This window comes from Ischnura elegans, chromosome 9 (genome assembly GCF_921293095.1).
Source record: "Ischnura elegans chromosome 9, ioIscEleg1.1, whole genome shotgun sequence".
Classification (NCBI taxonomy): domain Eukaryota; kingdom Metazoa; phylum Arthropoda; class Insecta; order Odonata; family Coenagrionidae; genus Ischnura; species Ischnura elegans.
The window spans coordinates 2,108,604-2,396,961 of record NC_060254.1 but is presented as its reverse complement, the minus strand read 5'-3'; the positions used below and the strand labels follow the sequence as shown (position 1 = coordinate 2,396,961).

General features: G+C 40.0%; 1 protein-coding gene, 1 long non-coding RNA gene and 17 other non-coding genes across 19 annotated transcripts; all 19 read left to right on the top strand.

The window, feature by feature from the left end:
- The first annotated feature begins 49,222 nt into the window (after positions 1–49,222).
- Positions 49,223–284,734, top strand: LOC124165212 (unconventional myosin-Ia). Its single transcript, XM_046542492.1, has 22 exons — positions 49,223–50,621; positions 169,150–169,419; positions 173,004–173,317; positions 233,338–233,509; positions 242,582–242,754; positions 244,860–245,022; positions 245,419–245,535; positions 246,391–246,478; positions 246,929–247,076; positions 247,874–248,029; positions 251,204–251,344; positions 251,452–251,625; positions 252,904–253,186; positions 256,734–256,968; positions 257,648–257,895; positions 271,716–271,953; positions 272,391–272,420; positions 272,613–272,735; positions 274,792–275,076; positions 276,183–276,453; positions 276,857–276,956; positions 281,764–284,734. Exons 1-22 carry the CDS (start codon positions 50,531–50,533, stop codon positions 281,970–281,972), a joined length of 4,029 nt encoding a protein of 1,342 aa, XP_046398448.1. The 5' UTR covers positions 49,223–50,530; the 3' UTR covers positions 281,973–284,734.
- On the top strand, positions 211,169–214,740 carry LOC124165213. The gene is made up of 3 exons (XR_006866171.1): positions 211,169–213,277; positions 214,027–214,129; positions 214,641–214,740. It is a non-coding gene; the product is annotated as an uncharacterized LOC124165213 (long non-coding RNA).
- On the top strand, positions 262,629–262,701 carry Trnas-gga. The gene has a single exon. It is a non-coding gene; the product is annotated as a tRNA-Ser (tRNA).
- Trnas-gga lies at positions 263,105–263,177 on the top strand. The gene has a single exon. It is a non-coding gene; the product is annotated as a tRNA-Ser (tRNA).
- Trnas-gga lies at positions 263,581–263,653 on the top strand. Its single transcript has one exon. It is a non-coding gene; the product is annotated as a tRNA-Ser (tRNA).
- On the top strand, positions 264,057–264,129 carry Trnas-gga. The gene has a single exon. It is a non-coding gene; the product is annotated as a tRNA-Ser (tRNA).
- Trnas-gga lies at positions 264,533–264,605 on the top strand. The gene has a single exon. It is a non-coding gene; the product is annotated as a tRNA-Ser (tRNA).
- On the top strand, positions 265,009–265,081 carry Trnas-gga. The gene has a single exon. It is a non-coding gene; the product is annotated as a tRNA-Ser (tRNA).
- Trnas-gga lies at positions 265,485–265,557 on the top strand. The gene has a single exon. It is a non-coding gene; the product is annotated as a tRNA-Ser (tRNA).
- On the top strand, positions 265,961–266,033 carry Trnas-gga. The gene has a single exon. It is a non-coding gene; the product is annotated as a tRNA-Ser (tRNA).
- On the top strand, positions 266,437–266,509 carry Trnas-gga. Its single transcript has one exon. It is a non-coding gene; the product is annotated as a tRNA-Ser (tRNA).
- On the top strand, positions 266,913–266,985 carry Trnas-gga. Its single transcript has one exon. It is a non-coding gene; the product is annotated as a tRNA-Ser (tRNA).
- Trnas-gga lies at positions 267,389–267,461 on the top strand. The gene has a single exon. It is a non-coding gene; the product is annotated as a tRNA-Ser (tRNA).
- On the top strand, positions 267,865–267,937 carry Trnas-gga. The gene has a single exon. It is a non-coding gene; the product is annotated as a tRNA-Ser (tRNA).
- On the top strand, positions 268,341–268,413 carry Trnas-gga. Its single transcript has one exon. It is a non-coding gene; the product is annotated as a tRNA-Ser (tRNA).
- Positions 268,817–268,889, top strand: Trnas-gga. Its single transcript has one exon. It is a non-coding gene; the product is annotated as a tRNA-Ser (tRNA).
- Positions 269,293–269,365, top strand: Trnas-gga. Its single transcript has one exon. It is a non-coding gene; the product is annotated as a tRNA-Ser (tRNA).
- On the top strand, positions 269,769–269,841 carry Trnas-gga. Its single transcript has one exon. It is a non-coding gene; the product is annotated as a tRNA-Ser (tRNA).
- Trnas-gga lies at positions 270,245–270,317 on the top strand. The gene has a single exon. It is a non-coding gene; the product is annotated as a tRNA-Ser (tRNA).
- Positions 284,735–288,358: the final 3,624 nt, after the last annotated feature.

Genomic DNA, 288,358 nt, shown 5'->3' with positions numbered 1-288,358 from the left:
TATTTCCACATAATATTTTATTAGCACCGACCATGGTTTCGTTACAGAGTAACATTATCAAGGTGAAGATTTAGGTAAATTGCCAGCCTTTTAAGTAAGGCCAGCCTTTTACAACCACAGCACATTAAGGAGCATGCTGGGGTCACCAAAGGATAGGGATATCCCGGAGGAACGGAGCGGAGTATATCGCCTAAATTGCGCCGACTGTGACGCGATTTACATCGGCCAAACAGGGAGGAGTTTTTCCATCCGGGCAGCCGAGCATCAGATGTGTCATAGACAGGGGAAGGATCACTCCCAGTTTGCAAAACACCTTAATGACATGGGGCACATTAGTGACTTCATCCCTACCATTCTGCATTTTGAGAAAAAAGGACGGAGATTAGACGCTTTAGAAGAATTGGAAATTTTAAGCCACAGGGACTCATACCTTGTTAACGACCACCTCTACCCTTCTCGCTCCCCCCTCCTCCACTTTCCCCCTTACTCATCCACCCCTCTACCCACCCCACCTACAGTGACGCCAAACCCAGCTCCAACCCCAACCCTTACCTCCCCCTAACCAACGGCTCCTGCTATATATATGCTGTCAATTTACCTAAATCTTCACCTTGATAATGTTACTCTGTAACGAAACCATGGTCGGTGCTAATAAAATATTATGTGGAAATAGCAAAGTTCTTGATCCTTGTATTCGTAGTGAAAATGATTTTAAATTACTTAGCAATAAAGAAATTTGCACGATTCAAGCATTGATAAGTTAAAGCATGGAGTAAGTGCATTTTACTCACTCTATGGTTTTTGGCGTGTTTTTAATGGCTGCATCCAACTTACAAAATTAAAATTTGCCCATGAGCAAATCATTCAAATAGCTGTACAAATTTTTGTATATTCTAGACGGTGACACCACAGCTTTCATAGGGCCGTGCATGAGTACGTGCATGTGAGTGGAATAGCCCCCCATCATTTTAACCGTTTTAGATAAGTATGTAGAAGTCACCACGTGCATGTGAGTGGAATAGCCCCTCATCATGCACATGACTGCGACCAAAGTGAGCGCGACAGAATGCCGAGCGCCAAAAGACGCAAAGAGATGCCAACGGGAGGGAAAAATATTTAAAAAACCTGGTAAAGGAGCAAGTATCCTGAGGATAATGAGGTCGAAGTACATAGTGGGGGGATGGTAGAAGAGAATACGTAGACCCCTGGGGAAGACCTTTTCCAAAAGATTGCATTGTCGGATGCTTGGGTCAGAATGGTTCGCTATTCGCGAGGCAACGTTCGCGTCGTCCACTTTTTACAATCGGCCTTTTCAACTTGTGTTGCCATCACCTGTGTATAAACCCATGTTGTTGTTGCGTTTGCTCTCAAGTCTTGACGTGGATAAATATATTGCTTTTGAGATCATTTTGTGCTCTGATAGAAAATGATGAATTCTTTGTAGAACCTACTAGTGCGTTCATTTTCAAACTTGAAAATATTTTTGGTTTCATTTTTGGAGCATTTTTTCATGCCACCGAAAGCTGCTTTTAGATGTTGGTTTTATACTAAGTGTGTTTAAGAGCGATGTTGCACAGAAACATGTATTTCAGGTTTATAGGGAAAAATACAGAAAAAGATATAGAAAAAAAATAAATATGAAATGAATTTCCTGCATTGTATTGTCTGTGACAAATGCGGAAGCTTAGTTAATAAAATCACAAAGGCAACTTAAAAAAAACGGATAAAGAAAATGTTAAAATGCCTGAAAACCAATAAAAGTACGAGTATATCGAGGTGAAAAACTTTCTTATCTACGAATGGAGAGAAAAGTCGCGAAACTTGGCTGATCGTTGATGATAAAATACAGGTCGTTCGGTCTAAAAAACACATCTTGCTTCCCTTCACCCTGTAAGTTTGAGATAATGGAATAGAATAAATTATGTTTTCTGAATTGCTTTCTGTGTTTTTCTTGTCAACCTTTGTGATGAATAATGAAATCTCGTTGAATAGAATAAGTTACGACACTGCGAATAATTTGCATTTATAGGGATTATCTTCTGTAAATTCCTCTTGCAGTCCATGAAGAATACGTGAAGGTATTTTGCTCTACGTACAGAAGAAACATAATTCTATTTGATTAAACGTTTGATCAAAATTATATTGCGTGCTAGGAAACGGAAATTGAAGTGAGATTTATGAATAATTCATTTCACCTTTTGTTCGAAGGTGGCATTGTGTCCGTAATTTTAAATGCAATTCTTTAAGGTGACATTCTGCTGAATTCTTTGACCTCGACTAGAAACTCATTTGTCCAGGAATGAAGGGAAAGATTTTGCTCTTTTTGCGTTCTTTGGAGTCTCCGTATAACCGTCGCCTGTGAATTAAATTGTCATGGATATGAATAACTTTTTACTGTGGTTGTCATATTGACAACGTTATTTAAACGTAGGAGTACTTGATAAAAAGTCGGCGATGGAGTTGATTTCTCTGAGACTGCCCGATCCCTGTTTGAGTGATGTTTGGAGGGCAGTTCTAATACCTTCCGTCCGATGTGACGTTGAGTCATAGTCCCCTTGAATCCGCTCGTTAAGAGCAGACTAACGACGACGCCGGGTTTCTCTCCGCCCTTCCGTGCCTATCCTTTCTTTGTCCCGCTAATTAAGTTAGTTGTCAGTTGACTCATGATGAGATAAAAATATTGTTTTTGAGATATTTTTTGTGCTGCGAAAGAATGTAATGAATTTTATGTGGAACTTACTGTTAGGTTCACTTACAAACTGGAAGAATCTTTTTAGTTTAATTTTTGGAACATTATTCATGCCACCGAAAGCTGTGGTGAGAAACACGCACGATGATTCTTATAAGGGTCAATATCCTGGTGTGTCCATTGAAATGTAGCATCGATTGTAGAGATTATTTTTTATCTGTTCCACAGTTTACGAACTTCATTTTTGGGCCAATAGAGATGCATTATGAAGTAGATTTGAGAGTTTTCGTTTTAATACAATTCCGACGTACCTACCAAAAATATACGTATTGCTATTTAGAATCCAAAAAGACAAAATTGAGTGGAATTTTCGCTGAAACTGGGGGCTTAGCGACACCAGGATATTGACCCTTATAAGAATCATCGTGTTTATTTCTTACGAAAACGAATTTCTTGATGATCTATTCGCAGGCTAGGAACTGAAGCTCATTCGGCTGTGTTGGGTTTTTCAAATATTCCCAGAATTCGCATTGTTAGTGTGATAATTATTTTTATAAACGAATTTTTTTTCGTTCTGCCTAACAATAATGAAAACTTCGTCTGCATAGCGATTCCTCGAATTAAAAATTTTATTAGCTGCCCGTTGGACCGGTTTAAGCAAGCGGCTGGACGTCATTACCAAGTACACGTCCGAGCCAGGTCAGTTAACCTCCTTCGATGACGTCGATTCGCTGACTGGACTCATCGCTACCAGCAGCATTTACGGACACAAACATCATTATTAACTCTTACTCTCTGATATGGAGGAATACTTTCACCTTCTTGGGAGTTTTTTCGAAGCGTAGTGATTCGAAATTAATATTTTTATTTTCTTATACTTAACATAGAAAACACTGTTACAATGGACGACAATCTTCTCCGAAAAACAAATAAAATCAAGGTATAGGAACATTTATAAAATTGAAAAATGATTGAAAATTATTTAATTTTTATGACGCTCTTTGAGCCAACTATATCGCTTTTTATTTCATTCGCGTTATTTTGGAGTGCCTTAATGCTACATTTTTGTATGCATTTGATATATATGTCATAATTATTTATATTATTCTCAGCCCATATGATTCAGATGAGATTGCGATTTGGAGTATGAATTACTTTGTCCCCATACACCAGTTTTTTCACCTCAACAATTATTTTAATGATATTTTGAGCATTTTCCAGTTACTTCGGTGTTGGTCATGTTTGGACTTGGGCCGGATGAACTTCAGCGAGGCTTCAACTGCTCCCGCGCGCTATACATAGCGACCATTTTTCCATTTTTTGAGTTGAGTGTCATGCAATCGTAATCGATGGTTTTCGTTCGACGGCTTTCAGTCCACAATCGTCAATCACAATCGATAAGCAAACTTTCGACAATCGCAATACTATGTGAAGTCGTTGCACAAGTGGCATTCGATATCCAACTGTGAGATCGTTCATGTATTCAATTTTTTTCATTTGCCGAAATGTATGGTTTGAATTTCCGCACTTTACCGCTTTTTGATCAGTCCTATTTTTCGAAGTTCACTGAGGAGGAACATGGCAATGCCTCGTCTTCCTCTCTCGGAAAGGGAAATAGACATTCACTGTAGTACTCGCCGCTCCCGCTCAAGCACCATGGGCGCTGCGCTTCATTCTTCTGCTAACAATAAGTCCCAACCATAGGCGGCTCGTGAGTCAAATGCTAGGGGGGGCGCACTCCACCGGGTGGTCATAATTTTTTAATGTTTCGTGTATTTTATTAAGTTTTTACGGTAATCTAGGAATTAAATTCTGTGATGCCATACGTTCCGTTTTTTTCAACAAAAATACCTAGTTTTCCTAATAAAGCTTGATTAATAAATACTAAATGCAGTAGACTCTCGGTCGTACGGATCGGCTTAGTCCGGACTCTCGATGATACTGATCAATGATCTTGAAGAATAAAAATATATTTGCTGCGATATTTTGCAAATACAAACGAAAACACGTAACTTTAGGTTTTAGCGTCTACATTCTTCGTGCGGATATGCCCGCAATACACTTCTGTTGTTCGTTTTGCAATCATAATGCGTTATTTGTCAAATCTGTACAACATTTGCAATGATTTAGGTAGCAATGACACTTGTAACACCCGAGGAGGGAGGAGAGTGTCACTGACTTCCACTAGGCAACAAACACTACTAGAATGCGCGCGCTTTGCTATTGCAGATGTAAACTTTGATGGCGGTGTTCGCGTTACTTCTTGAATACAGTATGATTTAAAATCAATAATTAAACACACAATTTTAACAAAATATAAAATACTCACAGGCCTTTAGTTATATTGCAAAAGTCCATCCTTCTTTCCTTTTGTCCAGCAAAGTGATCAATTACACGCTCGTTGAAATCAGCGCTGGACAACAATTTCTTTCTGATTGAACACATGGCAAGGGCACTAGTCTATAAATAAACAAGGGACGACACAAAATAGGCCGAAGAAAAATACGACCAAAAAGAACAAGGTGCCTGAACACAGAATTGGGACAATTTTTCCCTATATTTCCCTTAAAAAAAACGAGCACTGTTGATTAATTCAAAATTGTCTTCTTGAATGTACACACAGCACTAAGAAACTTCTTAATCGGCAATTACGCACAATTAACTCCTCGAAAATGATGCCTGAACTCATTTCACTCCGTTCTTTCCGAGAGTCTTGCCGTTACTATAAGGACGACTCAAGGGAGATAGAAGTCGTGGTCCACTAATGCTGATTCAGCTGAGGGACGAATTTAAGGCCAGCAAAGGCATTCAAGTAAACAAAGGACGTCACGGACCATCTCCTTGAGTCTAAGATTCATATGTGGTAAACACACGAGACGCCAACGGGTCGCATTTGGAATAACCGTCTCTTCGAAATCATTGCCATGATATAATAGAAAATAAGTTCTAGATCGTAGAAGAAGACGACTCGACTGAGCCACAGATGGGAGCTGTAAGGATTTCCGCACTGATATGAACTCTTCGAGGCCACTTAAATCAGACCCAAGTGGGCATTTTCTGTCAGACAGCTACCGCTCTGCCGCTGAGGAATTAGGTGAACATGAACTAATACAACAAGGACGGCTAGAAAAATGATGAACCTACACACAAAAGGTGCATTGTACGCGGCACTTCATGACATTAATTGAATGACTCTATTTAAAGTCGCGCTTAACGATTTAAATCATATTTAATCCTTCACCCTATCACGCATGCAACTATTTCTTAAATTATAAATCAGTGGGGAATGTTAACTGATTTTTCCTAATACTGCAGGTCTTTTGATAAATTTATCTGAAAAATAGGTACCGCATTTATAATCATCGGGAAGATCTGAATACATTGTTAAGGCCTAAATATTATAATATTAGTTTCCCCAAGGTTCTTGAAATTCGTAATCATAACAGAACTGTGTCAAATACTCGAGAATAGTTTTCCTTCGTCAATACGGCCTTCAACTGGTTGGATTTTATGTGTTCCGGAATTCAAACACCAAAAAACGCAAGCATAATGGGATAATTTATTTACTGTAGCAATACCTACCAGTAATTAAAAATTAAAATCGTATAACTACACCCAGTACAGTGACCATTCTGATTCCGTAGGTCCCTTTTCTGTGGCAGCACCAAGTAGACGCCAGATTATACGCCCGCCGGCCTGCGCAGCGATGTCAACTCACTCGTCGCTCTGCGCATTTTCGGACGACGTCCCAAGACTTCCATAAGACACAACGTTAGACGCGTCATAGCACCAGCGGCCCCCACCACAACCACTCTCCATATAACTGCATGGGGATGGATTGGGACGTTCTGGCCAGCGCCCCACGGCTACAAATACGAACTTCTCGCGCTATTTCTTTTCGTGTTTTTCCAACACTTTCGATGTATGGGACTGAAAAAACGCTTTGATTAATCAGATGTATAATTATAAATTAATGGATATTTATTTTTTTTACTTTTTCAAATATTTGGGAGGGGCGGCGTCCGAGAGTCCTTATGGGCAAACCGCCACTGGTCCCAACAAGATCTTGTGACGTCAATAGGTTTTTGCGCGGGCGAAAGATTTTGTCGGAGAGATAAGAAGAAGCATTGAAATATTTAATTTTTGAAATTACTCTTTGAATTTAATTATTGAAGTCGGTGAGAGATAACCATCCTATTTTTCGTAATTTTTGGCCCAATGGCTTAATTACGATTAATTTATCTTTTATCGATAGTATGTTTCTATTATCTATTCTGGTAAACAATGAATGAAGTTTCTATTTAGGGTTATAATGAGCAATCTTTATGGTAAAACGTAATTTTCGTTTTTAATGTAAGGAATTTAACCGTGTATCCATTAAATTATGGTTGAATTTATCTTTTAACCTTTTCTAAATACATATATTCTAGTTAGTTGTGTCCATTTGAAAAATGTTTATTTTATCATATTTAAGATATCATATAAAAAATAAATTCAACCATCAAATTATGGTTGAATTTATCTTTTCACCTTTTCTTAATACACATATTTTAGTTAGTTGTGTCCATTTGAAAAATGTTGATTTTATCATATTTCCATGGAAGCATCCGCTACGCATGTCCTCTGATATGTGATATGGTCCGGAAATAGTGGCCAACAATCTCTCAGTGCTTCAAGGGTTGCTATGGATGGGCGAGAGCTGAGCCCAACCAAGATTAAGGCACGGGCGTGTGATTGTCACACATTCAAGGGTAGAGGGCCAATTTCCTTTCCCTCGGCCAACGAAGATTTTTAATGGAGGCGTCCAAAGGCTACTACTCCTGGGATTTGAACCAGGAACCCTTCGGTCAGTTCCCCAACGCAACCCAACAGGCAACCACTCCCCCTTTTATTATTATTATTAGTATTACACATTGCTGCAAGTAGGCTATTGCCTGGTGGCAGCATTAGATGTATACACATGAATAACAAATGCACATATGTAAGTTTAGATACAGAAAATATGCCAATGGTAAAAGATAATACATTAATTCTAATATCATACTACTGAGAGTTTAACATTTTACTTGGTCTAGCTCAAATAAAAAGTCAAAAGTTGTCGACGAGTAAGCTCTGTGTAATCGTATTTGGTCGAAAATGTCGAATACTATTTAACCAGGGTTTTTCGATTCATCGTGCCGCGCGTCGTCATAGGAGTTGCTGTTGTTGTGGCCGGCTTGTGCTGCCCTTGTCGTGAAATCAGTCCAGCGTCGCTCAGCCCACAGGCCCGTGAGGCGCAGCTACCTCACCGACCGGTCCACTCTTGGTTCCCCCTGGGGGCGCGGCCTTCCGACTGCGTGGCACCCTCCCCTCCAACCCCCTCCCCTTCAAACCCCCCCTCCCCTAGAGAGGCTGGACCATCACCTACCCTCCCACCCCACCGCAGAAAATCTTCTTCGTCTTCGTCCCGTTGAGCTAGCGAGCGCCTCTCGGTAGAAGAAAAAGGATGCCTTTCGGTTTCTAATCTCGGTGGTTCGCCGTTCGCCTTCAATTTCCCCGCAGCACATCTCATTCATAGCACCTGCGGCCGCGGCGTATTTCTCGGCCCATTATCCCATCGCATCCCACCCCACTGCCCGCACTCAATTTTCTCCTCTGGGTAGTAGCCTCAGCGGCCCACTCCTCCAACCCTTCCCTTCCACCTCTCATACCCTACTCCACCCCAGTGGCGCAGCGAGAGGGGGTTTTTGGGGGGTAAACCCCCCCCCCCCCCCCAGAGCTCAGAGAAAGATTTAAGTTGAATCCATTTTATTTATTTATTGAATCATTCAAAAACAGCCAAAACGGCCTTTACATTAAATAGACAACTTAAAATATGCAGCTTTGACAAATATAAACAATAAAAAGAATATTAAAGAAAAAAAATAGATTCAGAAGATGGCTTTTCGAAGCTGCATCTTGAATGATCTGTTAATTGGATTAGGATTACATATAGAATAGTGTTAGGATTAATCAAATATCCCTCAGAGAGCCGTAAAACCCACCATTTTAAACCATTGATCTTTAAAATTTTCTGGAAGAGGGCCCACGCAAATCCCGCTTACCCAGGTGGGTATGCAATACCCCACGCCCCTTAGTATTAGTTGCGCCTAAAACACCCCTTAGTCTTGATCCTTAGCAGTGCTCCTGCTCCACATAGCTTCGTCTCATTCCAACTAGTAAGCCCTCCCTGCTTAGATCCGCCCGTATGACTGCATTATTCTTATTACAATTTAAAATGCGATGAAGTGATTAGGTTAGGTTGGTCCCATTGCTTCGGCACTTCGTCGATAATTATGCGCGGAATTGACTCAGTGGAAAGCCAATACGACCTTAACCGATGCACACAAAAAATGTACGGCACACATTGCAGGACACCTCCTTGATGTACGTGTAGACGAAGACATGAAGTAGCATGATCATGGGACCGGAATCACTCTGTTTCCGTGTTACACTTTATTGTCTCCTCCGAAGCCCCCAGTTTATTCTGTCAGATGCAATGGACATTATTACCATAGTTTCTTATAGAAAATTCTACCTGTTCTGTTGGCGAATATGCCTCAAGCTGTGATGCATAACATGTTCTTCATGTGTTGTAGAGCACCTTTTAATTTGATTGTTAGTTTTCGACGGCTTTTCAATATGAGATTCGTTGACAGTTGGATTCGTAGCATCCTGGCCTTCACGCTCTCCGAACTCTTAATCTCTCCGATGTTTCGTCGCGCTACTTACCTAACGTCCTCAGGTCTGAGAGAAATGGCTTTAGACGAGTAATCGAACGAAACTTCGGCAGCAATGGAGATTTTAACCTGGAGTAAATCCCGTGAAAATTTTATCTTCCTCGATTGCAGCAATGCACCTGTTTGTTGTGGTGATGAGTCGTGGTCTCTTTGGCAATGTCGTCTCTCCAATCCTCCTAACGCTTCCCGCGTGAGCTCGATAATGCGAGAAAATCGCACAGCGAATAAATCGCTGATATGTGCGAAGAATGTGCACAAAAACCAATGTGAAAGTTTAGGTTTTGGGGTTGCGTTACCAGGAAATGAATACTTGGTGCTCTTTGGAGGTGATTCACCACATGCAATACTTAATATAGCTTACCTTCATTCCTCCTCGCCATGCCTAAATGATGAAAAACAACTTTGTATTCAATCATTTTGCCGGTTTATAAGTGTGATGGGAATCAGAAACTAATTAATACAACAATTAATTAATTGTTGGCGTTCCCAGAGGCGTAACCACAAAAAATATGTACCTTTTATTTTCTGTGTGCGTAACATTCCTTATTTCCGTAAGAATTTTGGGGAGGGAATCGTTTTGTACCTCCAAAAGGATTAACTGTGCGCTTCTTCGCAGTGCGATTTTTTCGCGACAACGTGGGCTTTTGAGGGTTACCTCCTCCAAATACCTCATCCTTTAATCTCTCGGAGATTCGGCGGCAAATAAACCATTCAATGCAAAAGGGAAACTCCGATGAATATATTCAAGTTGATATGAGTATCATTTCACCGCAGGGGTACCTGCATTATAAAGTCACCCTTCCCGTGTGGGGAGCGCTGCTTTGCCAAACGGTTCACGGGTATTGCAGCACATTATGTAGCTGCTTTTCTACATCTCCATCTACATAATACCCTGCGAGCCACCTCTAGGGTGTTTGACAGGGGGTGACAAATCACCAACATGCAGCAAGCAGGAGGACCGCCACATGCACACCACACAGTCATAGAAATATTACGCACACTAGAAAAATGTACATGCTTATTCATAAAAAATTGCTAATGGTTAGTAATTCCTAGAGAAAATACATGTAAGGTTAGAACTATGAAAAAACATGCAGTGAGTGATCCTAGCGAGCGATGCCATTAATCCTTTCAATTGAGACAACGTTGCTATCCTTAATAGTACGAGGGAAGAATGACATTTTAAATCTCTCTGTTTTGCAGTCTATTTCTTTTATTTTATTCTCATAATCGCATCTACTGTAGTACGATGGTAAACGAAGGATATGTGTCACGTCGTCTGAGAAAATATCTTATTCAAGTTTCCTAAGTAAGTTAAGCCTATACTTCGATCTACGCTCCTGTAAAGATTCCCATCCTAACTCGTGTAACATACTTGAAACGCTGCACTCTTTGTCGTAACAACTCATCACAAATCTGGCCGCCCTGCGCCGTACTCGATTGATTTCAGCTATTAGCCCTGCCTCGTAAGGGCTAGTAGTTGAAACTTGAAACTTTCTGACGCATGTTTTCATAAAATATGTTTGAGAGAGCCAAAAAGAAAAAGCGTTTTATGGAGGTGTTTTTTAATACCTTTCGGCTGGCGCGCCACAGTGGGCGAAATGCCCCAAAAGATGGTCAAAACTAAAAATCATTCCTATATGGCCTAAAAGATGACGTTTTATATGTTTTTGAGGTTGTTGAGTGCGATTCTGAAGTCATAATTTTAAAAAATCATGGTGAAAGATGAATTATGATATATAAATTAAAAGAAGTTCAGAATAAATAAGGCATAAACTATGAAATATAGGCAAACTAAGTAGTTTTAAGTTTACAAAAATATGAGTGAATAATGGAATAACATAGAGGAATAAAAAATTTATCTGGCATTATTTTATAAATAACAATGAAAGAGTAGTTAAATGCGTAGCAATTAAATTCATGATCCAAGCAAATGTTAATTATTGCACTGATCTCAACTTTGTAAGCAGTGAGTTCAGGTGGATCACTGCTTACAAAGTCGTCTGAAGAGTTGTCGGAATATACTTCGGGAGAGGTCGATGAGGATGAGCATGAAGCTTCAGACATTGTAACACTCGGTGGTATTATCAGAAGCAACGCCTCGCTGCTTAAGCATTGCAATTTCTTTTTCGGCAATGGCCTTGGGCTGTTTATTAAAGGATCTGAAAAAATCAACAGCCTGGAAAAAACATCTAGCATATTTTTTCGGCGTGAACATTTCCGTGCAAAAACTTCACGAAGCCTCTTAAAATATTTATTGCACGCCTCCTGGGCTTCTTCTGACATCCGTCCAATGGGCAATATGGAATTTCTATTAAATAATTCCTTTCAATGTACAAATAGTTTATGCACCGTCGTTGGCATGTTGAACCAGGGATATTAGCGCACGAATAAACGGGCAGTTTCAATTGGATACTCTTCAAGTATGTCGACATCTATTTGATGGCCGCAGGATATGACTTACAAAATGGTATGCATACGTTTAATCAAATTTAAGTCCAAGCCAGTAATGGACGCAGAAACGCTGCTATTTTCTAAGGAACGACGAGCTGTGTTTCCGTCATTGCTACTGCCAAAACTTTGCTTTGGCCTCTAAACAATGAGGCCTAGGTGAGACCTGAATCCCTCCTGAATAGATTTCTTCCTAATATCCATTGCTGCTTTTAAACCAGGTTCTCGGACTTGTCAACTTTTGATGTGCAGTCTGGAGGACAGATGTATGAAACATTCAAAGCATCGAAGCCTACTAAATACGTGCTAGTAGTATGGCATCCCCCGATCCGCCTCACGGTTGGAAGCATTAAACACAATAGAAAGATACAACGTGTCGTTTGTACAGCGAAGGAAGAAACATTGTAAATCACGGACGTGAGCCAATAACCAAGTTGAGAAAAGGGTGCATGGTGCACCCTCCACGTCCCAGCACACTATCAACCGACTCCTTCCCCGTAAACCAAACAGCCGATTCAACGCGCTGAAAACCAATTGGACTCTTCCCCCCAAACGTCTCCAAACCAAGCCCACATTCCTCATGAAACATATCAAACTACAAATTGTACTTTTCACCGGAAGATTATCGGAATCGTCGAAATATATAGATCGAAAGTATTGAAATTACAAGTGAAATTTAAAACGTCTTTCAATGGCCCGTTCAAAATTTGAATAGTTAATAACAAAACGTATAAACAATTTTTGAAACTTGAAAATAAATACTCTTAGTTCAATTTCATAACTAAACATATTCGCATAAAAATATTCATGTTTTCAACGGAAACATAATGAGCGTGTAGAGTACCGACTATGGAACCCAGCGCGTGGCCATGTGATTATCTTAATTAAATGGGTTAAACTTTGCGAGGGGCAGTTTGGGGCAGCAAATTTTTGTTTCGTAATAACAATTAAAGGTGTAAGATTGATTATATGCTTGTTAGTACGCAGAATACGACAGAATGCTAAACTTATGACTTCATTTTTAAATAATTTTTCGAATAATATTGTATTAATTTTAGTCAAAAAATAACTTTAATACTGCCAATTTATTAACCTATAGCAATTTAAAAAACATTTATTTAGATTGTACACACATTGCTTGGCTAAATACATTTTACAGAACGAAATTCGCCCAATTGCACCAGCAGTAGCGTTATTATGAACTGCAAGTACTCATTCTTGCGCTGGTCAGTGGCCGCTCTTACTCACGCGGACATCACTTTCACAGTGGTTTATCAACGCGTAAACATACTCACCAGCCTTTAAAATGGTATTTTCGGACGCTCCCATTCTTCCTTTAGCCAATACATAGTTTCAAAAATCTTATATACTAATTTCATATTTTCCTATTTTTGCCACGTTTTTGGGCATTTCGCTCACTCGCCATGGCGTATTGAAAAAATAATTTTTAGGTGGTGGAATATCGCGAAAAAATGCGGTTAAAAATATGCGATTTTGGCCATTTGGCTCCAAGCTCTGGCCCACCATAACACCCCTTTTTATTTACTATAGTATTCTACCAATTAAGGTGCCCTCCACAGGGACAGAATTGTATGTATACTGGCTTCAGGGCCTCCGAAAACTGCCGGAATGTGAGAATATAGATTATGAAAATGAGCTAGATTTGAGTTTTCCCCGCGTTGTATCTACGCACAAGTGTTGTTTCATTTGTGGATTTATTTAAATTTTTACTTTAATTTTAAAACATTACCCACTTTAATTTTGAAACATTAAGTCATCCGCTCGGCATGAACATAAACAAATGCATGAAATTCAACCAAAACATCGAAAATTTTGAGAGCTCACGCCCACACTTGATAATCATGCGAGACAAAAAGAAGATGACAAGTTTCCTATTTGAGGCTTTTAAGCGCAAGTGCAGAAATCATTTTAAACCTAAAATTGTGGCTCAGATTTATAAAATAATGTTTTATGAACAAATTAAATTGTCAGGGGTATTACCTGTGTCTGCCATGTTTTCTTAGTAAGGCTAGTCGGTAATAGAGCTCTTTAGCACGCCTTTAGCTGTACCAGCCGTACCTCGTCTCGTTTCGGTAGTAAAGTTCGCCCAAAGTCGAAAACGTGACGTCACTAATGGAAACAGGAGATATTTATTAGTGCACGCATGAAGTATGTCCCAAAGAGGATTGGAATTCGGCCTAACGACATCTTCATCTACATAATACCCTACGAGCCTCTAGGGTGTTTGGCAGGTGGCGCTCAATCACCAGCATGCAGCATGCAATTGGACTCCCACATGCACACCACACGGTCCAAAAAACGTCACGCATATGTACTAACAAATTATACCACCATATGCTGTTAGAAATAATAATAAAATTAAGAAACATTAATACATATAGTACATAGAAATATAGGACATATTGGTGTCCTATGCCATTTCCTGCAACACTCGTTTCCCTCGAAACTCATGCATAAAAGCTTTTAAACGTAAAGGCCTATTCGTCTACAAAATACATTGCGAGCCACCTCAAGGGTGTATGGCAGAGGGTGATCAATAACCAACATAATTAAACTTACTTAAACTGGCTTACACCAGCTTACAACAATTGTCATATGAATATGCGCGACCCGAACCGACGGTAAACTACGTATGGCGGGAAAAAAGGATGCATCAGGTCAACTCGAGTGACCTGGAAAAGGCGAGAGCGATCCCATTGGAACTGTCGTCCGAAGAGATGGACCTACACAGAGTCACGTCCGAAAATAGAATATATATCTTCGCTTTCCTCACTTAAAGAATCGGGTTGAAGGTGCGAGTGGTTGCACGGGGTATCGAAGTCCCGACCCTCCCCTTTTCAACCCCCATAGCCTCTCACCCACCATCAACTCAACCCCCTCCTCCTTTCAATGTTCCCGCCCCTCTCGAGTGGACCCTGCGGCGTTGCCGTCTCCGCATTCCTCCCCTCGCGGCGTTGCCACGTCTCTTCCGACCACACATGCTCGCATCGTCCTTCCCGGAGAGAGCCCCCGTTGTGTCCACGTGCGCTGGAAGAAATGCCTCCTTCCTTACCTCCATTCCTACGCCTTCCCGCCCACTGGACCCGAAATGACCGCCGCCTCCTCCTCCGCCTCAACACCGCTGCTTCTTCTCTTCTTCTAGGCCTCTTGCGCTCAGGGAACCCTTTCCCCAACCCCACCCCCAAACAGCCAGAGCTATATTCCTCCCCACCCGCCCTCATCGTATTTTACAGGACCACAGCATGTGAAAATCAGTGCTTTGCGCTCCCATTGATGGTCGGTGAGAAAGTAAAAATGTTGGAATTACCGAAACACTGTCACTAATTGCCCTTTTTCTAGGTAGGAAAGGTTGCTTCTGTGCTACACCGGGTAATCTCCTCCATGTCTGCCTAAAAGAATTTACGCTGGGAAAGCGTAAGGCCTTTTCTCATACCCTAGGTCTAAAAGAAACGATAAATAAAAGAAGATGTGTTGTCGAACGGATATGTAAAGGCCTTCGTTTTTCCCCCAAACAATTATGGACTTGAATAAATGGCAGGTGTGTCTCGATGCACGCATTCCCTTCTTTTTCATTTCTTTCCTCCTTTTCCTAGCGGCTTGTGTCCCAACACCCCCACGCGACATACTTACCTTTGAGGCCGCTTGCGGGGAAGTCTGATGATGTACTGTTAAAGATTATTTTTCTTTAACTTTTTATTCAGTTCTTTCGTTTTTGAATTGATAATGCTATTGATATTCTATAGATATGATAATCATATCGAGTATTCTTTATATTTAATGAATCGTCACATTACAAACGTTAAAAATATGGAAAGGTTGAGAGACACCCGGCGTCGACTCTAAGAGAAAGGTGCCAAGAGTACCATGGCTTATCGTCCCATCCGACGGACATGGTGTTGTACTTGAAGTGACGTAAATTCTCAGCCAATATGGGTTTTGAACCTACGGGTTGGGAAGCCAACTCTCAAGTCACCAGAACATACTGCTCCCCTTGTCATTTATAAACCTTCGAGATTCGGAATTAGGCCAAAGCGATATCATTTCTTGTAATATAGGTAAGTATCCTCCACATCTCACTACCTCTGGTATTCCCACCCCTCCATTAAATCCGTTTTACTAGACAACCCTCCCCTACGCATTGTGCTAATCTTTATTTTTCTACCATTCCCAATTATTATGCTTGTTCTTTCTTCTATTTTACTGATTGCGTGGCTGCTGAAGATATCCTAATTTTTAATGGGAAAAAAGGTAATAACACGTTCATACTACTGCGTAGAGTATTGTCTGTTCTCCGCACTGGTAGAAATGAGTTCGGGTAGCTCAATTGGTTGAGCATATACGGTTTGTGGGTCCAGGATTCAAGTCGCTCTTCGGGGCGGCGTATTAATGTCGCTGCCATCCAACCCGATGGTCGCGGGTTCGAATCCCGAGTGAATAGGGTGCGAATACCCACCCAGCATCCAGGGTGTTACTAATTGTGTTTGTACAAGCAAGTAAATTGAAGGAGAGAATTTCTCTCGTGATTTAAGACGACATTATTATCATTATTGATGTCGAAGATTTTAACGATAGAAAGGTTGGCATTGCGTTAAAATTAGTGGACGTTGATTTCAGGCAAATTGGCATAAAACCGGTGTTCCACACGTATTGCATCACTGCCAATCGGGGGTGAATCTGAGAAGTCTGTTTGCAATCGTTACACCTGGAAAATGAAACCGTAAATCCCTGAGGAGAGGGACTCGTGGTACGTGACGCTCGCGCGCTCGTTCTCAGCCCCTGCTGCAGCGGCTCTTCTCCGTGAATGACTTCCTCGCTTGCCTGAGGAAAGAGTTTTCGGGGTTGTGGTGAAGTGCGGTCCCAAGGGATGGGAACATGAAAAGGGACAACTTAGGTAGATGGGCCGCTCCCTCGTCCGGTCCTTCCCAACCTCCCTCTCTGCCTTTAAAAACTGGTGATTTTTCCCATAACATCGCCGGCTTCGGTGGCAGCGGGGGTAAAAACCTCGTCTTCCATCCAGAGGTTGTGGGTTCGAGTCCCGCACGAGTGGTTTCACAGCCACTCAAGGCATGGGTGTTTGTGTCTGTCCCAAAATTTTTGCGGTTCCTTTTTTTCAAGTGAAATATTCCTTCCTTCAACATCCCCGTTCTCCGGCTTGTTGAATAAACTAAAATTTCTGTCACTTTAATTTTTTATATTCTATTTTAGACTAATTATTTTTCCCAAAGCTTTAAGACAAATCACGTTAACAAATATTGCAACCTTAGTAGCTCGATTTTTTTCAGTTTTGTAGCAACGTACCAAAAACCACATTTTCATTAGTTGGAATTGAAACATTTGGAGTTGGAAAATTATCCTTATGAAACCCGTATGTGACAATAACTTACAATATACAAGAATAAAGTAAACTGATGGACAAAATAAAATAAATTTCTTTTTTATCCTTTCACAAAATATAAAAATAATATATAATAATATGTATCTGCATCTACATAATACCCTGCGAGCCACCTCTAGGGTGTTTGGCAGGGGGTGATACATCCTGGAGCATGCAATGTATTCAGAAACACATCAAAAAAGAATATTTTATGTTAACATGGGATAGCAACCAATCTTTAGCCTTTTTGCAAAAAGTATTTATACTCTTTGACTCTTTAATCGAACATGGTAATGTATTAAAAATCTTAGGTCCCAAATAAAGAAACGATCTTTTAATTATGGAAAGATTAGGATTAAGAACTAAAAAATTAACATTCCTACGTAAGTTATAACCATGCTCGGTTCCAAAAATTTTCGAGGATTGAGTTTTCTTAAACATATAGGCACTGTGCCTGTAATGTCATGAATTTGGCTGATGCCATGAATCATCCATCATCCATGAATAATGGGTTATTAGCACCTCGATAACTTTTTCTTTTTAATAATTCGGAGGTTTTCCTTGGATTTGAACCGAATAAACCAAGTCAGTTGCACAACGGGAACGGGTTAGAGTAACTTTATCTGCAAGAAGCTTAATAACTACCTATTCAAACATTGAAAGTGGATTCAAAACAGAGAAATGAAGAACATGACTTTGTTAAAAAGTGAATATTTTAACTGTGGCATTGGCGTTACGGAAACAATGCTAATGGCACCTTTGGTCATTTGTTATCGATTTTTTTTCAAATCTCTAGTCTTTTTGGCATATTAATTACTGCCTTCTTGGAATGGCCTCCCTTCCGGAAAGTGAATTCCGAGTGTGTTGGAATTTCTAGGCAGAGCGCGTTCACAATGGGACCATCTCTGGAGAGCTCCCGCTTGAGACTCTTCACCTTCTCAGAACCCTCTCTGCTTCTACCCATCCATTCTCCCGTCTTCTGCATGCCTACGTTCATTTTCTCCATCCTCACCCCTATCATCTGCTATCGTCAGTCTCAACCCAGATACATCCTGTGGTTAAAAATTTTCGCCCTCACCTCTGGTTATCAAGGTTTTTAAAATTTGCTTGCGTTTATAACATTTGACTTATGAATGTTACATTATTGCCTTTTCGCTCGATTGTGTTTCTGCATCACCATTTGTGGAAGTTATTTATATTCATTCTAAAGTTTAAGTTAAGCGGAAAAGTACGGAGGAAAGATCTCCGACAGATTCTATGGATGTGGAATCTTCCTCATGGAATCTACAAAGAATCTTATTCTTGATGGAACAGTTTCATCCCATTTCATCAAAAAGGTTCAACACTTGGTTTCGATTCGCAAAAATAAACGTCTTTATAAATGATGGAGTATGATGGGCATCGGAGCTGCTTTTATAGCATTTCACTATGTAAACAAATGAAGAGAAAACAGGCAAATTCTCGGCAGCGTCCGGGTTGCCATCTCTCCTCCGTCGGGATGCCATTCGCTGGCCCTCCCATTCTAGGCCGAGAGAGTTCAACGCCGGAACTCCGTCCACCCTTAGTATATTGTGTTACGGATTAATTGTCTCGCGGCGACGCCGCCAGAGGGGAGCATCTGACCGAATGATAAATGGTCGCTTTGGCGGGCAAAAACGCAGCATCCGCTTCGACTAATCGAAATCTTTCATTATGTACCGAGATCCTCTGTTGAGTGGTTTCACCTTTGCTTCTAGATCCCGCTCTTCAAGTCCTGTTGTTCCGACGCCATAGCAATGGCATGAGGCGTTTATTTCTTCATATCCCGTAGACTTCTTCTCTTTGCCTTTCGTGCCGCCTCGAAACTCGTTTAAGTGAGTAACAAATAAGTGATCCAGCATTTGCATCCCTTATGATTAGTGATGCGTGAAAATCGCGAATGCGATAAATGTGATATAGATGCGATGTGCGCAAATAAATGCGACATAAATGCGATGATTGGACTCTTATGATATCTCTACGCAAATTCGCCTTTTCGACGGCAAAATTCGTACTTATTGTTCCGAGCGCAGTTTAAATGCTCCGCCGACACTCACCGCTTAAAGCATGTGAGCGACTGGCCAGATGCTTGTTGGCTGGGACTCTACGTAGCCGCGAACTACAAGTGGGCGCGGGCAAGCTACACCTCCGCCACTATATGTCTTATTCCTTAATTTGTTATTGTTCTACAACATAATTATTTAAAACATTCTGTATTTTGCCACATAACTGTGTGTCACTATATTTTTGCGTCATCTACCACTTTATGAAAATGAAAAAATAGACGCTACAAAATGCGATAAACTGTTATTGAAAGTGCGATAAAATAAAACTGAAAGTGCGATTTTCACGTATCTCTACTTATGACGCATTCGGTTGCTTTCTTGGACGGCCCCGCGGACCATCCACTGCGGATCTGTACCCTCAACGTTTATCTAAATCTATAATAAACGTTCAACACATGATGAGAAAATCCTAGCATGAAAAAAGATCGGATGCTTTCCCGGCGTGTGCTGGTAGTGAAGGCCGTTCGGGTGCTCAATCGGGTAGTCTCCTTCATGGCTGCCGACGTTTCGGGGTACGAGTCGTACTCCATTCTCAGGGCTGAATGATGATGAGTACGGGTCTGAATGCGGATGAGTTCTTAGGGCTGATTCAGCCCTGAGGTTGGAGTACCACTCGTACCCCGAAACGTCGGCAGCCATGAAGGAGATTACCCGGTGGAACACCCGAACAGCCTTTACTACCATAATCCTAGCATGTTTGCGTCAGTGTAAAAATTTAAAATGTCTCCTATTACGGATGAGAACCCATTGAGGACTTTACCCTGAGAAACGAAGTTTTTGCCATTTTCATCTAACTCTCAATAATTCCATTTTGATTGCACCTCAACGATAGACGGCCACACAAAAATATGATTCCCGTGTTATATTTTCTGGATATCATCATTATTAGCCAACAATCCTAACAGTGGTTTGACGCAGCTCTCCACATCTGGATATATCATGTGAAAATGCATATTTTTTTCAATTCGTGCTGGAATAATACTGGTTTATGCTTGAATGTCTTGTTGAAGTTGTTTCGGGTTTCCCACCGGATGAGGCTCTCTATCTCTGCCTCATCCGTTAGGAAACCCGAAACAACTTCAACATCAGGCAGAGATGGAGAGCCTCATCCGGTGGGAAACCCGAAACAACTTCAACATCATGATGCGCCGGTAAAGCCTCAGATCTTCCTTGAATGTCTTTGTGAAAAAAACTGATATGAATTTTATTGAGACTTGTATATCAGGATGAGAATAACATTTAAGCGTTTTACCAGACTGCTGGTGTATTTTCGAGAAATGACTGCTGTAATTGAAGGCAAAACACGTTATTTGAATGGAGACGGCGCTTTTGTCGGCTTAAATAGTACGAAGAATCTGCGTTTCCGAAACGATCCGTGAAAAGCTACTCAAACCGTTCGAATATTAATTATAATAATAATAATTATTTATTTGCACTTATCACATAAATCAGACCCTATCATGCACCCGCATGTTAGCTCCTGGATTATTGTTGGTTAGTGATGCTGAGCTCAACTCTGTTTATGGCCGCATTGAGGCATGGATCGATGGCAAATTTACCCCGAGCGTCTTTAATTCATTCACCCAATGAAGAGAGGATTTCAGCGTTACATGTCGCCGACGCGACTTGACTCAGTTGTTCGTTCGAACCGACCTTTATTTATTTATCGCTTTTCTAGCTTCGTGCGGTGACGTGCCTATCGATCGCCTCGTTTGAAGTCATTGCTTCAGCGTGAACATAGTCTCAGACTTTATCGATGTCTCTTCGAGCTTGAAATCTTTGACCTGTTGTGATCATCCTCGCGTCCTTCACGAACGCAATACCAAAGTATTTACAGTCGCTTCATCGCATGTAATTTTCCCTATATCGACTAGCAGGGCGATGAGCCCTGTGGTAGTAAACTACGACTTTTATCGATTGTACATTTCGGCTATTTCAAGTCAAAATTTTTTGACCTTTCGAAACTTAGATTATTGCTGCTTTAGGTTCTTTTGTCACAGCATAGTTACCCTCGTTTAATTTTGAAGATCGTTTAATTGAAACATATGCCTCAAATATTTGCGCATAAATTATGGCATTTCATTTTCCTACTCCTGTATCATATTAATAATTAATTAACACGTTAAATCAAAGCATATTTCTGTGGTTATAATCGCTCGCCGCATGGATAACCGCTAATCTACTCCACAAAAACGTTCCAATCGTCGCAACCACTCGTAAAGGAGTTGAACACAATTTCAGTCCTAGTCTTCCTCAGGCGTTTTTGGTAATAAGTTGGTTTTGTACTCTTAAGTCCGAATAGAATGCCCAATTGTACGAACTAATTTATATGTCCGAAGCTTTTGTGCATTCCCTTACTTGTAATGTATGTAGATCGGATTCAAAATGCTGTTGTAGTGGACTGAATGGTGAGAAGTGAGTCCTTGCACACGCCCTTGAGAAGTGCCCTCCCCATTTCAAAGCCTACACAGGCTGATCATGTCGATGCATTTCGTTCGTTCCCTTGCGATTCATGTAAGAGATGTCCCATCTGTTACAAATCGGTCGACCATTAATTTCTTCGATTCTGTTCGGCTCGGGAATACATTTGGTTTGGGATCACGCCAAGAGTGAGGTGGAAGCGGGTAGGTAGGTGTCTAATTCCGAGGATCGACAAATATTTCCGGTCTGTGTGGATGGCGCCTGGAGCGAAAGTGCGGAGTAGTGGTATGGGAGGCTTGGATGTGTTCTGTGGAATGACGTGATGCCCCCCCCTCCTCAAGCGCCTTGCGATGTCCAAAGCAGCGCCAGGAAGGGGAAATACTCTCCATCGATCGAGGTCGCACCAGAGCTACACGCCGTGATTCACCCCGCTTCCGAATTCCGGCCGTTCTTGGAACACTAGCATTACCCCGCATCTTTTATCATATTCATTCATAGTGCAGTGAAACCTTTCATTTACGGACGCCAACGGTCCTCAACAATGTGTCCGTAATTGAGAGGTGTCCGTAAATCGGAGGTGATCAAAAGATAACCTCATTCTTACTCTTCATCGTACCGGGTGCGGCAGTGTAACTTCCTTTTTTTCGAAACTTAATAAAACCCATTGCATGAATCAGAAATATTTTATTTGTTTGGAATAATGTAGGCATATACCTAAAGTTCTGTTTTACACAGTTTTGACGATCATATCAGGTAGGTGCCGTCCCCACTCTCCAGACAATGAGTACATACCGATTTCTGGCGTTTATCATGACTCCTGCCAGGATAGTAGGGGTTGTGTTGGACATTTCCTACTGATTGTTCGTCTCCAAAAGTTGTTGGGTCCGTGGAAGGTTCAAATAAATACGGGTTTATGAGATGTCCCATTGAAAAAAATCACAAGGAGCCAAATCGAACAAATGTTTCCCATTCCAACCAAAATTGTCGGTAAAAAAAACCGCTCGAAAAATAGGCCTCATACGCATACTCCCTCACTGTTCAAACGTTTAATGAACACATAACTTGGCGGAAAAAACTTTATAGTTACGCCTCTCGAATGGAACCACTAGGAATCCGCTTCGATACCAACGGACTGAATGGCGCGCATTTTAAAGAAGGAAGTTATGCTGCCGTACCCTGTATTATGTAGATATGTGTAGGAATGCAAGCCAGCCGACTTAAATTCTTTTATTTAAAAGGAAACTCTCGAGTTTTGAGAGATCGGTCAGAAAACCCATGGCGATGGTGTCCGAAAAAGAGTAAAATTGTGCCAAAAAAGTGTGCGTAAGTGGGAGAGTGCGCATACTAGACGTTCAATCCTTATGGAAATTCATATCCTTCTGCCGCGGAATTCAACACTGTTCGTGAGTCAGTGGTGCCCGTGAACAGAGGTTTCACTGTATTTCAATCCGGACGTTGGTATACTGGATTCTACAGGGATGCATTGTATTCATAGGACGAATCATTGCATGCTTGTCTTTTTCACTTCTATATTTCTTTAAGCATTATTTGGCCTCCAATTTTTTGCTGTAAGCGCTTTGTATTGGTCTAACCTTGCATGGATGTACTATTCTCATCACCAACCGATGAGAAGCTAAGTCTTTCCAGAGAGTGTATTTGTGTCGCGGTTTCGGGTTGTCTGAAGCGAAGTAGCTCTAGGGTGTTGTGCATAGTCAGTAATAATATGCAATGATAAAAATAACGCATACAAGTTCCTGCAGGTGGTGTGAGGTGTCATCAAGCGAGCATTGCCTCAATGTAACCCGCGACCACGTCAGTAATACTTTAAAATAGGAGCCAAGATTTGTTAATTGTGTGACTAATTAATAGCGTATATCCTGCTCAATTGTTGCAGATTGTTTTCCGAGTTCATATTAAAACGAGAGTTTCGTCGGTGTTGCAGAATGCGTCTGCATGCTTAGACCACCGTACGACTTCGACGAAACTTTCTCTTTAAGGTGAATCGACGCGGAGGAAATCCCGGAAACCAAGCTGCAGCATTTGAGTATGAGTAACGGCTTCAATTTTAAGTCTCACCGTCAACGAATTACTATCATAGTAGACCATGCATTGAAGAGTACCTCTCATTTGCAAAATGCAGCCTTATGCCTCTAAATAACACCCCAGGAGCCACCGGTATGATGTTTGGCAGGAGGTGACTAATGGCCAGCACGCAATAGGTACCACAATAGCGCCCTGTGTTTTTATAAAACATATTATAATAAAAATAACACACAAAAATAGTATTCATGCACATTGTGTGAGCATCTAAAGATCATGCACAGCTCCTTGCAGCACAAGGGTATGGCACAAGGACGTTTGTTTGAATGCTAAAATTTGCGAACAGTTAATGATTAAAATAAGTACATCCATGTTAAGTTAGAATCATTACTAGCTCAACAAGTAAATAATATAAGTTCTCCATTTATCGCTTTCCCAATCTATTTCTTTCAGTCGCCTGATTCTTCCAGTGTCCTTCTTTACCTGCACCTATTACTTGTCTCATGGTCTTCTTAGAAGGACATCACCTTCAATTTTCCTTCAATTTCATTTCTCAAATATTTACTGAGGTCTTATGGCATGCTCTAAACACTCTTTTCCGATCATTGATGCTGTGTTTCCCGACTGAAAATTTTATTTACATCAAAAGAAATCCTCGCAAAGAATATGAAGTGTCACAAATTTTATTAAATGTGAAAATATAAAATAAGTAAATCATTTGTCAGCTTATGTCATCCCCCTCAAGATTGAAGAAATTTAGCATTCAAATGTTGACCCCACCAGTGTTTTTATTTCTATGATGAAGATATCGTTTTTCGAAAATAAGCTAACTGAGATAAGGCAAATTAAAATATTTATTCAAATGGAAAATAAGTGTTTTACATGGAATTCAAAGTAAAAAAAGAAACGAATATTAATCTTTTGCCGTCAAATAATGAAAAATAGTTTTTATCAGTTCCAGATTATTTTCATTCGATCTACATTGAACGAAAGACAGCCTTTGAACGAAATAACGGAAGACAACGAAAACCTTTGAACTAAAGACAATCCTTATGGAAATAATTTTTTCGCTATGATGTTAAATTATTTTGGGCAGAAAATTCAGTATCTCCATGGAATACTTGCCTTCAATGTATAAGTTTCTGAGAGTGATTTCTTTTCTTATGCACTTGGATAATCCATTGTCAATTAATATTGAGGTATTTATTACGGGAGTAATTTCCGGCCGACTTTTTTTCGTACGATTCCATACTCATTGAAGTTAAATATATTGGCCTCTTCATAATTTACGCTCACGGTATTTCGACCTTATTGATGAATAATACAGTTGGAGGAACTACGATAAAGTAAAACGAACTTGTATTTTAGTCATTAGGCTTTCAGTTTCCCGTTCTCTGCATGACTCGGACGGAACTTTTTCTCCTTGCTCATTACCTCACTAAAACTCTCATCCGCTTATCCTAAATGGCTCCGCCGTGCATAATTGTATTTATGGAGGTTGGCCGCCAGTCGGCTCTTTCCTCACTTCCGGGTTCGACTCCAGTTCTCGAGTTTCATGACCTTAATTTTTTTCGTCGTGTGCTCAAGACCATTGGGGTTCATTTCGGTTCAGAGACCTGTGAGCATTCTTGCTTGCTCCGCGACAAATCCGCATTGCATTCCCGGCATCTTTTCTCCTGCTGTATGTAAATCAGTCTTTCTCAGCTTCCTCTGTCGAGATGAACTCGAGGAGATGACCGTGCATTAACCAGTGGAACGTACCTTTACAATACAATACATTTATTTAAGTTCTAGGGCATGAAGTTCCTTGGAACTTTACCTGCTATCGTTAACAAAATATCAATGCATTTTAAATGAATACTTACACAAAATACTGTAAAGGCACACTATAAAATTCGGAGATTTAAAGAACGATACATAGATAGATATGAGGGCAGTTTTTTTCACACTCCGATGTCTCACGAAAAGAAGACAAAGTGATTCATGAAAAATTATTTCATTGCTAAATATTTGAGCATACTGATGTTGACCTTTCGACATAATCGCCTCGTGCGTCGTTCCTGTGGACTGGCTATGCAATACCTTCTTCAGAGAACGTTGTCGCCAATTACTTCCAATTAATTTCATCGTGACTCTTATTGTCCGTTTGAAAAAGCTTTCCTCCTCTCCACATTCTCTTAGAAAAGATGGAGTCGCCCGGGGCGAGTCGGGATTGCTTGGCGATGATCGAATGACACATCGAATTGCTCGAGGAGCAGTTGGGCTACTTATGCGCTGAAAGGACGGGGGTTGTCATAGATCAGTACTCCTTCAACCTTTTCAATGTTTTTTTTTGTTTTTACATAATGAACCTATCATGCCTTTGCATAGTCACTCTCAGGTGTACACAATTTGCGGAAATTACGCAATAAAAGCTCGCGGTTATCAATGATGTGAAAGAGAAGAAATCTGTTGCTATGAAAAGGTTAGCGGATAGTAGAGAGGAATTGAGAAATGCGTCCAACCAATTCTAGGATTGTTGACTCATAATGATGACTAAAAAAATCATTTGCTTTAACCGGAATTGATGTTTTACCCTGAATTTGAAAATTTTTCTTCCGTGGAATTTTCACACACTGCGTTCTCGGCCTTCTTCCAAATAAGCCCAGGTTCGAGAGGAAAACGCAAGCAAAGACTCGGCATAGAGTTCCAAGTAACCTGTTTTGAAACTCTTATCTTTTCATTGGGAAAATTAAGTAGTAAATGGGCTGGAATAAATTCACATTAAAAAATTAAGTACCTAATCCGGGATATATTTCCTAATGGACGCGCATGGCAGATATTCATCTTTGCAGCATCAAAATATTTCCATGACCCAAAATTTATAAAAGGAAAGTATGAGCAGATAACCGAAATGAATTTTTAAAGCAGCCAAATTGCTACATCGGTCGTTATAATTTTAAGTAATCGAAGCCGATAATTTAAAAATACCACATGCCCTTCCGAAATTTTTTTTTTTTTTAAATAGAACTCCTTTCTTTGCACAAAACCAAAGCAATAGCCGAAGCTATCACTTCAACTCCTCCTCATGAATAGATAATTCACCCTATTTAATTTTCCATCATACAAATAAAGCGAAGTAATCTATTTCTGCTAAATAAGGAACAAAAGTATGCACCAAATTGATCCAGTGCAATACGGATTAGCATGCATAAAACCTGCCATTGGATCTGCAGGTCAATTTCGATTTTTTCATCTATAAGGACTTCAGATAGCATTAGCAAGCTCCAAGCAAAAGATTAGAAAACAAGTTCATCCCAGTGACCTGCGATGTGGACTTGTACTGCATTGCTAATCATAGTTACAATTGCTTAATGTTTGAGGCAATTACTATGCAGAGTTCCATTTTAAGTTAGGAAAATAAAAAAAAATTGCTTCCTATAATTTAACTTCAATCTTCAACTAGTTTCGATGCATTATCATCTTCATGACTAGTTCTTGTCTTAAAGACAATATACAGTGTACCGAGAGTTACCGTAGCGCAACTAGGAATATGCTTTGGCAGGGATGAGATGGCCTGGGGAGCCCCCCCTCCCTGCCAGGAAACAGGATCCGGGAGGGAGACCACCCGGCAGGAAGCCCGAATAGCTTTTTTTGGTCATCCTTGATGTTTATTTAACACTGCACCCGTGCGCATGACTGCGCACAAAGTCACTTACTTCGTGCTGTGCTTAGCATCCGCTAAATGAATTAGTAGCTAGAGAAATAGACATAGATGGAAGGAAGTTAAAATATGCGCTACCGACCTCAGTGTCAATTTCGTAACTCGAAATATAGCCAAAATCGAAACAGCTTATCCTCCCCCCTGTCGAACTCGTATCCTAGGATGATTCTCGGACTGGGTGAAATGGACTGAAGAGGGATTGATTCACTGGAGGTTGATATAAGATAGGTTGGTTGCAGAGATATTGATTCACCAGAGATTGATTCAAGAGGGGTTGATTGAAGTCGGGTTGATTGAAGAGGCGTTGACAGAAGAGAGGTCGGTCGAAGGGAGATTGATTCATCAGAGATTTATTGCAGAGGGGTTGATTGAAGAAAGTTTAGTTGCACAGAGGTTGACTCACTTGAGTTTGATTGAACACAGGTTGATTTAGGAGAGGTTGATTGAGGGAAGGGGAAAGAGGAGGGCCCAGTATTCAGTAGAACATCAATCGGAGATGGAGGTCGTATATTTGTGTTGGGTGGTGGTGGTGGCGGGTAGGTGACAGTAAACGGGTAGCTCGGTGTTCTCTGCTCGCCAAATTTTTCTTCGAAGTAATCTTTTCCAAAATCATCATCTTCCTTCTCCTCCTCCTTTTTCCTCCCAAAGCAGCAGCCTATAAGAGCGAAGAAGATTATCGATATATACAATTATATATGGGCAACACTTCCATTTTCCCACTGGCGCTTGACTTACTTTTTCGATATGAATTCTGCTCCCACATAGGAAATAATTTTATAATATTCACCGGTTTCTATGATTATTTTCGGGAAGTATTGTTTTGGCTGCACAAAATAGACTGCAAGTACATTTATTGGTGTTTGATCTCAATGTCACTCCTGAAAATATTTGTCCTACGTCATCATTGACGACTTTATATTGCAATTTTTTTATCCATTATTATTTCCATAAACATCATGGAAAGGTACTTTGTGTAATTAAATAAAATAACTTTGTTTTATTCCACACTTTATTTTAAATAACACGACCCGGGTTTCAGCATCTAATGCTATCATCAGGTGATACCTGAAATGCTGAAACCCGGGTGGTGCTATTTAAAATAAAGTGTGGGATAAAACAAAGTTATTTTATTTTATTCTATATTGAAGCAATTCCACTATGTAACGCCTGAGACCGTGTCTTATACCGAAAGGTAGTTTACTGAGTGGCACAAAATTTGAATATGAATACCCTTATTTTAATTAGAAATAGTCTTTATTTTTTGCGAACGTTTCTTACTGCTAGCGGTGGAAAGGTAATGGAATTTATTGTCCATTATATGCACGATCCCATGTTTGATTAATATTTTTGCCATAAAATTTTCCAAGATATTCTAGTGTAACAATATGGTTTTGTTTACTTTGAGATAAGAAAATTTTACTTACAGACGCCGTCCATTGTATCCTATTCCTTGGAACAATAGCGAGATATATTATTATTTTTCTTCGCTCCTTAATAAGATCACCTTATTGTTGTATTTTCTCTCCACCTTTCTCTCCACCTTTATCTCTTGCACGTTCTAAAATGCGAGAATATTACAAACTTTTCAGCTCAATAGCATCAAACTCTTTCGGCAGCGTTTTTCACCATAAGGCAAAGTGTCGCTTAGACAACAGCATTGTTGTCTTTGTGGCGGTGACGAGGAGACAGCATGTAAGTATTTTATGCATTGTTGAAATAGGTCAAATCATTTCTATTTTCACTGTGTTTCGGCATGCAACTTTATTTTTTATATTTTTAGACATAAAAGATAATTTTGCATCATATAAGCATTAATTGTATGATAAATTTTTATTATAATTAATCTAGGCGATGGCGATGAAACGGATATTTGTTGCCTAATTTCGATTACAAAGCTTTTTAAATATTTTTAATATTACATTAATTTTTTTCGCGTAAGTTATGCTCATTTGTGATTCATATCTCTTTCCTATTATTTTAATATTATTTGCTAATAACTGCTCGAAATTTATATGAATATGCTGACCGTGTTCGGGCGAATAAATTTGATATGGAATGTTACGGTGTTCAATTCCCATACATGTTATTTTATTTTCTCGAATTTACAATAAACCTCCTAGTATTCAGTAGCAATGATAAATTACAAGTACTTAAAATTAAAATAAATGCGCATACAGCAAGATCGCATTAAATATATTAGAGCGAAAAACTAATGCGTAAGTAGTGCAAGCATGTGGTAACCCCTAATGTAGGCTCGTTAAACGTTAAAGATGCTTAATGGGTGATGTAGAGAGACTCTCGACTTGCTCAGAGAGCAATAGCTGAGAGAAACGGATCCATATATATCTTCATGCAGAATCAAATAGGGAATACTGGCATTAGCAAATGAGTGTTTGACAGGGTGTGATCTTGGGATGGTCATACGGAATATGGAATTCGACGTTGTGGATCCACTGGAGGATTTACGATTTAAGTAAAGCAATTCTTGGCCTTCTACATGACATTTCCAGGTGCTGGTACGGAAGTGTAAATGTGTAATTCAATTTTTAGGTTATACTACGAAAGTCTAGAATAGTTATTATAGGATAAGATATGACCAAACCAATGGACGTATTGGTGCGAAGGGTTCCGCGGTGCGCGTGTAATGTAGGCTGCATTTGCCGGGTTTCACCGCGTCGTGGTTGTGTTGGGAATGGACGTATTGCGGGATTGGGGAACTCAGTACCTAACAGCTTTCGCAAAGTGACTGAGATTGAGAGAAGCTCCGTATTATAGCTTAAGTACATAAAACCGGAAGTTTTTGAAAATTTCAATCCGGTATTACCGTGAAATAAGCATTAGAACCGGTGAATATTTTAAAATTAATTCCACCGTGGATTCATTATAATTTTGATAATCGAAAAATATAATAGAAAACGTAAGCGCTGGTGAAAAAATGGAAGTGTTAAATATGTATTGATAATTGTCTTCGCTCTTACAGGTTGCTCCTTTGGGAGGAAGAAGGAGGAGAGAAATGGTGTATCTAGAGAAGACTGTTTCGAAAAAATATTTGGCATACGAAGAGCTCCAAGCTGTCCTGTTATTGACATCTATACTCCACCACCACCACCCAACACACAAATACCACCTCCATCGCCGATAGATGTTCTTCTGAGTATTGCCCCTTCCTATTTACCCTTCCCTTCCTCACCCTTCCCCACTTTACCCACCCCTACCCTATCCGCCTTTACCACACCCACCCCTCTCCGACCAACATCTAGCCAACCAAGTCCTCGCCAAGGAACGCCTCATCAATCAACCTATCTTCATTTAACCACTCGCGAATCCAACCCACCCATCCCGAGAACCATACATGTTCGAAATGGGAGAGGAGAGGATCTCATGATATTGTATTTATTTCGAATCATGGACGTACTCAGCGGGGGTGCATAGGGGTGCCATTCCCCCCTCTAGGAGCGAAAATAATTTAGTTCAAAACAAAATTTATGAACAAATTTTCCTTTTGAAGAAAAATGATATTAGTATAAGACGTGGAACTAAGATTAAAATCATTATTTTTCATGCGAATAATTATAAAAACTAATAAATTGCTGCCATAATTTCCTTAGAATTTTGGTTTCATTAACCTTTTCCGTGTAAAAAAGTTACAACTTGAACGGCCGCGGCTAGTTTTGCCCCTCCCTCCCCTAGTTTTGATTCTGGGTACTCCCACGTTTCGAATAACAAAATTGACACTGAGGATGGTAACGCATATTTTAACTTCCTTCTCAATTTTATCATTTATGTTTATCTCTCAAGCTAATTCATTATGTGGATTTCTAAGCACTGCATGAAGCAAGTGACTCTGTGCGCAGTCATGCGCACGGGTGTCAAGTTAAATACATCAAGGATGAAGTTGGATGAAAAAACAATTTAATGGCTGGGATTTGAACCCGGATCTCCCAATTTCCGGTCAGGATTCAACCGGTACGCGATTCATTTAGCCATTTTCTTGGGTCGAACAAAGGGATGGGTTATACCAAAAATGGAGTTGACGTCACAAGTCCACTATTTGTCACCTGTGGCGTAGGTCGTGCTTACTAAATTACTGACAGAGTGAAGTACCTGAACTAAGCCATATATGTTTTACTATATATGGTGTTTATATAAATATTTCTTCATCTATGCTGTATTAAGTGGAAGCAAATTATAATTTTCAGTAATTATTGGAAAAATTCCTCAAAAAAAATGCATGGAATTTGGAAAATTGTACCTGAAGTTGCTCCCGTGATTAATAGTGCCCCAACGATTTGTTTAAGTGATGATTATAAAATGGCAGGCTACGGTACTATTGTTGACCAGTGATGATGATCTATTTTATGTTACGTACGGGACAAAGAAACAGTCTATTTTTAGTCACTCATTTTTACCATTATATTATTTCAAAATTAATATAAATTTTTGATAGAAACTCTTATATGGTACTATATTTTGACATTATAATTACCAAGACAAATAAAAATAGCATTTACTCAAGCATTGATATGGCAACACAGCCTATGAAAATCGTAATTTTTGAACAGCTGATGAAGAGTCGACTTTGAACCTAAGTTACCTAAATATTTAAGCATATTTGACTGAAATAATTAGTAATACTCATAATATAGCCTTATGAGAAGATAATCATGATATAATAAGTTAAATAGTAAAAAAAAATTATTTCCAAAAGTTATCTATTTTAATGGAATGGCCCGATCGGATTTATTTATTTCCAATTTCCCCGTAAATAGCGCATGGAGGCTTTTACAACGGAGGATTAACAAAACATGTCACACACATCCCTGCCCTGGAGAGGGATCACGTACTCAGGCCTACGGCTTGGCAGGCGAGGACTTTACCACCATGGCTGGCAATTTAAATTTTTATTTTTATTTCTTCAGCAAAAAAATAAATCTTGTTGAACACGCACCTCATATTTATCATACGCGCCATGCGGAAATTCAGGGGAAAATTTTTAAAAATTGATCATAAGCAACTTTTATTAGTGTTTAAATGTACATTTTGATTTCAATCACAGGGGCAGGTAACATAATTGCACATTATATAATGGTAATAATCACAACTCAAGCCCACATACTGACATTCACTTGGAAAAAGCCGGAGTGAAACAACTTCTACTGTAATCCTTGTGTAGGCTTTCGCGGTGTGGTGAGGATTCAGCGTGGAGGTTTTCGGGGTTACAATCGCGTAGATTCTGTAGATTGATTTGTGATTTGATTTGTCAGCAGAGATGAATCTATTCGGTAGTAGCCCCGAAAACCTCCACGCTGAACTTCTACTGTTTTGCTCAATTTTAACTACTTGGAAAAAAAGGATCCTTGTCCAGAAAATCGAAAGAGTCTGCGAACGGTAGAAATACCGAGGGAAGATGACGACAACTTCAATACACAAAATTGATTTGAGAGGCTGATACTTTGTGCAACTCCATTATTAAGGAGAAAGAATACTTTTTAACTACAGCAAGAATATAAAATCTTATATTTTTCGTGGAATTAGAAAGTATTACTTTTCCTTTTTAGCTGCGAAAGTTAAGAGAATTGCCGTCCAAGCCTGAGCGGACGAGGCATTGCGAGGGCCAACGTAGTAAAGTGAATCTTCCTAGCAATTGCTAAAAATTTTAATCATTGCTGCAATGCTATGCAGCAAAATATTTTTATTATTACTGCTGTTTCTTGTTGTTATATATATTTGTATCATTTGGAGGAGGAAGACGTGAAATGGGAGCAAGAAAATTTAAAATATACGTGAAAATTTGCGAAAAAATGCCAAAATTTATAATTTTTGATGCGTTTTTACACAATTTACGGAGACTTATTCCCCCAAATCTCCCTCCTTACCATAGATATTAATTTTTAGAATTTTGCACCCCTCAAAACCCTTAGAAAAAATTTAAATGCTAAAATAATCGTTTTAATTCCTCCAAATGACTGAAAAGTGATAAAAATTGGAGTGGGGGGAGCTCTCCCAAAAATGGTGGGTGATGGGGAAAAACGGAGTTCATATTCGGATTTAGGAGGTCATTTTACAGAAGAAGCAGCAGGAATGGTGTCAGGGCCGATAATCATACCGTCCAGTGTTATTTTGTTAGTACTGTGATAACGTTGTAAGTAATATGTGTTATGCATTACCAATAGTCAATACTTTCCAAAGTCAATACTTTCAATTCACCACCTTGCTGGCTAAGGCAACCAACGGACATTAACAAGTCCCGCATTTAAAATACACTCTCCCTCCGTGGCACAGCCACTATTCGTTGTTGCTCCTAGGTATCTATATACCTCTTCATAACCAAGAAAAATCTTCCTCAAACCAAAAAAAATTGATATAGCGGGAGGCCTCGACGATACTTCCTACCACAGAGTTGTGCTCCTACTACGCTTATGCTGTCAGAACACTAACCTCGCTGCGTCGGCCATATTGTCAGCGCCTTCAGTGCCGCCATCGGTGATTTCAGTCTCGAATTGTGTGGGAAAAAGGACCCCTTCTCTTGTCCCTTCGTGTGGGCCACTGTGGGTGTGGTCAATCGAGCCGAAAAACAGCGGCAGGCCATAGAGCAGGGTGGATAGCACGTCCTTCTTCCGCTAACAATGCTTTTTGTTAATGAATAGGGGAATGAGGGGCTAGAGTGCGCATCTATATCAAACATTTATAAAAATTATGCGTTAAGGTTCAATCAATAATTTTCATTTTCACACATTTTTGTTCGCAGTTACATGTACTATAGTACTTATCTTCCATTTCTGCAGAAAAAAATAAGTAACTGCCGTTATTCATCAAAATGTAAGGGAAAAACAAATCGGAATCTTTCTCCGCGTGTGGGATAAGATTCCTCCTCTTATGGGCCAAGAGTTCTAATCACAGTTTTCGCAAGTGTACCTTCCCTTCCCAGAATATGTGGTGCAAGGCTCTTGACTCCATGTTTTAAATTCATTCCACACTTTCCAATCATAATTGGTGGATCTGAGCATAATTTCCACAAACTCCGCAGTGATATTCAGTTTTTCCGGTGAGGTTAATGCCCAATTTGCCGTCCACCAACCGTCGCTTAGCATCGCAACCCTTAACCTTCTAATTTAGATATCTTCGTGTATGGTTTCTGGGTGTAGGGGGAACTCGCAAGAATTTCAGAGTTTTGCTTTGAGATAATACGCCGCTTATGCGCATTTAATGCTTTTGGATGTGGTCTAATGCTCTCAGGAGAGACATGTGGCTGTATTATGCATATCTATGAATAAAACGCGCCTAAAATTCCGAAATTAAGCAATATTTGTGCAGAGATTATCGATCAATTTCAGTATCAGCTGCAAAAGAACGTGCGGATTCTCCATGGTTCCTCCTCAGGGTAGCTACCTCCTAAATTTGTTTTCCTAATTCTTTCCGATCGGTTTTCCTCCGTAAATTCCGCATTTTCTCTCAGTCTATTTATAAACGAAGTACATATGATATTTATTGGAGAAACTATCAGGTTATATATAAAGCAATGGAATAAAATGGGGCAGGAATCAGCGTCCATGGGTCTGCTAGAGTCTTCATGCGGACACTTGCCACTGGACTCTTGCCCCAACCGCACTTGCTACACCTAATACGCCATAGCACAATCGAGTGGTTTCCTATTATTTTTTTACTAACTAAATCGAAAGATTATTTCTCCTGGAGTACGTATTTTACGCTTTTAGATATTTAAATGACGATATCTATTTTTCGCGATTAAATGAAAAGTGAAAATTTTCAAGCGCGTGAAAACGCGACGGCTAAGTGTGAATGCCGGGAAAACTCCGTGTGACGTCGTTCTGGTTCCCGCTGCTGCAAGTGAGGTGACCTTGGGGCGAGACTTTGAGCGCTGATACGACGCAGGATGCTAGCAGGTAGCAGAGTACCCTGCTAGCCGGTAGCGATTGGCTTAAATAAGGATTATTAATACCTTATCAAACGAAGAAAACTTTTCGACCTTAGCCAGTTTTAATAAGTAATTATTAAGACATGTTTCCCTGAGCTCTGCGCCTCATGCATGCATTGGTAACCTCAGACGATGTAAAATAGAATCTAATGTTATAGAAACTAGGTCCGTGTGACGTCGCGTGGAGTGGCATCGCATGGGCGCCAATCTGGCCTTTTTAAATGCCGTTAAATTTGACCATTAACATTCGTCTAAAGTGGGATTTATAAAACCAAATAATTTTTATATATTATGAATACACTAATGGTGGGTAACGAATCGCAATCAATGCCTTTCGTTTTCTTTGATGAAGGAAACTACCCTATTACATGGTGAGCTGCGAACCTGCTAACTGCAAGAATTTTCGAAGTAAAGAATGCATAATAAAGGATCGCTAGACAAATATAGTAATTAAATAAACGCCTAAACCACAATTAAGAATTACTAGGTACGACAATTTATATTAAGTTCGTGTAAAAGTGAAAAATAAGAAAAACTCACGTTCTATCGTTCGCTGTCATCCACTAAATGCTCCCCTTTGTTACATTCGGTCACGTAAATAAAACTGATTGACTACAAGTCGCAGCATTTAGAGAAATATTTCGGAAAAAGGAATCTTGCCCCATGAGGACTCTTGCCCCTCTTTACCCTAGATATATCCATCATAAAAAATGAGATTCCATGTATATGTGCTGATTCAAAGAAGTGAATAACGCAAAAAGTTTTGATATTAACCTCAAGTTATGCAATGTAGAGGAGAAATAAAACGTTGAGGTACATATTTACATTCTTATTATATGCATGTTTTATTTCTCTATGCTCTCCTGAATTTTGTAAAAAAATTTATGCAAAGAAATATTTTTGTAGATTGTTAATTTTTCCCTGGCTTTTTTACATTTATTTTAAGTGACCTGGTTGAATAACATCCTATTGAGCATTGCCGGTGTCTCAAATGCGATAGACACCCCTTTCCCTTGTCTACTTCTGGCTAATTGCATTTGTCTATATATCTGGTGTGTCATTATCTTTCGGCTGAAGCTGCCGTCACTCGAAATGGCAATTCTAATAAGAGGATAGTCTCGGGCGAGGTGATATAATCCCGCTTTGGGGCTTTGCGGTTAATCCCTCCTCTCTATTCATTAAGCCGGATTCGCGTTTCACCGTTGGTGCTACCCTGAAGGACGGCTTGCAGAAAAAAAAATTGACATTAAATCATTCGGAGGGGGCACCTTAGTGTAAGATTCAATTACCCATCGATTGCGGCGTTCATAGGAAAAGATTTGCGCGTAATTTGGTCGATTTTGAATTAACGGAAAATTAGCGTGAAACTGTGGAACACGCAGACTGTCTCTTGTCCGTTTCTACCGTTTTCTTTTAGCTCAAACTGCACGTAATGGAAGAAGACCCGTATGAGTGAAAAAAAATTGCTGTTACAATTCGAAATTGGGAGGTAATTCACGGGACAGAAATTGATGCAGCTACGAGACACCTCAACTCCATTACGATACCTTAATTGCGGTAGTTTGCTGTTGTATTTCTGCAGAAGAATGATAGATGTCGTCCCGTCCACGCCATTTTTTCTATGACCGCCTCGAAATTCTAATGCTAATTTTATCATTAATCCTTATTTGTGTTTATTGATTTTTTTACTATAAATCTCCCATACGGACGACTCCATGTCTAGTAACACCTGTTTAAGTTGTTGCGAACCAGTAGCCGCTCATCTCAACTGTTCAAATTCATAGTTTCGCCAAATTTCGTGGAGTTTACGGAAACGGGGATTAATTCTCACCTCATAACTCTACGTATGCCGCATCGAATTGCCCATATGCTAAATATCTTCTTGATTTCTCGCCCAAACTCTCTTGAGTACGAATTATTATTTGTTACTTAGGGAACTGTCCATGTAAGAGCTCTTAACTTCGTTTTAAACCCTTTTTTAAGAAGCAAAGTCTATTTCCGCTGAAACACCTCAATATATTCAATTTTTGGTATTGTTTTTTATTCGTTATGAAAATTGGCTAGAATATTTCAAAAGCCATTTCCAACAAAAGTGTAGGTACGTTTTGCCGATACTTCAAGTGTGTTTTAACGTCCTTTCAGTTATATAGAGCCATAGATATGTAACATGTTACCAAGAAACGATACAACCTGCAAAGAGATTACGTGAATTCCTATATTGTCTGTAGCCGTGGTTACTAAACATTGTATTACAGTGTATGACCTCATTTTGTGTTCTTGTATTGTTTTTCATAGTAATGTGTCTGCCTACTCCTGTGGTTACCATTTATAAATATTTTTAGTTTGTATAGATGTGGGTTTGGTAGTAATAAGTGATGGTGCTAAAAAAAACCTGCAAGCTCTTGAATAATGGAAATACATAATATATCGCAGTTGCAATACCATTAGCATGTTTAAAAATTTATGTCCATGCTATTGGAAAGTATTTATATTTTGTACAAGTTTATTTTGTGATCTCTTTGGTATGTGATATTCATTCTATGTTCTTAATGGACAATTTGTCCAAGAACAATAAACATTATTATTATTATTATTAAACATTGAAATTGAAACTTATTCCATATAATTTCTTCAAATTATTAAAAACGCCTCTTTACTGTATTAACTCCTGAATTCAATCTATGGATGCACATGTATATGGATATGTATGTTAATTGTTACTTGGAAAGTATTTTTATTTTTAAAAACTATTTTTACAGCCCAGAAAAAAGCGTATTCAAGGCCTTTATAGCGCCGGTATACCCTTTACAACGAGAGAAGGAACCGAAAACAGCGTGCGACAATTACGAACACTCAGTTTTTGGATGGGGCCAGCCTACCCAAGCGGGACTCAAACCTGCGACCATATCCCACCGAGTATGGCGTCTATGCGTATTTCTATGTGATACTTTGATTTTCACTGCGGCGGAGTTGGGTCTGTAGTACTGTGTTATTTCATATAGATGGTGGTCACCATCTTCAGACAAATTGGCTTGACGAGCGCCTAACTAAAAATCTTTCATATTATGTGCGTTTCTATGATTATTAATTTGCAATATAATTTTTTTTATAAAAGAACGTTTTTCTCGCGAATTAAAAAGAATAAATAAAATTCCTATGAACCTGGCAGAGTCTCTAGATAAATTGCTTCACACACAACTAAATATGTTGGGCGTAACTTCACGCAATGTCAAGCTACAGCGCTGGGACGAAGCCGCAAATGTACATGCAGATATCCTGCGGCGAACCAGAGAGGTCGGTCCTCGATCGAACGCAGCAATCCCTGACCCTGTAGCACTTGGTGCGACTGAGATTGACATAATTGACAAGTGTGACTGCAGAGAGAGTGACACGCTACAAACTCAATATTTATAGGAGTTGAAACACAACGACCAGTGGTAGTAGATCAATGCTGGTGAGGAGTTGTGACGTGGGGGGCAGGTAATTGCAGTCGACGGGAGTGCGGATAACCTTCCGACACCGCATCCCCCGTCGCTTTCATGGGTTGCCGTCCGTTTTTCCACCGTTTTCCCTCGATGCGGTTTGTCATCAAGAGGATCGGGCAGTTGGTATAGTCGGGTGAAATGGTCCATGAAACCACATCCTATGCGAGGGAGGAGCTCGTTTATGAAGGCCTGAAGGGGAATGGACAAGTGGGTGGGGATGAGATACGCCACGAAGGAGAAAAAGGCTCATCTATCCTCCATTAGATGTGGATAATCACCTGTAGCGAGGTGGATAAAACCATCGGCGAAAAGTCATCGCTAACATTTGTGGGTCAGAGGCGCACAGTGGGTCATTCGGAAACAAAAAATATACATGCCCCTGTTAGATTGCACATCGCCTGTTGCAATTCCCACGTCCTCTTCCCTGGTCACAATCGTAGGATTGGTCTGCTACAGTCTTTATCCGATCTGGGGCCAATCTTTTAACTTTTATGTACCAATGATTGGCCAACAATTTCGTCCATCAACTTTCCCATGAATTCCAGTGCAGGTTTACCCTTATGTTTTTACCCATTAACCCAAATATGGTTTTTGCCAAGCTTTCGCATCGAAGAATGTGGCCAATCCAGGTGATATTTCTCTTATTTAGCATTATTATTAGACATAGTCTCTCCGCTGTTCCTTGAAATACATTTCCGTTCGTGATTCTTGCCACGTACCGTATAAAATCATATAGAAACGTGGTCATAAATTTCCTTCGGGGGATACTTGGGAGGTGAGCGGGTACCTATACTTATTTTGCTGTCAATTTGCACGCATTTGAAAACCATACATTTCATTAAGTTAGATTTTTGAATAGTGCTGAAAGTTAAATTCGTCATTATTGATTGGCAAGAGTTTATGAAATGTAACTACAGGTATCCCTCACCCCACATTTTGGTTGTTTTCCTAAAAAGTGTTTTTTTATACGGATTTCGTGTTAATTAATCGGTCTATTTAAGGAAGTATGATTTCACTTTGTGCACCATTGGCTGATTTTGCTGGGGGCTATCAATGGGCATCAATACAGTTGATATGGCAGAGCGATCAGAAATCCAAGTGATTATGATCTTTTGTAGAGCCAATTACTTCATGAATATATTGGATTACTTAAAAAGACGTTACATGAGAGTTTTGGCAAGTTGAGGTAATACCGGGAGATCGCTTGTGTAATATTTAGACCCAGTCGTGTTATCGCGAAAACCTGTTAAGCGAATCCATATTAAGGGAGGGATACATGCATATCAAAGAATGCCAGAGGATAGATGCACCTGGGCTAATGGTCTACTCAACGGAGGTGTCAAGGACAAAGGGAAAAGAATTTGTGGGAAGTTAAAGCCCTTAAAGTCAAGCCCCTCCCCCCCTAGTTCCTGGCGTCATACTTCAAATTCCCCTATTCTTTCCTTAGTTGTTTTACCAAGTGCTCTGTTCCCACTATCATAGAGCAGGACGGACCATACGAAAGTCCTCGTTAGCCATTTCCTGATTCGTATATTAATGTTGCCGTGGTTAATAGTTTGCTGTTGTTGTGGCAAAGGCTAACTAGGCCTGGTTTATGCAGATTCAATCAGTGAAAGTGTGGACGTGCAATCCCGCCAAGGATATCAGAGTCGCGCTTTTGCACGCCTCTGTCCCGCGCCCTTGTGAGCACGCGCGTGAGCTCGTTGTTGACGGGATAACTCCTTCTGAGTGCCTCTCAACGCACGCACTAGAGTCCCGAGTGAGTTTCCACTCGTTTGTATATGAAATACGGATCTCTCTCGAGGAAGAACTGCGAAGGTTTTCTTTTGTGGAGTGCCGTTGTTGAGATGAGAGTTCCTATCCAGTGAGGAAAGATACAAGCGGTGTGTCATACACTCATTTTCTCCTTTTTGTGATTTTTATGTAATTTATGTATTGGTTAGAGTCTTATAGTCATGTAACATTTCCATTGTCATCATTATTGGTCATTAGCCATCCTAAGATTTGTTCGAGAGAGCTCTCTTTTCAATTTTCCTGTCGGTTTATATGTTCTCACCTGCGCATTTCTTTTTCTAAATATCCTTCCGTTATCATTCTCATATATTTTATTTGAGGGATCGATTTTCCATTCTTGCCATCCACTTTTCTTTCGACGGTCGTCTCCATTGGGCTTTCGCTACACAAGATATGGCCGATTAGGTTCTTCCGTCTGCTTCTCTTCTTTCCTACTCTTCTTGGGGCTTCCTCATTACTTACTTGGCCGCTCCATTTGATCTTCATCACTCTTTTGTTGCACCACGTTTCGATAGCATCTGTCTTTGATTTCTCTAACTTTTGGTTCCAATAAATCGTTCCCTTTGTGTGAGTGAGTGAATACTCTTTTCCCCTGGCCTATTCTGCTGATAATTTCTTTCTTGCTCCTTCCATCACTAATCTTCCAAATAACGTAATTCAGTTTTGTTTCCCTATTTAATTAGTCTTGACTTCTTTCTCTCTGCTGCAAAATGATATATGCCGTAGTTTCTTCATGTAAAACATATGGCTAATATAACCCATGAAGGCAATGGTAGACTTAGCCATCGAAACGTTGGGACCTATGACCCAAATCTACACTCGGTGGGTAACCCGAGAACTATTCCTGCAGAACATATAGCTTCTTTCATCCACCCATTTTCCTCCTCATGTTTACCAGGGTTTCCTAAAAGTCCCCGCCTGGGCCTTCTATGTTGTTGTCAAATGATATTTTTCACACGAAAATTTCAAAATTATATTTATTCTTAATTCTTCAAGATATCAAGTAAATTCCAAAAGCGTTTTGCAATTAATGAGTTTATATATAGAAAAATAGCTCATTTGTATCCCAATTAAACCTGATTAATAGCAATGACTTAACTTAGAGCAATCGGCGAGGAAATTGGTCACCACAAATGGAGACACAAAGGTGCAGGCGGGATTATCGACGAAACTATAGTCATCAGACACGAAATGACGCGGTAAAAACCCGGAAATTATGAAAGCATTATGTACTTTTACCCTCCTTCCCATTCACTGAAATTTCGGTGCGAGTTAATCCATGACAAGGAGCCGTTTCTGTCACTTTGGAACTTTCCATTCGAACGGCGATCTCAAGTTCTCATACATATCGCTAGGTAGGAGAGTGCCTACTTTGAGTGTGTTCGTTAGATAGTGTTGGAGGAGAAGCATTGCAATTTGTTACGGAAACCTTGGATCTTATTGGCCGCGTAGGCCCCCGATGGAAGGTGCGCGGTGCTCGAAGGACCACCACACGCAGAAGATCCTCTCCCTCCCGAGAAGAGAGACGCGGATGGTGACGAGCGATCGCCAGCGTCTGTGCGTGCGTTTATGCATTCGTGCGCCGCGCCGATCCCTTTGTGATCTCATAATTATTATTATTATGTTCAATAAACCCTTATTATTTAGGTATTCTACCGGTGAAGGTAGTTTTCCATGAAACATCTGCGAACTACTTGATTGAAGCTTTTGCGGCTCCTGGTGATTAAAAAAGAGTGATATATGGGTGTATGCCTAGGGTCGTAGTGGAGATTGCCCCGACGCTTCGGTCACGAAACGTCGCGACGTTTCGTGACCGACTGCTGGTCACTTCTTCAAGGGAATGATGCTAGGATTTAGTTTTTTGCTGCCTTTTTTATATTTCAGGTGTGAGGGGTGGGCGGAGGGTGTGCGGAGTGAGGTTTCCCCCTCCAGCCCCCACTCCTAACACCCTCCGCCCACCCCTCCCACCTGAAATAAAAGCAAGAACATATCCCAGCATCAATCCCTTGAAGAAGTGACCAGCAGTCGGTCACGAAACGTCGGGGCAATCTCCACTTATACGACACGTGCCATGCACCCGTGTGTCACTCTTTTTTAATCTGCGAATTATTTCGGCCTTCTCCCCGTCATACCCTTCAATCCACAATAACACCTACTCCCTTTCATTCCATCTAAAGATCCTATTCTCTCTATCCTCCCTCTCCCTCTTTTAACCAACTTTCCACCCTTTCACTCTGTTTTCAATATCCCCATCCCGCTCAGAACTCGCTCCATCTATACCTTCTGTCTCCTCCGTATCTCATCTAGAAGCTGCCTCTCCTCACCCACCATGTCCAGCACTTCGTCGTTCCTCCTCCTCTCCGTCCACATCACCTTCTCCATTCTTCTACACGCCCACATAAAGCCGCGCCCTTTAATTCTTCTCTCGTCCTCCTTCCTAAATATCCATGCTCCTCACCGTAAAGCTCTACACTCCAAATCCGGCTCTTCACTGGACTCTCCTTTAAACTACGCCTCTCTCTCGACCGGTCTATTTTGCCTACGTCCGAATTACTCGCGTACACCTAATGCGTCTTCAAATTTTCAGGGAACACGTTATTCAATAAAATAGCTCTGTAAATATCTGATACTTAATTCCACAATACCGGTTCTTTTGCGGCGGGAAATCGTCTGGTGTAGTTACGGGATTTACCATCTCTTAAATACGCCAGCTCAGCCACGAATCTGCTTTCTTCCGTCGACATTGTGAAGGGGTTTTCCCTAATTATGAATGCACTCTGGATCTCTCTTCCATTCGCTCACACACCCTCTGCCTCTCCTTCGGCCCCCACTCACCTAGAGTGCTTAAGAGATGCTATTTCCTGCAGATCAGACGCGTAACTATGGGTTTAAAACTAATGTCTAGTTTTGAGATATAATTACTGCATCTGCTGAAAGTTAAATAGCATTTATTTATATCAAAGCAGGAAGTCATTTGAGACATTGAGATAAGACATTCTTCAAACATATTTCCCGACCCGCCGCTGCCTGGGAAAGGGGGAGCGTCCCCCAGGCCCCAAAATCCCCCAAAGCTTATTCCTAGTTGCGCCACTGGTGGAGATGATGTCGCACAAAGGCGGAACCTATGCTGTGAAATTAAATATGTGATATTTAAAAAATTATTTCATTAAATATTAAGCAATGCCACTAAGAAAGCGCCCCAAACCATTGATTAAAGTATGTCCTGTTCAACATTTCCTTGTAACTCAATTATTAACAAATTACAACTGAGAAAATAATATTAAATTAACATGTAAAATTATACAACTTGAGATGTAAGCAAATGCTGAGGAAGGCCTATCTCATAGTCCCTGAAAATTTCAAAATTATGGTGGAATTTGAAGCGAGTAAACTGTCACCAAATCATTGTATCCGGTCGAGTTTCGTTCCATGTAGAATCGAGCGAATCCATCAATTCTCTTCCCCTTTCTAAATTGAAATTTACCTTTCTTCAATTCCCACTGAGGCCTGTTTTCTTTCGTTGCCTTCCATAAAGTCTATTCTCTTCCTCCTCCTTCCCCTCTTGCCCAACATCCCTTTTCCATTCTTTTCGCTCTGCGGATGCACAGAAATATATAATCAAACGAAATGGGTGAATCTTTTAGTTCAGATACCCATAAGATCATCTCATGGTGTGGTATTTGGAGGCGATGGCCGATAGCATTTGCGCCACGAGGAAAGGTACGGGAGGCAGTTTGGAGGTAAACCCGGCATCAACAATTACCCTGCTCCTGACGGAAGGCGCCTAGGGAACCACGGCTAAACGGCCCTCGAAGTGTCCTCTACGCAATATCAAGCAGGGATCAGGCAGTTATGGAATACATTCTGCCATCGCCGGGGTTAGAATGCGAAGCCAACATTCAGGCCCCTGCACTGAAAGTAATATACACCTACAAAGTACCTCTCAATTCTCGTCAATAGGCGTGTGGTTGGGGTGTTAGGACACCGGTCGTTTACAAATATAAAGAGGAAATGCTCTAACGAAGTTTCGCCGATGTTTTAAAGTACATTACTGTTCAGGGGAAAAAGGAATTCCCATACTTGTCCGTCAGGCAAAATATCTCTCTTAATTTATCGTTTCTGTCGGATCAAAGTATATAGTGGGACTCTAATATGGCGTTCTCAGTGTCGCTTTGAAAGAAATCTATCCTCAATTGCTGAAGCAATCAAAGCCTATCGCGCAGCCTCCGAGCCTCTAGCGGCTCACGGCCTAATTCCTTTAATGTCTGTTTAATGAACCACCTCCCCTCTCGAAGCAATGACCTTAATCCCCCCTCCATTGCTTGCAATGGGTGAGTTGCTTGACGATTCGAAATCCCCCGAGATTAGCGCTCAATCGAGTCCCGAAAGGGTCAGTCTCATGAGCAGCGCTCATTCCCCTCGAATGCCCTCCCCTACCCTCTTCCCCCTCACCCCTCCCCATGCCTGCCTCCACTTCCAAGAGCGGAGAGAACGTCTCCTGGTCGTTCCAGCCCTCCCCTCCCTCTTTTTTTCCCTCTTTCATCTTCCTCTCACAAAAGTCTTCCCCTCCCTTCCTCTCTCTCTCCCCCTCTCTCTCCCTCCTACCTTCTTCTTCTTCCAATCCGTGTTCCTCTTCCTCGTCTTGACCTCTCTCCGCCACCTCTCGCACTTAAACCAGCTTCCGCACGTTGTGCTGCGGATGGGAAGGGAGAGTGTGTCGGGGCTTTGGCGGCCCGCCGCAGCAATTTGGCGCCGATGGGGATGATGCTAGGACGGACGCAGCCCTTCTCGCAAGGATAGAGGCCATGACAGGACCATTTTCCCTCCCTTCACGACGACCGCCACGGCGCAGTTGCCAAGGCATTAGCCTCTTGAGCGGAGCAACTGAGTTCGAATTTTTTCACTCCCCCCCCCCTATTTTAAGTGTTTAAATTCTGTGCTGGAGAAAATTAGTAGGAAAATAATGGAGAAATCGAAAGGGAGGAAGAGGAGTATGGCATATCAGAAAGGCGGGATATTGAGGCGGCTTGCGAACTAGTTTGTAGATGTGGATGGATAATATGTACAATGAAGGATGGTGCTCATTCGCAAATTCTATTTAATTATTCCTTGTGATAAAAAATCTATGAAAAGTATTCCCCATGAGTCAATAACTTTGGGAACAAATATTTCCTTTAAGTCTCTTTCATAGCCTGTGCCAGTTTTTCGCCGAAGAATTACATGAATTTATTCAAGTTTTAAGTATGTATGCATAAGGTCACTCGACAAATTTCATCTGTTTCTCAAGTGAAATAATTAGTTTTATATTCGCCGTGCTGCTAGACGGTAAGTAAGGGGAATACATTAAATAAAACATAAAGACATTCCCTTGTCAACATGTCATGCTAACGTATGCAAGTTATATTTGTAACCGTCATAATTACTCAACCAACTGCGACTTCATGGTTCGCGAAGTGCTTTGAATTTTTAAGGAATATTATCATAACTCTTACGCATCAAAATCGTTACTTTGAACAGGCTTACTAGAACATCATGCCTATGTGCTGGAAAGGTTCACGCTTACACGTATGTATAGCATACGTTTGCCAATATGATAATAAATACGCGATAATGTGCGTCACAAACGACATATTTTTGCCCTATTAAAAAGAAACGTTGCCGTGGCACACTAAACACTGGCAAAAAATGCCGCAGCGCACAGTGGGCTGAAATCGAAAAAAAGCTGGACAAAACCTCAAAAACTATTTTTTTGAGTGCGGAATTTGAAACTTTTCACAGTTGTTGCCAATACATTAGTGCATTTTTTGACGCGAACCGATTTTCATTGGCAAATTTTTTAAACAAATTGTACTGTAGAAGGGGCCCCGTCACGGCATTCCTCATCATCAGGAAGCTGCCGCGGACTGCGTGCGCGGCAAAAACATCGATTATGTTTTGCTTGATGCTAACGGTCGTAGTTGATTTCTTTGGATGGAAATTCTAAACATTTTGATGTAATTTTAACTTAATATGTCGAGGTAACTTTTGGTATCACACTCTATATGCTTTTTTGTATATGTGGTGTAAATATCTCGAGGTAACTCGGTGATCCTTTTTTTAAAATCCTACATGAACACAAAATTTCAACGAAAAACAGGGTCCGCGATTTTGTATCGTATTGGCCACAAATAATATAACTGAGTCGTGAAAATTACCGAGAAGTAACAACAATAAACCGCATAGTAATACTGTAAATTTTTGTTTCCATTGAATTACTACAGAGAGTGTGGCATTAGTTTTAGCATGCTGATTTTCGTCAAAAAATTAATGAGGGCAATGTTTTGGCAACAACTGTGCGAAGTTCCAAATTCCGCACTCAAAAAAATCGTTTTTGAGGTTTTGTCCAGCTGTTTTCGATTTCAGCCCACTGTGCAGCGCCATGAAAAACTAGCAAATATTGGGGTAGTAACTTCTGATGGCGATGGAAATTTAGGCGTTGGGGACTGTGCCGCGGCTTTACGGACAGCGCCCCAATGGTAGTCACGAGACGAATAGTGCTTACAGTTAGAAGAGGAATGTAAACAAGTTGCCGCACTCTGGGACCTTCGGGTGAGAGAATTGGGAGCGTGTGGGCTGTGCGTTCTTCATGAATGGTGTCCAGGAGCTCGCAGGAGTGACACTGTCAGGGAATATGAGACCATTAAGTACTCCACTTATATCCTAATATATAATATCATTCAATAAAAATTACTGGAAATTTTCGATAAATACTTTCATTTGTCTTCTCAGCCGGTTTCAATGAATTTTGTGTTACCATCAGGCCATGTGTTGTAGAAATTGTATTTAAACTGGTCCAGAAGAGAATTTAAGTATCCGTGGAAAATTGCCGATAACTTTCAAGCTCCTTTCTGCAAGTAAGTTACCTACGATTCGTATAATGTACCAGTAGTGATGGGAGTCTGAACACTGCTGAAATTACACTATAGTACTGATATTAACCAAATTATTAGCCTAAGACCTAGGTTCCTCTCTGAGGGATGTAGTCAAGGCGTAGATTAATAATAGTATTGTTAAGTTACTCCATCACTGTTTAAATTATTTAAGTACAAATAACTCGGAGCTTTAGGCAGACTTACAGGAACAAGCAACTGTGTCTATACCGCCCTACGTAAATAAATAGATGCCATTGCTGGTGTTACATTACACTATTGAAAAAAATTGAGAGGTGTTAAACATTGGTTGGGATTTAAAAGAGACGTTTAGATGTATTCTGCAGATAAAAGTGTTTTTATCTGTTTTATGTTCGTAGCGGAAAGTTAAATTGTTAAATTAATGTTAAAAGTTAACTGCCGCATGGTAAAACAAGTCGCCAGTTGGACACCTTCAGAAGGCATTTTGCATTATTCCAGGATTAGTATAGGAGGATTGATAGCTTTTGGTTTTAATGCAGGGAAATGAGAATATTTGTGTTTACATCGAAAATATATTAGGAAAACACCAATTATAATGTGCAAGTAAGAAGAAGCCTTTAGTCTCTATAATGACGCCTAATTGTTCCACCATGGGAGTACCCAGAATCAAAACTGGGGAGGTAAAACTAGCCATGGTCGTCCAAGTTGTAACTTGTTTGCAAAGAAAAGGTTAATGAAACCAAAATTTTAAGGAAATTATGACAGCAATTTATTAGTTTTTATAACTATTTATTTGAAAAAAATAATGATTTTTATTTTAGTTCCAAATCTTATACTAATATCATTTTCCTCCAAAGGGAAAATTTGTTCATAACTTTTGTTTTAAACTAAATTTATTTTCGCTTTTAGAGGGGGGCGCAACTGCCCCCCGCTGGGTACGCCCATGTGTTCCACCACTTGCTTTAGTTAATGGCGACGAAATTTCGGGACACGACATGTGCTTCAAAATTACGCGTGCATCACCTTAGCCCACAAAAGGTCATCACTAGATTGAGGTGCATCTGGGACCGCCATATGACGAATTTCAATGCATTGGTAAAAGTCCCTAGAATTTGTTAATTTTAACATTTTGTTCGTGTGTTACACCTTTGTTCGTATTTTAATCTTTTTTAGTGTTAACCTTTTACAGAATATTACCTCGGTGCAGTCCTGCACTAAAATACAGAGAATGCAATTATAATGTGAAAAATGCAGCATTGAATCGCAGATGCGCCACATTCTCGGAATGAAATTTGGGTGCTGTCGTGATTGCGCCCAAAATCACGCCGGAGCGTTATCCCGCGCTTTTTTTCCTAGGCGATGGATGCACTTGCTATGGGGGGGCTTAGGGAACATTCCAAGAGACCGCCCAGCATCGTTTTCCACCTGTTGTCGCTTCCTCGGCATTGTGTGCGGACAGGAGGGGGGGCAGATCTCCCCTCGCCTCCCCCTCCTTTCGCCCTCAGGTGCTGGCTGGGTAGGTGATTGTCCAACCTGCCGACAGGTGGCGGGCCGCTCCGTGGCGTTCCCCGTGGCAGGTTAGTCAAGTCCGAGCTGTCGCTCGCTGAGGTCGTTCCGCTGTCGCCATGTGAAGTTTGTCTTTCGGCAAGAATCTTGCCCGAAATCTAGTGTCAAAAGGAGATTTTAGTGGTGTCTAAGTGCGTGAGGAGTTGTTCTAAAGTGGCCGTGATATGAACATCACTTCTGGAGAGTCTCTTTTCCGGAGGGACTGGGATTTTTTGGTTTATGTGTTCGGTAAACAGTTTAGCCGGGGAATGGCTGCCAAGAGAACGGTCTGTTATGATCGCACGTTCCAAGGGAGAGGACGAAGAGTGTGCCGGTGATTGTGTTGTTTCCCTGCGTGTGCTTGTGCCGTCTGTGCAGAAATTAGTGGATAGCGAAGCTCGTCTGTAATTGTTCCCTTAATTCGTAGGAAAACTGAAGTTAAAAGGTGATGCGGGAGCTCTCTTTGGATTATAGTTGTTTTTATCATTCGTTAAGTTCAAATAAGTTGCAGTTTTTCTGGTGTTACCACGAAAAAAATATACTTAATTTTCGTGACATTATTATCAGTAGTGATGACTCTTTTTCAAGGTGATTAACCGGGATTTGTCTATATATTTGTGCCATATTTTAAATATTTCCCGCAGGTAAAAATTTTTTTCGATGACTTAATTGGGAAATAACTCAACTGTAATCATTTTAAGTTATCGGCTAGGTAGTTACACTTTCTGCTAAAAAAAGTAGTATAGTTAGCCTTCAAAGGTGCTCCTTGGAATTAGCTTATCGTTTAAATAATTTTAAGAAGGCTGGATCAAGCAACTGGTTTAGTATCAGTGAATCGCCTGTGGAGATTGCAGGAAGGAAAGCACCTTAACAGAAGATTTTTCTTATCTTGCATTTCTGTCTATGCACGGCCTGAATTTCGTCAAAAAAATCTGGAAGCTCTGACCTATGAGCTGTAATATCATATTCTAATTTGACGTAGACATTTCTGAAAAGGATTTAGAATCAACGTTTCAGCGCTTGAAAAAAATATATAAGCGTTGAAAAGATATTCAAGAAATTATCACGCCAACGAAGTTTGTGCCAATAGGTTGGAGACTTCAACGAGTGATACTTTCCGTGTGGAGACTTCAACGACTGAATCTCTCACGCATTTTGGATTTCCACGATAAGAGAGGAATTCTTGCGTTGTGTCGCGGCGAGAGATAGATATACGTTGAGTGTCTCTCCAAAGGATTTGAATTTAAACTGACCAGCTTCCAGTGCGTGGCCTTCAAGTTCCTTCTGCAAAGGATACCCGAACTGTCTGCATGTGTTCCTTCGCCCGAGCTCCACGATAATGGCCACTCTGGGGCTATCCAAAGTCTTCATCTTGGACAAATATTTCACGGAACTGCAGAAATTTTGGGAGACAGAAAAGAAACTACAGGGTATGTTGATTAAATTTATTATCAGAGCCTGCCCAACCCACTCCTCCCTTGGATAACGGTTAAGTAATTACTTTTAGTCATTGGTCTGTCACTCTAATCTCACATTCATGAATGGTTTTTCGATTTATTATGTAGCAGGTTGCTCCGCCATGGGCTAATTTATGAATTCTAGGTTTTAAATTCTTTCGTCTCAAAATTTTGCTTGATGTATCAATGATGCAATGTGGTGTATGTATGTAATATTTTTCTGAGTTTTTCTATGGTGCCTCAACCTCAGGATTGAAAGCGTCATAGCGAGGATTAAAAGTGTCATATATCTGCATGATACTTTCACAGGCGTTGCATGTATTATGCTTTTCTTCTCTCTTTCAATGAACATATGTTTATTGCGACTGTCAGTGCTCTAAGAGTATGCTTTCACCCCGCCTCTTTCTGAATGTTATTGGTATTGAACTCGATTCCAAAAAGCCCCTAGCTACGTAGATATTTACGTAGAATTATATCATCCATAAATCTGGTCATAAAAATCATAAAACTGGTCGACCACATCGTATATTGCTTTGAATACGATGCCATTAAATATAAGTGATTAGTTGGTATTGCGCGATTCTGTAACATGAAAGTTTAGAATACTTAAGTTTGGAATCACCTCTTAAAACACATTTACGAAGTAATGTTTCGTCTGAATTGCTAGATGTCGGAAAATATGGGGAATTTCTTGTCTGATGATATTTATGGCTGTAGCATTCGAACATTATATCATGCCGGCCACACGTGCGCTTTGAAATGTTTTACTTTGGATGGATACTAGTGTTACAATTGGAATTCATTCCCGCTGTTAGTGGTTTTGCGTTTTGGCGTTCATATTAGGAATATAAAAATATTTTTATTATGTATATATCATGATGAAATGGTACTCTACAACCAGGCCTCTGGCCGTGGTAATCTTATATCCTTAATCATGTGTTTGAGAGTATGATTTTATTTTCTTTGCTGGTATCGTTGGCCTTATTAACTTCTCTCTAGATCTGAACTTTCATCAGTACAAAAATGCATGCATTTGGTATACTTTAACCGTGATGTTTGCCATGATTATATTCTTCTTTCACAAACGCACCAAACACCTATCTCCCAACGAAGTAATTTCCTTGCTAACTCTCCTGTTAATAGTCTATGTTCGTCACTGGTTACTGAGTTGTGTTAGTGGTAAAGCTAGCTGTTTGAATAATTGTATTTCAATGCCTTAATTTCTGGAGGCTTATGGGCCGTTTTATCCTTTTTTAACACCAACCAAGAAATAACATACTTACAATGCTTATATTCTAGACTTAGATTTGCTCTTAAAAATTTTCTTCCTTGAATAAATTTTTTCATCACTTCGCGGACACTTACCTCGGTGCCATTGGCGTTTGAAATTGATGCTGAAACCATAATTCCGACAAGTGCACTTTGATACCGCTGCCAATTTTTTCATTATTTACCCCAAATGTTAAGTTAGATGCACACTGTTGAGTGGCTACCTTATCTTTATCTCTAATTCACGTATATCCTCGAGAGCGACTGATTATTTTATTTACTTTTGGGCCGTTCTCTTATGTTCATTGTTGTGATTGATTTCCTAAATATTGGCATAAACATGCTGTTATATTCGTATTATACGATGAGATGTTCACAGTGGTTCTCTTTTGTCCATTCATTCGTCATTGCTGATAATTTATTTTCCATGCTTTCGCCGTCTTTTATTCTCCATTCTCCAATTTAGATTTTATTGAGAATTATTCGGGTTATTCCAGTTGATTTCCTACTTCCTTCTTATATTTCGTGATACTTTTTGCAGTCCTTCCATGTTTTGGAGTTTCCATCAGCACTTGTTTACACGGTCCCTGTACCCCCGCGCGGGTGCGTGAATGACTGGATAGTGGAACGAATTGGGAAAGGGTTCATTTACTCTGCTGTTTCGACCGTGAATTCGTGGAATTTGTTTGACATCTCGAAATTATAAGAACAACTCAGTTTTTCCTTGCATATTTATTGCTAAACCTCACTGCTACCAATATTTCAAAGTTCATCTTCATCATGATGATAAGTTTTGAATGTTTTGAAATAAATTCATGTGGAAACACTAAATCTTTGTTATCATAATTATGTAAAGGTTTCGTTCCCTCGAAAATCATTCACACGATTTCATTGGGGGTTTTCATAGTAGAAAACCATGACGTGTAATTTCTCTCTTGGTCCACCCGGATTTTAGCTATCCGGCGTTACGATGCTCACTTGTAGACATCTGAAGGCTACAAGATAGGTTTTCAATGCTTCAGTAATCCATGTAATGTATTATTTGTGATAAAGCAAATTACTATCCCGACGAATGTGAAAGAAAGTTTTTTTTGGATTGGCTGAGTTTTTTTCTCAGTACAACGTCGGTCATGCTAGTGAGAAACTGTGGTAGCTGGACTTCCGATTTAAGATATTTAATGCCGTGAATAAATGAGGATTCAATTCAAAAGGGGGATTTAATCCAAATGTCGGAGTTGAGTGAATGTCGAGACGGCATCCATGATAAGTATGCCTTTGACTGGCTGCATCAGCTCTTTCTCTATTGTCCTCTCAGTCTCATTTACTGGGCGAGTGTCTCATATTTGCTCCCATTACATGGAACTCATCTCCTCACTTCAAATGAACTTCCTCACCTGGTTAACCTACAGGGAAGCGTTTATCCATCAATGTCGTAGTATTTAGCCCGAGAAAAACGAATCAAATAAAGGAGCAGAGCATATAGTAATGGAGGACCAGCTGTGGTGGATGTGTACTAGAATCCTGCCTTTTTTCGGTTTCTGTGTATCTATTTTTGTTTTCTACATTGTATTTAACCCACCATGAACTCCTGAACCATTATCTCCGATATTCTCATGTCCTTATTTACATTGCCTTTGTCTCAATCGATTATATATGGTAGTTCTCTCGGTATTATTCCCGCCGATATATCCGCTCAAATGTGAAAGGGAAAATTTTGGGACACTATTCGTTAAAAACATCACAAAAAATTGAAATTCCCCAACCTCACTTATTCGCGAAGATGTGATTTTCGTTTCTCAAATCTCTGGTAGTTAACGTATCCTTGGTAATTAACGAGGATATATTTCCGATGCTGTATATATGTACGAAATTATCTCAACTTAAATAAACCGATTTCTGATTTTTCTGTTCAAGCAAACGGTCTTAATATATTATTGAGAACCTGAAATCGAAGTAAGCCTCGAGTGACTGAATGTTGATTTTGCAAGATTTTGCATGTATTTTTTTAATGGGCGGCAGTGGTCCATTTAGCAAAAGTGTTTCCTTCAATATCTGCTCTGTTGAGCCCCCTCAGCCATGACCACTTACAAATTTCGGACTATTTTTAACCCATTTTCCCTTATATGATGCCACTTCCGACACAGGTATCACTTCCTTATTGATCCAGAATTACTAAGGAAATCAACTGTCACCGGTGTGCGCATTATCGTTGTAATTAGCAGAGCCATGCCCATAACCCGTGATGATGTTTACTTAAAAAATGTACTTTTTGGTCGTTAATTTTTGAGACTCGGTCGTTAAATCTTTAGATTTTTAACAAGAATGAAGTCACGAAAAAGTAAAAAAAGTTCGACTCGTGTTGAGGGAGTGGTAAGTTCTTTCAAGAAGTGTTTCTTAATTAAAGGTAATAAGGAGCGAATAGGTAGACATTAGTTAATCGAACAGTGCAGCATTGATTTTATCTTGTGTGCATTTGTATCGCGGTAGTTTTCCTCATGGGATAGCAATGGAAGGGGCGAGAAGCGTGGTCGAATCGTTTGGCGAGGCTTGCATGTCGAGTCGCCGCCGTACCACGCTCCCCCGCCCTTCTCATCCGCGCCATGATCACACGCAGCCTCCGCGGCCGCTGTCTTTTCGCACTGCCCCTCGCATTTATCGTACAGGAATGAACCGTCAAAAATGGACGATTCCCACGAGTGAACCGAATTGATTGAATAATGGTTTTCCATGCAAATCCTTCAAAATTAATCACACCAAGAGCCTGTATAAAGAGGCAGGAAGAAAAAGACATGGCTTGCTTAATCAGTTACACCTAATTTTTGCCATAGTATTCAAAAATAAATTTTTCCCTAAAAGTTTACTTGAAGTTTTTTCGAAGTATTCCGTTAGGATCCCCTCCCTTCATAACTACCCTTTTACAATAAGGCCCATTCCCTTTCATTTTGTCTGATTACCCTATTCCCTTCCCTCCTCTCTCTCGTTTACCAAAAATTATTCCCCCTAACCCTGTTTTCAATATCTCCTCACCCACCATGTCCAGCACTTTCTCCGTCCACTTCACCTTTTCCATTCTTCTCCACACCCACATCTCGAATGCCCCCAGTCTTCTCTCGTCCTCATTCCTAGCCGTGGAAAGTTGCCGGTGCCTTTTAATTCATGTACAGTGGTCTCTCGGTAATCCGGCGGATGTAGGACCACAGCACTCTCGTATTTCAGAAAATCACGAATAATGACGAAACTAAACGATTTTATACGTACATGTATGTAATGTATATTGTATAGTATTATATACTTCATGACCACGTAGACGTAATTGAAATGTTAGCGTACAGTAAAACTGCAATAAAGAAAATTTAAACTTACATTACAGTGTTGTATTATTTCGTAGGTATAACGTCCACATTATTCCATTTGAGGCTTCCGTCTCAGTAAGCACCGAGACGAGTAAAATTACCGAGATAACCGCTTGTTAGCTTCCTGTATAAAAAAGTCGTATTACTGGCAGAGCCGGAGAAGTGTAGTGTCGGATTATCGAGGGAGTACTGTAATATAATTCCACAAGGTTAAGCCTGAAACAACCCTCAGTGTAGGTAAACGTGGATTGTCGTACCTTTTTGGAAGAACGGAATCATTCATTTCCACGAAGTGAATCGTCAGAGTGGTGTGTCTGCGTCTCTCTGCAGCCTCTCTCTCTCTCTCCGCTGCAGTTGCGCAAACGGGGCGAATGATCGCTCTGCGATGCAACCACTGCCCTCCCTCACTCCATTCCTCCTCTCTCACCGTTCGCACCACGCCATTCCTTTGTTCGTCTTTTTTTCGTTCCTCTCTCCACCGCGAGCGCTCTCAGCGACATGCGAAATAAAGCAATGCTTGGAATCCGGGTCCTCCTCTCCGACCGGCCGGCCGGCACTTCGAACTCCCAACCCCCGGGGAGGGAAACTGTAATGCGAGATCAAGTAGCCGTCTCTTCTCAATTGAAGAGGCCAAGGGGTGCGAATAATTTTTTTCTAAACATAGTTAGGTTAAAATATCCGACAAAGAAAGCAAATCTGATCGACTAGACATGTAGAAGGGCATTCGATTTTACAGTCAATGTCAGCACAGATGAGAGATTCACTCACATCTCTTGGTTGCCAAAGTTTCTGTATAAATCTTCTATCTATTTTTTTTTTCTATTAATGACGTTTAGAAAAAAATCACTTGCACCCCTTGATTTCCCTCCCACAAATTTTATTTTGTGATATTATCACTGATTTTGCTGTGCCCGATAATCATATTAGAAAAAGTGCTAATCTGTTGATATGTTCCTGGGGTAAAAGCCTCTGTATTTTTGGCTCTAGCATCTCAAAATTTGAAGAACAGGGTTCTTCGGCACAAATCACCTTTTACAAATAAAGTGTACGATGTGTAAAACGAGAGTGTAAACAGTGACCACTCTTGCGCTTTTGAATACTCCAAAATTTTGGATTTAGAGCTAAATTTGTAAAAGAATATATTATTTAAGGTAACGGTTTATTCTTGCGAAAACAAAAAAAGTTGCAATAAGAGCTTCATTTAAGTAAAATTTATTATAATTTCATTGATGAAAATTTATATATAACCGTGTACCTTAATGACCGCAAAAAAACTCATTGAATGATATTACTATAATATGATATGATATGATAATATGATATATTAAAATACTAAATTCATAAATGTTAATATATTTGTAAATTGCTTTTTGTTTAGCTATTTTCACACTTTAAAGTCATGCGAGACATGCAGAAAACCTTTTTAAAAATTTGTCTCACTCTTTTTTTTATCAAATTTCTATTCAACCTTCGATAATGGAAAAATGCACTTCCGAAGCGCGTATTTTTAATTTATATATAAAGGCCTAAACTTCAAGAATAAGTCGACATTTATAAGTCTACAGGTCAAGTAGAGAACTCATTTTATCAGAAAAAAATTTTACTTTAGCAATTGCCAATCAAAAGAATTTTGTGTCCTTTTATTTTCCGGATTTGCGTTATGAATGTGAAAATGCCTCCAGCGATTAACTACCCATGTCATGGATTATTGGCAGACAATAACCAATTGGCAACATGCGTACGAGTTAATTCACATGAATTGTCATGAGAAAAAATTCCCCTGGACCGGGAATTGAACCACAGACCTTTGGCTTTCCGGGCCACTGCGCAGACCACTACGCTATCCAGGTTCTTTAATTACCAATTGTTCCTAGGCTCATCACAGCTTCCGAGGCCCTAGACGTTAGGCCCTTGAGGCCATTCTTCCAATATAGAAACGCGAGGGAGAAGGGACTTCCATGGAGCTACAACCGGTTTGGAGCCTAAATCCTACGCTAAAGCTGCGCTTGGCGGTAATGTGTAATATTTCAAGGGCTTTCCAAATATTACCGTGAGCCTCGGAGCGATTACAACGGGGAATCAGGAATATGGTTTGCGTGTTGGTCTTCATAGTGTCCCGGAAAGGCAAAGGTCCGTGGTGAGAACTCCGGTTCGGGGAATATTCTCTCTTGCAATTCATGTATATTTCTCCGCAGCTTATGCAGTGGGATTGAAATATTGCACCTACGAGTTAAAATTTTGGTTTTCGTAATAGTAACATATACTCACATTGAATAGTAAGAACAAAATGTGTCCAGGTGCTCTGATCCGCATCAAGCATGCATTGCTGGATGCAGCACAGATCCTAGCACACGTACACATGTAGTTGTAGAAGCATGAAATGCAAACTTTAGTAAGGCATAACAATTAAAATGCTAGGTTAACATCTGTGCAAGTTAAGTGTTTAAATACTTATGTCCAAAGTACAAAAAGTACCCAAAAATGATAATAGATGGAGAAAAACGTGTAATAATTCGTTCCTTATTTTTTTGAATTGCACAATTTTCACTCTAGTGACCTACGACCGACTTAGATCGCGAATGATTGACAATTATCATCAGTTGCGTACGCCCAAAAAGATTGTGTCGTTCATCGAAGTGAACCCGTTAAGCAACCGATCACGCAGAATATCTAAATGCTGCAATGCGGTCGTTCCATCCCTGGTGAGAAGTACCTGCAAGAAATTTAAAAGAAAGAAATTTTAGCTTACGTTGTGTAGCAACATCGTACACGTATTTGTTTGCATTTAAGCTCTTTTCTGTTCTTGGTTTAAAATTATTTTCTCTCTGTCTTTGCTACCCTGTTTTTTCCCCGTCAAATTGAATTTTTTGATCATATCCTACGGTTAGAATCAGGTGACGAGTTTTTTTAATTTGGGATCCAAAGAGGACGTCCCTTGCCCTGTTCCATCTATGGCCATGCGAAATTTGCTACCTCTATGTGGGACGCGACTCAGGAACCGCTATTTGAAACGGGCTTTAATCGCAGAATTCCCTTCCCACGGATATTCGCCGTGGGTTTAATCGTGTCCATGAAATTTTCAAGGGGAATTATGGTGGCTAGGGCGTTTTGTTTCCCCCAAGTAATGGATGAATGCATTAATTATTATCAGCGTAAATACAAACAGAAGGTGAAACAAAGAGACAGACATGATGGTGACTTCGGTACAGGTGTGGCGCGGAAGGTGAAATTTTATCCGTGCGTTTTGGGTCATCATTTTATCTCGTCTTGTATCGAAATGATGTGTTTGTGTCTCTATATCTTTGTTTCAACTTAGGTTTTATTTATGTTTATAATAATTTACGTATTCACCCATTGATTTTGAATTTGATGTAAATTATTATTTAGGTTAGGTACTGTTGAAAAGAAGGTTACTGGTTAAGATAGGTTTACATGGAGATTTGTGCAGACAGCCCTGATTGCTTGCCGGAATACATCTTAAACACTTTAACAATGGATTATTATTTAGAAATATTCTGGCGTTCTCCTCTCCCTTCGTGGACGACCCTCTTCAGTTCACAATGAAGTCTATCAGTGGCGTAACTAGGAATTTGGGGCGGCGACACGTAACGCGGAAAAATAAAAATAAATGACATGCCTGGAAATATATTTTGCATCATTTTGACACAAAAAATTTAACTTTTATCATATGCTGATATTAAATTAAAATTTCCTGTTATTGTAGTCCTCTGTAATTGGCCTCGTGCTGTTTTTGGGCTGGATTAAATAAATAAATGTGTCAAAAATAGACCATATGTTAATTTATCTCAATTACCCCCGAAAACAGTACATTGAGGCCTTTACATCAGGAGTTTAAACAATCAACAACAGACGATCACACACACCCCTGTCCTGGAAGGGGGAACCTATACAGGTGGGACTCGAACCCACGACCTTCGGCATGGTAGCCGAGGACTTGTCCCCCCCCCCCCCCGTCACCGAGGCGACAATAGTTTTTTTTTTTTTTTTAATTTCTCCGAGGCTTCGGGGATCCATCCCCTCCTCATCCCCCCCCCCCCCCCCACAGTTACGCCACTGAAGCCTTTTCCCTTTCATTCTGTCAAAAAATCCAATTCTATTCTTTCACCTCTCTCATTCTTAATTTATTTCACCAAAATAGTTTTCGGCATCCCCTCCCCGCTCAGCATTGGGCCGTAAAGGGATTGTTTACAAATAATTGAGGTGACTGTGGCAAGGACGAACCCCAATCGCCTGAGAAAAATGATATTCTATCGTATCTATGCTACAGTAAATTTTTCGCCAAACATCTCTGCATCTTATTCACCTCGTAGTTTCATTACCTTTTAGTTTGGAGCAGGGAGAAAAGAAAATTCACACAAGCAAGCAAACGCCTTAATAACACGGTCATTTTTTTCTTCCCTTTCGATGATTCCCTCCAATGATGGCGGAAAAATGACCGTTCCAGCAATCATTTTCTGCGATGGCTGCAGGGACAGAACTGCACTCATCCATTTTTTCCGTCGCTGAAACAATCGCTGGTAGCATCCTTCAGCCGATCAGAGCGCACGACTGTTGACAGCGGTTATATCGCCACGCTTTGTTTTTAATTAAATGGCAAATGTAAATTCGAAATGCAACGGAATAAGCGATGAAAAAGGGACGGAGGGAATGACAGTGTGGTTCAGAAAATGATGGACCGAGCGATCACTCTTTTGCTCCCTGAAAACCTATCGCCAGAGCTATCATATTGAAGGGCGGATAAAATTATTCGTGCTTATAATCAGTATCCTTGTAGAATTTTTTACATATTTTCTTCTTGTGGTAGCCTGATCAATCAATTCCTTCGCATTTTGTTCGAGAAAACACTTTGCTCCTCATATCGTGCGTAGAAATTAGGGCCTTAAGATGCCTCATCACTACCATCAACGGCTCATATATTCGCCATTTTTGTGACGCATAAGTTATTGCGTGATTATTTTAATTCTGCCGCGTTAATGGCAGTGAAATAAACATGTCTTTGTATTGAGAAAAAATTCTTGTGCACCGGGAATCGAACCACGAACCTTTGGATATCCGGTGTACAGCGCGACCCACTACACTATCCTGATTCCTGATTTTAAATGCAATTGGAAATGAGGAAACCTAGAAAAAAGGATTACTAAGTAGTCTGCGTAGTGGCCCGCTAAGCATGAGGTCCGTGCTTCGATTCCCGGTCCACGAGAATACGTTTCCATAGTAATTCATGCATAATTTTGTTTTATTACTCAGGCTGTCATCTTACGATTCGGGGTGAGTAGAAGTATCCATTTTTTGCCATTTGCATCTTTAAACTACCCTCAGGTCATTCAGGGTTAAGAGAGTGCACTCGTGAGTCATGCGATCTTTGAGTTTGCGCGTGAGGATGATCCTCATTGCCGCGCGCGGTCCATATTTTCCTCGGGGTGGGTTGGCTCCTCCTCCGCTGCTGCGCGTCGTCGCCTTGACCTCGTTCCACATAATTTTTGTGCAAATATAATCACTCATCCCGGCCGCAGACCCGTTCCCTCTCTTCCCGAGGTGGCCAATCATCTCGATTTACGAGGCGATTATGCAGATACTGGTTGTTACATGCAGAAGCTGCCCCCTTCTCGCTTCTTCTTCTCGCTTTTTGCTCGTCCCTCTCGCGTCCGATAGGGGTCGCGTGGGAGGGTCCACAACAGAAGGAACTCACCCTATAAAGGAAAGCACGAATACTGCAACAGAGGAAACTCCAATCGTCATTCCACGCGTGTCGTCACCCACCCCGCGCCTTGAAATGGTCACACTTAATACACGAGAGTTTTTTCAGACTCAACCTTTTGAAATTCTTACATATTGATAAATTCGGTGGTGCCTGGGTAAAGTTTGGAATTGGCGTTGAAAGTTCCCAATGGGTGTTAGAGCTTGTATTTAGCAATGATTGTTATGTGTGCATAACTTGTATGACTACTTTAGTTAGTTTTAATTGAAGTGATTTGGAAAACATCATTACATGTTATATTATCACATCATTGTTATACTATATACGGTGTTACATTATATATTACGTATTGTTATATTATAACATCATTATGTGGCTTGTTATATTTTTTATAATTCAATTTAATTGAATAGAAACAATCACTTCGGGTGTGAACATACTTATAATAGAGGGTAAAATGATCCGTCTCAGTAATTAAAAATTGCATTCGGGTTCATCTCGAAACAGTCTAAATTTTTTAAACATATGCACCGTTTGTTTCAGTAATAACCTTCCCGTAGGGGTGGGTCTTTAGGCGAATGATTCTACTCCCGAAATCAAATCGATGTTTGTCGATTCGTTCTCTATCTTTATTTGATTCATGTCTCTCCATACGTGCCAGTCGAGCAAAATATTGTATATATATACTATAGTTATTGTCGACTGCGGTGGATGTCACTTCGAATCGTCAAACCACGTTTAGAGGCAAACCACGCATATGATTTAGTCGCAATAATGACCCATCGCATTCACTATACTGGAAAGTACTTCTCCGTAACCATTCCAAACTAAAGTATAGTATAATAGGTTTTTTAGATCGCTGATTGCAAATTTGCTCTGGGGACTTAAAATAATAAAAATTTTCGTAAAAAATGAAATATCTGAAAATGTATGATTAAATTCCAGAAATCTTGTCACGTTTAGAGTTCACCTGGCTTTGACAATTTGTTCAATAAGTTACGATTTTTTCCTGAAAAGGAGCAAGTACCACTGAACTCCTTCTTCCAAGTTACTTGCACTGGCTATACGTAAGGTGCAGAATAAGAAGGAGCAAGGATGGAGGTTGCCTTCATTTTTAGAGCATTGCTTTCCCATCTGCTAACTAAAGCACAGTGTTAAACATGTATGTTAGAGGTTAAACTCTGGAGGATAAACGAGATTCGATTTTTAAGCAAAGCAAGACGTAAGTAAACCATACGGCGCCTTTTCCTAACGGATTGCATTTCACTTTCATGTTACTTAGTTATCATTTTATCTTAGAAAGCTAAAGAACTTACGAAAATAATGCATATAATAACAGTTTAAAAAAAATAATCATTTCCTCTATCTTTAGATTAAAGAATTGAACCAGAAGTAATAGCAGTGACGATATAGCCTTCTGAGGCGTAGTCTTATTCAGTTGCGCACTGGAAATTCACGAGTTGGCATTCTCGAGTTGGCTCACTTTCATACTGCCGAGTAGTTAATATCATATTATATAGTATCAGCGATTTTTCTCATACCCCTTCCTCGTCTAATGGTTCGTGATGAATGTTTATTTTTGGTTCCCCTTTTGTGGTGTCTTTGTGTGCATCGTGTTGATCCGTTGGTCTCGTGGTGGTTGCTGGTGTTGTTGGCGGGAGGGGGCGTGGGTAATTGAGGGGAGGGAGGTTGGTGGTGATGAGCGGCTCCTCCTCGATTGTTTGCGTGCTCGAAGGATGTGTAGAGTGAGGTCGAGTGGGGCACGACTCCCGTCCTCTGCACACGCGAGACACTTCGGCGGTGCACGTCAATGGAGTCTTCGGTTTAGCAGCGGTGTTGCCGAATATAGGAATCACACATATCGAGGATAATTAAGGATTCACCAGTCTACCTCTAAATATTCTGTCTCCCACCGCGCATTTAAATTGATTTCCAAAAGCCTCCACTCGCGCCGCTGTCGGGCATAGTGATCCGAGTCTATCGAAGAAATTATTTATTCGCATCTCCGAACTTCAGCACGGCGTCAGACATACGTTTTAAAGATTAAACTCTGGAGAATAACCTAAATTAGATATTTTAGCACGATGATTAGATGAAAAATTAAAGTGTCATTATTATGGCTGTCAATTAAAATTTATATGCGAGATGGTTGTGCCTATCAACTTCATACATTTTCAATGATATTATTCGTGATTGTAAATTGTAGATGGGAGGGAGAAGACGCCGCCTCACTCAAAAGGAAGACTCTGCGATGTTCTTGCATCCGTGGACGGAGTTTTGGGGAACCTGCCCTCCCCCCCCCCCCCACCCAACCAATTTAAACGGTAATTTATCCGAAAAAAGTACAAAACCTGTAAGTTCAAGTGCAATAAAAAGGAATATATCAAGAGTTTAAATTAATGTTTGTCTCTGATAGCTCTTAAAATTCTGTTAATTGAGACAAACTTTCCGAGAACCCTTAAAGGGTACGGAATACACCCGTTTCACTGAGGGTATTTCATGGCCTTAACCCCCGGCAGGATTGCTTACCCCCAACATAGAACCATGAATCTCGCCCATGCTCTGATCTTTCAATGGTGCTGGGATTTAAGGGCAAGAAACAACGGATTCTAAGTCATCATGTATAAAAAACTGTTTCAGCATCTTGATTCCAATCTGAAAGGTGGGGGGTGTGAAACCACGATATCATATTCTCTTACACACCGAACGATGGCAGTACTGGCGGGCGGAAGTCCTCTTCGACTTGTCTCAACCCACACTCGGACGCCATTCAAAGTCGAATCCGTATATGATTGCTCGATGCGTCGTTCAGGATTGGAATACAGCTGGCATCGCATCGCCGTGAAGCATCAATCAATCAGATACTCTAGGCTGTGTCGGGTGGTAGAGAGAAGGGGAGAAAAATGCCCCTCCCCCCTCGTATTAGACGCCTAACATCTTCCCTTCCCAGCATTCTCTGCGGTGGACGCAAGTGGACGACTACAATAAAATACGGCGACCCTCGTTAATAGGAAAAATAAATGAATAAGTTGTTCAACACGTGTTTGTGCTTGAGAAGGATATTGATTCATGTTATGGGATGCATATTTTCATCGTCATCCCGCATCGGTTATTCTTATTTGTTCCCGTTTTCCAGGCTGTAAACCTGCCTTTCATCGAGTTTTAATTTTTTTAGTCCCACGGTACACACTACAAAGTCTCTTGTCTCTTGCTTGGAATTTTTCGTCCTGAATGAGCGTATCACTAATACATTTTAATGCAATCCACAGTGCCCCTGTGAGCAGATTTGTAGCAATCCCACTCTAGAGCCACTAATTTGGTCATTATTCTTTACTATGGGACATACGCCACTAAGTGTTTCATTGCTTACTTAGGAGGGAATGGTAGTACAGTGGGTTGATTCTGAGAATGGCCCCTGTTGCAAAATTCAAATCAAAAGTTAATGTCACACTAATTTGTGATAATAATATGTAATCACTCCAAAATAAAGAACATTTCAAAGCTATATTTTCATTATTGTCCAAATTGTTGACATTTTGAAATGGGCTGTTTCCACTAGCTCGCGTGGGTAGGAATTCTCGGTGTATTTTAAAAGGCTGTAACATTATGAAAAATTAACTTAAAAATATTAAAGTGGCCAATGTGTAAATCATTCATGCATGCCTACAACATGTATTATTTTAACAAGTGTGCCACTCTTAATTTGAACTTGTATGAATACGAATAGAAAGACCCTATTTCATGATGGGTTCCATACAATTTTAAGCTCGAATTACTGCGGAGAGCAAATTATGCAGTTATTTTCTCGTCAGCGGGTTTACGTATATTCCTGGGACCAAATGCGTGTCGTATTTGCCTCAGCTCATTGCGCGCGAGAGATTAGTCGTGAGCGCGTATTGAGCAAACAAACGAATGCGGAGGAGCGTTGCTTATTATGGCGGGGCGATTTGATGGACGACCCCTTGCTCTGCCTTCTACTCACTCTCTCATTCCACTCGTCGGCGCCTCACGCGCCACCAAAGCCAACGCCGACAGAAAGACTCTTCGCCAATGACTCCACGCAGACAATATAGCAGGGAAACCTTTGCAGTGTCGCCAACCGTGTTCAATTACTCACCACTGAAACGTGACACTGGTTGGGTAACACTCGGATTATTGCGTGCGCGAAGGTCGTGGGTTCGATCCTCGCTTTCGTGCATTGGGTGTTGAAAGTTAGGAGTTAGCATGGTATCGTTAGCAACAACTTACGTTATCCGGGCGTGACTGTAAGAGTTGAGCAGGACGTCTGGTAGTCTTAGAACTGGAAGCGGTGCATTTCGACTTGACTTCGCCATTAGTTAAAGAAATATTGGCTTTCTCTTGATTAAAGCCAATAGTTAGGAAGATAGCAATATCCACCGCTAATCCTAAAGTCTGTCAAAAGTCTTATAAAATCGATTTCTTGGTGAATTGTTGATTGGCAGGCACGCACTGTATCTTCTGCCGGACTGGATGTTTTACATGGGTAAGGTTAGGGTCCATCACATAAGTCATAGTCGAGTGAAATTCACGCATGCAGCATAGGAGGAGGGAATTCTTTCACCCGAGGCCCTTCACGCTTGTATATTGTATTGTATTGGATCGTGTGTTTGATAGCGTCCCCTGAAAATTGAGGGGCCAACCGCTTTATCTAATAAGCTTCCAAGATTCCCTGATTGGTGGAATACCTTTCCTGTTATTACTTATGCCTTACATTAAGTTAAGCCGTTTTATGCCATGTTTTTTTACATACCTTCTCTTAAGATAGCATTTTTTGTTGCGGGGGGTTTTATATAATCCATAATGGTTTCGTAATCGTGAATACTGTTGTAGGAAAGAGAATAACAGGGAACATTGCTAATATGAAATTTTAAACGTGAGCTTGCGGGCTTTTTAAAAATATTTTTTGAAATCATCGAAGAATTTTGTACATTTTATGCGAACTAGTGGAAGTTATTATGTTCGTAATGAAATTTTATTTAACAAATGCTTTAGTCTAAATACTGCCCTTGCTGTGATACCCTTCGAGTCCAGTCACCGAGTCACTTCTCTTTGGAAAATTTTCATAATGTAATACGGATAAATTGAATATGGTTTTTCTTTTAAATTGCGGTGTGGTAATAAGGGGCAACGTGAACTCGAATGCTACCGCGAGAGAGCTCAGCTTTCCTCATCTGTAGATGCATTCGCTAGCTGAACGCAGCAAGCCGACCTATTTAGTTTGTGTCGAGGTCATGTCGCATATATGGCTATCGTCGGAAAACGAAGCTCAGTCTATTTCGATCCTTTTGTTTTCCTATCTTAGTATTTCCTTCCATTCCATCTCAAACTTAATTATTTTCTTCCCTTTGTCCTTTCGCCCACCTGCTTCTCTTTTTAGATTGGAGAAATGAACTCCTCTTTAAAACATGATTTTCATTTATAAGCGAAGCATAAAGAAACATTTTTTTTGCATGGAAGTTCTTCAAAACAAATAGAAGTTTATAAATATTTTATTCATTGCATTACTGAATTCCATCCACAACACGGTGGTGGTAGTCATCAAATTAAATTTCAACAGCATTTCAACATTTTGAGATATGAAGTGAAGACGCCTTCTTGATAATGCTGTCAAGTAATTAATGTTCAAGAAGTATTGGTAATGCTGCAGCGCATCGAAACATGTCGACTGTAGTTTAATAAATTTTTATGTGGAAAGTGCAAAGTGTTACACTTCATATCTCATAATGGATCTCCACAAAGTATCTGCCTCATCCATCTAAGTTTCAGCATTTTTCGATTTTCTTCACAGGTCCTTTCGATATTGAATATTATTTGCAATTTTTATTGATATCTCATTGCTATTAGCGTAATTTACCTCCTTCCTTTGGGTACAAAAGCCTAATCTTCAAGTTCGTAAAAATTTTATGTAAAAAGCTGATCATTCTTGTCCACGGCATGCGAGTGATCGCCTTCGTGCTTTTTATAATTTATTATATCATCCGTTTTTTGTTACATGTCTTATGCAGGATTGATCTCTATTTAAATGTCCTTCACATTTATGTACCCTTTGTTCTTGCGCATGCTTTCAATGATGAAGCATTATGTCCTCCATCTATAGTTAATGTGATGGAGCCTAAATAATTATGACAGTAAAATTAACAATTTAAAAATCGTTAACATTTATGAATTCAATTTACCCGTCATCTGGAATTCTTCCTATTTTAAATATTTTCTTGGGCATTTTTTGCGCGCTTTGAAGGCTCTCTTGAAATGCTAAATGAATTATGTATCTTATGGTCATTTTAAAGAAGATTTTTTGTATTTTTTTCATGAGTATTTTAAGATCACAGTCTCTTAAATTTCCTGAGTGAAAACAAAAAAATTAGAAAATGCAATGAAAAAATCCGCATGCCTTGGTCTACTTCCCCAGTGTAGTTTGAATGAAGAAAATATATTTCTAACAATCCATTTTTATGCTTATTTATATTTTTTATTTTTTTTATAATTTAATATAATTGAATGATGCATATTTATATTTGGGAATTAAATTCACAAGAGCGGTTTCAATACTTTTTCGTTGAATCTATAGGTAAATTACACCATATTAAAGCTTGAATTAGCTCTTTATTTTCATGAGAATTTATATTTCTGTTAATTTATGTGTCCATGATAGATAAAAATAAGTTGGCTGTGAACTTGTGCTGGCGTAAAAGTGAGTGGTAGTGAGGTTTATGTGATGACTTTGGATAGTACGTATTATTACCGAATGACGTAAATTTCGTGTTGGGTCGATATCATTGGAGAATAATGTGTGATGACTCCGTTGCGTACAGTTAGCAGGAGGGGCGTTATCTCACGCGAAATTTCTTTTCAGGATACAATTGAAAGGTTTATGAAATAAGTGTGACGAAATGGTATACCTTGGTGACTTTTGTGTGAAGTGAATCCGTTTCCGTCATCATTGTGCGCCACATATCGGACAAATCTTGATTGTTATGAGCATATTGCATGCTTCTCTGTCGGGGTGTGCCTCCGAAGCGATATCTTCGACATCTGCAGTGGCGATCATTTCTTTGGCAAGTTGGCTCCACCGCAGAGAAATTACCTGTGTGCGATTATTACGCCCCAGGGACTGCCAATATGAGGCCTCTGTCCGTCCTATTGGAGCTTGCGTTATGTTTCTATGTTGGGCTCATCGAAATCGGATTTTTTTTAAATGTCCGAAGCGCGGCGAGTTCATAACGAATTAATTATTTACGGTATGCAGATGAAATTTACGATAGTGAGGAATAGCGTTGGAAAGCTATTTATTTGATATAATATATCATGGATGTAAATTTTGGCCCCAAGAATGGCTTTTTTATTGTGTTGGGATAAGTTTTGAAAAAATTTCATCGGGTTCGATTAAAACTGCACTGTCTAATATGTGATCTATTATAATGACAAGTTAATCAGTAAAATTGCATTTAATATTACAATTTATTTTAATTTAGCTCCTTTGCATGACGCAAACGCGATCGGCATTTTCACAATTAGGGAGGACTAACTTGCAGACAATCATTTTAATCATTATTCGACATCATTGTAAAGGAAGATTATGATATGTTTGATTTTAAACTTAAAATAAAAATATGTTCTACCATAAGTTTGTTTTTGTGGATGAGTTTGATGTGTTTGGAACTACCTTTAGATCAACGCGTGTGGCAGTGGTGTAGCCAGGAATTACGTTCGGGGGAGTCCAAAACTAATTTTAACACTTTTAATAATCGAAAAAACTTCATTCGTTAAAGAAATATTTTGTAAATTCATGATTTTTCAATATTTTGTTTTCTTTTATGTCGGGAAATAGTTGTGTTTTTATATTTCGGGGGGGGGGGGGGGGGGGTCCGGACCCCCTGGTCCCACCCTGGTTACGCCACTGGTGTATGGTATTCAGTTGTTCTCTCTTGATTACCAAAATGTAACGGTTACTCTAGTGTAGCAATTAATCGCACGGGCTTTGGAGTAGATTCAAATTAATATTTGCCCAAAATGTTATCATCACCAGTGATCCTAATAATTTTACTTCATTACATCACCTCGCTGCTTTCCTTTAAATTCGAATTGCTCCGCCCGTAAGCGACGCGAGTGTCGTCAGTAGTAAGCTCATATCAGTGCGCGGTGGGTGACAGCACATTGAGAAACCTAATGTTTAATCCTCTATTGTGATATTTGCGATTGCGTCCATGGGCCAAGACAAATAAGTGCTTGTGGCAGAATCATACGACCATACTTCGCGCGTTGTGGCGCGGTTGTCTTGCGGTTAGTTCAACTTGCCTCATAGTGAAAGGTACGGCTTCTAATCCTGAGGAAATACCTTAGTGTGCACCCTCAGAAAAATCGTTGCGCTGTTTTAATACAAAATTAACAAGCACTATTTTCTGCCTCTGTGCATGATATTAGGTTTGAATTGGCCGAATCCCTAAGTGTGACCCCTAATGGGCCTGATTGGCTGATTCTGACGCAAAATATTTGTTATGCTCTGTCAAATAGTAAAAAATGAAACATATTGAACGAGCCCATCAATAAAATCACGGAAGTTACTTGAAATTGTCGCTACGATGATGCATGTTGCAGGAAATCGTGGGGTCTCAAAAATATTGTATAAATAAATTGAATAATTCGCAGTCTCTGTGAATCTATTTTGCTTTTTTACCTAAATGGAATGTCGACTGAGATATCAAAAAAAAAAAAATTCATACGAGCGGAAAGTGTTTGTCCGGAACCACTCTCTCACTCACCTGCCTCCTTAAAAAAGTACTCAAACTTTCCACTATTCTTAAAAGCTAATGCTCTCATCTTGTAATTTTCTCTGCTTATAAATTGTCAACATTATTCTGTATCTTAGATTCATATATTTCGCTTCCCAATTATTTACTCAGGTAGATTTGCTAAATATTTGAGATACCTGCAAATGTTGAGCGTAGTCTACTAACCCTGAGTAATACAAGATGATATCACAAGTTTTACGGGAGTAATCCATCACCAAAATGGAGCGGAGGGAAATGAACATTCTTGATGCTTTCCGCCGAAGTAGTGAGTTCCCGATTAACGTATGGAGTCAAATTAAAAATTATTATGACTTTGTTCCACAGTTATTTATCGTGTACAACCTCGTCCCTTTGAAAATACTCCTGTGTCGTTAGTAAGAGGAAATATTAAAATAGCCATTAATAACAGAATTCTTGAATTTTCCAATTGCTCAAATCACGTAGGTCAATAGGGTAGTTTCCTTCATCAAATAAAACGAAAGGCATTGATTGCAATTCGTTACCCACCATTAGTGTATTCATAATATACAAATGATTTGGTTTCAGAAATCCCAGTCCAGACGAATGGCAATGGTCAATTTTAACCTCATTTGATAAAAGCCAGATTTGCGCCCATGCGATTCCACTCCGCGTGACGTCGCAGGGACCTAGTTTCTACACGAGAGGATAGGAGTTTTACATCGTCTGAGATAACCAATGCATGCATGAGTCACAGAGCTCAGGGAAATATCTCTTAATAATCACTTATTAAAATTGTCTCAGGTCGGAAAGTTTCCTTCGTTTGATAAGGTATTAATAATCCATATTTAAGCCGAGAGCTACCTGCTAGCAGCCTGCGTCGTATCGGCGCCCAAATTCCTACTTAGCCGTCGCGTTTTCGCGCACTTGAAATTTTTCACTTTTCGTTTAATCGCGAAAAATTTATATCGTCATTCGAAAATCTAAGAGTGTGAAATACGTACTCCAGGAGTAATACTATTTCGATTTAGGCAATAAAAAATAATAGGAAACCACTCTATTGAATTTGACGATACGGTAGGCTCATAGCTGGGTAATGTGAGAAATTAAAAATATCGTTAAAATGAGTTGAATAATCCACATTCTCTGTACGCCAATTCTGATCTCCTTTTGACGAGTGTTGAAACAGGTTTTGTGCCGAATGAAACTGGGTGGAATTTCCTAAGTGATCTCAATATATTTATTTATACATGAGTCACAAAGTTAGCTCGCAAGCAATTGAAGAATATCGTAATCTGTGGAGATCTGCCGTCTCTCAGGTTCGTTCCCTTCCCTTTGTTTGGCCAGAATCACTTTTATTTCCTTGGCGCCAAGTGGAGGACGGCCAACGCCGCGCTGCTTTCTTGGCCGTCGGAGGGGAGGTGAACTATGGGTCGTGAGCGGATTGCGTAACAATGTCGCTTCGAATTGTGGACGAATGGAAGTGTCTTGACCACGTGCCTCGAATTCCTCTTGATCTTCCGAAGACACGCGACACCGACCCCTCTGCGACAGCGGAGTCTTTCACGTTTTAATGTCATTCCCATTCTACATCTTCATAAAGATGCCAGCACATCCAAACAGCATTATATGTCATTTTTAGGTCTGAAATACATCAATTTCATATTCATCAACATCACTTCTACCTCTCCATCCCTCCAGATGATAGAAAAGTAATGTAGTCGCGACGCGTACTTTTAGCTCTAAGAGTCTTTCTTTATCTCCTCAGCAAGGGGCCAGCATAACCAAGGAGCATCACATGTCTTTTATCTGTATGAAAGGTATCAATTCATATCACAAACTTTATAATTCCACATAAATTTAATACTGCACGACCTAGGTTTCGACGCGGAACGGCATCATCCGGTACATTTTCACCGAAAGCACAATAACATTCATTCAATCATTCACACGCATTCATTCATTTGAAATCACACGCAGTCGTATCATAAAGCACTAAACCTCAGACCGTTGGGTTATTTTGGAATTTTGTAAATGAATATGTGTGTGACTATTTATTCTGTGTCTTCGATGCAAATTCACCAGATGATGACTTGCCACATCGAAATTTAGGTCGTACAGTATTAAATTTATGTGGAATTAAAAATGTATTAAATTTTATTATGTTAACTCGATTCCATGAAGTCACGCCCAAGGCAACGAAAATTGATATCATTTAAATATCTCTCTGCAAACTAAAATATGGTAAAATTAATAATGATAGAAAAGTGATGCCAAAGAAGTATTCCGCGTATTTTTCACGTATATATCATATACCTATTCCGTCTTTTCTTATATCTTTAGAATGAACCATCACACCTTAGCATCATCATATGTAATTTTTAAGCCTAAAGGATAGGAATGTTTTATCAGCAATAAAACGTTCACCTCTCCATCCATTAGGTGTAATATGCGAGATAAAATTAAAATAATACTTTGGATATTAAAACCTGATAGTAATACAAAGTGATGTCAAAATATCCCTTTCTTTCTAAATTTGATGTCACCGCTAATGGTGCTATACCACTAAAGTGTCATCTGGTAATGTAATAGTGACCTCACTTTGGCCAATCAATATTTTTCACAAAATCCTACCAAAATAGTTTTCATAAATTCATGGTAAATGGTTTTTACTTTTTGCCTTACGAGTAGTTGCTTAATTTTTATCTGAAATAGATATTATCAATTGTTACTTGTTTTACATCAAAACGATATACTTTATAACACATATACATTGTTATACATAACCCACTTCGGTGATGAAAAATGCTATCATTTTCGGCGCATAAAAGATACTATAAGTGATATCTTTTTGACATATAGCCATATCAAAAGATATCACTGCGCTTCTTTGGTAGTAATAGCAGCAGTGATTTTCTATGATCTCCCTTTCCGGTCAGTTAAAAAATGAAGGGAAAGAAAACATCGATTTATGTAATGGACTGTAGCAGAAATGTATCCAAGTGAATGCCGCTTTCGTTAAAATTGTAAAATATTTTCACTCCCCTGCCTCTTTTTCAAGCCGATGTCTCTCAGTGCTACTCCATACGAAAATATATGTTTTTTTAAATCCTTTAAAGATGTGTGCTCTGAGATCTGTGTATATTTTTGCATAAAATAAGCAAAGATGTAGCTACAATATAAATGTTGCTCAGAGACCATGGCGTAGGTTAAAAAAATATACATGAAAATATTATATCTGTCTAAACTACGCTATTGTTACGTATTTCAGCGATGTATTATGACCCTATTGAGGCGGCCTGCGAGGTTAAATGGAAGTGCATTAATTAACTCACAGACTTGCGTAGGATTTGCGCTCTTATATTTATTACAATGGATGATTCCCCCATCAGCCGCAATAAGTATTATCATCCACCGCGGGGGCATGGCGAAACAAATTTCGCGAATAAATAAACTATAATTAGATTATTACAGAGGCTTCCGCGTTGAGTTGATTGGTGATAGTTTTCCGGGTTTACACCGCGTTGATTCATGTTTTGCGGACGACAGTTTCGGGCGCGTTCCAGCAAATCCCGTCTTCGGGTCCAAAAAGACCCCCGACCCGAAGAGGGGATTTGCTGGAACGCGCCCGAAACTGTCGTCCGCAAAACATGAATCAACGCGGTGTAAACCCGGAAAACTATCACCAAACTATAATTAGGCCTATTACGCGAAATTTACATTCATAATGATATGATCTATCAAATTTATAACTTTGCAATGCCACTGTGACCACCGATATCAATACGGGAGGTGGCGGAAGAAGAGTTAGAAGGCGCGTAGCTGTTTGCGAAGTGGTTGTATATTTTGTATTGATAATATTGTGACTAAGTGGATCATTCTGTACTCATTGCTGCGCCGTGGACATTTTTGAAAACCTATCAAAATTCGCCCCCAGTGGCAGCCGCGCAAATCAAGCTTCAACATGACGGGCAGGTGACTCGTCTTTGGAGTCCCTTTGGTTGCACTATTCGTACAAGTTGTTTCGTACCGCCACACCCTTCCCAGAAACTCTTCACCTACCCACAGGCGAGCTCTCCCCTGGCCGGTGTGACCGAAATGGAAGGAGGAGAGGCGGTTTCTCAGTCAGTGGTCATCCCATCCCCCGGAGCAAATAAGAACCGCCGCCGCTCCAGAAAAGTTGACGTCTCGCTGATGATTTACGACCGCGCGTCAACTGGAATAATATATTAAAATTCCTGGTATTATTATTGGAGCAGGGAAAGAAAGGAAGCCGGGTTCTTGGTCGGAGGCGGGGGGGGGGTGTGGAGCGGGGGTAGGAGTGTGGCAAGGGGGAGGGGAGAGAGGAGGGGCGAAGAGGGAGACGAGTTTTTAAGTTCAAGGTTGGCCGACGCTCCGAAATGACTCGCGGCGCTTATCCTCTCTCATCAGCCCGAGAGCGGCCCGCTCCTTCTCCCTGCATTCCGACGCCGCGGAAGGCGCGGTGATAGCCCAGGGAGGAGGCACCGGCCACAGCCAATGCCAGGGAATGGGAGTTGGTGGAGGTTTCACGGGTTCACAACCGGGTTGACGTGTTTGTGGGCACCAACGTTTCCATAGCATAGCCTGCCAACGACGTCAGGCACTGTTGTAAAGCATGATATGGTCAAGGAGGCCATATCCATGGCTAAGTTCTAACAACACGTATCTCGAATTCGGCCGGTTTGAAGTAGGATAGTGTAATAACATTAAAAAATTAAAAAACAAGCAAAACATAACTATTGGTTTGCAAATGAATGCTTCCTTTTTCAGTTTTATGAACTTTTGGTTTTTAATATCAGTGTACAAGTAAAAAAATTAATCGTTTTTGAAATCCTGAAAAGTTGCTATTTTTGAGATGCATGTTGTTAGAACTTAGCCATCGATATTGAGGAGGCCTCATTCTATCCCACTGTTGGAATTGGTTTTTGTCGCCACTTTGCCCTCATTTCAACCGATTTCCAAAAATACCCTTTGCCCAGCGACGAGGTGAGAGCGATCCAGATCTTTATACGATTCATTGATAATAATCGCGGCTAATAGTATTTTAAAGGTATGAAATTGATAGATCATAGCGGATGTTAATTTCGGTTACCAGCACTAATTATTGATTATCTCTCCGTGTATTGTTCGGATCCGTCAACAACGCCAGTGGGGACTTTAAAACACCAATTGAAAAGCGTGAAGGGTGACAGCACTTCTTGAGGCCGATCATAGTTGTACAGGATGTGGAGGAGGCGACCGATAGCTGAAGTCATTTGCGCCATGAGGGTAGTGTAGGAAGGGAAGGATGGAGAGAAACCCGGCGTTATCATTAGTCTGAAAGGCGCCAAGGGGACCACGGCTTCACGTTCCATTCGACGGACGGAGTGTTACGCTTGAAATGACTTCAACAATTAATTCAAGCAGGGATCGGGCAGTCTCCGAAAAATCTCCGAACTCTCCCGGATTTGAACTCGGAACCAATGGATGAGAAACCAACACTATCCACCAAACGACCCCAGTCTCCATCCTTCTGAGGGAACAACCCTTTACCTTAAGTTTCCCCTCCTAATTGTGGTTATGAAGACTTCGCGAGTTTCCACAAGTTGTTTGTGGGCACCAACGAAGGTATAACAGTCTGCCATCTTCATCTAGGCTGACCCCCTTGAGTAAGGTTAATCCCCAAAAGCCATGACGCCGCAGCGTTTTTGGAATTCAGGAAATTTCGTGAAAAATAGTAAACAGAAGGAAAATAGGAATCATCAGGAATAAATTCTGCAGTGGAAGAGCAAATGCAGTGGACATTTCTCAAGGTCCATTTCGTTTTCAATTCAAGTGGCATTCAAGTGAAGTTTTCGCCAGTTTCTCATGAGTGGTCACGCTACTTTTTGTGTGCACATTCCAGCAACAGTAACAATGGATAGGTTGAGTTGCTGGGGCGACGTCACAACAGACATTGTCTCACAAATTTCCGCTTTGTTATTTTGTGTACCTCGTTTCTATGTAAGCAGACAATTTGCAAGTGCTCTGCCCTATGAGCTGAGCTGCTGCGCCTGCTGTCCGCCAATTGATGGCGAAACTCGTTGTGTGGCAATTATAATAAAGCCGGCGATAATATTTAAATCTTCCGTTGCGGTTGACAGCATGAAAATGAATGATATTCCTCTAATACGTGTCAATTTTATGTATCATATCTAGTTTTAATTATTTACTTAATGTCCCCTCTTCTCTTTCCCAAGCAAGTATTTTCTCAATCGCCATGGCCGTATTTTTGTTTCATCGGCAATTACTTTGGGTCTACGGCTTCATCGTCTCTCAATAATGGGCATTTGAAGAAATTTGGCAATTTGTACTATGCTTAAAAAATGGAAAACGTTGAATGAATAGATTCTGTACTTTGTAGGTACTGAATATTACAACTTTTACACATGTACTGCACTGAAAGATATTATTTGGCTTGATTCAACAAGCATATTAAGAGGTAAAATGCATCCCTATTTAATGTTTTAATAAATTAAATAGGGATGCATTTTGGAGTGAGTTTAACGCTCTGAATTTTAATTGTTTTAATGTTGCGAATTTTATATATTTTCTGCGAATATCGGCGTTAAAGTGAAACTTAAGCAAGTCGGCCAATGAGTATAAAGCTAGATGTCCCTTAATCTTAAGTGACTAGTACCTAACATGCGCACTTTTTACTCGAAATAGTGGTGTTTAAAAATACTATTAATCCCACTTCGATATCCAAAAACTTGTTCTCATGCTCATGCGTCGGAAAACTCAATATCCTTCTTCAAGGCAATATGTTTTTTTTCGTGATTCCAATATCCGCCGACGCAGAACCAGTTGTTTTGAGAATCCGAGGATACCAAAAAGGAGCTCCAATTCCCTCAAACAAGTTCTTTTAATGTAATTGAACTTCAAGAGGAAATTACTTCTAAAGAAACATGAGCAGTCCACATACATAAATAAATATCCTTCGGAATGGAATTGGAAAGTGAAAATCTTGATTTTGCGGACAGTAATTTATGATGCCATATTTTAAACCGCTATGACAATAACCTAGAATGTAAAAATGAGAAATCAAGCATCTGGGGTTTCATTTCTACCTGTAATGAACGGCAACGGATGCGAAAAAACGGATGAAAGGAAAATAACTACCCTGAGGATTGTGCCGTGGACGTGTCTGTAAATTGGCCAAAGACTAAGCTCACAAGAATATCATCAATAGTAATTGAGAAGTCTTCGGAGTTTTTATTTCGGTGATCGTCGCATACTACCCAGCTAAAATTTTAGAAACTTTCTATCTTGCTAATAATTATAATGTAAATCTGGGAAGATTTATTCGAATCATTATTTAGATGAGTCCACTTGCCAAGTATGCCGAATCCATCGTAGGGGGGGGTGGATTTTATATTTATAGCAACAAACTACCTTCATTGAGACGAAATGAGGAAGTGAAATAGAAAGAAAATCGGGTTCGGAGTCAATAATATCACTGCCACTACTTCCCCTGGATGTTAAACTAACCTTTTTCAGCTCCTAATAATTAAAAAAAACTAATTCAATGTTAAATACCTACTATCCCATTAGCGCTGGAATGTAGTGCCTTACGTGGACGCTAAGGGATGAGGAAGAGAGAAGACTGGAGGCATTCGAGATGTGGGTGTTGAGGAGAATGGAGAAGGTGAAGTGGATAGAGAGGATGAAGAACGACGAAATGCTGGACATGGTGGGTGAGGAGAGACAGTTTTTAGATGAGATAGGTAGGAGACAGAAGTTATGGATGGTGAGAGTATCTAGCGGGGAGGGGATGTTGAAAACTCGTGTTGGAGGATAGAATGTTGGGTAAACGAGGGAGAGGAAGGAAGAGAATTGGATTTATAGATAGAATGTAAGGGGGCAGGCTAAATTGTGAATTGAAGATGAAAGGAAAATGAGTCTGCCAGAATACTTCTCAAGTACATACTTGAAACTCACTGGAAACCTGCCGTAATCAGTAGAATACTTTAATAAAATCCCATTAGCTACTGAGGGAAATTGATAATTTTTTCGGGTGTTGTAAGTGTACACATGAGAATGTCCCATGCGTGGGAAAAATAAAGTGGTATGGGCTGGCTGGTAAGGGGGTGGGAAAGATGGGTGGAGGAGAAAGCAGCGCCCCCTCCTATCCGTGGCGGCTACCTTATTCCTTCCCTCCGCCCGTCGTCCCACGGAAGACGTAATTATAGCCCCCCTCTTTCGCCTCCGAATTCCCAAATAACCCATCCCCAAAATGAAGAATCCCTTCCTTCGTATCCCTCACACCTCTTTCGCGAACCAACCTGAAGGTGCTCCACATCGACTAACAACGTGCACCTAATCCACTTCGTAAATTTTGTATTCTTAGCCCACGAATTACTGTGAAATTCTATTCTATAGGTATGCGATTTTTATTAAAGCCTTTGTTCATAATTCTGTCGCATCCCGACGCCTTCGCCGGGACGCATATACAATAGCAAGAGCGGGAGTCGAGTGGCTGCCTCCGGACTCGCGGGGGTGATGGAGAAGAGGGGGAAATGACAATTCCCTCTGGAATGTAATGAAACCATTTATTGTCGGGAATAAAATTCAAGTTCCCTCTAACCCATGCAGCTATCACGATACCAGGGCAGAGGGCACTGTTGCATAACTTTACGCACTATCGCTTATTCACTTTCTATGATTTTTTAAATTTATGGTTGATATAACATTCAGCATTATAGTAATTACTTACGGCATTTTTATGTTTCTCTGCCCCAACCCAATAAGTAACGAATTTGGGGAAATTACTTTTGAATGATAATTTTATCAATGCCTTTTTCTCAACTATAAATATACCACAAATTAGTCCTATATCCAACGAGATGTTGTTACTTACAATTAATTAAATTTGCGCGTGTGAGCAATTGGGTGGGAGGAAGAGGGAGTTTACACCCAATCCATGAATGAAGCAATTGAGGGCGTGGACATCCAAGTGGAGAGCGACGCGATATCGGAAATTTCCTGCAAGCATGTATTTTATTTTTTTAGTTGAAATCTGGCTGTGGGGTCGTTAGCTCAGACCAGAAATCGCATTTCGTTGAAAGAGTTCGATAGTTGTTGAGAAAAGATATTTGTTAAATGACACATTATAATTATTATTATAGTATTCTACCGATTAAGGTAGGTTTGCATGGAGTACTAAAGAAGTGAGCTGGGAGCCTTCCTTTCCTTCCATTACCGCCTTCTTCAATTCACTATAAGGCCTAATCCCCTTCAATCTCTCTAAAAATCCTATTCTTTTCCTTCCCCTCCCTCGTTTCCCTAACATACTACCCTCTAACACCTTTTTCAACATCCCCTCCCCGCTAAGCACTAACTCCATCCATACCTTCTGTCTCCTCCGTATCTCATCCAAAAGCTGCCTCTCCTCACCCACAATGCAATAGCAAACAGCACATTGCAATATTTTTACAGAATTTATTCGAACACGACGCGTTCTGTTGTTACAATTGCATTATCAACTGCACAATGTGCCATGTCTCGTTTAACGAATATGAAGAACTTCCACCCCATCGTGCCGCATATCACACAAGATAAGGTACGAAAGAAAATGTTAATCATTCGACAATGCTCTCGTATCGAGAGTTGTTTCAGGCTTAATCTGGTCGAACTTATTTGCAAATTAAAATTTACTGGTAGCTAAAAATACTAGCAACGGAGGGTTATTCTTCAAAATGGCAATGTCGGCCTTCACAGATCGGCTGAAACGACTTTGCCTATTTGATTGAACGAGACGTCGGATCGATGAGTCATCCTCGGTATAGCCCTGATTTAGTACCAAATGTCCTCTTTTTATTCTCGTTTATCAAGAAAACATTGCGTGGCCAGTTATATGGAATATATATGTGGAAGAATGCCAGAGCATTTAATTTGATAACACGCTATAATAATGTAAATCAAAAATCTCGAAACTTCCGCCCACAATTCATGAGTTGGTGACGTAATTATCATTTCGCCTCACTAACTTGTTCAGGGAAAATTGCTCATTGAGTGTAATATCGCTCACAAGAGTGTTCACGTGCGCTACCCACGCGTGACCAATGTGCGAGTTCTAGGGGTAGGCGGTGGTAACCCACTCAACAGGACCTCGTGTCGTCATCAACTTACCTGTGAAAGCGTTTAAGACGATGATTTTTCGCCATGAATGCCAAAAAAGGTAGGCGATGGATCGAAAAAACGGAATAATACATGTATTTGTCCAGCTCGACATTAAAAAAATTGGTAACGAGCTGAACATATACGATCAGGACACGATGATTCCAATATTCCCGAATTCAAATTCCGCGACTTTTCCGTGACAAAAATCTGAATATCCCCTGCGAACTTGTTTCCAGGGCTTCAGCCCCTCGAAAACTTTTACCCTGGGGCGACTACTCGCTATACTTATGAGGAGGAAACCACTAAATCAGGAACTCCCACCCACTATAATGCTCCATTTCGATAGTATCGATCGTTTCAAAATATCTGCCAGTGACAAAATATGTTTTTAACATTTATCATTATACCAGCGAAGTGTACGATTATCTGATGCGTGTGAATGGACAAAAAAATCAGAATGGTTCATCATTGGCACTAATATTTGTGGCATTGTATTCCTGCTTCCCTGTTTTGGGGCTCAGTTTCGTGGTTGCCGGGCAGCCCTCTGCAGCCCTGGGCGACCCGAAAGGGGGAAAGGGAAGAGTATCTCGCTCGTGTCCCCCCCCTGGCCCTCCCCGCTCGCTCCACTAAATGGCTCCTTCTCGCATAAATTGTTCGCGCATAACGACATCCATGATTTCTCGGGGTTAACGACTCTCGGGAAAGTGATTTTCGGAAGAGAGGACCTTTGGGGAAGGCGATTGCCCACGTGGACACAGAAAGGCGTATGCATGATGCGATGTGCTGGTTTCCGGGAAGCCGCTTCGTGGAAAGTGAATTTTCAGCGAAAACATGTACAATGGAAAATTGAATTATATACGTGCGTACCTTAAACGTTTGGGAGCGTCCGGGAATCGGGCTGGTGTTGTGGATTGAGCGTTTGCTTCAAGCCCGGGTTCAAATCCCGGCGGTGGTAGAAAATTTTCACAAATTTCCGGATAGAGTGCTGAATAAAGGGCGTTTCAGTGCAACACAACATCCGTCGGATGGGACGTTAAGCCCTGGTCCCCTCGTCGCCTGTCGTTAGGAGAAGGTAATGCCAACGCTGGGTTTCTCTCCGCTCCTCCGCCCTTACCTTTCCCTCATGACGCTAATTCTAAGCTGTCAATCACCTCCTCAAAATACCATACCATGTTTTTGAGAGCGTCCTATCATTGTCTTGGAAATACATTGAGCAAAGTACTATTTTTTTCAATTTTTGTCGATATATTGTTGTCCATAACTCGCCTAATTAGATGCTTCCCTTGCCGTCCTAGAAGGTTACTTTATATATGATTCATCAGTAAACTTAGGAGTCGATGTTTTCTGGGTGAACTGATGTAATGAATCTTTTTCGAGCTTCGGACCGAGTCAGAATCACCGTTTCTGCTGACATTTCAGTGGAATAATTTTCCATTGAAACCACTGCAGAAATGGAGAGACTGACACGGTCGGGAGCCCCATAAAGATTCATCGCAACTAAGATGTAGAATTAATACCGTAATTAAAGTAAAACATGGACTCCCAACGCCACCTAAGTGGTTTCGCTGACTCTTCCAAGGACGCCGCTCGAAGTCAATGTCGAGGTGATTGGCATTGAGAGACTTTAACGCTCGACTCTTTCGAAAAATGAATGCGGTCAACGGGGGTGAAGTAAAATATTCCGGGAGCGACTTAAGCGTGCCGAACTGTCGAGTAATTGTGATTTATTGCTTGCTTTCTTCGAATATTTTCTCTCGTGATACGATAGTTTTTTTTCTCTCATACATTTATTAGCAGAGAGCTCATTTTTTAAAGAGATTCCCTCGAATGGGAATAATTGTGCGCAACGGTTCTGCGGAATCAACTGCCTCTACATTGCTGGAGTTTTTTTACCACAGTTCAAGGGACTGTTTTATCTTATTGAGAAATGCGATATTTCATTTAGCGTACCAAATTTCCTGTGAAAGTTGATTGTTGATGAGTGTTAACATGAAATTACAGATTTTTTGGGGGTGAACCGTGTCTTCTTTTCACATAATATATTAGAGAGGAATTGTGTTCAAATTCCAAATCATTATTTCGCGATGAACATTTTACATTATTAAAGGTCATTTTCTTACTACATACCTAGGCAAGTAATGTGTTTTGCTTTCGTTTCGAGCGTCAAAAAAGCAATCGTATTGACGAGATTTCGTGATGCTCTTGCCAACATCTACGAAGAAAAAATAAATCCTTCGGAAGGAATAGAAACAGTGAAAAAAACTTATGTTAAAATAATAAAAAAATCGTATTATGTTTTTAGGTAGCTCTTCCGTTAAAAGTTTGGTTCCCCATCGCCTAATTCTGGAGAATCACTCCGTTCCTGCGGTCGAGAAATTCTTCTAAATGACATATCTGGAGCGGACGACGGACCAAGAAAATTATATAACTCTTGAGGCCAGAATAGCACTGATGAAGTCCGTAATTTACATATGCTGTGGGATTGGATTTCATTCTCTCAAGGGGGGATGACGGAAATACCCAGCGGATACTTTGAGATTGATATTTTGAGGCTATTCAAGAATCCAGGCAGAACTCGTTTATCGAGAAGCGGGTTCGGATTCTCTTACGTTCATTGTTTTATCGGGCAAGGAGTGTGGATCAATTTTAGGAAGATTTTTATTACATGCAAAGGCTTCCCTGATGAGTAGTAGATGCTTTCAATATTTCCGGGTTTTCACCGCGTTGTCTCATGTCTGATGTTGACGGCAAAGTAGGATCTATGTCTTCGACAGTGCCTTATAGTATACAAGACCTCCGTCTCCTGTGAAACAATGTGGACAATGTAGACATCAATACCGTGCTCGGTAAACTCAGTCTGTGATTCGCCTTGGAAGAAGACGGCTTGGTAATGTACGTGTTAGAATACATGACCGTTAATCGGGAGATCTGGGTATGAATCCCGGCTAAGCCATATGATTTTTTCATAGCGAATTTCATCCTAGGTGAATATGTCTATAAAATTACCTCAAAAATATATCTAACTACTATTATCTGTACAGAGGTCTGGTAGTGAGAAAAATTTTCCTATTTCATAATTTTTGAGAATATACATAAAAGTTTTGCTTACGATGACTTCTTAAATCGAAAAATTGCAAAATGTAACTTTATTCTATGTCTGAGTGGTGAATTCGAAGTCGTGGGCTCTGATGTGGCCATAGTCCTTGATTCTTTCTGACATCGAGTTCAAATTTGACCTTATTCAACTTCCCTAATATATTGTATGAATATCGACCGCATCTTCAATAGATTTTAGCTCTCTTTGCAGCCAGAATGCGCGACTACGAATCGAGCGTAGCATTTATTAAGAGTCGACTTAAAGAGCAGTTTACTTCGACTTGTAAAGTTATATTTAATATCAGTGTCTTTCAGTAATAACGGATTGATTTCGCTCAGCTGTTGACTTGATTGGCCTGTGATAGAGATCCTCAAAGCGTTGCCAACTTTCACTATGTACCGTCAAGATCTATCCATAATTTTCGTTTTTTCCTATGAATCAAATTTTTTTTTTAATAAATCGGTTTTCTATAAATTTCGAGATCAATATTATTCGATAATTAGCGATGTCTTTCTACGGCTATATATTTGAGGTACCTGTCACACGATTGCGCTAAATCTTGCCATCATGTAAGCCAAATGTCCATCCATAGCCTTAGTTTTATTCCAATTTATGTAGTCATAAACAAATATCATCGTATTTCGATAAATTTCAATATCGCTCTCTAGTTCTGCTCCTCTGGCGTAGCCCAATATCCATTCCACTTCGGATTGCCTCAGAGAGCGCCCCTATCGTTCGAAAAACGGCCATATCATTAGTGGAAATCGAAGTTTTTTTCGTGCCAATTGAGTCAAATGAGGGAGCACGAGTCTATTATAAGTGGGAAAACTTGTTGAGCCGCTGATCGGCTTCCGATGATGCCTCACATATTTTCTTGCATACCATTCATTATATGTGTTGGCCGTTATGCGCTCCTATCTCCCCTGTCCTATTATGTCCGGTTCTATGCAAAACATTCAGGTCACCTAGGACGTGTCTGGTTTCCCGAAGCAATCTTTCTGCCTTTTCACGCGTTTTCCTCTTGATTGGCTATTTTCTGCTCCTTAAATTCTCCACCTCACACGACGACTCCGCAGCCGAGTCATTCACTTTATCCCCGACTAATTTTTTTCGTCCGTTAAGAACCGTCTCATGAAGCCTTGTATACGGGACTCTCCATGGCTTATGTTCAGCTTGTCCGGGGACTGTAAACATAGTTAACCAATGAGCACAGGGTCGAAGCTCCTAAAACCACGTCTACGGCACTATTGTCCAGAATACTTATGTAGTTCAAACGCAGACATCTGAAATAAGTTTATAATATAGTAATTTAACAATTCATCGCCAAACAATTACGTTTTTTGCTTATCTTTCATTTGACTGTTTAATATTGTTAGAATTTTTTTAATTCGTTGCCTGAATCGATAAAAATTTATTTCTTTGGAAAATGTATATTTTTCCTCAACTCCTCAATAGTCTCGTATTTATATTTTGCATGTTAGCAGCATGTCATCATGTTTCCAATGCTTCGCTCTTATTTTCTAAACTTGTTTTACGTTAGAGATATTGCATTCGCAGTGATGGGGCCAAATCAGCTCGTCAGAGCTATTCGTCAAATTACATTCAAATCCGCCAAATCGGTATATAAGGGAAAGTCGCCTGCTAGTAAATCTTCCAATTTTAAAATTAACAATAATAGTATATCATATTCTAATGAGCTCTCGACGATCAGGTTGATGTGATGGATAGTGTGTTTGATTTCCATCTAGATGGTTCAAGTTCACGTACCGATATTTTTCAAAGACTCCCTAGAGATCCCTGCTTGAGTGCTGTATGAAGGGCACTTCGTGCACAGCACTTTGTCCGTCGGATGGGACGTCAAGCCGTGGTCCCCTTGGCGCCTGTTGTTAAGAGCAGGCTAATGCTGACGCCGGGTTTCTCTCCTTTATTCCTTCCCCACCCTGCTCTCATGGCGCAAATGGTCTTAGCTCTCGGAAGTCTCCCTTAAATTCCATTATGAGGCACCTCGTATCAACTGTTTCTCCATTTGTATTTACTAATTGTAAGTTACGTGTCGTTTACTTTTTTTAAGTAGAAGCAAGCATTTCTGTTCCGATCTTTAAAAGTGTATACAAAAATTCTTCATATAAAAATCCCCCATTTATTATAAACTTATTGTTAAACGCTATATATGAATAGCGTTATAAGTGTCAGTTTCCTTTTTTATGTGCGGAACACGCACAGGAAAAGTTAAATTGTCCTGGTTTTTTCAAGGGAAATCGTTTAGCGTGGTTCGCACAGCCGTGATCCGTACAAGCCATGATGTCATACCTCATTCCTGTCTCCGATGGGACGTTATTAACACCTGTCATATGTATACATATCTCCACGTTCGCCTGTTTAATTGTCAACACCTTTTCTTGCATGCTTAGAATTTAGCGTGAAGTTTGACCGCTGTTCGCAGCCATTTGTCAGCGGATGCTTTGGAATGCCAGATTCTTTTTTTCCGCGTCGTATATTTTGTGGCTGCGGATAGCATTACAAACCGCACCATATGCCAAGGAATGATCATAAAAAAGCCCTTCCAGGAATGGTAGTGGTTGCAAGAGGGCCTGATGGCCACAATAATGGAAGTTAAGCCTATCAGACAAGGCCCAAGAGAAGGCTCGTTTTGTAACATACTGTGATTGATGGTGATGAACTTTTCATTCAAAATTTGATTTTTGCATGCGTTAAATTACTCTGATGTAAAATAATCCATATGGCGATGTAAATACTAGATTCTTCATTCTTTGTACAGGTGAAAATGTAGAATGAATTCTCCAATTTTGAGTTCATGGTTTTCAAAGTTTCTGTGTGTTTGAACCCATTTATCAGTACAGTATCATATTTTTATACGACTTTGATTAAGTTAATTATTTACGCGTGAACGAATAAAAATTTATTTATTTCGAATAGGGTTATTAATCACCACAGAATATTTAAGCGCTGGAAGTTCTCTATTTCATGCTATGAATTCATGATTTTGTGAAACTCATGATATCGAGTGGGGTGCCCTATACATTTCTCTACGGATGGCTAATGATTGGTCAAAAGTAAGCCTTACATTGATAATAGTATTTGAAACGTCGTTACGAGAAAATCGAACTAATCCACTAAGAGGTAAACCTAAGTATTTAGTACTGAATTGGAAAGAAATTCTCTATATTCTCTCTCTAATTCTTGCTGTGAACTAACTTTTCATCCTCGGATAAGTACGTATATTCATCATCAATTAAGAACAATTTGGTTATAATAAATTTGATTTCTTCAAAAGTAACTTTGTTGAAATTTGTACATTCACGATGAAGTAATCAATCTTGTTAATATCCGCTGAAAGTCTATTTTGTTTCAGTTTTCATTTTGTTTCAGTTCGGCATTTGCGTGCGTTTTGTCGATGGTGGCATTTTCATGTGCCTATGAATATGCTTTAATGTGGTGAATCGCAATTTGCGAGTTACAAATAAAATTTCAATACAAACCATTCTGTTGATCATTGCGTCGCGATCGCTGTAAGGTTTTCATTGCTAACCGCCGCTTCAAGCGTCCAAGGTCCGATGCGAGAGAGAGAGAGAGCGAGAGAGAGATGGTCTCCACACAAAGCCCGCTGGGATCTCCACCGCTGGACCTCGGCAGCATCTCCTCTCGCGTTCCCGCCTCCGATGACCTTCGTTCGTTCGTTATAGAAGGCATCCGACGGCCGCAGCGGCAGGGGAGGAGGGGCGGCGAAGTTGGCTGTGTCGGACGTTGCCGTTATCCCTCGCCAGTGGTCGTGCCGATGGCCGCGCGGCAATGGAATTCGTCACTTCATAACGCTTCATTACGCGCAGGGGGAAGGGGTAGAGGGCAGCCAAGGACCGGCAACCCATCCCGAAAAGAAAAAAGGAAACTCCCGACCCGATGGCCTCCGGTCAAATTTGAATGCCAATCCGAGCCGTAACGTATCCAGGGATGGTGGAAAAACTCGGATCATAGGAAAACACATAAGTACGTGGTGTAATGTTGAAATGAAGCCAATTTCACCGCAGTAAATTAAAAGTTGCTGGCAATTTTCCACAAATATTGCTTAAATAAGACATTTCAATATGTCAAAGGAATTAAATTTCGTGTTTCGTTTTTACAAAATGTTGCTGTAATAACTAAACGTTTCGTGCAGAATTAAATTTAGTGGAAACATTGCCTTGCGTTATTGAACTAATAGAAATAACTTCCACCACGCCGTGCCATATATAAAAAATGATTTACAGAAATACTTAAATTTTACACCACGACCTGTTTCGATTCATGTTTTAATACCTTCAAGTGTATTCTGCTATTTTCATGACCTGAAGATAATGCATATTGTACCGACAATGATCGGGAAGTGAGAAGTGAAATGGAAATTCGTCTGTGACTTCTAATTCACCCATACCGCCTGATGAAGTTTAAAACAACTCTCTGCTAATGTCCTTCTTGAAAATTTCAAAATATGCCCATCGAATAAAAATCTAACGGTCTTTTTCCAAAGGGAATGAGTTTTCCCTGCCATATTTTATTTTCTACACTTAAACAGTCTATTTTATATTCTCTGAAATTTTCAAGATGATAGCGTAAGTTTTATGCGAGTTATTCATCTGAACCAAAAAGACATGTCGAACATGATGTATGCGGCCTCCTAAGGACTAGGTGGTCCAGTATAAAATATCCTAATTTCCAACCAGTCTTTCATGGCATTGAGGCGTGTTGGGTCTTTCGCTAGATGAAAAGAGATGGTCAAGCAAGACCACGGAGACTTCAACGTCCGAATTGGATGATAATCATCTGTATTATTCTTCATGCGTAATACTACACGCGAGCGATGAAATGATACGAGCAAGAAGGGTTCGTATTGATTTTTCGTGACTTTTATAGGCATTTAGACATTATATAATATATTTTTACAACCTGCGTCTCTTATTTTGGAATACATGCTTTATCTAAGCCTTTACGCGGATTTTATAATTTTCGGGAATTTATTCGAGTTCTACCGTCGTAAGGGCTGAAAACAGCTGACAGTAGCCACCCACAAGAAGGTTAATTGACAGTTGTAACGAAAGTCGCTAATTTTTCGTCACTAGATCTTAAGTTAAGGACTGCTAACAGTAATTTAAATGCACACACTTCTCTCGTGAGATGTCGCTCCCCAATCTTCTCCAACGGATGCAGAAGTCGCCGGAATATCAGATTAGCTCTCCGCAATACGATATTACAATTTTTATTTCGGAGCTTTTATTATGGTGAAAATTTAGTCTCCCCAAATGGCATAATGAGAACTGTTTTCCGAATTATTAATTCGTATACTAGAACCTCGGACTGAGTAAAGTATTCTAGGTTTTATGTTAGAAACCATGCACTTGTCTAAACCATTGGCCTTGTGTTTGCTCAAGTGCCATCTTGGCTGTAGCCTTTGTTAGGAATAAGCCTTCATCATGAAATAATCATGTTTTTCTATTAAATTTGAGCGATGGCTCCAGGGAGAGAAATCCTATTCCATTTTCCGCGGCTGACATTGTCAGTGGTGTCGTCTTTCAGCCAATCAGAACGTACGGCCGCTAACAGCGATTGTAACGCCGCGCTGAGCTGTAATTGAGCGACAGTTTTAAATACGGGAAGAGTCGGGATAAGCGATGGAAAAAGGGACGGTGGGAATGCTTTAGAAAATGATGGGACGAGCGATCATTCTTTCGGTCCCTGAAAACCTATCGCTAGAGCCATCACTCAATAGGGGCGGAATAAATATCGAGTGTTCCAGGCTTTAAATCAACATATCTATCTCTAGAATGTTTATTTTATTTTCTTCATGTTATTTTATCTTCGTTTGTATTTTGTCAAAAAAAAACTCTGCTCCTCACAGCGTACGGAGAAATTAAGCTGAGTATTCTATAATCCCTTCAAATTTTAAGCTGATAACTTAAATTCTGGAGAAGTAATACGTCGCAAAGAAAAACACAGATCATGTGGAATAGATGCGTGCCCTTAACTTGCCAAGTGGCTCAAGTCGCCCTTCGTCTGTCTGGCATCTAGAGCTCGCAGCGTTTCGCCCGTTAACGCTTGATTGTCAGCATTTATGACCACTTAAAATGTCGAGGCGAGCGCATTTCCTAAGTTGCGTGATTTGTTTTCGCACCAGCCCTCGGGATGGACGGAACTGATCTCAGGAGTCAAGAGACACACCCGTCTTATGCTCATACAAACACTCGTCTTCACATGCTAAAAGGCGTCCGTCTGTCGAAGACGAAATGCTGACGAAGTTCGCTAGTGCCATGCAATTCATTATGTCATCATCAAACAAAGATTTTCGAGGTTTTATCATATTTAATTGTGTTCTATTGACAACATTTTGTTTTATTGTTAATTCAATGATACATATGTGTTGGCCACTTATCAAGAAGACGTTTTTTAATTGTGTGTACTATTAAAAATTTAGTGCTTTGTTGTTAAGTCGCGACTTGTTCTATAACGACAAGTCGTTACTATAAAAGAAATTGTTTTGGTTTCTTCTGTACTTGAAAAATTATTAAGAGTTTCTATTTCTTTAAAAAGATCTGTATAATTGGTGTTGATAAAATTACCAAGACCAGGAGCTGATTCAATCTTAACACTTTGATTACTTATTCCGTTATTACAGTTGATTTAAAATAATCGCTGCTATGTCAAATATTAAAATGAAAGTATTTAAAAGAATGATATGTTTTTATTAATTTAAAAGTATTTGTCTCATGCTCAATTTCATAAGTGTTTCTCCGGGGACTTATATTCCTCATATTTTTATTTCTAGATATCGTTCAATATTAAATTACATATTAGCCAAAACTGATCACTAACCAAAGTATCCTAGTGTTTGTAAAAATAAACAAAACACCCGAGTTTTAGGAGCATTATCGGCTAAACGAATCGACCGATTTCAAGTCAACAAAAAGAATAAGAGATTTCTTTGGATCGCATGATTGTAAAAATCCTCTTCCACTTAGGACTTAGTTTTTCTAAAAAAAAAGTACTCCTGTTTTGGGCGTCAAATCCCGTTTCACGACTTCGATAGATTTCTATTCCCTTTTTTCCGTGCCCACAACTTGCAGTGTTAACGCTATGAAGCTAGAGCTAATCCTGTTTGCAGAAAATAAATTGAGAAAGTAGAGTTATATATTTTTATATTGCATATAATAGCAATTATATATTGAATATATGTATAACTATTTATGTATAAACACTTCGAAATGTTCCTCGACGAGGTAAACCTGGGGTATTTTTATGTTATTTAAGTATAAATATGTATAAATTGTATCCGTGTATATGTATAATTTTTATTTATATGTATTCAAGGAATTATATATAAATAGAATTTGTATATTACACAGTTTTTTAGAAAAATGAGATGCAAGTTGTGCATAATATTCACTAGTTTTTCACATCACTACTACTATTCACATTCAAGTCACTAATGTGAAAACATAGACACAAAAAATGAAGAAACACTCACAGGAAAAATGAAACTTGTAGCTTTTGAGGTTGTAACCTCTTCCTAAACTATAGGCACATGTTAAAGAGAAAAGGAAAATGGCAATTTAATAAAATGTTTTCCTTATATAATATACAACTACTAAGGAAAGCATTTTATAAGATTAAGTTTCGTCGCTGGTGACTCAGATACTTTTTCTCGTTTACTTCCCATCTCAGCGTGCGTAATTACATGCAATAAAAGTGTTTGATCTTCGCCGTTATGCGTGCGTTGGGATCGAATCCGTCCCTCCAGGGTAGAAGGCCGATGTGCTGACGCCATCCTCACTCCCTGACATCTGCCCGTTCGTTCGCTCTCCTCCTGTATTACCGGTGCCTCTCACCCTCATGCCTGTCATCTTGTCTGCTGCTTTATCTCCCTTCTTCCTTGTCTGTCCGGCGCAGAATCGCTTTGATGATTTAAAATTCCTCCCATTCCGTTATGAATGACCGAAGACGGTCCAATGACCTCTTCTTCTCTCATAACACCCATTCATGTCCCACCCGATTTAAATCACATCGCCCTGGTTAATCCCAAAAAAAAAACATTAAACATTTTCATAGTTGCTGCACTAGTGTGTTAAAATGAAATTTTAATATAATCCAGTATTGGTGTTGTGGCAAGGTTTAAGTGGAAGTTTGGTAAAAAGCGAAAGAGAGAGGTGCTGTTTCTCACTCGTCCGGCCACACCTTGGATACGCGATGGTGAGTGTATGGGATCCGGCGCAGAAAGACTCAATTCGTGAACTCAATAAAGTACTAATGAAAGCTGCGAAATTCGTCAAAAACTGCTACGAACGAATATGTATAAAGCGCTACACAAAGCGCTGTTCTTTTTAGCGAATTATTCTGGGAGCCGCTGGAGACTCGTAAGTTGAGGATTTGAAAAAGTCGCCACAATTTGAAATAACCAAAATGCGCATGTTTAAAATAATAAATTTAAAATTTTTATTTTTATTGAAAACAATGTTATTTTTATTTTCATGTCTCATGTCAGCGACACCATTATTCCCCATTTTATTTTAAACTTATAGATATCGTTCGAGCTTAAATTGTATATTTCCCAGCCACAGTTCTTTAGCCATAGTAGACGATGAGTTTTGCGAACTGTAAGGGCTAAAACATGCTTGTATTCTTTGGTAAGAAGAGGGTAGGCGTACTGTGGTGAACGAGGTGTTTTCTCAAGTTGGAGTCTTGAGCAACGGTGTGCAAGTTTTCCTTATCTTCCATGAATATCCTGAGAAACAAAACACCATCGCGCGGGCTCTCAAACAAAATCCAAGCAAATAAATTGAAAGTAATGAGGTCCGCCTCGGTCGTGCAGCTACAGAATGCACGAAGCTCTCGTCGTTGTCCGATGTCGTCATCTTCAATTCGTCCATGCGATTGTTCCCTTTCATCCTGGTCGGTAATGATCCGGAATAATTATAGCTTCTTAAGCCCTCCTTTCTATCTGGGAGTGTGAACTGCGGTCTTGCCGTGGACCAATAGGCTTCCAGTAAGTCGCATAGCCAGAAAATTGCTTCCAGTCGGTCGTTTTATTGATGTCGATCACCGTTCACCATTCACTCGAGTGAGTCGATCGCGAATGGTCAGTTGCGGTCGCTCTCTAGGTTGCCTCTCTCAATGTGGGAATCTGGTGTGGTGGCTAGAGTGTTCGCTTTCCACCCGGTGGGCCCGGATTCAAATCCCGGCAGCGGCAGAGAATTTTCAGAGTCTTCTCGAGCCCTGCTTGAATGATGTGTGGAGAACACTTCAAGCGCAACACTCCGTCCGTCGGATGGGACGTTAAGCCGTGGTCCCCTTGGCGCCTTTCGTTAAGAGCAGGCTAATACCGACGCCGGGTTTCACTCCACCCTTCCTTACCTGCCATTCCCTCATGGCGCAAATGACCTCAGCTGTCGGTCGCCTCCTCCAAATACCATACCAATATAGGAATCGCAACCGGTGTCGGTCACGACCGGTGTCATTCACGACCGATGCCGTTCGCAATCGCAAACCTTTTCTCGATCGCGAACTATCGACACTGCCTTCGATCGCGAATGACAAAGTTTGACTTCAAAAGCGTGTGACCGACGAACGACTGCGATCGAAGAGATGTGTCGTTCGTGGGAGTGATCCTGTTCATCAATGTATCACGCAAAAAACTGCGTGTGAGTCGCTCACGACATGCAAATCACATCGCACGTCGCTATTCGGGTGTGGTGTGTAGGTTGCCTATAGCGATGTTTTGTTGACAATTTGCACGCGTCGGAAAACCAAACTTTTCATAAAGTCAGCCGTCTTATTCGTAGTGAGGGCTGCTCGGGTTCTCTGCCGGGTAATCTCCTCCATGGTTGCCGGGCTACGAGTGGTACCCCATTAACTCAGGGCCTCATTCTAAGCATCAGATCTTTTTTCAGCCATTTTTTTCGTTTGCATAATACTGAAAGTTAAATTCATCGTCGGTTATGAACAAGCATTACGAAATGTAACGAAAAACATTGAAAAATGGAGCGTCGAAGGGTATGCGTATCTAGATTGTTGTCTCCTTAGGAGCTGTATCGCGTCATAATGGAAACATTTTCGGGGCTACGTTTCTGCTTTCACTCTTTCACTAGCTTAGTAATTTATCCTCTTCCTAAGGCACGTTGTGTTCCAATTACTATTCACTTACGTGATGTGACGTGTTTCTATTGAATCTTCTGTGTCTTTATTCCCGTAATTGTAAAATTGCATTTACACGCAAAGCATCACCAGGTCAGTGATTTCACCTGAAGGATGGTTTGGCGTGTAAAAACCGAAGCCATGAGTAATTTGTTTTCTGTAATTTTATCCAAATCCTGAAATATTCCTCATAATTTTATGTAAAGTGTGAGTGTAGTTGTTGGATTAGAACTTTCGTATATCGTTTATTAGAAGAATAGTCTCCTTGATATTCACTTAATGGTGTTAATTTTAATGTGCAAGTTATTTTTTTGTCTTTATTTTCCACGCGAGTGACTAATTAATGTAATTCAATTCTATTTTAAGGTAAGTGTGATCCGTGGACTATTTGTTCAGAGCTTCGCTTGCTGATGAGGTGATGAAATTTGTGAGTAAAACCTTTCACATTGGTTGGTTGACCCGGAAAAGTCATTAAAAAATTTAAATTCAGACACGTTGAAGTATTATCGTTTTATATTATTTCAATACTGCCGGTTTATTATCAATCGGTTGTTACAATAATTTAGGGTAAACGGAGTTAATATAAATTACAAATGATTTATTATATTAATATTTGTTTTCCTCGGTGATAATGAGGATTTATCATTTATACCCAACTTCCAACCCCTGGATCGCGCGTTTCGGATTACAGAAAACTCCGGATTATTGGAAACGTATGATGGAACCAACGCAATGCATAAAAAAACTGTTTAAGATATAATTTTGCAATTGAATACATGTATTGACTCCTACTGCTCAGGGTGTGAGTAAAGGGAAATATGTATAGATAGAAAGGTAGACCAAATTTATAACAGTAGGGTAGTTTCCTTCATCAAAGAAAACGAAAGGCATTGATTGCGATTCGTTACCCACCCTTATTGTATTCATAATAAACAAATTATTTGGTTTCAGAAATCCTAGTTCAGACGAATGACAATGGTCAATTTTAACCGCATTTGAAAAGGCCAGATTGGCGCCCATGCGATGACGTGACGTCACAGGAACCTAGTTTCTGTACGAGTAGATAGGAGTTTTACATCGTCTGAGATTACCAATGCATGCATGAGGCACAGAGATCAGGGAAACATTCCTTAATAATCACCTATTAAAACTGCCTATGGTCGGAAAGTTTCCTTCGTTTGATAAGGTATTAATAATCGTTATTTAAGCCAAGTGCTACCTGCTGGCAGGGTACTCTGCTGCCTGCTAGCGGTCTGCATCGCAGTGGCGGACAAATCCTCGCCCCTAGGTCACCTCACACGGCGACAGGGGGAACCAGAATGACGTTACACGGGCTTTTCCCAGCATTCACACTTAGCCGTCGCGTTTTCGCGCGCTTGAAAATTTTCACTTTTCATTTACTAGCGAAAAATAGTTACCGTCATTTAAAAATCTAAAAGCTTGAAATAATCTTTATCCAAGAGTAATAATCTTTCGATTCAGGCAATAAAAATAATAGAAAACCACCCTATTATGGTCGATAAAGACAGGAAAAACCCTGGATACCGCTGTGACTCTACAAGTCACACCTACATACATGTTAGTAAAACAAATACGTACATATTTTTAAAAATCTTCTATTTCTAACCGACGAAATTATATTAGCCAAAGGGAGGTCACCACCCGTATACGCTGGATTACTCGACGTGTCGCATTAGCGCTAAGCCGGATTGCAGAAATTGCAATGTACTTTATTTCTTGGTTTGTATTGTAATAAACCAAATAAGCCAAGAGCCAAGTCGTTGTTATCGGACCACTTCAAGTATGCTTCCGCTTTATCCTCGCTTGATTTTCTTTTTATATCGTATGTCATCCACCTCATTTCCCCCCTCCTATTTTCATCCCCCACCCCGCCAAGGACGCTTTGTCGCCGCTTCGCACGCTGATCACGTCGCCATCTTTCCCCTCCATATCATACCCCCACCTTTCCTCTCCTCCCGTTCATTGTTTTATGGCTTCGTGCTTGTTTTATGGCGGGCGGGAGGAAGAGGATCGATCCAGAAGCGGGGACATTATGGAGATTTCCCGTTAGCATATCCTTTTTGATGCGTTCCGCGATGTTATTTTGTTTTTTTTTTCCTCTCTTACCTTCGTCGAGAAGGCGGCAGCGTGAGTCGATCATTTCGTAATAGGTTCCTTCTTCTTCTCTTTTGTGGAATTGATTGAGCGTGAGTTTGACCTTTGCGACGGATTGACTCAAAAGCCGACGAAAATCATCGAGAATGTTTTTACGGAAGTGAATCGTTTGCTGTAGGAAAGGCGAGATACAAAGTTTTGGAATACTATTTTTGTGCGTCTTTATTTAGTATTTATTTTCTACATTTCTTTATTGATCGTTGGACAACATTTTTTCTCAAAATCTCAAAATGTGGCCAATGATTAAATACTCTAAAACCATGTTTAAACGATGGATTTAACGCATCCATTCAGCGAAGGTACCAAAGCTCTGATAGATTAGCGAAATTGGTGCACTGGCTATTTATTAGATTTCAAATTCATGCATTTACGCAATTACGGGTGTTCACACGGTGCACGGAGGTGTTTCTGCATCGACCCGCGCAGATAAAAACTTGAGACACAATCACGTCTAAACCAAGAAAATTATATTACCGGTCAAAATGACCGGTACCGTTGCCGTACCTATAGCCTAAGGTTCTATTGTTGAATGAGTATTGCGTCACGAAAAGAGACAGGTTGAGCTCTCTTATAGATGCTGACTTCTCACATGATTTGCTCTCGTTCCACAAGTGCTTCTCATCTCTCTCTCTTCCACACGATGCTCCTCTATTCTGTTGGCAATATGCTGGTGTAGACGCGATGCCGAGAACTCGTTCCCCTGAAGATTGTATCTCGCAGTGAAGGAAGGGTCCTTGTGCGAGTTAACCTTACGAAGGAAGAGCCAGTCCGAGTCTCCTGCGGAGGAGAAGGGCCGTGAATCAAAGTGCCCGCGATGGACAGGATAATGTAGCGAGCCAATAGGGAAGCAGGGGAGTGAAATGGTCGGTTTTCTTAGCTGGGAGAACCGGGTTCGAGGTGTTCGCGGTATGCGGCGAAGATTCAACCTATTCGCTATTCGTAGATAACGAGCCATTCCTCTGTTTGAAAGCCGATCTTGGAAGGAAAAGAGGGAGGAGGCCTAACCTTTTCCATCGCGCATCGAAGATGAGTATGCCGACGTTATTTTTCCAGCGTTGAGTTTTTTCATACCCACGTCCATAGCAGTCCATACCCTCACTAATCAGTCCAACAAAGCCAGCAGTAAATTTTAGTGATGGACAAAAATTATTAATAAAACGTTTTTTATTCGCCAGATTTTGGCCCATTATTTAACTAAATTATTCATAACTATTCACTGTGTCCATACAGATTATGTCACTCTCCTCAGGACTAAAATTCAGCCCTCAAGTACTGGACTAAATTTCCCACACAAGAACAGACGGATAAATCAACCTAGCAGACATAGAAACACCAATATTTCCTTTAAAAGCCGATTAAAAATAGGAAAATATACTATTTATCTTCAACTAAGGTAGATAACTGGTTAAAGAAACCATCATGGGTACAGTAATAATAAGCAACATCCATCAAACGGATGAAGGAAAACATTTTTTCTTGCGTAGTATACGTTCGTTTTTATCGAGGTGATCATCTTTAGCAAATGTATTCAGTGACAAACTAGCGTTAAAATCTCCTCTCGTTAAATAAAAATATTGATTTTTCTTTAGCAGCAATTTTCTGGATTTTACCGTATCCTGTCAAAATTTCGTTCTAGCAAGCTTCAGTAATAGATTGCCCTTACATCTTATGAACTGGCTCATCATTGATAAGAAATCTCATGGAAATAAATGAAGTTGGTTCAAGCTTCAATTTGTAGAAGAAGCGAACATTCATTGTAGAGTATACAATTTTGCCTTTTGAAGTTTTTAAATACACCTACGAGAGTATAGCTAATTAAATAATTTTGAAGACTACAAAGTATATTCTAAAATGAATGCTATGGAGAAGTTTTTTTAATGTAGCGTAGTTTGAAGTGGAGCTTTCGCGTGGTCATCAGAGATTACCCGTATATTCGAAGCGGAATGAAAATTCACAGCGTTGGAGACGATGCCTTCCAGTTCAGAGTAATGTATGTAATGACCGTCAAATAATGCTACATTTTAACATATTTTGTGGACGATATTGAGTGAAGATGTCAATGCCTTTAGTGACACAATTAATCGCGGGAGTAACGATACATTGCTGCCCTTGCATCCCGTTAATGGCGTCTATCTCTATTTTACTGTTAGTACGACATTATGGTCATTATCGTTTAATCCCTTCCGAGATATAGCCAACGCCTAGTGCTTGCTGATATGAACGGGTGATGCGGCTGGAACCGGAAATACTCCTTATGAATCGGCCCATAAACTTATGAGTTGACTCTTGTGATTTTTTATTCGTTTTTTTTTTGTTCTCATAGGACGCCATAACCCAACGAGCTGACTCTCCGAGTTGCCCTTAGGGATCGACTTTCTCGAGATGACTCTCCACTACAGGCTTGAAACTTCGGCTGCGGTATTACTCAGTGTAACACCGAAAAACTATTCTCCTCCCTAAACTCCTCTGGGTAAGTGCCTAGCCCAATCGCCGTGAAATCCTTTGGTCCTTCGCCACCGCGAGTTGTTTGGGACTCTCTATTTCCTTAGCAACGCATCTTTCAGGATCGATGGATAGTTTATCGTGGCGGTGGTGCAGTTACAAGGCATTCTCGTCCCTCGTGATGATCCCGTGTGCATCCTAAAGAACAAGCTTTTGTGTTCCACGCTGCGGAGGAATCTTTATGAGTTTGGGTGCGGTCGTTTTTAGAATGGTTGCAGTCGTCTCTTTGATCGCACCGATGGAAATGTTTGCAGTCACTGCCTCGAAATGAACTTGAACCATGAGTAATGGCGGCGAAGATGAGACTCCTACTTATTGTTGATGGCGAATCAGGGCTTGGTATATGCTTCGAGTAAGGATCGGGAGAAGGTGGGTGACGTCACTGCTTTGGCTTCATCACTCCTCGAGCGTCTCAATGTTAACATGTCATTGAGTCACTTGACTTACATACGAGTGGCGTCTGGCACGCTATTGCAGTGAATTTGGGTAGAAATAAAAATCATCCAGGGGAAGCACAATGATCTTTCATTTGCGAGTAAAGTTAAAAATATTTATACCCGTGATAATTTGATAGGTGGCTAATTTTTCCTCCCGGGCTCATTGCAGTTGCGTAGCCAGGGGGGGGGTGCAGGTGGTCCCGACCCCCCCCCCTCCGAAATATATTAAAACTCAATAATTTTTCTTCATGATAGAAAACAAAAAATTGAGAAATCGTGAATTTACAAAATATTTCTTTAACAAATTAAGTTTTTTCGGTTATGAAAAGTGTTAAAATTAGTTTAAAACCCATTACTTGGTACCCAGTTTTTCAAAAATTTTCTCCCCCCGAACAAAATTCCTGGCTACGCCTCTGGCTCACTGATGAGTGAATTTCCCAAGCCACATGATACAAATGATAGGTTACCTGCTCACCGTCCCCCACTAATCCTTACTCTAAGAGTAACGATTCGTAGACTTCACGTAGTTTGATTAACATCGTACAGTCAGTGATAGCCTAAATAATGAACATAAGTATTGTTACGGGTTCACGCCGAAATAAGCTGTCGACACCTGACAATTATAACAGCACTTTATGTAAAACACTTAAACGAACCATATCCTATGAGAACTCATTATTAACTTCAAATCAACGAATCAATATGAACAACATCCCGTCACATAGCGAAGCCCACATCGCATACAGGAGCCGCTCAAGTATTTAAAAGCTGCGTCCAAATTGCCCGTGATCTAGTGGCGATGATTCTTGTATCATTCTCGGATGATCAGAATGCCTGATGCCTTCTCTATAGTGGAAGCAACTTCATAGCTGATAATTCACCTGAAATATGACTGTCAGTAGAAGTTTTAAGCCATTTGCACTCCTTCAGCTCATTATTAGGATTGGCAAAGTGTTTTAATAACCACTTGCTACCATCAGTTAAGATATTTCTATCGAATATTTTAATAAAATTTTTAATATTAAATAAACATCAAATCATCAAAAATCATCTACTTATTTTTTTGCCCTATTTATTTAAATAAGACAAATGTAAGAAAAAAAAGCTGTTCTTAAAATTATGATTACTGGCGTAATGATTTCACCGTCATGAATGATATGGAGGAAAGTATTAGAAGTCAAAGTCTCTAGCTAGAATTGATGCATTTGTTTCTTCGATTGTTGATGTCTTTAGTTCGTTATGCATGTATTGTATTTAATTCTACGCTTTCCTTGACATCTGACTCTTTTTATTTTTCTAAACTTAATTGTCGTTGGCTTTCTCGTAAACAATGCCATAAATTTTAAAATGACGGTTAGAATACTCGCGTAAGCACATGCGGTAACGACCGTTTAATTAATCTTTAGCTCTCTGAAGTGTGATCAGTTTTCTGCATTCCACCAATGGCAAGAATTTATGTGGGCGCGTTGACCCTGGTAAGTACACCTCTCTGTTGGAGATGCATTTGTTATATTATCTTGCGTAGATTTACATTCAACTGTTTAGGAAATGTGCAAGCTGAGTTGGTTGAAACGCTTGGCGCCTCTCTTACTAGCATATTGCATTCGCTATACTCGCAAATGGCGTTAGATATCTCATGTGTCACCCGCAAACTGGTTTGCACTCCCTGTGAGAGCTGTGAATAAGATTGCGCCGTGAAACGTCTAGGCTCTGCAAAGCCACCGACTCCCTTTGGCTCTTCTATATTTCCCTCTCGAGGAGCAAAGTTAACGCTGAGGTAAAGGAGTTTCCACCTACCAAGTAAGAAAGTTTCACCAGAGCCGCCATTTCAACAATAGCCATAAACTGAGGACAACATTAAAACGTTTCAACATGGTAATACTACCACTAAATACTTTCAATATTTTTACGCAGGCGAAAAAGAGTAAATGGACTTGTTCACGTTATTTTTCATCATTGTCCATTACAATGGAGTTTTAAAAATGAAAGAGTTTTCGGAGTCACCGGTAAACCCGTGAAAGTTTCACTGGTGAAAACAATACATTTTTCTCAATATAGTTATCGCAATATTACAAAGCCTACACTGTTCTTTTTAGCAAAAATTATAGACGCAGATCATTAAAAGAAGATTAAGTGCATGCCTATTGACCCGTAATTACTTTTGGTAGTTACTCGGTGAAGGAGTGTAAAAAAGTGAATAAACTAAGCTGTCTAACAGAAGACCAGCATTTTTAATGGGAGTGAATGTCAATGAGGTGTTTTTTTTTAGTTCTCATTGAATTTTCCGTTTTTTAATCCATCCCCTAATTTAGAGCACTATGAAATGGCGTTAGAAAAACAAATCACGAGGAATACAAGTATTCGAGGATACAGAGAGATATTCGTGTCCCCTTTTAATATTGTATGCCAAGAGTATCCAGACAAGCGACGGCGGCATTCAATTAGGCATCCATGTTGTATTTTTCGTTACCATCCCGAGCTCATGGATGAATTCAAGCACCCATTTCAGGGAGGGAATTAATTAATTTTCTGCTCTTCTGAGCAGTCATACCTGTGTGCGAAACTCGCATTTTTGTTATTTAAAAACTAAAAATTACTATCGAACTCCACAAAATTCTAGCCATTGACGTTTCCGAACCCATCAATTTCTATTATTTCATTTCAGAGTGCAGTAATCACAAGGGTCAGAACTCAATATCACTTTACTATATCTGAAGCGGCCCACACTTAATATTTTTGCAAGTATGTGTTTAAAATGTATGATCTTAGATTTTCCCGGCGTATCAGGTGCAGAAACGATTCTCGGGTCCTCCACCGGTTAATTGGCTGCATGTCTTCCAACGTTTCGAGCAACGACCTGTTCTTCATCCTCAGGGAATCTTCTGAATGCTGTCTATCAAAGTGGCCCGGCAAACATACGCCCCGGCCTAGGGTCAGGTGTAATCCGATTGGCTTTAACCTGTAATTTTTCTGGAAATTGTCGCCTTACAAGTTCCTAGCGCGTCTTTTCGCCCATTCATGATACTTAATACCAAGAAATGAGAAAAATGTGAATGCGGGAAGCGGCCACAACAATTTTCCCTTCGAGGCCTTCCCCCTTTTGTTCCCAGATAATAAGAAAAGAAGCCGCCGCTTGCCGCAGCGCCGTTCTTCGCTCGGGTTAATTGAGGTGCGTGGCGCGTACCACGGTGGGACACGCGAGCCGCATTGCTCAGCTGCCGCCGAGAAAACGCAAACTTTGGAATGTGCCATTTCAAGATTCCAAGCTGACAGCCACGAAAATTTAATCGTGCCCGAAATTCCATCGCTTAAACTTATAATCAAAAATTTGAAGAAAAAAAAATCAGTAACATTCGCGGAAATAAACTCGGATTAGCCTGCACCGTACGTTTTCGGAGTCACCGGTGAATCCGTGAAAGTTTCAACGGTGAAAACAATAAATTTTTCTCAATATAATTATCGTAACATAACAAAGCCTTTTTTCGTAAAAAAATATACGCAGATCATTAAAAGAAGGCAACATGGTTGCTATTGACCCGTTATTACTTTTGGGAGTTCCTCGCTAAAGGTGAGTATATAAAAATGAATGAACTAAGCTGTGTAACAGATTGACAGCATTTTTAATGGGAGTGAATTTCAATTAGGTGTTTTTTTAGTTCCCATTGAATTTTTTACCTCTCGGCTATCGAATATATGTTTCCATGATTTTGTGCCCATCATCCAATCTGCCATATTAACTGTGGTCTCTCTAAATGTCCGTCGTCTGCAAATATTTCACCGTGCAACGACATAATTTGAGGAGTTTGGAGCGATAGATGAAGTAACGAAACGTCCACATATATACAAAGGTATAGATTTTCCGTCCTCTATTTTCTGGAAATTTCGTTTGAAAATCTCTGTATTTATACATACTAAATTGAGATACTTGTTAAAAGAAATTAAAGTTGTAGATTACTGTTAACCCATATATCATTCTGGAAATAAGTGATATAATGGTCGTTGCAGTACCAAATGAATCATAGAAAAAATCAGATTCTTCTCGGTGCTGCTTTTTTAGTTATTAGCAAATGGAAGCAGGGATTGAACTCAACTCACTACAAACAAGTGCAAAATATTACTTTTTCTCGATGTAATTATCGCAATAAGCCTGCACCGTCCTACAATTTTTTTCGCAAAAACTAAAGACGCAGGCCATTCAAGAAAAGCAGCATAATTGCATATCAATCTGTTCAACCAAGCTTGAAACTTGAACTTGAAACCAAATTAAATGCACAAAAAAGTTGGAAAAAATGAAATTGCGCTCCAGTTACCTGTCGTAGTTGGAAAGATTATGAATTTAAAAGAATTAGTTTGAAATCATCCACAATCTATGTGCCGTAACTTTTATTTTTAACCACCGTGTTAGTCGCCTGTAATGGCAAAACCGAATTAAATTACATATCCGAAATAAAATCCAAAGATTCAAGCGTGACGAAGTTGAATTTTTTCCGTATTAACATAAATAGTTGCAGTTTTCCACGATTATAACATTTATCACCACCTAGTTTTCAATGTTACTGCATCACCTTCAAGGTAAGATCAAGATGGAGTGGTAAAATTGAAACCTACTTCGTAATAAATTTTGTGATTGTGGAAAATTGCAGGTAATTATTTCAATACCCGAAATGAATCTGTTTTTTGCGTTGTGCCTTCGCCGACCTGCCTACCAAAATGATAAGTGCCCCCTTTCCTTCGTGAATCCGTGCGGTGAGGAGAGCTTGAGGACGATGGTTTGGCCATCCCTCCCGGGGGCAGCGGTTGGTCGTGGTCGAGCCAACCTCCTTCCCACCAAAGAGAGAGAGAGAGAGAGACTCGTATTGGCGAAGCCGCAGCCGCTGACCTTGACACTGCGCTGCGGCGGTTCCTGCCGGACGACTGCGGACCCAGTTGCTGGGAGAGACTGCGGGTCGTTTCAGAGGATGCTGCCAGAGATGAAAGAAAGGGCACTTGGCTGTATAGCTGTGATCCCAACGTCCGATAATAATTATAGCTCCTTCATTAAAAGAAAAATATTAGCGAGAATGTACCTCACGCAGTGATACACCCTGAATATTGGTTTATCTGTATGTACTACGTTTGTGGCGCTTCATTCTCTCTGCAATTTGAGCAGTCACACTATTGGGTCTATCTCAGTCGCAACAAGTGCTATAAGGACGGGTTTTTGTGCGTTTGACGCAAAATCGTTTCGACTTTGTCCCAGCGCTGTTGCTCGACATTGCGTATGGTTTGCGGGCAAAAAATAGTACTAAAACGGACCAAAAACAGCCTGCCTGCAAAACGGATACAAACAGTGGCAAGCCAGAATTGGTCCCTGTCTCCCCACTGCAGTGGTTTTCCTTTGCAAAGCAAGCAGCAAGAGATGCAACACAATGACAGCGCTAACAACGATAGGCGACAAGGCAACGGCCGGTAGCGCGGCAGAGTCAACCTGGCCGTGGAACAAGCAGGTTGCCACTGCTAGTTTATTTATTTACTCCTGAACCATGGAAAACAGCTCCATCTGCCTTTCACAGCGGGGCTTTTGACTTACCAACGGAACGTATACGAACGTCCATGCCCTACCCAGGCGGGACCTGAACCCGCGACCTCTTGTGTGGCAGGCAAGGACTTGATCCCGTCGCCGCCGAGGCCAGCAATCGGTGAGGGTAGAGCTCACCTCAGACTAAGCCGTAGGAGTGTAAAATTACACATGCAGAGCCAGCTCCTATCTATGAGCCTCCTTGAACTTCGAAGTTTTTGTTTGAGGATGTACCCGAGATTTGAACTCAGGACCCTTCGATCAGAGGCTCGTCGTTGCGAGATTCCAGTTCCTTTAGGTCAAAGGCGGCGTTCATAGAAAATATTAACTCGTTACCTGGTTAAGTAAGCATAAGGATAGGTCGAATTTTAATTTACGTGAAATATTTCGGGAGCGCTGCGTCGTAGTCATTTTTTTCGTGCACTTTCCATTCTTTTTTAAACTGTGAATTATGGAAAATAATATCTCGGGACGTCAAATAAAATTTATATATTATGGAATGGAGAAATTAGCTCTTTAAAAAGCAATTAAGTAGCTAAGGCGAAAGTCAACTCAATTTTGATCTGTGCGTGCTGAATGTTGCTGATAGTTCTTAGGAAAGTGCTTAATGGCTTCAAGTTCGCGATAACTTATTTCGTAAACACCTCATAGCGTATGTTTGAGCAATCAACAACTAAAGAAATGCTCCTTTGGCCTTGGAAGCAAAGTGTCCTTAATGGAACGGGGTGGGTAACCAAATTTTCTTACATTCGGGAAGGCAGTCGAATTATGACAATAGGAGGGAACACTCAAAATTAAAAATTGGTTTTCGTTATTTAAAACCAAAAAGATTCAGTGCTTCAAAAAGATATGAATGAAAAACACACACGCCAAATTTTAGGGCTCAAATTCGATTTTTAACCGAGATAAGTAGCTTTGAAAGTCCGCTAGGAGCTTCGGCCACGCCCACGGCGCGAAACGTATTTCTATTGGCTGACGCCGCGTGACGTGTGAACCTCATGAATTTCGCGAGAGTAATGCTTGAAGAAGCCGTAAACACACTGCGTTCGTGGAAATAGTAGCCAAAAGTTTATCGTCATGGCGAAACACAATCTTAATTTTGTTCTAGCAGATACCAGAAGTGTACTGACATTATTAACAGGGACTGTGGACAATTTTTTTGTCTAAAAAACAATCATTTCTTTGAAATGAAACTTCTTAAGATGAAATGTTTACACTTTTCAAAGAGACAGTAATCACGGCAATTATCGTGGATGTTTTAACTTGTGGGCATACCATCATAAAATCCTTTACTTATTACTGGTTTTTAGTTTCCGGATGTAAATTGTGAAATAAATGAACAAATGTGCTATAGTTAAAGCTGTTTTCTTGCCCTCTGAAGGGAGGAAATTCGGGGTTCTCTCCGTTTCTTTTAGGATTAGCATTCAAATTTCGTTGGAATAGCATTTTTTTCAAAGCAGAGGTCTCGCTTTGGTCCACCTATTTTCCTGATAAATGTTCAAGTCAGTTACGTAATATGAAAAATGGTAAAGAATTTTCATCAAAATGAAAGAGTAACTCAGAGATGGGGATTTTTACATGAAATAATCCGTAAGTTCACTTATATTTACATCAGAGTTGCACGTACAGTCACTTTCAAAAGTTTTAGGACAAATTTTGTGGCACCACTTCTGCTTCTCAAGGAAATTTACTATCCTATAATCCTTTCGTAGTTATCTGCTGCACTCCGCTGACATTCCTCTTGTGATTATATATATACATGCACACAAAGAGACAAATTATTTTATACTGCAAATTTATCATTCCGCTTCTATTTATTTAGGGTGTAATGATTATTTCGTGAGCATTTACTGCATACTTGCACCGGTTTTTACCCTTAGTGGTTAAAGTAACTATTATATAGTTTTTGCCATGTAACGGGTCGCCGCGGCGGTGGCCTAGTGAGCAACGCTTTGAGCTCTGGTAGTGAAGATTGAGGGGTCGGGACTGTCTCTCATAATTCTTTCAGCTACTTTTCCTACTTATTAACAGGTTTCTTATAATCGTAATTTCGCTGTATTTAATATTATGCTTTTATTGTTGCCGATGCGAAATTTTAAAATTAAGAGAAAAATGGTGGATAAAATCCTGTCGTTAGCATTAACGTACAGTTTGAAGTCTGGCGAAAGGAGTCTCAAATAATTTATTATTTGTCAATTATTTTTTTCCGATTAATGATAGTTCAAACTAATTGCTAGTATTCATTCAGTAAGTATTTGCCTCCGGTTTCTCTGTTTTGTTGTAAGATTTGCAAAGTTATCCGCGTTTATTATTAACTATTTGTTCTTCTATTTATAGACATGGCGGCACCGGGAGTCAAATGTGCTTATTTCTCTTTATTGTGATTAATTCGATATCGTAGTGTTCCTGGAGTACAAATTTGAGATTATCATGTATTAGTTTGTACTATTTGATACATCACCAGGTTAGCGTCGAAGACCTTTTCCGTTGCAAAGGTTGGCTTTTAATGCGCAAGATAGAAACAAAGAGTGAACACCAGGGCAAATATGCAGTAAATGCACATGAAATAATCATTATATCCAACATAAATTGAAGCAGAATGATATATTTGCAATTAAAAAGGAAAATTTTCCGTTAAGTGCGTATATATTTAAGCACATACGAATTTTTTGCGATGTGTGGTCAAAGACAACATAAGGAGCAATGGAAACTAAATCTCTTTGAGAAGCAGAAGAGATTTATATTAATAATGGCCCTCACACATTCTATAACAGCCTATTTCTGAAGGAATATGCAGTCTCCAAGCAGCGTCGCACCACCGCCTTTCCCGGTCTGGGTCGTTTGGCACCACAAAAAATACTTTTCTGGCGTTTAACGAGAGGTAAATTCACATCTCGGCACACAAAAATATACATAAGGTTTCCTACCACTCATTTAAAATTATCCCCTTTATATAGTATTTACTTATACTCGAAATAACGTACGAGACAATGCACTCCTTATGCAAGCAATGCAGATATCATGAGGTTCACACGTCATCAACATGGCGTCGCCCGAGAAATACGTTTTTGGCGCGGAATTCAAGTTGAAACTTTAAACTGCTCTAGGGGCGAAATTATTCTGCGCTCAATGGTAAAATTTGGTGAGAGCCTTTCTTACACCCATTGCTTTATAAACCAGACAAAATATTTGGTGGTGTAATCCCTTCTATTATGGTATTATATTTTGTTCACTTACGTATTTAGTTAAAATGAAAGTGATTAATGGCATCCAGGATATTTGCGCTACGAAAGTGTTTGTCCCTACAAAATTCTTTATGTGCATGCTTTGACAAAGGTAGAATAGACGTTTTCCTTCCAACAAAAATGTAAGCTAACGGTTTTATGGGTTTAGAGAGTATCCTTCCGACAGGAAGAAAGTCAACGGTGTAATTGGTGTAATTGTGAGCCAATAGGCGGAAGAGTGTTTATTGCCATTCATCTTTATTGATTTTGTTCGGGTTTTTTCTGTTGCCCTGGCCTTGTTGAAACGTCGCGCTCTTAACTATGGTATGGCTGGACCCTGGAGACCAAATTGAATAAATTCTTCTCGAGATTTACTCAAGTTTCACGTTCTCTATTGTGACAAACTTATTCGTTGCTCGACTAGTTCAGGGGATCACATTTGTGTGGTGGCCGTTGTGTTGGGTCCCTGAGGGCCCGGGTTCATATCCCGGCTGTGGTAGGATTTTTCCTAGACTGCCCGATCCTTGCTCGAGTGTTTTGTGGAGGACATTTCAAGTACAGTACTCCGTCCGTCGGATGGGACGTTAATCCATAGGTCCGCTGGGCGCCTTTCGTTAACATTAGGCTAAATCCGATTCCGGGTTTTTCTCTCCAACCTTTCGTGTGTCGCAAATGTCCTCAGTTGTGAGTTGTCTCCTCCAATCACCAAAGTGCACCCTCGACTAGTGCTGAGAGGAAGGGCTTTTCAGACCTGATGACCATCATTGGTAAAATAGTATGTACACTTGTCATGAAGAACTGAAGTCGTGTTTTGAGACCGGGTGCCATAACGCTGAAGCGTATGCATGAATTGTAAACAACGCTGACGTATTCCTATTCATCATCATCACTGGTCAACAATCCTAGGATTGGTTTGACGCAGCTCTCCACTCAGTTCTCCTATCAGCTAATCTTTTCACACCTACGTATTCCTTCTCTTTCACATCTCTCTTTACTTGTTCCATATATTTTGTTCGGGGTCTTCCTTTTCCATTCTTGCCTTCCACTTGTCCTTCGACGATTGACTTCATCAGGCCATCATGTCTCAAGATGTGGCCTATAAGGTTGTTCCGTCTTCTTATTAAGGTTTTCATGAGGCTTCCCTTCTCTCCTACCGTTCTTAGGACTTCCTCGTTACTAACTTGGTCGATCCATTTGATTTTCATCATTCTTCTGTAGCACCACATTTCGAAGGCCTTTATCCTTGCTTTCTCCGCTGCGGTCATTGTCCATGCCTCACTTCCGTATAGGAGCATACTCCAAATATAGGTTCTTATAAATTGTTTCTTTACTTCCATATTTATGTTTCCCGCTGTAAGCAGGTCTCTCTTTTGGTGGAATGCTCTCTTCGCCTGAGCTATTCTGCTGATAATTTCTTTCTTACTTCTCCCGTCACTAGTTATCTTGCTTCCCAAATAACCGAATTCATCCACCTTTATCAGTTTTTGCTTTCCTATTTTAATGTTAGTCTTGACTTCTTCTCTTCTGCTGCATACTAATATCTTGGTTTTCTTCGTGTTTATTTTTAGGTGATATTCACCCATTACCCTACCCATATTAACCAGGATATTTTTCAAATCCTTCTCTGTTTCTGCTATAACAGCTATGTCATCGGCAAATCATAGCATGCTAATTTTTTCTCCGTGGATATTCACACCCAATGCCTTTTCTTTGATTTCATCAATGGCTTTCTCAATTCAAAACGTTGAAAATTACGGGTGACAATGTACAGCCTTGTCGCACTCCTTTCCTAATTCTATTCCTATTATAGAATGAATTCAACCGATTCAGACGCACTCCCCCCGCATTTTTTGGAAAATTGAGTAGATGGTAATTTTTGAGGTGAATCCTTAGTGTTTTTATTTCGTCACCGTAAAAAATTGTTTTAAATAATTGATGATATCTGAAATAGCCTTGTGTATGGATAGCAGACCACAATCGATTGCCACAACGCTAAAAAAAGCTGAAGTATTCCTATTAACGAATTAATGCAGCCGAGTCATGAGTGATGCAGTGAAATTGCGACGTATTTAAATGAAATGTAATTACATTCTTCCACGATTATTTTAACTCGTGCGACGCGATTTATTGCACACCACCAAGGCGCCACAGAAAGTAATGATCTGCCTCTCGCCAAAAACAACGACCTTCATTCACCCCTGTCTATGAGTCCTAAATTCTTTTTATATACTCCTCTTTGTTACGTTGGCGTTGTATGCTACGGATATTGTTATTAGTGTGGGCGTTAGACACCAACAATTACCCTGTAAACACCAACAAATAAGGATTACGTCATGAGTAATGTTGCGGAAACGATGGAGTTCTCAAAACTTATTAGCTCATGATTTTTCTACAGCTTGGCGAAACGCCTGGTGCAAGTAAAAGTAAAACATAAAAATGTGGAAATGACTAAGCTTTGGGTACTTCATTTTGGATAAAATTTAACTTGTCCGTAGGAAAGTCTCTGGGTCTGAAGGCTTGTTTACACAGTAAATTAGCTCGTACAAGTTAATTTCTAAATGATTGCATGCAAAAATTCTCCGTGTAAACACCCAACTTGTGGGAATGCATGAACAGAAAGTAGATCCTGTTCTAATTTGACTCATGCATGTTCTGTTCCGGTCCATAAAAATCGTTCATGCAATCAGACATTAACTGGTATGTGTTACTGCATCTTGTGAGGAGGCCTTGGAGGCTCCGCAGTTCTGCCGACGAGATGCCGAGAGGAACAGCTCCGTCCGTGAGCTGTCTCTCCATCCCTCCCTCCCTCCCATAGCACTTCCCCTGGGGTCTTGGGGTCATCCCTTTGTGCTGCGGGCCCTCCCGCCTTGGCAACATCGCCTCCACCACCCTCGACCACCCACTTCTCATCGCCCTTCCTCCACTCGTGGGCTCCCAAACACACTCTCCCAAGAGCCTCACCTCAAGAAGACAAAGGTAGTCCAGGACCCACTGGGTGGACTTTTTTTCTAGCTCCCAGAGGACCCTTCGGCTTCGCGGTCGTCTTTCCAGTCGGGCCTTTCCTCCCGCAAAGTGAGGGACCGCCCTCAGACCCTTCCGCCTCCAATTACTGTCGTTGGCTGATCCCTTGCGTATCTCGCATTTTTTATTGACGCAGTGATTTTTGTGTATTTTTAGAGACATTTTTTATCATCCGGGCGATGTCAGCTTTGTCAAATCTCGCTGCTTTTAAATCTATACCCAACTTCTTTACTAGTTTAGTCAGATATAGATTGCCTCACATGCACGATATACCCACTAACACTGTTCTCACTTCACACTCTCTACATTCACAATATTCCTTTTCTTTGCCTTAAAAGTGACCTTTACTTAGTCTACAATACCCTCAACTCATCGTAGACTGTCCCATCATTTTCTTATCAGTGGCGCAAAAGCACAGTTGCTCTTAAGCTAAAATAATTATGGCTTTATAGACGTTTAAACGATGAGCAAGATGGCATGTTGTGTTAAGCCCTCGGCTTGGGAGATGAAGGCTCAAGGTTCGAATCCCAGGTGAAGCCTTTAAACACCCCGTGGTGGACTAGGTAAAGCAGCTATTCCTCCTAATCTAAAATCCACATCACGTTTCTCACGTCCTTGTCTCTGGGGTGGACCCTGAATATGGGGTGGGCTAAGCCTTCACCAATTCAAACCAATTGTCGGGTTGAATAGAAGTTTTGTACATGCATTATAAGCTGAATTTCTAGACCTCATTGAGCACGAATTAGTGTTTATTATTTCATGCCAACACTAGAATACATCCACTTTCGAGGGTCTGGGAAAAATCCTCTAGTGCCAAGGTTCTTACACTTCATCGAATGTTGTAGGGCTGACATCCACGCCCTGGTAAGTATTTTCCTGGCCGAAGAGACTTCTAGGCACGCCCCTGATGTTTCTTGGGCAAAAGGAGGGCGCCAGCCCCTAGTCATATTCCCTCACGTATATCCTTAACGTGGGTTCCGGGTCGAAATTCCTGAGAAATGAGTGATTCTCCTGTTATGGCACTGCCCACACCTTCCACAATTTTTCTGAGTGCCCTCGAAGAGACCGCCTGCTGTAAAAATATTTATCCATTTTTTATTGGCATGCATTCCCCAATAAGCATCACCCCATGCAGATTGGAGCTGACCTGCTGATGACACATCATGACGTCAGTGGCATTTCAAATCTCTTTCCAATGACGAAAGGTTTGGCTTAGTGGCAAGGGTGAACGACATTTTCTATTTTGTCAATGCATTTATTTATTAGATGTATTTATCGAACATTGTAATTTTTTAAGTCAAGCAAGGTATGCATGTTAGGTTGTCATGGCTTTTTTTATCGGTTGTCTAAGATTAGGGATAGGTTGATTATATTTGTTTCCTTATTCTTCTACAAATTTAAATGAAATAATGGTTAAAAGACAGCTTAACCTTAACGACGTATTTGGGTGTTATCGTGCCATCAAGTGAGGGCTAGGGGTTTTATATCCAATCGAATTCTTCAGGAAACTCATGTTTGTCACGGGGAGGGTACTATATGCATGATTAGCGTCCCGTCTGTTGCTTCGGATGGGACTATATATCTGGCCCGTGGGCGTATTTTGTTAAGTTAGAGGCAATAGACGAGCGCTGGGTCTCTCTCTACTATTCCTATTCCAAGGAGCCCTTATCCCTCAAAGTGCCTGTCCTGTAGGACCTCTCCTCCATATATCACTCCTACCTATCATCTACGTCATTGCCTCTTTCGAGAAAGAGTTCATTACTTCAATATTTCGCCGCCGATTTCTTTAGAAGAAGTTGACGAACGAAAGAGACGGATATGAATGAGAGAAGGGATTGCTATTCTCCGAACCTATCGTAAACGGCCATATAAATTCTGGTAAACGATCCCATTTATGCGCGTTGGCTTCGTGGGCTCATCTCAGGTTACCTCCGTCGGCTCGTAACTCCTGCTTGGCAACTCCTCAACCCTTGAATTCTTCCCTCCCTCCCTAGCATAGGTGATCGAGCCAAGAGAGTAACTGCCGCTTCCCTTTCTTCCGTTTACGCCGCCGCATCGGGTCGCCCTTCAAAAGCCCTCGCAATTAAAGCGCCGCAGTCCCCAATGACTCCCGTCCCCCTCCGCCCCGAGGCCAATAAATGAAAGAGGCAGTTCTGGGAGTCTCCTTCATCCTCCTCTGACTTATTTACTTTGCTAGAGTTCCCTACGAGCGCAATTCCAAAAGGGAGTTGGGTTGTATTCCCCATGAATCCAGGTTCAAATCCCGATAAGTCTCCTCAAAGGAACATAGGCTGAGTGAAAGCCACAGGTATGAACGCGGGCATTGAAATCGCTCGGTACCACTCCAACGCAAAGTTATTTCGACGTCCTCCCGGACAAGAGTTGAGGGTGGATTGCGCTGAAATAGTCCAGAAGCCAGAAGTCGGCAGGATTCGGGCTGGTGCGTTGGCTATTTTGTTGGCTTCCCACCCTATGGATCCGGGTTCAAACCTCGGCAGTGGAGATTTTTCGGAGACTGCTGAGAGTTTTGTGGAGGGCAATGCAAGCGCAGCACTCCATCTATCGGATGGGACGATAGGCGAATGCCCCTTCGGCCCCTTTCGTGAATGAATTGGCTTTTGCCGACGCCGGGTTTCCCTTTACCCATCATTCCACCATGGTGCAAATGACCTCATCTGTCGGTCGCCTCCTCTAAGTACCATACCATACCGTACCAGTGATACCGCAATTCGTCTAATGACGGAGGAAATTATTCAGAAACAGTTTTTGGGTTTCCAGTGGGTTCAATTTCTCTATTTCCCCAACATGTCGGCTCCAAACTCAGCCACCGTTCTTCAGGGAAATGAAGTCCCTTTCAGGAATTCTCATTTCCTCGAAGTCGTTGCTCGAATCGGGAACCGAAACGTTGCATTCCATGGAGACATTGAGCCGATTGAAAACCCGAGAACAGTTCGTGAATATCATTTACCGGGAAAGCATCAAGTAATTTTATTATAAAGAAAATTGTTTCCATGTAATTTCGACAAACGCTTGTATTGATAGTAAAGAAATAAAGTTACTATAGCTATCGATAACATAATTGATTGTCTTATTTATTATCTCCCCTCCAGAACCTACCGATCCGATCCCATCGTGTGAATTAGGGATTAAATACTGACTAGCCTATAGCCTGGAAGGACCCACAAATGCACTGAAAGTGAGAAAGTTCCTCAGCCGAAAAATAATATTGACTCGGGGGGGGGGGGGGGGGTTGGGGGGGGGGGGGTTTGGGGGGGGGGGTTTGGGGGGGGGGGGGTTGGGGGGGGGGGGGTTCGTAAATCAATAAAATAACTAGATTCCCATACTCCTCGAACAATTTCTCGTATCAAATAAGAGATCAAGAACAGAACTCATTTAATGGTGAGTCGTACCATTATTCCAAGCTAGTGGTGGGACTAACACTTCTTTGAGTGAACAGGATATCATTGGTAAACAAATATACCTAAAAAACTTAGTCAATTCCACTCAGCTTTATTCAGTGAAAGTATTTCCTCTTTAAAGGACTTGGGAATGTTGAAACTGGTTTTACCAATTAAAACTGATTGGAACTGACAAATTTTTTGAAGTTTTTCAATTTAGCCACGAACTCCCAAGTTCTTCAAATTGTATGAGCAAACACAATTGAAGGTACAGGATATCATTTTGTCTCGGTCCATCGCTGATGTTTCGTGAGGAGTTTGATGGAATCAGTGATTGCAGTATCTGAAAAAATCAGTTTTTTTTTGTTAAAAATCGTATTTATTCCTCAATGAAGCGTGTGTTAATGTTGTATTGTTGCGTTAAAATTCAGCCGATATCATTTTAAAACCATTTGAAATTTTTGAGGAAGATATTATGAAGAAAATATTTTCCCACATGCATTGTGACCACCTCCCTGCAGACTCATCTTCCCTTGGGACTTGGTTGAATGGACGTCCGAAGGAAGTCTTCTCCTCTCTGTCCGCCCTTCTTCCGTAATCCGATTCGGGGGAGGGGGTGGGGCCTGCTCTGTTGCGAGAGAGACGGGGAGGAGTGCCCTGCCTGCCCAAAGGGTGTGTGTGTGTGCGGGGTTGGCCCTCCCTTCTCTCTCTCCCCTCTCCGTCCTTCACTTGCTCTTCTCTCGACCCACGGCAACCAAATGGAATGGAATGGACGGCTAGGCGAGAAGCTAACCACACGCTTGCTTCTAGCCACCGCCGCCGCAATATGCTCACGTGAATACACCTGTTTTCGACCTCGCTCCAACTACTAACTGGGCATTTTGTGACCAAAGATCAGAAGTGCTTTCCCGGAATTACTTGATCTTAATCGGGTCTCCCACCGGATGAGTAACTCCTTCTCCGTCGACGTTTCGATTAACGACTCGGTAATCATCCTCAGGACTTCCTTATGCTGACTTCACCGTTTTAAATACCCTTTATCTGTAATGGGGTGCCTCCTGATTGGTCGGTGTCCCCCGCCCCCTGGATCTCCTTCAGGATCAACTCCCAGGTGATGCGTAGCAACAAATCTGAACATAGAATGATTACCGAGACGGTAGTTGAAACATTGAAGAAGATGGCGTTACTCACCCGGCGGGAGACTGGAGAAAATTTCACGCAGTTCTGAGTCCATTTCCTGGCACCGTTAGTCCGTAATTTGCTTTTTTGTTGCTAGTTTAATTGTAAGTTTCAATGTTTGATGGAAATTAAATTTCTAATTTGGAAAAATATCTAGAGTATATCAGTAAATTTATGTATGAAATAATCGCGGGCGAAAGACTATATCCGTTTTTCATCCACACGAGTATTCGTAATAAGTAATGAACCTTCTGCAGGATTGGGGCAGTGAAATCTCGCCATTATTATAGCGAATTACTTACTATTGGGATATAATTTCAATGCTGGATCACGTCTGGCCTCACAATAGCATCAATATTAGTTTTTCTATCTACAGTCATAGGTATCACAACAATCAACTTCGACGTGTGATCCCAGTCTTGTAATGAAGCCAATTATAAGCACGATGATTTTATTAGTGATTTTCTTGGAGGTTGATTACTCGGAATCCTAGAAGCCCATCAGATTAAAAAAATGCATAAATTGCAAGACTTGATGTACGTGACTTCTAACTCCATTCAATGCATTAATCTGTAGCCGTGAATGTTTAGGACACTCACTGCCTCGAATACGAAATTCTTTTCTGTCTTCGCTGATGGATAGCATATCGAACGCAGTTCTTTACGTTGGGGAAGGCCCAATTAATGAACAGGTCAGTGATAATATTTGCCGAGACGGTTAAGCAATCAGTTTTACTTTCGGGTGGAAATTTCTGGACGACTGTTTCCGGAAGCTCTCAAGAGAATTTGATAATCAATGGAAATAAAAATGCAACGGTGGTTTTATGGTCTTCAAATAGGAGTTTTTTTCATTTTCTAACTCGCGCAGCTGTAGCTACCATTTTTCACATCTCCAGCACGGCGATCCGGTTTTTAAACAAGTTTCACACATCGACGTTGACTGCTATGATATTTGTTCAAAAATGATACCTCCCTATTTTTAAGCAAATAAATGTACCACGAGTTCAGATTCGCTTTGCAAACATCAAAAGTTTTTAAAAAATCATGCTTGAGGCGTTATAAAAATACTAGCGTCATCTCCTCTACTTTTTGAGAAAATATACTTGAAATTTGGCAAAACTCACGGTCTCCGGGGTTATATTGTGAAATTTCTCCGTGATAGCAAATAAGAAAAACTGTGCTGAAAAACCGGGTTTCAACGTGCTGTGTTATCATCACGATGAATCATTAACTGGTTGCAATCAAGTTTCTTCTCTAGTGAATCTCGCGAAGTTTGTCATTTTTTCCAAATTGAAATTTTTCTTACCGACAACGATCACTCCCTCAAGAGTTAAAATTAAAACATAGGACACTCTTCATTCGTATTCTTTGCCTTAGTATTAGGGACAATTTTGTGTTTTGAAAATTATTTTGTGCCGCTCGCAGCGAATTCTGATGGCGCCGTCAAGTTGAGGCAAAGGAACTATACTTTTTGTTTTTGGTGCTAATAGTAGGATATTAGGCGCTATCCGAGAAAAGTTCAACGTGACCTAGTGAAAGGAATGTGTACCCTGTAGCATCAGGAAATTGTTTCTTCCAAAGACCTCTTTATTCAACAGATTCAGGCTTCAATTGGTGGAAGTTAGACATATTTAAGTAAATGAAAGGTCGTAGCACTTTTCATTTACTTAAATACCTCTTTATTCCTTTCAAATTACAATTTTCTTTTCTCCTCCCCTCCTTCCAGATCCTTATTCAATGGCTTCCATCTCAATAATCCCCTCTCTCCTCTCAACAATTCTTTTGCAACATTCCATCAGTATTCTTTAAACATCCACGCCAAATTTAGCGTAAACATCAGTTCAATAACAGTTATCAAAATATAGGCATAAAGATCAAACGTTGCAACCCCTATTCCCAAATCATGTGATATTCATACGCCTTTGGCCAAGTTTTGGGTGAGCTCTACCCTCACCTATCCAAGGCAACCTTCGGGTTGAAGCACTGAGTGAGTGAGTTAAAAAAACACGAGTAGTGTTCATTTGCCGTTTTATAAGGACGTCGATCAGCCGGAAGTTATGAAGATCGCAGTTTGTTCGCGACGGATTTTAACGAAGCAGGGGCAAATTCCAGCTTTTCCATGCCCACGGATTTTAAGATTCTGAAGTCTCACAAGCAAGCTCTTTTTTTTCTTTTTCTCCCTTCACCACAGAGCGACCGCTCAACTCCCAGCTTCCCCTCATCGCTCCAAATCTCTATAATTCGAACCAATTGGGCGGCTCATCATGACCTTGGAATTTTCCCAGGGAGAAATTTCTTTTTTTATGCCTCCCCATTTCAAAATACACGGATTTTTTTATTCGTGCGGATCCGGAGGGTTTGAATTATTTCTTTGCAATCTATAATTTCGTTTCTTTCTCTCTCTCTGACTCCTGACAATTTAAAACTTGGACAAGTCGCGTATCCACCGGAAGAGTCAAATACTTAATGTCCCTTCCGTTATTTTGATTTGAAGGAATCGTGGAATTGCCCTAATATTTAGTTAATTCGGATGGAGCGGAATCAAACGCCTGGAATCAGGCTTTAATCGAGTCAAAGTGAGTTGAATAATTTAAATTTCCCTAATGATTAAGACATATTTGGAACTTAAATTTCGTTCTCTGGTTTCCGTAATCTTTTTTCTTAAAGCTTTGCTCATTAAGAGGTCTTAATTAGACGATAAGGCTGCAGATGAGATTAATAGTGTTATAATATTCTGGTATTGCGGAATGAATTAATTGTGTAGAATAAATGTTTTTATGGGCTATTATGCAGACTAAATATTTTTATTTCTTTTCGCGTTGGTAATGGTTATTTTGATGTCAGGTTGACTTCTTCATTTGAGAATAACATAACAGAGGTATTGGACCATCAGGTATTTAAATTTCAAACGTATTCACGTACTCACTATTACTTATGTTCTCCCGATATTTGTTCGAAAAAGTTGGTGTTTTATGTTTCGTTTTATTCACAAAATTTATTTGTACTCTTTTAGAAATACTTGTCTATAAGGATAATTAATGTTACGGACGGAATTACTATCATCTTGACGAAACCTAATTCAAGGTATGTTACAAGGGCGTACCCAGGATCAAAATTAGGGGGGCAAGCTATGGTTGTTCAATTTTTAGGTAAGATTTAAGCATTAGGTAAGATTAGGTGAATAAAATCAACATTTTTAAGAAAAATGTAACAGATCTATATTAGTTTCTAAAATTATTTGCTTGACAAAATATTATTTTCCTCAAAGGCATTCACGATATTTGCTTCTAGGGGGGGCAGCTGCCCCCTCCTGCCCCTCGCTGAGTACGCCCATGGTATGTTACACCATTATAATTATGATTAAAATTTAACAGTTGGTGGATTGTTCAAATCCCGCGTGAAGCCTAGGGGCACTCCAAATCCTCGGGAAGTGTGAGGTGGCTTAAGGAAAAGGCCACCTACCCTGAATGAGAGAAACCATAGGGTACGTATATATATATATATATACTTACTCTTTGGTGAAACTCACGCGTCTGTGGCATAGTTCACTGTGAGCTCTACCCTCCCCTATCTAATTCAACCTTCGGGTTGAACACTGAGTGAGTGAACTTATTAATGATGAACTGAAAAAACAAAAAAATACTATATTAGAAGTAATTCTTTCCTTTTTGCTGTAAAATGTATAATTGAAAAGTATGCATGTTATATAGCCTAACGGCCTGTTTACACGGTACATTAACACGTACGGGTTAATGTCTAAATGCATGAACGCGAGAATGAACGCCAAAATGCTATCGTGTAACCACCCAACTTGTGCGAATGTATGCACTGAAAATAGAACCTTTTCTAATTTGGTTCATGCATTCGTGCATGTTCCGTTCCGGTCCACAAAAATCATTCACGCAAATGTACATTAACTCGTACGTGTTAATGTATCGTGTAAACAGGCCTTAAGAACTGAAATACTACAAATGAAGACCGTTTCATGGAACACGTGAGCATAGAATAAGCTTTGGACTGTTCTTCGTGTATCAGGCAGTTAGGACACATAGCTTTATAAATGAGATTTTCCGTTGTAAACTATTTAACCTTACTGCATAGGATCCCCTCAAGTAAGGTTTGTGATTTCGCTATCGCGTATTATCTACTGATTGCGCTACCGCCGCAGTGTTAATAGATTGGCATTGCAAATTAATCTGTAGGGAAGCTGACCCTTGGTATGTGGCTGTCCACAATTGTTTCCTCAAGGCACCTAAGGAGTGGGTCCAATTCAGAACCAGTTGGAGTGTCAAGCTTTTAGAATGTGATTCATTATCCGCCATGGAGAGGTTCCGGCCTAAACACTTTACAGTTACGCGTTTTGTTGCTCGGCCCCTCGCCGTGATGATCAATTTTTTTCGCTTTGTAACGTCGAGGCCTCTTGTGCTGCCATCTGGAATAAAAAGACGCATTTGTTATCCCTGACATTCGTTCTGCGTGGATTTCGGAGGAGTGAGCTGTAAACAAGTGGGGATTTCTCGCGGGGTATTATCTCGCTTGTGTTTTGTTTTTTGCATCTCCATCCTGGAAGGTAATATGCGTGGGAAAGGAGGCACAAGGGACGAGAGAACCCATCAACTGAGAATACATCTGAGGTGACTCAGGTTTTTTGAATCTCGTAAGTTCCGACTCCAATATTTTGAAGGTGTAAGCTTGTACATTCTTTCGAGTGACTCCGTGAGTAATCCTTGTGATTTCATTTTGGCTTTACACCTGCTCCAGCACTTTGCACTCGACAATGGCGATCCAGTGCCTGTCTTCTCACCTAATGGTTTTGGTTATTCCTTATTGATGAGATTCCCTGACATTTTCTAGCTATTTTATACAATTCTAAGTTTTTGTTCGCACCTGAGTAAAATGGCTGCTTTTTGGTTGCCGATGGAGTAAAGGAAAATAACCCTGATTGCTTAATAATAACAATCAAATATTTGTATCAAAAGTTTTTATTCTGTTACGGCCGTATAGTACTAATTTAAGTCGGCATAAGCTCTCATTTCAAATCAGCAAAGAAGTAACTTTTTACAGTGCAACAAGGAAATATGGGTTAACAAATCCACTGAAAAATTGAGCGCTGCGGTGGCTAGCATGTCGGCTTTCCATTCGCAGTTCGAATGCTGAGGGTGAAGGAGATCTCTTTAGAACTAGTCAATGGTTTATGGAAATAACTCGAAATATGAGTTCGCGTATTCATGCAAAGATGAATCGCTGCTATCACTTTTCGATCGGTACAATTCCCTCCAAGGTAGAGTGAACTCCAAACGCCAAAACACATTGCCATGATAAAGTATGAGTCGACTCCACATCAGCTCCTCATCCAAGGAGCAGCACATTTTGGCTGTAGTATAGAAAATACTGGCCAAAATCTCAAAACGTTTTTTTTTAACTAGGAAGTTGAAACTTATCTGCAACATTTTCAAATAAATTGTTATTAATATACCGCATTTATTTTTCCCAATGTGTGAACGTTAACTATGTATTTGGGGCCAAATTTAGCGAATTTCGCGAAAAGTTTGATCCTTTCGAAATTTTCGATTTTTTCCCGAAAATGAACAACATTAGCGTCTTATTAAGTTTAGTGAACAGCCTTGAAGTAAACACTTTCATTGCGTTTTAATATGCAGTGCCTTTTCTGCTATTTGGCGATTGTTCGAAGATAAATTGTCAATAACTCTAGGAAAGTATAGTATAATAAAGTCGAGTACCCTGTTTTAAGCCAATTTTTTAACATATGTGTAGAGAAAAAGTAGATTACGCCGCCGAGTGACTTATACCTCTCCATTCTACAAAGCTTGTAGATTGTGTATAGAGACTTGTTTCCTGCTTAATCTGGTGGAATTCTAACGTGTTAATAAATTAAAAGTCACAAATATATTATGATTTCACATGATTAGGCTTGAAATGACTTTCAATCCTTGTAATGCTAGCATGGCAATCGAGAAAGAACTTCAAGCTATCGTATGGGGTCCTTATATTTTTACTTCAATAACCAGTGTTTCGAGTACGGCATTGGTTCCCAAATATGTATCCAATGTTTTTTTTTGTGTAACAATCCCTGTAAATTTTAATTTTCTGATTCTATTTCATGGATTTGAATTAAAATCCTTCGCTTACTTGAGTTTTAAACCATATGTAAGAGCGTGGGGGGATGAGGTTGGTGTGGTGGTTAGCGTATTAGTTTCCCACCCCGTAGGACCGGCTTCAAATTCCGACAGTGGCGGAGATTTTTCATGGGTCACCTGATCCTCACTTGAGTGCTCTGTGGAGGGCACTTTAAGTACAACACTCGGTCCGTCGGATGGGACGTTGAGGCAGTGGCTTCCTTGGCGCCTTCGCTAGCATAAGATTACTCCACTCTTCTCCATGCCTCATGACGCTTACGCAGGGCCGGTTGGACAGGCAGGGCACGTGCTCCGGACGGCAGGGGGCGAAAAATTTGTAAAATTTATTTTAAAAGTTATTTAATTTTTCTAATTAAGTTTGAGCTTTAAATCATATGTAAGAGTGTGTGGGGATGGGGTTGGTGTGGTGGACAGAGTATTAGTTTCCCACCCCGGCTTCAAATTACAGAAGTGGGATGACAATTCTCTAGCCACCGCAACAATCCGATTCCCGCGGTAAATTAAAGGGAATTGGCAGAATGAAGATTATGCGGTTTTTCTATCAGACAAATTACTGCTACCTTGCAAGTATACTTAAGTTTACATTTAGCAAATTAGCCAAGGTGGGCTTAGGGCTGCTTCCCCCCCTCTAACCCCCAGACTATGAGTATGACTATGACCTTAAATATGACTATTAATTTATAAATTAATAAACAATAATATTGATGAAACTTTTAATAGCAAACATACGCGGTATAATTTCAACAACCGCATTTAAAAATAATCTTACGGATGTATTGTATTTTAGTGAAAGGGGTGGAGGAACTGATGTTTGCCCCCCCTTAGCCAAACTCCTGGTTCCGGCTCTGCATATACCTACAACCTCAGCTGTCTCCTCCGAATGCCACGACAGAGGGCGTGCGGTCGAAACTCGGGAATTACCTCACATCTCTCACACGCCACCCTCACTTGTGGGCCAGAGTGCTGCTGTCCATTCCCCCCCCCCCCCGCCCCTCCTCATTTCCTCCCTCCACCCCCTTCCTCCCCTTCGCCAATTTCGCTGCGCTCATAAATCAACTCACTCCCCGCCCCCATCCCCTTTCCATTCCTTTCCTCGCCAATCCTTTCTCGCCCTCCCACCCTTCGGCTTTTTTTCTTTTTTTCTTCTTTCCCCTCTCTGAACCGGAACTACCAACTTTCCTGGTAGATTTTTCTTCCCCTTATTTTATTTATTTTTTCCTTGCTATCAACTTTTCTGCCGGCATGAGATGAAGTAAATTAAATGGCATTTGGAGGAGGCGACCGATGGCTGAGGTAATGTTTGCGCCGTGAGCGAAAAGTAGGGGAGAAAGTGTGGAGAGAAACCCGGCGTCGGCGTGAGCCTGTTCTTAATGAAAGGCGCCAAGGGGACCACTGCTTAACGTCCCTTCTGACGGACGGAGAACTGCTCTTGAAGCGACCGGGCAGGCTCTGAGAATTCTCTGCCACCGCCGGGATTTGAACCCGAGCCCACGGAGTTGGATGCTAACTCTCTAGCCAGCACAGCAATCCGATCCCCGCGGTAAATTAAAGGGAATGGGCAAAGTGAGGATTATGCGGGTTTTCTATCTGACCAATTACTGCTATTTTGCTAGTGTACTTAAGTGTTCATTTAGGAACTTAGCCAGGGGGGGCTTTGGGTTGCTTGCTCCACCCTTACTCCCTGGATTTATATAGCATTGCATGAAACAAGTAACTTTGTACGCTATCACGCACCTTTCACAAAGTTCCAAAAGGCATATTGGTACGAATAGTAATAAGCATCTCAGTTTTAATGGAATGTGAATACCATAAACTTCGTTTAAGTTAACTTGGGAATGCTAATATATCAATGAACCCCTGAAAAACGCCTGGGCTGAGGAATTGCTTTACCGTGAAGTGAAAAAGGTAAGGTCAGGCGATTTACCTTCCCACCTGCACGTAAAAGCACATGCTGACAGTTTTATGATCCGTTCATTGCATAAGGCACTGCACCTGAAGCGAGCATTCCGCCGCTGGCAGCGAGACCAGATTTCAAAATGCCGTTATCTCATTGGACAGAGCCTTAGCGTGGGAGGACGGTCCACCAATCACATCATCGACTCCACTGATTCATTGTCAGGGACGCATTTTGAGTTTATTTCCTTTTAACGAACGTCATTCACTCATCGTTATCGCTGACAGTCTCAAATGCCGAGATCGCCGTTGTCTTTAATTACTTCCTATCCCACGCTGACTGACTTCGTGGGAACCTTTCTCTGCGGAAGACACATGCAGATAAAAGCGATGGGCGTAGTGTCGAAAATTACACTCTCGATCACGCAACACGCTAAACGTTGGACACGGAGATGACATGATGGCGGAAAGCACCGAGAAAGTATTTCACCTCGTCTGGGAATCGATCCATGGACCTTCTGCTTTCCGCGATAATACTCAGAATACTAAGCTTCGTATCACCTCTGTTCATTTCCCAAAAACAGTATATACAGGATAAGATCAGCGTACGTAAATCATATATTCAGTTAATCTATTCAATTAAAATACAATTCTAAAAAATGATTTATGCATGATTTAAAAAACTGATTTTTTGAATCAAAAGAGTATATTTCTTATGCATTCGCGGTTGAGGGCCTGCTTTGGTTTGAAACTCTTTCCATGTTTCTACTAGGTATGTCATGATATCGTTCCGGAATTGCGTGAATAAACGTAAAATTGTCTTTCAGAGGTTTTCGTCCGATAAAATTCCGTCGCCAGATGATCGGGATTCCTTTGATCGCCATTTCTTTCGGCAGTGGGTTTAGTTAACCTATTGGCGCATGTGTTTTCGGCCATAATGCTGCGGCGGTGTACGACGTTTTGTCGGTATGCCTATTCAGGGTCATTGGGCAAGGTGTGTATTCTAAGTATGGTTGGTATGGTATTTGGAGGAGGCGACCGACAGCTGAGGTCATTTGCGCCATGAGGGAATGGTATGGAAGGAAGGGTGGAGAGAAACCCGGCGTCGGCATTAGCCTGCTCTTAACGAAAGGTGCCAAGGGGACCACGGCTTACGACGTTTTGTGTTTGTTTTCCATTTTGTTGTTTCACCCTTTATTTATATTTTTGAAAATACGATATTTCATATACAGCATATGTGGCGTTACTCCTGTGAAACTATCTCATTATTCATGTATAGAAATAACTTAATATTAATCAAACTTAATTTGCATCAGAGCCTTAGGTCACAATCAAGACACCATTACGTAATAATGGAAAGCAAGTAAATTAGGCTCCGTTGTGTGGAACCTCTCTGTAAGTGGAATGAAAGTTAATCAAATTGTATATTGATAAAGGCCAGAACCGAAGTGATACATGCCGTAACTTAAGTCGTATTCTGTTAAAGTGCGAGCTAAAATTTAACCATTTTATAATCTTTTATAGTTAGGTCTTTTGATTTAGGAAAAAACAGCTTATCGGAAATTGTATTTGTAATGACACGAGAGTATTGAAATAGGTCGAGATTTTACCCAATAAACCTGTGTGAAACAATATTTTTTCATCGTATACTTATTGAGTCATGAATTCTAAAGTTTCTCGAAGTAAACTCTAACGCCATTGAAGATGAACCTAATTTATATTTTATCAGTTTTTATAAGCTTTAATTATTTTTCTCACTTTCCCAAAACATCTTGTTGTCTTGTAAATATTGATATTTTTAATCCAGTTTTATCACGGGATCAGTTCTCCTCCCTTAGATGTGCTCATCAATTCGGTCACGTTAGCCAATTTTGCATTCCTCATCCGATTTAACGCAAGTACCTTCATAAGTGTGCTAAGTTTCATGTGAGATAATATTCAAAGACATCGTGTAATGTGAGTGTTGCAGTCTTTGTGTTTAGCAGATACTAATTTTACATATATTTCATTCACTTCCTTCTGCTAATTCGTCTCTTTTCTTTTCCTTTTAGGTGAGTCACGCTAAATTTTCCTCTGCAAGAGTTTGATTCATACGCGGGATGTAGGTAAGCTGTATGTATATATATAGCGTCTTTATCGCGGAAATCGAGACATGGAATCGGAATGGTCGGTATGTATTATGGAAGGTAGTTCTCTCAGTGACGACTATGAATACTTGGCTGATAACGATTTTTTAATTATTATGTTTGCATACGCAAGCCTTATTTTATCAATGGGAATTCTTAGTTGCTAAACTTACCATTTATGAGACGGGAAAATGGATGTATCGAAAGAAAAACAATGGGAATATAATGTCGAGATAATTTATTAAAGTTAAACGGGTCGTCCAGTATGAGGTAATTACACTGACGAAGTAGGCTTAAATAAGTTTAATAAAGGTTGATCTAATGATATATAATCTGCAATGAGTTCGATTTGAAGAATAGGCTACTGACGTTGAAAAATATAAATGAACGAGGGTGCTCTACCACGCCGCAGGTGGGCATGGTGAAGAGGACACAATTGGACTATTTTGGTTTTATGCCGTATTTCGCTCAATTTCTTTTGATTCGCATTTGAACGTGCCCGTTAAGGATTATAAATAAATATTTTTACTAAAGAATTAGGTCCAATAAAAATGAGCATTTTTTATTTTATCACTTCCTTATTGAAAAATTCTACTCCTGAAATTTCGCCTTTTTTTCCACTAAAGAATTTTTTGTAAATTCATATAATATTGCTAGCTGTCCGTAGAAGAACATTTCCCATCGTATCCTGGCCATATATGACCTATTATTCAGGGACGAAATGGTTACATGTAGCCTTTCAAGCCATTCGACGGTCACTAATGGTTTCTCAGAAGAGATATCGGGTAGAAAAAAGCTCTTGCTTTATTGCTCTCCTTCCCACTGGTGTACCCTAACCCTATTTTCAAAGGATTATGGTGTGCACAGCAAAAACAGCGCGGTCGGAAACCCCTTGCTCCTTGTTAGGGTTCGTCCTTCGCTTTATCAGAGTGAGGGCAGACGTTGGAGACGGCAGACGATAGAAGAAGTTTAGTGTTTACATGCTTTACGTTTGACTTGGTATCTTCAGCTGTCGGTTCCATTAACCCCGATGGTATGAAAGCTAGAGCCAATAAGGTTTTCATTGATACCAATTGCAATAAATGACTAATAAAGTAATTAAGATTCACAATATTCTTAGTTTATTGGTGACTTCCTGTCGCGCGATTCAAATCACATACATACCTAGTTCCAATTTTTTTTCAAATTAAAATATAACTTCTATTCCCATTATTTATTTGATCAGATTTGTGATATACGCCAACATAGATCAAGCGATAACAAATATTTGGTCAGAACTTTGACCTCTTGAAGCGTCGCGAACTTAAGCAATAGCGCCGTGGTGTTTCATTCGGTTTTCTTGTCTTATAAGCTTTTAGCAAGAGTGACGAATCTATTCCAAAATACTTTAACATAAATAAACAGTGAAAGAAGGAGTTTATATAAATATTTCTACCCCAAAAGAGTGAAAAAATCAATAAGGTATTTCTATTCAAAGCAGTACGTGCTCCGTCTTATCTGATTTTGTTTATCGATAGTACCTATTGAGTGACGAAGTATTTGCGCGTAGTTGGCCGTTGAGGTCATTCGGAGGCCTTTGATGGCTTCTTGGAAGAGTTGGTCTCCACCTTCTTCCCACAACTGTACCTGTGCCGCACCGCCTCTCTTGAGGATTACAGCGGGCTAAACGAAAACAGCGCGGTTGGAAACCCTTTTCCTCGCTGCCGTAAGAAGGGAGGATTTGTTTATACCTTTCGGCTTCCTCAAAGTGAGGTGAAGACACCGAAAAGCACCTCAGTGTTTACTTGTTGTGTTCGGGCCGAATGGCAACCTCAATTGCCTCAACCCCAGTCCCTCCTAAAGTTTCCCTAAGATGCAGCTCAAAGAACCCCAATTTTACTGCAGAGAGCGTACCTGCCTCGTAGCTTGAAGAGCCTCAGGAAGAGAGGCATCTTCCCTTGGTTCGTCTTTTCTCGTCCGGATAGGAATGTGGAATACTATGTAGGTCACTGTTTAATGTGGATGGATAATCATGCAAGTCATCCATATATTGACAGTATATTTTCATGGCATATAACATATAAACAATATTATGAAGGTATGATTACAGAAAAAATTGAAAAAAAATGAGCAATTAACGAAAATTTAGCATTTTGGCTCTGGGATGTTTATAAAAAAGTACGCGTACTATACGCCATCTATTATTTTTCTGCAGAACTAACCACAGACATTAAAGATCGTAGGTTTTCCCGGTGAATACCATGGATAAAATCTTCTCTGGTTTGGCACTGGGTAAGGCCGCTTAAGGCTCACAGAATGCGGCACACATTCTGTTGATATTGAGTTGAGTGGTTTTATAGCTGCCTCGGTGTCTTTTCTGCACTTAATTTATCCATTCAAATCACATGAATTTTATTTTTCATTCCAAGATGTCTTCTTACATTATTCACGATTTCAATCAACAAAACACGGGCGAAAAGCGGATGAAATGAAGAATGAATGATCTTAGACTTTCGCGGCGTTTCGAATCGTGGAAGGTTCTTCGGGCATTCCACCGGGTCAGGTTCTCCAACTCCATCTCGGCCGACGTTTCGATGAAAGAGTTGTACATCGTCATTTATCTGCGGAAAATCGTAGAAATTTACTTCCTCGTAGGATTTTTTTTTTCCTATCTGTAGAAACATTAAATCATGGTTTCGCTATTTAGTGGGCCTTGGTCGCTTCTATGGCGGCGAGGGTATTCCCTATCCCTCCCTTCCATCCTTACTCCAGAGGCGACCGTCGACAGGCTCCTTATCGCAGCGGCGTGGCGCCTCTATCCTTTTTTTCCATCCCTTCCACTCCCCTCCCCAGAAGCGCGGGCGTATCAGTTGTAGTACTGGGTTCCGGCACCGGTGGTTGTAACCTTCAAAGAACCCCACTTGGGCTCTCATTGGTGTCCATCGTCATCATGACCTGATGACGAAGAGCAACTCGTTCATCGAAACGGAGTTGGAGAACCTGACCCTGTGGAATTTCCGAATAACCTTCCACGAGCGGATGAAATGCTTTAAAAAAAATGACTGCGACTCTGTGCGCTCCTAAAATTCCACGCTAATGCCACCAGGTAGTGCGCTATTTTATTCTATCGATGCCGCCATTGACGCAAGGTCCATCAAATCTCACGAAGTTTTCGCTCTGCTTTTCTTCTCTCCTGTTCTTCTTAGGGGTTCATCATTGCCTACTCCGTCGATGCTTCGTTCCTCATTCTTCTTCTGCAGCACGTGGACGCGGTGTAACCCTAAAACTGGAGAATCATTTGTCTCTCCGCGAAAATCTAAGAGATTACAAGTTTAGAGTGAAATAAAATTTGGTGCAAAACGCTTTTTTCTGGCTTCCTACGGGGATATGACATCGCCATTCTGTAGTTTAGGGTTCGGTGTTTTATATCCCGTATTGGTAGAAGCAAATGTGCACCTCAGTCGCGAATATTATACTAGATGCTTCTCCACTCGGCCTTCTAAATTATTTTGTCAATATCCGCGCATTTATATAGGTTCATATAACTCACCAATCGCGTAGCTGACAGGTAAATAAAATATTTTTCGGATAAACAAGCTAAAATTAGGGCTGTTTACTGAATTTTTGTATTTTTTTGTCATGAAACGATCTATGGGATTCGTAACTTTTCAATGTTATTCCACGCGATTGTAAATATTGAGAATAAATGGATCGCTCTGCACGCAGAGCCGCGCAGCGAAAACTCTTCAAAAGTGATTGAAATGCGCCCAACATTGGCGATGACAGAAATGAAGCTTTTGTGGGGGGGCGCCGTGTCCCCTTGAATCGTGAGCGTGCCACTTGGACTGCCCTTTGGGTCGATTCATGGCTGCTTCTCGATGGTGATGGTGGTGATGGGTGGACATGGTGGGCGGGAGGCTTATTCAACTCGTAAATCGAGGATGATGCGTAATGCTGTAAGGACAACCGGTTCGAGCGTCGCCCTCTACCCAATTGCTGGTAAAATTAAATGGCTGATGCTGTTTGGATGTTCGTCTGAAATGTGATACTCTTGGCCCCAAAATGTTTTAGGCTCAAGTTTGGATGCGGAATTATGCGTAACGATAGAGGATTCGGAAAAATAACTCTGTTGTAGCTGTTATTATCTTAAAAAGCTGATATATATATATGTGCTATGGCGTACTGCTATGCACCGGTAGGATATCTAACTGATTGTTGATTGTCCCGTTTCTATTGACGTATGTCCGTTTATTTATTCGTTCAAAACATTCTTCACCTGCAGCAGTACCGATCCCGAAGTGTAGTAAATCCATATTAATAGCCCCATAATAATATTTATCGTTTAAGATAGGTACATTAGGGCGCAAATGTCCCGTAGCCCCCAGCTTGCAGTGAAAATTTTAACGAAAACATCATATTGGACAGAATACAATCAAAATATGGAAATCGACGACGAATAAAACAGAGCGGAGAGGAAATATTTAATTTTATGACAGATGGTACACAGCTAGTGCGGTGAAATTGGATGGATAGGGTGAGAGAGTGGATTTAGATGGGGGGTACGAAGGTGAGTGCTTTGGCGTGAGCGATTTCCTGGGGTTAGACCGGAATTTCCATTCGTTCCCCTAGCAATTCTTAATTGAATAAATCCTGGTAACATGTTTAAGCTCATCTAATCCTCAATCAGCGCCTTAAATATTGTTTAAAAACTCTTCAGGATATTACTAAAAATCAATACAGGTATTCTTCTTGTGTCCACAGAGTATCCGATAGTAGCCTAGCAAAGGTATTTCTGTACTGATTGCATTAATTATCTCGTGAAGTCTGCCTCTTGGCTAATCCCAAATTAACTCCAACATTTATGCCCCGTCAAAGGCCTTGAGCGGCATGATAGTTTTTTTCGAAGGACTTAAGCTCTTTAGTGGTCATAAAAGGTATTCTGCTGTCCTCGTAAGATTTTCCTTCTACACCTCTAGTCACCTTCATAATGCGCCATTGTTACTGCATTCTTATGCTGCGGCATTGAAAACACTAAAGCGGTTAACGGGAATTCGTCATTTTTGTCCGTGGTTACCTCCCTTGAAACAAAGGATTGACTCATGAAATGTTAAAGGTAGTTTTCGTGAAATGAGTTCTGGAATTTTTTCCTTGTTATCTAGCACCAATGAAAGCCTTGTAGCTTTAGTGGCTGTAAGTATGTTTTCATGATTGAATCAAAATCTTAAATGATACCTATATTGAGTATCTATCACTCAACAAATCCTGTCGGTTCCTTAAAAGATAAGATTTGATTGACGGTGAACGATCATGAGAATCGAAAGTGTGTAATCCAAAGTAGGTGTGGAATAGCGAATCATTTAACCTTTTCTGCAAGCCTTGACGTAATTAATTGGATTCTAATAAGCTTAGACTTCGGTCTGTCAGTCAGGCTGTGTACTTGTGAAAATACAAAGAGGGTACGAAGAAATGGTTGGCTTGTTGAGTAAAGGAGTGGAATTAAACTGATGAAATGAGGAGGAATCAGACGGAAGGAACGTATATTGATAAGTTTAAGGAATGCTGGAGAGAACTGTGGTCATAATTATTTTAACGAAACGTCTTTGTTGAGGTGGGTTGAGGCTTTTAAGTCACTTCTTCCATCCAACCCCTCGTTACGCTTCCAGCTCTAAATATTTTCTAATATTTTGAATTGATATATTTAATAAAGCATTTGAAATACAGGCACAGATGAAAACATTTTAATGTATTGAAAAATATGGTGAAAATGATAATTATAAACATACGAATTTTTATATTAGTATTTAATAATATTTTTATGATACTATTTACTGACATAACGCAAAATAGTAATGTACTTTGTGAAAATCTATGCAAATTTGAGGGAAAAAACCAAAGGATTTCGATTGGCACATATTTAAAAAAAAGCGTTTGGAATAGAGTAAGAGCAAGGATAGAAAGGTATAGGAAATATGTGAAATGCTGAGGATTCTGGTCTCTTGTTGATCGTGGAAAAAAAGACGTTCTGAATCTGTCAGTCTGCACAGTCAATGTCTCTTATTTTATTTATATGATCTGATCTACCGTAGTATGTTGCCGTTCGTAAGATATGGCTAACTTCGTTAGAAAATACACAGCTCTTGAATTTATCAAATAGGTTTAGCCTATTTTTCAATCTACGGGCTGACAGAGATTCCCATCCGAGTTGATCTAAGGAGTCAGTTACACTAACAAGGCTATCGTAACGACTTTTCACGTACCTGCCAGCTCTTATTTGCACGCGGTCTCTGTTTTTTAAGCCTATTTTATGAGTGTCCTAAACACTGGTAGCACACGTATTCTAAATCGGGTATAACAAGGGAGAAGTAGCTAATTTCTCTCACTTTGTCGTCGCACTTTCCTAATATTCTTTTAACAATGTCCTCTCCGGAGACTAAATATCGTGGACGAAAATCGCTAACTGGGTTTCGCATGATCTACTTTTCCTGAATCCATGTTGAGTTCTCATTAACAAGTTTTGCGCGGGTAGGTGTTTCATTACCGAGCTGACTACGATGTGTTCAAGGACTTTGCATGAGATTGACGTTAAAGATATCGGTCTGTAATGGATTAGATGGCTGACTCTTGATTATTGATGGCTGATGCTAGATAATTAGATGGCTGTTCCCTCCACTTTTGAATATTGGCGTAACATAAGCAAGTTTCCAGTCATTAATTACTTCATGTTGCTTGATGGATATATAGAGTATTAACTGCAGAAAGGGGGCAATTTCTGAGGATAGTTCTCTATCTGCACGAGAAGGGATTTCGACGGCCCAGGTGATTTAAGTAGACTAAGCGATTGCAATATATTTTCTATTCCGTGCGCACTAATGTCAAGAGGTGGCATCTTTCGTATGCAGAGATTTTCAACTGTCTCGGATGAGTTTTGAAGGTTTGGTGAAGAAGCTCTTGAAGTAGGAGTTTTATAAATTGGCTTTATTTTTGGTATTTTATGCTTGGCTGGGGTAAAACCGATGCAGTCGAGTGCACAAAGCTATCGAATGCCTGAAATAAAATTGGCCATTTTACTCCTCCCTAAGCCTTTCCTAAACTGCAAATAATCTCTTAGGACTGGATTAGGCACCATCCAGTCGATGTCTATGGTTAGTTGCTGTATGGAGGATTCTTTGTGAAAACAGCACCACATTTAGAATGACTTGGAATCGATTGCGGAAGACGACATGCAAATATACTTCACGGGTCTCCATCCCAGTCATTACAGTTGCCTCCGACGTGTTTGGGTCGGTGACTCCGTTGCCATTGTCAGGAAAGACCAAAGACAAAATCCTCAGAGTTCGAGGTGACTCTGGATAGGGAACTGACCCTCCTACCCTGAATGTGTGAAATTAACGCACCTGCGGCCGAGGCTAGGATGACCTCTACCTCCACCTATCCAAACCAACCTTTGGGTTGAATTTCTGAGTGCTTTTATCATATTAATGCAGTGAAACTGTGGCGAGGAATGGATTTAGTGCAAGAAACGCAGTTCTATGTTATTTACGTCCTCCGTTTAACATGGCTTCCGCGCGAAAATGCTTTTCTTTTCGTTTCAATTCCTCTTTTAGTGCAGCAATCATCATCCTCTTCAACGCTTGAGCGATCACGGTCAGTGGGGAAAGCGAAGAATGTAATTCGACGGTCGCATGGAAAGTGTAACGCCTAGCGACCGATTTATTTACGGCTGAGGCCTTGGAAACGTAATATATTCTTAAGTTTTGTCCGGGCTGTTGCTTTGCAAGGTTTTTAGTTCCGCGTGTATTATAAAAAAAATTAATCGTAGTAGAATTAAATTCTCAACAGATTACTCTTCGATACCTATTGGCGACTCAGGAATATGAGGTCCACTTCGTTGACTTTTACTTAGAAATGCAACGTGAAGAAGTTCTCCTGGTTTGAGGGGAAATCTAATCTATTGGCAGCCATCTTATTTAATATTTCGTAGCAGTTGCACCATCACCTTAACTTAAGTCATATTTTAGATATCTTAGAGATTACGCGTATTCATTTTGAAACCTGTGCGCTCTATCTATTACATTTAAATCGAAAACTTCGTAAACTACTGTGCATCCTTGAAAATCTTATTACATTCATATGGTGCTTTTAAAAAGACGGCTTTGTAATTTTCAAAGAATAAAATTATAGGCTATTTTCATTCATTAATGCATATTTATTTTATGTGACTTTTTCATAGCCATCAGTAGAGGTAATAAATGGTAATTAAGTATGAATAGTAAGCCGACTAATGTGGTGATCAGAATTTATTTTTAGACCTTACTATTTTGAATAAAAAATTTAAACTTTTTTTTTCCACAGAATATATTTATAATTACACGGCCATGGTTTCGACGCTCCGCGTCATTCTCCGTGGATACGGGAGAATGACGCGGAGCGTCGAAACCATGGTCGTGTAATTATAAATATATTCTGTGGAAAAACAAAGTTTAAATTTTTTATTCATCATGAGTAAGTTCCACTCAGTAACGCCTCAAACCATCAACCTTAGTATTTTATTAAATTATATGCAGATTTTCAAATATGGTCGCTGTTAGCCGTTGAAAATCGCCGAAGGGTTGCATTTATAAGCATCAACTTGTTAAGGTACAAACAAATTATCAGAATAAACATTTTATTAGGGTTACTGTGAGTCATCGTTTTACTGTATGTTGTTGCATGGGTAACTTGAAGGTAATGTTGGCCATTACAGGCGGAGTGACATTATTAAGATTTCACCATTAAGGTACGTCCTTCGCGTGAGGAGATATAACTGTTTATACAAAGGCAAAGTGAGTGCGCGAAACCCAATGTGGATGGATAGGATTCAAAATGAGATGGAGTGCGTATTTTTGGATTGAAGAAGGAAGTCCATTTATGATTCCAATTAAGTGATTAGATGCAAAACATGATGAACTGTCTGGTGCCTGTCACTCGGTAAGTTAGTTATTAGCGTTTCTCTGCTGATTAATTCCCGAGTATGATTCCCGCTGAAATGGTTATTACTCTTTGTCCTTGCCGATGACATACGTTCTGGAAACAATGATTGGGAATGAATACAGTTACATATGGATGGATATTATTCCTTGGATAGCACGTCAAAATTTCACGTATTGTATGCAAATTCTCTTTCAATCTTAGCTAAAATAGGTTGAAAATTAAATTAGCCGAGACTTATGACACAAATAAAAAAATAGGCAGCATGTAGAATTATGAGCAACTATTTAAATTTTAAATCCTAATACACGAAATAGAATACATTTTTAATTTCGAGCCCTAGTAAGAGTTTGCTTTCAGTATATTGTACTGGAAGGAAAATTTTAAAGCGGGTAGACATTCATGCTCACATATTCTCCAATTTAGCTTGCTTGTTTTTACGCCACGGCAGTTAGCTACGATATAGTTAAGTTGATATTTTGTGTGGTGGAAGTCGGCTGGTTTTTTTCCCAAGCTTACATCTATTAGGTCGGCGATATTCACTTTGTTAGTGCTAATTACATTTTATATAATTTATTTCTATGTAATACGCGTTTTGGGAATATTGCTGATATACTGCAGATCATAAGTGGTTCTATTGCTTTGTCAATCCCAATTGCTATGCCTCATGTACTCATTAAAGCACTAAACCCATTACGAACGTCTTTCGACCAGTTATTGGCGTCATCAAATTATTAACAAAAAGGTTAAGGCCGTCAATTTTACATAGCTCAAGAAGTGGACATAAATATAAGAATGGAAAAATAAGTGCCTATTTATTTTTCAGACTATCTAAATCAACCGCAATATACTAACAAGGAGGCATCGCGAGAGTGATGTTTGGGATTTGAACGACGATGTTATTTTCTGAAGCCATGCTGGAAATTTAGAAAAAATATCTTGGCTTTCTTCCCATTAGCCCCGGGTTCGAGAGATAATGGCAAGTAAAGATTTCGCGCGGGATTACTCCCCTAAATGGAACGTAAATTTTTAACAACCGCCTTGGCGTAGTGCTTCAAGGCGAGCGATCTTGCAAACGAAGCGTGGTTAAGTCCCAGTGGAGGACGTTGTTATTCTGTCTCACAATTCAAGGAATCACAGTAACAACCCTACCCTTATTCATTTAAGTCAGTTGAATTGGTATATTTCTTATTCTATAGATTTTCAATGCACCTCCGAATGAGGAATCGTAAGTGAAAGAGTCTGTTCGACCGCGGCTTGTCTTTCCAACACTTCCTGCTCTTCTCTACACCGCAGTAGGAAAGAGGAGCCCACCCCCCTTCTCCTCCAACTCCCCCCCCCCTCCCAGAGGGTCCTCTTCCTCTCCCCTCCCGACGCTGTCGGACCGGCAGCGGCAGTGGGAAGGGCATAAGTAGTAGCCTCCGAAGGCACTCTGCCTTGCCGAGGATTTCGGAGTGGGCGGGCACGGCCAACGGTTTTGTTCGCCCAAATTAACCCAGCCCACACTCCACGCCCCTCTCCCTCTCTCTCCCTCTCTCACACTACTGGCCGGACGACGAACCAAAAAAGTTTAAAGAGAGAGGAAGATTGTCGGGAGGGGATGGTCATCTTATTCTAGTCGTAACAGCACTCATACACCTCTCATGGAAGTGTGTCCCCAGTCATTCATTGTCCCGAATCGGCGTAATTAGCGTTGGTACCTGAGAATGAGGGAGGGACAGGGGCGGCCGTTGAGAATGAAGGAGGCGATTCGCATTACTTTCTGCAGCGCCTTGGTGACGTGCAATGCTTCTCTGCGATAATGCGTTCTAAGTCTGTTAATGCGTAGACAAGTGGCTTTTAGTTATACGCCATCATTTTTAAATATCGTTTGTTAAGGTTGTGAAATAAAAACTTTTATTGGAAGGTTACCTTAAAAAATTACGATCTTGTCCAGAACTTGCGACTTACCTCTCCCACACTCCCATCTCCCCTTATCCACCACTGGCGTGGGAGAACTTTTAGATATCATAAACGGTATCCCATATACCTACTGGTCATATGACAATACTCATTTCGATATCCCAAAATATCAAGAGTGGAAGATTTCGTTCTGTTCATTCAATCGCTCGGAGCTTTTCCCGTTAATTCGGCGGCAACGGTTCATACAAATAATTTCCCTCTTTAAATTTTTTTGTCCTTAATAGCTGAAATTATGAAAAGGTCGTCTCAACTTGTCCTTCTTCTCTTCTCAATACTTTTTTTAAAGCATTCGTTTTCAGCGTGAAATTTTCTGGATGTGCGAGGTACACCCTCGTGAATACTCGTAAACTTCCTTACTTATAAATCAAATGTGAAAATTTACACCTCAATTTTTTATTATAATTAACTTTTTGAATTTTAAGCGTAGACAAAAATATTAACTGTTGTCTATTCCATGAATTGAAATGAATTGAAGTTTCGTGAAAGTAAGGATATTCCTGAAATTTTTAAGAAAGTAAAGAAAGATTGAAAGAAATAATATTAGAAAGGGCTAAATACGACAGATCGAGTCGGAGAGATGTGTCCTCTTCATTATGTATGATTTATGGCTCAATTTGAAGACGAACCTTCTTAAATATCCACATCTGCATACTACCCGACAAGCCACCTCAATGGACGTGTAGTGTGGTGGGGGTTTGGACACCAGCCGTCTGCATATAAAAAGAAAATGCGACAACGGAGTTCAGCCTAGCATTTATTCACGCCATTAATTGTTCGGGGGAAAAAATGAATACCCATACTTATCCATCCGGAAAATATCTCGCTTAATTTATCGTTTCTGCCGGACCTAGAAATAAAATGAGCTTTTAAAATTATGCTCTCCGTTTCGCTCTGTAAGATATATATTCTCAATTGCGTAAGCAATCTAATCCAAGCGCGCAGACTCCGAGTCTCCAGGGGCTCCCAACATTATACACGTGAGAATTTTGTAGAATTCGAGCACGCGTCTTGCGGGAATTAATTTTGTGTAAATCATTAGGAAAAGACTGGAGGAAGAATGGAGAGGGCAATGTCGTCGAAGAGAAAGAGGAACGACAAAGTGCTGGACATAGTGGGTGAGGAAAGGCAGCTTTTAGATGAGATACGGAGGGAGTACTTGGGGGGGAGGGGATGTTGAAAACAGTTTTGGAGAGTGGAATGTTGGATAAGCGATGAAGAGGTAAAGGATTTTAGATAGAATGAAAGGGAGTAGAGCTTATGGCGAAGAGCGAAGTCCATGAAAAGGAAGGGATACTGCCAGAATACTGCGTAAATACTCAATCCAAACCGACTGAATCGGTAGGCTGATTTAAGAATAGTGATAATAGACCAGTGTCAAATTGAATCAATCCGGCATATTCACTCCCACTCTTTGTCATGCGGGCCCTCATTCTACTCGCGGAAATCTCGCGTCCGTGCGCGCGAGGAATGGGAATCAATGTCTGCTGGAGCTCATTCTCTCGTCCGTCAAGAAAGCCCTCGCGGTCATTTCCTTCCACAATCGCACACACACAACGGTATGGTCTTCTTGTCACCTGCCCCCTTTCAAGAGAGGCCCCGTGAAATTTTATATGCATGAATGGGGGTTGTAAATCAATTTCGTGGGCCGGTTGGTCCTCTCCCACGCTGCGTATTCAGGAAAGAAACCCGATTCGAGGGCGGGCGTTGAAGCCGATGGGGGATTGGAATGGAGATGGAGACGATTATGGTCCAAAAAACATGAACTGGAGACGCCATCGAGGGTGTGTTTTCTTGCGTGGTCCAACGTGAGCCATTTTGATTTGAAAATATATATCCCTTCATTTAATTTTACATATATTATGCGCCATTTTCATTTGCAATAGGGTGGTTTCCTATTATTTTTTATTGCCTAAATCGAGAGATTATTACTCCTGGAGCACGCATTTCACGCTTTTAGATTTTTAAATGGCGATATCTATTTTTCGCGATAAATTGAAAAGTGTAAAATTTCAAGCGCGCGAAAACGCGACGGCTAAGGATGAATGCTGGGAAAAGCCCGTGTGACGTCATTCTGGATCCCTCTTTCGCCGTGTGAGGTGACCTCTGGGCAAGGATATTGTGCGCCGCTGCGATGCAGGCTGCTGGCAGGGTGCGCAGTACCCTGCTAGCAGGTAGCGCTTGGCTTAAATAAGGATTATTAAGACCTTATCAAACGAAGGAAACTTTCCGACCATAGGCAGTTTTAATAGGGGATTATTAAGAGATGTTTCTCTGAAGTCTGTGCCTCATGCATGCATTGCTAATCTCAGACGATGCATAACTCATATCTACTCGTATAGAAACTAGGTCCCTGTGACGTCACGTGGAGTGGCATCGCATGGGCGCCAATCTCGCATTTTTGAAATGCAGTTAAAATTGACCATTGACATTCGTCTAAACCGGGAATTCTAAAACCAAATAATTTGTATATTATGAATACACTAATGGTTAGTAACGAATCGCAATCAATGCCTTTCGTTTTCTTTGATGAAGGAAACTACCCTGTTGAAGATAAAATCTCTCGCCGAATCCCTCAAATTCCCGTCGTTACTGCTGGTGTGGAGCAGCAGCTTCATCTGCGCTGAATCTTATACTCACGGATGACCGACCGCTCTGGGTCCATCGAGGATGACCATCAACGGTTCCGGACCCCTCGTGCCATTGGCCCAAACAGGTCGACGACGGAAGGATTCGTTTCGGAGGAGGTGGACGTGGAGGGAGTGACCCGCTCACGAATACGCCCCACTGCTGCCGACCAATTTAAGGAGGACACGCCGCGAGCATTCAAAACACACACGAGGAATATCCAGCCGCACGTTGGTCACTCAGTGATCAGGTGATCGTGACGTCATCATCAATTGGTGGGAGCGAACCGATTTGAACGATACGCGGGCGATCGGGCGGCTAGAGTGTTGGCTTCCCACCCCGTGGGCTCGGGTTCAAATCCCGGCGGAGGCAGAGAATTTTCATAGACTGACCGGAATGTTGTGTGGAGAACATTTTAAGCGCAACACACCGTCCGTCGGATGGGACGTTAAGCCGTGGTCCCCTTGGCGCCTTTCGTTAAGAGTAGGCTAATTCCGACGCCGGGTTACTCTCCTTCCCTTCCCTCCCCTCTTGGCGCAAATGACCTAAGCTGTCGGTCGCCTCCTCCAAATACCATACCAGAACGACACGCAGCAAGAATGTCATTTTGTTTCCCTCCCCTGGGTTACGTGGTGATCAGAAGTGGGCAAAGATTTTTCCACAAATGAATATTTCAAAAGAGGAGTCTCCATCCGACATCTTAAATTTTTTTGCCGCCCACCACGCATATAAATGAGTTTACGGTTTACGTAAGTGGCTACTAGCTTCGCTTACGTACAGAACGAGCCTTATTTCTCGCAAAAACAATTTATGATTAGGCCTGTTGACTAAAATGTACTGATTATTGTTGATGGAGTTTTAAAATTAATAACTTGTCAATGTTTTACTCGCGATTATAAATATAACATGACAAATAAATGAATAACTCTCGCCTCAACGCCGCTTTGCGGGCATTTTTGAAAACCCATCCAAATGCGCCCGAAGTTAACACAGAAATTAAGCGTCAACTGAACGTAATGGGACCTTCTGTGTGTAGGCCGAATTCCAATCCATGAGCAATGTTGGTAAAAGTTCTGAAAGAAGTAATTAGGTTCAATCACAGTTACTTCGTAAAAAAAGTAATTAATTACGAGTAGAAATAACTGATTTTAAAAGTAATCAGCAAAATTGCATTTGCAGCTACAATTGCTTCTTGTAATATTGTCCACTCCAGAGACCACTTGACAACTGTCGAATATTGCAGTAAACATGCGGAATAATTGAGACAAAAGATTGCTAAAGCTGCAATTTCACTTGGGATAAATACAATTATGGCTGGTGTAACAACAAAAGGGGTGTCATATTTGGTACCCATCATAAGTAGGCTACAACATAATGGTGTCTGAACCTAAATTATGGTACTCAGGGACTTAAATTTATCTGTAGTCTTGGGCAAATCAGTGAAACCAGTAAAGTCTTCGTCGAGTACGAGTAAGTAATGATTAAAACGAAAGTAACGATACCTCTTTCACATTCCCTGAGGAGTAAATTGCAAGTAGAAATTACGTTTCGTAAAAAGTATTCGTTACAAGTACAAATTGCGCCAAAATTAATTGCTACAATTAATTCGATTACTTTTACTCGATTACTAACCTACACCGACCATGGGCTAACTCAAATTCAACTTCGAGGCATGCTAGCCAACGGGAACACGTGTGGATTTTTCGCACATAGATTCACATAGATCCCTCTTAATTTCCTTATGAAGGAGTAACACAATTTTGGATTACGAAAAATGTAAGCCTCTGGTCATATTTCAACAAAAATTATTATTTCTCCAAATTGTGATATTACTGCAGTTATTTTCAATATGTTTGTACAGCTCATACACAAAACTGTATGTACCCCGTAAACGATTTCCTATATTTACAAATAATTTTTGTGATAGCATTGGAAAACTCATAACGTGTTCGAATACTGTCGGCATTAATTCAATGCACTTGGACAAATAAAAAGTATAAATTTATGCCGAAGATGCCTATGAGGATATGGATTCTATATGGTTTTTGATGAGTTCATTTACCCTCATATTGTAAAGTATTTTTTATCCACGTATATGTCTTATCGGTGGCATTTTTTTCTCAGGAGCTTGGCAAAATTGCATCTTTCGCTGAAGCGTAAATTATTGCCGTATGACGAGAATGGAGAAGCGAAGATTCCACTTACCTCACGAGTAATTGTTGCTGTTCTTGAAATATGAGGTTATCCTGGAGGCTGATTGCTTTTTTTCTACATTTCGCATCTGGTCTAAGGAATAGATGTCAATCGTGCTTGGTTGCGAGTTTTGGAATTGCAAATGAAAGTTCCACCAGGGTAAAATTGGTTGGAGGTATAATCAAAGTCATTCGCCGGTAATAATTCAACTTTTCCCAGCATTGGAATCTACGATGATTCACTAGACATGAAATAGGCCGTACACTTCCAATAAAGCCTTGTTTTTCAACAACATCAAGTGTTTAGTGGAAAATAAGTTATGTTCTCTTCGGGTGTAATTCTTTCCTATTCTAAGAGTCAGTGATTTCGGCTAGGTTTGTACCCTTCTACATCTATATACTACCCCAATGCAAGCCACCTAAAAGGCATGTGGCAGAGGGCGTTGGGATACCAGCCATTTGCACATAAAAAGAAAATTCTCAAACGAAATTACGACTGGCATTTATCGAAGTCCTTTCTTTATGGTTCGGGGGAAAAAGGAATTCGCATATCTATTCGTTCGGCAAAACATCTCTCTTAATTTATCGCTTCTATCACCTGGAAATATAGTGTGGCTCTAATATTTTGTTCTCTGTGTCGCTCTTAAAGATATCAATGTGTTCAAGCAATCTAACAATAAGCCTAGCGCGCAGCCTCCGAGTCTGCAGCGGCTCCCAGCCTAATTCGCTCAACATCTGGGTGACGCTGTCTGTACGCCCGTAGCAGTTTTTGATGAACCTTCTTGTGGGGATAGTAGATAATTGGACTCTGATTGTGAGTTTGTGCCCATGTATATATTTACAAAATTAATAAATAGAATGGATTATATTAGGATGGAAATAAGGGAGAAAAGAGAAAGTATGATGTGAGAATCTGGATTTCGGTATGTGGGGGTCGGACCAGTGTGGCGGGAAAACACTCTGGGTATGTTGATGAGGGATACAGTGCGAGGACCAGTGCTGTAGCCAAGGGGGTGGTTTACCGGGCCACAACCCCCCTTGAGCCTTTGAAAGAGGCGCCAAAAACTTTATATATTTTTTTTAAATAAATACTCGTATAATATTGCTGTTTTTGAGTCCTAAAAATCACGTTTTCAGCATCAAAAACTCCAAATTGTTTTCCTCGGGCCCCCTTTGTCCAGGGGTGTTTTCCAAAAATCCCGGAAGGGCCCCGAAATCTCCGGTAAACACCCCCCCTCCCAACATTCCAAAATCCTGTCAATGCCACTGGTGAGGACTGTCAAAGTAGTGATTTAGGGCGTTGTAAACATCACACATTCAGGATGGGAGGGGCAGTCTCTTTCCCTGGGACACTTCGCACTTTGAGGATATTATTTGACGGCGACTCATCCTGCATAAGAACCAGAAACTCTCCGGTCAGCAGCCAGGCCACCACGCTCCAGTATCATAGATATTACCTTAACTATGAATGTATCCAGCATTAATAAATAACTGGGCGTTAATTGATCGAACTAGCAGCATAATTAGTAAAGCTCTCTTATATGTGGCTTTGGGAGTTGAAATATGCGATTTGATGCGACATATTCTATTTCGTAAAAGTAGAAACAAGACCTTTGAAAGATTTCCTATAGACTTAAATCCTTTTGTGATCTAAATGTCGCTTAAATCAATAAGAAAATAGTTAGTGCTGAAATCTCATAATATCATTAATGCTTTGATTTCCCATTTAGAGGGCCGAGCCTAGCTCATAGTACCCTTTATCCACGTTGGAAAATATCAGGATAATATTATCGGGTAATGCACACCCATAGGGTACAAATCTAGCCTAATTCTCGATATCATAGTATAAAATAAATGTCAGCTCTTTTCTGATAAATAATGGATGTTATTGAAATGTGAGGCTTTCTTGGAAACTAACGGCGTCTTTTTTCTTGATAATAATCGCAGATGTCGTCATTCTTGTGTTCGCATCGAAGGAATCTTCCGTTTTGAAATAGAGGTGTAAAGAGGAAAATGTTTCTAGGTTAAAGTCATTCGTAGGGTAAGAAAAATTAAGATTTTTATCATTTGACGCCTCTGAAAAAAACTGCCGGGGTAGGAAGAGGCGAGAAATCTTCGTTGTCATTTGACGGTGTATAGGAGTGCCTTGTGCATTTCCCAGAGTGAAGAATCGTGTTCTCATGAAGGATTTTCTATTGGGTTTTATTTCTGTGTTTACGACCCGAATGAACTATAATAACTCGACCAGGGGAAACCTACGGAGAGGTTTATTCACCATCTCCTTCCGTTAAAAACTGCGTCCTCGGTGTATTAACTACTTAACGCATAAAAAGACATAGCGAGTTAGACTGGGCAATAAAGCCTCCATCATTAAATCGTTATCTTTAAATCTCATTAGACTTACTGGTCTTTTATCAAGCACACGAAATAATAGTTCCGCTATTAGATAGTATTTATTCCAAACTTTAAACATGATGCGGTGTGATGACAATACAAACGTATAAATAAATTTCTTTTTCAGATGAATTCTGGATGTTTTTTTATCAATTTCATTGGCGTCTCCCTCCTCTTGCTGGAGGCTTCGTCATAGTGTAACAGCCTATTCAATTGTTGAATTGTACGAAAATTAAATTGATATTTAACATTATGTGGAAATCTTCTGCACTTTAAAAATGATTTTGTGAATTCTCGCGTATTTACGATGTTTTTTTAAATTATTTTAGGTTCAATTTTTTCCCATATTTTTGCCTTATTTAAATTTTCATAAAATAAGGGGTTCATAAAATTTGAAGTTTTCCGAATCTGACACCTGTTTCATTCTTCTCACCATTTTTACGTTGTAGTAATTCCAAGTAAGAAGCATTTGAAGGTAAATATCTATCACTTGTTTGCCAAATAGAAAATGGAAAATTGTATAGGTAAAGGTACTTTTTGTAAAGGTTTTTATCTTTTCGAAACTTTCAATTCGAAAGATAATTTTACATCAATAATAATAGTTGGTAATTTTTAGTCCATTCGAAACCCACTTTAATTTATTATAAGCAATAGTTTTGTAGTTTTGCTGTCTTACTTTTAAATTTGGTTCTTCTGTATTAGTACTTGCTGTGTTTCAACACGTTCGTTGATTGGGGTCGGTGAAGGTGGAGAACATCTTACATTAGGTCACAGGCCATATTCAGGGTAGGGTATCAGTTGCATAGGACCCCTCTAATATCGATGCAAGGGGCTATCCAGTAGCTTCACCCCGTATTTGAACCGCGAGTTTACAGTTTTGTGCGAGTGATCCATAACCAAAAAATATCGGTCGAGAGGGAGGTTTGCCTACTTAAGCCCATTCCACGACTGTAATTGGCGTATCTTGGTTTAAAATGTCCCCAACCGAATTTTCACCAATCACGACTCAGACTTTGCACGACAAATATGTAATTGACTTTTGTGGCCGTCAGTTATGACTGTCGGTATACAACATTGTTTTTCTTCCTACTGGCTTATATCATCAGGAATATGAACTTTTCTCAAATGAATATAATATTAAGTTTTGTATGATATGTTGCACCATGTGTGAATATTAGATAAATAAAATATTGCAATATTTCTACTGAATGTATTGGTGCCTCAAGTGTAAAAACAAAGGATTTAATAGGTTGCTGTAACAACGAAACGCGTCGTGTGAAAATTAATTCATTGCAAATATTTCAATTCCTTCTTTAACTAAAATCACACTATTTGTAAGTAGGGAAGATTTTAATCTTCCGGGAAATCCACCGCATCGGTATTATTTTCCTTACTTTGGAACGACCGACCGATATAAGTTATGACCAACGCGGTGTAAAGCACGGAAGATTTATACCTTCACATACACCAGCCCGCGGAAGCCTTAATGATAATAAGTGAGTTGAGTTACACAATTTTAAGTTTTTGTGAGCCTATTCTCGAGTTTTCAACTCCATCAAGGTAAGTTGTTGTAATCGAGACTAATATATCTGTAGAGCATTTTTTTTCATCTCGATGCCAACTTTGGATATGCGTACGTAACTATTTCCGTCGTATCCCAACGCAGGATCTGCATAGCACGGCTCGATTTCTCTTCTGCATATTTTATAGTTGTTGATGGAACAGCGAAACATTTTGTTTCCTGCAACCTTAATTTTCATGCGTGCCAGGATATGTCGCATTTAGACTTTCAGCTTTTAATCGAGTGACATATACCTCCCGAATACGAACGCAGACAGTTTATTGTAATGTGGCTCGCGGGGATAGATATCCGCTTTATTTGGTAGTCACGATGATCGTATGCGAAACACGTCGCTCGTTCGCCTTGAGTCGTGCATTTACAGGGTTCTCTATAAATCTGGGAGCTAGGACTGACTGAGATATATACCATAGATACCCATAGGTGACGAGCCAATAATAAAGATCTCATCGGTCCAGATCAGACGAACGGAATCGTATCTATATACGCTGCGCAGATGTGCATTCAGCAATACGTATTTTATTTCTGATCTACGTAGAACTCGGTATTTTTTAGCTGCAAAAATCAAAAATAAAATAAGCTTTCACAAAGAATACTTTCTCTCGATAATTATTTATTAAGTTCGTCAGTTTACTTTATCAATATCTCATTATTAGTGGGACGACCAGTAACGGTTAACGATCGCTATCTTACGTAACCGGAATCCGATGGTTAAAAAATGATAGACAATATTATGATATTTAAGCATTGTGTTATATAGGAATGCGTAGGTACCGTATTTGTGTTGATTTTCTTACGTATCATTTCACAAAAATTTACGCCATCGTAATGAAAAGTTTGGTGCATATCAAGTTAACCCTAAGCAAGGAATCCGGTATTTTACCTAAGTCTAGCGGCGCAAGTATAGGTTATATATAATCGAAATGATCAGAATGTCCTTAAGCTTTGGGATGAAGATGTCCTCGGATATTCTTTAATAATAGAGAGTTATGTTCGCTGGTTCAGACTGCATGTTCTTTCCTAAAATGAACCCACTATGTACTCCTCTGCGATGATAAGGGAATTCTCCGAAGTGATGCATGATTGCAGGAAGTATGAATTCCAAGCCGTCTTGTGAGTATGTACTTGGATCAGCGTATGATGCTTCGCTGACACTGTCTGTCACTCTACCTCTCGATCCAGCTCCGCGTATTAGTTTTAGAAGTCGCCAAAGTGAGTTTTCCAAGCCGCTCTCATCCCCTCCCTCGCTCCACACCTATCAATCCATCTTCCCTCCGAGAAAATTACCTTTCACTCGGATTTGCAGGCGGCGCTCCGGACTGTTATCGACAGGTCGTACTCTCTGTGCGGACTAGTTTCCGACAAGGACACATTGCAATCGGGATTACAGCCGTCGCGCGCGCACCGCAGCCTAGATCTGTGAATATTTAAGAACAGGAATAAGCCATTAGTTCCACGCGTGCGCGATTTGCTAAGCAACCATTGTTATGCGGGCATAAGTACTAATCCGTTTCGAAGCGTGCGCTGCAATAAATTGGGAGAGTAATAAAATTGTAGAAATTAACCACGCAACAGTCATTTCTCGGGTTGTGAACCGGGTCAGGAGCCCTATCTAGTAACTGCGTCTCCTCGTTTCCGAGGTTTCGGAAGCGAACTTTCCGTTTCCGTCACTAGGAAGCGCTTTCTTGCTATCCAGTATGTTAAATTGACCGCATCTTTTAAACAACTGTCAGCTGCCTTCGCCTTTAGCTTTATTTAATTCCTCACTCCGTTCATAATCATTTATTTCCCATAATTGTTGGTGCACATACCGTGCCGGTATTGAAAATTACTTGTGACTTCTTACCGCCTTTTGCAGCACCACTTTCGCGTAAAAATATTCCACGACTTCCCAGCTGGCACATCACTTCACGAGAAACGGAAAAATCATTTTCTGAAACCCTTCATCGTTTCGTCCGCTCTCGGACGAACGGAAAGCTCGGATAGACCTTAGTGAATAGTTCATTCCGAAATAATGACGTCTTTCCGAAAACCAACCACGAACTATCCGAGAGATTGCCTTAGTGGATTGGGGCCCAGGTCCACGAAACGTTTGAAGGAGATATGGAGGACCTTACCCGGTGCATAACCAGAGAAACCTTCACTGCCAATTGAGTTAAGATGATTACGATTCCACTTGGTGATGAGGGACAACGATCTTTTATGACGATTTATTAACTACCTCCCATGGATGCGGTCGTTGCCGAATTAAACAAATGAGCTTTGCAATCCCATTCACTCGCTGAGTATTTAACCCGAAGTTAGGATAGGTAAGGGTAGAGCTCACCTTGAACTGAGTTAAAGGCGATTGAAATTCACACATTCATGGTATGGGATCAAGCTCCTATCAGTGGGCCACCTCGAGGATAATGATTTGGGGATTTTATTAGACCAAAACCCTCGAAGGAGAGAGAGAAAAAGTGGCTCGAAGAAAGGAACCGGCCTGAATACCCAGAACAGATGGTATTAACATGCATGAGGCCTAGTCCGGCGTGAGCTCAACCCTCACCTATCCAAGCCATACTCCGCGCTGAATTACAGTGAGCGAGATTACACGATAGTCTTTAAAGTCGAAAAATACCTCTCTGAAACGGTGTCCTAACATGTAGTTTTAATTAATAAAATATCTAAAAGAACAAATTTCAGTCAGTCATGGTAGGTGTCCTAAGTATTTCACGCCACGCCTATGAGTCATTACAATATTGCGTTGAACCCTTGTACACTTGTTTTTCAAGTGAATGATGTGAGAAATTGTGAATGGCTATGGTGGAAATTGGTTCGCATTTTGGTTGGTTCTGTTCTTTTTTCCTCCTTGATCGAACGCCGTGGGTTTGGTAGAAAGATGTATCTTGGGAAGTGTTTTTTGGAGAATATTTCTCGCTGAACTAAATTCATTATTTAGTAATATTTTCCGTCCATCATATACATTTCTTGGCACAGTGTCAGATTAAAAAAGCGGCGAGGTATTTTAGCCATCATAGTTGTTGTAAATAACTCGTAAAACGTCGTTTGCATTTATATTTTATGCGTACGAGATAGATTCTTTGGAACGATTCTAGTTTTAACAGTTCACTGACTCTAACAACTCACTAGCTACTCTAAATACTCACTGACCCAATGCTAGTTGTTTATGGAGTATAATTCATGGGAAATTGTGAATTGCTAGGGTGTATATTGGTAATTTTGTTTCTTTCATGATGGAATGCCGTGGGTGCGGTTGTCGGATATTTCTCCGGAGTGGGATGTTGGAGGAAATTTCTCGGTAGCCATTACGGCCATTTCCATTTCGGAACAAAGTGGGATGTCATTTAGTTCGGTGCAAACCACTAGTCATCCATCCATCCATCCCCTTTCCTTTCTTAAGTATCCTTCCTCGTAGGCAGTGGCCCAAAGGCGGATGCTGCGGTTACGTCATCCGCGCGGCCCTATTTCCCTCCCTCCCCCGAGGCCAATAATGGGCTCATTTCTGGTAATATTATATTTCGATTGTGGAGTGTTGTGTGGTGCGGGAAAGAGCTCAGTGCGGAAATCTTTCCGCCATTCTCCGGTTCCAGCGAAGCAATTCATCGTGATCAGCGATCTCCAAGGGTTTTTGCCTGAGGGGCTTAAATCTTTCGACAGGAATCGGAGAGGAATACGCTTCAACTTGCGCTGAATATTTGATCATTTAAAACTGATTCCTTCAAGAGTAACTCAGTGAAAATTTTGCACTTTCATGATTTGTAATTGCCATTTACGTAACCTAGCGTAGTATAGTACAAGGAGCGTTGTACTAGTGCCTGGAAGTTACGATAACTTCGAGCCTCTCGTGGGGAATACTTATGGGGAATATTTGTGGGGAGCCCTGGAGAAGCTTTAGGATTCATCAAGCGCACTGTGGGAAGATTTTCGGATGAGAAGGTAAAATAAAGTATTTCACACTTGTCCGACCACATCTTGAATATGCAGCGAGCGTATGGGATCCGGAGCAGAAAGACTCAATCCGCGAACTGAAAAAAATGCAAAGGGGTGTTACGCGTTTCGTCAAAAACTGCTACGGACGTACAAACAGCGTTACATAGATGTGAAGTGAATTAGGCTGGGAGCCGCTGGAGACTGGGAGGCTGCGCGCTAGGCTTACAATTAGTTCTCAATTGCTTGAGCAATTGAGAATGGATATCTTTCAGAGCGACACGGAGAACATATTATCAGCATATTAGATCCCCGCTAAATTTCCTGGTCCGTCAGAAGCGATACATTAAGAGAGATATTTTGCCGAAAGGATAGATGTGGCAATTCGCTTTTCCCTCGAATAATAACGGACTTTTATAAATGCCAGTTGTAATTTTGTTTGAGCATTTGCTTTTCATTTGTAAACTGCTTTTGTCTTAACAGCCCCTGTCATACGCCTTCTTAGGCGGCTTGCGGGGTACTTTGTAGATGCGGTACCTAGATTCGCAAATCGCTTTACGACACTGTTGCATAACCGTGTGTCGCTGCATATCCGTGATGCGGTGAAACGCGTAGTTGGAGTTTCAAATGAAGTATCTGTGGAAAGTACAAAGTTAAATGATTCCATCTTGAATGTTCGACCATATTTGTTCGCCGCAGATACGCCCAGACGCACACTTAGGCGAAGGTCCCTTTGCTCCGCCCTGGTCCACATTACTGTGGACTCGAGTTCGAATACGAATAACTGAATATCGAAAAAGAATACTGGATAACTAGTTGTACCTATCATTAGTTTTCTTATTTAAATATGCGTTATCAGACATGAATATAATTTTATTACTATATTTTACTATGTATTTATCGTATTGTTGCATTGGAAAAGGATCTGATGGTCTAGGTCATTCGAGGTAAACACTGACCTTAATTGCTCGTAAAATGGAAATAAGTAATTGCATTTCAGCGTAAGTTGCACCAACTGGAATCGCATCTTGACTACACATCCAAAAAGCCTAAATCTTGTATCTTTTACCGGAGAAGAACTGCCGTTGGTTGAGTAAAATGTGAGCATGTTGAGATCGGGCCGTCGTAGTAGAATTCCGTTCTTGTAAGAGTTGTACTCTGCATAGCCTAATTATTTGTAATTGTTGCCAACGCTATGCTAGTGCATGTGGTATTTAATGACTGGTATTCATACTTATAATTTACCGACATGTGAGTGTTCCCGGCAGGAGATCACCAGGATTAGCGGCGAATAATTCTTGCTTAGTTCCCACTTTTCCTCTATTGAAAAACATCGGGGGAACACAATTCTGCAAGGCATTTTACAGCTAGCCTCCTGGTGAAAACCCTGACTTTAACCAGTGTAAATATCGGTTTTTAAATCGAATGATTTTTAGCGTTGAAGCGTCGTATTCCAAAGTAAAATCTTTTCCAGGCTTCCTAACAACATGTGCGGAAATTATTGTTTTGAATTGTGAATTCCGTACTGAATCTTTTGCGGCGTCGGAAAGCGAAGAAATCGATCATTAGACATGCTAGGAAAATTTTAATGTGATGGTGTAAATGATTAAATTGAGTATGACATCGTGCCTTATACCTTTCTTCCACTCAGCCGTAGGGAGAGTTCCCCCCTGCAAGGAATGGTATGCGTGGTTGGGTGGAGCGCTTGGCCTCTGATCGAGGAGTCCAGGGTTTAAATACCGGGTGAATCCTTCAGACTCCCTCAAATAAAATTCTCAGAGTGCGAGTTCCCCCCTCCCAACCCTACACGGAATGTTGAAAATTCACTGACCTATGGCTTAATACGGGGTGAGCTCTATTCTGACCTATTCAAACTAACCTTTAGTTTGAATCACTGTGTGTGTGAGCCGCAGGAGAAGGTTCATATCTACAATCTAAGCTTCAGCCAACTTAGTGTATTGAAAGTAATATCTCAGTAATAGAGTTATGTTGAGATAATTACGCGCCAATCTTCGGTTAGTACTCGTATCGCAGAGCAAGAATTAAAATAGGTATATCTTTTCTTCAATCCATGAGAACACTAACGTATCAAAGATCCTATCTCTGGTTTTCATAAGTCATATGCAAGGCAAATGTGATCTCGGCTAACTAGTTCGATTACACTCCAAAGAAGGCCCACTTCTCTATGAAGGATTTATTTCATTGTGATGCATGAAAAATAGGCTGCGAGAAATGATTCCCTCAGCTACGCTTTCACTTTCATGGTATATTAATGGGCGAAGCCTTGCTTCTCGGGAGTATATATCAGTAGCACTGAAATGCGGGCTTTGTGATTATCTAGGAGACTGGGCCCTGGTAGATTTACTCCACGGAGGCCGTCATCCATAAATGACTTTCGAGAAATTCCGGCTCATATCCATGGCACCCATTTGTAATAATCGTGAAGAATATGCTGGGAGGATGTATTCATGAACAAGTGAGTGATCATTTATCCTTGCCTTAGAATTACCAATCCACATCGAATGAGATGAATTTTCCATCTGATGTCATTTATACCTTGCCTTAAGCGCCCGGAGCAATTTAAGCGTAATATTTAAAATCTGAATGAGGAGCTCTCTCGTTGTAAGTTTGATAGCCTTATTTAGGATTTCCTAAGGGTAACTCGGATAAATTTGCGATTTTGATGACTACAAAATTGCTAATAACTCTTGTTTACGTATGTGAAATAGTAACAAAACTGACCTTTTGGTACCTGCCAGCTTTGTAAATAGTCATGCCGACATACAAAAAATATTGGGAGACCCAAACCGGGGATCCTGCCCCGGGAAATATTATAAGTAGTGAGTCTTAAGTTTTTTTAAGCGTTTTAGAAGAGTCATATGATCAAAATTAGAACCCCGATAACTCGAACCTCGATATCTGGACACTCCGGGGAAAATCGACAGGCCTGACACATTTTTTCCTCATACCCAAAAAGATATTTTGAGGGGGCCTGGGCCCGCTCAGGCCCCATGGAGTCGGCGCCACTGTAAATAGTTCATAGATCAAAAGTTTAGTCTTTGAAAAGGGAAAAATATTTTTTGCTTAAGGATATGAAGAAAATCAGTACAAGATATAATACAAATAAGATCTAAAATAAGCGTCTAGAATGATGAATATTTATTCCCACCTTTTGAAAGGATGTTGTGAAAATTTACAGGAAATAAGTTGTCTCAGATTAAACCCTATGTGCGAAGATATCTCTCCTCATTTATTCTCTCTTTTTAGTTTCCATTATTTTTTTATTAGGTTTGATTGATGTTGTGATACGAGAAATCGCTCATTTCATTGAAATATACTTACAACAGTAGAAATGACAGATAAATCACAGTTCAGCGGTGGAAATAATTCTGCAGCAAACATATTTTTTTTTCCTTTTTGGAGACATGCTTTTCCCTGTCATGAAATCATGTAAAATCTCCTATTATGTGTTGATTAAGTTTAAATCACCACTAATCACATAAAAGTTATCTTCATTGCCGTAAGATTTCCGGTGATACACCGACCAGATGGAATTTCCATAGCAAACAGTGCAATACGAATAGAGAAATCTACATCGATATCGATTGCAATGCACTTACTGGTAGATCAGATCCTGCGTCGATCTATTACACTTGGTAGCACAACGTGGAAGAATCACAAAATGTAATGAAATTAATATAAAGAAATAGTTACAATACCAACGCGGCGACAAACAGTGCAGTAGTCGTTTTAGATAGGTGATTGTACACGTATTCGTATAAACGCTTTTCGACGTGATTTATGTAGCTGTGAAAGACGATTACTCTTTCCTTTTTTCCTGCTGATATAAATGGTTTTTTTACCGTTCAAAATTTTGGCTTCAACGTGACTGTGAACGGTTGGCCGAGAGAGTGAAAGTGGGGCGCCAATCATCGTCCCAATCACGAATAATCCCGTGAAGTTAACCCAGAGGGGCTTTTATAACTTCACGCATCTTTTTCCTTCCCTTATAGCGCCAAAAAAGTAATTATCCGTGACGTGGTGAAGGACGACAGCGGTAGTTCGGCGAGAATTTTGGTAATCCGCCATAAAAGTAAATTGACTGTTTAAATACGGCGAATAAAATTTTATTGACAGCGACGAAAAAAAACTGGTTCCGGCGATTATGCACGAAAGAATTCGGGCACGTTGTGGGGTAAATGAGCATTGGAAAAAAAATCTGAAGGATGGGCGAATTTTGTGGCAAGGATGAGCATTTAAATTCACGGCTGCTGAATTAGTGAAGGAGAGACGTTCGGGGGACAAAAAAAAAAACATTGTGATGGTGATAACTTTTGCTTTCGGTGAAAGTGTTTGCGTGAAAGTGAATTTAGGATGTAGTTTCCCTCACAATTCATGTAAATACTCCTAATTCGTGTGCAATCAAACATCGATAAGAGAGAACTAGACGAGTGAGAAATGTCTATGCATGAGGCTCATTGCCACATCCCGTCATTTTCAGAGCATTTATAAGTGAGAATCTAGGAACCTCTACAAGTGAGAGATATTTTAGCCAACTTAGAGCGGGGAAATATGCACACGCTGTCCAACTCAATACGGAATCAAGGTAAACCTATGTCACTAGTAATGAGCGATATATCGCCAATTGTGATTGAATCACCGTTACTGAAAAGTAGCAGTCACTGTCGGTGACTTAATACTCGAAATCACTGTGATTGGATCACTATATTCGGTGAAGGCTGCTACCAAGTGCGATGATATGCAATAAATCGCCACCTGTGATTGAAGAGAAGTAGCCGATCACTGCCGGTCACTAAATCACTGAATACTCCAAATCACTTCGACTGTGAACACGGTGAAGATGGCTTCGGCTGCTACCACTGCTACCAACAGGATGTCTTATTCATCTTTTATGATGAATAAGACGTTCTCTACGAAATATACAGCTAGCGGTTTGAATCGTGATGGTTTAGATACGAAATATGTTGAAAAAATGCCGACGGGATTTTAATGATTGCCATTCATCAATTCTTTTGTCTTATCAACCTCACTTAAATATCGATATATAAACTCAAAATCAGAACTATTCACTAAAAAAATATTTTGCCTAGTTTTCAATAAGTTTATTCGTTTATTTTGCGTAGAGCTCATTCGTTGGAATTGGACAAAGGAGCAGGAATAGCAGCGCCACAAACCACCGCTCACATTTTTAGAGTGATTCTTCTCGGTGATCGCAATCACAGTTAAGAATCATCGTTGCTGATGAGTAGCAGTCACAGGTAACGAAGAGATTGGAAATCACAGTTCCGCTCATCACTCTATGTCACACTCATGCTTTAGGTTTGTAAACATTTTAGTTAACGTAGGCACGAGGGGAACGCCTTCTTCAAGAGAAAAAATCGCCGATCAGCTATTAGCACACACTTTGATGGGAGTTAAGAGAGAAAGATAGAGATATTTTTTCGAAAAAAGTTTACATTGTTGCATATCTGTACTTCCTTATTGTGTACCTCTGTAAGTGAGAGAGGTCATTCCAGAACCTTCGTCTGTGAGAAACTGGGCAAGTAGGAAACCCCTATAATACGGAAAAAAATGCCGGTCCCTCGGACTCACACTTATCAAGGTTCGACTGTAAATACTTCTGTTTTTCCGAATAAAAATTTCCTTGTCCGGAGAGCTGTTAGATCTTCAAATGATGTCATCAAATGAACTGTTCAATGAGTCATTCAGTGCTCTACATTGGCAAGATGGAAATCAGAGTATAGGTACTAGTGGGCTAGTTGTCTCCTCAGCAAATGCCTCGCGGGTAGACGCCTCAAGGGTAGACATTTTCGGGGGGCTGAAGCTATGGAAGCTCCCTGGCTCCGTTATGCCTGTCCACCATTATACTAGGTCCCACATTTATTGAAAAGAATAGTGAGTGATGAAACCTCCGTATATCAGAACAAAGTTTATCGTTCCATCGTTTAAAGTTTATTCCATTTCGGCAGAAATTACGACACAATTCTTAGCAATTCTCGAAGCTAAGTGAACGTGAATACCTTCGATCTAACATAAGTGTGAAAGGAAAGGTTGATCTATCTTTTCAGTGCCAATGCCTAGTTCTTTTCTGTCTCTTCATGTGTTTATTTGCCGAAGGAATTGCCTTTCTATTACTGTTGGTGTTTGTTTTCTAATGCCGTTTACATTGAGTAGGTTTGTTATCAGATTAAAATAAATTCAATGATAGACATCAATCTTTAAATGTGTTAATTAATCGTTCGCCACAGTGCAACGAATCTATTATCAGCCGCCCTCTTGTCTACGCACTATTAAGCAAATCGTATAATTCACCTTTTCTGAATGCCTCGACATCGCCGTCATGTGATCAGCGTTTGTGGCAATGGAGAAAATGCGCGTGCGTTTTGGTCGTTTCCACACCTGAGTATTTAATGGAAGAAAAATATTTCTACCGGAAAGTTCGAATTAGGTATGGGCTGAGTAAATCGTAATTTGGAAGTAACGGGAATTATTTATTCTTTATCGTATTGTAACTGAATTATAAATGATTGATGTCGTTATTACCAAAGGTATTGTTGATTATGTAATTTTACTATTGATCATTTAAGACAGTCGAAATAGCGACGAAAATAACTGACTTTTATATAATATAAGGGTGGTATAGTTGTACTTATTAGCATAACTATTTCAATGGTTATAAGGGAGAGGCGAAATTGCTGCCCTAGGGCTTCAGTGACGGCGAAGTGGTCTAGGGTCTAAAAAAAATTTCTCTCTTAAAAAAGGGTAATTAAACATTAACTTAAGCGTTTTTTAATTCAAACTAAGGAGTTTAATTTAAAATGTAAGTCCATAGTTCTTCTGATGTGTAAGTAAACATGGCCGATTGAATATCTTTAAAGCTAACAGTCTTTAAACTCGTGAAAAATTTGCGATATTTTCTTGTGAGAAGAAGAATGCAACGTGGAAGCTAGTGTTAATGTTTAATGTTTTTAAAGAACTCTCAATCAGGTGATAATCAGTTGCACGAGACGGCCTGCTATCAAACGGGTGCAGGCCGTAGACCCTCTCAGGGCCGGCTGGGATTCCCGCCCACTCACTCACCATTGTCAGTCCACCCCTGTTTTATTGCCATGAATTTAAGACGATAAATACATAGTAATAAGTATCATTGCGTGATTTTACTCGCCTGCGGCTGAGTCGGAGGTCATCTCTACACTCGCGTACCCCTATCAACCTCGGGGTGGAATGTTTGGGGTGGTGCGGGGCTTTTTGTGCGCCAGCCACAGCCGAGTTCTCCTCCGAGAGCAAAACCTCCCCCACTCCTCAACCCCAAACCCTCCCCCCCACGCTTATTCCTCGCATTCCATCTCCTGACCCCCCATACCCTGGCAAACCCACACCCCCTCCCTGCCTCCTTTTCATCCTCCCTTCTCCATCCCCTCCCTATTTTCTGCCTCCCCCCTCCCTTTGTCCACCACCCCATTCCTCCTCATCCCTCCACCCTCGGCTTGATGCGCCATTCTTTCCCTCCCCTCCCCTCTCCCGCTCGCTGCGTCCCAATACACAAAGGCCCATTTATAAACAAAATTAGCAATGAAGATAAATTAGGATTGACCAAATAATAATAATAATTTTATTGCTCCACACACAAATTGCATGACAACTGCAAAATTGGTTAATTTTAGGTAGCCTCGAAGGATAGACTGTTTGAGGCTACCATCCAAAATAATAATACATTATGCTTTGCATATGGCGTAGCTCATTTTGTGTCACCTTCGTAATCCATGTTAACAATGCTTAAGTGCGCACATTAAAAATAACAACGAAAATAGTATTTGTTATTCATTTATATCAACATTTTATTGCAATATTTGTTCCATACTTTCTTTAGTGAGAAGCCAAGAATGTATATTTTGCAAAACCTTTTTCAAAGACTTAGAAATAAAGTATGACTGGGGTGACAAATTAAAAACCTTTGGTCCTACATACAAAACATATCTTTTAAACAAAGTCTATGACTTTAGGTTATGACTATAAGTTTATGACTATAGGGAGTGGTAAGGGCACACTTATTTTACACAGGATTTTACGGGGGATTCATAGAAAAAAATGTCGTGGTCTTGATGCCATCTCTCATTCTTACGCGCGACCACAACAGCAACCTGCCCCACACAAGCTATTCGAAGTGAACTGATTTGTTTCTTCACCGCATCGATTTCTTTTCCAGATTGTAATCCTCGATTCAATTTCATGTCTACGCTATTTTTCATTCCAAAGTTTTCCATTCCTATCCTTTCTCGAATCACAGTTTAAACTAACAAAATGCGATTGAAAATCGCAAGAAAAAATATGAATACGACACGGCGTTTCGCACACGTAAGTAATTACTCACCTAAGCATGGGCGTACCCTGCGAGGGGCAGGAGGGGGCAGCTGCCACGCCTCTTAGAAGAAAAAATCGCTGATGTCTTTAAGGAAAATAATATTTTTTAAAGCAAACAATTTTTTTTTAACGAATAAAGAGATGTTACAGTTTCCTGGAAATGTTGGTTTCATTCACCTTTTCCATGCTTAAATCTTACCTAGGTACATCATAAACAACCATGGCTTGCCCCCACCCCCCTAGTTTTGATTCTGGGCACGCCCTTGCACCTAAGACTTTTAGGAGCCATTGTGGAGTGAAACGTTTACAGGGTCTAGTTTTCTTCTATTCCCTAGAAAATTCGACTACTTCAAACATATGCCATCATAGTGTATTTTTCACGAAAAAATTATGGGATGATGAATCAAATGCCCCGTCGAGTTATGCAGTAGGCAACTTGATATCTTGCTTCATTTTCCTTTATCCCAGCGAATAGATTTCCAGTGTGAAATACTATGGTTTATTGCCGCGATAAAAAATTCTATTTCACTTTGTATCCGAGCGTTATTATTATGAGTCAAAATATTATGGAAATATTTAAACTTTCCCCAGGTTCCCGCGCGGTTAAGATATTCGAAGAGCGCCTATATTACCCGGAAACCCAAGAAAAGTTTAAATATTGTTTGCTAAAAAGTGTAAAATATTACATATTACGGAAGTATTGAAGGCCGTCCCGAATAAGTGAATTAGCAATATCTCCAATTAGGCACCCGGAAGCGAATAGCATCATTGCGTGATGACGTCACCGCGGCTCAATTGTTGTTGTTTTCAAAGGGTATCAATTTAAATGTATTTTATTTCTGCTGATATTTTTCTATAACTCCCTGTCAGCTAATGACGGTGAAAAGTTATCCTTAGCCTAAAAGAAATATCCTAGAAGTACTGCTATTTCTACTAATTCTTCTTGCTAATTGATCTGTAGATATCTCCCTTCCTTTGTAAATAAGCTTCAACTTGGATAGGAGTATAATCTAAGACGAAAATTCCGGACAGAAGGTTAATTTGATCTAATGGAAGAATTTTTTTCTTCTAGTGATAGTAATTTAGTATTATATTTAGTTCCACTACGTGACAATAGATAGGCGCCCTCTTTGATACCAGGAAGCAAATTAAATCTGCGGAGGAATGATATAATAATTTTTTTTCGATTTAACAAACAATGTCATCCGTCATTTTCAGCTACAAGAATGTGACGGAGGCGTCATCGGATCTTCAGCCGTGAAATGATCGCAGTGTGCGTTAGACAAGACGTGTAACGGGAGTCGCGTATCTATTGTGATGGGGATATTTTTTACTTCGATCCTGTTTACAGATAGTTCAGGCATGTCTAACATCTTTTCGGAGGAGAAAAAATAACGTGACGGCCATAATGAGAGAATGATGAGGCGGCATTTATTCCTACGGGATGCACGAATACATATCGTGAATTTGACCGTCCTCCGATAGCCTTGTTCGATTCTTTTCAAACCATTCGATTGCCTGCTAAGGAAGGTTCATTGTGAATTTTTTTACAATTACGCATGCAATAATTTAATAACACTTAAGCACTTGGGAAAATATCCAAGTGTCATCACCCGAATTTTGAAAGATAAATGAACAAGAAATTTTAAGAGAAAAAACTTTTTTTCTTAAACGTCGAATTGCCCTAAAATTTCGGGATATTACCGATAGAAAGCACTAGTAAAACGCCTAGATTCATGCAACCCGTAATATTAATCGGCCGAATGGTCTCTGCAAATGTAAATGGAGCTATGCCGTGCTCTTTTGCCATTCATATTGTAATTTTATTGCATACCAGGAATGCATAAATGTAGGAGTTTTGCCAGTACCCAGGCTTTTTACAATCTATCGATAATATGACCAATTAGACGGTTGTGAAAAAACAACGATGTTATAAATTTCATTCTCTACTACACTGCGAAGTTCGAATGGGGACTGGTGGTGATCTTCCCTTCGTTACACTGACTTGTTTTTTATCTCATTGCATTATTTGTACGTCATACTTCGGCGTAAAATAAATACTTTTTGCTACCTAAAATGAAACTGTTTTGTGACAAACGGAAGTTCATGGGCGTTGCGAGCGTGTATCCGCCCCCGAAATGTATCCTTTTACCAAATGACATCCCCCAGTTTTTTTTTCATGCTATGGCCTAGGCAACATTATTTTCGTGCAACAAGAATATCGATTCTAAAATAGAAATCATTGTAAATAGATGGTTGGGATATGCAACGCTTGCTATTGCGCTGGAACTTAAACGTCGAACAATAAGTACTTGCCATGTTCGAACACTGATTACGAAGATGAATAGCTGAATAACTTTTGGCAGGACGATAGTCTACTGTCGAATGACGAATATTCATTTGGGATACAATGTATCGATGGCATTATCGAAATTGGAATCCTCCAGCTATTCTGAAGACAGGTTCACACGTCGAAGGAGATCGCTATAGCATTGGCTCAAGAAACACATTTTGCCGTTATTATCTGCACAGAAGTATCTGAATACTATCAGTGCGCTTCATGATGACATAGGTAGGAAAACTAAAGAAGTTGCAGGCTCGAATGAATGAGACATAATTTCATCTCCCCCTCTTCGTGAGAAATTTAAATCAATTTTTAGCTTGATCCAAAAAAAGTAATTAAACAAAGGCAATCTGTAATTACATTCCTTGCCTTAGTACTCAAACAAATAATTGTTGCGTTCGATATACCCATAGACATCGACTCCACCTGCTTCCAATTTGCTCAATAGATCGAATCAATCAAGGTCTCAATCGATTCGTGTTCTCTTTGTTGCAGTGCTCCGAAGTCCACACGCACGATTCGAGTCTAAAGGTCGGCTAATGTAGAAGTATCTACGACTTTTAAACCGTATTTAACTATCGAATGTTGTTAAAGCGGCCGACTTCGTCGTGTAAAACCAGTTTATTCATAAAATATCGATTTTTCGACGCCATATTCGACATGGGAGTCCATCGATCTATTGCGAGCCAATGGCCATCCTCCCTTTCCACCATGGATGGATTCTAGCCATCTTGGTCTCTCTCATCGGCCATCTTGGCTCAGCCGCCGCACCCTCTAAATGCCCGCGCCTCTATCCGCATTCATCTTCCTCGCCCCCCGGCGGCATCCCTCGCCCCCCCCCCTCACTGCACCCCCCGCCCCCCAGGATTTATCACGCGGGCGCCACACAAAGGCGGGACGAACGGGATCCGGATCAGCGGCGGCCCCCTTTCAACGAGAACAACTTGGCTGACCCAAGCCATCCCATGCTCCTCCTTCTTCTCCTCTTGCTACGCACCTCAAGACATTATTCCACTCCTGCATCCATCTACTGTTACATCTACAGGTCATTCCAAAGCTGCGACTACGCTAATCAAAATAAATAAATACTTTTTTAATAAAGTAACGTTAAACGTCTTTCTCAAGGAGTAAACACAATGCGAGGACCTTATTAAGAAGAATAGATAATCTGAAAAATATCAAGTAGTTTAAACCAAATTATGATGAAATATTTTTAAATATTTTTAAACTATAAAAAGGATAAAATAAAGATTCAAGAGAAGCTCGTAACTCAGGCCACAAACTATGTAAATCAATTCTATACAACCGGAGTTACAATTATGAAATTGGAGAAGACGGAGCTGGAATATGAACTGCCGCTGTGGACGAAAATTGGCCTTAGCAGCTGAAGTGACTGAGCCCCCCAGTCCTGAATATGTGATATTCACATGCCTGTGTCCAAGTCTGGGGTGAGCTCTACTATAACCTACCTTAACTAACCCTCGGGTTGAATCAATGAGTGGGTACTGTTCGATGTGAGTAAAACTATAGGCAAAGGCCTGCTCTTTATATCCTGAGGAATATAGTTGATAACGGAAGTTTAAATGGAATAATCCTTGGCGCAAAGATTCAAAATTCCGCCAGTCAAAGAGAAAATGAGGCGCCGCGCCGTCTAGGTATGTGATGTATTCTGTGGGTGAGGGTCATTGTCTCCCTATCTCCCTCTCCTATTCTAAGGAGGGGGGGGGGAGCCTATCGAATAGGTCGCCTCCCTCTCCCTTTGTCCCGCACCACGGCAAATGAAATTCCATGCGACTCGAGTTCTTGGAAACTTCGATTCATATCGCATCCATATACAAGGTACAAGTAATTTTTACGCCGTATGGGCCGGGGATATTTCATCCAACCGGCTTCCCCCTGTCCCGTTGCCCGCAACCAACCACCTCGCCCAACCGTCGTACGCCTAAAGATTTGTTATTTACGTGTTAGTAAAGACGGAGAGCGATGAGGAATATCATATTCCTCGCCGAAGCGATCTTCGGTAAGCGGTTTTTCTGATCAGCTTCACGAAACAGGCTCCTTACTGCCCACACCAAGAAAAGTTGCGGTCCCCGCGAAAGCTTACGGCATTGCGCAGGTAACGATTTTGGGATGGAAGGAGTTTATTTTCTAAAATCCGGTTGTCATCGGTGTTGAGGTTATCTATATTCCCCGCAATCCCAATAGGCGTTCGAGCTCAATCGTCACCTATCAGAATCCAACCAATGATTTGAAATACTGGCTAAATAATGAGTGAAAATCTGTATGTACCCTTTTTGAAGATTTTTTTAGAGTTTCTCGATAAGGTATCCATATTTCTTGAATGATTTAAATTTCAAATCAATTGATTATTGTTTATTTCCTAAATTCCAATGTATTACCCGCAAATAGTAATGTAATCTTGGAACCTAAACTTAAATTTCAGTAAATGCAATTACCTTTCTGCTTTTCTTAAAAAATCACCTATTACTTTTCGATATTCAATTAACTCCGAGCCTCTTCAACGTGTTTCGGCTGTGAAGGATTTAGGCGTCGTAACTGACACTAAACTTAATTTCTCGCAACGCATTCATCTAATCAAGAGTAAAGCTATGTCACTTTTAGGTCTCCTCTACGACTACACAGTAATAACCGATCCCACAGCTCTAAAATCATGCTTCTCAACATTTACCCATCCAGTCACCGAATACTGCTCTCCCATATGGTCCATCGCAGCTCCTTCTAACCTCACCTCTCTTCACTGTATAACCAGCTTCTTCACCAGAATCGTAAGACACAGAGTTCCCCACATACGTGACACGTCCACCAGCTCACTCCTATCTTCTCTATCAATCACTGGTCTCTGCCAACAACGTACTAAAACTGATTTAAAACTTATTTACAATATTCTAAATTCACACATTGATTGTCCTGATTTGCTTTCATCCATTAATTTCAGAGTGCCTTGCCGACCCACTCGTACACATTCCTTACTCCATGCGCCCATCACTAGACTATCCCTCGTTAAGCGCTCACTCCAACATAGCCTTTAATCTCTGCTCAATTCATTACCAGACAATATGGATCCTTTTTTTCTGCCCTTAAACTCATTTGTCCATCTCGCCATGCCCCAATCCCCGGCTAATAAATAAACCTCCCTCTCCACCTCCCTTCCCTCGTGCCATCTTATGCCTGTACTCTTTCTTTTGATTTTTTTATGTTAAAATTTCACGTTCGTTACTGCGTCACTATAAATTGGCAGAAATGCCGCAGGTGAGCAACTCCTCAAATAAATAAAAAATAATAATAACGTAATGGCAATTAATATGCATGAAATAACGAAAAGTATCCTTCGGTAGGATATTTACCTCAACGCACTCATCAGAGGGCTAGTTTGAATAGGTGAGGATTCTTGTATTTCTTAAATACTTTGACTCCTTGCACACCAAAGACATGTTAAATATGGTAATCGTATTTGAACTCGTTCGTGTGAGGGGTCGATTAATATTATTTTTGTATCTCTGCTGAGTTGTACCCTAGAAGTTCATAAAATCCGAAGGAAATCTTTCAAGCCTTCATGGAAAGTCCGCCTCTTTCAGTCAGGTAAATCCAACCTCTTTATGTTAATGGAATGTAAAATAAACGTTGGAGAGCTCATCAAATGTGTATTTGAGGAATTCCAGTCATAAGAGTATATACCTCACAGTGGCTGAAGGGTGTGCAGGGAACACATTTTTACATATGAAGTGCTCATTCGGCTCCAGTGAATGAGCGGGGATTCCACCAGCAGTGGCATTGACGACCACTCGGTCGGTGGAGGGAACACGAAACTGGAATTGAGTTTTCACGTACCGAGAAATCTTCAAGGTCATGTCAGAGTAATGGTTTAAAATATAATTCCACACTGGATGAGAGCTCGCTTCGTATGTATGTAGTATATTTTACTGTGTTAGGAGTAAAAATAAAGCAGCCAAGGTCTTTCAGCCTAGTACTCACTTAATCAACCAATGAAAGTTCTTAAAATATCTTCCCCTAATTTCAGCTTAGTATTAGATGGAGTAAATGTACTTTTATTATTAAAGTATTCTACCGGTTGATTCCCATGGAGAATTTCTCGAATCATCCCGGCTTGTTTCTCCTCCTGTTCAAAGTATCTCATTTGTTTCTTAATTGTTGATACCTTCCGCAGGACTACTAATTTATTGATAAGTAATATTTAAGAAATAATTACAAGAAATTTGAGAGATATAGAGAAATATGTATATTTATTGATGCCTGACTCGGGTAGTCATAAACATTTTTTTATGTTAGCCCAACGTTCAAAATCGTAATTATTTGTATTGATACTGTAAATCCAGACCTGAGTAGGCTGAAAGATGTGACATAATACACAAAACAAAAGGGAAGTGTCTTCCATCGCAAGTGAGGCCTGTCCCTTTTATTCTAACTGTTTATCCTATTCTCTTCCTTCATTTCCCCTTTTACTCATCATTCTTCCCTTTACCTGCTTTTGCAAGCCAGGAAAAACATTATGCACTAAGATCTTCTATTTTTTGTGCATCGAGGATAAAAAGAGTACACGTATTTTTCACAATTCACTTTTGGCACTAATTTGTAAATTAATTTTATACTAAACACCACGTCGTGGAAAATTCCCCTCTTCTACTGTATACTGTCCAATAGAATGAGTGCGAGTAGGAATATTATGAGACTTGATATCGATGACGACCTGAAATAGATGAATTACGATAAAGTAATATTACAAAACTAACAATACTATTTTACTAAACTATGTAATAATACTATGACAATAACTTTTACTAAACGAAGCAATTTGACTTTTGGTTTAAATTGTTTTCTTCGTTTTCCTTAGGTAAGTTATCAATCCTATAAATGTCAGGTACACATTTAATTCTGACAGTTTAATGGACGGGTGGATTGCAACAGTTAAACTGTGAATGTGCATTAATCGAGTTTATTGGGCGCGAGGTGTTGTGTACTGGCAGTGGACGTATTGGATATTTCAGAAGTTCTAATGGAGGCTGTATGTAAGAGTTTTCTCTCCCGCTATCTCATCGAAGTTAATTAGAGTGAGGAAATCGTGAAAGGTAACTTTTCGGTTGCATAAAAACTGATCCTGAGTGTATCAGATTTTTATGTACCTTATTTATGTCTAATTAAGTCTATTTTAAAATAAAAATATTTATAAGTTCATATAAGTTTTTGATATATGCAGGATGAATAGATACGTAGATATTTCATATATTAAACCGCTTTGCAATTATGTTAGTGGTTTTCTTTTCCGAAAGAGTCATTAATTCTTGTGTAAATTGCACAAAGTTCCCTTCTTTTTCTCCATGTTTCGTTTTCCAATATTTTTTTTCACATTAATAAATCGACCACATTTTTTTCTATTCCTTCCATGTCTCTTCGGAAGACCTTAGCTCTTTTAAATAAATATTTAAGATTGTCATTACGAAACATAGAAAGTATTTTACGATATTTTTGGCGCTGATATTACGTGAAAGTATTTTATGGGAGATATTTATTTCAGAAATGTGAGGAAATGTCTGTGGCCATACTAGAACTAGGCCACTAAATTTGAGTTGGGACCCAACTTATCAACTGCGTATAGTACAGCAGGTAGTGTTGCGTGTAGCCTGAGCGACCTCAGGGACGCGAGTGAGTTCTCGTAATGCCAATGCGCGGCAACCGAGTCGAGTTTGAGTCGGGATCAAGAATTGAGTATCGTTTTGGAACACGGCACTTGCAGTTACCGACTCTACGCTCGAAGTCTTCGCTAATTTCGCAATGGAGAGCATCGACGTCAGAAAATAGACAAAATGGGAAAATTTTTTCAAATGCAATTTCCGAGAGAGGCCACTTGGTAGATTCTCAGGAGAGGATTTCAAAGTCGGAACTCAACTCTTTCAGAACGAAAGCCGAGATAGAGGACAAAGAGTCGGGCACATTTCCTAATTTCGCGGAGACTCTTATGTTTTTTTTCTATGCCCTTAAAATGCCAACCAATAATCCTAGGATATTGGTGCTTTGTTATTTTTTCTCGCCCTGCGTCCGTAATCACGGATTTCTGGTGTCCGCAGCCATCATTCGCGGATTAGCATCGCCATTATGGCCCGAACGTTTTGCGCGCTGTTTTTCCTGGTGAATGGGTTTCCGTCTCCCAATGGACCCTTCTGCCTCCACACTGATTATTGCCCTGCGAGGGTGTTTATGAGGAGGCGATTAATCGCTTGAATTATCACGACGCTCAATGGAAAGTGTTCCGAGGCTATAACGACGCCTATAGCGATGCCATGCGGCTCGACTCGGCGATCGTTAGCGGATAAAAGCGGGGTTCTGTAACTTTCGTCTGGCAGATTCAGATCCGAACACGACTGAGACTCTTTACATATTCTCCTCGTCCCGTTTTTATCGAACACATTCCATCCCTTCGCGGTGAAAATTTGTCTTCGCTTCTTTCCTCTCCAAGAAGACCTTTGCCACGTGGAGTTTCTTTGCGTTTACATGAGGTTATTCGTCCTCGTATATTGGCTTTTAACAAACAACGCTCGCGGAAGTATCCTCGCCTCGAGGAAAGTTCTAACCGTCAGCACAGCAGAAATATTTTTGATTTAACATTCAAGGTGGCTACTCTTCTGAAAAACGTGGAAATTCAAGGAATAGGGTGGTTTCCTATTTTTTTATTGCGTAAATCGAAAGATTATTACTTCTGGAGTACGTATTTCACGCATTTAGAATTTTAAATGACAAAATGTATTTTTCGCGATTTAATGAAAAGTGAAAAAGTTTTAAGCGCGCGAAAACGCGACGGCTAAGTATGAAGCCCGTATGACGCCTGGTACTGCTGTGTGAGGCCAATTGGGTGCAAGGCTATGAACGCCGCTACGATGCAGGCTGCTTGCTGCCGAGCATGGCGGAAACGTGGAGTACCTACCCTGCTAGCAGGTAGCGCTTGGCTTAAATAATGATTATTAATAACCTATCAAACAAAGGAAACTTTCCGACCATAGGCAGTTTTAATAGGTGATTATTAAGAGATGTTTCTCTGAAGTCTGTGCCTCATGCATGCATTGCTAATCTCAGACGATGCATAACTCATATCTACTCGTATAGAAACTACGTCCCTCTGACGCCACGTGGAGTGGCATCGCATGGGCGCCAATCTGGCCTTTTTCAAATGAGGTGAAAATTGAAGATTAACATTCGTCTAAACTGGGAATTCTAAAACCAAATAATTTGTGTATTATGAATACACTAGTGGTGGGTAACGAATCGCAATCAATGCCTTTCGTTTTCTTTGATGAAGGAAACTACCCCATTTCATTGTATCTGGAAAGTCATAGGAAAGGACATTTTTATAAAAGCGAGAAAAAAATCATATCTTCGTTATGATTCATTTGACATTTTTTCCTCATGCTTTTGGCGCAGTAATGCTAACTCGAGTATTTACCAAGAACATGTTACGCATTATGCCTGATTCCTGAAACTATAGCACCACAAATGTCTCTCTACGTCATTGCAAAGTGTGGTTTTTACTGTTGAAAAATGTTTCCCCCCGAACTTGAACGGGAACAAATAATGCATCTACATTACGTGAAAATTGGCGTGCAATCTTGAAGCCATTATGTCTGTAACTTGATACTACCTCTCGATATCGATGAAAGTTTTTTATAACATCCTATTTAAATGCATTTATTTATATTCATATTTTTAATTTTGCGCCTCACTATACACTATATTAGGTAAGCGCTGGAGTTCATTTTCCCACAATGAATGTGAAGCTTTGATGTGGAAATCACAAAGGATGGAAGTGAGCAAAAAACATAGAAGATGTGAGGCCTGTGATTTACAGCTATCGCATTCTACCGCTTAAGTTAGGTTCACGCGGAGTGTTTTGCGAGTTAGCTGAGCCATTTCAGATTAAACGATTCCCTTCAGTTCACAATAAAGCCTTTCCTCCAATCTATGAATCGTATTCTCTATCTTCCCTTCTCTGACTTGTCCAACATTCTTCCTTCCGACACGGATTAAAACATCCCCTCCCCGCTCAATACTCGCTCCATCCAAACCTTTGTGTCTTTCGCATCTCGTCCAGACGTTACTCCTCTACTTTACCACAATATCTAACACTTCTACGATCCTCTTTCCATCGCTTGTGCTTTATTTATTAATAAACGAACTTCCGAAGAGTCTCCGAAGATCGACCATGATTGTTTCCTCAAAAACCTAGGTATTGAGTACAGTGTTTATGGAAGCCTCCGAAAACAGCCAGAGGCTGAGGATTAGAACATGTAAGTAGTGGAGCCCAAAGGTTCAGCGTTCAAGGATACCACCGTGGAGTGAAGAGGGAGGAGAGAGGAGTAGGTATGGTGGGTCATTTGGTGGGAGAGAGAGAGACCGCAGACATTGAGCTCGCCGACGCCTCCGACCCCACCGCAAAGCAATTGCCCCCTCCCGCACCGCTGCCACCTTGTGGTCACTATTCGAGGCTGGATTCAAACACGCGTCACACGTCCCTTCCCGAACACCAGCCAGCCATTTCCCATCAACCTCCGCTTCCATCACATGCGATATTCACTCCCTTCCACACAATCAACCGCGCGGCGAGGAAACACGTGAAGACCGCCGCGAACTAATGACTCCCCCCCCTATCCTCCCCAATACCCCACGTTCGATCGCTGCGAGGAAAACGATTTTCCCCTTCTCGAAGCTTTTCTCAGGTGCCTGAGGCCAGGGCCGGGATTCGCACTGATCTCGCCTCGAATGAGCGCCCGAATTGCGAGACGAGTCGTGGCTTTCCCACCGATGGTGAGCAATTAAGAGGACTCATCACTCCCCCTCTATAGATCGCATTTTTTTTCGTGGCTCATTTTGTGTTCAAAACTCATGCCATCTATTGAGTTTTATAAACTGAAACTTATGACTGTTATGGTATGGTAACACTTCGACGTTTCTCTTACTATCGATTATGCTTTATCTATTAATAAATGGACTTCCAAAAAGTTAATCGACGATCGACTGCTATCATCAGAGGATCCAGAATAGGAATAAGAGGGTCTAGGGTGCTCTTCTCCCCTGTATAATGTATATATTCAATAACTGAACAATCGTATAATTTTACTTACAAGGCGAGACCACGAAACTTGCTCCGCCTTTTTCAATGCCGTATTTTTATGGCCTTCGGAATGGTGAACACATCCCTGAACTAGTAGTGGTTCCGTTTAATGGGTCTTGTTTGGCTGAAATTAATTAATTGCCATGCGGTACTTCTCACAAGCCGCATATAGTTCCATGATATCGCAATACTCAACAGGCGGGTCAGGTGGGTAGTGGTTAGCGTCTACGGCTACCACTCAGGGGACTAGGGTTCGGGGCTTCGTGATGGCTGTAAATTTTGTTGTGATCATTTTTCATTTTTTTCAAATTTTTTTAAATTAAATTTTTCAATTAAAATTAATGAAAAATTTTTCATTTCATTCAAATTTTTCATTAATTTTAATTGCGACAAGCATAGACAGGAGACTATTTTTTTATCATCATAATGGCGAAAAGGTATTTAAGCAGTGTCATTGCTGAGCACCTGCTGAGTGTTGCGATATCATGGAACTACACGCGGCTTGTGAAAAGTACCGCATGAAAATTAATTAATTACAGCCAAACTAAGGCCCATTCAACGGAACCACTACTAGTTCAGGGATGTGTTCACCATTCCGAAGGCCATAAAAAATACGGCACTGAAAAAGGCGGATCAAGTTTCGTGGTCTCCCCTTGTTAGCGTGAATTGGATATTTATAAGTGCGCATTTTAAATTGTCACTGTGGTTTCAATTTCTGACTGATCTGGTTTTGATAAAACGAACAGTCCTTCGTCCCTGTGGACGTGATGATAGTGATGGTGTGTCTTGTATTTTGCAGACGCCTCTTCCTCGAACGAGGCGGTGCATCTCCAGCAGCGGCTGCGGAGTCTCAGCACGGAGTTGGTCACGCTTCGCAACCGGCTGCACGTGTCGCAGCCCAACGGCGCCCCCGCCGCGCCCAATGCACCCGCACCGCCCGGACACCACCACCACCACCAGCACCCGGGCGGCGCCGCTGCGGCCCAGCACCACGGCGGCACCCCGCTGCACCAGCCGCACCAGATCGTGCACCACGCCGCCATCGGCATTCACCTCGCCAACGCCGACGGTAAGACCACGCATCAACCGTTCTGTTTCACAGGAACTGAAGCACAAATGTCGTGTAAATACTAAAATTAAACGGTCACATGGGTCTAAAGTCAGGCACGTAACCAGGGGGGAATCAGATTTTACTCAGTGACGACCAGGGGCGCAGCTAGGAATATAGGCTAGGGGGGATTTCAGGCGCAACTAATACTGGGGGGCTGGGGATGTGGTATACGCGCCAGGGTACGGGGGGCCTCCGCCAGAAACAAATGTAAGATAAATGGTTAAAAATGTTGAGTTTTACGGCCTTCTGAGGGATATCTTGTTAATCCTCACACTATTCTATAAGAAATATTAATCCAATTAAGTAAAATTGATTTAACTTAAAAATTTCTCTTAGCTCTGGGGGGGGGGGGTTTATCCCCCAAAACCTCCCCTCACTGCGCCACTGGTGACGACTTATTAATAATTTTAATGCCTAAAAGCACAAATAATACATAAAATATGTGCAGACGTATACTTGGAATTGAGCTCCCTTTGAGACTTCCCCCTTAGGGCTTTAGGGTTGCCGACTCACTCATTAACTAATAATTCTAAATTTCAAATTATAATTTGCCTGTGCGGCATGCCTTTTTTCTCTTTTTTACATTTCCCGCGTTACATCTGATGAGGAAACTGCTAGCCCAGGAGCACCTATCCTCTGGCACTCTATATCTCGATATAGCTGCATTTCATAATTACGTTCCACATTAAAGTATACAACTTGGAAAAAAATTCTCAGGCGATATAATTCGTATATGAAGCACTGATGGGGATAATTTACTGGGATCCACAGCTTAACCAAAACACTTCCAAAACACTTTCCAACTTAAAGGAGGATGGCGATATTTGGTTGAACTGTGTAACAGGAAATATAGTCACAGATGCACTAATATTGTATGTCTCACAAATTTTCAATAGTCTGACTCAAGTTTCGACACTATTCACTATTTCACTATTCATACTATAGGTATCATTCTGAAAGACATTTCAGAATGACATATTGTAAAGTGCTGAAACCTTCGGCGGACTTTTAAAAGTTTGTTAAACATACAATATTAGTGTAACTGTGATTATTTTTGCTTTCCTTGTAGCCGATTCAGGCTTTTTGAACAGGCTCCCTAATCCTCAAATTCGTATCTGCGTCTTATCCCTTTTAAATTGTGTGGTCGTCGTCTGTGTCGGAAGGTCTGGATAATATCTAGCTCCAGATGATCCATTGCGCGATGCACAACGATTGCTATTCAGTTTTATCTAGTTGGAGGTGATGGGCTCGCGTAATGAATCGTCGGATTGAAAACTTTCAATCACCCAATGTCCGTACCACCGAACTTGAGACAGTGGCACACTGACACCCCCGTCAATAAAGTAGAGATAAAGGAAAGTGTTCCCCCCTCCCTAAGTGAAGCTAGCATGATTGCGTACCTGGCCATATGAGAAGGACCTCTAGAGTTGCTCTCCATTTAAATGCTACAGGTGAATCACAACATTTGGAATTGTTCTCTCATTTCATATTATTCGGATGAGATTGCGATGTGCAATACAAATTATCTGAGTATACTTGAATTCGGGAGCCGAGTCATTTATTCTTTAAGTGTTCCCGTGTGCGGTTTATAGCGACCAGAATTCCATTGTTTTCAGTTCAGAGAAGGGCTTCTTTTAGTGGAATTCTAACTTATTAGTAAATTAAAATTCATTTGCAATTTCCCACAACAGTCGTATTTTGCATAGTTTAAGTAAAACAAGGTTTGAAAGGAACATAGGAAGCATTAAAATGTATACTATCTAAAAATAATTGGCATTCACAAATATTTACGGTTGTTGCGTATTACAAAAAAATAAAGGCACGTTAGCTCCTTTCTGAAAAGATTTAATACTTCAACAGTAGAGTAAGGCGGACGAGACGTCGCGGAGTACATGTACAGTTAGGGAGAGAAGAGTTCCTTTCTGCTCTACGGGTCAGGGGAGAGAGAGCGAGCGAGCGAACAGGTGCTCACCGCATTTACGTGAGGTGCGCGGACAATCTGCGCCGTTGTGTTCCCCTAGCGGCGAGAGCAGGGACTAAAAAGCCCGCAAGGGCGCACAATTGAAAACCAAAAAAAATCTGCAACTACGGTGTCAAATAGGAGCATGGCATCTTTCATAACCGTTCTCTTTGCCAATCCCGAACATTGGTTTTTGCAAATCAAAATACACTATTCTAACCATTTACGGGCCCCGACTGGCTACAAGTGTTCCCGTGCGCGGTTCTAAGCGAACAGCGTTCCTTTGTTTTCATGTCCGTTCAGGCTTATTCTGGTGGAATTCTGGTGTAGTAAAGTTGTAGTCACTGACAATTTTCCACAAATTTTCGACTGGTGTCAAAACGTTTTGTATTATCTTTTCCGAGTAACCATATGAACTGAAGAAAATACAAATAGCACTGGAAAAGGCCGTGGAGTGAAATTTAAGTTTCTTTGGGAAGTTTTCCAATGACTTTTGATTTAATAATTTTGAGTCAAGCGTTCCGACCGGGTCCGCATCCACTGGCAATCAACGGTTCGTTCTTTCTTTACAAATGTTTTCGTTCGCATGGCAGTATAATTAAAGAAAAAACTCATTACCCAAAAATTATTTCTATATAAGTTGGTACATACACTGTCTCGGCCGTTCTAAATAATCAATTAAATTAGATTCTGCCATTTCAGTCCATCGACAATATGTTATAAACTTTAACTTTTTTTATTCTTGGAAAGAGATCAAGCTCACTGCAATATTGTTTACATTTCTCGCATATTCTGCAAACGGTCCCTGTGTTGTCTAGTCGTTTTTTACTAAGAAAAACTAAGCCTTGGGCCTCAAGTGAACATTAGAAGCATAAAAAGTGTTACTCTCGAAACATAACGGGCATTCTCCAATGTTTACGGTTTCAAATAGGTACGTAGCGATTCTCTTTTTTTCCAAACTTTGATGATCTCACGTTTTCTTTAGGGTTTTATGACACATGATTGGTTGCTGTTGAAACATACAATAATTCTTTTTTATTTACGTACAATGGAAATCTTATTATATTTTTTTATTTTATTATTGTGAAAAAACATTTAACAACCTTTCATGTCTTCATGTATCAATTTATTGTTACCACTGTCATTCATATCCCCAGAGAAGAGAAAAGAAATATATAGAAACTTCGGCAACCAATTTTGCATTACATTCTCAGACCTATAATCCTAGACGTTGATCATCATTAAATAATTGAAGTCAAGAAAAAGAATTACAAATAATACTTGTATCGGAAAATGATTTTTTTCTATCTCTTTGATACATTTTTTTAATATGGCGTCCAAACCACTGATCCATGTTCTAATTTACTTCTTACATGATATAAAAACACAATGCTTCCAAATCTTTACATGATTTTATGTACTTTTATAATCTGTTTACAAAACCCAACATTTTACTGGCTTAGTTAATAGTAGTATTAATAATAATAATAATTATTATTATTATAACGATTTTTTTCCAGATTGGATAAATTCGATTATCGTTCTCATATTGACAGTGTTCACTTCTCCCCTCTCTCCGCAGATCCTAAGAGTAGGCTGCACCTTTCGGGTGGAGGGGGCGGGGTGCGGGGGGGCGGGCCCCTGATGGGGCGGCCATCGCCCGCCATGGCTCCCACCTCGCCCCCGGGCGGCACCGGCCCCCTCGCCTCCCACCTGCACCACCAGGGGCAGCACTGCGCCGCACCCAACGCCGGCGGCCAGCGCTTAAGCGCCAACGCCGCGCAGCCCAGCGTCTCCACCGCGGACATCGAAGACCTTATACACCTTCCCGGTCCATTGACGGAAGACGCTGTGATCCGCTGCCTACACTCGCGATTCCTCGCCTCCCAGTTCTACGTAAGTACACGCTCTTCTTCCTCGTGTTTATTTTTCATCTGCTTCCGCTTGAGAAGGAAAGAGGCGATAGGTTGACATGGAGGAAATGATGACCAGAGCCCTACAAATCGCCTTCCAAACTCCCCAACACAAATATTACATTGCAATATTCTCAAATCCGCCGCAAGCATTGTTGTCGCTCTGCGCGTACTAACCCTTTGAATGCCAAACGGTTTTCCAGGTACTATGCTAAAATTGCCGAGGCATTTTGCAGTAGGTTAAGAAAAAAAATTGTATCTCAAAAACAACTAAACGTATACATTCAAAAACTTCAATAAATCTTTATTATGTGTGGATTCACCTTTTTAGTGCATTATTTGACGAATTTTTGGTAATATGAGTTTTTTTTATAATTAAAATAAAATACCTAGTTAATGTTAAAATAAAATGAATACTGACTATTGAATTATTAGTGAACTATCAGAATCTAAGAGAGACATAGCATGAGGATCGCTATCGCGCTCCTGGCACTTTTCGCGAGAGATAGGAGGAGCGCGATGGCGCTCCCCGGCACTCTAAGAGTTAAAATCAGGTTTAAAAATCGCCACCTGCGGCGCTGCCAGTCATCTATGTCCACTTTTCATGACGTCAGTGATACATAACTGAAACAAAAAATCATGTAAACCACAAATTAAACCCATGCGGGATGATTTTTAACTAAAAAAGACTACTTCCTCTACGGTAAATGGTGAGAGTCGCATTGAACGAGATACAACTGCCTAGTGGCGCCACCGCATAAAATGCGCGCGATACGACGACAGATGCAACGCTCAACCGCCATGTTCTTGGGGTCCTTCAAATGAAGCTCCATTGCTCGCCAACTCGCATCGGTTGACGATGAAATCGAATGGAGCCCTGAGTAAACCGAGTGTGACCGTGGTTGACCAATCACTCAACATGGGACAGCCGTCAATGGGCAATTATGAACGGATTTCGGCGACTAGGGTGCTGCTTAGGGGTTTGCTTACAAATTTGATTTTTTCAAATCTGTAACTTGTTGGAGCGGTCTGAGGAACTGCGAAAAATCGCATATTTGGGTAACTGGGCGAGTATGAATGCACTCGATGAATCGTCGTCAAGCGGAACTGCACTCGGCTACTGGTTTCCGATTACCCCGCCAGAGTGCGGGCTCTTTGCCCATTTCTTCGTCAAAAAAGGGGAATGGGAAATGGCTGATTTGCAGACGACTGATTTTGTCTTCGCACAGAAGTCGTTTTGCCGAGAATTAGCTCTGAGCAAAGTGGGGATGTTAAAACCCGAGCAATAAGTAAGAATGTTAGGAAAGCGAGGGAGAGGAAGGAGGAGAGTAGGATTTATTGCTGAAACGGAAGGGAAAGAGCCTCGTTGTGAACTGAAAGGACCTTGGACCCTGTCTAAAACGTCCAATATTGTTGCTCATTTTAGAGTTTTTAGAGACTATTTTGCACGCATGTGCTATTAATAGAGGTTAACTCCGCTTAGGTAGGCACATCATTTATTTCCTAAAATCCGCAAATTCATGGGCAGACCATCCAGCGAACTTCACTTGGACAAATATGGCAGATGGCCATGTCACAACAAAGTCACGATTTTCGGATTGAGTTACACACGTTTTACGCGTAGTATTCTCTCAGGCACACACTAAAATATCCGCTTTATCCAGCAAAAAGTTTGCCAACTTATCCTTTTGGTGTGAATGACCTCATTATCTGCCGCGTTGTCCCCGTGTACGGCACGAACGAATAGCCAGCAAACGAATAATTGGCTTATCCGTGAAAGGGTGATTTTTCTCGAAGATAGTCACGAATGGAACCGTTGTCTTTTTTGTATCTCTCGTGAAACAGAAGAACGGCTTCCTTCTCCTTCCTCTCCGTCTTGCCACGCATCTCTTCTGCGACTATCACTGTGTTGCTTTTGCCCGGCTTGAAGACAAATTATTCGTACGGAGCACATAGCATGAGTTTTCGTTACTCGTGCGTAATACCCAAAATTATTAATGAAAAAATCACCATGGTTTCTAGTGTAATTAGTACCAAAATTACGAGCTTGAAAATTTGGAACGCGCAGTTAAATATTCATTACTTATCATACGCAAATTGATGATTACGTACATATAAGCATTTCACATTCTTGCATTACGCCTACAGTTTCCAATTCGTTGTCTTATAAGTTTTACATTATATTTCCCATGCCATTATTTTCATGTGCCAAAGAATATGTTTGGTTGCGCGAAGTACCTACCCATTTACAATTTTATCGCATTTATTCAGTGGTTTTTTAAAAAAGTTCCAACATATGGTCATAATTGTTGAATTGTTGTACATTTACGTATTATCACTGAAATTGCTCGATCACAAAGCTCCGCAATATTTTTTGCCTCAAAAATGGACCCTTTTCAACATCTTTAGAGTGTCAGATGGTACACATTGAACTTTTCTTCACCATTTGAATTATTATAAATAAAAATTGTGAACAATTGGCTTTCTTATGGGACAAGACTCGGATACCTATGACACAACTATACCCTTTACGCACCTGATGGAAGAATTCAAGCTCCTAAATACTCGTTACTTATCATACGCTTCTCATTCGTGTTTTGTTTGTTGTAACTGTGAATCGTGGAAGAAGGGACCTCAGAATTAAAAATAACACAGGCATAACAATTTGAATTGAGAAGTAAACTCCGGAAAAGATAAAGATGAGGCTAAAAAACAGCCCCTCTCATTTTCAATGACTCTTGCGTGCGAAAATTTTCTGATATATTCGTGCAGGAGAATGATAAATGGCGTCTTGTACTCGCTAATTTCTGTTTTCACCACCAGGAGGTGTGCAGCTAGTATATTCATTAATTACAATCTATATTTATTGTACATCTTGTCTATAAACCGGTATTTAGCTATAATGAAAAAGAGAGTGAACGTAAGTTTTGGAAATCCGTGCGGAGCGTCTGATTTTATTCGTTTCTTACTTATCCCAGGTTCGTCTTGGCGTGCTCTTTTACTGCCCTCCCTCCCTTTATGAAATTTACCGAATAAGATAATGCGACAGTTTCTGAGAAATAGTTTCCACGTAATACCAGTACTTTTCTCTTTGATCTTTTGATTTTAATAATCGTCAATAAAAATTCTCATGGATTCAAAAAAGTTCAACGAAATAGGTGGAAGAAGTAGTAGTTGCTGTTTGCCATAGATTGCTGGCTCGCGTTGAATATTTTCTGTCCGTGCTTGATAATTTTATTTATATCCGGTTAGTAAAAATACCGAAATTAATCTGCTCCTTTTTAGTCTTGCCACTGTAAAAATTTTATTAAAATATGCGTTACTTTAATTACATCTATGTTTATCTAATCAGTGTGAAATTAATTTTAAAAATCAAACGGCAGAACGTGCGAAACAAGCATTTTTGTAATAATATTCACCCCAACAAGTTTTAAGGTAAATATTTCCGCTCGTAAGCTTCGAGAGAGTGTTTGTTTTGCGTTGGTGCTGGAACGGCCTTAGGTAATGCATGACGTCGCGGGCACGACTCACCGAGACCATTACGTTTTTCCCCCCGAGACTGTGTGTGAGTGAGTGTTGCCCGTGGGGGTTGCACGAAAGGAAAACTCGAATCGTCTACACGCGCTCCATCCAAGAAATCGTCGGAAAATTCAAGACTCCGTTACAGTATGAGTGAAAGTGAAGGAGCATTCGATCTCTTCCCCACCCCCTCCCTCACCCTTTCTCCCGAGGCCCTCGTATAAATCTCGTGTATTTTTTTTATTTTTCATCGTTTCTCCGAATATGCTCCTTCTGAATCCCTGGCTTAGAAACGAAAGTTCCTCTCTTTGCCCGATAAATTACCGTAAGCTCAAGAAGGTATTTTGCCCCATGTTTTCAGGGAAATGATAGCTGGTAGGGTTTCCCACTTCCATTCCAACAGTGTTTTTTGCGTGACACCATCACGTTGGCGACAATTCGTATGGTTCCTACCCTTCGACCTATCTGGCATGAGTAACCCTACCGGGAGTAATTTAGAAATACTCCCGCCAGTGCAGCTCTAGACACCGCGGCTACATTGTAGCCCAAAGGTATGGATGGAGCGAGTTCTTATTGAGGAGGGGATGTTGAAAACAGTTTAAGCGGGTTGAATTTTTGGTAAACGAGGAAGGGGAAGGAAGAGAATAGAATGTTCAAAGGTAGAACGAAATTGTATAGGCCTTAATATGTGAACTGAAGAGGGAAGAACATGAAAGAAGGGGAGGCTGTCAAAACGCTACTTCAGTGCTCCCTGAAAACCTACCTTAAGCAGTATAACACCTAAATAATAATAATGAACAAGGTATGTTATTTGGAAGAGGTGACCGACAAGGGAAGGAAGAGAGGCGTTAGCCTGCTGTTAACGACAGTTGCCATGGAGACCACGGCGTGACGTACCATCCGACGGACGGAGTGTTTCGCTTGAAATGTCCTCCACACAATACTCAAGCTCGGGCCGGGCTGCTTGTGAAAAATCTCTGCCACCGCCACTCGGAACATGTGAACGATTAACTGCCTACATTATTCATTTATCCCGTGATACATTCCGTCCATGCATAATTTATTGTGCATGTGACAATATTTCTTCGCTATACCTGAAATGCATCCCTTTTTATGTAATCTTTATATGAGAGCATAAAGTAATAACATATTTATTTTATCTTGGGCCATGGAAACATTCTCTTCATCATCATTTTACTTTTAATAACATGCAAGACCATCAGGGCAATTACTATTCTACTGTCCACTAAGTTTTCTATGTGAAAATTAGTTATTCGGTTCATATTGAACCAATGATGCGTGTGATATCATTCAGCAACAGGTCTATTTAATTCTATTCCCAAGTTGAAAATGTTTTTGCGATGTTATTTTGGTACAGAACACTTGATAAATTTTGCATAGTGTTTATTGAAATACTTTAATTTTTTCAAAGGATAAAATTAGAATTAAAATTTTGATATAAAGAGATTAATTAAAATTCATTTTCAATATTCTTATGGGGTTACGATACTTTGTTCATTAGGGACTGAATTATGACATGTCTGAATTCGATGCGTACAATGAGTGAATTTAGAAGTAATTCGTACTTTTGTGATACCACAACTTCGTGCGAGCCTCTTGGTTGCTAATCACTTTTTATCGTAGAATTTTTTCGAAGACTAATGCATGGCAAACTATATATGCAATCCATCATACTTATTGTTTATCTAAACAGACATATTCTTTATCTAACCACTCTTAGCCTAAAGGTAGCTCTTTTAACATGTGTTAGGAGGAGTGCATGATGGGTAATATATCTCGAGTGCCACAATGTCTATTACCATGGATGATTGCCCCTGTTTTTGCTGTAGTGCTTTCTCGCGTGTCGTTCCTAACTGTGGAGGAAAATGCGTTGATTGTTCTGACAGCAATCTCGGGTATTGATCTATTAGGTGCTAGGAGGTGCAACTTTCGCCGGCGTGTATCATTAATATCTCGCTTTAAAAACGGGTTAATGATAAAGAAATGTAACTTGTCCCCTAGTGCAGTCGTTAAACGCTCACCGTTTTGCTCTATCTGTACAATTGATCAATTTCTAGACATAATTTCTTTCATTTCGCCGCGAAGGCAAACATTTTTAAATGCCAGGCGTGAATTGGACTCTTGCTTTATGTAGCAAATTTTCGTGACTTTCGTAGAAAGAATTTCACGTATTTGATATCATAAACAATGAATCATATCCGTGAAATTTGTTCTGGAAATGGATATGAGTTTTCACAATCTCATATATATTACAGGGGATACATTGCTCCCATTAAAAGTCAAAGTAATGGTGATTCAGGAACGCGGTGTTATTTTACATGCTAGCAGATGTAAATTGAAGCCATTAATAGCCAGTGTTAAGTATGATTAAGACCTGTTTTAATTCCAGAATGGCTCCGATATTGCGTCAGCCTTATTTGTTTCACCAACTCTTGGAGCGTGAAACTCAATGCATTGGTTATGAAAGGGAGCCGAGTATTTTCTTGTTGTATGGGTACAAATAGGTTATTTTTCTTTAGAAAAGTATTTTAAGATCTTAGCATCTTATCTCTTGGTAACAGATTAAAGTTTCTTCTGATGACAGGAAAGTATGCTTTGAAGTTACTAAGTCAGGTAACATGTAGCCAGATTATATGTGGAACAAATCTTAACTTTTACATGGCCTACAGAAAAGAGTGTATTGTGATTTTTTAAATATTTTGTCCTTGTCACCATTATATTCTCCGATATTTGTATTGGATTAACTTGGATTAAATGAAATATTGTTGTATTTCATTAAAGCCTGTTTTAATTATATCGAATAATTTTTTTTATTATGTTTTGTATTTACTGAGTAAAATATACATTTAAGAGAAAAAAGGCAAGATAGTGTTTGTTCTATGCATACACGCCAAATTAGCGCTCAAACTGTGTTTATTTTACTAAATTTGTGTTTCTAAGAAAAAATATTTATCATTGTTGTGCAAGACTGCAAAATAGTTAGCGTCGTAGATGGTGCATTTGTTAAAGTAAATTTTTGTTTTTGTTCTTTAGAATTATTGTTAAACCCTTTCATCTTAAAATGGAAAAATCATATGTATTTTCAATTGATTTTTTCTTATTCAAGACTTCTCACGACGCTCTCAGCTGTACGACGTTTCCTCTTTGGATCTTTTGAGTCGATCAACTGAAGTTCCATTGTATTTCATTACAGCCGATCCAGTTGTTACCGAAATACAACCCTATAAAATGGAGTAACTCAACAAGGACAATATGCTACTATCCCTCAGCCCATAAAGGGCCATAGTTATATTATTTGAGTTAAAAAAAAGGCCGAAATCATTCGGTCCAACTTCCCTATCGAAATGGAGATAGCACCTCGCCTGCCTTTTTGCATATCGCGTCTTGGTATGGCTGCTAATGAAGTCTGCGGGGACATCTTATTTAGCTACATCGCGCGCTTCCTCTCTGCTGCATATTCGTCTCACTGTCCCAGCTTTCGCATCCACAGTATTCACCCTCCCCTAGAGAGAGTTTTCTCGTGCCATTTGCATCTCGTTGCAACTTGAATGCATTCCCCCTCCTCTCTCACACTGCCGCCAGCCTTGGATTCAAAACGAGAGACTCCCCTAGCAATCCGCTGCCTCCGCAAACCGAGGGCTGCTCCACATCGCACATGTCTCTGCTTCGACTGCAATCCCATACACAGAGGAGGGACCACACGGAGTAGTTCTTCGTTAAAACTTTCGCGGGTGCTCGTCATGGTTGTTAAAAACGTTTCGGTAACTTTTTGGTTTAACTAAATCCGCGGTAGTAGAACACGTAGCGCTGCGACACGCCATCGATCTTAAGGAAAATAAAATTGTCGCTCAAGTGAAAAGTTTTAAACAGAGACTCGTGATATAAGCCATTGAAATAACAAAAGAGGAGAGGAACGCTTTTAACAGGGATATCGGCCTTAAAATAAGTCGTACTTGGCAACCCAAAAACGCCCAACAACCGACAACTCCCACTCCAATCCCTCCACCCCCTGACCGGGAAGCCTATATATATACAAATAAATAAAAATTCCTCATTCATGAGATTCCGTTGAAAATTCGACCAGCATCGGTCGGTAAACGTTGACCGAAAATTGACGAGGCGACAGAGCCCAAATACCTTTATATAGCATTCAGAGTACGAGTTCTGCTACCTCTCCGGTCGCTTTTTTATCGGTTCTCAAAAATGTCCGCGGTGCGGCGCTGAGTGTGGAACGGAAGAATTTTTTTACAATACATTCGCAGAGCTATCTTTAGAACTGCGAGGAATAGCATTGAAAAGTTATGGATATGATAGATCACGTCATCAGGGATATAAATCAGTTCACAAATCAGGTTAACAGCCCATATTATAACTTATTTCTTCGTGAAATTCGGATCGCTTTGCCCTTGTCTTTATTAGAGAGTAATGGACCCTGAGAAGTGCACAAATAAACGGTGTCACTTAATAAAATATAAGCATGTGAATAAATAAACTCTAAGAAATGTTATAGCTAGCAAAATCATAAATTTTAGCGGCGCACCCATCCTAAAAGAGATATCCATTTTTTTGCCGAACGTTGAAGTCTCCGCTCAGAATGTCGTTCTCAAAATTTGTGACTTCTGCATATATTTTTAACTGAAAACTATTTTTTGCCAGATTCTCCCATTAGCTTAATTGGATGCGCAAACAATGCCTTAATAGTAATACAGTCATCCCTTCATAAATAAGGCTTTAAAGAGAGGAATAAAAGTACTTAAGTCCGGCGTTTCTCCAGTTTGCCTTTTTGTTTCAATTGCTTAAATTTCGTAATATAACTATCAATTCATTTAAGCTTGCTTTTTTTTAGAAGTAATTGTACCAAGGCAATTTTCCACATTTTGGCATCATCAGTAGGCATTTTTTTCGCCATTACTTGCGGCATGGAGTTGTATGCGTTGTAAAAAGAAGGCATTCGTTGATGACGAGTTGGCGTGTGGAAAATCTTAGAATTCTGGTTTACTGCTCTGTAATTTGACACCCATTTTCTCAGAGGTTCTGCTGCTCCTTGTTCACTGTATTTACCACCAATGTTTTGGACGAAGATATTCCCAACCCCTAGTTACCTTTTCAGTTTCCCATTAGAACTTCAAAAAAAAAAAAAAAATAATCCGCGATACGACTTCTCTCTTTTGTGTCGGAATCTTCGGCTCAGTTAAGCTCCCATAAGCTATTCAAGCATTAATCCTCAGTCCACTACCCACTGCGAGCAATAACTTTGCAAACATGTTTACTAACTATGGCTTATTTCTAATTGTTGTATTTTTAAGTCTCTCCCAATATATATGTATCAACTGTGTCTCCATTCTTCTATACTGCGTGCATTCCTTTACAACTGATCATAGCTTTAGCCTACCATGATGCATTGAATCAATGGCTGTCATCAACAACCAAGTTCTGAAACTCCATAAAGGAAAATTGGAACTAGCCACTCCATCCTTTATTTCCTACTCCAGTTCACAAGGTGGAAAAAATCCAAAACAATATGGTATTACAATTGGATCCAAGAGAAAGAAATGTCTTTAAAATTTACAAAAATCTAAACATGCTTCCAATACGCGATTTATTACACTACATATTAATAACAGACAACTATTTTAACAATAGCTACAAAACTGTAAGAAATGTAACACACGATATAGGACTCCGAAGTACTAGAATATATAATGTACCTAGTTTCATCAACGCTCACGGGAAAAGAACCTTGGAACACGTAGTTCCTAAATTGTTTAATACGCTACCACAAAATTTGCAATCAATAGAAAATATTTCTCTGCTAAAAACGCGTCTGAGACATTGGTTACTAGAGAAATATAATGATACCGATATATGAGAATTATGTTTGCTTATGTGATAATACATTTATTTCTTTGTCTTGTATGTATGTTAAAAATTTGTTATGTTATGTACACATGTTAAAAATTTAATGACATTATACTACTAAAAATGTTAAACATTGTTTTGTTAAAAACTAATCAAAATTTATGGTTTAAACATGTATAAAGAAAGAAACATATATTTTGTCTTTATTTTGTCACATATATAATTTCTTTCTTCCAATACGAGAAATATCTCAAATGCAAACACGTTATATATTTTAAAAAAAATTTAATACATATATTCCTGTAATGTTAATGTGTATTTATGTATGTACTCTTGCTCCCTAATAATTTTATAATATGTTTTTGGCAATAGTGGAAACATTATTAGTGAGAATTCATGTTTGCTAATGTGATAATACATTTATTTTCTTTTTTGCTTAAAGTTATAAGTTACTGTTACTACTCAGTTATATAAGTTTTATTATAACCTTTTCTGCTACCATTTCTAATCTCTGCCATTAAATTTCTTATATTATAAAAAAGTCTATTGTTAAAAAATTTTATTACATTATATTGCTAAAAATTTTAAACATTGTTTTGTTAAAAATTAACCTAAATTTATGGTTTATACATGTATAAAGAAAGATACATATATTTTGTCTTTATTTTGTCATATATATTTTTTTCTTTCTTCCAATACAAGAAATAACTCCAATGCAATCACGTTATATATCAAAAAAAAATATTTAATAAATATATTCCTGTAATGTTAATGTGTATTTATGTATGTACTCTTGCTTCCTAATAATTTTATAATATGTTTTTGGTAATAGTGGAAACATTATGAGATACACAATTTTAAAAGACAATGTACGACCACGAATAAAAAAAAAAACTAATAGGCACCTGCTGACAAGCCTTGAAAGGCTTAGCGGGACCTAGACTTTTTTTTCACATTGTATTTCTTGTAAATGATATTTCATCTTTGATTAATGTTATCAATTTTTGTAAAATTTCTAATCTCTGCAATAAATATTATTATTATTAAAAAAAAAAAAAAAAAAAAAAAGCGAGGACCACGCAAATTTTCTGCTGAAATCGTTGAAACTATTGTTTTCGTCTGATTAAAATTCTCTCTATACGAGTGGCAACTGCCTCTCCGTCCTTGGCCACATCTTAAATTCTTTTTCATATTCTTATGTCTGTTTCCTCTCATATTTATTTTGGAGCACCGAGCTACATCGGGATAAATGGAACTACATCAGCAGAAATGGAACGTGCCTTCATATTCCTTTATCCCCCTTTCCAGTTTCTTTTGAGAACTTCGCAAAATATTCGAGCTTAATCAACATCTTGATCATTTTTTGTCGAGAAACCTGTAGCTCAATCAAGCGTCGATAAAGTTCCTTAACAACTCTCACCTCGGTCTCCTACTTGCGAAGCCTTTCCAATAATCTTTTCTGTCGGTAGCATTTATCTACTGCCTACTTTCCAACAAATATTTTCTCTGATTAGCATTCCAGTCTTACCAACTTGGTGGGTTCCTCCTCTTCTACCTCCATCCTGTCACCTATTGTGCATTCGCTTTATTAATCACCTCTTACGAAGCTATCGAACTACATAGAGAGAAATGGGATGTTACAGTTTCTTCTTTTATTCCCATTTCCTGCGAGAGCTAAGCAATATTTTCCAACCACAATAAACGATACGTGTGTTTTATTGTTGAGAAATCCCTAGGCTTAATCAAGCGACCGTAACTTTCATCCTCAGTTCGCAAGTACTTTGCCTAAATGTTCACCAACTGTGGAAGCAATATTCTTCTTCATTTTGTACCTGTTGCGTGAATATCATGCCTTGCCTATCCCTTACATTCCAATGCATCTGTTCATCGTTTCTTCCTGTAATGATGATCTTCATTTATCTCCAAGAACCAAGTTATCAGTCTAGATTTCTTATCACCATTCCATTTTTTAGCAGTTACTTTCTAAAATTGCACAGTCAACGATACGCGTGTTTTTTTTAATCCTTTGTCTCATTCAAGCGCCCAGCAGCTCCTCAAACAATAATATATTCAGATATCTAACTTCAAAAATCGGAAATTATTTTACTGGCCGATGTAACTTCGGTCTACCGTCTTATATTTTTTGTTCCACTATATGGATATAAACTAATGCTTAACGCCTTCTATTCTGTCAATCTTTTCGTTGAATTCCATATAATCTGCTCAAAACTTCTGTAATCCTTGTCCTTATTTTTTATTTATGCGGTCAAATGACCTCGAGATAAATAGAAACAGCCAATTTCTTCACCGCATTTTCAGTTTCCGGCTAGAAGGTTGAAGAAATATCAAACACAATCTACGATGCGTGAGCTTTTTTGATGAGAAATCCCTCGGCTCCCATTAACAAACGCACATAGCCACAGTCACTGCACGCATGTACTTCGCCTATATTTTCACCAACCATTTTTTTTGTAGAAACTGTAGTCTTCTTCTTCTTAGTATACTTGTCCAGTGATTCTCTTCCCTGTGCATTCCTTCACATCTGCCCATCGTTTTTCCCCGACATTTTTCACTGCGCTTATCACCAAGAACTAAGCTATTGAACTACAAAGGAAGAAAAAGAACTATCCGATTTCTGTTCCACATTTAAAGTTTCCAGCAAGAACTTTGCAAAAATTTCAGCCGCAATCAGCGCGCGATTTTCACGTGCGTGAGTGCGAGTGTTTTTTTGTGTTGAAAATAATGCGCTGGCTCAATCAAGCGGCCGTAAGCTGCTCAAACAGCCGTCGCTCGATGATGAGGAGGCGTGCAGAGCAGTTACAGAAGTCTTCTCCCCCACCACGCTCACACCGCCCCCTTCACACATATATTTTTTGCACCGAATGGAGCAGACTGCTCACCGGTCGGGATTCCATCGCTTTCCTTCCTTCCATTCCCGCCCTCCCGTGGCTGCTGCGCTGCTGGAAGAAGGGTGGGGTGTTAAAGGGGAGAAGAAGGGCCAAGGACGTGTGTTTGTAGTGAGCATCCATCCCCATGGCGTCCTCCAAGCGCGGGTGACTCTGATTTGCCGCAGCCACACTAGGTTGGAATCGAAATAATCGTAATGCACCATTCAATTCCGATTGGGCCCCATTGAAAACTGCGAGGTCACCATTAGTGTAGGATATTGAAAAAACTACGCTGCAGACTTATGCGAATGATTTACAATTTGACCATTTCTAATTTTGAAATCAAAGTCATGAAGTCATTACAGACATTAAAACAAACAACAATGGCCATTCTGGCGAGATTGTGAAAAAAGTGTGCTAAAATGTCTCTGTTTTGGAAAATACTGAGAACAGAATGTTGATTTTTTTGTAGTAATATTATTAATCCTATTATTTTCATTAATTTTTTTTAAAGTTTTGGAGTTCAGTAGGAAGCGTAATATATTTCAAAATTGTTTTTAAAAAATTACAAAATCGTGTCCATTTTGACAATTTTTTACAGCCATGAAAAGTGTTATAAGAAAAAACATTAACTTATTCCGTAATACGTAATCATGTAAATCATGGGCGTACCCAGCGAGGGGCAGGAGGGGGCAGCTCCCACCCCCCCCCCCCCTAGAAGCAAAATTCGCAAATGTCTTTAAGGAAAATAATATTTTTTCAAGCAAATAATTTTAAAAACTAGTAAAGAGCTGTTACAGTTTCCTTAAAAAGTTAGTTTCATTCACCTTTCCCATGCTTAAGCCTTACCTATAACTTGAACAGCCATGGCTCGTCCCCCCGCCCCCTAGTTCTAATCCTGGGTACGCCTCCTTAAAACACTGAGAAGAAGACTTGATCCGTCGCACTATTATGAGACTGACGAAGATAATCCTAAAAGGACGAGTGGATGAGAAGAAAGGCAAAGGAAGGCACAGAATGAGTAACATGGTTCAGATTACTGAGGATTATTGTGCATCACTAGCCTCTCATTCAAAATCTTTCGTAATTGAATCTTTGAAAAATAAGTATACTCTTTTTGTAGATTCTTGGAGGCTATCTTAAGGTGCCTGCATCGTTTTCTTGACAATGATTTTTTTATGATATTGTCATGATGATTTCATGATGTATCCGATTCTTATATTCCATTGCATTAAAAGCACCGTGTCGCGATGATTGACCGGAGATTGGCTTTCCTTGGCAGAAAAAAAGTGATGCACGAAAGGTTCCACAGCTTCAACCCAAGATCAACGTGCACAAGCGGCAATCGAATAAGTCTAAGAGAAATCGCAAGTGAATAGGAGTAGGCGTTTAATCCGCAAATTAACGATTATGTTCGCGATTTGTCGCTTCCCTTCGTAATTCGATTCTTGGGAGGAATTCCTAACCTAAAGTGAGCATTGAGAAAAATCGTTCAGAGGCTTACAATTAGTCGCGATCAAAGCTGCTCAGTGTCTTCATGAATCGGAAGCATCGACGTTAATCTTTAGAATCACTCCTCTCAAAGGCTTTAGACGGATTCCGCTCCCAAAAACCATTGTGCTACCACTAATCTGTGGAATAATGGAATACTTTTACCACCCTCTCTGCTGTGGAAGCCAAGATATTGCGCGTCTTGCCATCTTGAAAAAGGTCTTCAAAGTCACGCCCTGTTCAAATAAACGGAATATCGCGCGAATTTGGCATTTGTTCTCAGGTCACGTGATTCAAATGAGATTGCAACTTGCACGATAAATTGCGTGGATCTCAGGCGATAGTTTCTTTGGTTAATAATTACAAATGCAGGTTGTAGGTGGGGTAAAAATAACATACTTCCACACTGCACATACACTATCTCAACACATTACCCTTCTATGAGTCTCTTCTATGTCTAAACTTCTTTCTATTCTTAGGCATGTAAATATTTTTTTAAATTTTGGTCAAAAAAGTGGGAAGGAAAAAATATATGTACGATAATATCTTGAATTTTGAGTTACAAATAACAAAAAAGTAAACAAAGGGAAAAAATACCAGTTTGGTGTTTAAAAGAATGTGTAAAACTTTTGATGGTTAAAAATCAAATTTTATTTTATAAAATTTATTAAACTGCAATTCAATAATGTCTGTACGTTTTCTGAACAATGCTTTTGCTCAAATGTCCTGTTGCTAAATTTAAATTTAAAATTTCCTTTTTTACTCAAACCACACTCAACACCAACAACTCAATCAAATGGGCAAAAACATGATTTTTCATGTAAACTAGCTGGTTGGGGTAGGTTACTGGACTCACCGGTGTGGCAATTTCAAACGCGCCCTCGCAGCGGTCATAATATCGTGACTGCGATACTTCTTTCATCTCAAAATGCACTCACTGTCCTTCCAAACAAATTTTCCCAATTTTAAAATTATGCCTATATAGGAGTCGACCATGTTTGCTGAACCCGGACAGGCTCCAGTTGGTCACGTACATAGCGACCAGCATTCCATTGTTTTGACTTCAGTGGGTACTTCAGGACCATGACGATAATTGCAATGGATCGAAGTATTTCGAAGGTCCAATCATGACTGTCTTGGAGACCTCCAATCGCGTTACGTGTGGATACTCAGGGTCGGTTTTGAATTCCTTTGACAGATGCAGAAGAGAGGCACACTGCATACGCATCTATCGATCTTCGCGTCGCGCATTACACGAACAGCGCTTACATTAATTGCGAACGCTCCTTCGACTGCTTTGACGACCGTTCGCGAGCATTGATCTTGGATTGAAGCTCTCGGCGTCTAGACACCTTCCGTGCAGACGTCGCCTCGAGTCACTTTGAAGGTAATTGCACAAAGGTCATGCCCCCTTCACTTATACATCTCGGGCTATTTTCGCTGCCAATTTGCTTCCATTTGCTCTTCGCAGCCATAATTGCGTCTCTCTGTGAAGCTCTTTTGATTGCTTACGTTAAGTAGACACGTACCTTCCGCACGAACGTTTTTTTCTGACGGAATACTCATGGACGTAATAAACGGCGATATTTTGAGGAACCGTATAGCATAGCGACAGAAAAACGTTTTTATGGTCTACTGATTTTTACGTAATAACCCAGGATTCGACAAATTAGGTCGTTTTATTGGTAGACCTACGCATGATATCAGCTAATTTGTCTTATTGTTTTGGAGGTGGAAAGGGATGGTTTTAATGAATGAAGACTCACATCTACTGTCGTTTCTCTTCGACTTCAATCCAAACACGTCTGCTCTTTGTTCCTGAGAAAGTCATCCAATACTCTTTTTAACTCTCCCCTAATTTACAACCACCCATCTCAACCTCCAGAACAATGGCATGAATTAGCTCGCGTCATGTGTTGTAGTGCTACCTTAAACAAGGATAAATTTTCGAAACCTGTGTTGGTAAATAAAAGCCTGTGGGCAATTAAAAATTTTTTTTTCTTTACTTTACTTGACTGATTACTCACTTAAAAGTTATGCAATCATGGGACATAAAGTAGACCGTTGCCAAAATTGTCCTGTGCCTCAAATTTGATAATTTTACCATATAATTATTTTCCCAGATCTAATTTTTAAATATTCGAATGGTTAGCAAATGTTAAGCATGGTCAACTATGCTTACCCTGATAATTTTAATATGATTTATATAGTTTTACGCCAGTAATCTGTCATATAATATAATTTTAAAAACATGTTAAATGACCTATCCTTCAATTTTTTATGCAAAATATTAATTTTTAACAATAATACTTCTGGTAAAGCCCTTTCATTTCCTCTATGACCATATTAACCATTGAAAATCGTATTTGAATTGATGGAAAGAAAAATTAATGTCCCCTTTCAAAGCCATGCAAACTCGTGAAAAATTCCCAGTATTTTAAGCTATGGTACTCCAGTTTTAAAATCCGAGTGAATATTTCCCTTGTAATTGTTCCTTTAGGGAAACCCCTAGGGCAGAGAAACTTATATCAGTCCATCTCCTATTCTGGGGCGCCGCGCCGGGACCTGGAATACATTCACATGCACTATAATAATGACCTATTTATTGCGTGCGCTGAGAAATCTGAGAGAGGCATCACGTGTTACTTCGCTCTGGACTGTGTGTGTAATCACCGTCATCCCCACCCAATGGGATATCATTTTCCCTTTCTCCCGAGAGAGTGGCTAGTCTGCAACGCCTCGGGCGACCGGCATATGCTCAAGGCCTGGCCACCCCCTGTCCAGGGCCCCACGAACGAACCAAAAGACGGGGCTCCCCATTACGGCGGTGGATCTACCCCTTGCTCTTTCCTCTTAATGAAGGGAAAGTCGGAATAGTGGTGGCTACCCTTGTTGTACTTTGCCGTCTCATTAAGTGTGCATGTTCTATCTAGCATTGTTGATAAATAGTGATATCTTATGCATTTGCGAGTTATTAATTGTAGAAAAAGACCATGCAGTAAATAATGTTAATTGCTTAACGACGATAGCGAGTAAGTTGACGAAAATTGTTTGGAAAAAGAATTGTGATGAAGCCGAAAAACGCTAGTGGACTCAAGTAGCTAGTAGATGTAGTTGATATTGACTCAAACCGTGGAAAACCCACGATTGAGAAAAATTATATTTCTCTTTTTTTGTGATTTTCTCATTCTGTTTGACTGTAAGGACAGCAGCACCTTGCTACAGGTATACTTATTACGTGATTCAGCGGTTTTCCATTGTTCCATCTTGCTAGGATTCGATCTTACTCGCGATATCTAGTTGTATGATATTAGAATTAATGTATTATTTTTTTACTATAGGGGTCTTTTCTGTTTCTTACTTTACTATTAGGTAGGTAGGTTTGTCATACATGTGGTAGATCTAATTCTGCCACCAGGCAGTACCATACTTGCAGCAATATGTAATAATAATATCACTACATAAAAGTTACTGTGGATGGGGAGTTAGGCGTTTGTCTCCCCAAGCGTACGTACCCTGCTTTGGCTTTGTGCATAGTGCTTACTAGTAGAATGACGGGGTTTCCCGCCCTAGGCATGATAGTAGTGTGGATGAGGTATCATGCCCTGGCCATCGCTGGCCTAAAATGAACCAAAAATCTTTTAAATACGGGGCACCGAACCAGAAGGCTTTGGATCTGCCCCCGGCTCTCTTTTTTCATCAATTGTAATTTTATGGGGGCAAAATCGTGTGTGTGGTTGCCGAACTTCTTCTTCTTAGGCCCTCTGGCAATTGGGATTTTTTGTCGACTATCGCAGAGGCCTAAACTTGGTGGTTTTCCACTTTTGAATTAAGGAACCCTCAGGTTTACAAAAAAAGCTTCGTTCCGGGGAGTAATGTATGTATTTTTTCAAAGATTTCCGCTCCACTGGACTGGCCCATCTTCTGGAAATTATCTTTTTTTCTGACCTTCCTAATACCTAATAATGGCTTCGGTAATGATCAAAACTGGGTATTCTGCGAGATGATTGATAGGTTTTCCGTCAGTCCTAATCCTGACTGTCATTTTAACGACATTCTTACACTGTCCCACGTATCTCTCTAACATGCAATTAGGCCTCACTTACTATTCGTCAGACCTTCCTTTGTCGTTCAAAATTTTAACTTTCCATCCATGCCATCTTCAGGTATCTGTAATTTATTGCATTCACTATTCTCATTCCCGCTTCCCTCTCGGTTCGTTTTTCACCGGTCTCAAAGTTTTGGTAACTGCGTTCGTTCTAGGTGGTGAAACACCCAACACGTGCATTTGTTACCCATTTACGATAATTTTGCCTGATATGAACAGAAATATCGAAGTGGAGTGTTTTGAGCTGTGAGTGGAAACACACGAGTGCCTATTCAAGAACCCGTGTTTTAGTGTAAATAGGTTGGCCGTGGCGGAGATTTCTCTAAGACTGCCCGATTCCTGATCGAGTACTTTGCGGAGGTTATTTCAAGTCCCGCACTCCGCCCGTCGGATGTGACGTTAATCCTTTGTCCCCTTGGCGCCTATTGTTAAGAACAGGCAATTACCGACGCCGGGTTTCCCTCCACCATTCCATCCCCTCCCTTCCATAAGGCACAAATGGCCTTAGCTGTCGGTCGCCTCCTTCAAGTACCTAAGCGGAGTTTAATTACATTTTTTAATGAATTGGATGTCTCACGAATAGTGGACGACGCTGTTCATAATTTCTTCAGGTAGCTCATGCGATACTTCACACCATACCATGCATATAGTTTTTCAAAGTACTCAAATAGCTATTTTAGTCACATCATATAATCATAGTGAAATGGCCATGATAATGGTTCCCACAGCTGTTAGTTGCCTGCAACACAGTGGGTGGGAATCGGCAATTGTTTTTGGGTTAAAATGTAGCCAATGTTTAACCAAAATAGCTGAGTGTAAGGTAATATATGTTTGGATCAATGCTGGTGCTCAGTGTTTCTGGTGATAATACGTTAAGAATGCATCGGTAGCGGTGGGGTGAAGTCCTCAACAGTGAAGCCGAAGTTCACGGGTTCGAGTACCGCCTGGGTACAGAGCACCTATTCAGGGCATGGGTGTAAGTGATCGTACAGTGTTGTTGTTCATTACATTCCCCCGTTGTTAAGGCCTTTGAAACGCTGTTTTCGGGACTGTGAAGATACATTTTTTATTAAAGAAGGATTTATTGAATTAAAGTAAATTCTTTCCTTTTTGTGAGCAGATAAAGAAGTAGATCCTCCAGTAATAAATCTTTGATTGGTGCCTATCTAGAATTCTTCAAATATCCATAAATGAACAAGGAGCTTTATAACTTTTCCTTATTGCGATTATTAAAGCTAGCACTAAGTATATTTTCACCTCAAGTCCCCATTTAAAATGGGGAAAGAAAGGTGGAACCACTGTGGAAGGTATTATCCCTTCTCCTGGGAAGGAAAAAGAGTAAGTATGGACATAAGAGTCTAAACTGTTTTCTTTCCCTAGTTCACCTGCACCATTACTCATTTCTGTCTCAACCTGTGTTTTCCCCCATCTGTTCGTCAGTTAATACTCCTATAGCCCTAATAAGCATCCCTCTTTTTTCTGTTGCTGGTGAAGGAGTCAGTTTACATGGCATCCATTTCCTAGACTAGATAGCTCGAAATTTTCAGCAAGCAGGTAAGCTCGTTGCCACCCAGACTTCCATATCCCTGTCAAAATGAAAAAATAATTATGGGTGAAAAACGAGTACGCAGTCGCCCCCTCATTAGCTCTCTTTTTTGTGGTGGAACTCTCGCTTAATACTTCTGATGTCATTAAGGGTTTCATGTTTTCCCGTTGAACTAATGAGATGACTCTTTCTCGGGTTTCCGTCCGGTTCATGCTCTCAATTTCCGCCGAAGTTTCGATGGAATACTTTTCCATCTTCCTCAAAGTTGACTGATGCCGGATGCTCAGGTAACGAGCATGAATGCTGTTTTGGGTGGGTGAGGCAGGTTATTTCCCGCCTTTTAAAAATGAGATAGCTTTAAAAGGCTCTCAGGTTTAGCCTTTGGTCTCCGTTGAAGGCGTTGCTGGCTGGGCAAATTTCTACAACCTTTTTGGTGATTCTATCCTAGAATGCATTGGAATGGCAAATCCATTTTGTATGATCCAAACTGATGGCGTGGCTTAGAGGGCTGAGGTAGAGCAGATCCCATTCCATCCCAAACAAGGTTGGCTTGTGTTCTCGCCACTATGGTCGCTTTTTAATCAGTCTTGCACTATATCTTCAGCGCTGCAATGAGTGATCAGCGATCCAATTTTTTCAGTCATAGTCATCATCACTAGTCAACAATCCTAAGATTGGTTAAACGCAGCTCTCCACTCAGTTCTCCTATTAGCTAATCTCTTCACACCTACTTCTCTTTCACATCCTCCTTTACCTGTCCCATATATTTTGTTCAAGGTCTTCCTCTTCCGTTCTTGCCATCCACTTGTCCCGTGATGTTTGTTTTCATCAGCCCATCATGTCTCAAGAATTGTCCTAAAAGGTCGTTCCGTCTTCTTTTCCAGGTTTTAACTAGGATTCTCTTCTCTCATACTCTTCTTAAGAATTCCTCATTAAATATTCTCTATATTTTGAAAAAGTAGTATTTGTAATTGCGCTGGATAGAATTTAAAAGCTATTAATGAAGTATCTCGCATCATTAGGAATATAAATGTTGGTTAATAACACTGATTTTTCGTTTGTTTCTCCGTGAAATCCGAATCGCTTCAACTCACTATGGACACACGAGTGGTAACTTTCGTAAACGCATTGAAATGCGCGTACGCGCGAACAACACATATATGAGTCCAACTTGAGAATCCCCTATTGTAGCATTCGTAGGCGTAGCCAAGGTCAATTGAATGCTCAATTCTTAGGATGGAAACGTGTTCCTTCACTCGTTTTTTATACCATCTGCAAATTTTCAGGGTGCATTAAAAAATTCCGTTTTTAGCATTTGTTTTTATCTCAAATTTGAGACTATTACCTCAGAATTTCCTCCAACGTTACTTTTTATTTTCTTGGAATATGCAAAGGTCTATTCCATATACTCTGAAATTTTCCGGGGGAACTTGTGTTTTACGGGGAAGCACGTAACCAAAAAATGGCTAAATTTCGTCCGAGAAAAGAAATATTTTTAATCGTCAGGAATATTTTATAATATGCTCTTTGACTGATTAAAAATTAGGTTTCATGTGCTGCGTTTTAACTAATTTTTATGGGAAAATCCTCATGAATCCTCTAGTTTCTTAAAGGGACTCTTCCGTAACCATGCAAAACATTTAGATCAATGCTGGAATATCTTCATAAATTATACAATAAAACAGATTTTGTTCGTTATGTCCTCAGAACCCCATGGTAAACAAAACTAAGGCCCGTCACTGTACTACTCTTTCAGTTAATAGCACATATTAAATCTGAACCTCAGGTCAAATCACATCAGTTACATGAACATATCTCGCATCTTTACGAACGTAAATTTCAGTCGTAGACCTAATTATATATTATTTCTTCGTGAAATTCGTATTGCTTTAACAGTCAACGACACGAATAGCAACTTAAGTAAGCCATTATGTGGAATTTTAAAGTTTTTACAATTCATTATGTTAAGTCGATTCCATGTAGTCACGCGCTATGATGATAATTCTCAATAGTAATCTAATAAAAACAATAAAATGATAAAACAATACGTAATAATCCTCAGTTGTAATATTCGTGGGCCAAGCTTACATATTTAGAGAGCTGTGAGTACTCGTTTTAATTGCTATCATTGTCGGCAACCATCTTGGGAAAATTCTCCCGTCAAGTCTTTTAGCTACATGACATATTTTTCTCTCGGTCGAATGGCAAGGCGATTCGAGCCAAGATAAAATAAGTATTTCCGTCACGAATTTCGAGGAATGGAACCCTGCTGTTCTGCTGTCACTCCGTGCGAACAGGGGTGTCCGGCGGGAGGCTTTACCTTTAAAACCCAAGTGATCTCACCGCCCGTGACTCAGACCAATCCCCTCCACATCCTCCAATTCCCACCTCTGCCTCCACGACGAGCCATGCTAAGGATTAACGATCAAAAGCCATCGTTTGTAAAAATTTGCGACAGTTAATTAGAAAGATTAATTTTATAGTTTAAGAGTTTTTTAAGGTTTGATTTCTAATTTTTTATTAATTTCACATTAACATGTGTCTTGAAGAGTAGGTCTCCAAGAATGAAATGCAAAATTTTTAGTAAACGTTTCGGTATAAGTTGAATAATATACAATAAATGTCTATAATCATTGCAAAATAAAAAAGAGCCTCCACTGTCCGAAAAATTTGACGGCCTGTAGAGACTCTTTTTATTTTGTATTTTTTTCGCTATAATTTTACACCTTGAATGAATATGATTGCATTAATAAAAAAAATATTGTAAAGAAGATTATTTAAAGAAATCATACATACTTCCAAAATCAAAAACATTTTATAATGAAAGTTCAGACATCGAAAATTTAAGAAAAATTTATTTTATTAAATAAATCAATATTGATAGGTAACTATGACTTAAATTAGCTTAGTCGCGATCCATAATCAAGGCATATCCAATGCAAAATACGGTATGTCAAAATTCTTGTCTTCTTTTCATCAATTTACAGTTGAATTATTTTTATTTTATTATTGTAAGAAAAACATTTTGATAACCTTTCGTGCCTTAATGTTTCAAATTAGTATAATAATATTCTTTTATAACCCTGATGAAGGTAAAAATATACCGAAACGCTGGCCAAAATATTTGCATTTAATTTTAAAGACCTACACTCCTTCAATCTATCATTTTCAAAAATTGAGGTCTAGAGAATGAAAATAATTAAGATCCGTTTAAATTATTCATTAACTATTCATAGATTAAAAAACGAGGTGTTCCTGTAATGAGAATACGGAGGGTATCTATGAAGCACTATGCACTGCAATAGGACCCAGTATAAGGGCAATGTGGAAATGTGCAGTGATTACGCGAGGAGCTTCATGCAGGGGAGAATATGAGTGAATAGAATGGCCTCCCGAGGGAGGCCAAGTCCGAAGTGCTTGGGGCAAAGAAATCACAGCGCAAGAAAGAAGAAAAGAAAGAGGAGAGACCCAAAATAAGTTGCTTGGGAAAAGGATAGATGCATGCCAATCTTTGATTGTACAACACACAAAGGGAGGATTGGAATAATCTCTTTGTTTTCACAAAATAATCTGCCGGTAGTACTGTGCAAAATATGGGTCAAAATGTCCAAGGGTCATGAAGATGAACTACTTTTTTTCGGGTTCTACGTATCCAGAAAAGAACTAGCCATCATTGATCAACAGTCCTGAGATTGTTTCGACGCTGCTCTTTATTCAATTTTCCTATCAGCTAACCTTTTCTTCTTATTTAAGTGCGTCTGTCTTCTCTTCCTACTCGTAAATAAGGGTTTCCTGAAGTTTCACCGCCATCAAAATTCGTATTTTTCAAGCTCCATCACATTATGTGGAGTTCAATTGAGTGCTTGTGTAAGTTTTCAATGCGGGAAGTAATTATCGTATTTAGGATAAAAATTGGGGAAAATTACCATTATATTTAATTAATTCTGCTGCTCTTGTCGATTTTCGTAGCAGGAAAAGTTATTTCACTGTTAACAAAATCAACTGACTTCAACTAATATTAAATCCGGGCCCAGATCTTCCGATTGCCGATCAGGCATGCTCCCTGTAAAGTTTCATTGAGATTTGCTATGCTAAGATTTCTTGGTTGTGCCACTGGCGGTCTACCTGTCGGGCAAAAGACAAACACGGCTTCGCATCACGGTGAGATAATATATTTTTTCACCAAGAAATACGTGTACACTTTTCATTGCTAAATACATGGTTCCATTTTAGGTGTATTTATAAACCCATTATACATCAACAAGGGGGTGTGTATTTGGAAATGATCGGAATTATGTCATCAGTTTTTTATTCGGTGAGGTTGACGACGTGATCGGAATTTATGGGCCTTTGGAATTTTTCATTTCGACGTCTGATTATGAGGACTCGTCTCATCGTTGGAATGGAAAGTTTCCAGCTCACCAAATTTCGATCGCGTTCCCAGTCACTGGAAATCAACCACTCGTAATGTAAACCGTCCGAAATAATTGCGATCAGTATGAAGGAATCTCTTAATGCCTCACAGAAACATTTAAATTCGGTAGTTGTAAATGTGAAAAAGTTGGCTCGAAAATATCCTTGCTTACGCATTATTGATGGAGATTCTACAGAATGGGAAAGCAGGTGCACTACCAAGCTCCTTGAATGCATTTGTCAAGCCCGTTTCATCCTCTTCTTCCTCCATCACCCTTCCTCACTATCTTCACGGCTTTTTTCTCCTGTCCCATGCCGTTTAAGCTGGGCGTTAAATGAATGTAGATTTTTTCGGATATCGTAAAACTCGGATGAAAAAACATTCCTCCCTAATTATTCGGCCAGTGTTAATTGCAAACAGCATTTTCTCTGCTCTCGTAAGTGGGCTTCTCACCTGCTGCTCTAGGGGTTTGTAAAAGAAAAAAAAATGTTCAGGGTCTCGTGCCCCAGGTATAATTGCGCTTAAATGGCAATCGTGGTGACCGGCAGGCGGGTGCAAAGAAGACATTATAGAGATCAAAGCGCCCAAGGGACGTGTGAAGTCGGAGCATATTCCGGAAAATAATTGATCCTGAAAATAAGCATAGAGAAGATATGCCGAAGAGATGACTTTTTGTGGCCGCTTCGCAGGTCATATAATCGTATTCGGTTAAAATTAGGCGAAAGTAATTCTATCCGTATTCCCGGGTTAGAAGAGCCACTAGGATTTAAGGAATAAAGATGTGAAAATAATATTCTGAAGACTTTATACTCTTCGACGTTGATTGCTGAGGCACTAGACCAAAAACGATACCTTCCAACTATTAACAAAACATAAGTGTCTCGCTGATGTGAGTATGCTTCGTGATGGCACTGGTAGAAAACAAAAGAAGTCGACGGAGGCGTAGGAGATAACTTTTCATCTCCTCTTCTTTGTGGAAAATATATATAATTTGGTTTAAATTTGACCAATTTTGAGTAATTAATTGAAAAAGACAAGCTTTAATTATATTCTTTGCCTCCTTAGTTTGAGTCACCGTTGCCGCTTGCGACATTGGCATAAAAAATGATTCCTACTGCGTTCATTGTGGAATTGGTCCAACTTCGCAAATAGATCGAATCAAGATAGACCACGTCCACAATCGATTTGACATATATTTGCTATCGCCGCTGATCCGTGAGAGTCGGGCATAACAATCAACTGCTACTGTAGTCGACGAAACAAAGCGTTAAGGTGTGATCAGAACATGGCCTCTATCATGTGAGGTAGTATTCGATGTATCGCTGTTAGCATGAAAATTATATTCTTACCATTTCTAAAGCTGGGCTTTCAAATGGAAGTTGGTCGCTGTGGCGGTCGAATGTTTTGCGCTCGATTCGCACGTGTGGACAGCTACTGCGTGTAGAGATGAATCGATTTGGAACTGATCGAGCTATTGGCGAGTTAGAATGAAATAATAGTGGGTGTATAAGGATATATCGCAAATGGCAATTGTTGACTAAACTATGTACGCAGGCAGCGAATATAATTATACATAGCTTTTTTCAACTTACTACTTTTTAAGGATCGAAGGTAATCCAAGATTAAAATAAAAATAACAATCGCTCTTTTCCACGATAATATTCCACAGTTGTTATTTTAATTTTAATATGAAGAACTCCCTCTTCACATCGCCTGAATCAGTTGAATTTATTCGGTAAGCCAAAAATTGATGCAATTTTCTCGCAAAGAGGAGTTGCAATTATTTCTCCTTCGCAACTCCAACTTTTGAATGAATAACTTGAACTTTATTTTTCCGCAGAATTTTTGTTAAATCAAGTTTGTGATTTCACAGAATGATTTTATTAAATCACATTTGTGATTTCACAGAATTTTTTTGTTAAATTACATGTGCGATGCAATAAAAATTCTGAGGAAAAAACCAGTCTAAGTTATTCATTCAAAATATTCAGCAAATTAAATTCATCAAAACTATCGGCGGAAACCACCAACTGCAACTTCTTTTCTTTTTCCACCGGTTTTTCCATCACGAAGCGCATTGACACTCTTTGGCACTTCTGTGTTGATGTCATTATGGTAGAGATATGTTTTTCTTGAGAGCCACTGCCATAGCACTATACTTCGACGCTTAACCCTTAGGTGCACGCTAAGCGGGGATTTTGCCGCATTTTTCCAAAATTCGAAATAGCGCGTTTACTGTGCATGGATCACTTGTGGCACACTATGATATTCTATTTCTGTACTTTTCCCTCCACCAAGAACATATTTTTGCGTCAATGTGACGACCAGCTATTGCGTTAGAATCTTACAAAGTGAGAACGATGTGACTTCGGGTAATTTGCCACTAGATGGCGTTCACACGATACTAAGGAACTACTGATAATTCGTCGTTACCCTGGAAACTTGGAAGTATAATCCTTTTTGCAATACTATGTTAATATGTTGTCTCGTATTTATTATATTTTTGGTAAGCATTTGCATTATCATTTCTTTACTATTATTATTTGTATAATTTATGTCAACCTCAAACCACATGTCTTAATTTAAAAATTTCGTCTTCACACTCAAATATGCATTACATTTATGTAAAAATGCATTACATACACTTTACTAGTGACCGAAAAATAAGTTATGCACGTTTATTATAATGTATTATGCATTGGAGTTTGAAGGCGAAGAGTCGGCACTTGCTGTATCTACCTGCTGGAAAAGAACATAATGCTGCAAAGGCATTATATCAAGATTCAGGAATCGTAACCTCCTTATGGACGTAAATTGTAAAATGATTTTATCAAATTGTGAACAAATTGAGCCGATGGTAACTAATGTAGAGTATATGATATTCCAATGTCAGAACGTATTTATCACCCTGATGAGTTCTAACGAGTGCTTCAAAAGCTTAGATTGTTAATGAAGATGGGAGGGAAGGGCAGGTAAACCACGATATGGAAAATATTTTTTTGATTTCTTACATGAAAGTGAAGGGGAGGAAGAATGTTTTTGTAGACGCATTACATTCCAGCGAGAGTTAGCAGTCTGATGATAATAATATTGCTAGACGCCCACATAATTTCTACGTTTATCTAGATCAACGGAAAACGGTGAAACGTTTTGGCTGAACTCTTAGATACAATTTGGAAACACCCAAACAAAAGCTAAATACATTGTTCGGGTTCACCAGGGCCAACATCATTTCCTAAGAATGCCGCCACCCAGCTCGAATTGTTGCCAAAAACGATTTTACTGAACGTGATTGAAAAAAAATGCCGAGAATATCAACTTGTATATTGAAGGAAAACTGTCATCTCATGTGTACTCGAGAATCAGAGGTTGCATCACTACTTCTCGTGTGGAAATAATATCTTTGTTTGGAATTAAATACACTCTCTCTGTAAATAAAAGTTGGAAGGCAGGTGCTAGAAGAGCTTGTAAAACAGATGAAACAGGCTTGATGATTTGCAGAACAGCGTTCGGGATAGCAATGGGAATTCATGAATTCGAATGGGAAAATAACAGCAAAGCATTACTATTCAAGTCTTGATTTAGCCATTTATTTGCTAGAAAATGGTCTAACTTTATTAGGTACCGTGAAAAAAATCCTTAAACCCACAGAGAGTTTCTACCCTGCAAAATTCGATAGGCTGCAACTTCATTTCTTGGTTTCTAGGATGCCTGCACTCTTGTTTCGTACTGCACTAAACGAAACAAATGTGATATTCTTTTGAAGTGCTTTCTATGTTGCACTGCAAAGAGGACATTGAAAAGAACTGCAAAACCTGAAATGATCCTGAACTGCAACTCAACCAAGGGAGGTGTCGATTCTGTGGACCAGAAGTGTGTAAATTACTCCCCTTCATGACGAACACGGAGGTGGCCTCTATCACAATATCTCCGGGTTTTTTTTTATATGGCTACTCTTAGCGACCACGTGATTTTTGTAGCTAAGAATTTTGAAAAAAATCCATCGAAGACCAAGAACAGAGATCATGGAAGCTCTCGCGTTTAGCCTTGCAGATGAACATTTCAAGTCCAGGGGGAAAAAAAGGCAATCTTACAGCAGACACATAGGCTTTTCTAGCAATGAGACTTGGGAAAATGTAAACATTATAAGACGGTAAATATACAAATGTTTTGCTATTTATATGCAATAATCATTCCACCCGCGTCAAAAAATGTCACGAATGTAATTTCAGAGGCAGTGATGGCCAATAAGGATGAAAAAATTAAAAATTGATTTTGCTTGTATGGTTTGTTATTTTTTTAATTTTAATGATTGTATTAACGATTCGGCATATCCATTTCCTTTTTTGTGTGTGCTTTTTGACTGTATAGTGTCTAGATTGTCGTCTGCAATTCCTTTAGAAAAATTAGTCGAAGTATTTATCAAGAAATTTGCATATAATTATGTGATATTTTTGTTTATTAATGAATGGGAAAAATATTTTAAGTGCTTTTATTTATTAGAAGTTACCCAAATACGTAATAACACCCTCAAATTTGAATGCATACTTGGGAAAATCAAAAATGTAAAAGTGCGGCAAGAAAGCCGCAAGCGAGCACTGGCGCTATACTTGCAGGCGCGTGCACCTAAGGGTGACTTTACACTTTCTGTCTTTTAACCCCACTTCCCACCCTGCCCACTCCTGTAATATGTGATGGAAAATCGTCCGCATGGGCCCCGCCCTATCCCAACGAGAAAGCATCTCCATGCGTACATTTGAGTCTTCTTTTGTGCCGTTGAAGTTCGATCATCCCCGATCCTCGGCCTCTTCTCTTCTCTCTAACCGGATGCGAAGGAGCCTTTAAGGAATGAATGGCGTGGATAGTCGTGCCAATGGAGGCGGCCCTGCTCTTTTGCTGCTGCCTCCACGGCGCCATTCGATCCCATTTTTATTGTCCCTCCAGACAGACGCAGTCGGTTAGAGCATTATCGTCGATGAAGTCCCCATTTATTCCGTTCAATTGGCTTCGGCGAAGGATCTTTGCCGTATAACATATATATGTTTTTTTAGCATCCTTGAAAAAAGTATTCCTACCCTCGCACTCTGGAAGGTCATGTGAAAACCACAAGTCATAAAAGCATTAAAAATAGGGTGCAGGCGATTATGGAGAATATAGTGCTTTGCGCACGAATATAGACGCTGGATTTTCGATGCCGCCTTTTTGATTATGCGGAAAAAATTCCCTCCAAATGACGCGAATTTTTGCATTGGCGATTCCCGTTATGATGCTAAATATATCGGTCGCAGGTATTATTGCTTCTTTTGAAGACGGTAATGGGCCATTGTCTTGAACAAAATATGTACCCCATTTCACTTCGTGAACAAGGAGGATATACATGTCAAAGATAGATGCCGAACAGGTGATTTGCATCCTTAGAGCTAATAAAGTTCATGCTTAAAATTTTAAATCGTACAGTCACTCCTTGCGAAAATTGCCTTTCTCTCTCGCTTCATCATCATTAGTCATTTCTCTCATCGTTGCCATGGCACCATGCGGGCAGTTGCTATCCTCCGTCCATGCTGAAGTGGTGAATGAAACGACGTCACAAAATCGCCCCCCCCCCCTCAGCCAAATCAACCTTTGAATTTGGTAATTCAGTTGGGCTCCTCATTCTATGTTCGCAGTTGTCTTGTTCCTTGTGCCGCCTTGCCACGCCGTACTTCGAGGATTTGTTCTTGGGGAGTTCTAATACTTCATCCTGGATTTGAACCCGTGACCCCTCGATGAACAGCCAATCGCTCTACCCAGTATGCTACCACGCTCCTCTTAGTGTTTCATCTGCATATCATATAGGCTAATAGTTCTAATCTGACATCGATAGATTCCACGTATGAAAAAATCGTTTTTAAATAGTATTCACGGAAAGTAATAATTTCGCATTTAATCTTGTAGTCACTGAGGAAGCTCCTAAATTAGTACTGTCCTACTTTTATTGTGGGAGCAACTCCGTTGTTTGTGTCTACTCTTGATAGGGTCCACAAAGGCAGTGCGGGCCCGCGTCGCATTTGTTTCTGAGAGTGCCTCTGTTATAGTGGCCGGTAGAAGGAAGAGGAGGAGCTGGTAGCTGGCGGAGAATAAATTAACCAAGCAAGGATCTACGCTCCCTTGTCCCTCCTCTGGAAGATGAGGCGATGGCGTGCAGACGCCACGTGACGCGATCAAGCGACTATTTCACTGATGCACGAACTTTGATTGTTAGACCAGGAAAGTTTGGTCCAGCATTTCCCTCAGTGCATGGCCCATTCACAACAATTTAACCTGGCGAAACGTGACTTATTATGAACCAGGTTAATTGCTTACATATCCCTTCTATGACTGCGCAAACTGTAAATCGACTCTAAAATTGATAATAGTGGACCGGCAATAGTTTTTAAGTCCCTCGATAGTGAAAATTATCTTCCTAGCTACTACTTAATTTCAAAATAAAGTTGTGCTTTTTTCGCTTATGTCTATCTTAAGTCAAGTTTCGCCATTTTAAGTTTTTGTGAAACAACAAACGTCTTTTTGAATTTTCGACCCCGCAGTTCCGCCAAATTAAGTCGTGTTAAGTTATTGTGATTATAAGCATTTTTAAAATACAATGCTAAGCACTGTCGTCTCAGTTTAAACGAAAAATAAATGATAAATGTGAATTCATACGGAATGTATCACTACGGAAAGAAATTAAACTACAATCATTCTTTGGATTTCATTTTCTCTTTAACTTACGATTGTTCAAAGTGTTTACTAAGTAGATCGCATTAACTAATTAAATGCATTTAATATCAGCTAAAGAGGTCATTTACTTATGCTTACTAAACTTATTGTTTGGAGGCGGTACCTTTCAGTGCTCGCAGTAACTCAATAAATAGTTTTGGGCTTGCTTTTTAATTTTTATTTCTTCTTTTAAAAAGATTATTCTTAGAGTCAGTAATTTTCCAAAATTTATAACGATAGTAATCTATTCCTAATTTTGTGTTGCTGGATGAATTTGTGTTGATAATATGAAAAATATATTTTCGGATCAGCTTTGTTGGCGTCTAATTTTTCAAGGGTCCAGAATGCGTCGCATTTTTTCCTCGGTTATTGCAGCTCAGTATAAGAGGGGGAGAAGTTGATCGTTTCTTTTAGATTTAGTAATTTTCCCAAAATTAGTACGAAAGTAATCTGTCCTTAGTAGAGCTAATCGTAAGTAAATCGTTCGTACTTTCAGGCAATCCTTAATCGTATTTCATTACGAAAGTGATCGTAAAATCTGAGAAAATTGGGAGAGGAGACTAGACGATAATACTAGACGAATTAAAACCGGAAGTGCAAGGGAAATAAAAGTATTTGTGGAAGCAAGTTTTAACTTACCGGCACTGCTTGTGTCTAAACTTTCGTGGGTCCACGGCAATTGCGCGGGCCCGCGTCGCATTTGTTTGTGAGCGTGCCTGGGTTGAAGTGGCTGCCAGGAGGGAGGAGGAGTTGTGGTAGCTGGCGGGGAATAAATTAACGTGGGAGGGTGGGGTAGTATAGGGTTCCGACGAAGGGTTGCTCCTCTGGGAGAGATGAAGACGGGGGGGAAGGGGGAATAGGCGAGAAGGGATGGGAGGGATGGTGTTCCACCCTCACAGCGAGGCAGAGGGAGAGAGAGAGCCACCGAAGGCTAGAGAGGAAACCGGTTCTTCACATTCCAGAGCCTTGGGGGGGGGGGGGGAGGGCAGGATAAATAGGGACAGGTACGAAGGGGTGAGGGGTATGGCATGGGCTGCCGGGGGTGTGGGGGGGGGGAATAGGAGGAGGGGAGGTTCGCGTCCCGAAGAGAAGATGGTTGATCTTCCAGCGGCGGTTTGAGTTTCCACCGGAAAACGAAACGGGGAGATGTAATGCCGTGTGGAATACTTTGCTATCCATATCGATTGCAGGCCTACATCGTCAGATGCGAGTATTGCACTGAACTTTAGAAGGCCTTTTACAATTTTCAAGCAAAGAAAGCAATTAGTAAAAGGTACTGGTTGCAATTACGGATAAGTTATGCATAATTTACAGTGATTTATTTTCACCATCACCAGTGAAGAACTGTAAATGTCCTGTAAATTAAAAATCCTGTAATGAGAGGTTTCTATAGTTTTTGAAAAGTATTCCGTACCGAACGCTTTATTTGGGCTTAGAGCATTAAACTAAATGAGGAATGAAACTATTTGGAACACCTGCATTGCCCATCGATGACAGGTTCCAGGTCTACGTCGACAGGTACTTGTTTGGTGCCAAAAATTAGGTTTTCTGTGTGTCATTTATTCTTTTTCATTTAAAATTTGAGATAAGTTACTAGCGGAAAAATTAATTTCGTATAAATCACCAGGCATCGGGCACTACGAGTAATGCATACATAATGAATGAGTATTCATCATCATCGGTCAACATTCCTGTAAGGATGGTTTTCCTTGGCTTTTTAAGATCATTTTAATCTCATATAGAGCCTTGTTTTCTTTTTGGAGGGGATAGCAAAACAAAGAGAGATTTTACACTGTGGAGTATTCACATTTCATCTAGATCACAGTTCAACTTTAACACCGTTGCTTACAGTTTAAGTGATCTAAGTTTCAGCTACTCTTTAAAAAGAAGTTTTAATATCTACCTCTAAAAAATTCAATTTGTTAAAGTTAGTAAAGTTTCTCATTTGTTTTAAATAATGGTCAGTCATCATCAACGCTTAAAAATCCTAAAATCGTTAACATTTTCTTTTATCATTCTATCGTTGAAATATCTGAAACTGAGAATATTTTTTCAACAATCCGGATATCTTTTTTTTATGTGATTACTACCACAAACGGTAACCCTTTAGTATATTTAACATCACGGACCTTTTTTTTCTGTAAAAACATACTTTACATTTATGAATTATTATAATAGTATTTCTGGAAAACACGCGTTCATCCGAGAATACATTTCGCTTCAGTCTTAATTGAGTCCAATTCGTTTTGGCGATTGTATCGCATAATCACTATCGCTAACTTCCAATGTGATCGCCTCCAACCGTTGAAGTCTCCGGAAGAAAGTCCCCAATTCAAACGGTGACATGTCCCATCAGTGCCGATGCTTTATTTGGTTTCTTAATTAATTTGAATATCATTGAATTTCGTTCCAATATAATAATAAATAATTTTATTACTCCACACACACACATTACATGGCAATAGCAAAATTGAGTAATTTTAGGTAGCCGCGAAGGATAACCTGCTTGAGGCTACCATCCAAAATAATAATACATTATTCTTTACACATAGTGTAGCTCATTTTGTGTTACCTTGATAATCTATACTAACAAAGCTTAAGTGCGTACATGAAAAAAAAACTAAAGTAGTAATTATTTTAAAGTATTGTTTTTATACTTCACTACTTCGCATCTATTCCATATTGGTATTTTAACTATCTTCTATTTATGTCGAATGATTGTCCCTACGAAGTTAATTCAGTTGAGGTATTTCGTTCAACAAGAAAAAAATTAATGAATATTGATTGCAATGCAACGAACGAGAAACATGATTTTATTCAGAATAAAGGCATTGCTACCAGGCAAGCTTTTTATGAATGAGATATTTTTTCCAAAAAAATCATTTACAGTCAGCGAAATTAGTAAGAAGTAAAAAATGATACCATTTACGTATTTTTCCAAAAAAAATATATAAATATGAAATATACGATTCCTAAAATTATAGTAAAATAACAATAAGGAAGCGTAAAAAGTGTATCTACATTTATAGTTTCAAATACAATCATTAAATATCCTCTTGCGACTATTTACTGAAGTGATATTACTTCGCAAAAGAAATAATATAAATAATGAGTATTCGATTAGTAAAATATGATTGAAAAAAACTAGAAAAAATGAGCAATGTGTCTACATTTTTCGTTTCAAAAGAGATAATAAAATTACCCCTTGCGGTCATTTATTCAATTGAAATTACTCACCAAAACTCTGGTTAGCTCAACAAAATGAGAGGACTACTTAACGAACGTTCGGGAATGGGTTCGTTTGCCAAATTGTATCGCAATTTCTGATTTTTTCCGATTAAAAACCACTATCCTCTTACTTGTACACTCAATCTTTATTAGGTATTGTCTTTTATTATATGCTTTAAATGTTGTCTTAGCTGTATGCCGTCAGTGAATTACAAAACGTAATTCTCATATTCTCTGCCCACGTGGAAGTTAATGAATTTTGTTGACATAATTCTTGATAATTTTGTGGCTCTTTCTATACGAATCGAAGTGCCTTATTTTCCTGACAGAAACTTGAAACGTGCAGTCATCCTTTTTAAAAGTTAGGATTTGTTAATTGAATTTTATTTGTGCCTTTCATCGCCATGGTAACACTCGTCCCTTCTCCATTTGTTTTAGCCAGGAAACGACTCGGGTGTCTTTTTAAGCTTTCGTCTATTATGGTCGCTGCTCTCTAAAATGACGATTATTTATTTTAATATAGTGACTTTTAAAAGGTATTCTCAATTAAAAGGTGATGTAGTTGTTCTCACTTGATGGCTTGAACTATAATTTCGTTGCTTTACTCGATTGCATTGAGTAAAACCTCCATTGGAAAGCCATTTTGGCGTAGTGAATAATGGAACCCCCAGAGTCTATCTGTTATATTTTTGAAAAAAATCTTCTATTTATAGGAGTGCATTAAGAATTCGAGATTCATCTATCACTGGCGACTGTGTGTATGAAGTGTGGAACACGAGGAACATTACGAAGAAAGTCCTCTAAATCTCATATCTGTGCACGCACTTTCTCGAAACTGATTTATTTTCCCGAGTGCGTCCTCAGGGTATTGGTATGGCGAAAGGATTCTGGAATTATTCTGGCTTCTTTGAATCGGCAATGAGTTTCATTCAAAATGGTTCTAGCATTAGATGTATCAATCCTTCCTTCGTGACCAGAAATCGAAGATACTGGGCGTCTGCTGCCTGTCAGTGGTGGACCGTTGGCTACTCAATGAGATCAGTACATTCATTCATTCATCCCGTAGTTGATTCCGAATCATACTCTCTAGAATTCGAAAGCGGTGTGTGTCAGTAACCTTCTGTATCGATGGTTTGTGTGAGCTGGTCTTACTTTGTAACGGCATTGCCTTCTGAATTACGCATGCATCTCCGATTGCCTCACTGGCGTCTGTCTCCCCTGGAAACGTGCCACACGTTCACGATTTATGAGAGGAGTAAATATTAGCCTTTATAGTTGTTTAGTACTTTTCGCGACATCAATCCCTAATAGTTAGCCCTAGAGTACCATCAGTAGTGGATCTATGATTGGGACAAGGGGGGGTGCTAAGTATGGGGTAAGCTCCCAGAAGTATTGCGGGTCCGAAAAAATTGCCTTTCTATCTAGTGTAAATTGGATGTCCAAGGTGGGGCTATAGCCCCCTTAGCCCCCCCTGAGTACCATTATACACGTTGCCTCGTTGCATAGAATGGAGAAAGCAACTTACTCTGGCCCGTAATTTTTTTTTTAAGTTGGTGTTTACATAATATTGACAAAGTTTCAATCTCCTAAGTCTTTATGAAAAGTTTGTGATTCTTGTAATTCTCTCGAATGATTGATTACCCTTCCGAAGCTAAGTGGCACCATTGTGCTACGTGCTCCATGTGTCAAATAAGTTTCCAAACCAATGGAGAGGTACCTCATTTGCTCTCTAGCAAAATTTGAATTTCTTCGTTGCTGTTTATTATTCCAAGCCGCTCACGAAATAACGTGCAATGCCCACCTTCGTGAGTGTCATCAACACGTTGGAAGTTTATTTCTAGAATTGAAGAAATGCAAGGAGAACATTTACATCTCACGCTCCAATTGATTTTCTTTGATGGGATCAAACAGAGTAATTGAAAAGACTTCGTCTACGAAACTGTAACCTCCTATTGCAAACTAAACGAATGAATTGTAACCAAGTTACCCCGCCTAATTAGCGTGGGTACAGAATTACATGCAGCGATAAAGAAATTCGAATTTCTTTAAAGAGCGCAAGTGGTCTTCTTCCGCAAAAGTATCTCATTTTCCTCCAACACTTTAGCCTTATTTTTCAAAAGTTGTTCGCCGGGAAAGTGTTAAATCATATATACTTTAGCCTTATATTGCATGTTCGATACCGTGAACATGTTGGCAGATGCGAAATTTATGCTCGAAAAATGAAAGGAACCCTGCTCCTGCTTATGCTATAACTTGCATTTGGCCAATGTAAGTGGCTTGGAACGAGTAGTCTAAATATGTATAGCCGTCATCTCTATCTCAGAAATATCGTGTTTGACATTCATAAGACTTCATTTGTTGTCACAACAAGAATTAATCGAAAAATCTTCCGAAAATTGGTATACTTTCGAGGTGACAAGATATCAGGATTCCCCTAACTGAGTTCAGAATATTTTGCCCGGAATTTTTTTAATTTTTATTTGCGAGGTCACCTTCGTAATTAGCGACTTCAAAAGTCTATAAATTCTCTCCATTTTGGTTTCCATGAGTTGCGGTGCCGCCCTTTTCAGTATTCTAGGCCACTGTGCGACGCTCCTTTTGCGACGAAACTTTTTCTACCCAAAGTGCACCTTACTTAACCATGAGAATAAATGGTTACAATGAATAGCAGAAGATTCTATTGCTCGAGAGCATATTTAGTGCGATCGCGGAATTCGAGGCAGACAGGTTGGGTGGGGATGAGCGTGGAGATGCGAGAATGATGGACGTGAAATGTGATTTTAATGTCGACCTTGCCCTCAGCCCAATGATGAAGATGGCGCTGCGTAATCGCCCCTTCAACTCTGTTGCCGAGATTCAAATGAACGGTTCGCGAGGGATAAGTAGCGATGGGAGATTAAGGCAGACTCGCCAAACAAAAAACAAGAGCGATGTGGAAGGAACGATTTCCAGAGCATTAGGCTCACGAATATCTCTCCCCCTCCAAGTGATCCTTGCGTAGAGGTAGTCCCGCGGGGCCTCGAAACTTGAGCAAAGCCTTCACGATTGTCTTGGAGGGGTCGTTGAGCCCAAAGGCCGCGAAAACACCCGCGTCGTCACGCAAACAGAGAGCTTATCCCTTTGGGGGGTGGTATTTTTTCTCTCCAGTTACGTTCGCTAAAATTAATCGATGCGCTCCGATATCAATGGCGGTGTCGATCGACGCAATTCATCGAAAAAGCATTTATTTCTTGGCCTGTTTCAAAACGTTTCGTATAAGCTTCTGGTTACAAGTAACTTTTTATTTATTGATGGCCTCAAAAAACTGTGTAGGAATTCGACTTTTTTCATGCAGTTCAAACCTGTAGCACGGAAAGCCTATTTCTCTGGCGGTTAGTTGACGAGATATAATGAGAGCAGAGTATTTTATTTATCGTGGAAATGTCAAATACTTCATTTTATCTACAATGTCCCTTAAACAGGCAGATATTGAGCGTATTAATTGGACAATAATCTTCTTTAATGTTGAAATTTAAGGTAACTAATCGAGCCAAAAGTAAACCTTATTTGACGTATTACCTTTACCTTACATACCATAATGCCTTAATCCATGGCAATGCCTTTCAGATTATCTTCAGGACATTCTGTCATTGTTGCCGTGTTTCCACCGCGTTGTCTGGCGATGAAAGCTTCGCCAGCAATCCTGCCGGCATCTTCAGGCCATGCTGTCATGGTTTCCGCATTTCCTCCGCGTTGTTGAGGTCTGCAGGGTTACCATGTAAATTCGAGACCGTCTTCGGATTCGCCTTCGGCACGGAATTCGACTTCGGGTCCGCTTCCGAAGGCTTGCCGAAGACGAAGCCGAAGGTGCTTCGGCGCGACCACGTAACGACCTTCGTCTCGCCGGCTTCGAATTCGAAAAGCTTTTCGAAGAGACGCAATAACTGACGGATGAAACAATGACGTTATCATTTGCAGCCAATGAAGAACGTGCGCCGCATTGGGTGTGTCTGCTTCACAAATACACAGAATAAGAGGTAAGTAGTTCCATTTGAGGTAAGTAACTCGGATAGTTGCTCGTACTTTAAATATCCTTCATTACATTTAAGGACTAAGAAGTTGTTTTTATCGTATAAACTTATTTACGTCGATTACGGTAAATAATGAAATGCTGATGATTGATAATGAATAAACAAGTCAACGAAATCGAGGCCAACGATGTCGGAATGCCAAACAGCAGCTGTTTCAACATTCTGAGGCTTTTATTTTCGTCCCAACAATAGATAAACAACCTTTTAAAATGTCAAACAAAGTATTTATCCCATAATACGTGATGCGTATTTCAACAAAACAAACGTTACATGCCGCCTAATTCGTTCGTTCATCCACTGTTGGGACTCCTGAATTTAATCAATGTGAAATCAAGCGACAATTAAATTAAGGTATCAAGAAATAACTCACTAGCCTAATATATCACCTGACCATAGCATTGATTCTTTAATATCCATTCATTCATCAGACACCGTTGCGGCTTCATCTATTCACCAGTTTTGGTTGCAATTCTCTCTGCACAAATTATACTAATACTGGTATTTTATTTTAGATTTTGAATTTAGAAAGTGAAGAAGACTGGAGCCATGGAAGGACAACATCATAAAGGTGAACGACGATGTTTGTTAAGCTACTTCTTTTGAGGTAACACATACTTGATCATTTTTCAATTTCTGTAACAACTGTGAGCATACCCTGAATACTGACGGGATAACCGAGAAGGCAAGTGGTATAAACCTAAAGGTATGACATAATCATTTGGCGCATTTTATGATTTAAGTGCTCTATATTGCTGAGATGGTATGTTTCGCAATCACTGCATGTCTTCCTTTACCAACGAAATGGAAGTCTTATTCCGGAGAGGTAATTTGTTTATTTGTTGTGTATACGGTGGTGGGAATATTTATTTATATGATGGGAATGTGAGGAAATATAATAAGCTGTAAATGAATTTGCATTATGTTTTTGTGCATACGAAAGGCGTACTTGATACCATGAGGAAGGTATTTACCAGAAAAGTAATATTTAATGGACGATAGTTACTTTGGCTGTAATGATACTTGCATTGAATTGAAATGGTTGTTTAAAAAATGCCTCTAATTCTGTAGTAAAAGCATAGACAGTAACATAAATGGTTGCAATCTTCCTGAAAGATGAATTATGTACATCTTTAGTTTGAGTGTTAGTGTCATTGATGCCATTCCATGATTAGATGGCATGATTCCTGTGAGGCTCTTTTTTACTGTGTTACCCAACCTGGGTTATATTTGTGGTAAATACCTCATCGTGGAATATCAAGAAGTATATATATTAATTGAATGCCTTTCTACTTAGATTATAAAGTATGCTGTATTTTAATTAGATCATAAAGCTACTGTCAGTACATGCAGATGTTCCGCGTTAACAAATGTCATTTATTTTTACAATAATGGAAGTTATATTTGTATGCCTGAGAGGTAAGATGTTTTTGCAGTATGTAATCATGTTATTTCTATTGCTTTATTATGTTTTCTACTCAATGCTTATGTTTCTCTACCAGCAAAGATTACATGCTGTTGTTTGTTACATGAATGGAAGGCGTGCTCATACTCAAAAGGAAAACTTGAAACCTTAATATGCTTTTTAAAAACAGTTTTATCTAACAAATACATATTTAAGATAATATTTTTTCCCTCAGCATCCATATGTCATCTAATCCATTATGATATTACTAAACGATACCTTTATGGATTATATTTTGTTTACAAATTGTTTTGGCTAGTTAAATGAATGTGAATTATTATAATTGAAGGAGATAATTGTTTTGTTGTGAGTGATTATTCACAATTCATCTTTGCAGAGTATTCAATTTTCAATTTCAGAACATGATGCTGGCAAAGGAGTCAATTTCAGGGTCTCTCTAGAGCAGCGAGCCATAATGCTGCAATTTATGGAGGAGCACCCTGCATTTGCTCGCAACCAATTATGTGGTCCTCAAGGAGCTGCCTCCTCATGCCTCATCTCCTGTCCCCTCCACTTCACATGACCCGCCCCCCAGTTCCACTGCCAAACCAGCTGATAAAGGCTCTCAGGGAAGGGGGAAAAAGGAAGAGAAAAAAGTGGTGAGTTTTCTTGCTAAATTTTCTGCATGTCAATTACTGTTAGAAATTAAGTGACATCTGGAAACATAGTGACTGAAAGTAGCTGGCTCAATACATACGATATGCATTAAGTAAGGGATATTCAAATATTGATGTTTTTAATCACAATAATATTCTAGTCTTCACTCTTTTCATTTAGTTTGTTAAAAAGTATATCTCCAGAGAGTATTTGGGTTACATTTGTCTCCAATCCAGTCGGCACTAAAATAACTTTAATATGGATGACATCCTTAGGAACTTTTTCCCAAATAGCAATATGTTTATGGTTGTTGAACACTTTTATCTTTAAAAGGAATGAAAGTAATACTAAAAATTATTTGTAACGAAGATTCAATTAAGACCATTCATGTGTAATTTCCACTGTCATAATAAACATATTGATACACATGATTTAGTGAGCAAGTATGTAGTTAATTAGCTGCAGCCAGTTCATTCCATTGAAAATCTTAGAGAAAATCTCACCTTAAGATAGAAAGCAATCACGAAGTTATTTTTATAAGGACAGAGGCCCTTTTGCATTATTGCGATTTTCCATTATTTTCCTTCTAAGGTATGGATAGCCGATAAATTTTCAGTTTCGCATTGCAGTGTTACTATGCCATAGTATTTATATTTGAGCTGTAATTTTCTATATAAATATTTGGTTCATAAACATATATTAATTTCAATTTTTCGAGAAGTCTAATGCATCGTGAATAAATTTACTTCAGACGATAACTCCACATCGCTGGATGAACACATGGTCAAGGCGGCTGAGGTGATAAGATCTGTTATGGCCCAAATGGTGGAGAGCTTCCAGGCTGTTGCAAATGAGTAAGTTCAATTGAAGAAAGGCAAAGGTATCCATGCATCTCTCAATATTTTGAGAGATTAGAGATATCTCCAAGTTAAAAAAATGCTTTATTATTTCATGCTAAAATTTTCCACTGGCTAATGCCTACATTGACATAACAGTGAATTAATTCGGTAAAAAGGCAAATTTACAAATTTCACATTCTAAGAACAGACAAAAATTATATAGAGACAATTGATAAAAATTTCATTACTCGTTCTTAGAAATAACTCAGTCCTAATGGAGAACTCTTTTTTGAATTGGATTTATTTGAAAAATACCATGTCAATAGATTTCCATTAAATATCATAACATTGATGGGGTGATATGATTTTCTATTTAAAAATAAGTTTTCCTGCTCTCTTGGTGCTTTAATGACTACATAAGTTCCATCAACATAGCCTATTGTGCCAGGTATTTGTGTAGCAATGTAATTCCTGGGTGAAAAGAAAGCGTATGTTATTATTAATTCTCCATTTCTCTCTTTTATAGATTCGTGGAATACCTGAGAAGTCATTAACTTTGATATTTTTTAAAATGATAGTATTTCATGTAAACCAAATTGTTTTTTATAAAGTAAATCATATTTTAATTTATTAAATTGTTATATGAATTAATAACTCTGTAATGTTAATGATAAATAAATCAAGAATTAAAAATATAATGTCTCAATGCTGGCGAATGATCCTGCTCATTTCCTCTCTCCTCAATGGTAAGTGGATCTATTTAGCAAGGATTTCGTTTGAGTTGAGAGCAGCTGTTAATTCCTCAATGGAACTGGACACGCTGCTTTGGCAGAGTCCGGATTACTATCGGTGCCGGTGCTTTTTTAGTGGCTCCCCTGGCCATTTAAGTGAAGTACATAGAGGACCTACGTAAGTGATTGGATTAATTCAGGAGCGTATAAGTCACATACAGAGATCATTTTATTAGCCTTAATTTCTTTTAACTTACTTTGACTCAATGAGTATGGCTCAATGGTAGAGCCCCTTGAAGACGAGCTCGTCCACGGCAAAAGGGTCTGAGGAATCACTGATTCCACGCAACCTAGCGCGATTGTATGCAATATTTTGATCTCTCTATCTCTGCCTTTGCCTTCTTCTCAAAAAGTTGAGTCCCCATATCTCATCCATAGCTTTAGTTCAGTTTCGTAATGCATCACAGATCAATCAAAGGTAAGATTTTTATATTCAAAAAACTAACATGGAGATTAAAATATCATAATTATTCAAAATGGCAATGTCCACAAATCCTTTTCACCACTCTAATTGTAGCTCTTATTATGTTATATTAGCCTCAAATATGAAATTTCGCGAATCATCACTTCTGCCACAGCCAAAATTGCAATATTTAGGAAATAAATTAACGAAGTCGTCGAAAATGTTTGGTGCCATCATGTTTTCGTGACATTAAATTTCCAACCTAACTTCATCAACGTGCGTTGATTGTCCATATTGGACGTTTTTTGAGATAAACGACTGGCTATGGAATCGTGGAAATGTTAGCAATGACGATGATTACTTACCGATGCAGCTTAAAAACTACAAATTTAATTAATCGTGAAGATGTCGGCCCAAACAACGCGAAGAATTAGTTGCATGAAGTAAATTCGAACGATGACATAACATGGGCATTTTAATATGAAAACATGACTATTTCATGACTTCAAAGAAAGCTTCAGGATATTAGATGTATTCAATTTGTTACTCATACCTCAACGTAATTGTAATCAACATAATACGATGCACGAAGTCATCATCTTGGCCAAAACCCACAACCGGGAATTGATTCAAAAATCTACAATTCGAAGCCTGTGAACAGATGTTGTTACTGTGCCATGTTTAAAATTGATTAAATTAAATAGTAACATCATATAAGCAGCGTGGTTAACCTCAGAGGACACAAAAATTATGATATACGAAAGCTCTCCAAACCTTCAACCGAGAATTCGAATTCGGCACTGAGAATTCGAAGCCTCAAACCCCTTCGAATTCGCATGCCGAAGTTCGATTCGAAGGTCGTGCCGAAGCTCGGAACGAAATGCTTACGTGGTCGCAACAATCGGGAACCGCTTCGAGTGTGACGTAACTTCGGCTCAGCTTGCCGAAGTCGAAGTCGAAAGTTCGAATTCGGCGTTTACGTGGTAACCCCCCTGATGACGAGACTTTCGTCGAAAATCCTACGTGCGAATTCTTCGTCATCAGGCATCAAAAAACGCGGTGGAAACCATGAACAGCATCAATTACTCACCGCGGAAGCCTTTGCAACACCTTTTAGTCTTAAGGAGGTCGATGTACCGCAGAAACACACGTGGAGGTTGACTGTTTGAGTGAGGCCTTTTCCTTGGATTATAGGAGTTAAGAAGGGAGAGAGAGAGAGAGGGGGTGGTGGTGGAGGGGAGACAGGCTAATAATAAGGGGTGGGGACTACCTATTTCCGCGTCACGCGCATTCTGGCGGTGGGCATGGAACCAACTTCGAGCGATCACAATCTCCGACGGAATAATTGATGGGAATAAATTTTCAGGAGCGGCACGTATTAATTTTTTTCTTTAATGCTGGAGTATGAGTGGAGTGTAATTCGCGGTTTAGTATAGTCTGCGAAACTCAGCGGTCATTCCGAATTATTACTCGGTTAGAAATATGAATTTACTATGTGGTACTGTGGAGCAATTGAGTTTCTGTATTATCAAATGGACACCATCTTACAATAAAGCTTACTTAGAATAGTTTTTGGCACATAAAGCCGGTCATGCGTTCTTAATAATTATCATTCACTCAGTGACTTAACCAGAAGGTTGGTTTAGATCGGTTAGGGTAAAGTTCTCCCCGGACTGAGCCACTTGCATAAGGGGGAGGGTTTTTTCATTCATTCAGGGTGGAGGGGCCAGTTTTTTCCCCGCGGCCCCCTCGCACTGCGGGGATTTTATTTGGGGCTGCCAAAGGGCGCCACCAGAGGCCTTTAGATCAGCAGCTAAGCTATCTACCCACTAGACTATCACGCTCCCTAATAATAACAATAAATTATTGTATAACTCCAAAATATTTATATAGAATGGAGGCTTGATTACATACGTAAGTAACTTCAGGTATCCATGAAAAATAACCTTACCTATGGCTACCATCATGTAAAAATAGGTTAGCTCACAAATAAACATAAGATGGGATATCATTTGAAAGCAGTGTGCATTTACATTTTAATTGATATTACAATCAAAGGAAAACTTTCACCATACTTTATTTAATAAACAATAAAGACTCGGCATTTTTCATGATTAAAGTACGGTTATCAATGACAGACATGAATCCGGTTAAAAATTATACACTTTGGGCCCCATAAATAAGAAAAAATATTTTAGAATGTAATGCTAGGTTAGGGTGATAAATACAGGCTCTTCGTAGGTTGGAGAAAGGATTTCTCAAGTGCAGGATGTAGCTACGTGGTTTTACCGATTACATTACGGATGCAATTTTCATTCGTGGTGACACTTGCCCCTAAAATTATTTATGAGATTAAACATGCGAAGTGGACCGCACAAATTTTTCTTTCATTCAAACATGATCCTCTTACATTCGGTTTTTGCAGTCGATGACTTAACCCCGTCCCCAAGGCAACCGAACGTATTGCAAATTATTGATCGCACCTTACCAATATATGCTATCTATCGTTGCTAATTGCTTTCGTCATAACTCTTATCAACCTCACTTCGGCATTATGCGTTGGTATTGGTCATCATTAATCGGTTCAGCCACATTTCAGGGCAGTCATTTTGCCGTGTCCAGAGTATTGTAGATTTATCAACTCGAGAGTTGATTGATCCTTCTCACCGTGAGAAAAATTATGCATGGAATAATTTTAGGTTAAGCGCTCGAAGAAGGGAGGTTTTTCTTTGATATTTATTGTGAAGTTTCTGTGCCACAGAGATATTTTATGGGATAGATGAGCGATGAGAGGTTTCTTATGAATTTTGGAAATCATTTCCGGCGGGAAGTAATGTTCTCGGTGATATCTATCAGTATTTTATGAGCCTGGGAGATGATAGTGAATGTGTGCCTCAAAGGGTGTGGATTTCAAACGCGTTCCAGACAGGTGAATTCTCCCAAATACATGATTCCTGCAGCAGGTGTTCGCTTGGTTGGCTAAGGGATGGTATCGGACCCATATCAGACGATGGAAAACGCTCAATAATTTTCCTCTAAGTAGGTTACGTGAATGGAAGACATAATGCACGATCGTACCTTCGCAATAAATCTTTGCTTTCCTTTAATTGTCGCGGGCATTTATTTTGCTATCTGCTCCGCGAGGTTTAATACCGGAGGGTGTTTTAGCCGAGACGGATCGATGAAGTGAATGTAAATAGCCATTTCTTTTCTCAAGTCCGAGTAAATCGTTACCCTTGAGCGATTCCGCTCGTTGGGTTATTAATGACCGGTGCATATCTGTTGGTAGAGTGGTGGCAGTCATTAATTACTCCTCGCGACGATTGTTTTAGGCCGGTAGCGGGGTTCAAACTTGAGCAAATTCCGCCGATGGCGATTATTCAGAGGTCAGTAAGAGATGAGGCTAGCCACTTAGTTGCTGCTGACTTTCGAACCGATTTATCTCCGCTAATCGTTCGAGTTTAGGTCTCTTTTAATTAGCTGCCCTTTTCTCAAGGATAATTCTCGGAGATTTTTCTGGAGAGTATTTAAGAGCTAGCCCTTTCGTGGTAGCCGTGGAGCAATTACTGTATGTTACAAAAAAATCGTTCCCCGATATCTCTTTACCTCCGCGAGAAATTTCTAACCATTGAAAGAAAGTAACCTGTACGGGTATTGATTATTCATCTTTTTTTCTAACGCTATCAGCTCTATACAACAGTGCTTCAGGCACCATTATGTGTAATAAGCGCTCCCAAGTTCAGACAAATGGAGCAGATTTGTGAGATTGGTAATATACATTGAATAAATCACGGTTGGTTTTCGATTCCTCGCAAAGTTAATTCCGCTTGACCTCCTTCTTATTTATGTAAACTTTGAATTACTAAGGCAAGTGTAAATTATTATTACGTTGGGATAATGTTAGCTAGTACAAAATATGTATTGAGGTAAGTAAACTTGCAATCTATTACCAAAAGGAAGCCAAGATATGAAAATAGGCATAATATTTGTGTAGTATAAGAAAATATCCCAAATTCATTCGCTTTTTATAATTTTTAATGTAATATTAAGGGTGGATTGAATAAAACGTTGCTAATGCTCCATATTATTCAAATGATCTTCTCAATACCCTTGTATCTATTATGAAAATACGAGAGTTTAACCCTTGAATAATAATATCTTTCAAGAATAGTCCGTCTTAGGATCCTTCCCATTTTTCCTATTGTTTTTTTCCTATTCGCAGATTTTCTCTTGACACTCAACCGTGCAAAAGCCTCATCTTTACCCAATGTACGTGTGGATGGTCACGAAAAATCGCTGTTCTGATCTGAGAATTCACCATTACACTCTCGAAATGTTTCAATATCAGCTATAAATACCAGGTTAAGCTGCAGGGTCTCAGAAGATAAAACTAAGTTGTTGTTTAAGTGAACGCCTCGGCGGGAATGCCGCGTTTTCTTAAGGGACCTTTTAAATTTAACCATAAATGCATGTATATTGTTGTAAAATTTCGCGTACGTGATAATTTTTAATATCCCTGAATGAAATTGAAAATATGTAATTCACTAAGTTATATAGAAATTGTTTGTATTTTAATTAGCATTCTTTTTGACGTAGATTTCATTTCCCTATCATGATTGTTCAGATCCTCCTTTTAAGGAATAAATAATATGATTTATTAACGTAAAATATGATTTAAAAGGTTTCCAAGAAAAATCAAGTGACCCTTCTGATTAAATGTATCGAAACATTTGTTTTAATCATGTTTGCTGATGCCACGGGCAAAAGTAAAATAAGTCAATTAATATTTTATATGAATATGCTGGTGGTTTAGGTAGCTCCACTAAGAGCATTTCGCAGAGTACCTCGTTCTGTGTCCCCTTCAAATTTGAATCAACCCTGTAGTACATCCATTCCCTTCCCTTGCCCATTTACGAGTATGGCCTTGCGGAATTAATTTATACAACTGCTAAACGGCCATAGAACATTCTTCGATTGAAAGCGAGAATTAGTTATTGGTTACTCTTTTATTTTAAAAAGTCCCAAAAACGGCACAAAGGCTATTTAGATTGGATTGACAATTTTAGAATTGGCGAATCAACCAAATTAGTCGCGGTGCATAGCACAGCGTGAGAAATAAACAGAACATTGAAACACTTGTAGGAAAAGCGTGGAATTGAGAAATTGACGAGGCGGTGGAGGGGTATCAGCGAGTGTAATAATAATTAAGCGTAGTGCATGCATTTAGGTGCAGGCGAAAGCGGTTGGGATTCGTTTGCGTCTGGGGTCTGTGGTGGATGGCGGTGTTTGGTTGAAGGGCAGAGCGGCTCCCTCCCCTTCCGTGGCGTCTGCACATTCCTTCCCCCCGTCACCCTCTTCTCCCTCTCTGGCTGCTGGCTCCGGGTCGGGATGTCGGCTCGCAGACACTAGACGATGCTGTCGCTACGAGCATTGAAGAAAGTTCCATTCGGAAACGAAGAAAATATCACGTGATGTCAGGGTTCATACCGGCTAGGGAAGGAAAGGAAATTAGATAATGGCCAGATAAATATTCCAGATTAAGTTCGCGTGAAGAAGGCGTGGAGCATGGCAAGGTGACGTCCTCGATGGGCGCCGCGTAGCGCCATTCTCTACTTGGCGCCACTTGATTTTACTCCTAATACTGCTAATTACATACTGTAAGCCCTGAAGACGATGGCAGACTTCGCCCTCGAAACGTCGCACAGTGGGGTATTCAGGCCTTAAACCTGGCCAAAAAGGCAAAAACTCAAATTCGTCGTAGAGGTAAACTAAGTTTTATTACGCAAATGTGACTAGTCGGTGGGTCGCCCCATGTCTTTTTTTATTCCTCTATGCACATCCGGTGGCTCCAATGGTCAGTTGAAGTTTGGCTGTCTGTCTGAGTGGTTGCGCTTTTTCATCGTTTTATGCGGATGACAAGAGTTTGCAAAGTTAATTTTTGTGAGTCAACGGTTCACAGGATTATAGTGAAATTTTCTTCGTATGTTTATTAAGGTAAGAACTTACTTTTAACATCGTTATTTGGTATATTTTGTAAATATTTTTTGTATAAAAAATATTACCCATCACTAAAACTTATTTTTCTCAATTTTTTTTATAAAAGTTAATTTTGAGGAAGCTTTTTCTAAGTGTGTCAGGCTGTGTCAAGGTGTTTTTCATTGATAATCTTGTGCATTAGTATAAGGAGGAATAAATTCAGAAGTAACATTTTCCGCCTAAAGCTGCTTTTGTTTGTAAAATAAGTTCAACCTATATCTTGTTGCTAATTTTAAAGTCAAAACTCACTGCAGCGTCAATATGCATTTAGACATAAATAGCTTATTAACTCCTGTCGTATTGCTTAGATAAAAAAATTGCTTTAACATGGATAATATTAAAGTACACCCTCGATTATCTGAGCCCCGATAATCCGAAACTCCGAATTATCCGAGGCAGCTCTAGGCTTAAATATATGATTTAATTTCGAACTAAATATAATAATACTGTTAAAACATTTTTAATTTTTAAATTATTCTCTTTTAATTCAAAATTACTTTCAAATGTCCTTTTCATTGGTTAATGAACATGGATATAATACTTTAAAAAAACATTTTACTCTGGTCTAATTGCAGCCCAATGTTATAATAGATGACAATTTCGTATTGTCATCTATAACTTTTCTAACTATAACTTTTGTAACTATTGCAGTACTTTTACATATTCTTAGTAATAATATACGTTTGTTTCGTTTTAAGATATTGAAAATGGAAAAGGAGTTTACAAGACGAGAATTGTATGATATCCTGAAGGAATCACAAAGCAGGACAATCGATGAAAAATTGTTGTTTCTGGAAAACCAAGTTAAAGAAATTACCAACTGCCCAGATGTAGAAAAGGGTTCTTTAAAACGTTCCCTTAGATATTTTAGATCGGAATTCAAGCAAAAGTGGTCTTTGGCATACAACAAAGAAGACAGATTTTTTATGCAGAATGCAGAGTGGTTGGCGGGTATGGTCAAGGTACCAGTATTTGTTTCGGGGATACCAGGGCGCCCATCAAAGGATTTTGCTAGAGCAAGTGAAAGGAGTAAACGTCGAAAAACGGAAGAACTGAGGCAACAGACATCTCCAGAAGAACTTACCTTCGCAGCAGCCATGAGTCACAGAGCTGCAGGTAACCCTGCTGCAGCAGATTTGATCAAAAAAGTAACCGAAAGTCCAACTAGAGCATCAAAGATTAAGAAGAAACTTGCTTTGCCTGAGAAGAGTGAAATAAGAAAACACACTCCTACCGAAGCCCTAGGAATTTTAATAGATGCCGAATTGACAAAAAATCAATATGAAGTCATTAGAGATGTAAATAAAAAAGTTTATCCTTGCTACTCGTTACTAAAAAATGCCAAAATAGAGTGCTATCCAGCAGAAGATTCCATTGTAGTTTCTGAAACATTGGCTGAAGTTAAACTTCAAGCATTGCTGGATCACACATCTTCAAGATTATGCAAATATTTGGAAGAGGTGTTGAAAACCATCGACATAAAAGAAAAACACAATTTGGAACTGATAACGAAATGGGGATGCGATGGTTCTCAACAGTCGCAGTTTAAACAGAAGTTCCAGAATAAAAGTGACAGCGATGCAAATATTTTCCAGAGCTCCTGTGTCCCCTTAAAGCTCCTAGCAAATTTCGATGGAAAGACAAAGTCAATATGGCAAAACCCGACCCCTTCTTCCACCAGATTCTGTCGGCCGATACGTATTCGCTTTGTACACGAAACTGCTGACATAACTGTGCAAGAAATCAAGTATATTGAAGATCAAATTCAAGATTTGCGCAAAACAGAGGTACAGAATGATGTTGGTGTAGTACGTATCAAACACACTCTTGTCTTAACAATGGTCGACGGGAAGGTCTGCAACTCCGCAACTAGTACATCGTCAACGATCAGGTGCTATATCTGTGGGTTAACATCCAAGGATTTCAACAAATTAAACAAGTCTGCTGACGTAAACCCCGACACGTTAAAGTTTGGACTGTCTACTCTCCATACTAGAATCAGATTTCTGGAGTCGGTGCTTCATTTGGCATACAAAATACCATTGAAGAAATGGCAGGCGAGAACTTCAGAAGACAAAAACATTGTGAAAGAGACTAAGAAGAAAATTCAGAGGAGGTGTAAGGAAGAATTAGGGCTTCTTGTTGATGTCCCTAAACAAGGTTTCGGGAACACAAATGATGGCAATACTGCTAGACGTTTTTTTTCTCAATCCTGCCACGGCCTCAGACATCACAGGAGTAAACCTTGATCTGATCAAAAGATTGAAAGTGATTCTAGAAGCTATTACAAGTGGGCATCACATTGATGTCGATAAATTTCAATCGTACGCTAATGAAACGGCAAAGCTTTATGTTAGCATGTACGATTGGTATCCTATGACACCGACTATGCATAAGGTTTTGGTTCATGGCGCTACGGTAATCAAGCATGCTATTTTACCCATAGGCCAGCTGTCTGAAGAAGCGGCTGAAGCCAGAAATAAACATTTCAGATTGTACAGAAGTAAATATTCCAGGAAATTCAACAGATCAATCTGTAACAGGGACGTCCTTAATCGACTTCTTCTAACAAGTGATCCCTTTATGAGCTGCTCAAGAAAACAGCCTCGAAAACAATCCAAGCCTTTCAACAGTGAGACACTCACACTTCTTCTGCCAGAGCCAGCCGAAGGTGGTAGTTCCGGAAGTGGTGTAGGAGAAATTCATGATGAGTCCAGTGAAGATGAAATCGGTTGCAGTGACGAAGAAGAATTTTGAATGTTTTAAATTGATGTTGGGTAACTTTATGTTTTAATGTTAAATTTATGTTGGGTATGCTTAGTAGGTAATAGAGTTCTCTTTTAGAATATGTTATATTATTTTTTGACTTTTTCCGGTTGGTCTAACGAATTTTTTTTATAAAAAAATTTCGGCAGGTCTTATAAAAAAAATAACTAGGCATATCTTCTAAACCATTAATTTTATAAAAAAATTACTATGAATAAAAAAGTCTTAAAATTAAATGAAATGTAGAATCCAAAAACATCATAAAATATAGGTGTTCCAGTTCAGTTAAATTTTGGCCACCATATTGAAAAATGGCGGGCACCAAAATTGAATACAGGCAATTTATAACTTATTTCCGACTGAAGTATTAATATATCACATTTTGATTACCATTAAGACATATTTGCATCAACTTTAATATTATAAATAGTTTTGGCCAGGTTTATGGCCTAAATACCCCACTGTGCGTCGGTGCTGAGAAACCGTTGGACCCGGCTGGAAACCCGATAACTCTTCCTCCAGTCCATACGCCGGGAAAACATTAGATCCTTCATTACATACTGTTAATTGAATTTATTTCCACGTCTCGATTCTATTTAACTATATGTCTTGCGGCATTTTTCCATAAAATCTCTATGTAAGACTACTTTGCTATCGATTTGATATCAAGGGAATTAAAAAAAAATTGAGTGGTGAAGAAGGAAAAGCATGGAAAAACGTGAAAAGAGAGTTGGCGTGTCCCCTGGATATGTTTCGATCGTGACGCTTGAGCAGTGGTCGTGGAAATTATCAATTAAAAGGCGCATCACTTCCGCTCGGTTGTTTTTTCACGATGAATGTGCTCATCATCTCTGGTCAACAATCCCAAGATTGGTTCGACGCAGCCTCCTATCTTGGAAGTCTATTCCTCTCTCTCTCATCTGCTAGCCTTTTCATAGCGACGTATTTCTTCTCTTTCACATCCTTTACAACCCTTTTCCCAATGTAACACACTCGGGGCTGTCCCTTGTCCTTCTTCCCTTCCACCTGTCCTTGTACGATTGTTTTCATCAGGCCATCTTGTCTCAGAATGTGGCCCACTAAGTTTTCCTGTATTCTCTTTAAGGTTTTTAGAAGACTTCTCTTTTCACCCACACCTCTTCGCACCTCCTCGTTACTTACACGGTCGATCCATTTGATCTTCATCATTCTTACCTACTACTTTATTCATTCTTCGGTTGCGCCACATTTCGAATGCTTCCACTCTTGATTTTTCTGCTTCTGTCAACCTCTACGATTCACTCCGATGAAGAAATTTTACATTCTATTCATAAACTACATTGTCTATTTACAGCTTCACGATTAATTACGCGTTTTAAAGTTACGCTATAATCTTGAAATTTTCAGACCATGTAGATAGGAAGAACCCTTGGCAGCAGTTGCAAGTCGTACTCATCTATCATTTGAAAATTCTCACTAACTATTTTCTCAGATGTGCAATTATAATATTTACCGTACATACTTATGTGAAGGAAGGCCTACTCGATGTGAAAATGCACTCTGAAAATTTCTAGGTGATAAATTCAGCTTGAATCTATTGTCGCGAAAATTTACTATCTGCTACCGTTTCAGAGGTGTCGTGTCGTCTTAAATTGCCATAAGATTGAATATTATCCTGAAACGATATTTGAGCCACAGACTTTCCTTGAGGCTTTCCTATATAACCATAGACTTTACCGCCCTCTGCGCAGACCACTGCGTTATCGAATGGACGTATATTTCACCGCCTTTGGAGCGGCAGATTTGAAATGGATTGCATTTACCAGCGTGAGCGTCTTTCGCGAACGTTCGAGGCTCTCAACTGGTTGTGGCTTCTTGGAAATCAATTCTCCCTCGCGTTGCCATCTCGGATGGACCGCAACGCCATAACACCTAGCACCATCGACAGCAGTAATATATACTTCAATGAATGCCTTAGTGTTCTGCCTTAGTTTTTAGCCAGGAAAGCCAAAGATACGTGCAATTTAAATGTTTACTTAAAATTAAAAGTTTTTTTTATTACAATAAAAGTCCGGCTACCAATTTAAGCTCTGGAAGTAGAAGATTTGGAGGCGTGATGTTGGCTTGAAATAAGGCGAAAAAAGCGGTGCCATTCAATATCTTTGAAGCTTTATTCTCTTTTGTTTACTAATATGTGCATTGTATTTACTAAAACTTACATTGGTGATTTATCTGTGATTTATCTGAAATATATTTATTAAACACGACCGATATAAATGCTACCGTATCATTATCATTGCTACATACATATCGTTATCATTGCTACATACATAGGACATTACCGAGTGCTAATTTACGAAGTTTCATGGAATAGATAGGAAAATATTTCCTTTTAGATGTTCTGTAGAGCTCTTATTATCTGCGATTATGGACGGCACACGTATTTGTATGGTTGGGAAAAATGGATAATCAATTCTTTATCATTTTCTTAGTATTTTGGCCTTAATTTCGTTGCCATGGATTGCCTGCATCTCATGAGCCAATTTCGTTCAAACGATCATTATTTTGATAAGAACGACCACTTTATATATCCTTTCATTATTTACCTCTTGCTCAAAATGGCGGAATCTACTGTCAGTATAATTCAATTTTTATTACTTCTCAAAAAACAATATTCATAAAAGATTAATGAAAAAAGTACCCGAAGCTTTTGGTAGCTTCAAGTAAAAATATGTGTTGAGGCTAACTTCTCAGAATGGGCAGCTTATTTTTTATAAGATAAACAGAATTATTTATTTCTAAAAGTAATTTTACAATCAACCAAGCTCTGCAATTAATCAAGCGGGAATACAAAAAACTCAAAAAGCCTAACAATGATTGTAAATAAATTGTCTACAATTGGCTGATTGTGTAGCCATTCAGATGTCATTTGAAGGATTCTTATTATTAACTTGTCGACAAGGGCTTAAATTCTTCACGTGGGTGGATATGAGGGCAGAGACATTGTTGGGTCACGTGATTTTGCGTAATGTGTCCAGGAATGGTTCCAGTAACCAACAAGTCTCTAAACATATCATCAATAGGCAATAGTTTAAGGTTTAAAACTCTCTTTCACCATATAAAAAATGTTGGCTGATGGCGTTAACAACCATTCCGATAATGAGGTTATATTCGTCGAAAATCACGTTGAAATGAGTTATTTGTGGATCAAAGAGCGAGAGAAAAGAAGTAACTGACTTAAATAGATACTACCAATTTTTTAATTAATATTTATGACTTTGTTGAGCTAAATAGCGGGGTTTCGGGTTGGTGAGGTGGATAGAGTGTTGGCTTCCCGCTCCTTGGGCCCGGGTTCATATATCGGCGGTGGCAGAGATTTTGAGGGATTGCTCAATCCCTGCTTTAATGTTTTTTGGATGAAACTTCAAGTGCAGCCGTTCTTTGTGGATGGCATTTTGTTTAATCGTCCGTCCTTTCTCTTCCGGATGGGCCTTTGTCGTCCTTTGGAGCCTTTCGTTAAGATCAGGCTAATGCCGACGCCGGGTTTCTCTCCACCCTTCCTTCTGGCCCAAATGTCCTTAACCCTTGGTAGCCTCTTCCACATATTTTGGCGGAATTTAATTGCAATATTTTTTAATTGGGAAAGATATCTCACGAATATTGTACGATACTGTACATCACTTCTTCAGGTACATAATGTGACCTTTCACTCCTGCGAAATGTCTCCCTTTTAATATTATTGTTTACCTTCATATTCTCTGGTATCAAAATACTGAATAAACCCCGAGGAATAACTTTTTACTGGACGGCAAACACATGCGCGCACCACCATCCTTGGGTGGCATTCCGTGGGCGCCTGCCTCATGCATGTTTCCCAGTGGTTCGCGGATTGTGCGCGGACTGGGTTGATCATCCCCTCTGGAATGGAAAGGGTGGGAGAGGGGGTGAAGAATGGTGGTTGGCTGTCGATGGGAGGGGGTTGGGTGACACGGCGGATTCCTCGCGACCTTTTATGGTTCGGAATGTGGATGGCAGGGGCTGCCTGGCTACAAAACATCTCCCCGGCGTTATCTCCGCCACCGCCGCTATTGCTACGTCCCCTCCGCCCTTTTAAAGCCTCGCTTTCCCACTAGATCGATCTCTTGATTAACGAGTGCTCACGCGACGCGATGCAAAAGAGAATTGCTTCTAGACAAACTCTCCTCTGCTGCGAGTGTAATAAAACGAGGGAATTGAACGAGTGCATCACGGAATCCGAAGATTTTCTGTTTCCCCGGCGAACTAATGAGATGACTCTTTCTCGGGCTTCCTATCGGGTCAGGCTCTCCATTTTCGTCCGCTACCCTCACTTGCGCAGTCTGGGCCATATACAGATTACGAATCAGTCGTCTATCACTCCAATCTACGCCTATTTTCTTGAGAATATCCATTAACTTAACCCAGTTTACCCTATCAAACGCTTTCTCAAAATCCACGAAACACGCATATACGTCCTGGTCATATTCTAGGTTCCTCTCCACGAGGGTCCTCATTATTGCTATTGCATCACGAGTTGACTTCCCTTTTCTGAAACCAAACTGATCTTCGCCCAAATACTCGTTTGCCCTCGCCTCCATTCGTATGTTCAATATCCTCAGCACCACTTTCGCCGCATGCGATATTAGGCTGATAGTCCTATAATCTCCGCATTCCACAGCTTTCTTCTTTTTCGGAAGCGGAATTAAGACCGTCTTCACGAAATCCTCCGGCCAACATCCCTCCTCATAGATCCTGCGCACTAGTTCGAAAAACCTTTTCTTACCTTCCTTCTCTAGATTCTTCAGAAGCTCACACGGTATATTGTCCACGCCTACTGCTTTCCTAGCCTTCATATCATGGAGTGCTCCCTCTATTTCCGAATCTAATATCTCCGGCCCAAGATTATCCTCCTCCACTGCACTTTCCTCCTCTAGAGTCAATCTCTCTGGTCTGTTCATTCCGTCATACAGGTCCTCCACGTATTCCTTCCATCTACCCTGTACCTCTTCTCGCTCGGTTAGCATCCTCCCATCTTTAGCCTTAATTTTAGACATGGCTTGTCCTCTTTTGCCGCCCGATAGCGATTTAACTTTGGCGTACAACGCGCCTACTTCTCCATCCTTCTGGAACTTTTCCATTTCCTCACACTGTCCTTTCCACCAAGCCTCCCTTGCCCTCTTAGTTTCACGTCGTATTCGATTATTTAGTTCCCTATACTTTCTTTTGCCCTGCTCTGTGTCCACGTTCTTCCACTTCCTCCTCTCCTCCATTTTCCTTATCATGTTTTCCGTTATCCACTGCTTCTTTATCCTTCTACTGTCAGCGTAACCAATTGACTTCTCCGCCGCTTTGACTCTTCCCGTTTTAATATTATCCCATCTTTCCTCAACAGTCTTGGTGCTGTCAATGTCCCGCATACTAATGTTCACTAGTTCCTGATATTCTCTACTCATACTCCCCTTCAGGGCTTCTACGTTCCATTTATTCGCCTTCCTAACTCTTATAAGTCTTTTGAATCTTACGTTGCATTTCATGAACTAAATTGTGGTCCGAATCCGCATCCGCTGCAGGGAAGCTGCGCGAGTTTTTCACACTATTCCTAAACCTGTCTTACCATAATGTAGTCTATTTTATATCTCCCCACATCCTCTGAACTTTTCCATGTGTACCTTCGCCCTTTATGATGATTGAACCACGTGTTTGTGATGAATAATTTGTTTCTCCTACAAAATTCTGCTCTTTCTCTCCCCTGTCGTTCCGTATTCCTAGACCAAAATCTCCGATTTCGTTTCCATCCCTCCCTTCCCCGACTGAGGCGTTCCAGTCCCCCATCACTACCAGATTTTTCTTACCCGGTGTGTCTCTAATTATTTCCTCGAGCTGTTCATACACCTCATCTACTTCTTCCTCCCTATGATTGCTAGTGGGCATGTAAACTTGGATCGCCACAAGGTTTTTGGGCCGCGCCTCAATTTCTACCACCAGAATCCTATCGCTTACCTGGTCTATGCCTACCACACGCTTACCCATCTTCCCGTTTAATACTTAAGCTACCCCTCGCTGGATTTCCTCCCCACCACTATATATAACTCTATACCCATCACTCCAATAGTCCCCCCCCATCCCTCCACCTCACCTCGCATAATCCTAAGATATCTATCCTCCCTTTATCCATTTCCCTTTTGATATTTTCTAACTTCCCCGCCCTCATCATTGTCCTCACATTCCACGTCCCTACATTTATAGCCGACTTCTTCTTCTCCATCTTCTTGGTCTTCTTTTCTTCTTTCTTCATTGCTGCTGCTGATGATAATGATGATGATGATAAGTCTCTGCAAGGATCTCGCATGTTGACGACCCCGAGGACCTTGCCGACCTCGCTGCCGTGCCCGACACCCACCCTTTGCGGACGGGTCCCGGGCGATGAGATTCCGAGGCTCATTTGGTTGCACTCCATGTTTTCAGGGAAGAGATAGTTGGTAGGGTTTCCCTCTTCCATTCCAACAGTGTTTTTTACGTGACATCATCACGTGGACTACCTTTCGTCTGGCTCCTACCCTTCGACCTATCTGGCATGGGTGGCCCTACCGGGAATAATTTAGAATTAATCCAGTGCCAGTGCAGCTCTAGGGGTCATAGGAACGCGCAAGCCTTTCCACCGCGACAAGGTTGTAGCCCAAGGGAAAGGAACTGATATATGGCTCGTAAAAAAAGGAAATGCAGGAACGCATAACAAGGTTACGGAAAGAAAATGTTACCTACATATTAAAACTAATCAATTTAATACAAGAAGTAATATTTGCATCACATTTTTTACATTGTAAAAACTTTGGCAATGTCAGTTTAATCGGTAAATAATGCAATTGATATCAAATCACAGACAAAATTAAATAATTGATAAAAACTAAACATGAAAATATAAAGTCATCTCTCAAAAAATCAGTGACAGAGCAGTGGCCCCGCGCCGACTCAATGGGGCCTGAGGGGGCCCGAACCCCCTCAACAATTCGCTATGGGGGGGGGGGGGAGAAGAAATGATGTGTCAGGCTCGTCGATTCTCCCAGGAGGGTCGTGCTATCGAGAGTCGAGTTTTCAGGGTTCTTATGTTGATTCTAAAATGCCTGAAATAACTTTAAAACTCACTTTTTATAAAATTTCCCAGGGCAAGACCCCAGTATGGGCCCCCCAATATTTTTTATAAGTCGGCAGCCCTGTGACAGAGTAGTACATTTTCTTTAGTAACTTTAACGTATCTATTTTACATTTTATTGTGTGTTCTCAACTAATTTAGTATTTTATTTATTACCTTGGTCTTAGAAATTCTGCCTCGAAGTGACGGAAATGGGGCATTTTCCTTGGAAGTGGAATCCTTATCAAAGCAGAGGGGACTGCAGTTCATTAATCGTCTCGCTCGAGTTCCCCCTTCATCTGCGATCTGTCTTGTATCATCTCCACTGCTCTCATTCCGGATGTCTATTTCGCTATCTGATTGTTCGATCCACCTCAGGGTAAGGAAGGAGAAAGGCCTCCTCATTTCGAGGGAACTCGAGGAAATTGTGGGAGACGTTGCATGCTCCGAGCATGTAATAGGCCGAATAGAAATTACTGCGGAGGTGACGGCGTTACATTTTCGGGGTAGGGTTGCAGCTGGCTTGGGGATTATTATTCATGTGGTAATTGGTTCTGGGACTCGCTCGCGGGGAAAGCCAGAAGGTGTGGGAAGACGACGGTGGAACTGTCTCAGGTTGGGACGTATAAGTGGAATTCGACCCTTCCTTCGCATGCCCCGCAAGGGGAAACCTCACCATTCTCGTGTATTTTCAATTTTTTACGGCTCCCCTCGCAGAATATATCATTTTTTTATTAGCGTCATATTCCTCGAAGTCCATTGGCCGAATTTTTTTATGAATAGCAGTAAGTATGAGCTTAACTGTCACAGTTGTTGTTTCGTTACTTAGATAAGCGCTGGCAATTACGACGATATACCATACTAAAGGCTATTTTACCTTAGTTATCCTGTTACGGAACTCATTCCTTATGGCATTCCCGGGAATGTACTTGGCGCGGAATGACGCCTGTACTCATTGAGACCGAATCAAGTATATGTAGTTACAGCCACATCCTGATCATAATTTGTGTTGAGTTTTTGGAAGGCATAAGTTGGCACAATTCAATTCAATAAGAATATCGATGACATCATGACTCAACGCGGCCGCAGCTATTTTGGGATGAAATCACCCCTTTTTCCTTCGATGGTAAATGAAATTGAGCTGAATTGTTAAAATAATTATTATTTCGTCGGTGTTAGTAAAGTATTTTATTCACTTATTCTGGTCGAATTTTATAAATCGTGTCAAAATAATCTTTATAATAATTCATGTAAGACATGGGAGTTGTTTAGTAAATACTCCGTCGGGCATCTTATGACTAGGCTTTGCATTGACGATGCGTCCATTGAAAAACCATACCGTTTTTTATCCTGGATTATATAAATGTAAAAGGGCGTCTTATGTAACTCAGATGGATATAATCTTTACGGTTATCAACGATAATTTTAAGAGGATAAAACGCTATTTAGCCTCAATATTACCGGAAGACAATGTATTCTGCTTTTCGCGGAAAGCGTCGTGAAGAACTAGTCATTTGTGACTGAAGGAAGGAACGTCGGTGAGTATACATAAATACTTTATGGTAATGAGAGCGATTGTGTGACGAAGCGGTGGTGAAAGGAGGAAAGCCTCAACTGCATGAAAGACACAAAACTAAGGTTATAGTTTGTTTGTTACCTCCGCTGGAGCTTTCAGAAGGGAAACTATAAAGATTTAGTCATCAAGGAAGCATTTTTTTCGACGGCTAAAATGAACGGAAAATGCGACTCAAGGATTTTTCCCTCGAATCCTTGCGAATGACACTTTATCATGGCCTAATTGACGAAATTAATAGTATTTACATGAGACGCGTACCTTGAGGAACTTTTCCAATTGGCGTTATGCCCATCGCAGCGTGGGAAGGCGACACAACTGTAGATGCTTTTTAATTTACAATTAATTAGCCTGAAGATAATATTTGCGTACTTATAACCGTCAAAACTTATGAATATTCCAGACTAGTTTCCTCATTACTTATTCGGTCGATGAAGTTTCATCTTCACCATCCTTCGGTCGCATCCTGTATAGAATGCTATCCCATTGATTGCTTGTATATGAATCTGATTGTTTGTTTGTTTGCAGACGAACGTGGGTCCCATCCTGGTGTGCTTGAACAATCGTCGTGACGATGGCAACCCCCTGACGCTGAGCAGCACTCGCAGCATCCCGCTGGACCCCAAACTCTCGAGGGTCGTCACGGACGCCGTGCGACAACAATCCGAGACGGGATACCCGCAAGCCATCATCCTCTCAGGCAAGTACTTACTTGCACTTCCTCGTTTTGCCGCCGGAAAAATGTTTATTTGCTGTGCTTAAATCGACCTTAGGATTAAATCACAGAGCGATTGACTCTATGGTGATACGTTCATTCTCTTTAGAGAAGCATTGGCGTCAGAGAAGATGCTACTTTTTGCTTCGTTTTGCTTTTGTTTTACTCGGAGTGCTGTGTGTAAAAATTTATATTGTGAGAAACCCATGTATTAATTTTTCTCCTTCAGTTGATTTTTATTTTACGATTAATTTCCCCGAGCAATTCAAACAGTAGCGTAAAATTTATATTTTTATTACTAAAATGAGACATTGAAATTGCAATATTTCCACTGGATTTATTGCAACACGAATCATTTCGTTGTTACAGCAACATTATCAAGCGCGAAAAACGCGTCGTGTTGGAATAAATGCGGTGGGAGTATTACAATGTCTCATTTAAATAATATTAAGAACTTCCACCGCATAACACACAAAGTGAAATTTATCATTTATTTCGTTTCCGCGATGTATATCCCTGGCGAATAGTGGTAACATCCCATCAAAATGTGATTTAATGGCTTTAAAGGAATGTTACTATTGCAACAAATGTTATTTACCTACACTTAATTATTGTATCGTCATGTAGTTGTTATTTTTCATTACTGAAATTCTTTACTCTCATTTTCGCTTCTCGATATCAGCAGGGAAGTTTTTGAATCGTTTATAAATAGGTATTTCCGTGGAACCGGTCCCGTGACTCCGACGTTTTTTTGCAATCAAGTGATAATATTGAAGGGTAGTTAAAGAATATTTGCAAATATTTTTGGCAGAAAAATGTACCCTTTGCCTATGTTTAAAAATGCCAGTTGGTTGTGAAAGGTATTGGTGGTGTGGAACCTTAATGACTCGGTGGCACATTAAACTATTAATTTCGCATTTTGCAAAGGTTTGCCTTTGTTTACAGCAACTTTTTTTAATTTTAGTGGCGCAAACTGTTTTTTTTTCTGGAAACAGTCGAAAATAGAACTAGCTTCATTACTGACAAATATTTCTCGGGTTTGCATCCAGGTTAAAGCTTTTATGTAAGCCGACGTTTCGGAAGACGACTTGTCTTCCATCCTCAAGGCTGTGTTACTTGAATGAAGTTCAATTTCACACTGAACAGGATCGACCGTTTACGGAGACAACAATACGGCTCAGGTGTCGTCCGATTGTCGTCCTGAATTTAGGCACCGCATGGTGAGGGTGAAAGATCCGATTGGGTTGAAGACACCAGGGGTTTATGGAATACCTTGTGAATGTGGTAAAATGTATGTGGGGGAGACAGGCCGAACGATTGAGACGAGGCTGAAAGAACACCGGAGATTTTTCAGATTAGCGCAACCAGAAAAGTCGGCCGTGGCGGAACACAGCATTAATGAAGACCATGCTATTAAATGGGACGACACCAAAATCCTTTGCCATGCTCAACGTTACTGGGACCGCGTAGTTAAGGAAGCAATAGAGATCCGCCTCAATCCCAAAAATTTCAATCGGGACACGGGCTTTCATCTAAGCACTACATGGAGACCTGTAATCAGCTGTATGAAAAACATAAGGGTTAAACGTGAAGAATTTCAAAAGACCTACAGCCAATCGGACGACACCTGAGCCGTATTGTTGTCTCCGTAAACGGTCGATCCTGTTCAGTGTAAAATTGAACTTCATTCAAGTAACACAGCCTTGAGGATGGAAGACAAGTCGTCTTCCGAAACGTCGGCTTACATAAAAGCTTTAACCTGGATGCAAACCCGAGAAATATTTGTCAGAAGTATTCACCAGGAAAAACTTAAATCGTTTATAGCTTCATTACATTGGAAATGTATGTCATGGACGGGAAAAGCATAAGAATCCATTCGCTCAAATTTTGGTCTACTTGAATTTACGCGCAAAAAAACAGGTACATCTTTGAGAAACAATAAAGTACATGCTTTTCTTACAGTGCAGGACAGTAGCGTGAGCGGTTCCAATTTAGATGTTCCCGCAGTTGGCGTGGTTTTATGGCAACCTCATCGTGGGTGCCCTTGTGGTGGACACAGGTCCTGACCATGTTTGAACTCCATTCACTGCACTTCCGCCGTGGCCACGTAAGAAATTGACCTCTAGTGGGTTAAAGGCTGCGGTAAAGCGTTGGTTTTTCAAAGTGTGCTGGATAAATGGAAGCGTGCTGTGGGTCAGCATTCGCGTTCTACTCGCAAGTCTTGTCTGAACTTGTCTCGTTAGGGTCATTCCTGTTCAGCAGCTTGAGCCAGTATCATCCGATACTTGTGCAAGGTTTGCAAGCACGTATATTAGGTACCTAGGTAAGCTTCATTTATTGTGAGAGAGAATCGAAAACTGGGTTCACTCTTCGAATTTGACTGCTCTTACAGTAGCGCAAAAGCGATATACCGCTGCTGTTTTAAAGACGGAAGTATTCCATGATTGTCAATATAAAGAGTGGAGAAAAAATTGTGTCACCAATTTTTAACCTTATATAGCTTGGTACTGTTGTTTCTGTATTTTAAAAATGGTGCGATTTCGACCTAAACATCATTTGTAATTTTGGTTGCTACTGGCAACAGGTATCCCGGGTTAAAATTTCGTGACACAATTTTTTCTTAACTCTGTATTGTGCGACGGCATGGTGGTAGAACAAAATAAATTCCGGAGGGGAAAGAGAAAAAAAGAAAGAAAAGAGCGTCTCTGGTTTGTGAGAGAATATGGTTTGATTTTGGATGGAAATTCCTCCCCCGCAATAAAATGCACCCTATTCAGCCGTCGCGTCGTAAGGAAATGCCGCGGACACCACCATTTTTTTGTTTCGAAAAATATCTCTCGTATTCGATCGTAGAGTAATATTGCCATTGAGTTTTTCCATTATCGCTGATAGGTGCTTATTCTATTCTTTCATCCTGACAACGTCAACAGTTATCAGCTATGAATATCTTTTTCCCATAGCCGCGCTGCTTGTTTTGAGCCGCCGTGAGTACTTAATGGATACCGTGCATCTTATTGTGGGCTGTAATCATATCCCTTGTCAAACTGTTTGACTTATAGCGCAGCTCCCACGAAACTTTGAATTAAAAAAAATATTTCTCTCCAATTGGATTGCGCGTCCATTGTCATATTTTTCTCTTTCAACCTTCAGTACGTAATTGTGTTTCCTTTCCCCTTTCTCTTGTCACGCGGTGATGTCCGTAATTATTCGGACATTCTAGATGTTATCGTCCTTATCAGTTCACTCCTGTCTCTTTCTCCATTTTCTTCCCAAATAAATGAATGTTTGGTACTGATGTATGCAGGTACCTCATCCCTTCCTCATTTAAACTTATGAAAAATCCAGGTGATCATATCATCCATCACTCTACACGTGGTGTAATGGCTGTTTAGAGAAGGATCCTACGTGAAGTCGATGGACTCTGCGGGCCAAAATTATAGCCGTTCAATTTTAAAATGGCATATCCCCGTGGGGAATTACTGGTGGCCTATCACAAGGTATAATCAAATCCATACAAACAATACAAGAAAGAGCTTTTTACAAAAGGCAAATATTTAACACATCCATGCATTTTCATTTTAGATGCCCGTATGTTTGTCAGGGAAAATTTGAATATCCTTTCTCCGTTTTAAGCCATGCATGATAGTCAAAGTAGACATTCAAGAAATTTTAACTTAAGTCTTCTTTCTTCTTGAGAAAATCCTGTCTTGAATCAAATATATCATATGCTGGTATAAAAATGATTAGTCAGCTTCCAGTTGAAGTATTGACTTGAAAGAGTTCCAAGAAGTTCCAAGAAGTATTGACTTGAAAACCAGCATTTTATTATTATTTAATTCCATTTCATAAAATAGCAATTAAAATGTTTCATTTAGGAACTTTAGGCACAATATTTTAAAGTCTATGTTAATGCAATACTCTAATACTAAGTTCCTCAAATAGCAAGGAATATAGTTAAGAAACACAAAAGGTAATAGTGGATTCCATTATCACAGTAGACATTTTCCTCATAAAAAAACATATATAGCATAAAGAAAATGGAACAATAAAGAATAATCCATTGGTTGTTATATTTTGGCTCTGTAAACTGGCAAGTAAGCCGAATGTGGTCAATTGACTAAATAATTAAATATTATTCACCAGAGGAATTCATAACGGTCGAAACCTCTTTTTTATGCGGCTCTTTGTTGTTTTTTCTTTGATTTTTCTTATCAATTTTACAAGCTTCGTTGTATTTTGGGCAAACATATTATTAATATCATCATTTTTGAATTTTAATTCATTTGATTGCAATATTCATTCGATTGCAATTGCATTCGCATGAATGTGTGGTTGTGGCCGTGCCTCGTCACCGTTCGTTAATTCAACTCGCTCATTCGCTCTCGATGTGATCAAATTCTTCCGCTTGCTCCAGTTTTCCGTGTCCCACTTTGATTCCAACGCCGCCTTCCTCTTCTGCATACTGGGCCATGTTTTGGAGCTGCCTCCTCCCGTCCCCTCTTTTTCAATCACTAAAAAATCCACCAAAGGAGGTGAGCTCTTCTCACTGATGGAAAAGCACTGGAAACATGTAATTAATCAATGCTCAATTACAATTAGAAATTTCTTTTCGTGAAATTAATCAGTAGGATTACGATAAAGATCACAATTACTTTTAATTTGCAATATTTGAATCAATCGCTGTCAACATTTCCTCAAACAAGAAGTATTGCCTTGAAAACCAGCATTTTATTATTATTTAATTCCATTTCATAAAATAGCATTTAAAATGTTTCATTTAGGAACTTTAGGCACAATATTTTAAAGTCTATGTTAATGCAATACTCTAATACTAAGTTCCTCAAATAGCAAGGAATATAGTTACTACAATTGGCTGTTGGTCTTAAAAACTGATTTCATGATTAATCCTCTATTTGCGCTGTGATCGGTGGAATATAGCACTTATTAAGTTGGGCCGTAATAAGATAAATTATGCCAAGTTGAGTAATTGTGAAATAGTCTTTTTTACTAAGCGTGGATTTTCTACTTTTCCGGAGAGAGATATTAATATCGTAAACCAGGAGAAAGGACCGGAAGTAATGCTGGTAATAATGAAAACAAAACGTAGTTCAAGTTGAACTCGTAATGATATCAGTCACCGCTGCAATTCCCAAGCACTAATGCAAAAGTTGGGACGAAATGAGAATAGGTGATCACTCGACGACAAAATCGACACGGGAACTTAATCTTTAAAATGAAAATCACCAAATGGACGCCGGCTCCTTTTGAGCTGTGAGGAAAACCCTTTTCATTTTCGCGAATGCAAGTGCATTCAAGTACAATGCCATTCAAGTGCATTTGGGACCTTTCCATCGATGCATTATCGTATCCTGAAACTTTTTTTTGCGTACGTTTGATATTGAAAGAAGAATTCTCGATAAAAGGGAATCGTAATTGGGAAATAACGTCGTCTGTTCACAAATATGTTAATCTAATGTTGCTACGGCTTTCCTTCTATTTCTGAATTTTGATTTCGTATTCATGTGACCAAATTGCTTTGATATTAAAATAATAGGTCAGTAGGATAGAGTTTCTTTTTTCCCTTAAGGCACAACGGATCAGGCAGGTGTATTTATTATAACAAATTTTTAACTTGTTTTGTATGGTGCGAAAATTTTAGAGCAAAGTTATCCATTGAGAGTTCTTTCGCGTTGTTTAATATCAAATATGAGTTTGAAGTAACTAGTCATTTGTATTTGCGGCATCGATTGTTACCATATATAACGGACTGCTAGAGACTTGCAATTTCGAAAACATATAACAGCAATTGGGAAAAACGATTTATCCCTCAGAGAACCAAAAAACTCCATTTTACTTATGACTCACAATAGTAAAAACTTGTGCATGATATTCAATTCGCATTAAGAAGAGAAAAAATAAATCAAACCTTGGAAAGACTTGCCATATTCCGACTACAAATATTTTACAAAGAATTAAATAAGATGAATATTTTCTTTCATCAAAGTCAAGGTGTATTCATATTACTCGAAATCACCAAAATAGGAAAAGGTGCCCTCGATACGTGCAAATAAATAGAGGTGTCCTAAAAATTTTCCGTTATCTAGGGTGAAAAATCATCTTAATACTCGAGTCAAATAATTAAGAATTGAAGGAGGTTCAGTAATACTACGTTATCAATAGATCGCTAACTGACTGAGGATTTTTGAGCTTAGGTTATGAGGATTGTGTTAACAAAAGACACTGCATATTTAATCGTATTTGACTTGGCGGTTAATAACCGCGCGGAATAATGTCACATGTCGAATAGTTAATTCAGGAATATATTCTATGAGAGGGGGGTGGTATAGCGGATGAGGGTGGCCCCTTAGAAGGGTTCAACCACCGGGGATGGGAACCAATTAACTTAACTTATTCGCTCAGTTATCTAGGGGAAGGGTTTAGAGGGGAAGGGAAAGAAGCGCCGCGCCGCGATAGGGAGCCCGCCGACGCCTCAGAGGTGAGAATAGGGTTGGTAAGGAGGGGATAGGGAAATCCCTACGTCGTCGTTAGGCCAACATGGGCCACTACTAGCGAAACCATAATTTGATGTTCTACGGAAAGGAAAAATTTTCCTACGGAGGAGAAAAAGCCTACGACTTTCCATAGATGAACGATGCGGTATAGATAGGAGATCGTTCGGCAGTCGATCGAAGAGTCCTGGGTTCTATGACGAGTGAAGCCTATGAACACCATCAATGAGAACTTTCTCGGCATGAGATGATCCTGAAAGGGAAAGGATTAGTGAAGTTTACATGCCTTTGGCTTAAACCATGGTCCTATCCAAAATACCTTTGGAGTTGAAGCTCTGAGGGGTTTAAAATGGATCACTTGAATTCATCGTAGGGCAACAGGGGTAAATTACAAAATTAAATAAGGGGATCATCTCATCTTAAATGTAAATTGGTTGAAAATTATATATACTAACTTAACCTCTGACACAATATTTGCATAGTTAAAAATTTCCTTGTGACTTAGTCACACTTGATCACTTTCTTTCATAATTGGTCTATATTGTCTTTTACGCTCATTGTTGGCACGTGCTGTTTTCAAATTAAAATCTCTGGTGAGAGAAATTTCCTTTTGAGCAGTGTAATTGGCAATATTTTTGTTTCGTGGTATTATTAACCTTACGGGTTAACTCTATTTTAATATTGATACCACTTTTCAGGATCTAAAAACATTAGGCTTAGCTTATTTCCCACCATGTCGAGAAATCATCGAGAATCACGCGACGAAATTCGCTTAGGAAGGAGAAAACTGACGCTTCACTTCTCCAGCCCTTAAACCGGCGTTTTAATGCAGGCAGCTAGGCAGCTACCAAGCGGTTAGCTTGGTAATTACTACTTCGCAAGTGAACATGGTCCAACTCAGAAAATAGGGGAAATAGTGCTCCTGAGAGAGGAGCCTCCCACTTCAATGGAATGTGGGCTATTGATGCGAAAAAATTCAGTAATGTTATTTAAGGTTAATTTTTCGACTTTTTTCGTATTTTTCCTACACTTCAATTGCGTGTATGAACTAAGGTAGTGTATAATATGTAATATACATGTATGTATAGCATAAAACATAGCTTCTGCCGTTTAATTACGTCATTATTACATTGTGATTTCTAGTAATTCAGCGTTATCGGTAATACGGCAGTGATCTGGTCCGATATCTGCCGTATTATCGAGGGAACACTGTATTTGTATTATAACTAGGGATGGTTGGATCGGATACCTCGGATCCAAATATCCATGGATATTGCGCTTCATCGGATACATCGGATCCAAAGTCGCGGAAGACATCGGATCTGGATCCGAAATTTTAAATAATAGCTTCAGTGAATGCGACGCCCCTTGTCCCACGAAAATATGTGTATACGATTGATAAAGGTGGAAAGAGTTCCGATTCTATCTTCGAATGCGCCGTTGCATGCGATTCTTGTCCTACTCATGAACCGTTTTGTTTGAAAGCTCTCGCAGAAGTTAATAGAGGTAAAAATTCGGGGGAAACATGAGTGAGGAAAATTTGAATGCAGTCGATGGCAGTGGGGGAGCCAGGAATTTCTTTAGGGGGGGTCCGAAACCTGGGGGGGAAATTATTAAACAACAGGGTACAAAGTAGAGGGTTTCAAACTAATTTTAACACCCTTCACAATCGAAAAAAAAACTTAATTTTTCAAAGAAATCTATTGTAAATTCGTGATTTTTCAATATTTTGTTTCCTTTTAGGCTGGAGAGTAATTGTGTTTTTATATTTCGGGGGTCCAGACCCCCCTCCCTCTACGCCACTGGTCAGTGATTTATCCGAAGATTTTTCCTATTTTCTTTTCTAATCCCATGCTAACAGTTTAGGTCCTGATCATGTAAAGATGTTTAAAAAAACAGCTTGAAAGCCTATAATGATGATTCTTAATTTATAAAAATGTTAAAAGGTGTATGAAAATCCAAAAAGCATTCCTTTGATCGTACTTACCCAGAATAAACTTGAATAATTACTTCGTTTAATGGCAGGAATTTGAAAATGCATTTGGATCCAAAATATCCGATCCGAAAGATCCGGCTCCAAAAATCAAGGATCCGATCCGAATCCGGATCCGAAAAAAATCCTGGATCCGTCCATCCCTAATTATAACATTTATGTATTAAAAATCAGCCTCCAAGGCCCTCATACATGATTGACTACAGTAATTCGGACAGCGACACTCCGTATTTTCTTTGTGTTCCGCATTTATGATCGCTCTGGGACGTACTTCCTTCCAGTGGCGCCGACTCCATGGGGCCCGAGGGGACCCGAGCTCCCTCAAACATTCCCTATGGGTGCGAGGAAAAAATGTGTATGGCTTGTAGATTTTCCCCGGAGTGTCCAGATATCGAGATTCGAGTTATCAGGGTGCTAATGTTGATCAAATGACTCTTCTAAAATGCTTGAAAAACTTAAAACTCACCACTTATAAAATTTCCCTGGGCAAGATCCCCGGTTTGCCCCCTCCCCCATATATATTTTTTGTAAGTCGGCATCCCTGCTTTCTTCCAGGTTCCAGTGGTTCGGGGAAGACGTACACTTCCATGCTGGTGCTTCGTCAGCTGTTCGAGGTGGCTGGCGGAGGACCGGAGACGGACGCCTTCAAACACTTGGCCGCTGCATTCACGGTCCTCAGATCTCTCGGATCGGCACGCACCGCCTCCAACCCAGAATCCAGCCGAATCGTAAGTGCATTCACTCTCCTTTGCAATGTCAGTACCCGCCCAAAGGACTCAGCTCTTGCCCTGATTAATTATCAGCCCCTCGAACCGAACGTATCTCCAGCATAAGCAATGTCTATCCCGCCTACATCATCATCATTACTGGTCGAAAATTCTATGGTTAATATTTCAAGTATGCTAGGGCTAGCCAAGGTGTTAACTTTACGGAATAACCCACATTGCACATAATGAGCGAAAATTCCACAGAGAAAAAATCCGCTCGTCCGATATAGTCCACGAATTTCCAGAGAAGGCAATGATGCCTTGGTAGCTTAACTTGCTGAAACCACTCGTTCGGAAATCGGGGTATCCGGGTTCGATTTCCGGTCAAGGTGAATGATTTTTTTCGCTGTGGAATATTTCCACATTTTATAATTAATTTAATAATGGCTCTCTTTTTTGTACTAATTCCTGGAAACTCCACCTCCCTCACCGCTATTCAACCGTCACCTTCCCAAGCTGTATTCTTTAGCCCATTGCGTAGTCACTGAATACAGGTTTCTCTGCTATTTGTTTCTGTCTGAGCTTTTTTGCAGCATTACGGTAATACACATAGTCAGCTTTCAAGTTTCATTCTCTGTGGACGTCTTGGGGTTTGCTACGCTTCACCTACTATGCACATATGTTTTGCCTAAGGCAAATTGAAGCCACACCATTCAGCCAGGAATGAGAAGTCGACAGCATTTTAAAGAAACATCATCATCTTCATTATGTGAACACTGAACGTGGTAGACAAACATAAACCTGCCAGATGAATCGTCTCCTGTTATGAATGTTATAAATTATGCTCAATTCTTATGGTAAAATATTTTTAGGAAAATATAAATTTCCAGTGAGAATTTCTCATTTTCAGTTTGGAATTTGTTGGATAAGGTTATTTGGTTCGCCACTCAGATGAGACCATCATTTTACAATCCACATTTATTCTCATCGACACAAAAATAGTCACCACAAAATTCATTACAGCGGGTAAAAATGTTAGCAAAGATAGTGTCACCACAGCATAAGGTCTTAGAGTTAAGGGGGGGGGGGGGGCAGACCCAGACAACAAATTCCGGGGAGAGCAGAATGGGGAAGACAATTTTGAGAGACTGCTTTGCCCATCAGAAAGTCCGTTTTCAGATTAAAAATTGCATGCCATCTATAAAATGTATGTATGATAATGATACTAGTTTTGCTCTACGGCTCTGTTCCTCATAATCAGTACCAAAGTATTGAGCTCCATTTTTAATAGCTGACATCAGGCTTTCCTGGAACATTATCCCGAGAACATAGTCCTTTGCATGCGTAATACATGTATGCAGTGTTCTTACTGTTGTGGGATGTATATTTATGGAGGCACACATTTCCAATAGTTCATGTTGTAGTGGCAGTCATGAGTGGTGAGTGGACATTAAAATCAGTGTTGGAGGGAAGAACTTTGGGTCATCAAGGGAGAGGAAGGAAGAGTGTAGGAACCATAGGAAGAATGGAGGAGGTGAATAGCCTTATTGTGAATGGAAGAGGGAAGTTCAATGTTTGGAGAGGAGGCAGTCATGTATAATTTGCAAAATGCTCCATGTAAACCTTCCTTAGTTGGCTGAGTAGGTACTTAATGATAATAATATTATGGTCTCTGTTTTGTGTAAGTGTTTTAGTACATGGGTGTACCTAGCGAGGAGCAGGAGGGTGCAGTTGCCCCCCGCCCTCCTAGAAGCAAAAATTGCTAATGTCTTTTAGGAAAATTATATTTTTCAAGCAAATAATTTTAAAAACTAATAAAGAGCTGTTGCAGTTTCGTTAAAATGTTGGTTTCATTCACCTTTTCCATACTTAAATCTTACCTATAACTTGAAAAACCATGGCTTGCCCCCCCCCCTATTTTGATTCTGGGTACACCCTCGTTTTAGTATTATACTTAAGCACCTACTTAAGGAATTTTTGGATGGCCGACAGTTTGGCTTGGGTAGAAGCTACTGGGAGCCCATACTCAGTTCTTTCCTAATTAGCATGTCATTAACTGTTTACACTTTTGATTTAGAATTCTCTACTGGGATTCTTACTTATCAGCATTTTCTCATTTTTTTCAGGGTCATTTCATTGAAGTGCAAGTTACGGATGGATCTCTCTATCGCACTAAGATCCATTGCTACTTCCTGGACCAGACCAGAGTGGTGAGGCCTCTCGATAGTTCTGAAAAGAACTACCACATCTTCTATCAAATGCTCGCTGGGCTCACAGACCAAGAAAGAGGTATGTAAAATGTGTTTTCCCTTAAGTTAAGTAATATAGTTGCTGTAATTTGATTGTTAATTTATCATCACTTTGATTTTTATTCCTTACTGTGTGAGAGAAAAATTGGTTAAAGTTTCATTAGATTCAAAACCATTTCTTTGAAAAATTTGCTTTGATTTTAAAATGTTTTGCTTTATTATCCTTGCGCTCTTTATGGAAATTATTATACTTTATTGAAATGAGTTTTGGAAAGATACATTGCTTAGGCCATCGAAATTATAATGTCCACACAATGGTAAATTTCATGATATTAAGCTAGAATTTATTTTTTATGCTAACGAAAAAAGTGTAAGTTTTTAATTTATTCTCACATTGCTTCTAATACTATTTCTCTATTTTTTCTAATTTCCCTAGAAAAACTTGGTCTACAAAACTATGGCATCCATAATTTGAGGTATTTGAATAGAGGAAATACTTCACAAGATGAGGCAAAGGATGCGGCTAGATTTCTTGCATGGAGAGCCTGTTTAGGTATGCACTTTAATGTCTATTATTCCAATAATCTTTATTTATATAATCACTTGTGGAAAAATCATCTGTAGAGAATACTGGCTTAAAAGCTAAGTCCATTATTCTTTGCTGCAAATTGTTGAGTTGATGCTGCAAGACGAAGAATTCCTGTAGTAGTACATGAACTTTTTTTAATGGGTTTTTTTAAAGTTGAGGAAAATAGAAAATTTTTACGAGGGCTATTGGTTTTCATGTGAATGATCCTGTCCATAAATATGTTCTCATGCTATTTGGTTATGGATCATGTAAAGCTGTATAGTTTTGAGGGGATGAGGGAGCACTTCTGACTCCCTCTTACGCTAGGTGAGTGCGTAAGATGTTTTTGTGTGTCAGACTGCATTGGCACGCCAAATCTTAACTTTTATTATAATCATTATTATTGTTCTCATCATTTTTTGAACAATAATTACTTTAATAGATGGTAATTTGACTATGCAATCAAATCATTCCAATGTGCATGTTACTTTATTTAATTGTTGTTAACAGATTGTGTCCCATGTATTACCTTTTGCCACATGCCAATTGATAACACTTGCAGAGAATTATTTAGATGATGCAGACACACTTGAATTACAATTGATAACTTCAGGGCATAACTACATGGAAATTTGGAACATTCATTGTGGAAAATCGAAATTGACCTGATATTCCACTGAAATTCTATTTTAAGCTCGCACAACACCTTTAACCACACTTTGGTACATTCTGATGAAATATGTTTTGCAAGAGGTCTAGTTTAAAATAGAATGTCGAGAGAGAGTTTCGATTATTGCATATATGTACTCACTTGCTGTCGCTCCAATTGCAATGCTCTAGGAATCCTGGGGATCCCCTTCCTCGAGGTGGTCCGCGTCCTCTCAGCCGTCCTGCTGCTCGGCAACATCCAGTTTGTCGAGGGCAGCCGGTCGAGAGCGATCGAGGTGATTGAAGTGTGCGGCAGCTCCTCCTCGTCGACGAGTGGGAACGGCATGAGCTCCGGCTGGAAGAAGCGCAGGAGGAGGAAGAGGCGCAGGGGGAAGAGGGTGTCGAGGCGCCACGCCGCGACCAGCGACGGAGAGGAGGAGGAGGAGGAGGAGGGTGGGGAGGAGGAGGGGGAGGAGGAGGGGGAAGAGGAGGGGGAGGAGGAGGGGGTGGAGGGAGGGGAGGAGGGCGTGGGAGGGGAGGGGGCGGAGGAGGGGGTGGGAGGGGAGGGGGGGCGCAGGAGGGGGAGGTCGGTGCCGAGGGGGCGGGGGTGCCGAGGGGGGGAGGACGTGGAGGAGGGGGAGGAGGAGGAGGAGGACGGGCCGGGGGGCGTGGAGGACGGGGACGTGGGCGCAGGAGGGCGCAGGAGCGGCAGGGGCGCTGGTGGGAGGAGGGCGGGGGGCGCGGGGTCGGGAGAGGAGCTCTTGGCTTCGGTGGCGTCCCTGCTGGGCGTGGCACCCGACGCCCTCATGCAGGGCCTCACAATGAGGACGAGGAACGTGAGGGGGCAGCTAGTCAGGACAAACTCTGATGCAGATGTCGTAAGTGCACTGTCATTATTTCTTTTCCATTAAACTCGGGTGGGCCAATTCGTTATTACAACCCAATTATATTATTGAATGGGTTTATTGAGTGGGAAGGAAATTCACATTAGCATTCCAGTAGTCATGTGGCATCAATTGAATGCCAGGTAAAAAATGGAATATATCAGGGGTAATTTGTCTTCTATATTTTCAACTGAGGGTGATGTGAAGTATTGAAACTTGAGTGTTGTTAAAATTAAAATTTATAATGTGAAATCCACACCTTTTGGTTTTATTTTATTTTCCCATTTCATGTTATTAAAGTAAGACTATTTTCATTCGGTGTCCCCCATTATTTTGAGCTCGTGAAATAGTCAGTTGTACATTTCATGTCTAATCACTTCATTCTTAAAACGAATATGTTTTCATTTTGGCATCTCATGGACAGCACATAAGTGCTTGAGTTGTACCAGCTTACATGCTAACTATTCTTGTGAATATTATTGCAATAATTTTTTTACATTTTTGTCATTCACTTTTACAATGTACATTTTAAATAATAAATTTGGAGCTCACTTCTCACTCTTAAATTAGCAATTTCTGATAAATTGAATAAAACCATTATCATAAAAGTTTGCACTGTAGTTCTTAATGTTGATGCCATCCAAGCCTTATATAGTCAAGAAATACCTTTTGTTAATGTGTTCTCCACTCAATTCACCCAATCAATTTGGTCCTAGAAACTTTGGCCATCATTGACCAACTTAACCATGTAGCAGCCATAGCAGCTAATATGAGAATCTCCTTTTTTCCAGTGTAATTTTACGAGAGACTCTCTGGCCAAAGCCCTTTACTGCCGCACCGTCGCTACAATTGTCCGGAGGGCCAACAGTCTGAAAAGGCCCCTCGGATCCACATCGGGGACTCTTAGCTCTGATTCAAATGATTCAGTCCACAACCAAGCAGCAGAGGTATGTTGGTATTTGAACTGTATTTTAGACTTTTAAAATTTACTTTATAATATTTAATCTGTCTTCGTTTAATTGTAGAGTTTCAAATTTGATGGTTGACTATCATTAGTGATCTTGACAAAAAATTTGCCAGTTTTTTCAGTGTAGGATGATGATTCATAGCCTGGTTTCATGATATACATATTATCCTGGCATGATTTAATGTGTGAATACAAGAATGATTTTGATATCCTGGAAGAGATCGTACATGAATGCCTGAACTTAATTAGAACAGGTTCCATTTTCCCTTTATGCATTTGTACGAGTTAGGTGTTCGCACTGCGCATTTTCATGTTTATTCTTCTGTTCGTGTGTTTACACATTAACTCATATGTGTCAGTGTATTGTCTTTAAAGCACTAAGCCCTAAAATATGATGAGATTCTTTCCCGGCGTATTAATAAATTAATACGCCGGGAAAGAATCTCATCATATTTTACATTCCTCTACGGGGAGGAAATACACCGCAACATACGCCTGTTGGAGAAACTGCGAAAGGAAAAGGCAAGACTTCTTAGTTCTCTTGCTTTCCTTTTGAGATGTCGCGATGAAGAAACTATACCTAAATTCGCCATGGTTCGTGCGTCCACTAAGTCACCAGCAGTAAGCCGCATTCTAAGAAGAACCAGCTTGGCTTTGGTCCGTGAACGAATCCACGATAAGCGAAGACTTTTGGACTGCAACGCAAAGAAACTTATGGCACTACATCTTCGAATTGCATCGGTTCTCTCTCCTCTGGACTGGGAATTTATTGACCGAGTCACTACTGCCATGGGAGAAATTTTATTGGAAAAGGAGAAAATAAGACAGAAGAGTAAGTACGATCGCCTTCCAAAGTCTAAGCCTGTCGCTCCTCCATTGGACCCAAAACGTGTTGTTATTAATTTGACAAATGAAAGTTTTAACGAGGCAACTTTTACGGCATTGTCCAAGGGACTTAACTTTGCTCCAGCACCCAAGACCATCCCATATTTAGATTATGTAGGTGGAATAGAAAATGCTGTTCGTAAACTTCCGGATGATTTGGCCGAAGAAGTGAGGGTCGAAGTTTCCTATGTTTTAAGTCGGGCCGTCCCACCAAAACCTAATATATCCAGAGAGGAACGATCTGCCATCAGAGCCCTTCGTGGGAACGAGGAGGTTACTATCTTGCCAGCAGACAAGGGGAACGCCACCGTAATCTTAAAAACCGAAGATTATCGTAATAAAATACGTGATATTCTAGAAGACCAGGCTTACCGGAAACTGCATAGAGACCCCACAGAAGTGGTAACAAGAAAGACGATTTCCCTCATCAAGAAGTCCGGTTTAGCACCTGAAGAAGCAAAGAATCTACAACCTGATGCTCCGGCTCCCCCTAGGCTTTATGGACTGCCCAAAATCCATAAAAAAGGAGTGCCGTTAAGACCGATAGTGAGTTCTATCGCTTCGCCCACCTATAACTTGGCTAAATATTTAACATGGCTCCTTTCTCCGTATGTTGGGCTTGGTGAACACCATGTCAAAAACTCGGCCGAGTTTGTGAATATCCTGGATGATATTAAAGTGAAAGATACGGACATTTTGGTCAGCTTGGATGTTGTGTCCCTTTTTACTCGAGTGCCACTCGTTGACACCATTGAGTTGCTGCAGAATATTTTTGATGACAACACGGTGAAACTATTCCATCACGTACTGACGTCAACTTATTTCAAATCTGACCAGGAATTTTTCGAGCAGACGGATGGAGTTCCTATGGGATCCCCTCTATCTCCAGCCATTGCAAATTTTTATATGGAACATTTTGAAGAAAAGGCACTCTCCACAGCTCCGCTACGCCCAAGGTATTTTTTCCGATATGTGGATGTTCCTAATTTGGCCTCATGGGTCTGAGGCTTTAATGAAGTTTTTAGAACATATGAATAACCAACATAAAAACATTCAGTTTACTATGGAAAAAGAAATAAACGGCAAGATTCCTTTCCTCGATATCTTGATCCACCGGAAGAGTAATGGTTGCCTGGGACATAGCGTGTATCGCAAGCCGACGCACACGGATCTGTATCTGAATGCTCGCAGCCATCACCACCCTTCTCACAGAGCGGCGGTACTTTCTACCTTAGTACATCGTGCCAAAGCCATCGCGGACACGGAAAGTCTTCCAGATGAGATGAGATATTTGAAGAGAACATTCCGGCAAAATGGATACAGTGACCGACAGATCACTTTGGCCATGAAAAGAACTTTTAACGAAAATTTGTCGGGTGGGAAAGAAGAGTCTAAGCCTGTAGCCAGGGCCGTTCTGCCATATATGTCGACAGTATCTACTAAGATCTCGAACATTCTCAAAAGATACAATATAGAGACAATACATAAACCTATTAGTAAACTGAGGGACCAATTAGTGAAGGCAAAAGACCCCGTTGGCCTAATGACACCTGGCATCTACCAGATTTCCTGTGAATGTGGCCAAATCTACGTGGGGGAGACTGGTAGAACGATAGCCACCAGGATTAAGGAGCATCGGAGGCATTTCAGACTTGGACAGCCTGATAAGTCTGCTGTGGCTGAACTTAGCATTAATAGGGATCACCAAATTAAATGGGATAGCGCCAAATTAATCTGCCGTTCCAACAACTTCTGGGACAGGCTCGCTAAGGAGGCCATTGAAATTAGGCTTAATAAAAATAATTTCAATAGGGACACTGGATACAAAATTAGCAATGCGTGGAATCCCATTTTAAAGAAAATTAAAAATCATAGAACCCCACCGTTTCATAAAAATTCAGATTTTTCCGGCCGATCAGGGGTAACTTAATTGTTGCAATTTGTTTATAGTTACTTATAAACATTCTTTAATCAGTAAAAATTTATTATTCACCCTGAGGACGATGAACGAGGCGTTCATTGAAACGTTGGTGCCTATAAATCAAATCAACCGGTGGAAATCCCGAGAGGACTTCACTAAGCCCTAAGTTCATTTTCCTTGTATCATATTCTATGGATTATGAGGATGTTCCATTCTCACTTGACCACGCAATTTGTAATTGGCAGAAGACATTACTTGAGAGAGAAGCTGGTAGAAAGCTTCAAAATGGAATAGCTATTTAACCAAAAAATTACTGTTTACATTCATGGGATGACTTAAATTTTCTAGGTGAGCAGTCAGCATGCATCAACAATTGGAACAGCTGGTTCAAAGTCCAGCAAGTCAATGGTGGCCCTCAACAATGCTGTGCGGCACGCAACGCATGGCTTCATTGGAATCCTAGACATGTTTGGATTTGAAGATCCCAAGGTACGATGAATTTTGATTGAAAACCTTCTCTAATTGCCAAGAATATTGCACATTGTTATTTATTTTGTAAAATATGAGTTGCATATTCATTCATCTATTATTTGCAGCCAAGTCAACTGGAGCATTTGTGCATCAACTTGTGTGCAGAAACGATGCAGCACTTCTACAACACTCATGTCTTCAAGTCCAGCATTGAATCGTGCCGAGACGAGGGCATCCAGTGCAGTGTGCAAGCAGACTATGTGGACAATGTGCCATGCATTGATCTCATTTCATCTCTGGTGAGAAACCTTGGGAATTTTTTATTTTCATCTCTTCATTAATGCTGTGACTTTTCATTCAGTATCGTATATGACCCTTGGTATTAAACTCCTCCGTAGTCCTAACTTATTCCATATATGTATCTGATTGTAGTATTGAATTAATCCAACTCCATATTTGTGAAGGTAATAATACCGACACCTGTTGTATTATTTCTTAACTTTTTTATTTTTTTCATCAAATTGCATCCTCACTTCCTTTGCGATTATCCTGTTTAAACAATTGACGACTTTTTCTACTCACGGATTTGTATGCTGTTATCATTTGTTGAGTCGTGGGTTGAGACACAATTTTTGTGAGTAGTGATAAAGTACTACATTCATTTCAACTATATTCATGTCTATAACTGTAATAAACACTCTTATGCAGTAGTTATTGCTTGCATTTGGATGGCACTCATGCATTAATTTGTGCCTGTACTCTTAGTTTCTTGTGGTTGTTGAATGAATGAGGAATATGGTTTGACCATTTATATTTTGCTTTTTGAGAACAGAACCTCCAACTTTGCATTTAATCATATTGCTTTTCATACTCATGCTTTTATTGGGCCCAATTTTTCGGACAGCTATTTATCAATAATGTACAAAACTCAATATTGTATTTCCAATGTAATTAAATATTGTGATATCACACGATATAATGCCCAGGGCTAGTGGTGCAGTCAGGTGTTGGGGTGCTGATTTGAGGAGGGGATTTTTGGGGTGCCACCTTGTAAATTTTGACCTTTAAAACCTGGCTATACAATTGAGTGGCCTAATGGATGTAACCACTGGCTATTGGCAGAAGGGTCCCAGGTTCAACTCTAGGGTGAAGCCCTTGGACTCCCCAGAATTAATAGCTCTCTGTAGAGCTATCCCAGGGAAATGAACTGGCCACCCTCCCTTAATGTGTGATATTCGCATGCCTGGTTGTTTTAAGTGTCTGGGGTGAGCTCTACCCGCACCTTTCCAAACCAGCCTTCAGGTTGGAATGCTGAGGGAGTGAATAGCATTGACAACATTTGAACTGATTAAATTTTTTATAGGTTCTCAATTTCAGTGAAAACTTTTCCATGTCATAAGTGACGTCAAATTTAGTCATTTCATAGTCACCTTCAGAGTCATGACTGAATAGTGAATTTTCGTGGGTCATTCTGAGGTCAAAGTGATGTCATTATGACTTTCCTTCCTCCTTGGATAATGCGTTTGCCCTTAGTGCATGTGCATGACTGTTCATTGATCATAATTTGACGTTAACAGCGCACTGGACTCCTGAGTATGCTGGATGTGGAGTGCTCTGTCCGTGGGACGCCAGAGTCATACGTGCAGAAGGTTCGCGTGCAGCACCGCCATAATCCTCGGCTGGTGGCCGAAGTGAGCATGAATAATAGCCAAGGCCGAGGTCCCCAGCATCACATGAATGGATACCAGTATGGGCAGCAGAGCCAACAGCACAGACATTCGATCAATGCCTCCTCAGCCACTTGCTTTGCCATCAGGCATTTTGCCGGCACTGTCGTTTATGACTCGGCCAACTTCCTTGGTGAGTACTCACTCCTTGATTGCTCTTCATCTAAGTCAATTTTTCATGTAACTTATCACCAAATGTTAACTCATTGTTCATCATATGTCAGCCTATGGAGCTCATTACATAATTATGTAATAATTTACCTTTAACACTAGAAGGACGGCAGGGGTCATTTGACCCATTTTCAGAATTCAAATTTATTTTTCTCTTATTAAAATATTTTTTTTAATTTTGAAACTTCTTGACTTTGTTCATTTTGGTCTATATTTTGATAAATTAGTGAAAATTCAACAATAATGTTTTGTTTTAAATTTTTATGACGTGTTATACCTAGAAGGACGGCTAGGGGTCATTTGACCCACAACTGGTTTTCGCGCTATTTTCTTGCCCGTGGGCACTTTAGTGCCATGTATATCATATAATCAGCAAGAGGCTAGTGTGGTAGATGAATTACTTCATTTTGAATATGGAAGTACCCGGTTCAATGCCAGTTTTGTCCTGAGGGCTCCTATCTGTATTCGAAAACTTAGGCATAGCGACTTGTTGTGCACAATCTTCCGATATTTTTTGGGCAGCAAAGGGAAATAAAACCTTTTCAATCCTTGATTTGCATAAATTCATGTAATTATGATATTTTAATTTTGTTTTATTTATTGTTCAATGATTATTGTATTACCCACACTGGAAAATCGTCACGTATCCCAAGAATTTTTTTTTCGTCGTCCAAGATTCAGAGCTCTTAGAGACATTATTTTCAATATCGACTCATCAGGTTTATGCATAACTTTCATTTTTCTGGCCTGACGGCACTGTCACTTGACCTAGCCCCTTTGCCGTGTTTCCAGCATTAGTGCCGCCTGACCCCGTCGGGGTTTGGGGCGGGTCGACCGCACGCTGTGTCTTGGGGAAAAATCCTGTCTCTTTCTGAGAGAGCGGAGGAATTAGGTGGACTAAAATTCTACTGTAAATTCTACCCTTGCAATCCGCACGTAGGTCGAAAAAGAAGCATTGCTGCAATTTCCTGGAAGATACGAATCAGGAAACGGTTGGCGGTTGAGTCCCTGCCTTTCGAATGGCAATTAGCGTTACTTCTGACAATTTTGTCCTTTTGTATGAATTTCTAATGCTCTCCAGCTCTCTATACCTCCAATGCAACTGGAGAAGATTCTACCATAATACGCTTCCGTTTGTAGATTTTTTTGCATGCATATCAGTAGTGAGTTGAGGAAGAAAGTAAGAAGTCGATAAATATATCAAGAGAAGAGAATCGTCGCGATTCAAATAGCTGTATGGAGTATTGAAGATCAGTCTGGAAGTGAATTGTAAACATCAGTTCAAGGACATTGTGACCAATCCTTCAACATCTGCGTGTGATGGAAGCGACGAAGTCCAAGATAGTGAATCCGATGGCGACTTTGGCATGATAGCAAATGCACAGCTCTATCCAACAAAATGCAGCTGTCCTTTTATGAGGTAAATTCCGAATAAACCAGACAGATTTGGAATCGAGTACTGGGTTTTGACAGATGTGAAATGAAAATACACCCTAAATGAATTTCCATATTGTGGCAAAGATGATGATTGGCCGTCAAATCAAGCGTTGGGGAAATAAATAGCTACTAAAGTGACCGTAACATACAAGAATTCAGGAATAAATTTAACTTGTAACAATTATTTTCCATCCATCCAGCAGGCAGAAAGTCATAAAAAAATGGAAAACTTCTCTTGCATGGACGATCTGAAAAAAACGGCCGTGATGCGAAAATATCCATGACCCCTAAAATAGCCATGTAATCCATTCAACGCGAGTGTTCAATATTACCTTAGGCCATACTCTTAGGTAGAATCAGGCAAACTAGAACAATAATGCGTTTTCACTCAGCAGCATGATCTTAGACGACACTATTTCCGAAACGAATAAAAGAATACCAGAGACCATCCTATTTCATAATAAAAACAAAGTGGGAGTAGATATGATGGATAGTACGTATCAATTTATTTACACGTCTCCAAATCCAACAGCCATAATTCCACGGGCACAAAAAAGAAAAAGGTGCCAAATACCATCAAATTGAATCATTGCACCAATTTCCTTTCCATTTTCCAAATTCCTTTTCAAGTGCAAATGCCTGGTGTGGTAACACCCTCTGCCACACGCTTTTAAGCGGCTTGTGGGTTAGTGTGTAGATTTATAAATCGTCTAATGAACGCATTCAGCGCAAAAATATATTTTGTGGAAACAGCGCTGAAAAAATACTGTCTGCCTGAGATATACAACAAAGTAATAAGTTTTAAAAATTTTTATGCAAATTTTCTAAACCCAGTACCCCTATCGTTCAAACATGTAACACAACTTTTGTATTGAGTGTATATATTTTCATTATTAGATTTGCAATCGACTACTATATTACGGTTTAATTCATGAGTCTTTAAAATAATTGTTATTAATTTTTGACGATGGAAATAATATTTTAAAATGCTTAATAGTGTTTTTAATGAACTGATTCAACAATTAATACGATTAAACTGAATATTGGTTGAAAATTAGGCGTTTTATTCCAAAATACATTTTAGGGGTCAAATGACCCCTAGCCGTCCTTCTAGGTAGCGCGAAACTCCCGTCCTCCTAGTGTTAAGCATGGTATATGAAACAAACTTTGTAAATTTCTCGCAGTCGATTCCCGGATTGATTTTGAAGCATCATCTTCAAGGGGAAGGCCAACTGATGAAGTATTTCACTCATTATTCTCTCTTGCAAATGATGCTTAAGCTACGCGTCCACTGAAAAATGAAAGCCTCAAGATTCAGGGCTGTACTTCAGCACCTGAATCAATCTTGAGTCGTCAATCTTTGCATGTGTCAGAGACCCCTTGGAGGACGAGGCGCTTCTCCAATGGATACACTTTTGAGATAAATGTTTAGATCAAGTCTCAAGATTTGGTCCCCAGTGGACAAGTACTTTAGTCATTGAAATCAATTGAGGAATACATAAAGCTGTGTGCAATGTACAAATTTAGTATAATTTACCATTTTTAATTTTCATAATATCCACAAAGTATCTCCTTCATTCATTGATTTAATTTATCTTCAACCTTGTGGCAGGCATGTGCACAGTGCTTGGACTGCATTCCTTCTGATCTTGATTGATTTTATGCGGTGGTACATATTTAACTAATGCACATGAGCCACAAATGAACAGTGTGCATTTTTGTGTTTTGCATTTATCTAAACAAATTTTTGAAACTAGTATTAGTTTAGACAAACTCCAATGGTTTGGCCACCATTTCATGGTAGTTATAAAGGAGTGGACCGACCACTATCATAGGAATATTAACTAAAGATATCACACTTAACCTTTTTGTACGTTTCAGTTCTACATTTTAAAAAATATTTGAAAAAGTCTTAAATTAAAGTTGTTATCAGAAATTGCATTTATTGGTTTGAGATAAATTGTGTGGTGGGTTAGAGAGGTATGCCTTCTTGAAGACTCAAATTTATATTTGTTTGGACAGAGTAAATAAATAAATCTTACCTAACTTTTTCATACTAATCTTTTTCACAGAAACAAACCGCGATGTGGTCCCCGATGACTTGGTGAGTGTGTTCCACCGACATCACTGCAATTTTGGATTTGCCACGCATCTATTTGGGAGCGAGCTGAAGGCCTTGTCCACTTCAACTCCCCACATTATCCCCCCTGCCATGACTCCACCTGCCCCATCATCCCACCAGCAGGCCGGAGCCATCATGCCCAGGGGAGTGGCGTTCCGAATTTCACCTACCTCCCACACCGATCTGTAAGTACCCAGAAAAAAATGTCCTCATAATTAATGATTTTAATTTTTCCTGGTGAATACTACTGATGAATATTTCTCAGGTTCTCAGCCAGGTTAAAGCTTTTATACAAGCCGACGTTTTGGCAGACGACTTGTCTCCCATCCTCAAGGCGGTGTTACTTTATGGGAGTCCAATTTCACACTGAACCGGATCGACTGTTTACTGAGGACAACAATGCGGCTCAGGTGTTGTCCGATTGGGTGTAGGTCTTTTGAAAGTGTGTAATTGGACTTCCATAAAGTAACACAGCCTTGAGGATGGGTGACAAGTCGTCTCCCAAAACGTCAGCTTGCATAAAAGCATTAACCTGGCTGAGTACCCAAGAAATATTCATCAGTCCACATAATAATTTCTAGTAAATAAGGAGCAACAATACATGGCCCATTTAAATGGCATTTTATTCCAAGTAACCAGAGAAAACCCAAATAAACTCCAGAATTAGGTTCTGTTCTTGGAGATTTGTAGATTTGTCCAAAATGAGTGGCCTCACCTGTTATATAGTGGTCCAAATACCTGCAATCATATCCATCACGTTATTAGTTCTCATTTTCATTTGTGTGACAGGTACATACTTGAATAAATTTTAAGCTAATAGAATTTGTCAGTGTCATTGAAGTGTCTGTGACAACTTCTTTCCAGGCAAAATGGGGATGAACCAGTGTCGACCTTGACTCAGGACTTCCACACGAGACTGGATAACCTCCTGAGGACCCTTGTCCATGCGCGCCCACATTTTGTGCGGTGCATCCGTGCTGATGAAGATGGCACTGGGTCGAGCGCAAATTCTACGTACGGAGGGAATCCAAACGAGGAGTTTGCACGACAGGCTGTCAGGAGACAAATCAGATCCCTTCAAATACTGGAAACTGTCAACTTAATGGCTGGAGGTATGAAGATTTAAAGTCGTCTGAATGATTATATCAGCATTTGATTAATGTTTCATTAGGACATCTATTAGGACTTGTAATACTTGAATTTTCAAAGCTCTAAATATGTATAATGTGTAAGTACGATCAGTGTCATTATCCTTGTTCTTGATTCATTGCTACTATTTCAATGTATGATTCCATCTTCTGTACCTTTTTGCATATGTACCTTCAAGTCATATATGTACCTTCCATAATTGAAGAATTTATAAATTTTGTATATTTGGCATCCATTTTGTCATTAGGTAGTTCATCATCTTTGGTAAAAAAAGGATCAACATTTAGATGCTATTCTGATAGATATTAATTTATTTTATGCTGTGCATAAATGTTTTTTCTTTCCGTGAGAAAAGCATATTTTAAATTAGAAATTGTATTGCCATTTTGACATAAGCATAGTAACAGGTATTCTTCTCTGAGGAGAATTTCTATCTTTTGTTCATTTGGTCCATTAATATATATCCCATATATTGATGCCATATTTCTTAAAGTATTTTACTATTCCCAGTGAGAAATGGGTGGTGGAATCCACGTGGAACCCACGTGGAATCCACGTTGAGTGGTGGATATTTGGTGGTGGTGGATATTGAGTGGTTGGACCCACGTGGAATCCATGTTGATTTCAAGTGGATTTGTGGTGATTATCGTAAAATGTTAAACAGAATTTCTAATTTGTGGAACTTAACTCTCTGGTGACATTGCGTCATTTATCATCCTGAAACCACGCTAGTTATGTGAAAATGTATCGCACATTCTATTTTTATATAATTTGTGGAAAGGCAGCCATGAGAGCACATGAAAAATCGTAGACACATATATAGAAGGTTTAGATATAGAGTGGTTGAGGTTTTAATGGTTTTAGGACAGCACCAACTGCTGTTTTAATTTTTCCACCAAATTTCCATGTGGGTTCCACGTTGATTCCACGACCAAAAACACGTGGTATCCACGTTAATTCTCCACGTGGGTTCCACGTGGATTCCACCACCCATTTCTCACTGGGTTAACATTAGATTTACATTGACTATTTTACTAATCATTTCGTCCTGTCCCGCTTCTGAATTGAACTTTACCCTATTGAAAATTTCTTATAAGTCTTACAGAAATTCTTATAAGAATTCTGTGAGACTTATAGGATTCTATAAGTCTTACAGAATTCTTATAGGATTCTATAAGTCTTACATATTTCTTATAGGATTCTATAAGTCTTATAGAAATTCTTATAGGATTCTATAAGTCTTACAGATTTCTTATAGGATTCTATAAGTCTTATAGAAATTCTTATAGGATTCTATAAGTCTTACAAAAATTCTTATAAGAAATCTGCATTTCTTATAGAATTCTACAATAATGCTGCGCGGGTCGCATACCTTTTAGGTATTTATCCAGCAGGCGTGTCACCATAACTTATGTTGGCAATTGATAATTATTTAAGGAATTCCACATAAGATAATTTTTTGAAATTATGTATAACTCTTTTTTAAGTAATGTTCTGCTAATTTCCTGGTTTTTTTCAGCATGGTATTTGACACAAATGGTTCCAAGAAGCGGAGGCTTCTTTAATGCGACTTGTTAGTATATATATTGCTGAGGGCACATGAAAAATTGTAGACTTATAAGATCGATCTGTTTCGAGTCTACAGATTACTTGACCGATGGAAGTTCGATATGGGCCATGAATAACCACGATGTATACTACGATTGCATACGTTGCAGGATACTGTTCACATGGTTCCCTAGCAACCTAACAACCAAAACTTGTTTGGTTGTTAGGTTGCTAGGGATTGCTTTTATATGTTAATCATTCACTATGTCTTTGTGATAGCAGTTTAATAAAATAAGTCGTGTGCTTCTAACCAAAATAAGGCATTGACCTCATTTGGTAAGTATTAAAAAACTGGCATTCCTAAAATTATGTTACCATAAACAGATAGTTTCGTTGAAATTTAAACTTTTCATCATTAATTTAGATAGACATGTATATTTTTCAGATTTTGGCATATCTAACATAAGAGGAAGTTTTAATGAAAACATTGTTTTAATGGACAAAGTGAGTGATTTAGTTGTCTCTGAAGAGAATGAGAATGAATTTGTATGAGTAAACCTAAATAACATCTGCACAATTATTATTTTATGGAAAATACATCAAATATTATTCTCAATCAGTGTTTCTGTGATTCCTATTAATTTCCCTAAATCTTGCACTTATTGTTAGCCATATTCTACGTATCCTTTTCTCCAAAATGGCATCAAATTCTATTTTGCTTTGCTTATTTCTTTCATTATCTATCCAAATCTGCATGTAGAGGTCTTATTCTCTCTGGTATCTTAAATAAACATTGCTCATATGCATTTTATTTATCAAATTTTACTCTTCCTTCCCATATAATTTCTTGAAGTACCTATCTCCAGTGGAACTTGAATTTTATTTCATTTGCTTCTTCAATTTTCCAGGTTAAATCATATTCCATATTGCAATTCCTGTATCTTTCATTGCGTAATGATTGCCAAAGTTGTATTCAATTATCAGTCCATCATTCTAGGCTATCGTTGGTTTCATTGATTTTAGTTTCTTTTAGCATGTGGGGACATTAACCCTATACAGAACCCATGCCCTGAAAGACCTCTATGGTATCTCGCCTTGTCTGGCCAGCCAGGTGAACTTTACAGAGCTTCAATGTCCTTTTTGATGTACACTGATGATAGACATCTACATTTGGTTCATGGAAAATCATTAGGTTTGCTGTATAAGATATAGGCGTCTACATTTGGATTGAATTAGGTATAATGCTAACTTTGTACACTCTCAGTAGGGATGTAAATCTTATGTAGCTTTTTATAGAAGTTTGCGCAAGTGTTTTAAGCATGTTGATATGATATTTATAATAAATATTTCCATCAGAAAATTTGTTATAAATAACATTTTGTAACTGATAGTTAGAAGAAATTTTTTTATAAGAAAAATTCTTATAAGAAATTTTCTTATAAGAAATATGCCCAATTTCTGATAAGAAATTTTCTTATAGAAAAATTCTTATAAGAAATTTTCTTATAAGAAAAATTCTTATAAGAAATTTTCTTATAAGAAATATGTCCAATTTCTGATAAGAAATTTTCTTATAAGAAATTTCCAATAGGGTTCCTCCTCAATTCACAGCAAGACCTATAGACCATCTAAGACCCTTAGCCCCATCCAAACTCTCTGTCTCTTCCTCAACTCATCTAAAGATTCCCTCTCCGCACCTACCATATCTAGCACTTCCTTGTTCATCTTCCTATCTGCCTCCCTATTGGAAAATTCTTATAAGAAAATTTCCTATCAGAAATTGGGCATTAGAAAATTTTTATAAGAATTTTTCTTATAAGAATTTTCCCATAAGAAAATTTCTTATCAGAAATTGGACGTGTTTCTTTTAAGAATTTTTCTTGTAAGAATTTTTCTGATAAGAAAATTTCTTCCCAGTGAGAAATGGGTGGTGGAATCCACGTGGAACCCACGTGGAGAATTAACGTGGATACCACGTGTTTTTGGTCGTGGAATCAACGTGGAACCCACATGGAAATTTGGTGGAAAAATTAAAACAGCAGTTGGTGCTGTCCTAAAACCATTAAAACCTCAACCACTCTATATCTAAACCTTCTATATATGTGTCTACGATTTTTCATGTGCTCTCATGGCTGCCTTTCCACAAATTATATAAAAATAGAATGTGCGATACATTTTCACATAACTAGCGTGGTTTCAGGATGATAAATGACGCAATGTCACCAGAGAGTTAAGTTCCACAAATTAGAAATTCTGTTCAACATTTTATGAAAATCACCACAAATCCACTTGAAATCAACGTGGATTCCACGTGGGTCCAACCACTCAATATCCACCACCACCAAATATCCACCACTCAACGTGGATTCCACGTGGGTTCCACGTGGATTCCACCACCCATTTCTCACTGGGTTATAAGTATCAATTACAAAATGTTATTCATAAGAAATTTTCTCATGGAAATATTTATTATAAATATCATATCATCATGCTTAAAACACTTGTGCAAACTTCTATAAAAAGCTACATGAGATTTACATCCCTCCTGAGAGTACAAAGTTAGCATTATACCTAATTTTTTCCAAATGTAGGTGCCTATATCTGGTGCACAGCAGACCTAATGATTTCCCATGTACCAAATGTAGATGTCTATCATTAGTGTGCATAAAGCAAGGGCATTCAAGTTCTGTAAAGTTCACCTGACTGGCCAGACAATGTGAGATACCATAGAGGTCCTTCAGGTCATGGGTTCTGCATAGGGTTAACGTCCCCACATGCTAAAAGAAACTAAAATCAATGAAACCAACGATATCCTAGAATGATGGACTGATAATAGAATATGACTTTGGCATTCACTACGCAATGAAATATAAAGGAATTGCAATATGGAATATGATTTAACCTGGAAAATTGAAGAAGCAAATGAAATAAAATTCAAGTTCGACTTGGGATACTACGCATGTGCTATATCTATCCTACTGTGTGTGTGATTGTGAGCATCTTTAATTCCATTTCTTCTTCTGTCCGCGTTGAATTCTTCGTTCGTGGCGGGACCTACGCCCAGAGCCATCTCTTGGCCAAATAATAGGGCTAGACCTCGGGGGATTTGGTGTATAAACCCCCGCCGAAAACACTGGAGATTAGATTAGCCTGGATAGCTCGGTGGTCTGAGCATCTGCCCGGAAAGCAGAAGGTCCGTGGTTCGATTCCCGGTTCAGGTGAACTTTTTTCCATGTGTTTTCGGCCTTCATTCCATCTCCACGCCACAGTGTGTCATCGTCCTGTATTTATGTTTCTATCTCTTTGTTTCAATTTCTATTATATGTTATTATGATTGTATATTCGCCTGTGGCGACCTGTGTGAATGCGAATTTGAAATGTATGAGACCTATATGGGTCGTTTCCTCTTCTTGGGATCAGCGTTCCCCGAAACGCATGTGCTATATCTATCCTACTGTGTGTGTGATTGTGAGCATCTTTAATTCCATTTCTTCTTCTGTCCGCGTTGAATTCTTCGTTCGTGGCGGGACCTACGCCCAGAGCCATCTCTTGGCCAAATAATAGGGCTAGACCTCGGGGGATTTGGTGTATAAACCCCCGCCGAAAACACTGGAGATTAGATTAGCCTGGATAGCTCGGTGGTCTGAGCATCTGCCCGGAAAGCAGAAGGTCCGTGGTTCGATTCCCGGTTCAGGTGAACTTTTTTCCATGTGTTTTCGGCCTTCATTCCATCTCCACGCCACAGTGTGTCATCGTCCTGTATTTATGTTTCTATCTCTTTGTTTCAATTTCTATTATATGTTATTATGATTGTATATTCGCCTGTGGCGACCTGTGTGAATGCGAATTTGAAATGTATGAGACCTATATGGGGCGTTTCCTCTTCTTGGGATCAGCGTTCCCCGAAACGCATGTGCTATATCTATCCTACTGTGTGTGTGATTGTGAGCATCTTTAATTCCATTTCTTCTTCTGTCCGCGTTGAATTCTTCGTTCGTGGCGGGACCTACGCCCAGAGCCATCTCTTGGCCAAATAATAGGGCTAGACCTCGGGGGATTTGGTGTATAAACCCCCGCCGAAAACACTGGAGATTAGATTAGCCTGGATAGCTCGGTGGTCTGAGCATCTGCCCGGAAAGCAGAAGGTCCGTGGTTCGATTCCCGGTTCAGGTGAACTTTTTTCCATGTGTTTTCGGCCTTCATTCCATCTCCACGCCACAGTGTGTCATCGTCCTGTATTTATGTTTCTATCTCTTTGTTTCAATTTCTATTATATGTTATTATGATTGTATATTCGCCTGTGGCGACCTGTGTGAATGCGAATTTGAAATGTATGAGACCTATATGGGTCGTTTCCTCTTCTTGGGATCAGCGTTCCCCGAAACGCATGTGCTATATCTATCCTACTGTGTGTGTGATTGTGAGCATCTTTAATTCCATTTCTTCTTCTGTCCGCGTTGAATTCTTCGTTCGTGGCGGGACCTACGCCCAGAGCCATCTCTTGGCCAAATAATAGGGCTAGACCTCGGGGGATTTGGTGTATAAACCCCCGCCGAAAACACTGGAGATTAGATTAGCCTGGATAGCTCGGTGGTCTGAGCATCTGCCCGGAAAGCAGAAGGTCCGTGGTTCGATTCCCGGTTCAGGTGAACTTTTTTCCATGTGTTTTCGGCCTTCATTCCATCTCCACGCCACAGTGTGTCATCGTCCTGTATTTATGTTTCTATCTCTTTGTTTCAATTTCTATTATATGTTATTATGATTGTATATTCGCCTGTGGCGACCTGTGTGAATGCGAATTTGAAATGTATGAGACCTATATGGGTCGTTTCCTCTTCTTGGGATCAGCGTTCCCCGAAACGCATGTGCTATATCTATCCTACTGTGTGTGTGATTGTGAGCATCTTTAATTCCATTTCTTCTTCTGTCCGCGTTGAATTCTTCGTTCGTGGCGGGACCTACGCCCAGAGCCATCTCTTGGCCAAATAATAGGGCTAGACCTCGGGGGATTTGGTGTATAAACCCCCGCCGAAAACACTGGAGATTAGATTAGCCTGGATAGCTCGGTGGTCTGAGCATCTGCCCGGAAAGCAGAAGGTCCGTGGTTCGATTCCCGGTTCAGGTGAACTTTTTTCCATGTGTTTTCGGCCTTCATTCCATCTCCACGCCACAGTGTGTCATCGTCCTGTATTTATGTTTCTATCTCTTTGTTTCAATTTCTATTATATGTTATTATGATTGTATATTCGCCTGTGGCGACCTGTGTGAATGCGAATTTGAAATGTATGAGACCTATATGGGTCGTTTCCTCTTCTTGGGATCAGCGTTCCCCGAAACGCATGTGCTATATCTATCCTACTGTGTGTGTGATTGTGAGCATCTTTAATTCCATTTCTTCTTCTGTCCGCGTTGAATTCTTCGTTCGTGGCGGGACCTACGCCCAGAGCCATCTCTTGGCCAAATAATAGGGCTAGACCTCGGGGGATTTGGTGTATAAACCCCCGCCGAAAACACTGGAGATTAGATTAGCCTGGATAGCTCGGTGGTCTGAGCATCTGCCCGGAAAGCAGAAGGTCCGTGGTTCGATTCCCGGTTCAGGTGAACTTTTTTCCATGTGTTTTCGGCCTTCATTCCATCTCCACGCCACAGTGTGTCATCGTCCTGTATTTATGTTTCTATCTCTTTGTTTCAATTTCTATTATATGTTATTATGATTGTATATTCGCCTGTGGCGACCTGTGTGAATGCGAATTTGAAATGTATGAGACCTATATGGGTCGTTTCCTCTTCTTGGGATCAGCGTTCCCCGAAACGCATGTGCTATATCTATCCTACTGTGTGTGTGATTGTGAGCATCTTTAATTCCATTTCTTCTTCTGTCCGCGTTGAATTCTTCGTTCGTGGCGGGACCTACGCCCAGAGCCATCTCTTGGCCAAATAATAGGGCTAGACCTCGGGGGATTTGGTGTATAAACCCCCGCCGAAAACACTGGAGATTAGATTAGCCTGGATAGCTCGGTGGTCTGAGCATCTGCCCGGAAAGCAGAAGGTCCGTGGTTCGATTCCCGGTTCAGGTGAACTTTTTTCCATGTGTTTTCGGCCTTCATTCCATCTCCACGCCACAGTGTGTCATCGTCCTGTATTTATGTTTCTATCTCTTTGTTTCAATTTCTATTATATGTTATTATGATTGTATATTCGCCTGTGGCGACCTGTGTGAATGCGAATTTGAAATGTATGAGACCTATATGGGTCGTTTCCTCTTCTTGGGATCAGCGTTCCCCGAAACGCATGTGCTATATCTATCCTACTGTGTGTGTGATTGTGAGCATCTTTAATTCCATTTCTTCTTCTGTCCGCGTTGAATTCTTCGTTCGTGGCGGGACCTACGCCCAGAGCCATCTCTTGGCCAAATAATAGGGCTAGACCTCGGGGGATTTGGTGTATAAACCCCCGCCGAAAACACTGGAGATTAGATTAGCCTGGATAGCTCGGTGGTCTGAGCATCTGCCCGGAAAGCAGAAGGTCCGTGGTTCGATTCCCGGTTCAGGTGAACTTTTTTCCATGTGTTTTCGGCCTTCATTCCATCTCCACGCCACAGTGTGTCATCGTCCTGTATTTATGTTTCTATCTCTTTGTTTCAATTTCTATTATATGTTATTATGATTGTATATTCGCCTGTGGCGACCTGTGTGAATGCGAATTTGAAATGTATGAGACCTATATGGGTCGTTTCCTCTTCTTGGGATCAGCGTTCCCCGAAACGCATGTGCTATATCTATCCTACTGTGTGTGTGATTGTGAGCATCTTTAATTCCATTTCTTCTTCTGTCCGCGTTGAATTCTTCGTTCGTGGCGGGACCTACGCCCAGAGCCATCTCTTGGCCAAATAATAGGGCTAGACCTCGGGGGATTTGGTGTATAAACCCCCGCCGAAAACACTGGAGATTAGATTAGCCTGGATAGCTCGGTGGTCTGAGCATCTGCCCGGAAAGCAGAAGGTCCGTGGTTCGATTCCCGGTTCAGGTGAACTTTTTTCCATGTGTTTTCGGCCTTCATTCCATCTCCACGCCACAGTGTGTCATCGTCCTGTATTTATGTTTCTATCTCTTTGTTTCAATTTCTATTATATGTTATTATGATTGTATATTCGCCTGTGGCGACCTGTGTGAATGCGAATTTGAAATGTATGAGACCTATATGGGTCGTTTCCTCTTCTTGGGATCAGCGTTCCCCGAAACGCATGTGCTATATCTATCCTACTGTGTGTGTGATTGTGAGCATCTTTAATTCCATTTCTTCTTCTGTCCGCGTTGAATTCTTCGTTCGTGGCGGGACCTACGCCCAGAGCCATCTCTTGGCCAAATAATAGGGCTAGACCTCGGGGGATTTGGTGTATAAACCCCCGCCGAAAACACTGGAGATTAGATTAGCCTGGATAGCTCGGTGGTCTGAGCATCTGCCCGGAAAGCAGAAGGTCCGTGGTTCGATTCCCGGTTCAGGTGAACTTTTTTCCATGTGTTTTCGGCCTTCATTCCATCTCCACGCCACAGTGTGTCATCGTCCTGTATTTATGTTTCTATCTCTTTGTTTCAATTTCTATTATATGTTATTATGATTGTATATTCGCCTGTGGCGACCTGTGTGAATGCGAATTTGAAATGTATGAGACCTATATGGGTCGTTTCCTCTTCTTGGGATCAGCGTTCCCCGAAACGCATGTGCTATATCTATCCTACTGTGTGTGTGATTGTGAGCATCTTTAATTCCATTTCTTCTTCTGTCCGCGTTGAATTCTTCGTTCGTGGCGGGACCTACGCCCAGAGCCATCTCTTGGCCAAATAATAGGGCTAGACCTCGGGGGATTTGGTGTATAAACCCCCGCCGAAAACACTGGAGATTAGATTAGCCTGGATAGCTCGGTGGTCTGAGCATCTGCCCGGAAAGCAGAAGGTCCGTGGTTCGATTCCCGGTTCAGGTGAACTTTTTTCCATGTGTTTTCGGCCTTCATTCCATCTCCACGCCACAGTGTGTCATCGTCCTGTATTTATGTTTCTATCTCTTTGTTTCAATTTCTATTATATGTTATTATGATTGTATATTCGCCTGTGGCGACCTGTGTGAATGCGAATTTGAAATGTATGAGACCTATATGGGTCGTTTCCTCTTCTTGGGATCAGCGTTCCCCGAAACGCATGTGCTATATCTATCCTACTGTGTGTGTGATTGTGAGCATCTTTAATTCCATTTCTTCTTCTGTCCGCGTTGAATTCTTCGTTCGTGGCGGGACCTACGCCCAGAGCCATCTCTTGGCCAAATAATAGGGCTAGACCTCGGGGGATTTGGTGTATAAACCCCCGCCGAAAACACTGGAGATTAGATTAGCCTGGATAGCTCGGTGGTCTGAGCATCTGCCCGGAAAGCAGAAGGTCCGTGGTTCGATTCCCGGTTCAGGTGAACTTTTTTCCATGTGTTTTCGGCCTTCATTCCATCTCCACGCCACAGTGTGTCATCGTCCTGTATTTATGTTTCTATCTCTTTGTTTCAATTTCTATTATATGTTATTATGATTGTATATTCGCCTGTGGCGACCTGTGTGAATGCGAATTTGAAATGTATGAGACCTATATGGGTCGTTTCCTCTTCTTGGGATCAGCGTTCCCCGAAACGCATGTGCTATATCTATCCTACTGTGTGTGTGATTGTGAGCATCTTTAATTCCATTTCTTCTTCTGTCCGCGTTGAATTCTTCGTTCGTGGCGGGACCTACGCCCAGAGCCATCTCTTGGCCAAATAATAGGGCTAGACCTCGGGGGATTTGGTGTATAAACCCCCGCCGAAAACACTGGAGATTAGATTAGCCTGGATAGCTCGGTGGTCTGAGCATCTGCCCGGAAAGCAGAAGGTCCGTGGTTCGATTCCCGGTTCAGGTGAACTTTTTTCCATGTGTTTTCGGCCTTCATTCCATCTCCACGCCACAGTGTGTCATCGTCCTGTATTTATGTTTCTATCTCTTTGTTTCAATTTCTATTATATGTTATTATGATTGTATATTCGCCTGTGGCGACCTGTGTGAATGCGAATTTGAAATGTATGAGACCTATATGGGTCGTTTCCTCTTCTTGGGATCAGCGTTCCCCGAAACGCATGTGCTATATCTATCCTACTGTGTGTGTGATTGTGAGCATCTTTAATTCCATTTCTTCTTCTGTCCGCGTTGAATTCTTCGTTCGTGGCGGGACCTACGCCCAGAGCCATCTCTTGGCCAAATAATAGGGCTAGACCTCGGGGGATTTGGTGTATAAACCCCCGCCGAAAACACTGGAGATTAGATTAGCCTGGATAGCTCGGTGGTCTGAGCATCTGCCCGGAAAGCAGAAGGTCCGTGGTTCGATTCCCGGTTCAGGTGAACTTTTTTCCATGTGTTTTCGGCCTTCATTCCATCTCCACGCCACAGTGTGTCATCGTCCTGTATTTATGTTTCTATCTCTTTGTTTCAATTTCTATTATATGTTATTATGATTGTATATTCGCCTGTGGCGACCTGTGTGAATGCGAATTTGAAATGTATGAGACCTATATGGGTCGTTTCCTCTTCTTGGGATCAGCGTTCCCCGAAACGCATGTGCTATATCTATCCTACTGTGTGTGTGATTGTGAGCATCTTTAATTCCATTTCTTCTTCTGTCCGCGTTGAATTCTTCGTTCGTGGCGGGACCTACGCCCAGAGCCATCTCTTGGCCAAATAATAGGGCTAGACCTCGGGGGATTTGGTGTATAAACCCCCGCCGAAAACACTGGAGATTAGATTAGCCTGGATAGCTCGGTGGTCTGAGCATCTGCCCGGAAAGCAGAAGGTCCGTGGTTCGATTCCCGGTTCAGGTGAACTTTTTTCCATGTGTTTTCGGCCTTCATTCCATCTCCACGCCACAGTGTGTCATCGTCCTGTATTTATGTTTCTATCTCTTTGTTTCAATTTCTATTATATGTTATTATGATTGTATATTCGCCTGTGGCGACCTGTGTGAATGCGAATTTGAAATGTATGAGACCTATATGGGTCGTTTCCTCTTCTTGGGATCAGCGTTCCCCGAAACGCATGTGCTATATCTATCCTACTGTGTGTGTGATTGTGAGCATCTTTAATTCCATTTCTTCTTCTGTCCGCGTTGAATTCTTCGTTCGTGGCGGGACCTACGCCCAGAGCCATCTCTTGGCCAAATAATAGGGCTAGACCTCGGGGGATTTGGTGTATAAACCCCCGCCGAAAACACTGGAGATTAGATTAGCCTGGATAGCTCGGTGGTCTGAGCATCTGCCCGGAAAGCAGAAGGTCCGTGGTTCGATTCCCGGTTCAGGTGAACTTTTTTCCATGTGTTTTCGGCCTTCATTCCATCTCCACGCCACAGTGTGTCATCGTCCTGTATTTATGTTTCTATCTCTTTGTTTCAATTTCTATTATATGTTATTATGATTGTATATTCGCCTGTGGCGACCTGTGTGAATGCGAATTTGAAATGTATGAGACCTATATGGGTCGTTTCCTCTTCTTGGGATCAGCGTTCCCCGAAACGCATGTGCTATATCTATCCTACTGTGTGTGTGATTGTGAGCATCTTTAATTCCATTTCTTCTTCTGTCCGCGTTGAATTCTTCGTTCGTGGCGGGACCTACGCCCAGAGCCATCTCTTGGCCAAATAATAGGGCTAGACCTCGGGGGATTTGGTGTATAAACCCCCGCCGAAAACACTGGAGATTAGATTAGCCTGGATAGCTCGGTGGTCTGAGCATCTGCCCGGAAAGCAGAAGGTCCGTGGTTCGATTCCCGGTTCAGGTGAACTTTTTTCCATGTGTTTTCGGCCTTCATTCCATCTCCACGCCACAGTGTGTCATCGTCCTGTATTTATGTTTCTATCTCTTTGTTTCAATTTCTATTATATGTTATTATGATTGTATATATATATATATATATATATATATATATATATATATATATATATACAGTGCAACCTCGATATAACGACACCCCACGGTGCACTAATAAACACTCGTTATAGCGAATTGTCGCTTTACCGGAGGTGGAGCAAATAATAGCCAATATACCTGTTGCGAACAGATATACAGGAACAGGAGTGGTGCGGCGACAGATAAACATCTATCCGATAAACGTAAGCATAAATCCAGACGAAAGGCGAAGTTTTTTTGCATCACTAAATTTCCTCACTCAAACAACGACTAACTATTCGAACAATTTATAAGCGCCGCACTGAATAAAAATCATGCAAAGCATTGTTTCGTCAATCATTATATTTATCGAAAGACAGTTTACCACATAAATTTGAGACTGAGCACTCCATTAACTTCATTTCTAACAGATCGCTAGCAATTACAGAGGTTAAGGAGTCTTGATGAAAGTCTTCCGACGGTGAAACCCTCGCTATGGCGAGAGCCAACACCGAAAGGGTCTCGTTAAAACGAATTTTTTAACACGCTTATTATAGGGTCAATTGACGGTGCATCGGCTATCTCTCGTTATAGCGGGGGTGTCGCTATAGCCCGTACTCGCTTTAACGAGGTTCCACTGTATATATATTAACAAGTCTCATAAAAAGAAGCCTCCACTTCTTGGAACCACTTATGTCAAATACCATGCTGAAAATGCCAATAAATTAGCAGAACATTACTTAACAAAGAGTTAAACATAATTTCCAAAAAAATCTTATAAGAATTTCTTAAATAATTATCAATTGCCAACATAAATTATGGTGACTTAAATGCCTGCCCGATAAAAACCTGAAAGTTATGCGCCCTGGGCAACATTCTTATAGAATTCTTTAAGAAATGCAAAGTTCTTATAAGAATTTCTGTAAGACTTATAGAATCTTATAAGAATTCTGTAAGACTTATAGAAATTTATGTCTCTATCCTATCAGAATTCTGTAAGACTTATAGAAATTTATGTGCTACAGCATTCTTATAAGAATTTCTGTAAGACTTATATGAAATTTCCAATAGGGCTGCCTGTATCACTTTCTCCATTCTCCTCCATACACATACCGTGAATGACTCCAGTCCTCTCGAGTCTTATTCTCCATGTGTCCACTCCTAAAAGCACAACCTTCCTGTTCAGACTATTCACTAGCCTTTTCTTTACATTCTTGTGCATCGATTCTTTCATTTACCACAAAGACAGCAAAAGTTACGTGTTACATTCTGTATCCTATTTCATTTCCAGGTTTTCCTCACAGGATGCGCTTCAAGGCTTTCAACAATCGCTACCGCTCTCTTGCGCCCTCACATTGTTTGCGTAGCACTGGTCAGAGGCCCTGTGCTCCCCCTATTGGTGGCGATGGAGGCAACGGGGGTCAGCAGGAGGGGGCAGAGATGTGCATGCTCATTCTGCAGTGCTTCCAGCAAGCCCTCTTGATCGCTGGAAGCAGTGCTGGACAGCAAGCTCAGCAGCACATTGCTCGGTGAGGACACTCAGATCAAACAATCTGTATTATCACATTGGAATTGGGTTTCCACCATTTCCATGAACGAATTCGTCATACTTCTTCTCCAGCCAGTGTAGCCCACAAGATTTATAGCCTAAAATTGCTCTGCTATCTTCTTCTCAATGTTATTTCACTGTTATATGCATTAGTAATTATGTACCTGTTGACTAAGCCTTCTATGCTTAAAGTATTTGCTATTAAGACTCTTTTTTACAATATTATACATATACGATGTTTAATTATTTTTAGTATCAAGTCAAAAATTTCCCAATCCCTACTTTGCTTTGGATTTAAAATATAATTTTGAAAATTATTTTTATTGTATGTTACCTTTTTTCATGAATCAACCCTTGATATGTATTACGTCTGCCTAACATATCAATTATATTTGATCAAATATATTTGAATGGAAGCTGCCTAATTTTGCTGAACACCTTAATAAGGTTAGGAAAATGGATGATATTTCTTTTATTTTAACTGCAAAAGCTTTGTATAATTTTCCGATTGCTCTGACACACAATGCCATGAGTTAGTTGAAGTATAGTCTCACAAGTATTCATTTTAATGGTGTACAGAATGCATTCTTGAGCAGTGCAATACCTTCTCCATGCTAATCAGTTCTTTCTTTTATGCAGCAACCCATCACAGCAGCTGGGAAAAGGTCTATCGCTTGGAATGATTGCAGCAGGCAGTGGTCTCATTCCTATGTCTAATGTAAGCACCGCTTGGGCCACTGGAAAGCGGCACATTTTCCTCAGGTATGTGCTGCAGATGATGATGTTGTTCATTAATGCTTTTCACTGATACAGTATTTAAGAGCACTTAAAATGGGGATTGCCTTGGCAATGGCCCATTGCATGTACAAGCGATGATGTTCTACTTATCTTAATTAACCTCCACCATTCTTTGGTGAGGAGGAATAAATAACTAGGTGAGTTCAAAAGTTGGATCCTTTCAGAATCTTATTGAATTATCTTCTACAGATCTTGTTATTTTTCTTAATTCAGGATTTGGTCAAGGATAACTCACTCTTTTTCTTCTTTTACCAATTCACCGCATGTCTTTTATGTTGCATACTTCTTAACCCTTTCCCTACTAATGACGAAAATATGTGGTAGGATGTTTCTTGACCCAGGAGACAAAAGCCACAAATTTTCATCGGAGATTTTTGTAGGCAAGCAATCGAATGCCAAAAATATACATTTCCTTGCTCTCCCCCTTTTATGACGGTCATGGATTCGCTAAGTCTTAGTTTCGGGACCCAACAAAGTGGGACTTAGGCTGTACCTTCGAAATCCGGGAGCAGGCACCCGGACCCCTCGTCTTATATAACCCCTCTTTGTGGTAAGGGACCGCAGTCATTCAATTGTTCATACAGTCATTTTACCAAATACATATATATTTAAATACACCAACGGATGAAGGTCGACATGAAAAAATATTTGACTTAGTTGGGATTCGAACCTGGATCTCCCTATTGCTGGTCAGGCATGTTAACCGTTTCCACAACCAAGTCTTTTTCTCAGAGGGAACTTCGGAATGGGTTTTACCGAGCAAGATATTGACGTGTTGTTCCTGCGATGCTTTGAAATAAATATTTTTTCCTTTCTCAAAAATTATAAACTAAGAATTGAATTATTTGTTTTTTTGATCTGCATTTACAATTTTTATACAAAATTCTACGATAAATATTAACTTGTATCTCGATTTAAGTATAAACATCAACATGGAAATTGTTGCCGCATTAAATGAGTTAATATTGACGGTAGAGCTTCATTCAAAATTTGACAATTCTCAGAATAAAAAGAGGGATTGAATTCGAAGTCTGCAATTTACGTGCAAGTAACAATTGTCCACATAGCTAATTCATATAAACGAAGCAAGATTGACCGCAAACCAATGCCACTGGTAGGGCTATAAACCGAGAAAGGAGAGAGACCAACTACTCTCGGAGTCCAAGATAGTGTGGAGTCCCCGCTAGGAAAGGTGGAAAAAGGTTAGTGCTGATAGTGCGTGATTATCAGCAAGACTTTTCTTAACAAATGTCTTGCAAAAATGCCCTGTATGGAGGGGACGGCAGAATCTCTTTTGGCTCAGTACAGCAGTCACGCTAAGGCAAGAACCCCACCGTCTCGAAAGGGTTAACACTTCAGCTGTGGGACTGCATGGGAGAAATTTTATGCATGGTGGAGTATTAAACTACTTAGGCAGAACCAACCAATTTCCATTGTACATATTTGGTATCAAGTGATACAGAAATTTACAAATAAACTTCATGAAATATTTTTTGTTGATTTTTGGTGGAAAAAATTTTCAACAAATTATCAAACATTCCACTAATCTGTCCCTCAGTGGGTGAGGTCCTGCCTGTAGTTGTCAGTGGAAGGTTCGGCAGAGAATTTAAAAAGGGTCTTTCACACCTGCTCTCCCCTTCCTGTCAGTAAAAAGGCCCTGACCCCCTGATGAAATTTTTGTGCTGATGGACTATGATTGGAAAACTCACAAATTAGCAACTGAAGGGTTTTATTTGGCTAAATGTAATATTGTGTTCTGCACTATATTAGAACTCTATCATTATGATAACCTGTGGTCAAATAGATGTTAATATGGGATGGTTGAGCTTTCATTATGGGGAATATTGGGATGTTAATGCAAAGGGCAGGGTTGTCCTGCCAGGAGAGAAACATCCAGTGACTTAAACAATGCTTTTGCTTCTGTTATTAATAGAAGCTAATGTTGGTGGCCACCAGTCACCTCATCCAAGTGAATAGCTCAAAAAACAAGTCTTAACAATGTGTGATTTTGCCTGTGCAGTGAGGGTGCCCGTCAGCAGTTGGAAGCGATGCGCTGGGAGCGTCTTCGGCGTGCTGCCGTAACAATCCAGAGCACGTGGAGGGGCTGGCACTTCAGGAGGAGGCGTTGGCCCACGCTCAGGATCACTCTGGGGGACGTGAGGCAGCGAGTGACTCCGCAGACGGGAGGATCGTCGCAGCCTCCGAGTCAACCGCCTCCCCCACCACCGCCCCCTACTCAGCTCGGACAAATTGGCGCGGGACTGGCATGCCCCACCACGGGAAAAGGCGCAGCCGCTGCTGCCAGGTAAAAATGCCTCAATGAAATGCCCTCCTTCCCCTTCGTAATCTCTCCCCTCACTCTATCATATCGGAATACATAGCTAGTACCCAACGGAAGGGTCTACAGCAAAAGTAAATAAATGCATAATGAGATGTAATTGCCACTACATTTTTATGGAGTAAATTGGACTGCAAATAATTATGGAAGCATTTTATATGACCACTGTGGTATGTAGTTTTACTTGAATCAAATTCGTGTTGTTTAATTCAAAAGGTGTTACATTAATAACCCCAAGGAAAAAGAGTGCATCATATTCTTTTTTAGAGCTGAGTTGCCTGCAACGTGCAAATAATTTTTTAAATATGTAATTATTTATTTTTAAATTCTACTGTTACCTATGTGAAGCTATTAAAATTCATTTTTAACTAATTTTTATCCTCAGGGCAACTTCTTTACCACTTTTTATATTATGTATAAGAACAGAATGATTTCATAATCAATTACCTAATCGAATGCTTACAAAATGGAAATGGTGGAATATCAGTTGAAACGAGTTACTTTTTGCACAGTGTGGAAGGGTCAAGATTTTTTAAGTCTCGTCTCCCAATTCAGGCGAGACTCTCACCGTGTCGAGATTCCCATCCTGACAATGCGGGGAAACGAAAGGCTTGTCTTGACCACTGTGATTCTAGTGTGGTTGAGAGTCTTGCTCAGCTCTAGACCTAACTCACCTTTTCTACATCAAAATACATGCTACCTTGCTAGCCACCTCAATAACAGGACGTTAGGACTCCAGCCATTGACGAAAACAAAAGAAAAAAAGAAAAGGAGATTAATGCACTGAGTCTCACCTAATATTTATGTCTCTTAGTCTCACCTAAGTCCTTTGTTTGTTCACTGGAAAGACAAATTCCTATATTAATTCATTTGGCAAAATATCTCTCTTAATTTTTTGCCTCTATGACACTTAGAAATATGGTTACATTCGAAGAAGATGCGCTTCATTTCCCTCTGAAAGGCATACATTCCTGAAATGTTGTGCATTATTGAGGTGGGTTTGTTGGGGTACATAGGAGCAGTCATGCATTTCCCCCAGCTGAGATGGTTGATGGAAGATGTGCCTGTTTCAGGGCCAATGCCGTGAGTGGTGGAGGCGGGGGGAAGCTGACAGCCGCGTCTGGCGCTGCCGGAGTTGGAGCGAGTCAAGGGGGGTCGCTGTCGAGGCCACGCCCCCAGCCCATCTCAGGCACGCCACCCCCTCTGGATGAGAGTGGCGCTGGGGGCAATGGTGCTGGGGCGCCAGGCGGAAATGGCGCTGGAGGTGGAGCTCTCGCTACGGGAGTGGAGAAGTGTGACCACAAAATGATCCAGCAGACTTGCTCCCTATTTGGCCTGGATTTGGTGAGTTCATACTCATAATTGGAATTGTGATAGTGTAAAAAATAATAATTAAAAAAGGAGCAGGCTTGAATCCTTTTCCTCAAATCACATCCCCACTGTAATCGAGTCAAAATTCGATTCAAATCTTGGCTCTTCCTTTATACAATAGATCTTAACATAAAAATGTCTTCACTGTACTTATGAAATTTTTTATGACTAAAATACCTTTCCAAATAGATGTCACATCAAGTAAAAATGAGCATATAATGTGAGAGTTATTTATTATTTATCAATACATACTGAGAAAACAAATTTAATGTTATACATATATGCCTCAGAATGTCATGTCAATGTGCCAAGACAAAAATATAGTTCAATGATTGTTCATGGAATGATAAATTGTTATTGCATTTGTTGTTTCCAGGAGCGACCTCCACCTGTTCCTCCAAGTCGTTCATACACAGTGGCTGGGAACACTAAGTTGGGTTATCCTCAGACTAGAGTCATGAAGATGTCTTTTAGTGGTAAGTCTCTCCCATTATAATGATAAAAAATGTATAATGAGTTGTAAGAATGGTGTGTCATAGGCTAATTTATTGCATCAATACTTTGAGATCAATACTTTTGGAAATAATCCCCAGCTTACTAGCAATATATGAGGTGTGTGAGAAAAGTAATGACACTAGCAATGCTGCAGGCAAATCCTCTTATCCACTTCCTCAGTGCGTGTTTCAACTCCATACAGCCAACTTTTGAGAGCACCATCAGTTGTTTTTGTTGTGTGTTGCAAAAATGGAGCATCGGAATTTAGAGCAACATTGTGCGATAAAGTATTGCGTTAAACTTGATGAATCTACGAGTGTGTCTTTTGAAAAGTTGAAACTGGCCTATGGGGAACATAGCTTATCAAGAGCACAAGCTTTCTGCTGGATAAAATCAGTTTTGGAAGGCCGAGATCACGTTGAAGATGAACCTCTCTCAGGAAGAATTCAGCATTGAAAACAAACAAAAATGTGAAAATTTGAGGGCTCTTCTGAGCTCAGACCATCGTTCAATGTAAAGAATGATGAGTGAACAGTTAAATTGAAACACTTTAACCGTGCATCAAATTTTGAGGGAAAATTTGAAAATGCAAAAAATGTCTGCCAACTCTACTGTCATTCATGTGCAGACAAGTGGATGCATCATCATGACAATGCCCTGTGTCACAAGTCACAATTTCCATTGGTGAATTTTTGACCTCAAAATGCATTTCTGTTGCTCCTAAACCTCCCTACTCACCTGATTTGAGTGTTTGTGACTTTTAACTTTTCCCGAAATCGAAACATGTCCTCATGGGACATCATTTTGGAACTCTGGAGAACATTAAAAAAACTGTGACTGACCAGTTAAAAGCCATGTCAATTGATGACTTCCAGTGCTGCTACCAAGAGTAGGAACAATGACTCCACCGGTATATAGCTGCCTATGGGAACTAGTTTGAAGGGGAAAACATCATTGCTTGAAAAAAATTTGGTCTTAAGTTAGTACAAAATCAGTCTCATTACCTTTCTAACACACCTGGTACCATTGCGTAGTCACTGGCATGTGCACACAAAGGATTCCTTAAAGAAAAAATCATTTTGTACTGTGAGGATTCAAACCCAGATCCTCTGGATATTAGATTGTATCTGATATCAGTCATGAAAAATGGAATCTTTCTACCAGTGGCGGCTGGTGGTAATTTATCCAGGGTGTGCATTAGAGCAGATATAGGATGATTTAATTATATTATGTTAATCCTAATCCATGAGCGTCATATTTCGTCGTAATAGAATACATAGCAAGCAAAACATATCACTGGTACACTCTACCCTTAAAATTGCATGAACAGAAATAATATTAGCATGTATGAAAATAATTATTCTCAACACACCTTTACAAGTGACGGTAGTTGAAATTCATTCTCTTTTCCTTACACCCTATGAGGAAGTAGTGTAGAAAACGGCTATACAGATGGCTCTGTAGACGGACTAGGATCCTGGGCGCAGGTAGTGTAGGTGGCGGCTACACCACTACACTACCTGCTAGTCAGTCACCAAAAACATGCGCGTGCACATTCACATGGTTTTGAGTCTGCTCCCATCGCCCCTTTGAACAGCACATACCCCCCCGCTTATCTCGTCCCGCCAGAGCTCCCACAAGCGATCGCACAGACCAAAAATGCGCCCGGCATGATGCCACGGGATCGCACACTTGTAGAGCGGTGAATTCGAAAAGGAGATAGCTGTAGCGTTCGGAGGCTCATGTTTCTTGCATATGCAGACAGTACTTTTATCCTTTGCGTTGCAAAGGAATAGTTTTCTTTTATAATTTATTCATCTTTGGGTGTGCACTTGCTAACATGCATATACGCACGCGCCGCCACTGCTTTCTACACATAATTATGGACAGTTTAAGATATTTTATTGCCCATGCGATTTTCAATAAATTTTAATTTTACTATATATACATATTTCATCTTGTCTAAGCATTTCACCTTTCTGATTAAATAATTTTGTGAATGTGTTATTAACACTGAGAAATGGCCTCGTCTCATTGATACTCTTATTCCCTTATGATTATTGTCCAGACTCCTGTCTGCTGATGACTCACAGATTTAGACTGGGATATATTTCTCACCTGTCATGTGAACAAAGGTGAAATCGTCATTATTTGCTATCATTGCCAACATTAGTTACCATGGGAGAACCTACCCTAGACCTGAAATCAAACCACAGACCTTTAGCTTTTGTGGCCTCTGCGCTATGCTATCCAGTCTCCTCGATTCACTTGCTAATTTGCTAATGCAAGACCAAAGGTGCTAGGCCCTGTCAGTCCATCAATGATGACAATGGGAAAGAGAATAGGCTTAAAGAACCTGTGGATAAGCCCTAGGCCGGCCCTTATTTTTCAGAATTTCGAAAAGTTATGTTTTCCTGGTCTCAAAATGATCCAAATGAGGTTTATATTCACGTGTTAAAATTTGGTTACTTTAAAATAACGGCAACCCGTGCCCCAAGGGCCCTAAGTACTAAGGACCCTCAATTGAGTTTTTTGGGGTTGAAAAAGTGCTATTCCTATGTAAAACGTAAAAGTAAAGCCCTTTAGGGCAAATTTTCTGTTGGTTTTGACCTATCTCTAAGCGTTTAGGAGATATCGTCCGTCGTAATGCAATCCCCCCAAGGGCGCCACCCCGCACCGCGGCACCGCTGAGGTACGGCCCGCACCACTTACTACAGACTTCCCCTCCACCCCCTCCCCTCCCTCGGCAAAGACTTTGCTCACACTGGCAAGCTCTAGCCTCTGAAGAAATGTGCTTACCTTAGAAAGAATTTAATTGCCATAATAATACTTCCAATCCAAGAGATGAATTTATTTTCACTCTGTCCATGAATTTCGTTACATTAACCAAAATAAAATACATTTTCATTGTATTTCTAATTTTTCACTGACATCCCATATTTGGCAATTAAAGTGCCTTTCCGCACGTAAGGGTTGTACTACGATGAAAAGTCACACTCAGTAATAAATTTCGAAAGCCCTCTTCCTTCAAAGTGACTGCCTAAAAATCTTGAATTAGTTTCACACCTCTCGCTGCACTATTATTTCCCACTTGATGACCTCGAATAATTTGCAAATCGTTCTTGGATGTATGTGCGCATCAAATAATGGAGTGCATATTTATTCCCACCAATAACTTCATTTTGTTCTCCTCTTTATTTGCGTAAGAACGTTATTTCTTCAGCCCAAGCACATTTATCCGAGAGATTAACTGCACTTTCCTCCTCGTGCATCAAAAAATTCAATGGTACTGCTCCTTGCATTTTCAAACAAATCATCAAGTTTTGTTACGAAATAATCTCTTACTTTCATCTCCACTATAGTTCGCGCTCTTTTTATGTCGTTGCACGTTCATCCACTCTTTGCGTCATTTTTCTAACTTTTCAATCACCTTATTTTCCATAATAACAGGAATTCTAGTTTTGCACCATGGATGAGATGCATTTCTCACGGTTTTTCTTGCACTAAGTCTTATAAATTTCGAACCAATTAGGTGATAGAGAAAACACACAGTACTTCTCTCACTGTAGGTAAATTTGAGCCGAGTATTTCTTCACTTTCTTTTCCAAACAGTTCAATGCCTGGATTTAGTCTTGATTGATGCCTTTCCTTTTTGGTATACTCTTAAAATGAACGTCACGTTCATGATAAAGTATTTATTTCACCACTTTTCTCCTTACATCCTAAAAAACTTAGCACTTCCTATCCTTTGCAAACTATAGACAAGAACTATCTCTATCTCTCCACAGTGATCTACATCCGTAAACTGACTGCCTCGTTTCTTCTTCCTTAAATATTTCTATCTACTGTTGGAGCCCTGAAATCCCTGCCCATTCCCTTCATTCCTTTATAATTCATAGACACAATTGTATCACATGCTTATAATATTTTGTACATAAAAAGCACTTTGGAACAAAGCCTGCTGGAATGGTTCGCGGCCGTGTGGCGGCAAAAAATCAAGGTTTAAGGGGTCGGTACCCAGCACTCGTGCATAGGACGGTGTTGAAGGGTTAAAATTGACATAATGGGCTTTAACAACATTAATCATGACACGAGAGGAGAAAACTATTCAATACTGTACCACTAGCACGTAAATTTTTTCGTCAGGAGCAAAGTCTTTGCCGAGGGAGGGGAGGGGGTGGAGGGGAAGTCTGTAGTAAGTGGTGCGGGCCGTACCTCAGCGGTGCCGCGGTGCGGGGTGGCGCCCTTGGGGGGATTGCATTACGACGGACGATATCTCCTAAACGCTTAGAGATAGGTCAAAACCAACAGAAAATTTGCCCTAAAGGGTTTTACTTTTACGTTTTACATAGGAATAGCACTTTTTCAACCCCAAAAAACTCAATTGAGGGTCCTTAGTACTTAGGGCCCTTGGGGCACGGGTTGCCGTTATTTTAAAGTAACCAAATTTTAACACGTGAATATAAACCTCATTTGGATCATTTTGAGACCAGGAAAACATAACTTTTCGAAATTCTGAAAAATAAGGGCCGGCCTAATAAGCCCATACGTAGCGTGCAGAGAGGCAAAGCTCCATGGTTTGATTTCCAGTGGAGGGAAAGCTTTTCTCATGGCAATTATTGTGAGTTTAAGGGTTGGGTTGGGGCAATGGATCACAAGTGCCCTGTTTAAGGCCCCCTCAACCATGAAATTCACTAAATCTATTATGTATTAACATTACTATCTATATGCTGCATGCAAGTCAGAATATGTACTGATGATAACTATTTGCTTGTGATTGTTGAGCAGATGAAAGTGCTGTGGGGAGCGGGAACGGTGATGTCACAGGCAGCACCCTTCACAAGGGAGAATCGGTTGTCGTGATTGGAGCCTCTCCCCGTCGAGGACACCTTCTCGTTGAGCACAACACGTGCACCCTCCACGTCCCTTACCAGTACTTGGAGCTGAAGGCTGCTGTGGGCGCAGGCCAAGCGCAGGCAGCCGGAGTCAACATTTGATTGTGAAATCGCCAAGCGAGCAGCTGAGTACCTCTTAATGGATCACCAGCATAATTGTTGCATTCCCATGGTGAATGCGTGGATGCCCCACGCCATTGGCAATCATGCTGGATTAGTTGTTAATATTTTTGTAAATATATTCATGACTGCATTTTCCGATGAAGTGCTCATTCTCAGTCAACATTGATGGAATGAGAGTGCTCATAATTGAAATCCTATCAATGATTTAAACGTTGGATTCCATAGTCCCAAGTTGCCATCTCCCCAATGAAAAATGAAAGAGATGATGATTAAATTGCATTCATAGCTGAAAGATGTGCTATACTTAGATGTTTGGGCAATCCTCCTATATTCATAGATATCGAGGATGTTATCTTCCGTTGATTTTGAAAATGAATTGCCTAGCATGGTAAAGAAGGTTTTATTTTAAAGTATTTTTTTAATGTTTATGAAATTACTCATTTACTCTCTACCATTATCCCAGTGATTGTATATAACACTTAGATTGCATGAAATGATCATACTGTGTATTCTTTTAAAGCATGCATGTTTGTAAATAGTTCTGAAGCAAAAAATATCATTTACAAAGTCATTATGATGGCTACTCAGCATTTGAAAGTGAAAAAGAATGTAGACTTCTAATAGATATTTGGTCATTGCCATTATACATGGATTGTATTTCATCCTGATGTATGTCTGTGCCATGAAACGACATAATGGATTGTGCATTTTTCATCTCAAATGGCAGTTTTACCTCTTAAAATTTCCAATTGATGCATTTGTCATTCTTCTGTTTAGTTTCACTATACATGAGATATGATGTACTCAACATGGATAAGTTTGAAGTATGAAAAGATTTTTATTGATATGAGAGTTTTTGAATAACGAAAGACAGTTTGACACACAGACATTTGTGCTATTGTGTCTAGTTTCAACCTCAAGAATTCTAGAGTGCTGACTCACAAATCCAACTGAAAGCATCAGTGTGCAATTTGAAAGTTACTACCTGCAGATTTTGTGGGGCGAATCTCCCTGGTGGTCAATGTGCTTGTTTGGATTTGCAAAAGTTAGCTGATGCAATGTCATGAAGCACTAAAGAGTTGGCGTTGATACTGCTCCTATGGCTAGGGTTTTTTGCGAACCATGACCTCTAGGTTATCCAAACGGAGTGTTACCGAGCAGATTTCTTCTGCCTGCGATCACGTGTATATAAATCATGATACATGATTGTATAGTCTAAGATCATCATAATTGAACCATAGCTCATATTTATGTACATACCACATCATCCTCTTATTTCGTGGAATATTTTCTTATAAATTCGCTGATATCCTTCCCTAAGAATTCGAAGCCTGATTACATGGGTCACTTGTGTGCTGTATGAAATTCCATTTCTACTGCTGTTCAATGATGGCCACAAGTCAGAAAGATGGTCTAGTTTCTTTATTGTTATCAGGCAAATTTTATGATTTGCCCAGAAAAATGACTGATTATGAATATATGAAAGTTCCTCAACTTTAGTTTCTTAGGCCTCTCATTGTGAAGACAGGACATCTCTTGTATATCAAAAGACCATTTACTTAAGTAAACTGACTCCTCTCTGCAGAAAGTGTTGGGGAATCGATATTAGGTCAATTAATTTGAGAGTACATTTAACAATGTGTGGAGTGAATTTAGGTATAGTTTTATACACTAGCAGAATGTAATCAATGCACAGTCAATTATGCTGTTAAGAACATGCAAAGTTGTGCATAATTTTTTTAAGAGTGGTACCTCACACAAGTGCATAGAAATAGTACAAAATGCTGCTCTATAGCAATCAGACCTAAGTAATTCTTCCTAATAAATAAGATATTTGAACCTCTTCATCAGGTTGATTTGAGGAGAATTATTCTGTGACAGCTGAAATATGTCAATTTGCAAATCAACTGCTCCGAACATTTTGTAGGTACCAATTCATTTATAAAAATTTAGGGGTTTCTTATTTAAGTGAGGTCAATAAACTATTGATGAGAGCAAAATTATGAGAGTATTGTCTGAGTACATGTTCTTGGCCAGTGATGCAAATTTTGTATTGCAGTAGCAACCGGCAAAGATTTCATGCTAATCATGTGTGGTGGTCTTAAAGGCTCTAGGATTTTTTTACTGATTGAAATTGTAAATTCTATGAGTGATGTAATAAAATGGAATTATATTTTAGTGAGGCCGGAGAGAAATTGTATTACTAAAATAATTATAGAGGAGGATATGTGACTATTGGTTAGGTGTGAAAATGTTTTATCCTATTCATCATCAGACTTCAGTCATTTAAAAAACTTTTACTTAAAGGCATGATAAATATGGTGCTTTGTTATTGAATGATTTAGGGCATTGTAATACTAGATTGTTTGCAAAAATGTGAGTGAATGGATTCTTCTTTGTAAAGAAGAAAGTATGTATGAAGCAGAAAATTTATATTTTCATGTACACTTGCAATAATACAATTTTTGTTAACTTTGATAATGCACTTGACTGTGCATTCAGAGGAGAGATATGCCTATGAACTAGCAGTATACTTTATTCTCAGGGTTATTTTCAGCCATAAGTTGTAGAATGGAGCGAAAGTCGTAAAAAGGCATTTGTACAAGCCTTTGATGACTGACAATTATTCATCAATTTGATTTACGTCATTTTGTATCGTATTTTGTATTCCTATTAAGTGTACAGAGTACTTCATTCATGAGTTACTCATTTTTTCATACAATTAAATTTTACTTTTGTCATTTTGTGTTTTATTTATGTCCCTATCCAAGGAACAAGGGCACATCTGTGTACCCAGAACCCTCACCTGCAGGCTATGTCTTCCTCTCTTGCTGATTCTCTAGTAACTTTCATTTGGGAATTCTCAATCTTCCCACGAGGCTCTCAGGATTTTATAAAGGAGGCAAGCACAGCATTGGATAAACTAGGAACTTGATTGAGAGTTGATTGGATTTGGCATCCATTTGCAGGCCTCTTCAGCAAAGTAATTCTTCTCGAGTTTTTCTCTGGTTCAAATCATCCATTCATTACATTACAATCAGAACCATTTATTTGGTGTGTATCAGTTCCCAAAAAGGTGTTAAGGTGTGTTTACATTGCACTATTGCTATGAAAGGCTGAAAATAATATACTTAAAAAAAAGAATGGAATGAGAAGAGAGTGTTGTAGTGATTTGAATTTGGTAGCAATTGCTGAGCAGCCGATGTTAATGTCATTTGAACTTGTTGTAGGAGAAACACTGTCCTAGAAATTACATTTTCCATGGAGTAGGAATCCCATGCTTTAGGCACTGATAACGTCATTGAATCTCAGCGAAAGATGGGCATTTTAACATGCACCATTTGGTCATTTGGTACAGTCTTGTCGCAGCCAACTCACAAGCTCCCCGAGGCTCAAAAACACTTCATCGCAATGAGCCGAGTAGGCTTTTTAAAGGCTTGCAACACAGTGATCTTCTCCCCGGTAAATTTGACCATGAGGAAACTGTTTTGCTTGAAGCTGAAGAATCTGGTCTTTTTTTATGAAAATCCTTTTTTGGCAATGGTTTTTTTTGGAAAAGAAAAGAAAACAAAAAAATATGTTGTGCTTTCACTAATATATTTTTAAAAAGTACCCTATGTTTGGTGGTTTACCAAATGTATGGTGTTTTTTTTTTAATCCATGGTCCTTGGTGCTATTTTAAATATATTAATGAAACTTTAAAACATTTATTCTTACAAAGTTAGGCCTGAAGATATCAGTTAGATTTTTTATTTTCTCCATTTGAAAGGTAAGTACATATATACCAATGTAGAAAGCAGAAGAGAGCAGAGAATGGGTACATTAGCAACTTAAAATCAGCTTGTAGGTAAGTTGAAATGGCAGCAATTCAAAACATATTTCACCCTTCACAAGCACAAAAAGTAGTTACTTCATTGATTTACTGCTGTGAAAAGAGTTTCACATTTAACCTTCATTTGCTCAATGAATGCGAATAAATATGGGGCAACAGAATTTTTTGCCCAAAATAACACTATATACTCAATTTTGAAATGATAGGCTCAAAGGCTGCTGTAATAAATCCATACAGAGGTGGTAATATTACCATTTACAAGAATACTTCATAATTTGACTCTCAGAGCCGGCTTAGCGGATGCCATCTTTAGAGGATATTTTGTGTCCCAAGGACAAATATCTGTGAGACTTGAGGCTTGTACCTCCATGGCAAGAATAGCGTATAAGGAGGTATCCCTGTATGTTGCCCCGCTTGATTTCAGCTGTGTTGCCTGCTGGTGCGACTACTCACCCTACTCTAAAATGCTGCGATAACCTTCTGCTGGTGTAGTATCCAGCAGAGGGAGGCAAAACGTGAGGGGTGCATTACAATAAGCCAGCCATTGAATTCGACAGTCAAGAGACAAAAGCTGCAGAGGACGGACAGCGGAGTTCAGGGGAGATACAATAAGGAAGCCGTTTAAAGGACAGTAAAAAATCACTGAACATGCAGGAAGAACGTAAACAAATTCAAATGATAACATTTACGAAGTTACCTCCTGATCTAACATACGACACTAATGGCCGGCTTTGAAAATGTCCTCTTTAGAGAAAAAATTACGTCCCATCGGAAAAAATCTGCGAGATTTGAGGCTTTTACCTCAACGGTGAGAATAACTTATGTGGAGGTATCCCTGTAAGTAGCCCTACTTGTCTTGAGCTACCAGTCATCCTCCTTCACAATGCTCTATATGCCATTTTCATACGAGGTACTCAGCGAAAAGACAATAAGCAGAGGGGTTGCATTACGACTTATTTATTCTATTCACTTTATGTCTGCGGGTGAGCTTTCGTGAGAGCCTGGACACTCTCGGATGGCTTCGCTGATAGGGGAGGGGGAGTACCGAGAGAGAGAGAGAGAGGAGGAGCAAACATAACGTTGCCAAATGTACGTAGCCACCCTACTTTGTCACTGAAAACGAGTGAGTCATAGGTGGCCAAAGGTATTTTGGCCCCGGTGCGGAGACAATATGCATACTCATTGGGAAGGTATTGGGGATAATCCTTTCACAGAAGTCCATGACATTGTCACCTACCCCGCTGAATGAGGCACCATTGGTGGAGGGCATACTTAGTCATATACAAGGAGAACGCGTGAGGTTTGGCAACACTGCTCCACAAGCAGATTCACGACGTTCACTCGGCAGAGATCTGAGAGCGACTCACTGAAGCCATGCCTACTGTTTGCTGATCGGCAAAGACAAAGTCACATGTTGAGAAACTTTCCCTCTCCTCAACTCCACTTGCTTTGGCCACACCAGCTCACCCGCAGAGATAAAATGAACAGAGTATAGCCATCCGTTCATGGGAGAGACGATAAGTCAGCCGTTCATAGGGCAGTCAACAATCACGAAAGATGAAGGAAGAACATAAAGTTTAATATTACCATTTACGAGGATACCTCCTGATATAACATACGACGCTAATCCCTTGTGCTTCCAGCAAGCCCTCTTGATCGCTGGAAGCAGTGCTGACAACAAGCTCAGCAGCACATTGCTCGGTGAGGACACTCAGATCAAACAATCTGTATTATCACATTGGAATTGGGTTTCCACCATTTCCATGAACGAATTCGTCATACTTCTTCTCCAGCCAGTGTAGCCCACAAGATTTATAGCCTAAAATTGCTCTGCTATCTTCTTCTCAATGTTATTTCACTGTTGTATGCATTAGTAATTATGTACCTGTTGACTAAGCCTTCTATGCTTAAAGTATTTGCTATTAAGACTCTTTTTTACAATATTATACATATATGATGTTTAATTATTTTTAGTATCAAGTCAAAAATTTCCCATTCCCTACTTTGCTTTGGATTTAAAATATAATTTTGAAAATTATTTTTATTGTATGTCACCTTTTTTCATGAATCAACCCTTGATATGTATTACGTCTGCCTAACATATCTGTTGCACCTTCGGCATGTCAACATAAATGAACTGTTTTTAGATTTAAAAATGGACTGTATTTATTTGTTTGATTTCGTCGTTACAAAGTGTTTTTGAAACTTTCGTATGCTGTGGAGCAGGCACCTTCCACCGACCGTCGCTCTCTTGTGACTGCCTGCGCAGTCGTTTCTTTCATCACTGTCTCCTCTCCCTTCCCCTCCCGGGGCACTCCTTACAATACAATCCCCTGCCCGGGCACCCCAAACGGGGTCCATCCCCTTCTGGGGGACCACTCAGTCACTCATGTCCATTTTCCTCCATTTCATTGCCGTAACATACCCCCCACTGTAAACAAATGGTTTACCAAAAAATAATTGAATACATAGCACAATACTGAGATAACTGAGACAATTAACTGAGATAGCAGAATAAATTGAATGAAAGTTA

What these genes read in the sequence shown, in the direction of transcription:
- LOC124165212 (XM_046542492.1), top strand. Translation starts at nt 50,531, where the DNA reads ATGGCCACTCTGGGGCTATCCAAAGTCTTCATCTTGGACAAATATTTC. An exon ending in TCACCTCGCCAACGCCGACG is followed by an intron (nt 169,420 to 173,003) that starts GTAAGACCACGC and finishes CTCTCTCCGCAG; the next exon opens with ATCCTAAGAGTAGGCTGCAC. An exon ending in CAGTTTGTCGAGGGCAGCCG is followed by an intron (nt 246,479 to 246,928) that starts GTCGAGAGCGAT and finishes TGGTGGGAGGAG; the next exon opens with GGCGGGGGGCGCGGGGTCGG.